General features: G+C 40.0%; 4 protein-coding genes and 1 long non-coding RNA gene across 16 annotated transcripts in view; 3 read left to right on the top strand and 2 right to left on the bottom strand.

Annotated features, from left to right (window-relative positions):
* DUSP16 (dual specificity phosphatase 16) overlaps positions 1–46,820 on the top strand; it is an 80,456-nt gene extending 33,636 nt beyond the window's left edge. For 3 of the 8 annotated variants that reach the window (XM_032855021.1, XM_032855017.1, XM_032855020.1), the window contains 7 exons: positions 6,340–6,381; positions 6,611–6,930; positions 7,889–8,027; positions 24,847–25,010; positions 35,700–35,859; positions 40,916–41,039; positions 43,076–46,820. In XM_032855021.1, the coding sequence (XP_032710912.1) occupies positions 6,703–6,930; positions 7,889–8,027; positions 24,847–25,010; positions 35,700–35,859; positions 40,916–41,039; positions 43,076–44,249 (1,989 nt within the window). In that variant the 5' untranslated portion in view covers positions 6,340–6,381; positions 6,611–6,702 and the 3' untranslated portion in view covers positions 44,250–46,820. Of the gene's footprint in view, positions 1–6,339; positions 6,931–7,888; positions 8,028–24,846; positions 25,011–35,699; positions 35,860–40,915; positions 41,040–43,075 lie in introns of all 8 variants that reach the window. The other 5 variants (XM_032855016.1, XM_032855014.1, XM_032855015.1 and 2 more) reach the window with 2 other exon arrangements.
* LOC116866224 lies at positions 45,612–49,085 on the bottom strand. Its single transcript, XR_004382359.1, has 3 exons — positions 48,973–49,085; positions 47,814–47,961; positions 45,612–46,140 (listed from the first exon to the last, which is right to left on the bottom strand). It is a non-coding gene; the product is annotated as an uncharacterized LOC116866224 (long non-coding RNA).
* A 4,050-nt stretch (positions 49,086–53,135) lies between these two features.
* Positions 53,136–151,817, bottom strand: BORCS5 (BLOC-1 related complex subunit 5). Of its 2 annotated transcripts, none has more exons than XM_032855024.1 (4): positions 151,749–151,817; positions 148,681–148,824; positions 78,606–78,763; positions 53,136–53,464 (listed from the first exon to the last, which is right to left on the bottom strand). In XM_032855024.1, coding segments are annotated over exons 1-4 (534 nt in total). In that variant the 5' UTR covers positions 151,750–151,817; the 3' UTR covers positions 53,136–53,233. The 2 variants fall into 2 exon arrangements, with proteins under 2 accessions (XP_032710915.1, XP_032710914.1); XM_032855023.1 differs by lacking the exon at positions 151,749–151,817 and adding an exon at positions 151,356–151,716.
* Positions 151,818–151,871: 54 nt separating this feature from the next.
* MANSC1 (MANSC domain containing 1) lies at positions 151,872–179,583 on the top strand. 4 transcript variants are annotated; one of them, XM_032855011.1, is made up of 4 exons: positions 151,872–151,929; positions 167,146–167,468; positions 171,009–171,149; positions 178,148–179,583. In XM_032855011.1, exons 2-4 carry the CDS (start codon positions 167,246–167,248, stop codon positions 179,116–179,118), a joined length of 1,335 nt encoding a protein of 444 aa, XP_032710902.1. In that variant the 5' UTR covers positions 151,872–151,929; positions 167,146–167,245; the 3' UTR covers positions 179,119–179,583. The 4 variants fall into 4 exon arrangements, with proteins under 4 accessions (XP_032710902.1, XP_032710900.1, XP_032710904.1 ...); XM_032855009.1 differs by lacking the exon at positions 151,872–151,929 and adding an exon at positions 160,536–160,669; XM_032855013.1 differs by lacking the exon at positions 151,872–151,929 and adding an exon at positions 160,796–160,942.
* A 39,301-nt stretch (positions 179,584–218,884) lies between these two features.
* LRP6 (LDL receptor related protein 6) overlaps positions 218,885–288,358 on the top strand; it is a 165,983-nt gene continuing 96,509 nt past the window's right edge. Inside the window, exons 1-3 of the mRNA XM_032855008.1 lie at positions 218,885–219,080; positions 246,029–246,422; positions 277,862–278,059. Coding sequence (XP_032710899.1) covers positions 219,026–219,080; positions 246,029–246,422; positions 277,862–278,059 — 647 coding nt within the window. The 5' untranslated portion in view covers positions 218,885–219,025. The remainder of the gene's footprint in view (positions 219,081–246,028; positions 246,423–277,861; positions 278,060–288,358) is intronic.

Below are 288,358 nucleotides of genomic sequence, written 5' to 3'. Positions count from 1 at the left end.
TTTTTTTTTTTTTTAAGATTTTATTTATTTATTTGTCAGAGAGAGAGCTAGAGCGCACAAACAGGCAGAGAGGCAGGCAGAGGGAGAGGGAGAAGCAGGCTCCCTGCTGAGCAGAGAGCCCGATGCGGGGCTTGATCCCAGGACCCAGGGATCATGACCTGAGCCGAAGGCAGCTGCTTAACCAACTGAGCCACCCAGGCATCCCCGTATGTTCTTTTAATGAAAACAAATTCCACTTGCTCATCTTATCATTAAAATAGTGTTCGGCTTAAGGTCCTCTGACATAACTAATTCAGTGGTATATTTCATTTCATTGATACTCTGCAGAGTAGAGTGAATTTCAGTAAATAAAACTCCACTGATTTCCATGATAAAATCATAGATAAATTTCCATAGGTAACCAAATGAAATCTAAAACATGAAATAAATTATGCATAAACTTAAAAATTGTATATTAAAGGGAAAGATTCCCATATAATTTATGTTAATATTAAATATTGAAATCTAAAAGAAATCATTTGGTAAATACAAAATATCCCCAAATTAGCATTTCTTAAAGGGGATTTGCCCATTTTGTTCACTGACCTGTATAGTCATTTTGTTATACTAAAATGTTCCCGCAGCTTATCTCTTTCCCTTCATAAATAAAGTTATTTATTTATTTATTTTTGAAAGATTTTATTTATTTGAGAGAGAGACAGAGCATGAGAGGGGAGAAGATCAGAGGGAGAAGCAGACTCCCCATGGAGTTGGGAGCTTGATGCAGGACTCTATCCTGGGAATCTGGGCGCCAAAGGCAGTTGGAGCCAAAGGCATTTGCTCAACCAGCTGAGCTACCTAGGCGCCCTAGTTTTTTAAAATGTTTATTTCTCAAAGTGGGAAGCTTTGCAAATATTTGTTTAGTGGCCCTGGTTAAGGTTACTAGTCTTTGGTCTGAAAAATACGGATTTCTTGACTTCTTTTTAGAGAAATAGAAAACTTCACTATATGCATAGAAAGGGTTCTGTAGTTGTCTTCTTTTTTCTTTATTTTCAGTGTTCCAAAGTTCATTGTTTGTGTACCACACCCAGTGCTCCATGCAATACGTGCCCTCCATAATACCTACCATCAGGCTCACCCCCCCTAGCCTCCAGAACCCTCAGTTTGTTTCTCAGAGTTCACAGTCTCTCATGGTTTGTCTCCCCCTCCAATTTCCCCCAACTCCCTTCTCCTCTCCATCTCCCAATGTCTTCCATGTTATTCCTTATACTGAACAAATAAGTGAAACCATATGATAATTGACCCTCTCTGCTTGACTTATTTCACTCAGCATAATCTCTTCCAGTCCTGTCCATGTTGATGCAAAAGTTGGGTATTCATCCTTTCAAAATGTGGCATAATATTCCATTGTATATATGGACCATATCTTCTTTATCCATTCGTCCTTTGAAGGGCATCTTGGTTCTTTCCACAGTTTGACGACTGTGGCCATTGCTGCTATGAACATTGGGGTACAGGTGGCCCTTCTTTTCACTCCATCTGTATCTTTGGGATAAAGACCCAGTACTGCAATTGCAGTACTGGGTCTTATTTTTAATTTCTTGAGGAATCTCCACACTGTTTTCCAAAGTGGCTGCACCAACTTGCACTCCCACCAACAGTGTTAAGAGGGTTCCCCTTTCTCCACATCCTCTCCAGCACTTGTTCCTTACTGTCTTATTGATTTTGGCCACTCTAACTGGTGTCAGTGTGGTTTTGGTTTGAATCTCCCTGATGGCTAGTGATGAACATTTTTTCATGTGTCTGTTAGCCATTTGTATGTCTTCTTTGGAGAAGTGTCTATGTCTTCTGCCCATTTTTTTGACGTGATTATCTGTTTTGTGTGGGTTGAGTTTGAGGAGTTCTTTATAGATCTTGGATATCAGCCCTTTGTCTGTAGTGTGATTTGCGAATATCTTCTTCCATTCCGTGGGTTGCCTCTTTGTTTTGTTGACTGTTTCCTTTGCTGTGCAGATTTTGATCTTGATGAAGTCCCAAAAGTTCATTTTTGCTTTTGTTTCCTTTGCCTTTGGAGACATGTCTTGAAAGAAGTTGCTGTGGCCGATGTCGAAGAAGTTACTTCTTAATTTCTCCTCTAGGATTTTGATAGATTCCTGCCTCGCATTGAGGTTTTTTATCCATTTCGACTTTATCTTTGTTTTCTTCTGAAGGGCCTTCTGCCACCCACATTTCCTTGATGGTAGATTGGGGGATCCCATCAATGTCAATCTCCTCAGAAGAGTCTTTTCAGCTGCTCCGGCCACCTGTCCCATCTCCTGGGTGTCTGGTGGCGGGGGGCAGGGTGTGCAGGGCTCCTCACCGTGGTCCCCAGGCAACCAAGAGAGCAATAAGAAAAAATCACACTATAGTGGTTTTAAGTGAAAGAAGAAAGCAGGATGCACAACAAGTGTATGTACTGTGTAACCAGTTGAACAAAGGGGAAAAGGAGAAAGACTACATATTTGTATCTTACTCTGTATTCATTAAAAAAAAAAATCTTTGGATGAAATCAGAAGAAATTATTCACCGTGGTTTCCACTACAGGGCAGGGGGAGGACCTGGGCAGATGGGACCAGGGTAGGAGAAGAATTTTCAGTGCTTTCCTGTTTTTCACTTAATGTATTTGTTGGGTTTCAGTATCGTGGCAAATTTTAATAGCTTTGTTGATGTAACAAACATACAATAAACTGTACATATTCATGGTATGTATACATTTTATACCTTTTTTTGCACCAGTGAATTTGTTATGTATTAAAAATGGATAGAAAAGGGACTCCTGGCTGGCTCAGTCAGTGGAGTGTGTGATTCTTTTTTTTTTTTTTTTTTTTTTTAAGATTTTTATTTATTTATTTGACAGAGACACAGAGAGGGAACACAAACAGGGGGCGTGGGAGAGGGAGAAACAGGTGTCCTTTTGAGCAGGGAGCCCGATGTGGGGCTCAATCCCAGGACATTGGCATCATGACCTGAGCCGAAGGCAGACGTTTAACGACTGAGTCACCCAGGCATCTCTGGAGAGTGTGATTCTTGATCTTGGGGTGATGAGTTTGAGCCCCACGTTGGATGTGGAGATTCCTTTTATCTTTTGAGATTTTATTTTTTTTAAGTAAAGAAAACAGTTAAAACTTTAAAAAAAATTGTTTAAGTAAATTGATAAATAGTAATGCTGGGTGTGACCTGGACTTTGTAATATGCCTTTGGGCCCTTATGGTTCAATCTAAGAATGTTTATTCCTTTTGACTTCTTGTAGAAATTTTGGGTAAGATTAGCTTCGTGGTCTTGCCGACAATAGAAATGTTCTCTTGTCATCTTTTAAATCCTACCCGATGCAAAAGTTTTCAAAAACAAAACTATCATAGGCATGTTTCCGATCTCAGGGTATTGACATTCTTCAGAATAAACAGCGAATGCCCAGAAATTTTTAAATTAGAGTTGTAGCCTAGGATGAGGACTTAACCAAAATTCTGTAGCTTTAGATAAATAAGGTTTAAGGCTATTGTTCTCCTACTCCCCTCACCCCGTTGGCAGGGCTCTGCCTCTCTCATAATTGATTTGGGACTACGGAACATCCGAGTTTGGGCATAAAGCTATAACAGGAGGGCTCCAGCTGGCCTCAGTATGACATGAAGGGCTGTAACTTTATCCTCATTTCACATCCAGTGCTGTGCTTCAGTTGCATCCTTGCATTAGGGTCACCTTGCCCAGATCTTTTCTTGGTCAGGGGAAGGGTCTTTTTGTATCTGGAAGTCCTGACTCTGGTTCTCTGGGTAAGGATTCCATTTTCTGCCCAGTAGAACTTTGCTATAGCCTATCTTTGGTTTCGGTGATTTGGGATTAGGAGATTTGGCTGAAGGGAAGCAAAGATGAGAACTTTCTAATTCAACTTTGCATGTTTGCTGTCTTCTCCCTCCCTTTGTCCCTTGATCTGCTAACCCAGATAACTGCTTTGTCCCATCCGGATTTTATCATCGAGAGGAGCCAATCAGACTCGGATACCCAGTGCCATTGTTGGAATCAACTTGCTCCTATTCTCAGATTTCCACTTTCTGTGCCACCAGGGCACCCTCATGGACAAGTTGAGCCATTCTTTCTCAGTCCAGTTTCATTACGGGAACGGGTACTTAGGGAAAACAGGGTAACTCAGTAGTGGGAGCCCTGGTTTGGGGATCAGACAATCTGAGTACAGGACCTCACTCTGCTGTGAACTGTCACTGAGCCGTAGGGACTCGGTTTGAAGCTGCATCCTTGTAGGCACTCTGCCAGAGTATCTTCGTTGGTTCACTGTATAGATTCTTTGTTTTAGCTTCTTCGTTGAAGATGGAGATGATTTTTGTACCTCGTTGCCATTCAGCTATATTAAAAATACATTAATATAATGAAGACAAGAAATGGCCAAGTGGTGTATTCTGTGGAGCTGACTTGTCAGGTGCGGGGGGCGGGAGAGAGGATTTCTCAGGGGCCTTCTAACTCCGTGTTTGTCTGGCTCTGACGGAGAGCGAGGGCACGGCTTGGGTGAGGCTGGATTATACAGGAGGGTGGAATTGCCCCTGTGCTTATCTGCTGAAGAGGTCTTGTAGATTCCGGATGTAAGGCAGCTCTGGCCACCATTGGTATCTTTAGAGCAGTTTCCCTCCTTTTTCTACATAAGTAGTTGCATTTTTTTTTCTTTTTTCTTTTTTAAATATTTTATTTATTTATTTGAGAGGCAGAGAGAGACAATGAAAGAGAGCATGAGAGAAGAGAAGTCAGTGGGAGAAGCAGACTTCCTGCTGAGCAGGGAGCCCGATGTGGGACTCGATCCCGGGACTCCAGGATCATGACCCGAGCTGAAGGCAGTCACTCAACCACCAGAGCCACCCAGGTGCCCCAAGTAGTTGCATTTTTACTGCCTTTAGATAACTTTGATAATTTTGTCCTCTGAACAGACTTTGTGAGGAGACAAGACCTATATTGTAGCTACATTTTATAGATGAGGAGCACGTGGGCCGGAGATGTTACATGATTTTCCAGAGTTAAGTAACAAGTGGCAGGGCCACTCCTCTTGGTATCCTCCCTGCTTCAGCTCCTCATCTGTAAGTCTGACATTAGAGGAACAGGATCCAGTGATGTTTGAGGGTTTTACTATCCTGATCGGAAATCCGTTAACTAGATATTTATTCAGTATTTTAAATCATGTGTGGAGGATTTTCCTTACAACACCATGAATTGAGTATCTTCTCTGCAAAGCACTGTGGAGATAGGAGATAAAATCTCTGCCATTGTATAGTTTCCCTTGTAGAAGGTGAATGCCAGCAGTGGGTTTCTAGTGAGATGTAGCAGAGGGTGCCTTGTGAGCGGAGATGAGCCAGGGAGCTAGGAATCTGACAATGCTGAAGGTCAGGGTGAGATCCGAGCTCTGGGCACAAAACTGCCACCAGTGTCCATGAGGAGGTGGTCAGTTGTGGGAGTTTGGCAAGAAGGGGAAAGCATTGGGTCAGGTACTAAGGGTTCTGCATGTTTGCTGTGTGGTTGTTGACCTGGTGCCCCAGGTGACAATGTGAGAGTTTCTAAGGCTGAGAGTCAATGATTCACTGAAGAATGAGGTGCAAGAAAATGAGGGGTAAGCCTGTGAAGGGTCAAGGAATGGGGCGATGGATTGACCAGGGCCATAGCTGTGAGACTGCCTTGGTTGAAGCTGGGTACATCCCAGGCCCCCAGCAGTGAGCTCAGCAGTTGGTATGACAGGAATATTGGCCATTTTTGCTCCTTTTCTTCCTTAAAAGGCAGCTGAAATGTATGGAAAGTTTTCCTAAGGGCCGTTTACAGGGGCTGCTGTGGTGCTTGGTGCATGTGTGTGTGAGTGTACGTGTGTTCACATGCCGTTCTCAGGCCATCAGAAAAGATTTTTTTGTCTTGATAGTGTGGGCTTGCTTACCTGGTTGTATTGTAGACTGTTGTTCTGTGCTCTTTTCAAGAAATAAGCAAATAAAATGGAGGAACCCCATTTGGAAAAAAATGTTACCGCAAGCAGCTTTTTATAGCTCTGTCAGTCTCATACTACAAGCATGTTGTTCTGGGCCCCAGGTCACTATAATTCATGACTATGTCTTCTCTTGTCTTCTTTGAGTTTTTATGTTTTGGTGTAAATGTGAATTATCATCAGTGGTTTTCCAAAGCCATGCCCATTTGTTCTTTTTGTTTGTTCAAGTGAAACAGTGCATCAAGTATGGAATTAGATTAATGGAGTAAATATTATGAATCATATGCTCTCGCTAATCTGATGCTCTTTCTTTTTTTTGACCCTGTGTTTTGTTTTCTGTCTGTCTTTCTCTCTTCATGTAGGATTTTCAGCCCAGTGTAAAGCTGTTGGAGCGAGGAGCGAAGGTAAAGAATGATGTAATGCACTGGCCGCCCCAGAGCATCTTTTGTTGTGGATGGTTATTCCAGTCATCTCTTTATGAATCAAATGTGAGGGACTGCTTTGTGGAGAGTGCTTTGCAAGAGCACATCAACGGGGAAAGAGAAAGGGACATTCACTTGGAGGGCTCTTGCTGAAAATGGGTTTAACTCTCCTTTTGCCAGTCACCACCAGCCTGACCTCATACATTTGTAGGACAATGGAGTGGCTGAGCCTTTGAGCACACCACCATTACATCATCGTGGCAAATTAAAGAAGGAGGTGGGAAAAGAAGACTTATTGTTGTCATGGCCCATGAGATGACTGGAACTCAAATTGTTACTGAGAGGTTGGTGGCTCTGCTGGAAAGTGGAACAGAGAAAGTGCTGCTAATTGATAGCCGGCCATTTGTGGAGTACAATACATCCCACATTTTGGAAGCCATTAATATCAACTGCTCCAAGCTTATGAAGCGAAGGTTGCAACAGGACAAAGTGTTAATTACAGAGCTCATCCAGCATTCGGCAAAACAGAAGGTAAGTGCTTTCTTTCTTTTTAAAACAGACACCCTGAATGAGGAAGAATTTTAAAACAAAGTCTTGCTTTTAAGGGGAAAAGTAATTTGAGGAAGTTTTGGTTGCTTTTTAAACTTTGGTACCTTAGGGATACCTCAAAGTAATTTACTAACCACACAGTCACATTTAAGAATATTTCTAAACTATACAGAAAGGATAATTTGTTTTAATTTGGTCAAGTGCTGTGTTTTCCTATTAATGGTTTGCTAAACTTTAAAAAAAATTTTAAACACTAATAAGTAGTAATAGTTGATAACGTGATATTAATTATTAGTAACTTAATATATGATAATTTATAGAACATGTATCAATAATTACTAAATATATTCTGTGTTATCTACAAATTTACTGAAAGGAAATCATTCTTTTCAAGTGCCTTGGGAAGAAAATGGAAACTAGTTATATTAAAAGTGCTGTTTATGTGTGGGGAGGGAAGGTACCATTGTTCAGGATTTAGGGATATAATTTATCTTCAAGGAAGGTTGTTTTTGGAATTCCAAAATGTCATCCTTGTGATAGGTAAAGCTATTTCTTTTCTTCAGAAATAAAAATAAGTTCATGTTTTAATTTTACTGAACAGCTGATTTGTTATGTAAAAACCTTTTAATGTTTCTTTAATTGAAGGATTGGTGGTTTATTTTGCATATTATTTTGTTTTATAAGTTTTAGCCTTTTATAGCATTTAAGGATTTTAAACCAAGGAGATTCGAGCACACCTACACAGAAATAGCATCAGTTTTGCTCTTCAAAGTTGATCTGTACAAGCATTTAAACCATTTGTATGCTAGGTTTATCCAGTCCGTTGACAGCGTGTCCTTTTTATTCAGATTATCACCTGAAAATGGTGGGTGGGGACGCTACTGGCCTCCAGGATTACTTTTGCAGCTTCCTTCCTAACAGCTTCACATTTGCCCTGCAGGTGGATATCGACTGCGGTCAGAGGGTTGTAGTTTACGACCAGAGCTCCCAAGATGTTGCCTCTCTGTCTTCAGACTGCTTTCTCACTGTACTTCTGGGTAAACTGGAGAAGAGCTTCAGCTCCGTTCACCTGCTTGCCGGTAAGGCTTGTGGCAGACTTGAGCAGACTTTGTATCTTGCAGAGCGCTCCCTGCTCCCGGTAAGCAGCGTTTCACAGGGAGCTCCAGTACAGTAGGTCATCGCAGCTGCCAGTACCCTGGGGAAGTGGAGTTATTCACAGGTTCTAATGGACACACTGTTCTGTTTCACTTCGGGACTACCATTCTTCCACAGTAGTCTGTGTGTTTGTCACTTAGCTCACATGCCTCTTCATTTGGGATTTATTTGTTAGCTAGAAATGTCACATAGATCTGTGTGCTGCTTCTCGCGGGGATTTTTCCATTCATCTGGGATCTACAGACACGAAACGCTCTACCTCTCAGCTCCTGCTCTTGGTTTCCCACCCACTGTGGCAAGAACCAGACCAGTGTCATGGTGTCAAATTCTTATTAAAGTTTTGGGGACTCTAGCAGATCAGCTCACCATTCTCAGACCTATTATGAGCAATGATGGGGAGAATGTGTATAAACTATTTCTTCTAGTGATTAGGGAGACAGTTTAAAAACTCACGTAATTGTGTATTATCATTTTGTTTTTACAACTGAAAAAGATCTCAGTTTGCAAAGACTAAGCAAATGATTTTATAAAGTACCTGGGAAGAGCTATTTTAAGAGCAAGTTCCATTTCACTGAATTCCAAAGCAGTGTTCATCCTTTGCTCACAGGTGGGGAATACAGTGTGACAATGCACAGTGACCTTTAACACAAAGCTGCTGTGTCCTGCAGATTCTGCTACCATGGAAGGCAAGAGGGCTTTTAAAAATGTGATCTAAGAAAACAAAATATAGTCGATACTATCATTTTCACACCTCAGTCTTTTGTTGCAAGGAGGGTACCGTGAACTTGATGTCGTTGGCAGTTGATTTTAGAAGTGTAAACGTTTCAGTTTTCAGAGAATCGGATTAATCAGGTGTTGTTGTGTTAACACTTCATCTCTGTGAAGGTTCAGATAAGATTTCTGAGTCTCCAGTTCTAGCTAGTCAGCTTTTGCTTCAGGTCTCAGAAAGCAGGCTTGGTTTCCTGTCTCTTTCTGGTCATCTGCTGCCACACCTTTTGCTCGAGCTCTGATGCTTCCTGGTCTTTCTGTTAGCATCCCGGGGAAAGCCAACACACCTAGAAGTTTTTGGAGTTCTGTGACTGAGAATTAGAGTATCAGGCTTGGTTTCTTGTTGATAGGCGCGCTCTTCTCCTCGGATTGTGCTGTGGTGAACACAACTTTTACTGGAGTTCCACTAAACTGATCTGGAGAGTTTAAGAACTCCTTTCGTGTTTCTTGTAGGCACAGTGAGGACTTTACCTTGGCATGCTATTAATAGGACCAGGATTTTTCTTAAAGAGGATCCACCAAGATGTGCTTCACGGCAAAGTGACTGTCCCACCTCCCTCTGTTTGAGACACTTTGCCTGTGTGGGGCTCTGACTCGATAGCATGGCCAAGCAGACATTCCCACAGGAGTGAGCTCCTGCTGAGTTTCTAGCACAGGGGGTTTAGTTCCTTGAATACTCTTTCCCTGCTTTAACGAAGAGCGCTCCTTAGTTCCCTGGGAAGGTTCTTAACAGCCTTGCGTCAGTTTGGGAGGAGCACTCCTTGGACAAGGAGGAGAAAGCTTTCAGTCTGATCGGCTAGATTGGGCCGGCAGTGGATTGACATGTGGAGTGACACACGGAGTCAGAAAACCCTGACATTCCCATCTTGTCCAGGAAGTGCTGCCTGGGTTGCCTGGGTCTGAATGAGAGTCTATCCTGGCAGCTCCAAGAACCACACTGAATGTACTGATGGTACCATATCCTGGTCCACACCCCAGAATCCTGTGTATCTTTTAGTTTAGGAGGTGGCTTCAGGGACTAAATTGAATTGTCTTATCTGGGAGTTTCTGAGCAGCCAGATCTCTTACGATAACCTAAGTGAGGGTTCTGGGTGGTTGAAAGCCTCCCAGCCACCCAGAAGCCCCTGACCAACTAGAAATTCCCTGGGTTAGCGAGTCTGCTCCTGGGAGTAGGCAGCAGAGCGGTAAGTGGAAGAGAATTCCAGGGAGGCTCCCCTGTCCTTTCTTGGCAGCCCGTTTTGTTGTCAAGGTCCAGCTGCTCGGATGTTCATGGTCGTGGACATAATGACGGAGGCTTCTTTAGTACTTTGTGGGGGGCGGGAAATAACAGGAAAAGCCCACAGGCTTCTCACAGGTGCTACAGACAGTGATAGGGTAACTGGAGACTGTGTCCCCTGCCAACTGCCCCTGTTGCTTTCAGCAGTTGGAGATGGTGGTCAGCCTCATAACAGAGAGATGCGGTGATTTCTTCGAGGTGCTTTCTCCATCAGTTTAGAGCTGTCAGCTACTCTGAGATTATTTGGGAAGAAAGTATCAGATGTGAGATGGTTTTTATGGCCATTAGATATGGAAGTAAAGAATTGTGGTCCAAATTCCATTTCCATTCTCAGGGCCACCTTGCCTGGGAAAAAATGGCTTTAGAGAAGGGGAACAAAAAGACATCCTCAGGGAACTGATAGAAGAAGTGTTTATTTATTTTATTTTTTAAAAAGATTTACTTATTTATTTGACAGAGATCACAAGTAGGCAGAGAGGCAGGCAGAGAGAGAGGGGGAAGCAATCTCCCTGCTGAGCAGAGAGGCCGATGTGGGGCTTGATCCCAGGACCCTGGGAGCGTGACCTGAGCCAAAGGCAGAGAGAGGCTTAACCCACTGAGCCACCCAGGTGCCCCAGAAGAAGTGTTTTAATGAGCTGGCTCCCTCCAACAAGTGGCGACCCACACCTACCATAGGACCTAGTTATTGGGACATAAAGAAATGCAAGGTTACTGAAGGAAGCTCTACTGGAATGGGCTTAATTCCTTAATATGGAACAGGTCCTGTTTGGGGATGGGTCTAGCTTATTAAACTTGTTTTTTTTTTTTGTTTTGTTTTTTTAAAGATTGTATATATTTATTTATTTGACAGAGAGAGCACAAGCAGGGAGAGTGGCAGGCAGAAAGAGAGGGAGAAGCAGCTCCCCACTCAGCAAGGAGCCCGAAGCAGGGCTTGATCCCAGGACCCTGGGATCATGCCCCGAGCCAAAGGGAGATGCTTAACCAACTGAGCCATCCAGGCATCCCTTAAACTTGTTTCTACCAGGTGAAAGCGGTTCTCTTAAGTCACTTGGGCAGCTGATCATTGGGGAGACCATTTTACCAAGGCTTCAAGTCCTAAAACTTGGACCCTGGTTCTGCAATGAACTCTGCCTGTACTGGCCTCATGCAGGCCTCCTCAGCCTGGCACCTTGACCCTTGCCTGACCAATTTTCCCCTCTTCTAAACCAGTCAGTATTCCCAAGATTAATTTGGTAGCCATATACGATATTTCATTATTATCTTAAAATATTATTTAAATCTTATATTATTGTTTTTTATTTATTAGTCTAACTCCCCTACTAGATTCTCTTTTTCCACCTGAGGTCTATGTCATTTTCATCTTTGTGTTCCCCCACAAGGCCCAGAACTTCTTAAGTTCTCAGTAAATATTTGATGTATAAATTAGCTTACATGTAGGTTTGTCCCATTTATATTTCATGTGATTTATTCTATTAGTGTAGAATATAAGTGATTGTATTAAACAGTGATGGAACTAATCTGAAAGTGTAGTGAAAACTTGAGATTGTTTTGAAATAAATGATTTACAAAGTATATTCAGTCAGAGCAAACATATAGCTCTTATGGGAAAAGTATCTAATATGAAAATGTTTCCATCTACTTAAGTAGATTTAAACACGATTTTAAAAGCTAATAAAAATACCATGATGAAATAGTGTGTATCTTTATTTGATCCTTAAATAATGAGTGTTGATAAAAAGCTAATAGCTCTAGAGATCTCGCTCTACTCATAGGAAGATACGAGTCTGTGAAACCATATAAACTGAGAATGGTCGTGATAATTACTATAAATTCTTAAAGGTGAATATAAATCGACTGTTCTATTTAGCCATTAGGAAGTCTCCCAATAATCAAGCCGAGCCAAAGCATAGCATCCTACCCCGGATGAGTAAAGGGTATAATTACCAGTAGCAGCCTCATCTGAATAAGAAAGAATGAATTTGGATTCCTGTGGGACGTTCTCCATCATCATTGTTGTATAGATGATGACAAAACCATCTTTTCCATTGTTTTTTTCAGTTGTGAAATCCGTTATTTAATAAGCAGTTTAAAAATGCGTGTATGCTCCCACAGCCATCTGTGAAAACAAGGCAAAGAATTTGAATGAATGGAGTGACGGAATGGGTGTCGTAAACATTTGTTTCACAAAAATGACCATCATGGAGGGTCCTGGTTGTGAGGATTGGCTTAGATGATGCCGTGGAGTCTCTGTAGTGGCCGTCTTCCCTTAAAAGCTGTTGTCCTCAGAAAATAAATAGTTGCCACCATTGACTGATCAACTTTTTTGGTCTTGGTAATGGTCAGAAAACTTGTTCTCTTTAAAAAATAATCTTGTTTCTTGGCCTCATTCACTGTATCACTTTATTCTACTTGCCTTTGTCTATTGTGTCCCCCCCCTTTTTTTTTTAAAGTTTTTTTTATTTATTTGACACAGAGAGATCACTAGGAGGCAGGCAGAGGGGCAGTGGGGGTGGGGAAGCAGGCTCCCTGCTGAGCAGAGATTCTGATGTGGGGCTCCATCCCAGGACCCTGAGATCATGACCTGAGCTGAAGGCAGAGGCTTAACCCACTGAACCACCCAGGCGCCCCGTCTGTTGTATTTCTGAGGGCACCAGACTGATCATAAATCTAGAAGAGAAAAGGAGAAATAGCGAACTTTAATTTCTAACTAATAGAGAAAAGAGAATAGATGGGTTGTTCATAGAAATAAAGATCAACCTAAAGATGAGAAATGCTGTTATTTCCTTCTCTTTCCTCACTGCTATAATTCTGAGTAAAAGCAAAAGGGACCCACACAGTAATTAACTCTGCAGCACTCATTTCTGTCCTCTGATGAGACACAGGATAACCAACCCTATAGCAAAACAGCACACGTGAATCACAGACTCCAGCCCTTCCTTTTACAGAGGAGGAAAATAACCCAGCCCTGAGTGACTCTCCCAAGCTCATTCCCACCACGGGCCCAAGGCCCGTATCAGCAGTAATTCCAAAGTCTTGTGGAATTTCATCAGGAGGCTGGACTGAAGGCACTTCTTGTGGTAGCCCTTTCTCGGACGCTTTGTGGATTTCAGAGTCCTATTCTTACTTCCACATTTTATGGAATGAAGCAGTGTATGAAAATATACCATTTATAAAACTTTTAAAAAACATTACATTATTTTAGCCAGGGTGATCACCACATAAAAGTCTAACTCCTCTGGTCTATGCTGAAGGGTAGTTCTGAATAATGATAGAAGATACCATTTATTAAGCATTTACTGTTAGGTACAATGTCAGTAAAATGCTAAGGGCTTTTACAAACATTTTGTCTCGGAAGACAGCTAAGGTCTTAGGTTAATGTTTGCAGTGGTTAAAGGCCAAGTACACATTTCTTTGTTTTGTGTTAGATTTTCTAGTCTCATTAGAACCAGGAGGGAGTAAAAATATATTTGACTGTACACTTTTTCAGTGTAACAGAGACCTAGATTCAGTCAGTAGATCTGTATAATAAAGATATGGCTTTGGTTTAGTGGATTCACTGTCTTTCCTAATGGAAAGTAGGGTAGAGCCCTGTCTTGCTGGTGACAGGTTTTACGCTGCGTGCTATTGTTACCATTAGTTCTGTGACCCAGTTTGACATTTCTGTCCTTTTGTCTAGAGAAGGGCCTCTTCAGTCATCCCATTTCAAATCCTGCGGTAGTTGGTAAAGGAGATGGAAATGGATGGGTTTCAGTAAAAGTACTAAGTTGCCCTGGAGTTGCTGTTCTTGGGTTTAAAAAGCTGCAGAGACTGAGAGCCCCTGAAAGCAGACCAAACACCGGTGCCGTCTTGCTCGCTGGCAGCTGTGCGCCCAAGCCCCAGCTGGCCTGAGGCCCCGCTGCCTGGATCGTCTCTCTCTGGCTGCTGCCTGCCAGTGTGGTGAGCTGGTTTATGTCATTGCCCCCGGCTCCCGGTGCTGAAGTCACAGCTGTGGCTGGGTCTTTTTTAAAGACGGCCCGCAGGCCAGATTGCAGATATTTCCTTGTTTCCTCTTCTTGATCGTCTGCATGAGCGAGGTGACAGCAGCCTCGATGACCGCAATGGCCTTAGCCTTGCCCCAGTTGTGTCACCTGTGGCTCTGGAGAAGCGCCAGGCCCAGGACTTCTTTTATCCAGTTCATCTCTCAGGGCCTCGTTGGCACTTTTGTGGTTGGGCCCTGGGCTGAGCCGCCAGAAAAGCAAAAGGCTGGGCCTTGCCCTTAAGAACCTAGCCAGCAGTTTGGGGAAACATGTCTGACGTGGACGTCACGGTGTGATGGGGTGTTATCTGCAGGGGTTGGGAGGATTTAGTTACGGCGCTGGGGTTCTGACCGAGCCTTGGAGGATGAGTATGATTTGGAGGGGAATGGGCCTGGGCATTTAGACTGGGGGAGAAACATGATTCAGAATGTCAGGACTGAACTTTGATTTTAGGGGGCCATGGGGGGACTAGAGTGGATTTATTTGTGAAGAGGAAAAGTGGCCATTGAGAAGAAATGAAGTCAAATTATGCAAGCCCTTTAAACCAGGACAAATCTGTGAGCTGTCAAGAATTTGACTGCAGCTCCTGCCGCGTCCCAGTCCCCAGGTCTGTCTGCGGAGTTCTCAGGGTGTCTGCTCTCCTCCTCTCCTGCCAGCAGCCGAGTCAAGCTGAGAGCATCTCCCCTACTCCGGGTGTCCCAGGAGCCTCTTCACTGCACTTCTCCTACGTTCTGCCTTGCCACCTACAATCCATTACTCACTCTGGAGCCAAAGTGGTATTTTTATTTTATATTTTAATGTAATCCAGATTATATAACTCCGTGGCCTAATATGTGTCATTGCTTTTCGGATAAATTCCCAAATCCTTCAGACTCACAAGGCCCTATAATGGCTGGCTTCTGCCTCCCTCTCCAGCCTCAGTTCATTTCACTTCTGTGGGCCTCCTCCTGGTTGCTACAGGCTTGCGGCAGCAGTGTCCTGGGCCTTCGCAGAGGCCCTCTCCTTGTGTCTTCCACTCACTCACCCTTTATCTCCTGCTGGATTCAGTGTCATCATCAGGCCTTCCCTAGCTACCAGGCAAAGTTGGTTTTCTTTGTTACACACACTCCTTTGACCACCTACCTCTAATTAGTTAATTCATCTAATTATTTGGTTGACGTTTGTCCGCTACACTGTCCATTCCAGAGATGGCCTCTCTTTGGTCACCACTCCCCCATTACCTGTGTCCTGCTCACGGTAGGTGCTCATTAAGTGACTCGTTGAACCTACAGATGATTCCAGTGGTCTCAAGTTGTTTGGTTGACTGAACAGGTAGCCCCTTTTTCCTGCCTGCTTTATGAGGTCTCCGGGGAGGCTGTGCAGATGGCCAAAGAGGACTGAGGATAGAGAAGAGTACACAGAAGTAGTCTATGGGAAAGCCTGCTACGGGCTTAGACCAGAAAGCTTTGAGCTTCACGTAGAAAGGCCTGAGAGAGTTGTATGGTGATGCATGGACGGTGGACAAGTTAGTCAAATTTGATTTTTAGGAGTCATTCCCCAGCGACCAGACTAATAGCCCTTTTTCTTCTGACTCATAGTTATCTCTTGATAAATAACCTCATTTCACTTATGATCACTGTAGACCTGTCCGGCAGCCCCTTCATCCTCATCTGCGTCCTAACTGTAATTGGTCTGATCAGCTTCCTGAGGGATGTGCCCAGATTCCCTGAGCCCTGGGGGTATTACTGGGCTCTCCAGGTCATATGGACTTCTGAGCCACTTAGGGACATCTGAAAACATTTTCTCTCCCCATCTTTCATGTGAAATCCTCAGCACACTTAAGATTGGGTGTGGCAGGAGCTCAGTGAGGATTCAGTGCTGCTTTTCCATGACCAAAGTAGCACTCACAGATTCTACTTTTTTTCCTTTAGTAGCAGAAGAATGTTTTTCTTGTCTTGTGCTGCCTCTTTCACCCTGAGAGTGTTCTAGGGCATTGTGGTCTAGGAATAGGAAGCAGACTCTGGGCCCCCACCCATGCCAACATAGTTTTGGGCTTTGAATGGAATCAGGAAATCCTTTTGAACACCAAAAATATACAAGACTTGTGTCTGTCAACAGCTATTCATTGTAACAAGGAAGGATTCAGTAAACATTTATTGAATTTCAGTTATGTGCCAAGCACTGTGCTAAATGCTGAGGGGAGTACAAAGGAGTGTGAGACCTAATTCTTACCCACAAGCAGTTCACAATGTATTCTAGCTGTAGAAATAGAGGTCACAAAACACACAAAGATAATTCACAGTTACCAAGTCAGTGGCAAGTACTCAGTGCTGGATGGTTGCCATAAATTTTATGGAAGTTCTAAGTTGGCAAAATCATATATAGATAGACTGGTCAGGAAAGTTTTTTGTATTTTGTTTTTTTTTTTTTAAGTTTATTTATTTATTTTAGAGAGAGACAGCGTGCATGCAAGTAGAGGGGAGGGGCAGAGGGAGAAGGGAGAGTGAGAATCCTCAAGCAGATTCCCCACAGAACATGGAGCTGGACATGGGGCTCGATCCCGGGATGCTGAGATCGTGGCATGAGCTGAAATCAAGAGTTGGTTGCTTGACCAACTGAGCCACACAGGTGTCCTGGAAAGACTTTTTTTTTTTTTTTTAAAATGCAACAGAAGAATATTGAAACTGTCAGGGTAACTCAGTAAGGAAAGATAGTATTGTGAAATTTGTTTCTGGGACCTGGCCCCCAGCACTGACCTATGACCCCTGGCCAGTTCTCCAGAGCTCTGGGTGTCTGTGGCTGCCACTGGTGTCATCTTGTGTTTAGAAGGTTTTGATGTAAAATGTATTTTATTGGCTATGGTAAAAAAAATCTTTGGAATATCCTTCTGTAGAAGAGGTATGACTTGTGCTTGCCTATGGTTTGGAAAGAAATAATAAAATGGATTGGAGGAGAGATTAAATTGCCAAAGGCCCAAGATTGGAGAGCACAGTGTGTTAGGAAAACAAGACCAATTTTCCTTTTCCATGGAAGGCGGTGGCATGGAAAATCAGGTTGGACCATGGATTGGGATTAGATTAGGAAGGGTCTTGAATGTCTGGCTCACAATTTTATATTTTATTCTGTGGGTATTGAGAGCAGAGACCACATCAAAACTTTATTTTACGATGCTTAATCTGGCAGCAGAGGACATGAGTGGGGAGAAGGACTAGTGGACCAGAGAGAGGTGTTACTGAGTTTATCTAAGAGTGAGGGATAAAGGTCCTGGAGCAGAGGGCAGCAGAAGAATGGGAAGGCAGGGCAGATAGAAGGGACATAAAGGAAAGTCAGTGTGGGGCGCCTGGGTGGCTCAGTTGGCTTGCGTCATGATCCCAGAGTCCCAGGATTGAGCTCCACATTGGGCTCCCTGCTCAGTCGGGGAGTCTGCTTTTCCCTCTGCCCCTCCCCCTGCTTGTGCTCTTTCTCTCTCAAATAAATAAAATCTTTAAACAAGGGTGGGGGAAGGGAAGTCAGTGTGTTTGGCACAGCACTGAATGTTTCCAGGCTGAACTGAGAAGATGGGGTGACCATGGATGGGGATGTGGAAGGAAAGAGAGGGAGATGTTGGCTTTGGCTTTATTTTAATGTTAATCTTTCAGGGAAAATGATCAAAGGGAGTTGAAAGTGTTAGGTTGGATTTTGGGACGTCAACTGGGACAAGCTTGGAAATCTTTGATTTTCAGGTGAAATGAGCAAATGTGGTCTCTTTAATAACTTCCCCTTCCATGCTGAAGGCAGTAGGGTCCTCCTAAGTCCTTTCTTCTCGGGAAGTCTCCGGACACTGCTCGCTTGGCCCTGTCTTCACATTTTACTGCAGGACCAGTAGGGGCTGCCTCTGTGAATCTGGCTCCCCTCTTACAGAGCTCATTGTGGATTCTGGCCATATTCCTTCCGTTTGGTTCTTTTGGTTGCACTCTTTAGAATAATCTTTGTTTGAGGGCTTTTATTAGGGGTCCTAGCTGTGTTTTCTGGGTGTTTTACGAGGAGTTGTTTCTGGGTGTTGCTCCTTATTGCCAACTGCCAAGATCAGCAAAATAGCTATCACCCTACATCTTCTGAGAATTCTTTACTAAACAACACTTTTGGATTTTGCTAACTGATGCAGATAAAGTTATCTTGAGGGATAACAAAATCTAGACATTCTGAATCACAAGAAATTGGATTATTATAGTATGTGGTGGTTTTTTATGCTAGTACTTTGAAACTATAAAAGCTGTTTTGTTGTCTAGGTGATAACTGCATTAATCCACAAATTAGATTAGATAGAATTTCTCATCCCCTGACTGCACCAGGCGAGAAAGTTGTTAGTACAGAGTGAGCTATTTTGGAGATGTCATTTACGGGGCACGTTTTATGAGACCGAGGCTACTTGTCTGGCTTCCTGCATAGTCTCTGCAGAAGTGCTGCCTGTCCACTTTCCTGTTGGTCCGTGCTCTGGTCACTACAAAGCAGATGGAATAGGACCTTGCAGTTAATGCCTTCTGTTATTAGGGATTTTTTTCATCAGCACTGTTTAGTGGAGATTGGCTGAGAAAGACAAAGATGGAACGTTGCTAAAGTTGTTGAGAAATATCTGCCATGATCTCTACCCTCCCAGAGACGGTCTGTCAAACGTGTGGCCTGGCTTCGAGACCATCCTGTCCTACCGTTACTTTTGTCCTTTTGCTTCCACCAGGGGCGCAACATTATGGTGCCTTCATTTTTGTTTCATTTTCTTTAGCTAGTTTCAACTCTCTATGTGGACAGTCCGCTGACCTGGAAGCATTATAACCACACTTGAGTTTTTTGTGAGCAGCTAGAGACAGAGTTGCCCGAATCAGTCACTTCATTGTGAAGTGAAATGTCCATCTGTTGTGAAATAACGTCTCAGCAATTGAAATACAGTGTCAGCAATTTAGTGTTTAATATTAGGTTGTCTCCTAATAGCACAGTAGCAGGTATTATTTTCAGGATGGAGAGAACTCTTCTCTACAGGTGGGGTGTACTTAACTCCTTCACATGCACTCTGGGAGAGGTAAGTGAATGGCTTGTATTATGTCATGAAAAGGGAGTCTTTGTCTTACGAAGGTTAAACTACACGAGAACTCTATTTAAAAAGTATGAAACCATATAACCTATGTGAAAATTATTTAATATGAAAAATTGATTTGCATTGACTGTTTAGAAGTACGTCCCTCGTAAAATTGAGCTTGGTATAAATACTACTATTGTATAGAGCTGTGGAATCCCCCCACCGTGTGGGAGGGAGTAGCCCTTAGCTCCTCTTCCCACTCTGCGTGGCTCTTGGGGGTGGAGGGAGCTCTGAGGACCAGCCACCTGTTGGAGAGGTCCTGTGTCTCTCCCTGCAGGGAGCTGTCTCTAAAGGAAAGGAAGATGGCATGTATCTCTAGTTTGACTAAAAGACTAGGGAATCCACTTTTAGAATTTGAGACTTGAGCCTTTATTTCACATCACTAAGCTGTAGTAAAATGCTACTTTTGTTTATTACAAATATTCCTTTTTAAGAAAAATCACTTTGAAAAAAAAAATCACTTTGATTTTAACTGGTTGCAAGGGTCAGAGAGAAAAGAGCGACTGATTGGGATTGTTTAGTAGAATTGTTACATGTATTTTACTTGGCAGATTTTTCCCCACAAAATTAAATGGTGGTTCACATTGGCTTTTACAGAAAATGGTATTTGTGATTAGAATTGTGAAGGTGGTGTTCTGAAGGAAGTTTTTCTTGGCCGAATGAAAATAAAATACTGTATAAGTTATGAATGTCTTTATACTAAACATTTTCTCTGTTCAAAGTAATATATATGTTTGTATTTATAAATGTGCATTCTACTGGTTGGATTTGTGGAAGACTAACAGATTATACTTTGCCTGTCTGTTCAAATCTGTGGAGGCCAGAGGGGTCTGCATGCCTCCCTGCCTGTCCCCTTGTCCGCATTTCTCTGCGGGCCAGGCGTGTCTGCACACACGTCTTCCTCTTGGAAACAAATGCTTCAGCCTAAGGGGGGAGAGTGGTTACCACCATTCCTAGATTCAGGTCTGTCTTTGGGAAGCTCGTCTGGGTTACATGACTATATTTTCTCCATTCCCAGATGGTAAAGACCATAAAATCTAGGGAGAGGAGAAACATGGTGCGATTGGATAATGAGTTAAATCCTTGACCAACCTTAGAAGTATTTAAAAAGATTTTCAGCACAAGTGGATAGTGAACTGATGCTGTGTGTTCTTGTCATGCGGTCTAACACGGAGTCTGGGGGATAGGGGAGGGTTATGACAGGGCAAAGAAGATGACGGTTCTGTATCTGTCAGCCATTTGTAACAGAAAGTTTGCACAGATGAATTATACTTTTCTTCTTGTTAGGTCTGGTTTGTAAGAGGGAGAAGGACATTTTAGACATATTTCAAAACTGAGTGGCTGATGAGGCCACAGATAGTTTTTTAAGAGTTCGGGGAAATCAGGCAGTGTCTCATCTGTTGTAAATTAATGAAATGAAACTGGGGTCACTGGAGTACAACAATGAATGAAAGGTCAGTGAATGGAAAAAACTGTCAATGAAGGAGGGTGTTAGCAGAGTGGAACATTGTCTTAGATAAAGATCAGGGAAAATGTACTCTTTGGCTGAGGTAGTGTTTTCTGGAAGTGACTAGCAGCCATAATTTGGGACATTGCAGTCCAGACTGAGCACTAAATGAGTGCTCTGATTTCAACAAAATCTGTTAAATATTTTAAGGCTCTTCGGGTTTGTGCCTGAGATCAGTTGAAAAGATATGTAAAAAAGAAGTTTCTTTTTATTTTATAATGTGTTCTACAGTGTGTTATTGCTGTTTTGTTTGGCTTTTTGGTTTTGTTTGGAGGTTAAAAACAGGTTTCTTGCTTTCATTTATTTCTGTTCTCTTAGAATTTTCTAGAGCCACGCTCATCTTTGAGAGTCCCCACCCCACCTCCCAAGGTAAACTGATTTAGGATCATGGTAGTAATTAGTGATAAAGCTGACCTCAAACAGCCCAGGCTGGCCGATGCTGGTGATTGTTGCCAAATTGTATCCCCTCTGAGAGCTGCATTATGGAGGATGGCCTGGAAGTCCTCAGGACAGCTTCAGCTTCTCCACCATCTTGTACACTGTGATCACGAACAAACCAGTGACTGTTTCTGTCTTAACTAGTTCAGCTGTCAGCTCTGTTCTTGGTTACATGTGAAATGAGAGCATTGAGAGTCTCTTGTGTCTCTAGTCATGTCAGACCGCTTTCCCTTTTTTCTCCCTCATTGAAGCTTTTGAACCATATATGGCTTTGGGGAAGTGAGGCTTTGCCATCAGTTTGGGAGAGGCCCATGGCTGTTTTTAGTCTGGTATTTGAGACCTAGGTCACCAGGTGCACCATGCAGGGCCCTAAAGAAATCAGCAAGGCTGTCCCTGCATCCTAAGAGTTAATTCTGTAGCATTTGGAGAAGATCTATAGCACAACGATTGACAGTACGGTCTCTAGGGCCAGGCAGCTGGGGCTCATATCCTAGTTCTACCAGTTGTTACCTTGTGTCTTTTTGAACTTCTGTTTTCCTATCTGTAGAATGGGAATAGTAATAGCAGCCACCTCCTAGTTATGAAGATTGAGTAGCTACTTGTAAGTGCTTAGAGCAATGTATGTCACTTAGTAAATGTTAGGTAATTCTTTAATCACTTGTATTATTTGTATGTCTGATTACTTATAAATTTAAAATAGAATTCAAATGGAGTTTCCTTAGAGTGTCTCTCCTTTTCTCTGAGAGGGTTTACTGAAATATGGTTCTTTTGGATTTAAATGAGACACCAGTCCATGAAGTGTTTTGGAGCCAGGATAGGGAAAAAATGTGAGAACAGTTCCCTATAGAAACACCAGAACCACAGAAGTTAGGAGAAGCTAACATTTCAACTCATTAAATTATGACCCAAAGAAATTAATTTATTAATAAATATTAATTTATTGATTAATAAATCGATAAAATATTGATAAATTAATTTATTAATAGAATAAATATTTATTAATTTATTAATTTAGTAATCAAAATAAATTAAATTGTAATCATAATAGAGCCTGTCAGTTATTATGGTGGGTAGGTGTGAGATGGGCAGAGAATGGTAAGACCCTTTAACACTTACTGTTATAAGAAATACTTGGAGGGAAAAAAACCATACCTCACCTTGAACATAACTATTGTGCAACTAGACTGAGAAGGGACAGAACACTAATAGGAACAAAATTACAAATCCTAACCAGTGACCCTCATATACATAGACCATTAGGGGCTGACCCCTTTCTTGAGGTTGCCCGTGGGTTATGTCATGAGTGTAGGAGTTCTGCAAGTACTCCGTCTCCATACTTGCACTGGCCCTAGGCTAGCATTTCTTTAAGTGCGAGTTGCCCTAGCTATTAATAGATTTTAGGGGGTGAAATGACAGGGGACACTCCATGGTCAAGCAAGTTTCCCAAACTTCTTTGAGTTAAATTAAATTCATTTTTTTGGAGATACCTTTTGGAGCCTTTAATAATGCTAGTGTGTGCTGTGACTCTCCCAGGGACAGGGTGTGTGGCACTTCTCTGACTGTTTGGGCCAGCATCCCCTCTGTCTGTCTGCTCCCTGCAGGACCCCAGTGCTGGGGAGCACACTTTAGGAAATGCACCCTGAGAAGCACTGCTTTTTTCCCTTTGTGTCTCTGGTGAATCCTAACAAGACGTAGCTGAATAATTCGCTGCAGATGGAGGGTGGAGGCGGCCCCCCCCCCCAGGTGAGGCTGGGTCCCACTGTATCTGAGCTCTGCTCCGCCGCAGGCTCGATCGTGGGGCTTGTCTGTGGTTTGCCGAGTGTGCGTGCATAGGGCATGGCAGTGGCGGTATTATTCCTGGATGGGAGAATAGCGCTGGAGTGTGAAATCACAGCAGCTTCTGTGTGCCTGGAGGTCATGCTTGGAAATGGCAGGCGGTGAAGCCACGAACCTGTACAGGGACACAGCCCAAGGGCCGTGTCTGCCACCTGAAGGAGTTGGGGGATTCTGTAATGGAACCACCTGCTCTTGCCATTGGGTTATCTTAAGCACCTCGGTAAGCACCTGCTGGCGAGAAAGGTAGGAGGCTAGGGATGTGGACTTCAGCATTTTGCAGGTGGCAGACTTGTCACCGACTTCCTGCCAACCTCACTTGCTTCAGTGTGGAGCCATTGACAACAGACACAGGAGTCCAGATGACCACCGGGGACAGTAAGGGATGACATCTCCCAGTTCCCTGTGCATGGCCGATTTTGAGGGCACGTTTTGTATTAGCTTCTGCAAGTGGGCTGAAGACTAGCAGACTATAACTCAAGGATCCGGAGATAAATATTAAAAGAGATTTTAGTATCTTGTTTAAGGCTTGATTGAAGAGGTAAAAGTGAGGGTTTCCTTGACTCCTAATAACATGTTAATTTTTTTAATTTACTTTAATTTACTTTGCTTCCTGACTTTGAACTTAGCAAGTAATGAGGGTTTGGCTGCAGAGGATTTCTCTGAAAATTTCTCAGAATCTTTAGGTTCTGGGTCTGGATGTGGATAGCAAGGAATATTTAGATTGGAGAACCCAGGGAAGACCTTGCTCATTTTTTCTTTTCCAGAGGAGGTGAATGTGTCTCCTATGGCTGGACAGAGTGCTCTCCGTTACGAAACGGCAAGATTGTGTCTTAATGAAGGTCATAGAGCAGATCATTGTAAGGATTGGACTAGGAAGAACAGGATTCTCCTGGGTCTAGGAATCTTGGCATGAGTCCTTCATGTCCCCTAAGCAGTTAGGGTCTGTCACCACTTCTTCATAGTGCTCAGCAAAATGAACCGCGGAGTCTGGAATCCATGGTGATTATGGGAACCTTGATTCACTGTCCAGGAATTTCAAGGGCTTGCTGTGGAGAATATTTGCAAGAAGAGGGGTGTGTATGTTTGTGATACCTTTGAAATGAAACAACCTGTATAGTAGGAAGATTTTAAGTTAATTCTAGGAAGAATTTTTAACTTGATCAGTTTTATTTTGAAGAAATAACATCTGGCTTCAGTTCACTTTTTTTTTTTTTAATATCCTCATTTTGCTCCTGTGAATATTTGTCTTGGCTTGGTTATTTGCTACTTATTTTAAATTCTCTTTAAGTTCCACAGAAAAGCATTCCTTTGGGGGATGGGGAACAGGGAGGAAATATAGGATATGTAATGTTGGAGATGGAGAGGACGAGAGGAGTCCTAAGTGTCCTCAGGGCCGCACCCCCTCTTGTGGCCCCAGAAGCCAAGGCTCGGTGCCGGGCTGTGTGCCATACCTGGCGGCTGGTACCTGCGGACGGAAGTGCGTGTGCAGGGGTGCCCACCTGCATCTGTGGGATTTGCTTTTGCCTTTTTTTTTTTTTTTAAAGATTTTGATTTTATTTATTCATTTGTCAGAGAGAGAGAGAGCATGAGCTGGGTGGGGGTGGCGGGGAAGAGGCAGAGGGAGAAGACTCCCCGCTGAGCAGGGAGCCCAATGCAGGGCTCGAACCCAGATCACGACCTGAGCCAAAGGCAGACGTTTAACTGAGTGAGCCAGCTGGGCGCCCCTGGTTTTAAACCATTTTGTTTGAGCAGTTCCCCTGACGGCTGATTTTTATCTTTGTATATGGCATAATTCTATGATGTTTATTCTTAGGTGGGTTTGCGGAGTTCTCCCGTTGTTTCCCTGGCCTCTGTGAAGGAAAATCTGCTCTAGTCCCTACCTGCATTTCTCAGCCTTGCCTACCTGTTGCCAACATTGGGCCAACCCGAATTCTTCCCAATCTTTATCTCGGCTGCCAGCGAGATGTCCTCAACAAGGTGGGTGCTTTGAAAACCTCCTTCACTACAGGGTTTCTTGTTAGCAGCTGGAGAAACTATGATTGCCTGTTCGCTGTCATTTGAAGCACCTGCTGCTTCCAGAAAGGAAGTACCCCGAGCTCAGTGTGGCTCCCTGTGAGCAGCTGGTTGGTTGGGTTATGTTCTAGAGGGCTGTTTTGTTTGATGTTACTGATTGCCACAAGAAGCCTAATCTGTTATGGTATTGGCTTATTTCTTGAAGGTCCTGGGATAGGACAGGATTTTTCAGAAGTTTAGCTTTATTTTCTTAGGGTATTCATTTTCTCTGTTGTAGTAATTGGGCATACTCAGGAAGGCTTTGACTTCCTAGATTTCACATTTAGGAATGTATTTACTGAGGCACACTAGAAAGGAACTGGGCTTAGGCTTGGATTGAAGAAGGACCTCTGGCCGGAGGGATGGGGGTTGGGAATAAGATGGTGAGGCCAGGGCTAAGGGCATGAATTTCAGGCTCCCCTGTCAGAAGCTCGCTGGAGCAGTTTCATTGAGAAAGAAGAGGGAAGAGCATGGATTCTCACTGCTGAACATAGTGTGCCTAACACAGGAACCTGTATTGGTACCACTGAGTATCTGAAGGTACAAGTGTTAATAGTCGTAGAACTGAGCTCTGTCTGTCTCCATAGCTCATATGCTCTTAACCAGTAGTGCTGGGAGCCAGTGTTCTCGCTGCCAAGAATAGTGGTTTTTCTCTAAAACCTCTTTTTACACCACCTGTAATAGAAAAAGCAAAATGTTAATTGACCTGTTGGTGATTTATAGGTACAACTTTCCTGTAGGAGGGGGATAACTTAACAATTTTTCCCTGGGTAGCTGAAAGCATTGGGTTGAACCTAAAACTAACTTCCGCACTGGCTTGTGTTAGCATGTGAAAAGCAGAAATACCCTATCGTTGGGCTGCGATGAGGCATTCTTTCATTTCTCTTTTTTGTTTTTAAAACTCCTGCCTCTCTAAAATTTTGCCTCAACACTGTAGTTAATATGTCTGCTTTTACTGGGATATATTTGAAATTTGATAGTTTGTACTTGTATTGAGCCTTTTCTGGTGGGGTCACAGTTCCTTTGAACATATGATTAATATTAATTCTCTTTTAAAGATAACAGACTGTGTCACAGAAGCAAAATTAATTTCCTAGAGTCACATGCATCCCTGGGGCAAAGCTGAAGATGCTTTAGTTAATCCTCAATTCAGAAAATGAAATAAAATTCCTAGTTAAGAATCTTGCTCAGAATTACCCCCCAGTTAAAAAAAAAAAAAAGTAACCAGTCAGCAGGTGATTTTACAAATAATTGCATTATAGATAATTTCTGTTGCTTTTGACATTACATTAAATGGCCCATTTTTGCTATGTGCTATTTCCAGTTTTAACAACTGTATCATATAATAACTCTGTGAGCGCCTGCAGGGTGAGAGCAATTAAACTGGACCCTGGAGTCGAGGATGGGGAAAAGGGTGGTTTTTTCCCTCCTTTAATTGGCTTCTCAGTGTATACTGAACAGGATACGTCCACAGATGCATTGGGAGGAGGTGGTCATAGGGGGAGGAGTGGACTTATGGAAGTTCATGGGGAAAACAACCTGGGCAAGGAGTTTCTGTGGAAGACTGTCAGGAAACTTCTTGAAAACAGATGTGTAGACTAGAGGATGGTGAGAGGTCAGCATGCTTTGAAAGTGGTGAGTAGAAACTCATATTGGCCTATGGATTCATTGTTGAGAAGAATCAAAGTGCTTAATGGGATTTTAGTGATCATGTAGTGAGTCTTTCTTTGATAAATGAGGAAGCCAATATTACAGAAATATTAGATGAATTATGCAGCATCACTCAGCAGATGAATTTGGGACCAGATGTGCCTCTATTTCAGGATAGCTTGAACTGATCTTCCTGCTCAGCTCTGTGATTTAAACTTTCCTGAGTCTTCCCTGAGGTTCTGCTGCCCCCCTACCCCGGGAAACCGTGCGCTGTCAGTGTGCTGCTTGTTCATTCCCTCATTTAACATGCAGAATTGTTGGTCTTCCGCAGGCACTGGGATGGCTGCTCTTTCTCTGTTTTCTTACCAGAGTTAGCCTAGACACAGAAGACTGCCTTTCCGTATGGCCTAGGAAGACAACAGATCGAAGTTATCAGTAAAAATACACCACACACTGTGCAATTGGTTAGACAAGACCTATTCATTCCACAGTGATGCGCAAGACGGGATGACTGACTGTAGACCCACTGGCAGGGCAGCATGGCCTCACGGTGGAGAGCCGGCCTCGGAGCTGGCCAATCCAGCGTCCAGGGCTCCGCCTCACCAGCCACATCAGGTTAGCTGAGCTGCTGAATCTGGGCTTCCTCACCTACGAACTGCCATGATCCTGCCTTCTGGCTTTCATGTCAGGTTCCAATGAAGTGACGCGTGCCAAGCACCAAGGACAGTTCCTGGTCTGTAAGGACCCTGGTTACTGTCAGCAAGAGGCCCAGCGTACAAGCTGCTAGTTACAGTGGGTGTGGTTGGTTGAGGAAGGCGATGGAGGAGATAGGACTTAAGGTCAGTTTTGAAGGCAAAAGGAGTGGCAAATGCAAAATTACTTACTGAATTGACTTCAGAAAGAAAAATTACAGTTCCATTATCTAGAACTGTGATGCCTGTGGTGATTTAATGTGCCGTCTCTTCCCAGTCTATCTGAGCATGGGAAACTTGATCAACTAGAGCAGTTTTATCTATCTCTCTTTATATCAATACGTATGTTGGTATATGTCGGTCTGTGTCCCATATACTACTCCACAGTCTGCATCAACAGATCATAGAACCCTACTTAGAAACCAACTACAGGACAAAGTTTATTTCATAGTTTAGGAGTCAGAAAGTTTTAAAGGGAAAGAATTGTGAATGGAAATCGTAATTAATAATAAAATAATAAAATAAAGATTTGTTTTTTGACTAGAAAATGCCATTTCTGGAAGTTTTCTTAATTGTATATTGAAGCCAGAATCCATTTTTTAAATTCTCAAGGGACAGTCTCAAGGGACAGATGAACCCTTTTTATATCCAGCCTGCTGTATGCAGTGTAACTGTCCTACTTAAGGCCAATGAGAAGACGACCATTTGAATTAGTGAAAAATGTACATGACTTGTTTGGAGGGGGGCAACTTTTTGAGACATAATTCATATACTGTATGATATAGAAGCTATTTTTTATTGAGATGTAATTGACATATATAAGGTTTCAAGTATACATGATTTGCTATTTGCATATACTGTAAAACCACAGTAAGTCTAGTTAACATCTGTCACCAAACAGTTACACTTTTTTCTTGTGATGAGAATTTTTTTTTTTTTAAGATTTTATTTATTTGACAGAGATCACAAGTAGGCAGAGAGGCAGGCAGAGAGTGAGAGGGGGAAGCAGGCTCACTGTTGAGCAAGGAGCCCGATGTGGGGCTCGATCCCAGTATCGTGGGATGATGACCTGAGCCGAAGGCAGAGGCTTTAACCCACTGAGCCTCCCAGGCGCCCCTTGTGATGAGAATTTTTAAGATCTACTCTCTTAGCATCTTTCAGATATACAGTAGACAATTATGAACTACAGCTGCTATACTGTAGTTATTTATTATTGGAAGTCTGTCCCTTTTGACCACCTTCACCCCACCCCCATATATGTTCTCTGTGTCTACGAGTAGATTAGATTCCTTTCAACTCCACATGTGCTATCAGACAGTGTTTGTCTTTCTCTGACTTATTTCACTGAGGATAATGTCCTCAAGGTTCATCCATGTTGTTGCCAATGGCAAGATCTCATTCTTTTTTAATGGCTGAGGAATACTGCATTGTGCACGTATATACCATGTCTTTATAGGTTCATTGGTCGATGGGCCACTTAGGTTGCTTCCATGTCTTGACTGTTGTGAATAATGATGCAGTGAACATGGGCGCTCAGAGATCTCATCAAGTTAGTGTTTTCAGTTCCTGCAGATACCCACTCAGAAGTGGAATTGTTGTATTCTATGGTAGTTTTATTTCTGATATTTTCAGGAACCTCCATACCATTTTCCATAGTATCTGTGCCAATTTACGTTCTCACAAGCTGTTTACAAAATAAGATAAAGTAAGGGAACTAACATTTAATGAGATTCTTACATTATGTGCCTGTTATTTTGTCCTCAGATAGCTTTACAAAATAGACATCATTAACCCTATCTTACGGGTGAGGAAACCAAAGCTGAGTGAGGTTAGGTGACCTACCCAAGATCATGCACGTCATGAATGGTAGTGTGCTAGGTGGTGCTCTGGTTTTTCTGGGCCAGATCCCATATACTTTTAATTATTCCTGCCACACTGAGTTCATCCATGCTGTAGGAGGGAAGGCCGAGCATACAGGTGTGTGTGCTGCCAAAAAGGTAAATTTGGTTCGTGGAAATTTATACAAATTTGCTTCTGATTGTTTCACCTTTTTCAGTGTCATAGGAAACAAGATCATCTATCAGCTGAGAATGAGGATTTTCGTTTGAAGAAAAAGGGAAGTGGGTGGGATGGTGTCTAGGAGAGAGGGAAAGTGGAGGGACTAGGGAAATAAAATGACTGCTGAGGAGCATGAGTCAGAAGTGAGACTGAGCAGCCTTGTTGAGCGTTTCTCCCTGGCCACATTCAGCTGCATGGGTGCAGATGCAGACCAGGTGGGGAATGAGATTTACCCAGGGTGCAGAATCGCCAAGTGACTGTGAAGAAGCCAGAGTGGGACAAAGGAGGGTGGAAGCAGGGAAGTGGTTTATAATGACTGACCACAGAATTTCACTCAAGTAAGGCATGAAGGCAGACATCATGAGGATAAAGGACAGAAAGAAAAGAAGGTGGGATCAGCAGCGTGTGGATCCTGGGGAATTGAAGGATTCCAAGAGTAGTGGTATAAGAGACCACAAACCGGAAGGACAGGAGGAAGAGTCCAAGAGTGGGGTGTGTGAGGTCGAGATTCGGGCTGGGTGCTGGTTGTTGGTAATGACCGAGACCAGACCGGGTCTCAGTGAGTGGTCAAGGTGAGAAGTTCAAAGAACTGAGAGGCCAAGGTATCAGAAGGATCGTTCAAGGGCAGGAAAGATTATTTTGTCAGTAGAAGGCACGTGTTAGCCGACTTAGCACAAAGTTGAGCTAAATATTAAACAGCATAACAAGTGCCCACTGGAAGCTTACAGACTGTGATGTTAATTATGGGACAGAGTAACATTCAGTTGTGTATGTTTTATACACATACTAAAAATGGAATGAATTTCATAAATACCTCTTTATAACACAGTAAGAAGTCATTGACTTTCATCTGTAATAAAAGCGATTATTATTCTGTAAAACAGCCCATTCTTCATAATTATAGTTCCATCCCGGTTCCACTGACATTGACTAAGATGCCCTCTCAGCCACGTGTATGTACATTTGTAAAAATAATCAGGAGAGCAGGTTACTAGTGTGTATAGCTGCCTGAAACTCAGGGCCTCAGAGATCCAGCGCCATCGCAGCCGAGAGCCCCAGCTGGTGCCACCCTATGGAGGGCAGAAGGCGCTTGACCTAGGACCAGCTGCTTCTCCCCCAGGAACCACGTGCTTCCGGGGGGGGGGCACTGTGTGTGTTCTCGGACCTGTTTAGGCCAGTGGCCTTGTTATTATCATTGTGCACAGTAATTAAAATATTACGTACATTGAAATATGAATGAGGGAAGGAAGAGAGATGTTTTTCTATGACCTAAGGTAAATGTTTTGGGAAGATTCAGGAAAAACAGATTTGCTTTATATTTTTTCTGTCTAAACTAGGGCAGAAGGCAACTGTAAAATACCCAGGGGTCATACTCCAGGATTTTGTACTGATGTTGTTCTGTAAGTTTTTGCTCTTCTTCAAAGAAATGGAAACTCTAAGTAGTAGAAGCATTTGGTTGTGATTTGCTTAAGAACGCCAATCAGCCAACTCCTACCAAAAAACAAGCAAACAAACAAAAACGTGGTTCTGCACCAGAAATTAGTGAATTCACGTATTTATTTGTTTTAAATGAAAATGAAATGTTTCAAGTGTAATGTATCATTTTTAATGATTTCTTCTTCTTTTTTTCTAACTTTTTCACTGATGTATACCTGCCAATCCAGATTATGTATTGTATTTAATTTAGCAGCCAAATCATATTTAAATTTTACATGGTAACATTTTAGGATTTTTTTTGTTTGCCTCTTTGATTTTAAAATTGGCCATGTTTAATTTATCAAGTCCTATTCTATAACTGATAATTGATTTAGGTTGATTTTTTTTGCAGTACAATGTTTATAAATCAAGTTATATTTATCATTGAGATCATTTCCTTTTTTCTCACTTCGTGTTTATTTTAACATCACTGAGTTTTAATACATTAATGTCTGATTCCCCTTTCCCTCTTTTGCCAGTTGTTTAAAGTAAAACTGCTGGGGCACTGGACAGGCTCAGAAGAGCATGGGACTCTTGATCTCAGGGTCATGAGCTCAAGCCCCACATTGGGCATAGACATTACTGCCCCCACCCCAAAACCTTAAAAAAAAAAAAAAAAAGCATTACTTAAATGCATCTATTATGGTATATTGTTTTATAAGTGAAAAATACTTTTTTGAATTACAACAGCTTTGTGAGCTTGGATTATCTAAGGATGTCCTTTTCATGAACCCCTAGAGTCAAGGGGTTCCTGCGCTGGGGGTGTGGCAGCTGTGAGCTGCCTGGCACACCGGCAGCTCGTCCTCACTGCGCAGCGGTAGATGCTGGTGTCAACGTGGCCCCGGAGGCCAGCACCATGATGCCTGGGGCTGCAGCGGCCAGGACAGTAAGGGAAAGCAGATGGTGACAGAAACACCTTCTCGTGTGCCCTGAGTCCCTCAGAAAGCCTTCTCACAGAAGCTTACAGCCAGAGTTGTGCCCTTTAACTTTCTAATTTATTAGTGATAGTTGAAAAGGGCATAAAGAATGAAGTTAAACTTTATTTTGCTTCATTTAGTTAGAAAGAACGTGTGTATGTAGGCTAGTTACCTTGTTGCTCCATCCAACTTGTATGTGAGCATGGCGACTCAGGAAGGATTCTGGAGACAAATGTGTACTTGGATATGAATCTTGACTCTAGATCACTTGCTATCTGTGTGACTTGGCAAACATGCAGCCTTTCCAAACCTCAGTTTCCCCATTTTTAAAGTGAGGATAATAATAGTACCCACGGCAGAGGTGGTTGTGAGGATGAAGTGAGACTATCTGTGTATTTGTTAAGTTTTTAGTTCCAGCATCCTTAACATGCAGCATTCTGTTACTTCCAGCTGTGTGCTGTAGTGACTCAGCACCTCCCTTTGTTTGTCACTGGGCTCATCGAGAACCAGTGCACTCCTTTATCCCCATCACCAATTTCCCTCATCCCCCACTCACTCCCCTCTGGTAACCACAGGGTATGCTCTGGAGTTAAGAGTTTGTTTCTTGCTTTGTCTCTTTTTCTTCCCTTGTTTGTTTTGTAGATTCCACATAGAAGTTGAAATCATATGGCATTTACCTTTCTTTGACTTATATCATTTAGTGTTATGTGCTAAGCTAGCTCCATCCATGTCATTGCAAATGGCAAGATTTCATTCTTTTTTATGGCCAAATAGTATATTTGTGTGTGTGTGTGTGTGTGTGTGTGTGTGTGTGTGTGACATCTTCTTTATGCTTTCATCTATCCATGGACACTTGGGCTACTTCCATAATTTGGCTATTGTAAATAATGCTGCTATAACATAGGATGCATGTATGCCTTTGAACTAGTGTGCTTGTATTATTTGGGTAAATACCTAGTATTGCCATTACTGGATCATAGTTCTAGTTTTAACTTTGTGAGGAGACTCCATACTGTTTTCCAGAATGGCTGCCCCAGTTAGCATTCTTACCAGCAGTGTCGAGGGCTCCCCCTTCTCCACATCCTCAAGAGATTGTCTATTTAAATGTTCAGCACAGTACTTGGAAATAGTAGGGATTCATTAACTGTTAAATATTATTCTGGTAGATATTTTATTAATATGTATTATGTACCATAATATTAATAAGCCTCTAGCAAAAGTGCTCAACAAATATTTTTTGATTGAATTTAGGTTCAGTGGCCATTTCTATAAACTGAAGGTTATGAAGCTACTTGTCAAAAGCATACATTGTTAGACTCTTTCTATGGGGGAAATCAAATTTGACAGTCACTATAGATTTGTAACATGTTTTGTCCATAGGGAGAACTACCTGTTATCTTCTGAAACTTCTAGGTCTTCATTACTGAATTGGGTAGAAAGTGACGTTACTATCTCCTTTCACTTTTAGTAAGTCTGTAGTCCTGTTGGTGGATAGGAGAAGGACCTATAAAATGATTCATTTAATGACCATTGGCAAGAAAGGCTTGAAAGGTTCCTTAACTCCAGAGGGACCCATTGCCATTTTACATGGGAGATACTGCAGTTGATCAAGTGGCAGTAATCTCAGCATGGAAAAACAAATGTGACCTTTGCTACATGTACAAAAGTTGAAAAGTTGTAGTAAACACCATTAAGATCTTCACAACCTGATTGTGAACCTACCAGAAGCACATGAAAGCAGGGTCAGTCGGTCACTCCAGGAAACTCACCTGGTTCCCAAAACTATTTCTTGACATTATCGTCTCACAGTTGAGAGAGGGTTGCATACATGGCTTGGATTTATTGAGTCTACCTTTGTGTAAATATACTTATTATGCCTAATGTGGTAAATGAAGAGGTTTAGGGAATTGGCATATTTCAGGAGAGAAAATAGGAAGAAAATGACCAACTGTCTTTCAGGTAGTTGGAAAACATTTGTAGAGGAGGTACCATTCCAAGAAATGACCAGAGTTGCTTAAAAGAGAATTATTTCAGGCATAGAACATTTTGAACTACAGGAAGTGGAGTGGTGGGGGCTTGCCTGGGAAATAGTGGACAGGGTGTTGGTTGAGCAAACATGTATTGAGTGCCACTGTGTACCTGGTTGCTGAAGGTAGGAAAACAAGTGCGAGTCAGTCCCAGATCTCACTACCTCATTCCTTGCTAGGAGAGGCCAGCATTAGCTGCTCAGAACAGCAGTGGACTCTGAGCAAAGCGTTTTGGAAGGGCAGAGAGTGCAATGGTGAGTTATGCGTCAGTGGAAGGAGTGCACAGTAAGGTTAACTTCATCAAAGTCAGAAAAGTGGATGAGAGTGACCAGGAAGAGGAGCAGGGCCTCCAAAGCACAGGAGTGGCGTGAACGGCAGCATGGAAGGGTGGGTGCACATGTGACATTGGGGGATTGGACTGGAGCAGGCAGTGACATGGTGACATTGAAGTGTGGGCAAAGCACTTAGCCCATGTTTGATTATAAGAAAGATTACTCTGGTTTTTGCTCATGGCTTAGAGATGAAACACCACAAACTTCCAAGAGCTCCCTGGTGGCTCATTTGTTGTTGGGACTGCCTGCTGGCCAAGGAGCAGCAGGGAACAGAGAGGAGAAGACAAATGGGAGGTGGATACCAAAAGGATCTGGCAACCATTTGGATGGGGGTCGTGAAGGAAAACAGATGACTTGATCATATTTTCTAGCTCAGGTGTCTGGGTAGATGGTATTACCATAAACCAGCTTCTGGTGACAGAGAGGAAATGGGACTTTGGGGCCCAGAGAGATAATGTGTTAGGTTTCTGACATTTTGAGTTTGAAGGGCCTGAGGAACATGCAAACGGAGATACCCAGGAGGTAGTTGGAAAGACGGGTTGGAAATTAAAGAGAATGTATATTTAAAAGTCATCAACATGTAGAGCTGATAATTAAAGCAATGGCAATAGATTCAGTCTTTAAAGAGAATATTCGGAGCGACAAGACTGCCTAGGACTTTATCTTTCAGAACAACCAGCATGTTCCATTTGGGAAGAAAATGTTCTTGTTGTGTATATCTATACTCTGTAAAGTCATAGTAAACTGTCCTGGTTTTATTTTGTATTCTTCCACTTCTTTCTCAGTAATGAAGATAAAATAGTTGATTATATTAATGATGTGTGATCTTCAAGCATATTGTTTTAAAGATTTACTTATTTGAGAGAGAGAGAGATGGAGTGCGTGTGCACGCAAGAGAATTGGGGGACAGGCAGAGGGAGAGAATCTCAAGCAGACTCCCTGATGATCGTGGACCCCAACACCAGGCTCGATCTCATGACCCACAAGATCATGACTTCAGCTGAAACCAAGTGTCAGACGCTCAGTCTCTAAGCCAGCCAGGCATCCCTTTAAACATGCTATTTTAAACAGCCTTTCTTTGCCCTTAAAAACAATTCTGCTTTAAACTAAAGTTGCTAGGGCGCCTGGGTGGCTCAGTGGGTTGAGCGGCTGCCTTCAGCTCAGGTCATGATCCCGGACTTCCAGGATCGAGTCCCACATCGGGCTCCCAGCTCCTTGGGGAGTCTGCTTCTCCCTCTGACCTTCTCTTCTCTCATGCTCTCTCTCACTCATTCTCTCTCAAATAAATAAAATCTTTAAAAAAAATAAAGTCGCTAAATGTCACTGTGCTAGGTTTTTGGATTTCACTGATTGAATTAACGCTGATTTCGAGGAAACCAGTAATTCCTATCATTAAAGTTCACTCTTCCAAAATGATTGCCGCTGGTGTGTTGATCACTTTAATTGCTGTCTCCCTCCACAGGAGCTGATGCAACAGAATGGGATTAGTTACGTGTTAAATGCCAGCAATACCTGTCCTAAGCCCGACTTTATCCCTGAGTCTCATTTCCTGCGAGTGCCTGTGAATGACAGCTTTTGTGAGAAAATTTTGCCGTGGTTGGACAAATCAGTAGATTTCATTGGTAAGTAGCTCCAGTAGTATTATAAGTCCTCTGGGTTATGTATAGTCTCATATACAGGTATACCCCTTCCTTCCCTTTTTTGTCTTTAGAGGAAAGGAGCCTATTTCAGAGATTCTGTAAGTCTAGGAACAACACATGCTGCTGCTTCTCTTACTCAGTGGCCAAGGTGACATGTGTGCCATGCTGTTGCTGAGGGACTGCCTTTTGATATTCTGGCTTCCTGAACACCACGAGGTTAATCCTGATGAGATCTGTGATTATGTTGGCAAGTGTTTGAAAATCAGTTAATTCTGATGAGATCTGTGATTATGTTGGCAAGTGTTTGAAAATCAGTTAAACTTCTGGGATTAAACTTCAGCCATTTTTTCAGATCCCATAAATGACTCTTGGAAGCTTTGGTGGCATTCCTTAAACTGGTTTCACCTCGCTGCTATGTTCTCCCCAGAGAAAAGTCAAATCCCGTGAAAACAAATCCCATCTTTATGTCACGAGACTTGTAAGCCTCCGTCCAAGTGCCAATAATTTCAAGTAGTAGGGGATCTAAAAAAACTCCCTGATCTCGTCCTGTGCTGTGTTCTGCTTGCGGGCCTGTCAGTCCTGGTGCTTGGTGACATTTTGGTGCCTCACGATCAGGTCTGGTCTGGGAAACTGGTGATGTGTATTTGAAATGCAGTTTTAGTGACGAGTGGCTCAACAGGGGAGATCCACTGTTTGCTCTCGACAAGCACGAGGAGCCCCTTTGCTCTTGATGTTCCATGTGAGAAGTTCGTGATGTTTTCTTCCTCTAGTCACATAAGCTTGAGCACTCCGAATTAAATACTCTGAATTTGTTACTGTAATTAAGAAAAGAACTGGTTCCCTTTAAAATCTGAAATTATGTACATTAAGCCCCTCAACTATACCTTTCATCTGAGAGAGGAATTTCTAGATAATGCTTTTGGAACTTTGAGTAATTCCAAAACAGTTCTCCTTTTTTTTTTTTTCCCCCTTCAAGATTCCAGATTGCCAAGTTTTCATCTTTAACTAGGATGCAGTCTTTGAAACTTCAGAAGATAAATGGCTTAGATAATTCACTTTATAATATTCACAAATAAAACTCCCAAATGAATGAGCCCCACCGCTGTATTTCTAGGATGTATTCATATATCCTTGTTTTTGCTTATTTAGAAGGTAACACTTAAAGTTAATGTTCCTATTGATTGTCATGTCAATCCAGAGACATTTGGCTCTAATCTCAGCTAAAAGTGCAGTTTCAGGACCTTGGGGTCATCCTGCCACTTAGTTCAGACAGAAGGAATTTACCATGTTCCAGCTTGGTTAAGCACACCCAAATACATATTCTAATTTATTAGAAATATCTGAAAATATTTATACTTCCCAGTATTTCACTTGCTCGGCCCTATTTACTAGGGCCATTGCTCCCCATGCCCCCAGCCCGGTAATTCAGTGTGAACCCTTTAGCCCGGCGCATGGTCACCGTGGTTGCTGGCCTCCACCGTGCTCTCTGCCGTGGCCAGTCCTGGCAGGTGCACGGTGGGAAAACTGCCCCCTTACCAGGGCTGAGTGACTTACAGGCTTGTGGGGGTTTTGTCTGTTTATTATTGAGGTAAATTTCAACTCAAGAGTTCATGGAGTTTTGTCTTTATTTTTAGTTCCCATGGCAGCAGTGAGCTGGGGTTGCCTGGGACTGTGGGACATTTTCGAGGTGCCCGGTCCTGGCTGGCTGCGCCTCCGGCGCTCTCCCTCCTCACCCTGCCCTCGGCGCCCCGCGTCCTGAGTTTGCACGTGGGCCCTACAGGGAGGTGACTCAGGGCATGTACTTTGGAGCCAAATTGTATTTGGATCCTGCCTTCCTTGGTTACTAGTTAAGTGATTGGTGTAAGCTTCTCAGCTTCCTGATCTCGAAATGGAAGGTAGTGTATGTACTTAGAGGGGAGTTGTGACGATTAAAGTAAGTAACAGACGGAGAATATCCTGTCCTCATAACTGGTCTTACTAAATAGCAGTTTTACAAATGATCCTCTGAGAAGTTCTTTCAGTTTTTTTTCTTAGAGCTGTCCTCTGTAAGCGCAATGATTGCTTCTTTATTTTTAGCCTTTACAAGTCTCATCTTCACTGGCTCCCCTTTACCCATTTGTTATTCTCTCTGCCCTTTTTTGACCTCGATTTTTATTCCTGAGCTGCTGTAGCGACAGCCTGCTTTTCTTCTTTCCAGTTGTCACCATCCGTGCTTTTGCTGCCCCCTGTTCAGCAACCTTCAGTCCTTAGCCTGACATTCCCCGCCCTCCAGCCCCTACTCCCCACCTTTGAAACCTTCTTTCTAGCAACCCCCTGCTCCGCCCACCCCGCCCCATGGCGCATGTGCAGCGGCCCTGGTGGACTGTTGGCTGAGTGTCCGATTGGGTCCTCCTGCATGGCCGCCCAGCACACCTTTCCCTTCTCTCTGCCAGCTCCCTGTGTGTGTGACTTCCTTTGCTTTAACACTCCCTTTAGGACTCATTTCTGTCAAGAGCCGAACCCCAATCCAGTGTAATATCTTCATTTAGAATTTTTTTTTGAGATTTATGTATTTATTAGAGCATGCACATGCACAGGGTGGGGAGGGGTACAGCAAAGGGAGAGAGAGAATCCCAAGCAGACTCCCCGCTGAGCCCATGGGGCTTGAATGCATGACCCTGAGATGACGACCTGAGCTGAAATCAAGAGTCAGATGCTTAACCGACTGAGCCACATAGGTACCCCTCAGTTAGATTTCTAAAATACATCCTCAGAAGTGTTGTGATTGTAAAAGCAAAGTACAATGCAGAATATTTGAAAAACAGAGAAAAGGAAACCTATAACCTCAACATCCTAACACATCTGTTATTTTATTTCCTTCCAACTCTTTTCACATTTTCTATAAAGATTGCTTTTTAAGGTATGTATGAGTCAGCTAGCCAGTATTTACTGGGTGCATAATATATGTCCAGTGTGAAGCCCTCTGAGGTAATTAGAAGCAAGATCCTTCTAGGGCCTTATAGTCTTGTTTTGAGATAACTGTTTTAAATAATTGAGAGAATATTGTCAACATTTAAAAAAAAAATTGAGGAGCGCTTAGGTGGCTCAGTCGTTAAGCATCTGACTCTTGATTTCGGCTCAGGTCATGATCTCAGGGTCATGAGATCGGGCCCCATGTCAGGCTCCACGCTGAGCATGGAGCCTGCTTAGGATTCTGTCTCTCTCCCTCCCCTACCCCTCACCTCCCCTCCAGCTCTCCACCTCCCTACTTCTCCACTTGAGTGCACACAAACTTTCTAACTAGCTAAATAAATAAAATTTAAAAAATTAAAATCAGCCTACTTCCAATAAGAGTTTAAAGCAGCTTACAGCATGAGATTAGGATAAAAAAACACATTACACACACTACACATTAAAATAGGATCAAAGGGCAAGAACCAAGTAATATGGAGCTAGAAAAGTACAATAAAATCTGAATTACAGTTCCCTATTGAAATTGAGTGAAAGACTCAGCTTTGAGCTTCTTAGCAGCCTAGGCAAAAGTGGAACTACTAAGATTAGTACAGGCTGAGGACTGTGTAGTTGAGACAAGGGAGAGAACAGTAGAGGCCCAGGAAGGCATGGGACTTGATGTACATGGGTTTATATATTATCATGTTGTATAGTACATATTTCCTTGTCTCAAGAATTTATATTCATTTGTTACTGTTTCATTATGTTCGATTTCACTATCTAGAGAAAAGCTGATTATTCATATACTATCCAAAAGTCCTATGTGTTTTGTACAACATGAATAATCACATACATTAGGAGTCTGTAATGTCTATAACAGAAGTGGGGAGACTGGAGAGGCCTTATATTACTATTTAGCTGCCAGAGCAGAGTCCCAGGAGATCTGTGAATTACAAGAATTTTGACAGAAGGCTTGGTAACTTTTGGTGGTGTCAGCTAACACAAGAGCGAAAAGGGGAGAATCGAGCTTCACGGCTGCGGCTCATAGGTAAACGCGCATGTCATTGTTCCGAAGTGAGGCAGTCCTAGTGCTGGCTGACATGTTAGCAGGTTCCAGGCAGCCTGGGCAACTTGATTTACTCCCACAGGAAGCTTCTGAAGCCCCTCAACAGGGAGAGATGGCAGCACCGTTGGGCTGAATGTTCTTGGTTCTAAGTGTCCAAAAGTCCCACCTACCCTGTTGTAGGGAACAGACATGATGCAGTCAGGAACTCCTGGATATCCAGGAAAGGTTCAGGTTCTCTTGGTCCTCGTTAAAGGGAAAACCTGATTCATAGCACACACATGGTTTTCTTCTTAAATTCAGCAAATAAAGTTGAGCCACTTTTTGACATACAGAAAAGTCTAAACTATAGGAAGATAGGTTCTATGAGTCAGGATTTTAAAAGTACCCTGACCTGGCATCTTTTTGCATTCTGATGCGATATGGTAATAGTCCTCTCCCTCCCCACCCTCCTGATTTTTAAAATTAGTAATGTATATCACATATGTTTGAAATGAGAAAATATTTTTAAAATTTTCATACCTCTTATATGTAGCAAAACATACTGAAATACAATGTTATATGTCAGTTATATCTCAAAACTGAAAATCCTGTCTCAAAACTGTAAAAAAGTGTAGTGTCTCTTACCTAACTAGAAAGAAGTTAGAGTGTCAGACAACATGGTAAAGTTATTTTCTTTACGCTTCTCTGCATTCTGAAATTTTCCACGCTAAAGAAGTAGCGTCATCATAATGTAGGATGTATAGCCAGGGAAAGTTATTAAAATAAAAATAATGTAAAAAACCCATTGGGAAAGGTACCGAGTAAGAGGCGAGCTTGAGTTAGGGGACTCAGTGCTTACTAACACATCTGGCCCTTTGCTGTCCTGTATGTAAATGGTGAAGTGATCTTCCTTTTATCTCCCTAAGAAACTATTGAAAGGAACAATATGTAAGTAGATGAGATTTACTCGGAGTTATTGGATGAAAGGAAGTAACTGGCAGCAAGATCTCACCCTTGACCATCGTTGTTCTTAGTGACCCTTTTTAAATTTGACTCCTGCAGAGAAAGCCAAGGCCTCCAATGGGCGCGTCCTGGTGCACTGCTTAGCCGGCATCTCCCGCTCGGCCACCATCGCCATCGCCTACATCATGAAGAGGATGGACATGTCCTTAGATGAAGCTTACAGGTGAGGGCCAGAACGCATCTTGTGCGACAGGCTTTTCATCTGACCTGAAGTGTGAAGGGAGAGGAGGGCGTGTAACCAAATTAAAGCAAATCAGGACTATTTTAGTTACATGCCGTACAGGTGACTGGATTTTTAAATGGTTTTTCAAAGACCAGAGAAGAATGCACTTGTATAAGTTAGCATGAATTCCACCCAAACTCGTGTTGGGTTCATCTTCAGCTACTTTCTAATTTTCAGGAACAATAAATCTAAACAGAACACCATCCCGTTAAGTGAGTTTATATCTTTTCCTAACTGGGGAAGTATATCTGAGGAAAAAAAGCTCAGCAGATTACCCGTTACAGAATTCCTCCTCCTGCTTCAAGCTTTGTGCCTCCATCACTGTGAGGAAAAAGCCCGAGAGCAAGTAATTGTCAAAATACGTTTACCGAGTCCAATGTCCTACATTCTAGAGTTGCCCAGAGTCTGCATTTTGACTGGATCGCTCTCTCCACCCTTGGGCCAAGTGGAGGGCAGGCCAATGGCAAGCGCGCACAGGACCAGGGTTTGTGCCCTGGGTGAATGGGCGGCCCCTGCGCACTTAGCGGGTAGAGGTGGGAGTTTCCATGGGATGGAGAGCCAATACCTACGGGTGCAGGAAGCAGGCCTGTTGTAACAATTGGACTTTTTTCTCACATTGGAAGATCTAGAAAGAAATGGGCTGCCCGAGCAGCTTCTCATTCGAGGAGTGAGCCTGGAGGAGAAGGGTCCTTCCTTGGTCTCCATCAGTTCCCTCGTCCCCCAGTCAGGCTGTTCTCCCCACAGGGCTTCTGGCACCATTTCGGAAGCAGAAGGAAAGGCACTCTTCTGTCACGTTACCACGTCTTATTACGAGGACCCTACGTTTATATTTGTTACGGTGGGGCCAGTTGTTTCTGACCTCAGTTTGCTTTAGGTTACTTGATTTCCAAGGAGTTTGTGATTTTCCTCTATCTGTGTTCAAGTACAAATCCTCACTGTGGTTTCACTCCTGCGGTCTTTGGCAGGCTGTCTGTGAAGGTCAGTAGTCAATGAATTCGTCTAATAGTCTGTTTCCACTATTAAAAATAAAAGCTATTTATTACTAGTTTTTACCCCTTGATGATTTTGTTTTTTAAAGATTTTATTTATTTATTTGACAGAGAACACAAGTAGGCAGAGAGGCAGGCAGAGAGAGAGAGGAAAGCAAGGCTCCCTGCTGAGCAGAGAGCCCGATGCGATGCGGGGCTGGATCCCAGGACCCTGGGATCATGACCTGAGCCAAAGGCAGAGGCTTTAACCCACTGAGCCACCCAGTTGCCCCTTGATGATTCTTTTTAACACAGTGGTTATAAAAATGGACCCAGACATTAGGCCTGGTTTTGAATCCCAGCTGTGTGATTCTGGGCAAGTCACTTAAGGACTTTGTGTCCCTATCTGATGGGGTAAAATACCCCCCTGACATGGGTAGTTTTGGGGACTGAATGAGATAATACTCTGTCTAATGCAGTAGCCCAGTGCTTAGCACACAGAGCCACCTGAGAGCTGATGACTCCGTCATGCTGGAGACAGAAGGAATTTGAGTGTGTGCTTTGATGCTCTGGTCACCTGATAACCGCTTTTCTTATCATTCATTAAAACATGCAATGTCCTGAGGAAGTGATTGTGGGGACTTTGAGAAGGCACGATAGAGGGAAAGCTGGAGAGTGGCTCTCAGTCTGTACTTGTGACAGCGGCACCAGCGCTGGGGTTGGGGCGGGGGTGGTTAGGACAGAATCTTTGCTTGTCGGTTGCATTGGAAACTGTGGGTCCTTGAAAATAAGAAGGCTGAAACTAGAGCTTTGGGAGCTTGGGCCCTGTCTTTCTAGCATGCTCCAGGGACATGTATGTCTCCCTGAACTTTCATACCAGTCATCTTCCCATAGGTATCTTGGAGGTTCTAATAATTCCCTTTTACTTAATATTCTATTTTCTAGCTATTTTAAAGATAAAGTACAGCTGCAAAATTTACGATTTTTGTGCCTTTGCTCTCTTCACAGATTTGTGAAAGAAAAAAGACCTACTATATCTCCAAACTTCAATTTTCTGGGCCAGCTCCTGGACTATGAGAAGAAGATCAAGAACCAGATGGGTGCATCAGGGCCAAAGAGCAAACTCAAGCTGCTGCACCTGGAGAAGCCCCATGAAGCCGTCCCTGCGGGCTCCGAGGGTGCACAGAAGCGAGAGCTGGGCCTCAGCCCACCCTGTGCCAACTGCGCCCCCTCTGAGGTGGCGGGGCAGCGGCCCGCACATCCCGCCGGCGCACCCGGCCTGCAGCCCTCGCTGCTGGAGGACGGCCCCCTGGTGCAGGCGCTCGGCAGCCTCCACCTGCCCTCGGGCAAGCGAGAGGACAGCAGTAAGCTCAAGCGCTCCTTCTCTCTGGACATCAAATCCCTCTCGTACTCAGCCAGTGTGGCGGCGTCCTTGCACGGCTTCCCGTCCTCAGAAGAGGCTCTGGAATACTACAAGCCTTCCGCGAGTCTGGAGGGGGCCACCAAGCTCTGCCAGTTCTCTCCGGTGGAGGAAGTGTCGGAGCAGACCCCCGAGAGCAGCCCGGACAAGGAGGAAGCCAGCCTCCCCGAGAAGCCTCAGCCGGCCAGGCCCCCCGAGGGCCCGGGGAAGCGGCTGCACACGGGAAGAACCAGCGCCGGGGGCGCCGCCCCGCGGCCCCTCTTCTCCCCGCTGCAGCGGAGTGGGAGCGTGGAGGACAACCGCCCCGCCAGCTTCCTCTTCGGCCTGTCCGCCAGCCAGCAGCACCTCGCCAAGTCCGCCGCGGGCCTGGGCCTCAAGGGCTGGCACTCGGACATCTTGGCTCCCCACACCTCCGCCCCTTCCCTGACCGGCAGCTGGTATTTCGGCCCGGAGCCCCCTCGCTTCTGCTCGGCCTCAGCCGTCTATGGGGGCGGCGGCTACTCGGCCTACAGCTGCAGCCAGCTGCCCACCTGCGGCGACCCGCTCTACTCCGTGCGCCGGCGGCAGAAGCCCAGCGACAGGGCCGACTCCCGGCGGAGCTGGCACGAGGAGAGCCCGTTTGAAAAGCAGCTGAAGCGCAGAAGCTGCCAGATGGAATTCGGCGAGAGCATCATGTCGGAGAACAGGTCGCGGGAAGAACTGGGCAAAGTGGGCAGCCAGTCCAGCTTTTCGGGCAGCATGGAAATCATTGAGGTCTCCTGAGAAGGAAGACCCTGCGGGCTTCTATGGATAGTACTTTCTTGTTCACAAAAATATTCCCTGTAAATCTGAAATATATATATGTACATACATATATATTTTTGGAAAATGGAGCTATGGTGTAAAAGCAAATGATGGATCAACACAGCTGCTCTCTCAGCGTCTGCACTTGAGAGCAGCTGCTCTTTCTCAACAAGAGTGGATGGGCAGATGCTAGATGTCCTCCCCGCCGGATGAGAAATTGTACGCAGCGCATTGCACATCCTCTTGTTCCTACTGAGTCCAGTTTGGGTGGTGGAGGATGACATGCCCTCCCATGTTCATGTTGTGCTACAAGAGCTCTCGAGTGCTAGCCCCTGTCCGGCCCCCTCTGTAGTGCACCTTAGCGCTGAGACTGAGCCAGCTCGTGGGTTGGGCGGGTAGACCCCATCAGGGACAGAACCTCACCGTAAACGCAAGAGAAACGAGCCCATCCAAAGTGGACTCGCACACCCAAGCTCACGTGGCAGCCGAGTGCCGCGAGCCTCATTCTGCTGCACACACCATTAGGGGCCTTGCCAAGGTCGACTTCAGAGCAAACCCAGTACCTCAGACTGAAAGTCGGGGCTTTTACCACTACCGAGTCCGGTAGCCTGTCTTCTAGGCGTTGTGAATAGGTAGGTAGCTAGTCACACTTCGCAGGCCAATTCAGACTGTCTCTGCACAAATTTCCAGTTGGGCCTGGATGGTGGTAGTTAATTTTTTCTTCTCGGCTTGACGAAGAGAAGGGGAACCGTCTAGGATTCAATTGAACAGCCAGGGACCTGGCCTTGTAATGATTTAAGGTAGGTCGGGAGGCTACACAAGTCTTCCTCCCTCCATGTGAATCAAAGAATTGTTCCAAATGGGGTTGTTAATCCTTTAAATAAAGATGAACTTGGTTGAAGCCAGATGTGAATTTATTTGGGTTGGTAGAACAGCAGCACCTTCAAGTTCTCAGCCAAAGTAGATTTTTTTCCATTTCGGTTTCTTTGCACAGATAGGTTTTTTAAAAAAACCTAACAGGTAGATTTTTACAGGAAACTATCACGAGGGAGAAAATCTCTGGAAAGATTAAAGAATTAAAATTGCTAAGGAGAGCCAGGAAACTCCTTTTTCTCAATGGTTTTGTTCCCCTGAGCCTGTGTTGAAGGAGGTAGTTCTGTAATTTCCTCACACTTTCCGATTTACTAATAGGGCTGAGAGGCTAGTTCAATGAGGAGGGTTCTGAATAAAACAGTATAGGAAGGTGAGGGGAAGGTGGCTGGCTTCTGTGAGTGGAGTGGGAAGCCACAGCCAAGCTATTCTCAGAAAGTATCTCCGGCCTTTTTTTTTTTTTTTTTTTTAGTAGAAAGGACATATCAAAATGGAGCAGGACCAAGGTGGTCTCTCAGTCTTTGACCTACAATCACTGTATAGACTCAATCCTGGCAGCTGAAAATAGAGGAGTTAATTGGAGCGAGTACACAAGTGATTAGTACATACCTGCTTTTAAACTTCCCGGCTTGAGTCTTGTCAGCTACAGTATGGTCCTCTTTTGAAGCCTTAATTCACGTCAGCAGCTTTTCTTTTGGGGGGGGGGGATGGGGGTGTTGTCATTTTTCTTTACTGTAAGTGTAGCTAGTTGCTGACTCATATCTCAGGTTTTTCTGTGTTTGAGAAATGGATAGTCCTTCGACTAGGATGTGACTTCATGTTTCCTATGATGACTGCTGAAACCAGCACAGAATGAATGATGTGATTCAGAACGGACTTGCTCATGATGATTCCAAGCAGTGCATAACAGAACCGCTCGCTTGTGCACGGGTAACGTGCTGTGATCCGGGTATAAAATGAAGGCGGGAAGAGAGGACACTGCATAGGGAGCTCAGTGTTCCTGTATGGAAAAAGTTCTGTTAAATGATGTTAGTTTTTCCACATACATTTAAATCTGGGGTGTAATCAGACATTCTCAAGGAGTAATTTTTGAGGTGTTCTGTATACACCAAGCGTGGAAGAGCTCACTTGTTCTCCAGAGTCTGGTCATAACTGTGGAACATTTTTAAGAAATGAAAGCAAGAGCTCCAGTGTTAAGTCTGTCCCAGGAGGGTTGTGGGGGAGACTTCCATCGTTCAGGGTTTCTCCGGGCCATGGTCCCCTTCTTTCCCGTGACTGTGAGGTAGTCCTGCCCTACAGCCTTCGGTCTCGACTGCGTATGTCAGATACACAGTTCTCTGGCCGGAGACTGCGGGGCCCCGGGGCGAGCCCTGCCCCTGCCCCTGCGTGGGGAGGCTGGCTGCTCTCTGCCGTAGGGGCTCGTAGGGCACGCCCTGGAGTGTGCCAGCAGGATACTGAACCGTGATTTCTAAAGAGCAAAACTAGATTGTGTGTGAGAAAGGCTGGACTGTGGTTGACATTTGTAAAGTGAGGTGGAAAGACTGTATAAATGTTTAATATGAATATAGTGTTCTTTTGGAGTAAGATGCTGTTGAATGGTTAAATTGTGCATTTCTCATTTTGATGTTCATGTATGTTAATATGAAATAAAATCAAAACTGGTACCTGTTTATACATAAATGAGAAAAGAACCTCTCCTTGCAGCTTTTGGTGGGAAGAACAATATCGAAGTTGCAGAAGGAGGCAGTGGTGGGACCTGTCCCGCTGTTCCCACAGCAAAGGGGACTTAGCTCAAAATAAAGTGGTGAGGGCACCAGATACAGTACGTGTGCCGTCCTTCCCACGAAACACCAGCTCCTTGGCTGACGGTTCCACGCTGGCCTTCGTTCTTCAATGCCTGTACCAATGCACACTACAGTGGGGAGCCCTAGACACTTGGTAAATATTTGCGACTGACTGAACCGAGAATAAGTATAGGGAAGACGACCAGATGCACATTCATGGCACATTCTAACTGTATATGTAAATGGTTTTATAATTCTTTTAGGAAAAATGGGGAATAGTCATTAAAGATCTGTTCTCCATCCTTGCCATGTACATCTTCAGGACCCCTCTGCTTATAAAGGACACTGCACAGGACAATTTAGGAGACTAGTAGCTTAGTCTCATCAAAGGAATAAAGCATTTTACTACCTCCATAAATATGCTTCATAATAAAGCATATTACCTTGGAATAAGAATCACAGGTGATGTCACTTAAGTTGGTTGGGACAGGCTTCTGAGATGAAGTTAAATTTAAGAAAATTTAAAAGCAAGAGGGATGCTACTGGGTGAGCCAAGACTAAGAACGGCCTTGGCCTGGACCTGGCAAAGAACCAGAGGCAGATACAGGACAGAAGAGCAAAGGGAGTGGGAGCACGTCCGCCTCCAGAGAGGAAGGCAGCGTGTGCGAGCAGGTGTTCAGGGAGAGGCTTCAAATGAGAAGGTGCAGATCTTGGGAGCTCCTGAAGGCCAAGCCTCTTATGACTTAAGCGCACAGATCTGGGGACCTCTTAGAGGCCAATAAGAACAGGCTAGTAGGGGAGGATTGGTATGAGTTTGACAAGGAATATCAGACCAGGGCTCAGGCTAAGGGGAGACAAGATAGAGATGGCAAGGCAAGGGTGTACATACCGGGACTAGTTGACAGAAACTTTTCACGTCAAAGCCGTCACTGCCATTTTTAATACCATCTGGTTTTGTTTTCTGACACCATGTAGAATCGTTTTAGATCTAGTAACATTTGTACAGGTGCTTTTCTCTGAACATTACTGTCCTGTATCTATAAATGAAAGAGGGAAGTGAGTTATTTCTAGCATTCTGTGGGGCCCATGCCTCCTTGTACAGCGTAATTATATTCAGTTTTATCTTCAAAGTCTTGCAAAATCAACTGGAAAATTACCTCACTGTCTTGGAAAATGTTTACACGTCAGTCCCGTTGTTGCAGTTTATATGCACAGGCAACAAAGTGGGTTTATGTAAAAACCAGTTTCACCCCTTTAGTTCTAGCTCAGTCAAGTCCGTGGAAACAATGTACCACGGGAAATGCGGGCTGTGACCTCGAGGGAACAGTGTCCCAGGCAAAGAGGGTAGCTTGCAGAGGGTGAGTTCAGCTGTGCTCTGGGTTCTCTCTGCTAGAGGGAATTCCGACACTTTCAAAGGCTGAAATTAAGGCACTTGGTTCACCAAAGCTTTGAGCGTGAATCCTGCTCACTATATCATAAAAATAAAAGGTCGCAGGAGGAAGATACCTTAACTGGTGAAGAGAACAGAGTCCCTAGTAAATTCCATCAGGCCTCATAGTGGCACGGATGACCCTGCCCAAGACCCTGACAGGAATGGACACACATCAGCACACCACAGGAGCTACTGGTAGACTAGGAAGCAACTGGGTTTAGTTGCCAACAATTTTGATTTTTTTGGTTTAAGGCATGTGAATAAGGAAGTTATCGGGTCACCCTTCCCCTCTGGAGTTGGGCCATTTGAATGGAAGCGACACCCCTTGTGTGTGTGCAAGAAATTCAGTGCTGCTTACCACACGTTAGTGAACGCAGTGACCTGGGGGCTGCTGTGCAGTTCTTAACTGAGGAAGCAAAGGGCAGGGGAAAGAAGAGCAAATTCTTTCTCTTGGCACGAAGAACAATTTACACCTATGACATCCCCCAGGAAGAATGGTCACTTCACTCTACCCTTCGATCTTTAATAGCAACATTTTAAGTAGTTTCCTACTGAGTACTATATATCTGGGTTTAGCTGAGGTACAAACAAATTGGGAAGACCAAATTTCACTGACCCTAGACTATTAATCAAGGCTTGCTCCCAGCTTCCATTCCTGAAGATTCCTGATTTTGCCTTGGGACTTGCTAAGGGAACGGCAACAGCTGAGTCAGTTCTACAAATCCACAGAAGCAGGGGCCCCAGGTCAGTCCCCCAGCACCGTTCGTGTATGTAACCTTGGAAACTGCATGTTTGGGACCCCCGTAACGTACCCTCCTTATAGGTCGGTGGGAAAAGTGAAGGAGATTGCAACAAACAAAAAGCCCGCCTTGTTCCTTGAGTGCACTTCTGCATCTCGGGGTATGGAATCCTTATCATACATTTCATCCAGTGCTGACCCTACAGAGATATAAATTCTGTTCCTAAGGACAGAACTTTAAGGGCAACAAAGACGTGACATCTGTCAAATTATATAGGTTCTCATGAGATCTACACTCTCACACGCTATAAACTGGCATGCACACACGACACGGGGTGAAGGCCAGCTCCTACCAACTTCCACTACAATGAGTCAAACAAGGACACTGCAGTTTATAGGGGCATGTTTGACAGTGTTCATACATACAGAGGCAGAGGTCGATAGATTAGCAAAACAGATGCTCAAAAGAAAGGAATCACTGGATCTTTTCTAATAAAAAGAAGGAAACAAGCTCTGTTGGGAGCTCAGAATGTGAAGTCACTTCCAAAACACAGGGCCACTGCTCAGAGACAACAGGTAAAGATGTGGCTAGAGTGTCAGTCACAGAAGTGGAATCCTGGAGCTGGAAGGGGCCCGAGAGCCTGTCCAGCCCGGCTCACACTGCAAGGAAGTGGAAACAGGCTCAGGGAAATGAAGGTATCTGCCAAAGGTCAAGCTGGACACTAGGAGTGTCCAGAATCAGGAGCAGGGGTGTTGAAGGACTCACCTTGCGCACTTCATTACGGGTGCTGCTAAGCGAGCCCCAGTCGAGCGGTTTCTGGTACAGGTGAAGTCACCGGGCAGGCGGTTGGGAAAGAAGGTGGCAGTGTGATCTGAGACAGCCAGGACAGCTGCAGCCTGCGAGCAACCGGCTGGAACTGGCATCCGCCTCTCGCCAGGACCCACACCAGTTTCCCCTCTTCTTGAAGCCTCATCCTCCTGCAAATGACTTAACAGGAGAAGCTCAATTCATACCTGGCCCGTGATTTGGAAGAACTGAAGGCGGAGTTCTGTGGGAGCTGGAGTGGCCATGAGCCTGGCTGCTGGGCCCAGCACAGGGCAGCAGTCCTTGAACCGGAGCCTGAGATGCAGTGGGGGCCTGACGTCGGCGACCTCTGGCGAGGGAGCAGGGCTGCTGCTTTCTGTCCACTTCCAAATTTCATGCAGTGGCTCCCGTGGCCAACCCTAACCAGAAACAAACAGAGATTGTGGAAAACAGTTCAGCTCAGCCAAGTTGACAACACTGCAAAACCACCCCACACAGCATAAACACTAGAATTCTCTAAAAAAAATACTGAATTTGCCTATTGTTCTTCTCTGCTTCTACCCAGTAATGAGGAGCCTCAGTACTTAGGACCCAAATGCAAGTTATTATCATTTTGTCTAACTTTTTAAAAAAAATTTTTCCCCCAGTAAGTTCTACTCCCTCTACACATGGGGCCTGAGCTCACAGTCCTCTGAGACCAGGAGTCGCATGCTGTACTGACCGGGCCAACCAGGCACCCCTGTCTAACTTCTTTATAAGAAGACTTGGGTTTTGAGGTGGGTGGCAAGCCGACTGGCTGGCTGAGAATATTCTCATGCCGTGGTCAGTCCACCCTCCTGCCACACTCTCACCATGAACTGTTGAAACACAGTGAGTGAGCTCCATCCTCAGGGGGCGTGGTCTGCGTCTCATTTTATTTGCTCTGTGCTTTAATTTATGAATTACACTAAGTGTGGTGATGGTAACAGCGCCTGACCCCCGAGCTGCTCTTACGGCTCTTCATCCTCAGAAAGCTGTAAGCATGCCCGTGTTCAGAGTGGGGATCTGCAATCTGTGCACTCCAGGAACTCAGAAAAACACAATGATGGTGATGGCTTAAAAAAGCCACTTCCTGCCAGTCTTGGCAAAGGGGAATAGAAGTATTCCTTGTATTCTTTTTTTGGAACTCAATTCCTGTTGGTTTGAAATTAAAGAAAGGAAAAAGCAGTAATAAGCATGGGTAGCACCTAATCTGGCTACAAGGGATATTAAAATATATTGTGAAATTATATTAAAACAGTATAGAAAAGTGAAGAACCACATGAAACGGGGCGGGGGGATGGGGAGAAAGATGAGTGGATGAGAACAGAGCCCAGAACTAGCTCTTCAATCACATGGAAATGTGGAACATAATAGAAGGGGTACTGTGCCTCAGCCGGGGGGAGGACACATTCACTAAATATCACCACCCTCCCCTCTGTGACATTTCCTAAAATAACCTTAGCTATTAATAGGTTTCTAAGAAACAAAACATCTTTCCAGATTTGTACCCTCGAATAAATTCCTCTAGAAATGGTTTAAGACCGAGTAAAATCCCGACCATCAAAAGGCATTAGAAACACAAACTTCCTTCACCAGTGAGGGCCAACAGAAGTTCAAGGGAGAGTTCCTCCCTCCCCAGCTCGTGGCTTCCGAGTCCCCCACAACTCCCTCACACCACTTTATCTCCTGAGGCTTGACACCTCTAGGCCGCCTTCCTACTGGGGAGAGGAAGGCATCACTCCCCAGGAAGGCAGACATGGGAAGTCACCCGCTGAAAGAGGGGGATGTCGCCTTGGCCTCTTCCCTGGGCTCTGGTGTCCATCTGCTCTTTCCAGCTCAGAGGGATGAACAGTCTTGATATTCTTTGGTTGTTCCTTCGAAAATCCTGGAAGCTGGTTTTTTTTCCGGTGTCTGAATTAATTTTTTTGTTTCCACTTAGCTTCGAATGCTCAAGTTTCTTTGTTATCCAATTATTTTAGGTCCTACGTTTTATTCTGGGTTCTAAGAATCTTCCCAAATAGTATCTATTTAAAATCCGAGATTAGAATCGGATCACGTTTACCAGAGATATGCTAAAAGGATCAACTTTAAGGTTATAAAGCTACCAAAGGCTGTTTTTGATATCTCAAAGCACCTTCAGAAGTTTAGAGGATTTAATAAGGGGAACGAGGCGAGTCCTGACAGGATGGCCTGGCCTAGAGGTTTCCCCATATTCCCAGCTCCTGGTCGTGACGTGCCTGCCTCCACCTGGTGCTCCGTTCTGTTTCTTTGCATCTTTAGCCTTCCCTGAGGACAGCTCTGAGGTGCAAACTCCTGCACTAAGCACTTCTGCGGTTACTCAGGTGGCTTCCTTTCCCAAACTTCCATAGAAGCTCAGCAGCACTGTGAGTTTCCTCTCTGAAGAAAAGGAGGGCCGGGACCCCAGAGGCCTGTTTGTAGTCAGGGCACAACGTCAGGCAGAGCAAGTGGGCTCGACACACGCCTGCTGCAGGCATTTCAAAGCCTGACCACGCCGGAGGTTTACCACGCAAGTAAAATCAGTATGGGTTAAAACCTTGTCACAGAAACTGGAGCCTTGCCAGTGCTGATGTAATGTGAGGAAACCTAAACCACGTGTGCATTAAGGAAACCAGTTATCAGTGGGAGATGAGCCCAATGAGGGTGTTCAAAGGAAGTCCTCAGTCTCCAATGACGACACACAAGGGACACCATAACCCAGCACACAACAAAAATACCAGTGTTCTACCGCGGCAGGAACAGGGTGCCCCAGATAAAGACCTGACATGATGTCAACAGGGCAGGAACAGTAACAACACCGAGACTTGGATTAAATTAGTTCTTTATGTTTACAATTCATAACCCAGAAAGCCTGAGTAAAATTTCATGAAGGCCTTGAGGACACAGAGCTTCTTAAACCATTTCTCCCCTTCTCTCCATATTTTCACTCTGCAAGCTAGACTTGACAATATACACTCTCAATTAAAAAAAGAAAGTCTAAACAAAATAAAAAGAATTCCCGACATAGAGTTCTGCAAGAAATTTCTAATAATTCAGATACTCCAAATTCGGTTAGCACCGAGAATGAGTTATATGGTTCGTTTTGCCAAGGGGAAAAACTCATGAAGGAAAGGGGTAGGTGGCGCAGGATCAGATTTTCAGGCCAGCCGGACCACTACACACCCCTTCCCAGAGTCCCAAATCCTCCACTCGGCTTTAGGACCCAGTCAGCTCCGGGGCCTCGGGCCCCAGGGGCAGTGACTGGCTCTGTCCCCAGAGAGCAAGCACCCAGCCGGCCGGAGGGGAGTGGCAGCCCTAGAGCTTGAGCTCCCTCTCTGGTTTCATGCTGAAGGGCTCCAAGCGTTCGCTCTCTGGCAGCAAGCTGTTGAGCCGCTCCATCAGGGGCACCGTCTGGTCAATGCCCATCTGGATGCGGCGGAGGATGGCTGACATCTCATTGACTTTCTGGATCTGCTCCGCGTATTTGGCGTATCTCTTCTGGCGCTCCTGCATAAAGCTGAAGAGCGTCTCCACAGACAAATCCATCTGCAGAGGGAGAAAAGAAGGAAACGCATTAAACCTAGTTGAACCAAGTCCTCTCCAGGGGACCAGGTATCCAGCAGGAGGCCAAACGGAGGCTGGTCGGCTTACAGGAAGCGCTGGCTGGCGATGGAAGATCTCCCTCTGACCACCCCTCTTCACCTGCTGCCCCACGGTCACCTCTGCAGAGGGCTCCGAGACACTGACACCTTGTGGAGACCCTCAGATTTTTTCTATCTCTACATAAAGAATCCTGGGCTTGGAAATTAGACCAGAATTTCAAGGTGGCTCTGCCACTGGGGTTGATAATACTTACCTTTTTTGCACATCTCCAAAAAACAGGGAACTCGGGGAGCCTGGGTCACTCAGATGGCAGATGGTTAAGCGTCTGCCTTCAGCTCAGGTCATGATGGGGTCCTAGAATCCAGCCTCAGGCTCCCTGCTCAGTGGGGAGAGTCTGCTTCTCCCTCTCCTGCTGCCGCTCCTCCTGCTCAGGCTCTAATAAATCTTTTTATTTTTTTTTTAAAGATTTTATTTATTTGACAGAGAGAGAGACACAGTGAGAGAGGGAACATAAGCCAGTGGAGAGGGAGAAGCAGGCTTCCCACTGAGCAGGGAGCCTGATTTGGGGCTCGATCCCTGGACCCCAGGATCATGACCTGAGTTAAAGGCAGAGACTTAATGACTGAGCCACCCAGGCTCCCCTCAAATAAATAAAATCTTAAAAAAATAACAAACCAGGGAAATGATTCCCCAACTGTGAGGACAGAGTGAGAGCACACACCCAGCACAGGACCTGGCATGGCTCAGAGGAGCTTCACAACACAGGTGTCATTCCTCCCCATCTTCCTTGAATGGCTGCGGGCCGGCGGCCCCTGGGGACAAGCGCAGGGAAAGGGCTGGCTTTCTTTGACAGCCAAGGCTCAAGTCCACACCATTCACCGCACTGCTGTGAGGCAAACCGCTCCTTGCACTCTTTCCCCTGGTTAAACAAATGTTATAAGGCTCTGTGCTCCCCTTTTGTGACTATTTTCTTCCCTTGAGGGAGTTTTTTGGAAACTATCACCTGGATAAAAAGAAGGGGAGGGAACTTAAAGCCTGTCAGGTGGCTACACCCACCCCTCCTGTGTAGGGAAGAAACAAACTACCAAGACTCCAATTTCTACCCTTAAATTGAGTTCAAATGCTATATCAGCCCCCGTTCTTGTCCACTCCAGGAGCACGACCCTACCCAACCCCCCAGCCCCAAGCAAAGTGCAGGCACCCAATACATGCTACCAGAGCTTCTGGAAATGGTGGATAAAAACCAAATCACAGGGCTCCTGGTGGCTCAGTCAGTTAAGCATCCACTCTTGGTTTCAGCTCTGGTCATGATCTCAAGGTTGTGAGACTGAACCCTACACTGGGCTCTGTGCCGGGCTTGGGGCCTGCTTGAGATTCTCATTCTTCTTCTCCCTCTGCCCCTCCCCTCCCTCTAACAAACCAAACCAAACCAAAACAAAACACAACACCAAATGAAACAAACAGGAGGAAATCAAAGCCAGCCCCACGAAAAATAACCAGTTCTATCTTTATACCGTGCGTGTGTGTGTGTGTGTGTGTGTGTGTGTGTGTGTGTTGGGGGGGACGGTGAGAAGGATGGTGAGTAAGGGAGGTGTTAGAAGAATTTCATGCTTGTTTGTTCTATGCTGGTTCTTTCGTCACTTGTTCTGAAATGCTCAGGGGACAAAAAACAAAACAAAACAAAACAAAAAAAAATAGCTTGTGGGAGAAGAGCAAGGGAAGGAAACCACCACCTCCCAACACTGTGGAAGCAGTTTATACCCTCAGATGGTTTTCTGCATCCCTGTTCATTCATTCCAGCACTTTCAGGCAGTGGGCCAGTAAATTATAGCATTTCTAAGAATCAACCACTGGGCCTTTCCAGAATGGCAATTCAGGCCAGCACCTAGAAACACTCCGCCTTCCAAAAGACAGTGGTGACGTGGGAGCTTGCCGGACTCCTCATAAGAACCAGCAGAGCTCACCAAACCACCAGCTCCAGCATTCGGCACCATTTTGAGTTATCCCATTTCACTTGGCTTGGGTGCTTCTGTGCTCCCCACACCCAACTCTACCAGACCAGACAAACACCTATGAAGTTTATGTGAAATGTCCTTCAAGACTCTAACTTGTCTTGTCTTAGGTCCTTGGCAATCAACCACTTCCCTCCTGATTTATACTCGACCAGACAGTGGCATTTGTTCCAATGACATATAGTTGCCCACACATTTCCACATCCGACTGGGGCCCATGTCTGATGTATCCAGAGCTTTTGTCCAAGCCACTCCATGTTTAGTGCCTAGGTGAGCACACATAATTCGAGCATGCTGTTGACACACATGGACAGTATGTCTCTTGAGAGTCAATTCCCTGACAGTCCATGGAGGAAAAAACCACAGAGGAGGAAACCTCAAGCTGAGTGACCTGTGAGGTCTCACGGCGACATAAGCAAAACTAGAACAGAGACCTCCTCAGTCTAGCATCTTCCTTTCAGCTGTATTCCCCGAGCAAGAGAGCGTACCATTATTGGGCATGCCATTCTAGTTGGTCCATAGCACGGCATTAAAGCACATCGAATCGCATGATGGAGACATTGACTTTTAAACCTTTTGCCCTTCTGACTGCTGCCAGGAAAGTCTCGCGTGGGTGCAAGTAAGACTTTAAAATCTGGGGAAGTGTAACATAATGAGTGATGCCTTTTTCTCATATCCCTGCCCTTTGCTCTCTTGAGTCACCACTGCAGCTGCTCCCTAACACCTCCTGCTTGCACCCGTGTGCATACAGACTTTCCCCTGCACACCCGACTTTAAGGCAGTAAGGCAGCATCTAATGCAATTCCGAATCTTACCATTTTGACCATCTGGAACATATCCTTATTCACCTTTCCTATTTCTATTTTTGGTGCAAAGATTCTAATGAGGAAGCAGATATATAATATAGACAGTCAACAGACCTATGCTGGTACTACGGTGTGCCATCTGCAAGGTCCTGGGGACATAGATACTGAGAACCACACTATCTGTACCCCACACAGCTTACTGTACGTTAACATGACTTTTCTTTTCCACTGTCTTTGTTAATGTTATCTTGGTTCCTCCAGAAAACAGGCCCAGAAAGGAAAATAATGCAAATAACTTTGTTTCAGGAACTTTCAGAAAAACCATGTAAGTGAAAAAAACTATTAGATTTTCCAACAGACAGAGAATGACTGCTTATTTTCCACAACCCTTGCCTCAAAACCCACGCCTTGCTATTACCACATGACTAAGTTCTAGTCAGTGGTACATATATGTGGAAGTCTCTCAGGGCAGCTTCTGGTATCTTCCTTAAAACTCAGCTGGCATACACCCTGCTCCTGCTCCTTCATCCCTTCCCTCACTCTGCTCCTGTAGGAATGCAGATGCAGCCCCCTTAGACCACGAGAATAAGTAAGGTCACATCCTAGGGTTGGTAGAGCAGTGAGCTAGAAGACTAGGTCTGTGAGGACTTTTGTGGCTGATAGTAGTACCAGGCCTGTGAGAGAATAAGAAATTTCCATTCTGTATAAACCACTGTGATTTTGGACCTCTGTAACACCACTTGAATTTAATCTTCTCCTGGTAGAAATGAATGAGATAAATTCCCTGCCATCAAGAAACTCACTGTTTATTCTGAAATTCATACCTCATTATGTTGCCCTACATATGCATATACTGTCTCTGATGGCAGGAGACTTCAAAGGACAAGTAAAACAGAAGGTGAAATTATTTGTCAGTGTACTACAGGCTTTACTAAGACATCACTTATCTGTAGAATGTGCTCAAACTTGTTCCAAATACCTTATTTGGACAGTACAGCCTATTTGCTCATCTGGGTAGTCCACTGTTAGAAACATCCAAAATATTAGCAAATCAAACCCAGCAATGATGCATCATAACCAAGTAAGGTTTATCTCAAAGATGCAAGCCTTTTCAGCATCTAAAAAACAAAGTAATTTGCCATGTCAATAGAATAAAGGTTAAAAATTATATAATCATGCAGAAAAACCATTCGACAAATTCATTTATGAAAAATTTTGAAAATCTGAAAACTTCCTCAACCTAATAATAAAAGGCATTTATGTAAAACCTACAGCTAACATCACAATGGTAAAGGATACTTTTCTCTCTAATCGGGAACAAGGCAAGGATGTCTACTCTCATCACTTCTATTCAACACTGTACTAGAAGTCTTAGCCAGTGCAATAAATCAATATAAGGAAATAAAAGGCACAGGAACTAGAGAGGAATATATAAAAGGGTCTCATCTGTAGAGGATATGACCATGTATTTGGAAAAATCTTAAGGACTCTACCAAAAACTAATAAAACTAACAAGTGAGTTTATTAGCAAGGTTGCAAGATACATGGCCAATATAAAAAAACTGATTATATTTCTATATACTTGCAATGAACAACTAGACAATATAATTTAAAAACACTATTTACGGGGCACCTGGGTGGCTCAGTGGGTTAAGCCTCTGCCTTCGGCTCAGGTCATGATCTCAGGGTTCTGGGATTGAGCCCCGCATCGGGCTCTCTGCTCGGCAGGGAGCCTGCTTCCTCCTCTCTCTCTGCCTGCCTCTCTGCCTACTTGTGATCTATATCTGTCAAATAAATAAATAAAATCTTTAAAAAAAATAAAAACACTATTTACAATTGCATCGAACAATTACTTAGGGGAAAATTCAACAAAATATCTATAAGACCTATACACTGATAATACAAAACTCTGCTGTGAAAAATTAAAGGTGATCTCAGAAAATGGTAAGCACACCATGTTCATGGATTGGAAGATTCAATATCATTAAGATATCAATTCTTGCCAAGAGTCAACTGCAATCTGAATCAAAATTCTAGAAGGAATTTCTCACAAGGATTTGATAAACTGATTCTGGGAACATAAAATGGCCAAAAGAATTTGAAAAACCCCCAAAGTTTGAAGACTTACAGTATTTGATTTCAAGACAGTATAAAGCTACAATAATCAGGATAGTGTGATATTAGCATAGAGACAAACACACAGATCAATGAAGCTGAATGGAGAGTACAGAAATAGGTCTAAACATACATGGTCAACTCTTTTTTTTTTTTTCAACAAAGTTTCCAAGATAATTCAGTGGGGAAGGTAAAGTTTTTCAATAATTTGTGTTAGAACAACTAGATATCTATATGGAAAAAAACAAATCTGCACGCCTACACTTAAAGCCATACACAAAAAGTACCATGAAATGGATCATAGTCCTAAACATAATAGCTAAAACTATAAAACCTCTAAAAAGAAAACAGGAGAATAACCTTTGCCATCTGGAGTAGGCAAAGAATCTTAATCAAAATTTAAAACTTTTCTTAGATACCATGAAGAAAATGAAAAGTCAAGCCACAGACTGAATAAAAATATTTACAATACGTATATCTGATAATAGACATCCAGAATAAGTAAAGAATTATTACAACCCAATATTAAGAAAAAAATCCAGGGGCACCTGGGTGGCTTAGTTGGTTGACCATCTGACTCTTGATTTCTGCTCAGGTCATGATCTCAGGGTTTGAGATCAAGCCCTGCCTTGTCAGGCTTGGCACTCAGTGGGGAGTCTGAGATCCTCTCTCCCTCTGCCACTCCCTGCTCCTGCCCTGTGCTCACTCTCTCAAAAAAAAAAAACTTTGGAAAAAGAAAAAAAAATTCAAATTTGGGATATTTTTAAGAGTACTGCCCTGGGGCTTCTGTCTCACTAAAACACTAACTGAGGGTGCCTGGGTGGCTCAGTCAGTTAAGCGGCTGTCTTCAGCTCAGGTCATGATCCCAGGACCACATCAGGCTCCCTTCTCAGCAGAGAGCCTGCTTCTCCCTCTCTCTCTGCCTGCTGCTCTGCCCACTTGTGCTCTCTATTTCTCTGTCAAATAAATAAATAAAATCTTTAAAACAAAAATAAATAAAACACTAAGTGATTTTCTAAAGGGAAAAAAACAGCTTTTAAGATAGTTAAAAGGAGAATTAAGACCCCCTCCAGGAAAGTAAGCCTCCAATTGATTATTTGAATATGAACTGAGTTTATTAAAAAGAAAGGTAGGGGAGAAGGGGTCAGTGAAGAATCCTCCAGGAGATCATCTGGACATGGAATCTGACCCTCTTGGGACAAAGAATTCAAAGTATACACAACTTGTCTGTATATACAACAAAGTATATAAAACTTGTCTGAGGATTGCACCTATGGGCACTATTAAATAAACTGGACTACAGTTCAAGGGGAAAATTGGGCTGCTCTGCGGTCTCAGTTGAACATGCAACTCTTGATCTCAGGGTTGTGAGTTTAGGCCCCACATTGAATGTAGAGATTACTTAAAATCTTAAAAAAAAAAAAAAAAGGAACAGGAACAAAAAGAGTGACTAGATGCTAACCAAACAGTTGTCTCAGTAGAACTCCCTTGCTGAAGCTCTGACACAGTGTGGCAGGGAAAATATTCTAGTCAGTTCTTAAATCACTCTGGAGGCTTCTAGCTCATGTCCAAGACTATCCTAAATCCCATTCCTTGTCTCTAAATATTTACTGCTGCCAAATGAGAAGTGGCTATTCATAACACTGCACATCAAACCTCAGGGAGACCTGTTTCATGGAAACTTCTGTCTTGACTGAGCTGGAGTGGCAGACTCCATTGCTTTCAGACCCACTGGCTTAAATTCTCAGTAGTCCACTTCCCAAAGGTTTAGCCAGAGGTTTAGGTTTTTACCTCAGCTGTGAACTTACTGTTCAGACCCTCCAAATGACCTATGTAGATATCTGAAGGCATTCCTAAGCTCAAACTGAGTGAGAGTCACTCTGAGATGACCAGCCTTCTATGGAAGCAACACAATAAACAAAAAATTAAGGTGAGGCTGAGTAATCATTCGAGATTCATAACAAACTACATACAGCTTGCAGATGAAGACAGTGGTGTCAGAACTGGGTCAAAATCCCGGGCCACAGCAACTTCTTTCAAGATACGTCTCCAAAGGCAAAGGAAATAAAAGCGAAAATGAACTTTTGGGACTTCATCAAGATCAAAAACTTCTGCACAGCAAAGTAAACAGTCAACATAACAAAGAGGCAACCCACAGAATGGGAGAAGATATTCACAAATGATACTACAAAGGGCTGATATCCAAGATCTATAAAGAACTCCTCAAACTCAACACTCAGAAAAAACAGATAATCACGTCAAAAAATGGGCAGCAGACATGAACAGACACTTCTCCAAAGAAGACATACAAATGGCTAATAGACACATGAAAAAATGTTCATCATCACTAGCCATCAGGGAGATTCAGATCAAAACCACACTGAGATAACACCTTCCACCAGTTAGAATGGCCAAAATCAACAAGACAGTAAACAACAAGTGTTGGAGAGGATGTGGAGTAAGGGGAACCCTCTTACACTGTTGGTGGGAATGCAAGTTGGTGCAGCCACTTTGGAAAACAGCGTGGAGATTCCTCAAGAAATTAAAAATAGAGCTACCCTATGACCCTGCAATTGCACTACTGGATCTTTACCCCAAAGATACAGATGGGGTCAAAAGAAGGGCCATTTGTACCCCAATGTTCATAGCAGCAATGGCCACAGTCGCCAAACTATGGAAAGAACCAAGATGCCCTTCAATGAATGAATGGATAAAGAAGGTGGTGCATATATACTATCAAGTATTATACCTCCATCAGAAAGGATGAATACCCAACCTTTGTATCAACATGGACGGGACTGGAGGAGATGCTGAGTGGAGTAGGTCAAGCATAGAGTCAAGTATCATATGGTTTCACTTACTTGTGAAGCATAGGGAATAACACAGAGGACATGGGGAGATGGAGAGGAGAAGTGAGTTAGGGGAAATTGGAGGGAGAGACAAACCATGAGAGACTGTGGACTCTGAGAAACAAACTGAAGGTTTTGGAGGGGAGGGTTGGGGTGATGGGTGAGCCTGGTGGTGGCTATTAAGGAGGGCACGTATTGCATGGAGCACTGGGTATGGTACATAAACAATGAATTTCCTAACACTGAAAATAAAATGGGGGAAAAAAAAGAGCTTACCAATAATGAAATAACTCCTGAATAAATATAAACTAAAACATGGACAAAAAAAAATCTTGGTTCTGCATATGACTGATTACCTTTGTAACTTTTTTTTTCTTTTAAAGTAATCTCCATGCCCACCATGGGGCTTCAACTCATGAGCCCAAGATCAAGAGTCTCAGGCTCTACTAAGCCAGCCAGGCACCCCTATCTTTGTGATTGAACCAGTCACTTACCCTGTTTGACCCTTAGCTTCCTCACACTTAAATTGGGCATAATGACAGTACCTATTTCAGAAGGCTGATGTGAGGAATAATGAGATAACTTGTACAAAAAGCCTATAATAGCCCCCAGAAAAACAGAGCACCATAAATTATAACATATATGTGAATTGAAATAGAAACTGTGTCTAAAAACTCCTTTTCATGACAAATGGAAAAACAGGGTAAGAAATTTAGTAAAGGGGCACTGGGTGGCTCAGTGGGTTAACCCTCTGCCTTCAGCTCAGGTCATGATCCCAGGGTTCTGGGATCGAGCCCCGCATCGGGCTCTCTGCTCAGCAGGGAGCCTGCTTCCCCCTCTGTCTTTGCCTGCCTCTCTGCCTACTTGTGATCTCTCTCTGTCAAATAAATAAATCTTTAAAAAAAAAAAGATTTAAAAAAAGAGATTTAGTAAATACGGGCAGGCAAAAAAATATTTTGAGGTATCCAATAGACACAATATATCTTTGTTGTAACGGTGGGAGAACTTACTGTTCTGCCTCATCGCTCTCGTACATTAACTATCTTCAAGGCTTACACAATCACTCAGATGACAATTTACCATTGTGTTTTTTGCTGACTTGTTTTATTTTTGTTCCAAATTCTTGCTACTGAAAAACTTAAAACAGAGTCACATTACTCATCTTGTAGTTTCCTGACAGAAATATTTCACACTATATAATAACTAAAATCATTATTTACCTAAAAGTCCTTCCGTGTGTTTTTGATTTATATGTTCTGCCATGAGAATGAGTAACTCCTACCACTGTTTATGGTAAAATAAACAGGTATAAAAAAATATAGATGTATATGCATCTATATATATTTTTTAAAAATATTTTGAAAGCAAGCAGGAGAGCTTCTCCAACAGGAGTCCATTCCTTCAAAAATTTTGTTTCATAAAATTTCCTGATGGGGTACCCTGGCCTGCTCAGTTGGTGGACTGTGCAACTCTTGGTCCTGGGTTGTGGTTTCGAGCCCCACACTGGGTGTAGAAAAAATAAAATCTTTAAAAAAATTTCCTGATAAAATAAGCTTTGATCCTGGTTTCGCACAGGTCAGTCATCTTATGTAAGATATTGAGATGCTCAATGTAACTTCCTTTTCAACGTAAGGGTAATCTTTTCAAAGTAGTGGTACACACTAAAAAGGCCTATAGTTTTAAGTTAGATGTATAATACAGTAAGAGCTTCAAAAGATACTGTACATCTTCTAAATTCTTAAAATCTTAATTGTAGATTATGTGCAAGAAGATCAAAAGTAGTTTAATGACTTTTTCACAGATCAGAAGAAAAATTAGTAAATTGTGTACCACAGTTAACAAAATTCAAGTTTATATGATCAACAGACTCTTGTTTCCCCAGCTTTTAGTGACTTAAGTTTAAAAAAAAAAAATGTTTTAAAAGACTGCTTAAGGGTGGCCTGGATCCCTCAGTCAGCTAAGCGTCTGCCTTCAGCTCAGGTCATGATCGCAGGGTCCTGGGATGGAGACCTAAATCAGCTTCCTGCTCAGTGAGAAGCCTGCTTCTCCCTTTCATTCCCACTTGTGCTCTCTCTTGCTCTGTCTCTCAAATAAATAAAATAAAATCTTTAAAATAAAAAGACTGCTTAAGAACTCAATGAGACATTAAAAAAAGTCATGTATCTTTCCCACCCTTTAAAAGTACAGTTCAGGGGGCGCCTGGATGGCTCAGTGGGTTGAGCCGCTGCCTTCGGCTCAGGTCGTGATCCCGGGGTCCTGGGATTGAGCCCCGCATCGGGCTCTCTGCTTCGGCAGGGAGCCTGCTTCCTCCTCTCTCTCTCTGTCTGACTCTCTGACTACTAGTGCTGTCTGTCAAGTAAATTAAAAAATCTTAAAAAAAAAAAAAGTACAGTTCAGTTTTTAAGGTAATGATGTCTCTCAGTTAACTTAGGTGTCAAGGTCAACTTTTATTTGGTCTCAATAAATAGTTCACTTTCTTTGTGTTCATTCTACATTTAAGTTCCTGCTTCCCAAGGAGATCAATTTAGGACTATGGCGGTGGGAAGCAGAGGCCATGAAGGGCTGAGGCAGCTAACCAAGGGCCGGCTGCCCCTCATCCCATATTCCAAATCTAGCCCCAGCTTTGTTTTTCCTTTGGACAGACATCCTTCTTTGGAAATGCTTCAGTGTTTTACAAAAAGCTTCACCTTTCTACAAATTCTAAGTACCAAAACTATCAATTCCCCTGATTAGAGAGCATTAGCATAGCCATATAAATCAGTACAGTTCCAAGGGCAGAATTTGCTGTTGCAAATTCATTTCTCCAAAGATAAACACATGGCCAAGAAGTACATGAAAAGATGTTCAACATCATTAGTCATCAGGGAATTGGAAATCAAAACCACAAAGAGATACTACTTCACACTCACTAAGATGGCGAAAATAAAATGACAGACAATAGTGAGGATGTGGAGAAACTAAAATCCTCGGGCACTGCCAGGGGGGGACGTAAAATGGTGCACTGCTTCAAAAACAGTTTGGCAGTTTCTCCAAAAGTTCAATACAGAAGTACCAGAGACTCCAGCAATTTCACTCCTAGGTAAATGCCCAAGGCAACTACAACAGATGTGCATGCAAAAACTCGCACACAAAGGTTCACGGCAACAATGTTCAGACAAAAAGCAGAAACAACCCACATGTCCATCCGTGGATGAATGGATACACAAAATGTATATCCCTACAGTGGAATAGGATTGAGCCACAAAAAGGCAGGCAATACTGATCTAAGTGACAAGAGATGAGCCTTGAAAACAGCGTGTTAAGTGAAAGAAGCCAGACATAAAAGGCCACAGAAAAGGCCAAATATTTTATGATTCCGTGTATATGAGATGTCCAGAACAGGCAATCCGTAAAGTCAGAAGGCAGATTAGTTGCTGGCAGGAAATAGGAGAATGAGGGATGGGGAGTGACCACTAGCTTACGTGGGTGATGAAAATATTCTGAAATTAGACAGTAGCTTTACGTGAACAACTTTGTGAATATACTACCACTGAACTGCACCATTACAATAGAGTGAGAGGTACCTTTAAGTCGAGCTCTCCGCAATCTCCCAGAACCTTCCTTGTTTGTTCTTAAACTGACCCCTTAATGGCACATTATTCATCTCACTCCTGACTAGAGGCACCTTCTTCTTTTAATTTAAATAAAATTTAAGTTTTCATTTAAATTCCAGTTAGTTAACATACAGTGTTACATTAGTTTCAGGCTTACAATATAGTGATTCAGCACTTACGTACAACATGGGGTGCTCACCCCAAGTGCCCTCCTTAATCCCCATCACCCATTCAACCCACCCCTCCCACATCCCCTCTGATTATCATCAGTTTGTTCTCGATGTTAGGAGTTTGTTTCTTGCTTCGCCTTTTTCTCACCCCTGCCTTTACTCTTTTGTTTTGTTATTTAAATTCTACATGAGGGAAATCATATGGTATTTGTCTTTCTCTGACTTATTTCACTTAACATAATACTCTCTAGCTCCATCCATGTTGTTGCAAATGGCATTTCATTGTTTTTTTATGGCTTAGTAATATTCCATTATATATACATCACATCTTTATCCGTTCATCAGTTGATGGACACTTGGGCTGTTTCCATAATTTGGCTGGTGTAGATAATGTTGCTATAAACATCAGGGCGCATGTATCCCTCTGAATTAGTATTTTCACATTCTTTGGTAAATACCTAGCAGTGAGATTGCTAAGTCATAGCATAGCTCTGTTTTTCACTTTCTGAGGAAACTCCATGCCATTTTTCAGAGTGGCTGCCCCAGCTTGCATTCTCCCAAAAGTGAAGGCACTTTCTTCTTAAGGTCTTTCTTTTAATCTCAGGTCCTGGTGCTAGGGCTTAGTTGTTCTAGCTTTCGTCCATCAGTTACCACCTGATTTTGTCTTTGCCTCTCATGAGTAGTCGTCTCCACTTCAAAGAATCGAGTTGAGTGCCCCTTGCCACCAGTTTGGCCCGTTCTGACCAACCCTCCATCTTTTATCCCTACCACGTCTTCACCACTTGTCCTCTACTGGGGATTCAGATTATGAAGGTTAGTGTGTGCGAGGCTGCCACAAAAACTTTTCTGGGTCAACTATGTGTTTTCTTGGATTTCTGACCCTCCTCCTGATCATCATTCCCACAGAGGATTTGGGAGCTCTCTGGGGCAATCTTCTCTCGGATGCCTCCCTCTTGCACAATGGACGCAATGGGAAGATGTTTTCATTAATTACACCATGGCCTAAATGGCACCAGTTACCACAAATTGGACACTTTGAGGCAATCCTGTTTCTGAACACAACAGTTCGCAGTGACAGCTTATAAAAGTAAACTTTTGCCATTTACTCTCATGCCATACCTTTGATCTATAAATCAGACAAGAAGAGAAACTCCTCTCTGGCAAATCTCAATCTACAAGATCTACCAAAATCAAAACCTGAAATGAAAATGAGTCCTTAGTGGGAAGCCCACCCAGCAGAGACTGCCCAAGCCAGGCTGGGTTCCACATTTCCTGTTCACTGTCAACCACAGCAAGGAATGGTGGCTGGCCAGCGACATTTCCTTTTCCGCAGTTAGTTCTACCTTGTCAAGTGAATTAAACTGTGTGAAAACTGTAACTTGAAAGTTTATCAAGTCACCATTTCCACCCATAAAGAACCCCCAAATCTGTTTTAAATGGACGTCAAAGTCAAATCCAACATGTCTAAGTCCGTTGGAATAGGAACCTGCTCAGGTGGCCTATGTTTGCAATTAGAAGCGTATCAGTCAAAACTGTGCACAATTTCTACTTCCTTCTGGAATTACGTAAACCTTCCCGGGGTCCTTATTAGTCTGTCATTTCCTGTTGCGAAAGGAACAAACAATGGGCAGACTGTCACCAATGTTTTCGTTAATTACAATGCAGGCTGAACAGCATTGATTACCATATAATGGACATTTTGAAGTGACCCTGTTTCCTTCTTTCAAACAATGTATCTAAATGTCTCCTAAAAGAAACACATTTTATTTGGGCCTTCAAGAGAATTAAGACATACCAGGATCTCAGGAATTTGAATTGCATCACTTTGTTCCAACAGTCATTTTATAAAGTGACCAACTTCCCCTAATGCCTTCTTACCCTCTGTGTTAGGCCTAGGAGGAAAAGTAAGAGAGAAATCGCAAAGCCTTCGGCAGTTTCCAACAGTAAGTAAGCAGGAAAAGTCCAGCTGATTACCCCTTCCCTCCCCATCTCTCAGAAAAGGGCTAGTGAGGGCCTCTGAAAGGCAGCAAGTGAAGAAAAAAAGATCAGGGTAAAAATAAAAGTTCAGGGCAGAAATACCGCTTCTCCCTCCCCTTGGGAAAGCCTTCCCTATAGGCTACATGAGATAGTAGTTTGGGCACACAGACACACTGCCTCCTGGAGAAGTCTCTGTTCTGCTTCCACTCTAGTTAGAGTCGCTTTCTGCAGTCCCAGAGTGGGAGTGGGTGGAGCATGAAGCCACTCAGCACAGGTCTCATCTCCAGCTTCCCTGCTTATACCTCTCCCTGTCATCCCTATTACCAGTACACCCAGAACCCAGGAAAAGGCCTTCTTCTCACAAGGGAGATCAGGAGAAAGTGTGGAAAGTTAGCCTCAAGAAGGCAGAGTGGCATTTTAAATTTGTAAATATGGGGTCTTCAGGGTTTTTTTTTTTTTTTTTTAAGTGTGGCTGCACCCTGTCAGGATTGCTTTTCAAATGTAAAAGTATATAATGAAATTATGAATACTGTAAAGGAATCCCAGGTTAGGGAAAGTGTATGAGCACTGCACATGAACATTGAGAGGAGGTGGGAAGTCAAGGTATTAGAATAAGGAATGGAAGAGAAAGAAAGTAGAACAGTAGAAAAAGCATGGATCTTAGATCTGGGTTTGAGTCCCAGCTCTACCATTTCACAGCTGGGTCACCCTGAACGGTTTAACTTTCAGGTCTTTGAACCTCAGTTTCTTTTTCTGTCCAACGTGGATAACATAGCACATAAAATGCCCCTTCCACACCCAGCACACGGTCCACATGTAAAAAGTGACAGCTGCATTATTAGGACTCCTATTACTACTATGTCAAGAAAGAATCTGGGGAAGTTGTGCTGGTAGATGGAACGGGTGGATGGTGAATAAAATCTGGGAGCCATGTCACTAACCCCAACTCCTCTTCCCAGTGTCCAGGACTAAAGGGAAATAAAGGTAAGTCTGTATAAACCTAAGTGACACAGTCAATATTTAAAAGCTGAGCTGAGGGGACTAAAACAATGTCAAATTGGGTCATGTGCGAATTCCATGTATGCACCCCAACCGTCCATGAACACAGTCCCTTTTTTGATTCAAAGTAGAGAACAGACCTTTCAGGTGATGTGGAAGTAAATATTTTACTGTCAAAATTCTCTACACAATATCTGAAGAAAAACGTGAGAATATGAATGTACTAATTTGGCACAGCTCAGCAAATGCCACGGGGCGTGTCCCTAAACACTATGTTGGATGACTTCCGGGACACGTGAGGGCCACAGCATTACCCATGCAGAAGGCCGAGGTGACAGCTCAGCTTAATACACACATTCATCCAGCAGACACCGCCTAAACACAAGGGGAGGAATGAGGCAGGAGAGCCCTTCTGACCAGGGGAAACCAGGAGTGCTGCATCCACAGGCCGCTGGCATATACTGATGGAATTGCCAGATCCACTCGGTGGGGACAGGGAGCGGACTCTAGCAGGAGGGAAGACAGGAGAAGACACAGAGCAATAGTAGAGATCAGAGGGCAGTGGGAATGTGGTGGACGTGGGTAAATACGATTGAGATTGCTCTGAGATGGAAAGGCAGAGGAGGGAGTGCTCACAGGGAGACTCCAGGTCTTGGCAAGGATGAAAAGAGGACGGCTGATAGGCCTTAGGGTTAGGAGAGATCATTCCTGATATTGTACCACTCACACTCATACTTCTACAGAGTCGCATCACTTCCTCCTGGTATTACTGCATTTGAGATAAGGGTCTTTCACTCCCTAAAATAATCTTTTCACTTACATAGCTCCCATGGTCCTGGTGGTCCTGCGGAGTACCTTCCTGTTCATGATCCCACCTGCTCTAGGCTGCGGGGCGGGGTCACTGTAACTTTCTACAGGAGCAATTTCTAATGGTTTGATGTGACCTTGGACAAGCAGTAGGCTCTCTAGTCATGTGTAGCATGAACTGTGGATAATGCCAGGATAGCATCTAAAGTCTTACAATATTAAAATATAGTTTGTCGGGGCACCCAGGTATCTCAGTCAGTTAAGCATCCAATTCTTGATTTCAGTTCAGGTCATGATCTCAGGGTCATGAGACTGAGCCCCAGTTGGGCTCTGTGCTCAGTGAGGAGTCTGCTTCTCTCCCTCTCGGAGCCTCCCTCTGGCCCTAAACCTTGGTCGCGCTTGTGCTCACTCTCAAAACTAAATAAACAAATCTTTAAAATATAGTTTATCAATATGGGCAGAGAAAAGTTAACTGTTGCCTCATGCTCTAGGAACACATCCTAGAAACATCCTTTGGGAATCGTTGAAAGACTTAGTATAGATTTAGAATTTAGTAAAGATTTAGAATCACTGAAAGAATTAGTGATATTTTTAAAATATGGATCTGCAAGTGTTCTCCCAACTAACAACAGAGGATAGCCAGTAAGTCTCCACTTCAGAACATCTAGATAAGTATGACAGCAGATTGTTAATAAGGACAAGAATTTTGGGTATTGTCTAAAAATTTGATAAATTTTAGGTATAGACAGAGTTTTGAGGAAGAGTCTCCTGGCTCACTCTGTACTAGCCAGGATATCTTATCTTACAAGTTCCTTTCTAGAAAGGTGTTCATGGCCCACCCTACCTATAATTTCCATACCACTGACATTTCAAATCCCTTTTCTTGCCTTATATTTTCATTCTCAGCACTTATCTTACACACTTTAAAAAAAAAAAAAAAACCTTTTTTACCTTTATTGTCTGTTTCCCCAACCACACAAGGTTCTATGAGGAAAGAATTCTATTTTGTTCAGTGATATATCATCAACACCTAAAACAGAGCCTGGCAAAGAGCTGAATGAGTTCATAAGTGAAGCAGACATGTAAAGGCACACGCATACAAAGTTCTGAAAGGCATGTTCTTATCTCAGTGAGTCAAAATTCTGCACCCAGGGAGACAGAACCCTAATAAGACTCATACATCACAGGGGGGAAAAAAAGAGTTGGAGGTATTCCAAGTTGGGGAAAAAAATGTATGTTCAAGATAGACATATGTAAAGTACAGAAAATAGAATGAAGCAGGCTAAAAACAAATACCACCAATCATCTCATCATTAACAGGCAACCACAACTAACGGTCATGTTTCCTTTGAATCTTTTTTTAAAAAGATACTTAACATAGCTGAAATCATATTGACTGTATAATGCTATGCTCTGATTTTTCACTTAATGTGAAAAGCTGAAGTGTTTTCATAGTATCACCTGGTTTTCACTGACAGGACTTACATCAAGTGAAATTCATCATAAACTTTTGCCCTTCTGAATCTCAAAGTTGGGCTACAGATGCATTTTAGGAATATAAGCTGAAAGATGATACATATGTTCAAAGTATAGCTCAAAATGTAATACAGCCCCGGGCATGCATGTAGACGATCTTTCCCAGCCTCCTTTGAAGTTAGCTGCGGCCAAGTGGTTGAGTTCCAGCCACAATGATGTGTGACACTTACAGAATCTCCCATCTGTGTTACTCCACTCTCCTTCCTCTTCTGCCAACCTGGTGCTATCAGGACATGGTCTTTGGTTAGGTATGGCGGAGCCACAAGATGGGAGGAGCCTAAATCCCTGAACAAGGGAGGAGAGTCACCAGCTAATATCCAGAAACATCCAGAAACAGACCTAGATTTCTGTTGCATTTGAGCCATTACACATTTCTTCATCTATTTATAGCTGCAATCTAGCCTACCCTACCTAATACAACCTTCAAACATTTTCCCTAACAGAATAAAGAAGCTTCTCAGGCACTATGATAAAGACGGTGAAGTAACTGAAGAATGTATTATGTTCTTCATTTAACAAACATTTACTAAATGTTTACCACATGCCAGGCATTGTTTCAAGCACTGCAGCAACATTTGCATTTGCTAAAATTCCTTGGTTTTTCTTCACTGAAAGAGATACAGGACAGGGAATAGCTTTTCCCAGCCCTACTTCCAGTTTTCTAGCCCACATGCCTTTACTGCTTACCCTCTAGCTTACAGACTGCAGTTACTCTTGATTCCACAGGCAGCTAAAGGGGCCTCTACCACTGCCCACTCCGGCAGACTGGAAATGAATGACCTACGGGATGGAAAGGGACAGGGGCTCTAGTAGCTGGCTCATGCGGCTAGTACTAGAAAAGCTGGCAGCTCCAGCTGTCTAGGGGCATGTCTAGGGCAAGCAAACTAGGGGGGAAATAGGGCTGCTGTTCACACATGCTCATATGTCAGTATCCAGAATTAGAATGGAGTTAAATCTTGGAGCAGTCAAAGAACTGGGTTTTGCTCCTGCCTCGCCAAAAAATACAGGCCTACATTTCCAGAGGCAAGTAATAAACTAGATTGGGCCCTCTTCCAGGATTTCAGCCTTTTGGCAGGACAGTGTTGGTGTAAAGGAAGTGTGGGGCCAGGCCCAAGGAAGTACCGTACGGTGTACCTTACAGCCAGACAAACCAGGGTAAGCCCAATCCCCCATCTGCATTTCCTGCACCCAAGGGACCAGTTGCATTTCTTACCAAAAAGAAAGGTTGCCCAAAGGACAGGAATGGGGGAGAACTATAATTATATTGTAAGGTCTCAACCTGAAATTTACAACAAAGTAACTTGTAAAATAGAAAGGCAGCACAAAATTTCCTTTTAAATACCCCAGTACGTTAGCAAAAAGAAGCCCAACATCTCAATGATCTTGTCAAAATTTGTAGTTTTAAGTAAACATCCCCAATCCATTTTATAATTTGAGGTCAAGCAAACAGAAAACAGTGTGAGGGTATGTTTAAAAGCAGCAACAGGAATCTAACAAGGCTGAAATTTAAAGGAGATTCAGTTCAAGGTGTAAAGAACAGCCTCACCTGGCCAGTTATCCCCATGAAGGAGCTCACAGTGAATGCTAATGCCACCTCAGATACCGATTCTTGGTGGAACACTGTAAGCGACTCATTTAACTTTGACCAACCTCTTTCCCAGCCCCACGGGAGGAAGCATGGTATAGGAAGTCAGGGAAAATACTTGGAAAACGGCTCCAGCTAGGTCTTAAAGATTCTAGTACTGCCAACAGAAAGAAATCCCTGCCCAGCTCTATGTGCTGGCCCATGCCTGGGAGCTCACTTCTTCAAATACCAGTTGAGTGTCTACTGCATGAAAAAGGAATAACTAAAATAAAAATGAAAGATTCCAAAGAAGTAGAATGTAAGTAGTATGGTAATGTAGGAAAGCGAACTGGTGATCTTCTATCATATCTTAGCATTTTAACTAGAATAAAAATCTTGTGCAAATCCCAAAGAAACTCAAGGACGTTGTTTTTTTTTATCTGTGCAATGAAAAGGCTGCATCAGAGAAACTTGAAGGTCTCTTTGTAATCTCATGTAATCATGCAGCTTCCTCAGAACCAAAACTCTTTCTTACACCTGTTCATCTGAACCTCCCATTCAATGCTTTGTATTGGTTTATGCTACCTAGAATAGTATGCTTATCAGCACATCTAAAAATGAAAACCACAGACTACCAGAATCACACCATGAATTTAGTCTCAAGGCCTTTGAGCCAGCACACAGTAACAGTAACGAAATAAACCCAGTGCTTTCATCTTAGTTCACAAAATATTCCAATCTAGGAACATACTTACCCTTTGACAGCAACTACAGCAAGGCAGAAACATGATCCAGGTCAGTGCCAAGAGTTGCTCCAAATGTCTTAACTACGTCTTCCTGGGACTGTGTATTTGCCACCTGCCCTCTCCCAAATCCCCTGCCCCTGGGGAAGGCACCCTCACTAGGAAGATGTATGTTCCTTTCACTTTTCAGATAACCCAAATTTCAATGGCTGATGTGACCTAAAACTGAAAGTATCTGCCTGGCAACTTGAACCTTAACTAGAAAGAATGTGATATCACAGAAAAAAAAAAAAAATCACTGAAATGACAAGAATCATGTGTCCGTAGCCTAGAAGCCAAGGACTAATCATTCACTGCCATCCAGTTTCATGTTTCTCATGACCCGTGTTCCCAGGCACTGGCTTGTTACTCACAAAGTGGAATAAACAATTAACTACAAAAAATTACACATATCACATACCCGTAGCATGAAAGAAATATAGGGCTTGAGAGAAAACAGAGTGGGCTAAAAATTGAGTTTTGCCTCTACTTAGTTTTTTATTACACTTCGGCTGTTGAAAGTACAGCTTAAAAGAAGCCAATATTCAGACTGCTACTGGTATCAAGAAACTACATATAGGCCAATTCATAGCATTAGGGTTAGGCTTTTCTCTTTAGCCATTATTTATATTGAAACTACCAACAAGAGCCAACACTATGGTGTTTACCATATGGAAACAAAGTCCTAAGTACTTCCCAGAGAATAACTAATTTACCCTTACCAAAATCTTTCTGAGGCAGATACCATTCTTACTCTATTTAACAGAAGAACTGAGGCTCAGAAGAACTGAGTTACTTGTTCAAGGTCACAAAGCTAGTCAGAAGCAGTAACAGGATTTGAACTGAGGCAACGAGGTTCTGGAGCTTACATGCAGAACTGCTATGCAGAAGCACCCACACATACAAGACATACACGTTATCCCTTCCTTAGCTGAGCCCTCCGTGCTTCCCAGTGCTCACAACCATACTCCTACCCAATGGTCACTCTTAATGAAAGACCTCCCCTCCTCAGAGAGAATACCCACGCTCCTCGGGGGGTGGCGGATCTATGCCAGTTACCCTCTTTTTATAAACTTTTCCAATTCTCCTTGTTCTCTCAAAACAAATGCCCTAGGGTTCTAAATCCCACCCTTTCTTGCTGCCTCAGGGACGCTACTCTAAGACCCTTTCTATCCTTCGTCTTCGATCTCTTCTCTTCTGTCTCTTCCCTGTCAACCTGTAACATGTTCAAGTACACCACCTGCAAAACAAAACAAAACAAAACACCAAACCCCCCTTTGATCTTCATCCACTTTTAATTCCATAATTTTGGCCACTACCTCACTCTGTGACCCTGGATTACCTTCTTACCCTCTCTACTAGGCTTCATTTTCTGCATGTAAATAATGAGGGCACTGGACCAGAAGGTTTCTAAGGTCCTTTGAATTCCATTGTTCTATGGTTCTTTTTTTTTTTTTTTAAAGGTTTTATTTATTTGACAGAGAGAGATCACAAGTAGGCAGAGAGGCAGGCAGAGAGAGAGGGAAGCAGGCTCCCTGCTGAGCAGAGAGCCTGATGCGGGACTTGATCCCAGGACCCTGAGATCATGACCTGAGCTGAAGGCAGAGGCTTAACCCACTGAGCCACCCAGGCGCCCCTGTTCTATGGTTCTTAATGCAGAGTAGAATTTTTTGAACAAGTTTAGTTTCTTCATTGTCCCCTGAAGCCTCAAAGTTAATTTTCTTCTAAGACTGCCAAGGTGTTTCTGTAGCCAGCAGTGCCCCCACCCCCCTCCCACTCATTTGCCCTTTGACTTCCCTTTAAGAGTTAGCTTCAGCCTCACCTGCTCCAGGACATCCTGATCTTTAACTCTTACAGCACCTCAGTTAGGGAGCACAATGGAACACTCTCCATTAATAGTGCCATATCTTTCACGTATCTTTCCTGCGTATCTTTGTTCCCTCACTTAGACTAAGCTCTCAGCTAGCAGGCACTCTGTCACATTTCTCTGTAATCCCTAAAAACCCTCACACTGAGTAGGTCTGCAACAGTTGCTCAGTGATGCTGATCGGCTGACTGAGGGGTCCCCCAGGAGCCACCAAGGAAACTGGTGGTCAGTGTGAATTACAAGGCTCTCTGGGAAGGAAGACTACCTCGAGCTACTCCTCTCTCAGACACATGGATTTGTAAAACCCAGATTTTTCATTCAAGAGCATCATCCAAATTTAGGAACAGGAAAGCTTAGTTAACTCCCTGATTTTTTTTTATCTGAATCAGAACAGTAACAGCCATGTTTCCCTTTGATCCAAACTTAAAGTGACTGCAGGCCTGTAACTTTATGAGTCTCTGGCTGATCCAGGTTCTACACTTCCACTAATACATATTCTCCAAGGTTATTAAGTTCCTTACTTTTCAACACATACAGCATTATGTTACTTCCTCATGCTTGCAACCAAATTTCCAGGAAACATCTGGAATAATATTAAAGAGTTGGTGTTATATCAAAACTACATCCTCTGCTTTACTCATTTGGAAGTGACTAATTTCAACCCTGAGGTTAGAAGTGAGCACAGATGGATGTGTATGTTTTAGGAGTCTGCTAGCACTTACCAAAAGAGATGCCAAGTCACTAATGAAAAACCCTAAACAGTGTTCACTCCTTCACCTTCAGAGAACTACCGAGCTACCATGTACTGTGAGTAGTGTTCTCTGTTCTATAACAATCCCGGGTAACTACTGACCACTCAAAGTGAACCCCAAAGTTTCTCAAACAATTTTAAACTCAGTTTGTTTTAAATGAATGCTCTAGAACACTGGTTCTCAACCCTGGTTACATGTTAGCATCACCTAGAGCACCTTCATAAATACCAAGGCCTAGCTCCCTCCCTTCCATACTCACCACCCTTCAAAGATTTGTGTCTAACTGGTTTAGAGTGAGACCTATACATCAGCTACTTCTTAAAAGCACTTTGGCTATACTGATAAATTAAGGTGTTATTATTTTAGGTATGACAACAGAATTACGGCTGGGTTTTGGAAAAGGCTTTCTTAGTGGAAAAACTGGTAAAATTCAAATAAGGTCTCCGCTTAGTTGATAGTGTGGAACTGCTATTAATTTCCCAATTTTGATCATTGTACTAAGGGTCTGTAAAATGCTCACTTTAAAGGAAGCTGTGTGAGGGGTATAGAGGAACTCTCTAAATTATTTTTATGACTTTTTTCTAAGTATAAAACTAGTAAAGATTTTGAAAAGTTTTTTAAAGAGTCCTTCACTTTTAAAGATACATACTTTGGGGTGTCTGGGTGGCTCAGTTGGTTAAGCCTAAGTGTCCAACTCTTGATTTGGCTTAGGTCATGATCTCACTATCATGAGACTGAGCCCCACACAGAGCCTGCTTAAGATTCTCTCTCCCCCTCTCCCCTGTGCCCCCATGCTGCTTGTGCTCTCTCTTAAGAAAGACACATATTTAAGTATTTATGAATGAAATTATATGCCTGAGATTTGCTGCAAAATAGATCAGTTGGAGAGGTGGCAGGGAGTGAGTGGGGGGCATACACAAAATAGGACCTTACACAAACTGATGGCTGTAGTCAGCAGCTGGGCAATGAGTGCAGGAAGGTTCCCAATATTTGTCTGCTTCACTGTGTGTGCGCATAAAATTTTCCATCCTAAATACTGGAGGCAGAAATTCCCAGGTGATTCTAACACACATTCAGGGCCAAGAAATACTGCTCGAGAGTCTTGGAAATGAAGTATAATGAGAAGCTCTACCTAGTATGACAATCTACAAAATATTCGGCTCTTTGACGCTGAGCTAGTCGTTCAATCTTTATTTCTTACACTTTCCTAAACTACAAAACAACAGAAATAGACTAAAGGACCTTTCAAAAAGAAGATGAGAACTATCATGACATAGATTTACTGTTCTAAAATCTTCTATGAATTAACATCATTGTTAATTTCTAGCACAATAATAAAAAATGGGAAGGTCTTGTGTCTGCAAAAGCAGTTCCCAAAGAATATTCTTTTAAAAACCTACTTCTATAAGAAATTACCTAGGATAAGGGTTCTGGGATCAAATAAGTTTGAAAAACACCAGTTTTATTTCCTGTAAGATTCCTAAGAACTTTTTGTTTTGTTTTTGAAATATTTATTTTCTAATGAGCATACAAGGTGAAGATTCAATAAAAATATGTCAATATTTTACTCATACAGACCTTCATAGCATGACCTCTTGTCAAGCAAACTACACACGACTCTCAGAATATACAAATAGTTTTTTTGGGGGGGGCCTAAGAACTTTTAATAAGATTAATACGCATCGTGACTTTCCAAGGGTAGTGACGGAATAAGCAAAAAGTCTGACTTTCTTCACATGGGACTAGTTCTGTAGAATTTATTTTGGAAAACAGTGCTCTAGACCAGTGGTTCCCAAATCTCAGGTAATGGAGAATGGAATCGGTATCATTTGATAAGCTTATTAAAATAATGATTCATAGACCACATCCTAGAACTACTGGCAGGAAAGGAAAACTCGGTCTTTAAACAAGTGAAAAACTCAAGAGATTCTGATACACAGTCACATTTGAGATTTAAATTTCTGTAGATCATAATACAGTAAAATAAGCTTATAATATTTAAAAGACCACAATAATGCCAACCACTACGAAAATATGAAATGACAATTTGGAATGCTCCCCCAAATAAAAGAATTTAAGCCATGAGGGAAGCATATATGTATACATTTTATGAAAGGTAAGTAGTAAAATATTGGAGGTGTTGGCAAATTCAAATCAATATACCTAGTGACAACTCTGTAATTATCTTAAGGATTTACTACATTTATTACTAATTGTTAATGAATTTGCAGTGATTCTCAACTCTCTCTGTGTTTCCCCATATCTGTCTTCTTCTCAAGTCCGAATCAATGACCAGGACTGTTTTGTTAAATAACTCCAGGAGTTGCCATTAACATGAGTGGTTTCTCAGTAACAGAGCTCCTGACCTTTTCTTTATGTGATACTACTTCGAGGTATCAGGAATCTCAATCCAATCTCTTCTTTCCTGAAAACTTCGGAAAATGTTTGTACTACACCTTAGTGCTCACAGAGCTGTGCCATGCAGCAGCCCAGTCAATGATATATTTCAGTGTTTAACAGAAGTACCTTATTATTCTCAATAATTACTAAACATCTGTATCATGCACTTTAGTTTTCGAAGTACTTTCACAGGAATTATCTTGCTCCTTCCCTCACAAAAACCTTGTGGATTGAATAGGCCTAAATGTTTCCATTCAACCAATAAAAATCACTGAGCATTTCATATGTTCATACTGTGAAAAAGTAACTGAAAGAGATTATCAAGGCTCCTGCTCTCAAACAACTGATACCCTATTGGAAAACAAAATATAAATGACATACAGGAAACAGCTAAAGTCAATTCAAAGATAAAATGTTAGCTAGAGCAGATTAGTATGGCAGGATTTTACATACTAATAGTAGCTAACACTTACTGAGCAATTTAATCTTCGTTCAACCCTTGGGATAGGTTACTACTCTTTTTCAGATGAGAAAACTGAGACCAGGAGAACTTAAGTAACTTACCCAAGCAAATAAATGGTGAACCAAGATTCAAATTCCAGATTTGTCCAGCTCCTTTTTATTACATTTTACTCCTTTTTATCAATACATTTTTTTACATTTTATCATTACATTTTACTGCTAGGAAAGACAATCTATCTAAAGCAACGGGGACAAATGTCAAGACTAAATCAGAAAATGACCATTTCCCATAAAGCTTGGATCACTGGCTCTACTGCCCAGCACAAACGGAGTTGGGAGTCGGAGGAAATCACAATAATGAGCAGGTGATGTTATTTTGCCACAGTACATTACCTCTTTGATTCGTTTAACCAAAGCATTCTGATCAAAGGCAACGGCCTCTGCACACTGATGAAGATGATCCTGATATCGGAGGCAGAGCTGTAACACCTGCTGAGAATCCAGTTTCTCCAATTTGGTATTTGTTGGGGAAGTCTGGCCACTCAATAGCCCTTCAAACAGAAAATAAAAAATGAAATGAAATGGAAGTTACTATTAATAAATTTGTTTTATAAGTAACTTAATAAGGTCACTGAAGATGGGGTAGGAGACTAAAATTTAATCTTTTGCTACATTACATTACATCTTTTGCTACATGCTAATGACAGTCATAGAAACCATCACTGAAGGAGCATCTCTTATATACCAAGCACTAGGCAAAGTGTTTCATATGCATTATTTTCATAATCATAATTTCCCTAGAAAGTAAGGTATTATTAATCCCATTTCATAGATAAACTCAAGACACACAGAAATGAAGATTTAAAAAAAAAAAGAGTGACATAGCATAGTATAGTCATAGTAAGTGGTTTCTCTAGAATACAGCTCTTGACCATTAGAAACTATTTCAATGTATCAGGAATATAAATCCCTACTTGAATGAAAACTTTGGAAGATGTTCTAATACATCTTTTAATAATGTAATGATCATCTGACTTTAAAACAAAGGCTGCAGCCAGAGACAAAGAAGGGCATTACATAACAATAAAGGGATCAATCCGTTAAGAGGCTATAACAATTACAAATATTGATGCACCCAACACTGGAGCACCTAAATACATGAAACAAATACTAAAAGATATAAAGGAAGAGACTGAACAGTAGGGGACTTTAATATCACACTTACATCAACGGATAAATCAGACAGAATTAGATAGAAAATCAATAAGGAAACAATGGCTTTGAACAACACATTACATCAGATGGACCTAACAGAAACATTCCATCCAAAGATGGCTGAATATGCATTCTTTTTTTTTTCTTCGAAGATTTATTTATTTACTTATTGAGAGACAGCACAAGCAGGAGGGAGGGGCAGAGGGAGAGGGACAAGCAGACACCACGCTGAGCAAAGAGCCTGACACAGGACTCGATTCCAGGACCCTGGGATCATGACTTGAGCTGAGGGTCGACGCTTAACCGATTGAGCCACCCAGGGGCCCCAGAACACACATTCTTTTTAGGTGTATATGAAACATTCTCCAGGACACACCACACATTAGGCTGTAAGACAAGTCTTAATAAATCTAAGAAGACTGAAATCATATCAAGCATCTTTTCCAACCACAATGCTATGAAACTAGAAATCAATTATATGAAAAAAAAAATGGAGGGACACCTGGTAGCTTGGTCTGTTAAGAGTCTGCCTTCAGCTCAAGTCATGATCCTAGAGTCCTGGGATCACGTCCTGAATCGGGCTCCTTGCTCAGCAGGGAACGTGCTTTTCCCTCTGCCTGCTGCTCCCCCTGCTTGTGCATTCTGTCTCTGACAAATGAATAAAATCTTAAAAAAACAAACAAACAAAACAAAAAAAAAACTATTAAAAAAAAGAACTAGAAAAAATACAAACACATGGAGGCTAAACAACATGCCACTAAATAGCCAATGAGTCAATAAATAAATCAAAGAGGAAATAAAAAAATACATGGAGACAAATGAAATGAAATGGTCCAAAATCTTTGTGACACAGCAAAAGCAGTTCTAAGACGGAAGCTTATAGTGATACAGGCCTACTTCAAAAAGCGAGACAAATCTCAAATAAACAATCTAACCTGACACTTAAGAAACTAGAAAAAAAAGAGAATGACAAAGCCCAAAGTTAGTAAAAGGAAGCAAATAATAAAGATGAGAGTGGAAATAAATTGAGACTAAAAAACAAGAAAAGATCAATGAAGCCAAGAACTGGTTCTTTAAAAAGATAAACAAAATTGATAAACTTCTGGCAAGACTCCTCAAGAAAAAAAAAAAAAGAGAGAGAAGACTCAAAATCAGAAATGAAGAAATAATAACTGATATCACAGAATACAAAGAATTATAAGAGACAACTATGAAAACTTATATGCCAACAAATTGGACAACCTAGAAGAAATGGATAAATTCCTAGAAACATACAATCTTCCAAAACTGAGTAAGGAAGAATAGAAAATTTGAACAAACCAATTACTAGTTATAAAATTGAATCAGTAATAAAAGCAACAACAACAATAACAAACTCCTTTCAGCCAAAGTCCAGGACCAGATGGCTTCACAGATAAATTATATCAAGCATTTTAAAAAGAGTGAAAGCCTATTCTTCTCAAACTATTTCAAAAAACAGAAGAGGAAGGAAAACTTATAAATTCATTCTTCCAGGCCAGCATTACCATTACCAAAACCAAAGACAGTATAAAAAAAAAAAAACAAAAACAAAGGCCAATATCCCTGATGAGCACAGATGCAAAAATCCTCAACAAAATATGAGCAAACCGAATTCAACAATACATTAAAAGATCATTCACCACAATCAAGTGAGATTTATTCCACACATGCAAGGGTGGTTCAATATTCAGAAATCAGTGAATGTTATACATCATATCAACAAAAGAAAAGATAGAAACCATACAATCATCTCAACAGATTCAGAAACAGTATTTGACAAATACAGTATCTGTTAATGATTAAAAACTCTCAATAAAATGCGTTTATAGCAACATACCTCAACATAATAAAGTATGAAACACAGCTCACATCACACTCAATGGTAAAAAACTGAAAGCTTTTCCTCTCAATTCAGAAACAAGACAAGAATGTCCACTCTCACCACTTTTATTAAACATAGTACTAGAAGTCCTAGCTTCAGCAATCCGACAAGGGAAAGAAAAGCATCTAAATTGGTAAGAAAGAAGTAAAACTGTCATTATTTGCAGAAGACGTGATGCTATATATAGGAAACCCTAAACACTCCACCAAAAACCTTAGAATTAATAAATGAGGGGCGCTTGGGTGGCTCAGTTAAGTGTCTGCCCTCAGTTCAGTCATGATCCCAGGGTCCTGGGATTGAGCCCCATGTCAGGGAGGGAGCAGGGAGCCTGCTTCTCCCTCTCCCTCCTACCCTTCTCCCTGCTCATACTTGCTCTCTCAAATAAATAAATAAAAATTTAAAGCACTAATAAATGAATCCAATAAATCTTCAGGATATAAAAACTAATATACATAAACCTATTGTACTTCTATATACTATAAATAAAGTAGCAGGAACAGAAATTTTAAAAATCCCATTTAAAATTGCACCTAAGGGGTGCCTGGGTGGCTCAGCCAGTTAACTGTCTGTCTTCAGCTCAGGTCATGATCCCAGGTTCCTGGGATCAAGCCCCACATCAGGCTCCCGGTTCAGCAGGGAAGTCGGCTTCCCTCTCTCTCTGCCCCTCCCCCTGCTCGTGCTCTCTCTCTCTCTCTCTCTCTTTCAAATAAATAAATAAATAAATAAAATCTTTAAAAAAAAATTGCACCCAAAAGAATAAAATATCTAGGTATAAATTTAAACGAGGTGAAAGACCTAAACTCTGAAAACTATAAGATACTGATGAAATAAACTGAATATGGAACTAATGGAAAAATATACTATGTGCATGGATTAGTTTCGTTAAAATGTCCATACTTCCCAAAGCATCCACAGATTCAGGGCAATCCCTATAAAAATACCAATAGCTGAGGAATTTGAGAGGTAGGGTGGGAAGTTTGGGGGGTACAGAAGGGAAAAATGAAACAAGATGGGATTAGGAGGGAGACAAACCATAAGAGACTCAATCTCACAAAACAAACTGAGGGTTGCTGGGGGGTGGTGGGGTAGGGAGAAGGTGGTTGGGTTATGGACATTGGGGAGGGTATGTGCTATGGTGAGTGCTGTGAAATGTCTAAGCCTGATGATTCACAGACCAGTACCCCTGGGGCAAATAATACATTATATGTTAATAAAAATAATTTTTAAAATACCAATAGCATTTTTCATGGAACTGGGACAAATAATCCTAAAATTATACAGGAACCACAAAAGACCTGGAATAGCCAAAGCAATCTTGAAAAAGCAGAACAAATCATAACACCACACTTCATGATATAATACAAAGCTATAATAATCAAAATGGTATGGTACTGGCACAAAAACAGACCAATGGAACAGGACACACTTAAATGGTCAATTAATCTACAACAAAGGAGCCAAGAATGTACAATGGGGAAAAGACAGTCTTTTCAATAAATGGTGCTGGGAAAACTGGACAGCTACATGCAAAAGGATGAAGCTGGACCACTGTCTTAACACCATACACAAAAGTAAACTCAAAATGAATTCAAGACCTAAGCGTGCAACCTGAAACCATAAAAGAAAACATAGTTATCTCTTGGACTTCAGCCTTACAACATATTTATAGATATTTCTCCTTGGGCAAGGGAAACAAAAGCAAAAATAAACTACTGAGACTATATGAAAATTAAAAAGCTTTTACACAGCAAAAAACAAAAACCATCAACAAAACAAAAAGGCAACCGAGTGAATGGGAGAAGATATTTACCAAAGATATATCTGAGAAGGGGCTAATACCCAAAATACATAAAGACCCAAAATCCATAAAGAACTTAGACAACACCAGAAAAACCCAATCAATCTGATTTAAAAATGGGTAGAGGACCTGAACAGATATTTTCCCAAAGACATACGGATGGCTCATGACACATGGAAAAGATGCTCAACATCATTAATCATCAGAGAAATGCAAATCAAAACCACAATGAGATAATCCCCTTGCAACAGTCAGAATGACTAGTATTAAAAAGACAAGAAACATCAAGTGTTGGCAAGGATGTGGAGAAAAGGGAACCCTCAGCATCGTGGTGGGAATGTAAATAGGTGAAACCATTGCATAAAACAGTTTGGAGGTTCCTCAAAAAATTAAAAATAGAAATACCATATGACCCAGTAATTCCACTACTGAAAATTTACCCAAAGAAAATGAAAACACTAATTTGAAAAGATATATGTAACACTTATGCTTATCATAGCATCATTCATAATAGCCAAATTATAGAGGCAGCCTACATGGCCATCAATAGATGAATGGATAAAGAATATATACAGATCTAGAAGACACAAAGACACACACACACACACACACACACACACACACACACAGAGGAATATTTGTCCTAAAAAAGAATGAAATCTTGCCATTTGTGATAACACGGATCTATAGGGTATAACAGTAAGTGATGTAATTCAGACAGAGGAAGACAACATATGATTTCACTTACATATGGAATCTCTTAAATACAGAGAACTGGTGGCTGCCAGAGGGGACATGGGTGGGGGGATGGGTGAAATAGATGAAGGGGATTGAGAAGTACACATTTCCAGTTATAAAATAAGTCATGGAGATCAAAAGTAGAGAATAGGGAATATAGTCAATAATATTGTAATAATGTGTATGGTGACAAATGTTGACTACACTTCTGGTGAGCTTTGAGTAATGTACAGAATTGTGGAATCACTATGTTGTACATCTGAAACTAATACATTGTATGTCAACTATACTTAATAAACTTTTTTAAATGGTTGTTTGAAAAACTGAGAAACAGAAATAAAATGTAAAGGAACCTGTTAGGAGGAGATGCAAAAATGAAAAAAATTAAAGTGAATAGAATGTCAGTGTACACACCAGAAACTCCTGTTCTTTATGCTTTCTTTCAACATCAGTTTTGTTGCACAACATGTTATAGGACATTTTATTTTCAAAGCCTTTTATATAAACTTACCTTATTTTTCTTTAAGGTGTAGCAGGTAGTTCAGGGTAATTATTAGCATTTATGTAAGAAAAACTCAATTAAAAAGAAAGAAAGAAAGAAATTAAAAACGCTAAATGACTTGTCCATAGTCACACAGCAAAGTCTTGACTAAAACTCAAGCATACCAACTTTTGGTCAGGCACTTTCTGCCAAACCAAAGGTTCACAAACTTTTTGGTATTAGGAGTCCTTTACCTTTTCAAAAATTACTGAGGACCCCGAAAAGCTTTTGTTTATGTGGTTTATAACAATATTCATCTATTAAAAATTAAAACTGAGAAAATTCTGGAATATTTATTAAATTATTTTAAAATAACAATAATAATCTCGTTACATTTTAACATAAATAACATATTTAAAAGAAGTAACTATAATTTCCAAAACAAAAAAGTGAGAAGAGTGGCACTGGCTTAAATTTTATAAGTTTTTTCAATGTCTGGCTTAACAGAAAACAGTTGGACTCTCATATCTGCTTCTGCATTTATTATGTTGCTTTTACAACGTGTAGCTTCCGGAAAACTCCATCGTACATTTCTAAGAGCATGAGAGTAACTGGCAAATGTCTTCATATTATTGTGAAAATAGTTTTGTCCTCAGGGAATCCCTAGCAGGATCCTGAGGATTTCAGAGATAGCGCCACCACACTTTGAGAACCACACTCTGTTTCGTACCAGAGCCAATGATACAACATAAGGTATGCCAAAATAAATATGGAAATGGGGCACATGCTGGGCATGATCAGGATAGACCCACCCACATCAAAGCTCATCTTCCCTCCTCATTCCTGCCTCTTATCACTGATGTCAAACCTTCACTGATTTCTGAGGTACTAGAACTTAAACCAGTCTTCCCCCCACACCTCAACCCATACTTCAACAGGCTGTATGATGGGCTACCCAGTTGTGCTACCCCAGAGAGTCCTTGGAAATGCCAGTCAGTGTTCTCAGATCTTCATCTCACCTCACGGTGCTGGGTTGAACTTGAGGCACTGCTCTGTTCCCCCTCATTCCACTGCCAGTACTAGCTCCCTCAGCAGCTCTAACTGCTGATCTTAGCACAGCACAACACCAGTTTCTCCAGCTGAACCTGCCTCCACACAGTAGCTTTTGATGAAGCTATTTGCGGAAACGGGGATTGATTGATTGATTGATTGATTGATTTAAAAAGATTTTATTTATTTATTTGAGAGAGAGACAGTGAGAGAGAGCATGAGCAAGGAGAAAGTCAGAGGGAGAAGCAGACTCCCCTTGGAGCTGGGAGCCCGATGCGGGACTCGATCCCGGAACTCCAGGATCATGACCTGAGCCGAAGGCAGTCGTCCAAGCAACTTAGCCACCCAGGCGTCCCAGGGATTTATTTATTAATTAAAACTTTCTTTGAGCTCCTATATAGGATCTTGTGTATACCTTTACTCAACTTCCCCGAAAGGCAACATCTTGCAAACCTACAATACAACATCACAACCAGGATATTGACAGTGATACAATCCACTGATCTTATTCAGATGTGCTCATTTTACTTGCACTAGTGTGTGTGTTTGTGTGTGTGTGTGTGTGTGTGCATTCATGAGCATGCACGCCTGTGTACAGAAGTGGTCAGCTGCAGTCCAGAAGCAGATGATACTCTTGACACATTGTCAAAAGGTCAATAGTAGCCTAACAGTATATAACAATGCCTACATGAATCGCCTCACTTCATCTCATCACGTAAGCATTTTATCATCTCGTGTCATCACAAGAAGGGTGAGTACAGGACAGTAAGGCATTTTGAGACAGAGAGAGCACATATTCACATAACTTTTATTACTGTATAGTGTTATAACTATTCTGTTTTATTATTAGTTTTATTAATCTTACTGTTCCTAATTTATTGGTTAAACATTATAACAGGTGTGTACCTACAGGAAAAAACCTAGTGTATATAAGGTTCAGTACTGTTCAGTTGCAGGCATCCACTGGGGGTCTTGGAATGTATCCCGCCCAGATGAGGATGTCTACTAGATTTAGTTCTATATAATTTTTTCACATGTGTATGTTCATGTATGCACCACCGCAGTCAGACTCTGAGCTGTTCCATCACCAAAGATTTGTGTTGCTTTTTAGAACCACATCCACCTCTCTCTCATTTCCCTCCCCATCCCTAATCCCTGGCAACCACTAATCTGTTCACCATTTTTAAAATTCTGTCATTTCAAAAATGCTTTATAAATGGGATAATATAATATGTAACCTTTGGGGACTGACTTTTTTCACCCAATATAATACACGAGAGATTCATCGAAGTTGTTGTATGTTTCAGTAGTTTGTTCCTTCTTATTTCTGAGCAGTATTCCAAGGTATGTATGTACCAGAGTTTGTTTAACCATCCACCTATTGAAGAACATTTGGGTAGTTTCCAGTTTGGGGGCCATTAAAAACAGAGCTGCTATGAATAGTGGTGCACAGGTCCTTGTATAAACAAATTTTCATTTCTCTGGGATAAATGCCCCAAGATCGCAATTGCTGGGTTGCATATTAATCATATGTTTTGCTTTATAAGAAAATGCTGAACAGTTTTCTGGAGTGCCTGAGATCAAGAAAATGGGAAACTTTTTAGACGACTAAAATCTCTGAACAAAATTATCAAGGACTAATTACCAGGGACTAAAACTGACAAAGATACAGTACCAAGAACAGACTTGAAGAAGAAGTTACCAAAAACTTTTTGTTATCAATCCCAGAAGTAGGAACAGAGTGAGAAGAGGCCATGGAAAGAAGAATTAATGATTTTGTGCTATCAATATTGGGCCAGGATAATGCAAGGGCCAAATGGAAACACTGATAAATTCAACAGTATAAAAATCAAGATTCCTCATGGCAAAAAACACTGTACGTTAAAAAAAAAAAAAAAAAGAACACCCCTGGAAAAAAATGTCTGCAACTCATATCACATAGAGCAAACTATATGCTAATATATAATAATAAACTAATATATAATGCATATAATTATATAATAATAATATATAATATAATAAACTAATATATAATAATAAACTAATATAAAGAACTCCTAAAAACTGGCAAGTTAGAAATCAGCAAAAGAAAGATGGGCAAAGGATGTGAATAGTCATTTCACAGAAAAGGAACTATCAATGCCTCAGCTATAAGAAAAATGTACAACTTTATTCACCATAAGCATAAGAGAAATCAAAACTTCACTGCAAGGCCATTTTTCACCTTTCACATTGGTAAAAACCAGAAGTATGATTAAAATCTCTGTGGGTGGAACTATGAAGAAATAGGCATTGCTGATTAGCGTGTAAGTCATGAACACCCCCACTGATGGCAATTTGACATGGATATCAAAATTAAAATCTTTAAAGCCCTTGATGCAGCAATTTCACTACTAGGAATTTACACAAAAATTAGCACACGTGATAAATTTTGTATAAGATATACACCAAATTATTTGTTACAGTGGTGACTGTCATAGTAAAAGATGAGCAAACACTCAGTGTCCATCAATAGGGAGCTTATTAATTAAACCAAGGTATACCACAAATATATGACCACAGAAAACAACAAAGGAGCTCTGTATATTTTCACAAAGAAAACTCTCCATATGATATTAGGTAATACCTCCTTTGGCAGCCTAGGCTGCCGTCCAGACTGAGCAAGACCTGAAAAGTTGGGGATCATGTGATCCACGGCCATGGCCACATGGGCAAACAGCAGAAGCACCCAGAAGGCTGGGGTAAACAGACATCACTCAGGTTACTTCAGGAAACTTGGTATGAGGTCTTACCACTTAGGAATGAGAGCTTCTGCCCAACTGTCAATCTTGATGAACTGTGGACCTTGGTCAGTGAGCAGACATGAGTAAAGTGGCCAAAAACAAGCCTGGAGCTGCTCCTATCACCGATGTGGTGTGATTCAGGCTTCTACAAAGTTTTGGGGAAGGGAAAGCTCTCAAAGCAGCATGTCAATGTGAAGGATGAAGTCTTTAGCAGGATTGCTAAAGAGAATATGGGGGGGAGGGTGCTGTGTCCTGGTAGCTTAAAGCCACAGGGAGGGAGGTTCATTAAATGTTAACAAGTGCTTTAAAAAACAAAACAAAACAAGATATTGGGGCACCTGGGTGGCTCAGTGGGTTAAGCCTCTGCCTTAAGCTCAGGTGATGATCTCAGGGTCCTGGGATCAAGCCCTGCATTGGGCTCTCTGCTCAGCGGGGAGCTTGCTTCCCCTCTCTCTCTCTCTGCCTGCCTCTCTGCCTACTTGTGATCTCTCTCTGTCAAATAAATATTTTTTTTTAAAAAACAAGATATTAATAAAAGAAGGTGTATAGGATACTGTATTGAGTAAACTACCATGTGTAAAAAATGTATTTTCCTTCCAAAAACTTTTAAGTAAATAAACTCATTTTAACAAAAGGTGACCAAGGGCTTTCTCATCATCTGTAAGTAACATCTTACTTACAGGGCAGTTCTCCCCTCTTTCCTTGTCTCAAGTATCCCCAACTACATAAGCCAAAATCAGTTCCTTATCTTCCATTTTCACCAAGGTTTATATGGCTGAATATACCTTAAAGCAGTAACTTCAAGGCAATTAAAAACCTCATAACAAAACTGTAAACTGGTAGAAGGTGGAGACCATATTTTGCCTATCTTTTTACCTCTACCATACAGCACCTGGTATGTAAAGTGTTCTCAGTTTAGGTTAGGAGGATGCATTCTACTGTTGAGATTCCAAGCAAAGAGTGAGCTGAGGAAGAGTCAGGGAGAAAAAAGCTTTCTCAGGGTACCTACTCTGTGTTCTCCACATATACTTAAGAAAGAGACCTGGTCTCAATCTGAATCTGCTCTTCTAAAGAGAATGAGGAAGATTCCCAGTGCTTGAGACCACTGGGAGCTTACATACAAGAACGGAAAAGTCAGAGCCAGGCCAAGCTTCCAGAAGGCTGAAGCAGAGTAGCCACAACCCACTGTAGCTCATAAAACAAAACCTTTACCCTTCCTCTTTAAAAAAGAAAAAAAATGGGAAAAGGGATTTTTAAAAAGCTGCTGAGTCTAGAAGGCACACTAACATGGTTCAAATTGGGTTGCAGCCAACTTCAAAGACAAATAAATTATACTTTAAATCACCCTCATAAATTACAATTGTACCCCTCCCAATCATCCAGAAACCACCCCAGGTAGATGAGTCTATTATCATAATGTGCTTTTTTTCAGCTCACAGGAGTCTCTGAAAATTAACCACAAACCTTGCTCCAGATCTCAGGAGGAACAAGACAGGAGGGGAAAAAAAAAAAAAAGAAAAAACGATGACAAGCCACTTTTCTACTCCTGAAGCTACAAAGCTGTGGCAACAGAGGCCAATTCCGGAGGCAGTAAGTAAAGATTTCCTGTCACTTTCAAGTGTCAAGGAACCCATTTCCCTCATTTTGATGACGAAACCACTCCTACTATCTACTGATAGAAGTAGGAGGGAGAACAGAAAACTGGGTATATTTAGAGATGGTAAATTTCATCATTTGTAGGAGACCACAAACTGCCAGCCCTTCAAACTGTTTTTATTCTGAATACACATTAAAGTTTTTTTAAAAGACTGTGGATGTTTTCAGTGAGGTAAAAACTCTCCTGTTCTCTCAATCCCCACCACTTCCTACTGCCTTATGACCAGCCTGCTGCCCTCATTCATATTAGCTGCCTGGCCTCTGAGAGCCTCTAGGGTTATACCTATGTTTTAATTCTTACTTGCCAACTCTAATAAGAACCTAAACCCTGGGCACCTGGGTGGCCCAGATGGTTAAGCGTCTGCCTTCAGCTCGGGTCATGATCCCAGGGTCCTGAGATTGAGTCCCACATCAGGCTCCCTGCTCAGCAGGGAGTCTGCTTCTCACTCCCTTTCTGTTTCCCCTGCTTGTGTGTTCTCTCTCTCTCTCTCTCTCTCTCAAATAAATAAAAAAAAATAAAATCTTTAAAAAAAAGTGTAAAAAAAAAAAAAGAACCTAAGCCCTTAAGTAACAGAGAATAAACCATATATCATCTTGAAGTTATTTTTGTATAGTTTTATAAATGTTCTCTACAGTCAAGATTTTTTTTAAACTTTTTATTATATAAAATTTCAAACATATAAAAAGAAATATATATATATATAAAAATTTTTCCCCATCTAGATTCAATAAGTAACATTCTATTCTACTTCACTTTTGTCTGTTTTATTTTCCTGAGCTATTAAAAAATTAGAGTTGTTATAAGAGTCCTAATACTCTATTCTTCCACATATTTAGGATTAGCTTTCCATGTAAAATTTCTAAACTATGTCTTCCTTACTGTGTAAGAGAACAGGCTCACTACCCTCAGTTTCCTAATTCTTCTTTAGCTTTAAAACAGTGATGCACAAATGGATGCATTCCTAGAGACATATAAACGACCACAACTGAACCAGGAAGAAATAGAAAGCCTGAACAGACCCATAACCAGTAAGGAGATGGAAACAGTCATCAAAAATCTCCAAACAAACAAAAGCCCAGGGCCAGACGGCTTCCCGGGGGAATTCTACCAAACATTTAAAGAAGAAGTGATTCCTATTCTCCTGAAACTGTTCCAAAAAATAGAAACGGAAGGAAAACTTCCATACTCATTTTATGAGGCCAGCATCACCTTGATCCCAAAACCAGACAAGGATCCCATCAAAAAGAGAACTACAGACAAATATCCTTGATGAACACAGATGCAAAAATTCTCACCAAAATACTAGCCAATAGGATTCAACAGTACATTAAGAGGATTACTTACCACGACCAAGTGGGATTTATTCCAGGGCTGCAAGGTTGGTTCAACATCCGCAAATCAATCAATATGATACAACACATTAATAAAAGAAAGAACAAGAACCATATGATACTCTCAATAGATGCTGAAAAAGCATTTGACAAAGTACAGCATCCCTTCCTGATCAAAACTCTTCAAAGTGTAGGGATAGAGGGCATATACCTCAATATTATCAAAGCCATCTATGAAAAACCCACCGCAAATATCATCCTCAATGGAGAAAAACTGAAAGCTTTTCCGCTAAGGTCAGGAACACGGCAGGGATGTCCATTATCACCACTGCTATTCAACATAGTACTAGAAGTCCTAGCCTCAGCAATCAGACAACAAAAGGAAATTAAAGGCATCCAAATCGGCAAAGAAGAAGTCAAACTATCACTCTTTGCAGATGATATGATACTGTATGTGGAAAACCCAAAAGACTCCACTCCAAAACTGCTAGAACTTGTACAGGAATCCAGTAAAGTGTCAGGATATAAAATCAATGCACAGAAATCAGTTGCATTTCTCTACACCAACAACAAGACAGAAGAAAGAGAAATGAAGGAGTCAATCCCATTTACAATTGAACCCAAAACTATAAGATACCTAGGAATAAACCTAACCAAAGAGCTAAGAATCTATACACAGAAAACTATAAAGTACTCATGAAAGAAATTGAGGAAGACACAAGGAAATGGAAAAATGTTCCATGCTCCTGGATTGGAAGAATAAATACTGTGAAAATGTCTATGCTACCTAAAGCAATCTACACATTTAATGCAATTCCTATCAAAGTACCATCCATTTTTTTCAAAGAAATGGAACAAATAATCCCAAAATTTATATGGAACCAGAAAAGACCTCGAATAGCCAAAGGAATATTGAAAAAGAAAGCCAAAGTCGGTGGCATCACAATTCCAGACTTCAAGCTCTATTACAAAGCTGTCATCATCAAGACAGCATGTTACTGGCACAAAACCTGACACATAGATCAATGGAACAGAATAGAGAGCCCAGAAATAGACCCTCAACTCTATGGTCAACTAATCTTCGACAAAGCAGGAAAGAATGTCCAATGGAAAAGAGACAGCCTCTTCAATAAATGATGTTGGGAAAATTGGACAGCCACATGCCGAAAAATGAAATTGGATCATTTCCTTACACCACACATGAAAATAGACTCAAAATGGATGAAGGACCTCAATGTGAGAAAGGAATCCATCAAAATCCTTGAGGAGACCACAGGCAGCAACCTCTTCGACCTCAGCCGCAGCAACATCTTCCTAGGAACATCACCAAAGGCAAGGGAAGCAAGGGCAAAAATGAACTATTGGGATTTTATCAAGATCAAAAGCTTTTGCACAGCAAAGGAAACAGTTAACAAAACCAAAGACAACTGACAGAACGGGAGAAGATATTTGCAAACGACATATCAGATAAAGGGCTAGTGTCCAAAATCTATAAAGAACTTAGCAAACTCAACACCCAAAGAACAAATAATCCAATCAAGAAATGGGCAGAAGACATGAACAGACATTTCTGCAAAGAAGACATCCAGATGGCCAACAGACACATGAAAAAGTGCTCCATATCACTCGGCATCAGGGAAATACAAATCAAAACCACAATGAGGGGGCGCCTGGGTGGCTCAGTGGGTTAAGCCGCTGCCTTCGGCTTGGGTCATGATCTCAGGGTCCTGGGATCGAGTCCCGCATCGGGCTCTCTGCTCAGCGGGGAGCCTGCTTCTCTCTCTCTCTCTCTCTCTCTCTCTCTCTGCCTGCTTCTCTGTCTACTTGTGATCTCTCTCTGTCAAATAAATAAATAAAATCTTAAAAAAAAAAAAACCACACAAAAAAAAACCACAATGAGATACCACCTCACACCAGTCAGAATGGCTAAAATTAACAAGTCAGGAAATGACAGATGCTGGCGAGGATGCGGAGAAAGGGGAAACCTCCTACACTGTTGGTGAGAATGCAAGCTGGTGCAACCACTCTGGAAAACAGCATGGAGGTTCCTCAAAATGTTGAAAATAGAACTACCCTATGACCCAGCAATTGCACTACTGGGTATTTACCCTAAAGATACATACGTAGTGATCCAAAGGGGCACGTGCACCCGAATGTTTATAGCAGCAATGTCTACAATAGCCAAACTATGGAAAGAACCTAGATGTCCGTCAACAGATGAATGGATAAAGAAGATGTGGTATATATACACAATGGAATACTCTGCAGCCATCAAAAGAAATAAATTTCTTGCCATTTGCGATGATGTGGATGGAACTAGAGGGTATCATGCTTAGCGAAATAAGTCAATCGGAGTAAGACAACTATCATATGATTTCCCTGATATGAGGGAGAGGAGATGCAACTTGGGGGGTTAAGGGGGTAGGAGAAGAGTAAATGAAACAAGATGGGATTGGGAGGGAGACAAACCATAAGTGACTCTTAATCTCACAAAACAAACTGAGGGTTGCTAGGGGGAGGGGGTTTGGGAGACGGGGTGGGGTTATGGACATTGGGGAGGGTATGTGCTATGGTGAGAGCTGTGAAGTGTGTAAACCTGGCGATTCACAGACCTGTACCCCTAGGGATAAAAATATATGTTTATAAAAAATAAAATTAAAAAAAACAGTGATGCACACAAAGTATTTACTGAGTTAAAAACCTCATCTAATAGATTCCATATTTACCAGGGTAAATACTGGAGGAATTTCTTAAGACCCTATTACATCCTAGTTGAAGCTACTCTGTTTATACAGGAATGGAGAGTGGGCTCCACGGAATGAGTGAGGACCCAGACTACTTATTACACAGATCCAGCAAACTGCCATCTGCACCTCCCTCTTTGTGCAAAGTGTTGAGTGGAAAAATCATCAGGGTTAAAGATTTGGGAAATATTTTGCTGAGCAATCTTTTTCTTTTTGAAATATGAGGTAGAAAAAATGCATTTTTCTTAAAGTATAGAACAGAAACATATGGGTATTAATCTAGGCTATTAACAAACTGAATTCCTTTACTTTTAAAGGCTTAGCTCCTTCCAAGACTAAAAAGGAGTATTATGAGTAGTGAGGCCTCTATTTGAGAAACAGTATAATAAGCTCCATTTCCTGCTACAGAATCCTAAAATCTACACATAAGTAATCTATGACCAATGTTACTGTGAAGGTATAATTGAGCAACAGTTTATAAAAAAAGAAATTCTCCCCCAAACCAATAAGATGTTTTTTTAAAAAAGATTTTATTTATTTGGGAAAGACAAGAGAAATCACAAGCAAGGGGGAAGGGGTAGAGGGAGAAGCAGACTCCCTGCTGAGGAGGAAGCCTAATGCGGGACTTGATCCAGGAGCTGGGATCATGACCCGAGCCAAAGACAGATGCTTAACCAACTGAACCCCCCAGGCACCCCCAATAAGGTTTTTCATTCTGTTGATCGTGGTCTATTTTCAAAGACAGAAGCACATAAGCCATGTGTATTCCTTAATATAAACTCTAGTTCTCAGGGCACCTGTGTGGCTCAGTCGGTTAAGCATCTGCCTTCGGCTCAGGTCACCATCCCGGGATCCTGAGATCAGACCCCACGTCAGGCTTACTGCTCAGTGGCAGCCTGCTCCTCCCTCTCCCTCTGCCCTTCCCCCTGCTTGTACTGTCTTGTACTCTCTGTCAAATAAACAAATAAAATTTTAAAATAAATAATTAAATAAAATAAACTCCAGTTCTCAAAAGTTCTCTCCTTTTAAAGAGAGGAAAAGTCTAAAAATATTAGCCCAACTTGGACAGGATCTTAGGATGTAGACTGGTAATCAATTCCTTTGGGGTATCCAGAAAAAGAGTGCCCTCCATGACTGGTTCCCTTAGGAACTTTTACCTCCATTCAGATACACGTCAAAGGAGCACCAATCTCACCCAGGAGAAGAAGCCATCCAGATAGGCTATCATCATGGTTTTGGTTAAACCATGAGGTGTAAGAGACCACCAGTGCAGACAAGCCCACAATAATATGCCAACTCACCACAATGTTTGGTGTGAAGAGAAACAACCTCTTAACCATTTCCAATAAGTACCAGAGGGCCAATAAAGAACTTTCTCATTAAGTTCGCTATAGACGGAATGTTGAATCCCCCAAATTCATTTGTAGAGACTTAATCCCTAATGTGATGGCAGGAGGAGGCAGGGCCTTTAGGAGGTAATTAGGTCAAGATGATGGAGCCCCCATGAATGGGATTAGTGCCCTTATAAGAGACCTCAAAGGGCTTATTTGCCCTTTCTACCATGTAAGGGCACAACAAAAAGATGGCCATCTATGAACAAGGGAGCAGGCCCTCACCAGACACTAAATCTGCCAGCATCCTGACTTTGGATTTCCCAGCCTCTAGAACTGTGATAATTAAATATCTAAAATAGGGAGCTTAGTCCCTGAAAAAAGCACAATTCAGTCCTATTATTACTGGCTGTGTGATCTGGATGGTTTATTTTAGATCTCTGAGCTTCAGTTTTCTCATATGTAAAGCTGGAATAATAATCATCTCCCTTTACAGTTTGCCAATCATACAGTAGGACCTTGATAAATATATGTTCCCTTTACTCTTGCCTTTCTTAAGACTCAGAGAAGTAGAGGGGCACCAGGCTTCAGGGGAATTTGTGGTAGGTTATAGAAAGTTTATCCATTTAGGCCACTTGTCTATGACTAATGACTTTGATTTATGGTACCAAAGATATAAAAGTAGAGGATGTTATAACCAAAGCAGATACAACTTCTCCAAAGGTGATCAGTACCTACAGATGACACACCTCAATGTCTTCCAGAAATCCTGTCCACTATTAAGAACTTAAATTAGCTTTTCATAATCTTCTCCACTTTCTCCTCCCAAACAATGATGTAAAATGTTCAACTCATCGTCCTTCAACAATTTCCAGGTTCAAAGTCTTGCTCTCTGGTTAAATTTCAGCCAGGGGAAGGAGGCAGCATGATATAATGAAAAAAGTATGAGCTTTGGAGTAGGGTGAACCTGGGAATTTGAATCCAGAGACAGCCATTTACTACCTATGTGATGTAAAAGTAGGATTTTAACTTCCTTGAACTCAAACAGTTTAGTACTGGTTAATACTATTTAGTTAAAAGAGTACTATGATAATTATATGAGGTTATGTGGAGCATAGCACCTGGCACAGAACAGGGACTCAGTTCATGTTAATTTCTTCACTGTCCTCATATCCAACTACCAGCTGTTGCCATAGTTAAATAAGCAGGCTGCAAAATCTGCCTGAATAACTGGCCAACCCTACCACACTACAAGTACTTGCTAGCACCTCCTTCTGTATACCAGCACTGTGGGAAATCATAAAGAAGTCATCCTCTTCCTCAAGCAGATTACCAGAAGCAGCAGAAGTTAAATACAATGCCAATGTGAATAAAAGCTAAAATTAAAAAGGAAGGAAAGTCTCAAAACCCAATTCATAAATGGGCAGATGATGTAGTGGACACTTCTCCAAAGAAAATATACAAATGTCACTTAGCACATTAAATATGCCCAACATCACTCATTAAGGAATTGCAAAACAGAACCACAATGAGATACCACTAAACCATGAGGATGGCTATTACCCAAACAATAGAAAATAACAAGTATTGGTGAGGACACGGAGAAATTGGAATGCCTGTACACTGGTGATGAGAATATAAATGGTGTTGAAATGAGAACAAAGGACTTAGAATATTGTATCAACTTAGTCGATAAAGCAGTGGCAGGGTTTGAGGGGACTGATTTCAATTTTGAAAGAAATTTTACTTTAAAATGTTTTCAGTCTTGGGGCACCTGGGTGGCTCAGTGGGTTAAGTTTCTGCCTTCGGCTCAGGTCATGATCTCAGGGTCCTGGGATCAAGCCCCGCATCAGGCTCTCTGCTCAGCAGGGAGCCTGCTTCCCCACCCCACCCCACCTACCTCTCCGCCTACTTGAGATCTCTGTCTGTCAAATATATCAATAAAATCTTTAAATAAATAAAAAGAGATAAAATGCTATCAGCTTTACAAGCTATAAATTATTTGTGAAAGGAAGAGTAAGTCAATGCAGAAAACTGTACTGTTTTGTTGTAAGATTTTATTTGAGAGGGAGAGTCAGAGGGTGAAGCAGACTCCCAGCTGAGCAGAGAGCCCAATGTGGGACTTGATCCCAGGACCCCGAGATCATGACCTGAGTTGAAGGCAGACACTCAACAGACTGAGCCACCCAAACACCTCTATATTGTTTTCTTATTTTAAAGAAATGGCCACAGCCACCAAATCTTCAGCAACCACTACCCTAATCAGTCAGCAGCCATTAACAACAAGGCAAGAACCTCCATCAGCAAGATTATGACTTGCTGAAAGCTCAGATAGTTAGCATTTCTTAGCAATAATTTTTATTAAGGTATGTACATGGTTTCTTTTAGACTTAATGCTTTGGACACTTAATAAACTATAGTACAGTGTAAACATAACTTTTATATGCCCTCAGAAATAAAAAAATTTCACTTGACTCACTTTACTGCAATATTCAGTTTACTGCAGTGGTCCGGAACAAAATCCACAATATCTCCGAGGTATGCCTGTATGTGGCAAAACCATCCTTCAAAAGTGTGGACGAAATTAAGACATTCCCAGATAAAAGCCTAGGGAGTTCATTACCACTGACCTGTCCTTCAAGAAATGCTAAAGACAGTCCTCTAGATAGAAATGAAAGGATACGGAGCACCTGCCTTCAGCTCAGGTCATGGTCCCAGGGTCCTAGGATCGAGACCCGAATCAGGCTCCCTTGCCCAGCGGGGAGCCTGCTTCTCCCTCTCCTCTGTCAAGTAAATAAATAAAATATTTTCTAAAAAGGAAATGAAAGGACAGTTGAAGGTAACTTTGAGCTGTATGAATAAAGATCTCAGTAAAGGTAAATATGGGCAGTTATAAAGGCTAGCATTATTATAACAATTGTAACTCCATTTTTTGTTTCCTACCTGATTTAAGAGATTAATACATTTTTAGAAATTATTAGCTTATGTTTTTGGACAATGTTAAAAAGGTAAAGTTGTGGGGTGCCTGGGTGGTTCAGTGGGTTAAAGCCTCTGCCTTCGGCTCAGGTCATGGTCTCAGGGTCCTGGGATTGAGCCCCGCATCCGGCTCTCTGCTCAGCAGGGAGCCTACTTCCCCCCGCTCTCTGCCTGCCTCTCTGCCTACTTGTGATCTCTCCATCAAATAAATAAATAAAATTTTTTTTAAAAAATGTAATGTTGTGGTATCACCATCTGAAAGGGGTGAACATGAAGCTGTGAAGGAGCAGAGTTTTTCATGTTATTGATGTTAAGCTGACATGAATTCAAGTTAGAGTGTTATAACTTTAGTGTGTTAAATATAATACCCATGGTGATTTCCAATAGTTATAGAATATAAAAAAGAAAACGAGAAAGAAATTTAAAAATTTCACTACAAAAAATGAATTCAACCCCCCAAAAAAGACAGAATGCAGTAAATGAAGGACAAAAAAGGCTATATGGAATAAACAAAACAGGAGCAAAATAACAGAAGTCCCTCCTCCTAAGTAACTACTTTAAATATAAACAGAATAAACTGTTTTATCAAAAGGCAGAAACTGGCTCTAGGAATTTGTAAAAAGGATGACCTAACTATATGATATCTACAAAGACTCACTTTATCCAAAGACATAAATAGGATGAAAGTGCAAGGATGGTATAGTATAGTTCATATAGTAACCAAAAAAGAGCAGGAATGGTTATACGAATTCAGACAAAATAGACTTTAAATCAAAAAAGGTTACAACATGAGGCAAAAAAAACATTATATACTAATAAAAAGTTCAATACAACAAGAAGGCATAACAATTTTAAGACATTTACACACCTCATCACAGACCATCAAAATATATTAAGCAAAATGGACAGAACTGGAGAAATAGATAGTTCTACAATGGTAGTTGGAGACTTCAACACCCCATTCTCCATACAGAACAACCAGACAAAAGATAACAAGGAAACAGAGAACTTGAACAACACAGTAAACCAGCTAGATCTAAGAGACATACACAGAATGTTCTACCCAAAAAAAGAATACACATTTTTTTTTTTTAAAGATTTTATTTATTTACCTGACAGAGATCACAAGTAGGCAGAGAGGCAGGCAGAGAGAGAGGGGGGAAGCAGGCTCCCTGCTGAGCAGAAAGCCTGAGCGGGGCTCGGTCCCAGGACCATGAGAGAACGACCAGAGCCGAAGGCAGAGGCTTTAACCCACTGAGCCACCCAGGCGCCCCAAGAACACATATTCTTTGCAAGTATACATGGGCTACTTCCCAGAATAGACCATTTGTTAAGCCATAAATTCTCAATACATTTTAGAAGATAAATATCATTAAAAAATACCTTCTCTAACAACAAAAGAATGAAGTTAGAAATCAATATCAGAAAAAAAGTGAAAATGTGGGGCACCTGGGTAGCTCAGCAAATTAAGCCTCTGCCTTCAGCTCAGGTCATGATCCCAGTGTCCTGGGATCGAGCCCCACATCAGGCTCTCTGCTCAGCAGGGAGCCTGCTTCTCCTTCTCTGCCTGCCTCTCTGCCTACTTCTGCCTACTTGTGATTTCTCTGTCAAATAAATAAATAAATCTTTAAAAAAAGAAAAGACAAAACTGAAAAATATGGAAGCCTGTGAAAAGTAAAAAACACACTCTTAAGCAACCAATGGATCAAAGAAAAAAATTACAGGGGAAATCTAAAAATACTTAGAGATGAATGAAACCTCAAATACAATATGCCAAAACTTAAAGGACGCCACAAAGTGTTGCTAAGTGCAAAATTTATAACTCTCAACACTTACATTTTTTAAAAAGTCTCTCAAATCAACAAGCTAACATTATAACTTAAAGAACTAGAAAAAGAAGAACGAACCAAACACAAAGCTAGCAGAAAGAAACAGTAACAATTATAACAAAGATAAATTAAATCTCTTAGAGAACAGAAAGATAGAGAAAATAGACAAAACCAAAAGCTAATTCTTTAAAAATAGCAACAAAGTCACAACACTTTAGATAGATGAAATAAAGAAAAAAATGAAAGAAGACTCAAAGAAATCAGAAACAAAAGTGGGGATATTACTACTGCATCTACAGAAATAAAAAATATTAGAAGAGAGTAGTATAAGCAATTTCACATCAACAAATTGGATAGCCTAGATGAAATGGATAAATTCGTGGAAATACAAAAACTACAAGACTATCATGAAGAAATAGAAAATCGGAATACACCTCTATTTAGCAAGGAAACTTGCTTGAATTACTTGAATCAGTAATTTTAAAAAATCTCCAAACAACAAAAAAAGTCTTGGACCTGATGGCTTCACTGGTGAATTTTACAAAATACTTAAAGAAGAACTAACACCAGTTCTCAAAATTTCCCCCCAAATTGAGGAGGAACACTCCAACTCATTTTATAAGGCCATCATATCCTAAAAGAAAAGCCAAAAACACAACAAGAAAACTTCTGACCATTATCACATATGAACAGTGATGCAAAGAGCCTTCAGAAAATGCTAGCAAGTAGAATTCAACAGCATATTAAAAGGATTACATGTCTGGTGACTGGGTGGCTCAGGTTAAAGCCTCTGCCTTCGGCTCAGGTCATGATCCCAGGGCCCTGGGATAGAGCTCTGCCTTGGGCTCTCTGCTCAGCAAGGAGCCTACTTCCCCCCTCTCTGTCTGCCTCTCTGCCTATTTGTGATCTCTGTCATATAAATAAATAAAATCTTTAAAATAAAAAAAAGGGGGGCACCTGTGTGGCTCAGTGGGTTAAAGCCTCTGCCTTTGGCTCAGGTCATAAACCCAGAGTCTTGGGAGTGAGCCCCGCATCAGACTCTCTGCTCAGCAGGGAGCCGGCTTCCTCCTCTCTGACTGCCTTTCTGTCTACTTGTGATCTCTGTCTGTCAAGTGAATAAATAAAATCTTAAAAATAAAATAAAATAAAATAAAATAAAATAAAGGATTATATGTCATGACGAAGTGGGATTTATTCCCAGAATGCAAAATTGGTTCAACATGGGAAATTGATTGGTGTAATACACATTAACAGAACAAAAGATAAAAGCTACCTGATAACCTCAATTAATACAGAAAAAGCATATGACAAAATTCAACACCCTTTTATGATAAAAACACCCAACAAACTAGGAATAGAAGGAAACTAATAAAAGTCATACATGAAAAGCCAAAAAAAACCCCATATTTAATGGTGAAAGACTGAAAGCTTTTCTTCTATGATCAGGAACAAGGCAAGGATGCCCACTTTCACCATTTCTAGTCAACACAGTATTGGAAGTTCTAGCTGGAGCAATTAGGCCGAAAAAAAGTAATACACAACATCTAGACTGGAATGGAAGAAATAAAATTGTCTCTATTTGCAGATGATATGATCTTATATGTAGAAAATCCTCAAGATTACACACAAAAATTTTTAGAATGAATTCAGCAAAGTAGCAGAATACAGTTAATGCACAAAAATCAGTTATGATGAAAACTCTGAAATACTACTGAAAAAACTGAGGAAGCTAAAAATAAATGAAAAGACAGCTCATGTTTCATGAATTGGAAGACTTAATACTGGGATTTTTAAGTTTTTTTTTTTTATTCAAGTATAATTAACAAAGTATTTTATTAGTTTCAGGTGAATTCAAAAATTCTATACATTTCTCAGTGCTCATCAAGAAAAGTGTCCTCTTAATCCCCTTTATCACCCATCCACCCATTCACCTCCCCTCTGGCAACCACCAGTTTGTTCCCTGCATTTAAGAGTCTGCTTTTTGTCTATTTTTGTTTCTTAAATTCCTTATGAGTAAAATCATATGCTATTTGTCTTTATTTCTCCTAGCATTATAACTCCTAAGGTCCAACCATGTTGTTGAAAATGATGAGATTTCATTATTTTTTATGACTAATATTAATGTGTGTGTGTGTGTGTGTGTGTGTGTCCATTCATCTACAAATGGACACCTATGAATGGACACTTCTATACTGAGCTATTGTAAATAATGCCGCAATAAACAAAGGGGTGCATATATCTGTTCAAATTAGTGTTTTTGTTTTCTTTGGATAAAAACCCAGTGGTGGAATTACTACATCATATGGTAACTCTTATTTTTTTGAGGAACCTCCATACTGTTTTCCACAGCGGCTGTACCAATTTGTATTTCTACCATGGTGCACAAGTGTTCCCTTTCCTTCACATCCTTGCAAATACTTGTTATTTCTTGTGTTTTTTATTTTAGCTATTCTGACAGCTGTAAAATATCTCATTGTGCTTTAAAAAAAAATCATTCATTCATTCAGAGAGCAGGGAAAGGGGCAGGGGGAGAGGGAGACAGAAATTCAAGCAGACTCTAGAGCCTGAGTCAGACGCTTAACTGACTGAGGCACCCATAGTCCTTTTAATTTGCATTTCTCTGATGACTAGTGATATCCAGCACCTTTTCTGGACTGTTGGCCATGTATTCATTTTCACTGGAAAAAAGTCTAAGCACTCTGCCTATTTTTTATCGGAGTATTTAGTTTTCTGGTATTGAGTTCATAATACCATCTAAAGTAATCTACAGATTCACTACAACCTCTATAAAAATGTCAACATTTTTTGCAGAAATAGAAAACCCATCCTAACATTTATATGGAATCTCAAAAGACTTCCAATAGCCAAAACAATCCTAAAAAAGAAAGACAAAGCTAGAGGACTCACACTTCCTCATTTTAAAACTTACTGCAAAGCCACAGCAATCAAAACAATATGGTACTGGCATAATGACAGACATCTAGATCAACAGACTAGAACAGAGCCCAGAAATAAACGCTCACATACATGGTCAAACAATTTTGTACAAGGGTGCCAAGACCATTCAATAAGGTAAAGGACAGTCCTTTCAACAAACGGTGCTGAGAAAACTAGATATCTGCATGCAAAATAATTAAGTTGAACTCTTACCTAACACCACATACAAAAATTAACTCCAATTACATCAAAGACCTAAACCTATAAAACTCTTAAAAGAAAACATAGAGCAAAGGTTCCTGACATTGGTTTAGCAATGATTTCTTTGATAGGACACCAAAGATAAGAGAGCAAAAGAAAAAAAAAACAGACAAATTGGACTTCATGAAAATTTTCAAAGTTTGTGCACCAAAAGCACTATCAAGAGAGTAAAAAAGCAGCCCACAAAATGGGAGAAAATATCTTCAAAGGGCATGTATCTGATACAGGATTAATACTCGGAATAGATAAAGAACTCCTAAAATCCATTGTAAAAAAATAGGAACAACCCAATTTAAAAATAGTCAAAAGACTTGAACAGACATTTCTCCAAAAAAGGATATACAAATGGCCAATTAAGATATGAAACGATAACCAGCATCACTAATCGTAAGGGAAATGTAAATCAAAACAATATTCCACCTCACACTCATTAGGATATGGCTACTACAAATTAAAAAAACAAAAACCCCAAAACAAAAAACAAAACAAAAAAGCAAAAACAACCCAGAAAATAACAAGTGTGGAGTGCTGGGTCCCCCAATAATGGGTCCATGATTAAAGGAGTGAGACTGATACAAAGCAAAGGTCAAGCAAAGCTTTATTTCGCGCCAAGCATCGAGAATCAAACCGACTGTCAAACCGACTGGTCGGGGCCGCCCCTTACAGAGAGGGCGACCCCTCCCTGCCTTACAGACTAACTTTTATAGAGCAAAGACCATGTGGTTGGGTCTGGCCACACACAGGTGGCCAATGAGATTGCAATACAAAGAGAAAGCTGCATAGTCATGCTAGGTCACACACAGGTGGCCAATTGAATTACAATTCACCCCATAGTAACTATTTGAACTAGCCTATCACCTTAGTCAGAATTGGTGCCGAAAAGGCGGGGCCCACACTCCTTGGTAGATAGGGAGGCAGTATGCCCGCTTTACTGATTGGATGTCTCCACCTGACCCGACTTATCCCTGCATTCGGGCTGTTATCTCCACCTGACCTGACCCGCCCTTGTATTTGGGCTTTGTTACCTGGGACTGGTTTCCCGGACTTGCTTTTAAGTAAGTTCCCCTGGCGGGGCGGGGGGCAGGGTCAGTTTAAGTTTTACTTGCATAAACAACAGAATGGCTGTTCAACCGAGGTGGGGCCGCTCTGGCTAAATAGGCCCTTACATGGAGCTCTTGTGCATTGTTGATAGGAATGTAAAATGGTACAGTCAGTGTGGAAAAGAGCATGGCAGTTCCTCAAAAAAATTAAATACAGAATTACCATATGATTACCAAGAGTTCCACTTCTAGGAACACACCCTAAAGAACTGAAAGCAGGCTCTCCAAGAGATATTTGTACATTCACATTCACAGTAGTTAAGGCATGGAAGCAATCTAAGCAACCAGCAGCAGTTGAATAGATAAGTAAAATGTAGAAAATACAATTTATATTATTCAGTGGGAATTAAAAACAGGAAATTTTTACATTTGCTACAATATGGATGAACTTTGAGAAGGTATGCTAAGTGAAATAAGGCAGACAGAAATGTCTGTATGATTCCACTTACATGAAGTACACAGAATAGTCAAATTCATGGAGGAAAAAAGGTAGAATAATGGTTGCCAGAAGCTGAGGGGAGGGGGAATAGGAAGTTACTGTTTAATGGGTATAATAGAGTTTCAATTAGGAATGATAGAAAACATAGTGGTAATGTCACACAACAATGTGAAATACTTAATGCCACCAAATCACTCTCTCATAAAGGGTTAGACTGGTAAATTTTATGCTATGTATATTTTACCACAATAAAAAGTCAAGTAGATAAATTTCAATACCCTTCTAATAAAGCAGCCCCCCCCCAAAAAGAGGTGGTCAGTAGGGAACAAAATCTAAAGTACGAATAGATAAACCAAGGGAAAAACAAGTCTTGTTTCCTGCTCTGAAAACTGAGTGAGTTGAACCATGTTTTCTTTCAAGTGTAAACTTTGAAAATTTCAGGTTTCTATGAGGAGGAAGATAAAGAAGTATTCTATACTACTAGACTAGGGTTTGGGCTTGGTTTTTCTGTTTTTTGTTTTTTTAATTACAGGACCAAAACTAATTTAGAATTATTTGCATAAAGGAACATTTAAATTCAGAAGACCCTTACTCTGAGTATGAGAATAAAAGAAATGCATTCGTAGTTCAAAAGTCACACTTTTCAGCATCTCTCCGTGAATGAACATAGAAAGCTCACATGGTCTCATTTGTCTAGAAGTACGAACACCAGCCGGGAAAAATGGAGCACCTGAGTCCTCCCTGCCACCTGGCAGCTAGTGTTTACCACACCCTGGTGTTCTCCACTCACTGAAATATCAACACCCCCAAACTACAGCTTTCCAGACAAAATGAGAATGCTTGTTTGGAGCACCAAATGATCCTTCCCTTTCTAAAAGATTTTGTTTTGAGGAACTAAAGTGTTTTGGTTTTGTTTTGTTTTTTTAAATTGGCATTGTACACCTAATGGTACTTACAGTTGTTTGAAGTAAACACAACTTCCTAAAGATACAGACTTTGCAAGGCACACCAACACTGACGATAAAAGAGGGGAGGCTATCTTTAGAGTCAACAGCAAATCCCATAGGGGAGCTGAAGTTTTTCTTTTTCAGATTTTCAGAAAGACAAATCACAGATTCACTTTAAATAAAAACAAAGGAAGTATTAGCAAAAGGACACAACCAAAAAGAAATCTGAAATATTAATGCCATGACTTTGCTGCTCTTAAGAGTCCCCCTTCTTGTAAGTGTTAATTCATGGCTTCCTTGAAGGATTATATACCCTGCACTCCAATGGATAATGGGAAATACAGATAATGTATGGATAATGGATAATGTTTATAATGGAGAAAACACCCTGATCAGATGGAAAGTTCTCACCTGTCAACAGCTTAAAATGTTGAGGCATTTCTGTTGATTGATAGTAACTGATAACTAAGAACAAGACAGATTTTAGAATAAAAAAACAAATCTGACTTTCCACACATGAAGTCTACTAATAAAACAATCTCAACTTCTACTCCACTTATATACAATTAGCAGGAAATAGGGAATATTCCTTCTATATATAGAGAGAGAGAGTTAAGACCTATCTAGAGAAAGTTAAAGAGCTACAGTCCAACAAAATGTCACATATGAGAGCCCATTTGCCTGTTATACAGAGAAGCGGAAGAATCAAGGGCCTTTCTCCCACCCGCCCTGCAGCTAGAATACAAGCACAAAGCAGAATTACATCAATTTATGCATCCACACCCAACTCTAAGCGGGGAACAAATGTTGCAAAACAGGGACCTTCTATAAGGTGCACTGCCTGGTGACAGCAGTTTCTGGAAAAATTGGTTCTAAGGCAGCAATAGAAGGAGAACCAATGGCAAAGGTCAGTCTACACTGCCAGCCAGCACTGTTTGTGGTACAGGGCGTGTCAAGTGTTTGGTCATAGTGACTTCACTGGGTTAAGTTCGGTAGCATGATTTTGGCCATTATGCTTAGGCAGGTGACCCAAAAATCTGATTCTAGAGCTCTTTGATTCTGTCCGCTATTCACTATGCTTCTAATAAATTCTTTGTATGCTTAAATCAGCCATCAGAGCTGACTGATACAATTAACCACAATTTTTCTATCAGTTAAAAAGGTGTAACACTATACTCCTTGAAGACAGCAGAGAGAACTAAATGAGGTAATATATGTTTGTCAAGCTTTTAAAAGAAAAAAAGTTACTCAGCCAGCAAAACTGAATTTATTAGGGAATAACAGAGGAACTGCAATTTGGGTCAAGCAAACTACGGTGAACTGTGGGCAAGTCTGGGCAAAAAAGGAGGACAGCATCTTTTTATAGAGAAAAGTTGTGAGGGGTTGTTTTGAACAAAAATTCAATGGGGGAAAAATGAGAGTTCAAAGTGGAGGCAGCTTCTCATTGGCTGCGGGTGGTTGAGGAGGTGGTGGCTTCCCATTGGCTGCAGCGAAGGCAGCTTGCCTGATTCAGAGGAAACCTTCCTTCTTCCTGGGGACTACGCAAGTTGTAACCAGTGGGACATGCATAAGAGCCCACCCTCTATGATCTCAGGACTCCAATTCTGAGTTAGGTTTCCTTGACACATTTTCACATGTTAAAGCCCTTTGTAAACAATAAGCCACATATTGTTACAATTTACTAAAATTTAACTCGCTGTCAAGCGCTACATAAAGCATTTCATTTCGTGAGTAAGAAACACAACTGCTAACATTAATGATGATAGTTTCTTAGCCAAGCACTGTGCTAACCATGTTACCTATTTTGTCTTGTCAGGATGACTTTAAAAGGCAGGTTTTATTATCCCCTATACAAAGTAAGTAGAGTAATAGTAACAATAATCGTGACAACACATCACATGAGGGAAATATGTACTGGAGTTACCAGAAGAAATACTGTAAATTAATGATTTTTGGTGACAGAAACATTACTATAATTTAAGAAAGATAATACAGTAGCCAAACCATGAGCGCTCTAGTTGCCAACTCTTGAAATTCTAGTGTCCATAATTTGGCAACTTTTTTGAGGGATTAATTTAAAATATCATTTTCCTCTTAACTTATGCTTAAGACAGTTTTGCTTACTTGAGACTTGATTATACTTTGGAATCAAAATGTTTTCAGTAGCAGCATAGCTCATTTATAACTAAATCTCACTTTTTATAAAGGGTTGTGTCTCTGGAATATACTCGGTTGAAGGTTCATTTTTGGCACTTACCATAGCATCCTTTTTGGTATTATCAACATTCCTGCTCTCCTCTCAGTTACCTGGTAAGGTCCTTGAGGGAAGGAATCATGTAATTCTGTCTCTGAAAGACCCAAGGCATGTAAGTACCTTATTGCTATATACAAAGTAGTTCTCCACAGATGTTTGCTGTTTCGTATGTAGTACTGAGGAATGCTCATATCTGGGTGAGTTCTACAGCACATGATAGGTGCCCCATTGGGGCCTTGGCTTAGGATCTAACTTCTGAAGGCTTAAGTGCTCAGTTATTCCATTCCATTTCCCCTAAGCAAAGTCCTGATGTAAATGTATTTCTCACCAGAGCAAGAGACATTCTGTTCATATCTCTCCAAAGAAATGAACTCATTCCTGTCTCTAAAGTAAACTTACGTCACCCCTATTTGAAGATATGGGCTCTTCTTATGCAAGTAGTGAATGAGGTTTTATCTGCAAATCGCTTGACTGCAGCCTTTTGAAAATTTGGCAAAGGCAGTTTTATATGGAACTACAGATAAAAGTGATACCGAAGGTCAACAAAACCAAGGATTAAACTTTGTTCCTTTCCCCTAGCAACTACATAAAAATACACACACAATATATCCCGTCATCACCAAGTCAAAACTTGATTGATCTAGGGTAATTAAATCATATATTCAGCAAGTCCACTCCTTGGTTCTCTGACCTCTGGTCTGAAGTTCACAGAGATAATATATCTGAATCCCAGTGTGACCATAAACACAAAGATCTCTATCACAGGGCTGACTGAGAGAACAGGTTTCCACATTCCAAGTCCATCAAGCATGTGCCTTTGTTGTAGAAGATATTCGAGCAATAAAAATTCAAACTTTTCCCACTATCCCTAAAGCACACAGCTGTGAAAACATCCTCCTTTATGGAACATATCAGTTGATAATATTCTGAAAAAAATTATGTGATCATTTGTTACTCTTTTCTCATTCTGTGCTTCAGTTTCCCCAGAAACAGGAAGGAGCCCCATAGGGCACTAGGGAGCAATGGGCAATCAGGGAAAGAAAATCTTTGGTGTGGCCAAACCAAAGCAAGAGGAACTGGGATGATGAAAGAGAAGCAAGCAGAGGCAATGTACCTCCAAAAGTGACACAACACACCACCAATATGATACACTAACTGAGATACCCCAAGACATGAACATCTTTTGAACAGAAATACATCTGATTTCATTTTAAAATTAATATAAGTTAGACAGATGGGCAAATTGGTTAAATGCTAAGGTTTCAGAATTAGACCTGAGTTTAAACGCTGGCTCTGCCCTCAACAGCTATGTGACAGGAAAGGTCTTTAAACCTCTCTGAGCTTTATCAGCTAAAAGAAAAATGCCTACCCTAAGAGGTTACACAAGGATTAAAGGAGATTATCTATGATGACACCTTCATACAAAAAAAAAAAAAAAAAGGGAGAGAGACAAATGGGAAGAACAAGGTTGTCACTATTATTAGCAGAAAAGTGGGACTGTGTACACAAAATCACTGCTTACATGCAATTTCTAATAAATAGTAATAAAATAAGAAGTATATTCTATAAACACTCCATAACTTTTCTGCCCACTACATATAAAAATATGTGTAAAGTTTTCTATCTTGTCCATGTCCGCATATGTCATTTTACTATAAAGAGGAGTTGTACCTTGGAAGAAAGAGAAGACTAAAAGTAGGCCAAACATATGTATATTTTCATGTTAATTATAGAAGAAGCTAACAGATGAACACGTAAAGGCAAAATATTCCCAGAATTATTTTTAGGGAGCCCTTCATTAAAAGAACAAATTAAATAGCAAATCAAAATTATAGGAAATCTTTGGGTTTAAGTGAAAGAACCACACTCAACTAATCAAAGCTGCCCAATAAAGGTGCAAATTGCCTTGTATGGCAATGAGCTGCGTGGGGTTAGATAGTAAACAAGTGAAGGACAGAAGTATACTTTGATGAAATAGTCTATAAAATACAGCTCAGGGACTTTGAAACTAGAGTGATAGAACTTTAAAAATTCCTTCCAGGGGCATCTGAGTGGTTCAGTCAGTTAAGCACCTGCCTTCAGCTCAGGTCATGATCCCGGGGTCCTGGGATCCAGTTCTGGGTCGGCTCCCTGCTCCGCGGGGAGACTGCTTCTCCCTTCCCTTGCTCTTCTACTCTCTCTCTCTTTCTCTCTCTCCCTCCCTCCCAAGTAAATAAAATCTTTTTTAAAAAATAAAATAAAAATAAAAATTTCTTCCAATTTTGAGATTGTATAATCTTTGAACACTATAATGTACAACCAACTCTCTAGTGTCCACAGTAGGATAAAGTTCACCTCTAACATGGTCCCTAATAAGAGAAGGGTCTAGCACATAAAAAAGTGCTCAACATCACTCGACATCAGGGAAATACAAATCAAAACCACAGTGGGATACCACCTTACACCAGTCAGAATGGCTAAAATTAACAAGTCAGGAAATGACAGGTGTTGGCAAGGATTCGGAGAAAGGGGAACCCTCCTACACTGTTGGTGGGGCTGCAAACTGGGGCAGCCACTCTGGAAAACAGCATGGAGGTTCCTCAAAAAGTTGAAAATAGAGTTACCCTATGACCCAGCAATCGCACTACTGGGTATTTACCCTAAAGATACAAACGTAGTGATCTGAAGGAGCCCGTGCACCCGAATGTTTATAGCAGCAATGTCCACAATAGCCAAACTATGGAAAGAATCTAGATGTCCATCAACAGATGAATGGATAAAGAAGATGTGGTGTACACACACACACACACACACACACACACACACAGGAATACTATGCAGTCATCAAAAGAAATGAAAACTTGCCATTTGCAACGACGTGGATGGAACTAGAAGGTATTATGCTGAGTGAAATAAGTCAACCAGAGAAGGACAATTATCATATGATCTCTCTAATATGAGGAATTTGAGAGGCAGTACAGGGGGTTGGGGAGCAGGGAAGGAAAAAATGAAACAAGATGGGATCGGGAGGAAGACAAACCGTAAGAGACTCTTAATCTCACAAAACAAACTGAGGGTTACAAGGGATAGGGAGAGTGTGGTTGGGTTATGGACATTGGGGAGGATATGTGATATGGTGAGTGCTGTGACATATGTAAGCCTCACAATTTACAGACCTGTATCCCTGGGACAAATAATACATTAAATGTTAATAAAAATAATTAATAAAAAATAAAAATAAAATTAAAAAAAGAGAAGGGTCTAGCAATTGAGGTAAGACAAATTTGTCACTCAATTCAAATATGAGAGAAGTTAAATTAATAGATCTTGTGACCTCCCCCTGCCCCCAAAACATGTCCTGTTTTCCTCCATTTTGACTATTTTTCCCCAGATGCCTTGCTTATAATCTATTCAATCTAATTCCATAAATATTTACTGACTTCTAGAAATATATCTCAAAGAAGCAAACTGTAACTCAAAAGACCTATATACAAGAATGTGTACAACAGGACTATTTTAATATAAAAAATGTCCTCCTGGGGCGCATGGGTGGCTCAGTTGTTAAGCATCTGCCTTCTGGTCAGGTCATGATCCCAGAGTCCTGGGATCAAGCCCCACATCGGGCTCCCTGCTCAGTGGGAAGCCTGCTTCTCTCCCCTCCCCTCACTTCTGCTCCCAGTCTCGCTGTGTCTCTCTGTCAAATAAATACATAAAAAATCTTAAAAAAAAAAAAAATGTCCTCCAAGGGGAGAATAATTAAACTATAACACATTTACAAAAAAATAAACGTTATGCAGCTATTAAATGGTGTTTTCAAATAATATTCAATGACATGGGAAATACAATTTTAAATGAAATTGTGATATAAAATGACAAATTCAGCATGATTCTAAATGAAGAGTGGATGTGTATCTTACATGTTTACACCAGAAGGAAATATATAGTAAAATGTTACAAAGCTATATCTAAGTGGTGGAATTTTTAGTTTTCTTTTTTTGTAACTCTGTCCTCCAAATTATCTAAAATAATATTTTCATTTTATAATTGTAAAAAAGAAATATTATTTTACTTTGGGGGTTTTTTCCCCACATGCTTAGCATTTTTTCAGGTTTATTGAGAGATATTTGAGATATATGACTATATATGTTTAAGGCATACAACATGATAATTTGATTTACATATACTGTGAAATGATTATCACAACATGTTCAGTTAGCATGCATTTTCTCTTTGTGTTAAGAATTCTTAGGAATTACTTTCTTAACAACTTTCCTACGGATCATACAGCAATATTATAGTCATCACACTGCACATTATATCCCTAGTATTTATTTACCTTATAACTGGTACTTTAAAAAATAAATATTTAAGGGGCGCCTGGGTGGCTCAGTGGGTTAAGCCGCTGCCTTCGGCTCAGGTCATGATCTCAGAGTCCTGGGATCGAGCCCCGCATCGGGCTCTCTGCTCAGCAGGGAGCCTGCTTCCTCCTCTCTCTCTGCCTGCCTCTCTGCCTGCTTGTGATCTCTCTCTGTCAAATAAATAAATAAAATCTTAAAAAAAAAAAAAAATAAATAAATAAATAAATAAATAAATATTTAAGAAAATATTAAAAAAATTTTTTTTAAAGTTATATTATAGTTATCTTGGATCTGTAGCTCTGAAAGCAACAATTCCTTTAAAGGAGGAAGCCCAGTATAAAAAAATAAGTTTGCATCTGACCTTATGTTTGAGATTGTTGCTATGCACTGTGCTGTCTTTAAATTAATCAGTAAACAAGGAACAGCTGGGACAATATCAATTTTATTGAGGATGTGGAACAACAGGAACTCCCATGCATAGCATGAAAGGATATAAATCAGCATAATCACTTTGAAGAATAATTTGACAGTATCTAGTAAAGCTGAAAATATCTGTCCCCTACTGAATAGCAATTTATTCCTAGTTACATACCTGAAAGAAAACTTTGAAACATGTGCACAAGGAGACATGTACAAGTATGCCCACTAAAAAAACTGTTTAAGAGTGAGAAAATTTGGGGCGCCTGGGTGGCTCAGTGGGTTAAACCGCTGCCTTCGGCTCAGGTCATGATCTCAGGGTCCTGGGATCGAGTCCTGCATCAGGCTCTCTGCTCAGCGGGGAGCCTGCTTCCCTCTCTCTCTCTCTCTGCCTACCTCTCCGTCTGCTTGTGAGCTTTCTCTGTCAAATAAATAAATAAAATCTTAAAAAAAAAAAAAGAGTGAGTTTGAAATAACTCAAACCTTAACAGGACAGCGGATAAATAAACTGTGAAATACTCATTCAATGGCATACAATACAGCAGTGAAAATGACATTTATATCAATATGGGTGAACCTCAAAAGTATAAACCAAAAAGAAAAAGAAGAAAGAAGGAGGAGGAGGAGCAGGAAGAAAAGGAGGAAGAAGAAAGAAGGGAAGTTATTAAAGTATATATAAAGGATACATACAACAGAATTCTATATATATAAAGTCAAAACACTTAAAAAATATTAGATACTGCTTAGGGTTATATAAAGATGTAGTAGAAGGCAAAGCCATGAAAAAAAAATGCCTGGGCATGATGAACACCAGTCAGATCATTTATTCCCTGCAGAGTGGAAGGGAGAGGGAATATTAGGGAAGGTCATAAAAGGTAGTGAGGGGGCTTTAAGTTATTTGAAATGTTTTTCTTCTGGAGGCAAAAAAAAAAAAAATCTGAAGCAAATATGGAAAAATATTAAAGTCTGACAAAGTTGGTAAACGAAGACTCAGGTATTTGATATTTTTGCTATTTGCTGAGATACTCAAAAAAAAAAAAAAAAGAAAGAAAAAGAAAACACCTTTATGTAGCAGCAGGTAATCTCTATTGAGGACAAGGCTCTCTATCCACAGCAGTAATTCTTAAACTCTTTTAGGTCTGAGACCCCTTGGCAAACCTGATGGAAGCTATGGTTCTGCTTCCCACAGAGGTTTATGACACCACCACAAATCCATCCTTGGCTACCTTAGCAGCTATTCAGGGAAACATATACTCTTTTTTTTTTTTTTAAGATTTTATTTATTTGACAGAGAGAAAGAAAGAGCCAGAGAACACAAGCGGAGGAAAGAGCATTAGGGGCAGGAGAAGCAGGCACCCCGCTGAGCAGGGAGCCTGACTTGGGGCTCAATCCCAGAACCCTGGGACCATGATCCGAGGCAAAGGCAGATGCTTAACCAATTGAACCATCCAGGCACCCCCAAAACATACACTCGTTAGCCACGTGGTGCCAAGATAATTTTGACTCATGCTGAGTTAGCAAAACTAGACAATTCTAGATAATTAGGGAGGGAGTGACACGCTGGCTAACTGCTCAGAAAGACAGCCTGTGACAAAAACAAGACTTCCACTGAAGAAAGAAACAATGTTTGACAACTAATGAGAAGCCTAAAAACCCAGTGATAATGAATGTCTTCAAAACTAACTGAAAATGTTTGAGAAGCATTAAAAGGATTGTTCTTATATTCAATTAATTGAGCTTTGGTGCAAAACCGAAGTTTTAAGTTAAGCAGTAACTAATAATGATAGAGGAGGGATATTTTTACTCATATTTCTCAAAACATTTCTCTGTTTGCACTCCTTGTTTAATAACATTTAATTTGGTTAATTTGTATGCTAATGTTTGGCTAAGTTTTATGCTTAACTTTTCTAATAAAGCACTGTATTATTTTTGGAAAGTCCAGATGAATGGAAAAATAAGTCACTTTTAGTAGTGACTCTGAACTAAAGCTAAGGAAAATGGCTTTTGACATCATGAAAGCTATAATGAAAGCAACAGCTGACAATACCTAAATTGCCAACTAAGTACATAGGATGACACAGTATCTTTTAAAGGTGAGGCTTAAAAACTCAAACCTATGAAGAGACAGTACTGTAATCCGATATGCATATGGAAGTCTTTAACTGATTTAATTATCCCAGATGAGTTTTTCCCCCCTGGAAATTCTAGATCTATAATATATATAAAACTGTCCCAGAAATACTGACATTGTGAGCCTAACAATGCTGTGTGAAATCTCCAGTTTCTCTGTTACCACCTTTCATCACCTCCAGGTCTTCCATCTTTATATCCCAATCCAAAAATTGTCCCTCTGTCCTGATCTCTCCCCCTACTTTATCTCCTACACTTGCCTCTACCCCTGGGGACACATTTGCTGCCTCGCAGGAAAAGAGGAGGCACCTGTAGAACTGGGGATCCAGAGGACCAATAATGGGCTAGTTAAAGAAGACAACGCTGTCTCACTCTTTTCTCTCCTCACAATGTCCTTCCCTGCCATCCATCTTTCTAATAGTGTTTTTTATGAAATCTATTCTGAATGAAGTCTGTACTATATTATAAATTGCACAGCTTCCTAAGATTATCTAAGAACTTAATGTAAAACAAACAATAACAAAGAAATCGTGCTGCATAATAACCTGTACAGCACACACTGCTTTTAGTTCTGCCCTGGGGTGGGGAGATTTGGAAGATAAGAGCCTGTCTGGCTGTCCCAAAGACTGGGGGCACTACTGGTATTCAGGGGAGAGGGATGCTAATTATCCTCCAATACACAGGGCAGTCCCACACAATGAAGACTGGCCCACCCAAAATGCCAGTATCCCCCCTCAAACCCACTCTCCTACTCTGTTATGAAACACGGGACCACAGACATTCACTGAGCAGATAACTCCAGCTAATTTCAATAGATATTTAGCTAATTTTGACATTTCCTGGCTTTTAAAAATATGTAAAATTAGCCTTTAGATTGTCTAAATTCCCAATGCCGCACAGAATTCTGGGAAGGGGAAGGTTGGTGGCGGCATATACTGCAGCCGGCTTTATTACCTCCCAGTGTCTGGAAACCCTAATTAAAATAACTATGTTTTGAGTTGATATCATTATGTCTTAGGAACTTCTTCACTTATACTTGATGCAGCACTCTGAGGAGCCAAAACAGCTACAGGGGCCATTTTTCCCTGAAAACGAGTCAAGGCAGTTACACAACCCTCCACAGGGACCAGCTCACAACATCCTCAGACGGAGTGCGGGAGGAGACCGGTAAACATCTCTCCCCTTCATCATTTCGTGTTCCAGCTCAGATTCCTCTTGACAAAACAAACATGGCTTTTATAGCAGAGCAATTCTTTTGTAGCAAGCAACTCGTTCTCACATTCCTTCTCTAACTTATTTTCCCCCCATAATTCTTTACCCTTTGCCCGCAGTCCCTCCTCCCCACCATGTTGTACTATTTGTAAGGAAAAAAAAATTTAAGAGTTGCTTCTTGCCAAGTGTGACATCAACTCATTCTTATTTAGTGATGTCCAGCGAGAACTTGCTCTCCCAAAACGTTTGCTCATTCTGAACCAACAACATTACTAACTGCAGTTTGTTTTTCCTGTCACTTGTTTTTGATGCATTAGTCTATCTTCTGAAATAAGTAATGCTGCCCTTCATTCCTACCACCCAAGGTATTATACAAAGATCTTTCCAAATACCTTCAGGAGGACTATGTATTGCCTCCATTGCTGGAAAGGAAAAATACAACATAATGAGAGAAATTAGTAATTTCAACCTCTCTGAAGAACTACCTCTGCTTTCACTAACAAGAAGGAGTTATCAATATTATAGAAAACGCAAGCCCAAAATTCTACTCTAGGTGAAGAACTTTTGTTATCTAGGAAGGGAAAAAAAAAGGAAGAAAAATGAGTGACTCTTAAAATAGTATGACAGATATATTATACTACTTCATGTTTAACATCACTTTGGTAAAGCACTACTTGATGAATAATTTTGGAAAGCCAATGATTTTATTCCATACATAAAATAAGCTGAAATTCAGATTTTCAGTTAGCTTATTGGAAAATTTGGTGCTGATATTCTTCCTATGTGTCCAACTATGATGGAACAACTAAACTATGTCAGGTACTAATCCTCCCTCATGAAGTCTTCTTTAAAGCCCTTTCTGTTCCATTCCTGTTAATTAAAAGGCACAAATGGAAAAAATATTATTCGCTATTCAGCTTCTTTCAGGGAACATTAGCAGCAAACTGACCTTAATTATCAGAATGCAGAAGTTAATTCCCAGCGTGAGCTGGTCCTAGGCATGGATAAGCATTCTAATTCCAGTATTTGTCAACTGGGGATGGCACTGAGATACCTAATCACATACCAAAGTTATGTGATGATTCTAACATTTTCTTGGTTCATTTTCTAGGATGTCACGACATTTGGGGGTTTCCAGTGCTAGCTTAGAGAAGTCAGCTTAGATCCAAAGCACCCAAACATACTTTTAGAGGGGTTACTCATGGCTCAGAAGTCTTTAGGTAGCTCTGGTTAAGGAGTTCCAAAGTCTTCAGAGATACAAGGTATCAAATAAACTAGGAGAGGAACAAGAAAGCATATACCTTCTTAGGGAATTACAACTATTTAAGAAAAAGAAGTGTAAAAAATCTAGAGAGAAATAGGGAAGTCATATTTGGGCTTCTGGGGTGTGTACACATGCATGCATGTGTGTGCGTGTGTTAAGTCAGCCTGAAAAAGACAAAGGAAAAGGCCTTGAAAGTTGTAATTATAGAAAATTGCTCAGGTGACTTCATCCCACCCACATGCATTTGATTTTCAAAAAGGATGACGAGCACTTTTCAAGTTAGTGTTCCGGAAAGGCTGCAGATGTTCAGCACAGATTTCACATGCTCACTTAAGAACGTTATTTTATCAACATAAAGGTTAATGGCTTCTAAATGAGGGTAGCAATTTCCAACATGAGTACCATATTATCATTATTATTATTAGCAATCACTCTGTTTAAAGATACAGGCCCAGAAGGATGAACTGGTCCTCGGCATGTTTGGTAAAATAATACTATGGAGATCCATAATCTCCTCAATTCCCACCCAAGATTGTCAGCTTGCCTTCTAGAAAACATTCCATCTGTGTTTGAGCACATCAGGATAGAGGCATTTGACTACAACTACAACATGACTACATGACTACAATACTACATTGAACGGACCCACAGCAAATCAAGTCAGGAGAACAGAGCCAACTTTGATAAACACCTGCCTCTTCTACTTTATACCATACTCCCCACCTCACTCCAACCCCAGCACCACCTTCTTAAGGGTTCTCCTCCATGACAAAAGAGGCACTAGGATGGTGCAAGGCCAGGGAATGTTCAGTGTGTGCAGCACCGAAACAACTCCAACTACCCGCTATGGTTGTGGAGGGTCAATTTAAAAAATTAACTTCCTGTGAAAATTAATAAAAGGATATAGAACTTAAAATGGAATCAGGGTGCCTGACTGGCTCAATCATTAGAGCATATGACTCCTGATCTCAGAGTCATGAGTTTGAGTCCCAGCTTGGGCAAAGAAGTTATATTAAAAAAATAGTAAAATAGGGCGCCTGGGTGGCTCAGTGGGTTAAGCCGCTGCCTTCGGCTCAGGTCATGGTCTCGGGGTCCTGGGATCGAGCCCCACATCGGGCTCTCTGCTCCGCAGGGAGCCTGCTTCCGCCTCACTCTCTGCCTGCTCCTCTGCCTACTTGTGATCTCTCTCTCTCTCTGTGTCAAATAAATAAAATATTTAAAAAAAAAAAAATAGTAAAATAAAATCAAATGGAATCAGAAGGCCAGAAGGGGAGATCTATCACACCCTACCATTGTCAACTGCAGGTCCCAACAGAAGAGACATACCTTGCAACCCCAATAGGAAGAAAACTACTACCCTGGTAGGAGGAAGAGAGATTTTTCTCCTTAGCCCCCCAACAGTGAAAACAGTTATGAGACGGTCATAACTCAACCAATGAAAAGCTGCAACATTTCAAACTCCCAGTTTACTCCAATGGACTTTTTATTTATAATAGGCCTCCCCGCTCCCATTTCCATTATAAAAGAGCAGTCCTCTCCTCTGTTTTCCTGGCTTGCCTCGGGTTTTGCTATAGCTTGCTTGTCCCAAATGGCAATTCTTTAATATTCTTGAATAAAAACATTTTTGCTTATAAAATAACTGACAGTTTTATTTTTTTATTATTATTTTTTAAAGATTTTATTTATTTGTCAAGAGTGAGCACAGGCAGACAGAGTGGCAGGCAGAGGCAGAGGGAGAAGCAGGCTCCCACTGAGCAAGGAGCCCGATGTGGGACTCGATCCCAGGACACTGGGATCATGACCTGAGCTAAAGGCAGCGGCTTAACCAACTGAGCCACCCAGGCGTCCCCCAACAGTTTTATTTTTAAGGTTAACACTCCCTTCTCAATTCTGCCATTTTTCTGCTCCTCCCAGCAAGCAGCCCTACAGCTCTTTTCCCTTTCCTTTATTTCCTGCACCCAATCTGTCAAGTCCTGTCATTTCTTCCTTGAAAATGTGTCAAATTTATTCTTCCTTCCAAAGTCCCCACACCAATCCAGATTTTCATCAGCTCATCACTTGAAAATTACAGCAGCCTCCTAACTCGTGTACCCATCTCTGGCTATTGTCATACCAGTCAGAACCCTGTAGCATCTTACTTGTGATCCTCTCAAGGGAAAGTCTTGAAAATTCTGGAGTTTGCAAAAGACAAGGCTGATGGAGACACATCATAGTCTAGAAATATTTTAAAAGGGAGCAAACTCAAAAGGCATAAAGTTGGAACCAAAGGATGGAAATATTACAGTTCTGTAACATTACACATTTTGTTATCTCCCTATCTCTCCATTTTTGGGGGGGAAAATGATTTAGAGAGAGACAGAGACAGAAAATAAGTGGGAGGGTTAGAGGGAGAGGGAGAGAGAATCTCAAGCCGACTCCATGCTGAGTGTGGAGCCTGACATGGGATCTCATGACCTAAGCCAAAACCAACAGTAGTATGCTTAGTCGACTGAGCCACCCAGGTGCCCCCTCCTTTTTTCAAGCAAGTACAGTTGAGCCTTGAACAACATGGGTTTGAATTATGAGTCCACTTACAAGAAAAATTTCTTCAATATAGTGTAGTACTGTAAATGTATTTTCCCTTCCTTATGATTTGAATGACATCTTCTTTTCTCCAGCTTACTTTATTGTAAGGATACAATATATATTACATATACAAAACAGGTATACAAAATAGGAGGTCCAAACACAAACTAAGTGTTAACTGACTGTTTATGTTCTTAGTAAGGCTTCTGGTCAACAGTGGGCTATTAGTAAAGTTGTGGAGAAGCTAAAAGTTATATGCAGGTTTTTGACTGTGCAGGGGGCTAGCAGCCCTAACACCTGCCTTGCTCAAGGGTCAACTGTACTTCTTTCTACATCTAAGCTTTTGGCACCACTTCTGATTTTTCACAATTTGTTAAAGATGACAGTCCAGGAGCCTGGGTGGCTCAGTGGGTTAAGCCTCTGCCTTCAGCTTGGATCATGGTCTCAGGGTCCTGGGATCGAGTCCCGCATTGGTCTCTCTGCTCGGCAGGGAGCCTGCTTCCCCCCTCTCTCTGCTTGCCTGTCTGCCTACTTGTGATCTCTCTCTCTCTGTCAAATAAATAAAATCTTAAAAAAAAAAAAAAAAAAGATGACAGTCCAGTAATTTCATCTACAAGTTCTTTCAGTTCCCTGGTGGGTGGGATGGGGACAGGGTGAAGGGACACAGTGGGAATGAGGAGACAAGCACCAGAAAACAATGCATGCTGATCAGCTAGTTGCACTTACAATGTCTGCCATCTGGGATTTTAGCCGCTCCTTTGTTCTATCACTTCCAGTTAATTATCTTTCTTCTTGACATATGTTATGGAAGCAGAAGAGGTGTTAAATACTTCTGCTCTGTCATACATGACCTCATCTGGCACAAGAAGCTGACTACATCTACTTAATGCTGCTTTATTCTGAACATAACTTTATGTATTTCTGGTGATCCTTCCTGTCCCTCACCTCAGAAGCTTCTGTTGATCCTGGTTTTTATATATCCTGACACTATTCATCCAAGTCCCTACCACTCTCTTATACCTATCTTTGGTTACATTTGCTTCATTCTACACTTAGGATACATATGTTTAAAACAAGAACATTTGGAAGGTTCTTTGCCCTAGCACAGTGAAGATTTCAAATATCTTACCTTCTTCCTCCTCCTCCTCATGATTTGTGTAAAGATGTATCACATCAATTTAGAGAAAGTAAAAAAAATGAAAGAGATGGAGAGGAGATGACAAGGGAGATCCCAGTGGGATGAACTATTAGAAAGTATGCTCTATAAGAACAAAGATTTTGTATGTTCTAGAGATTGTCCAACTGAACAATTCCTATAGTACACAGTAGCCAAGTCAATATCTGTTGAACAGATGAACAACCAAAGTGCAAAGGATGGTAAGATTTTAGCAGGCCACAATAGAGGAGACCTATTTCAGACAGGCGCAAGCAAAGACCTGGAGGTGGTAAAGCACAAGAAGAAGTTCATTGTGGCCTAGAGCTCAAGACACATGCAAGCAGTGGGTGGTGAGGATGTAATGACCTCTAAAGATCTTCAGGTCAAGCTGAGGAGCAAATCAGGCAGGCAATATGGAGCATCTAAACATTCCAAGCAGGAATCAGGTAATTTGAGGCAGACGTAAGAAAAATTCTGGCAGGGCACCTAGGTGGCTCAGTTGGTTTGGTGACTGCCTTCGGCTCAGGTCATGATCCCAGAGTCCTAGGATTGAGTCCCATGTCCAGCTTCCTGCTCAGCAGGGAGTCTGCTTCTCCCTCTGACCTTCCCCCTCTCAAGCTCTCTCTCAAATAAATAAATAAATAAATAAAATATTTTTGGAAAAAAAAAAAAAAAGGAGTCTGGCAGAGATGTGCAAAAGTAATTAAAAAGAATTAAAGATGTTCATTAAAATGGATTTATTTGTACAGGCTTAGGAAAAAACTGGCTAGAGATAGTTAATATCTTTGTACACACTTTCTATTTAAAAACCTGTGTCCTGTCCCCATGTTGAAAGGAGTTAAGACTCAGTGAGTATTACTAAAGCAGAAGTAGGGATAAAACAGAGTAAAAATAAAGAGGGTATAGAACTGTAGCTTCTTGCCAGAATTTACTGCAAGTTGGAGGAGGATTGGCTTCACCTTGCTTAAGGAATGGCTTAGTTGTTTAACCAAAGGGATTTAGGCTCATAGCTGGGAACATTTTTTTCATTTCCATCTAATACTTTTAATGTGTGGGGCCACCTTGATATTCAGTTTCAATTTCTTCCAGTATATTGGCAGGAAATGGAAAGAACAGCAGAAAGATAAAGCCTATCTGGCCACAGTGTTAATATTAGCCTTCCTCTGGTACTTGGACCAGACTTCCAAAGGACTCTTACCTCTTTTTCTATGTACCCCTTATGAATCTGGTTTCCCTTCCATAATTTTTCATGCTTTGTCTTATTTTTCCTCACTGCACTACTATGGAACATTGCCTGATACAATGGTTTTACTAATATGCTTATCTACTACAGCTTGAAGTAAACAACAGATGCCATGATGAAACTTACTTTATCTTCTTTATTGACATATTTATGTTGTTTTTAGATATTAACTATTACTGGCTAGCAGTTCCTCTTTGGTGATTTCATGCAATCTAAATTAGCAGCAGCCATGACACTGCTATCCTATTTAGGTTTAGGACAGGTCTTAAAATAGAATTTTTACTTGCTTCAATGGTGTGATTTTTAATCTCTCTGGTTGCTGCCACTATATGTTTTGGGACTGTGGTCCACAACGTGGTTTAAAGTCTCAGAAAAAACACTTCAACATTTTAATGGTAGTAATAATATACATAGTGGTAATATGCATGATACCACAATAGATACTATATTAATGGTATATATAATAAAACATAGTGCTGATGAAAAGATACCTAAAGGAGTCTCAATAAATCTTATATTTATTACCTCTCAGTAATTACATAAAGATGGCAATCTCTTTATCCCCCAAAATACTAAATAAAAATTAGAAGATTAAAAAAATGTTCTTAACACATGGCAAGAGTTGATTATGATGTGGCATGAGCTCTCCTTTGGCTCTCTGATCTGTTAAACATTTTTCAATGACTCACTCATTGTATGTTAATCATGAGAGTCCAAAAAAAGCCGCAACAAGCTAGAAACACAGACCACATCTAATACTGAACTATGGATGATTGTAAAGTCTTCGACTGGAGGTCCAAAAAATTTATCTGGAGAAACACAATGTGCGAAAAAGTCTTTAGGGTGTTCTCTTATTTTAGATTTTATTTAAGTTCAAGTTAGTTAACATACAGTGTAATATTAGTTTCAGGGGTAGAATTTACAGATTCATCAGTTATATACAAAAGTCCCTGCTCATGACATCATGTGCCCTCCTTAATGCCCATCACCAAGTTACCCCACCCCACCCACCTCTTCTCCATCAACCCTCAGTTTGTTCCCTATAGTTAAGGCTCTCTTATGGTTTGACTCCCTCTCTGTTATTATCTTTTTATTTTTCCTTCCCTTCCCCTATAGCAGCAATGTTCACAATAGCCAAAATATGGAAAGAGCCCAGATGTCCATCGACTGATAAATGAGTAAAGAAGATGCAGTATATCTGTGGGGGATACACACACACACACACACACACACACACACACGTGTGTGTGTAATGGAATATTACTCAGCCATCAAAAAGAATGAAATCTTGTCCTTTGCAATGACATGGATGGTTATGCTTATGCTGAGCAAAATAACTCCGTCAGAGAAAGACAAATACCATTTGATTTCACTCATACATGGAATTTAAGAAACAAGACTTCAGGGTTTTAGATCATTCAATATAACTCAACTGCTTGCAGCTGCCAAAAAAAGCAACTTCAAACTTGATCTGCATTCAGAGAAATAGAATGTTAAGCAAGGCTGAAGATCTGACTCATATCTAGAATATTCTGTTCAGTGCTAGGGGCCACACTCTAAAAGGGCAAAATGGAATACATTTAAGTTTTAGATCAGAGGGCTGGGTGACACTAAATGATGTTACATAAGGGACTGTAGCTCTTACCCAAGGGACTGTTCCACAGCTTTTTAATGAGTACATATTACTTTCATGATCAGAATAAAAGATGCTTTCATTTTGAAGGAAACATATGTAAATAATTCCCAGTGTCAAAGAGGATATTATAAAACTGATTATGTTCAGACACTGCTGGCTTTACTCCAAATTTGTTTATTAAATCTTTTGGAAAACAATCCTTCCATACATTGTTACAGTCACAGAACTGTGTTATGGTGGCTTTATAGACAAACTATGGTAGATTTGTAAAACAAAATACGGATCAGCAATAAAAAGAAATGAACTACTAATACAACCACATGGGTGTATCTCAAATGCAGTGTGCTAAGTGAAAAAAGCCAGACTCAGAGGGCTACATACCTTATCATTCCCTTTAAATGACATTCTGGAAAAGGCAAAACTATACAGACAGAAAATGGATCAATGTTACAGACTGAGATGAGGAGGGGAACTGACTTGTATACAAAAGGACATAGGAAGAGTTTCTGGGAACAATGGAACTATTTCATGTCTTGACTGTTACGGTTCTTACACCACCATACAGATATATCTACACTCACAGAACTATACATTAAAATGGGTAAATTTTACTATATTTAAATTATATCTTAATTCTTAAAAAAGAAGGGAAAAAAGAGGCATCTTGAAAGTAGCCACAGACTAGAAATACATGCAAAAAAGATACAAATTATCTTTTAAAATTAAGGAGAAATAAAGGCTTTTTCAGACCAAAAAAACTGAAAGAATTCACTACATACATAAAGGAGCTCTTCAGGCAAAAGGAAGATGATATCAAATAGAAACCTGGATCTATATAAAGAAATGAAGACCTCAAGATGAAATAATGTAAATATAAAATACCCCTTTTTATTATTTTTAATAGTTCTAAATAATTGTCTAAAGCAGGGGTCAACAAAGTATGGCTCCAAGGCCAAAATTTCACCCACTTCCTGTTTTTGTAAGTAAAGTTACATTGGAAAACAGTAACACCCATTCTTTTATGTATTGTCTATGGCTGCTTTCACACCAAAAGGACAGAGTTGAGTAGTTGAGACAAAGACCAGATGGCCTATACCACCTAAAATACTTGCTATCAGGCCCTTTACAGAAAAAGTTTGCCACCCTGTTCTAAAGCAAAAATAGCAATGTACTGTGGGTTTGTAGCATATGTAAAATAAAAATGTATAAAAACAATAGCATAAAATATAACAAGGAAACTGGAGTATAAACCTTCCTGTGATTTGAAATGGTGATTATAAAGATGTGTATTAGAAATGCTAGGGCAACCACAAAAAAAAGTTTTTAAAGATTTAAATAATAAGTCAATAGTGGAGATAAAAATTAGCTATCTAATAAAATTAGCTGGATAAAAAAACAAACTATCTTGGAGATGCTAAAGTGGAGGAGGGCCAAAAACTCCACCAGCACAAGGCTGTGGTCATGGCTGGCACAATTTTATAGCTCATAAAGAAATTCAACCAATGCTAAAGAAGGCAGAAAAAGAGGAGTTAAAGGAATAAAGAACAGATGGAACAAATGAAAAACAGCAAGATGGAATTCCGAGTTTAATCCAACCACACTGAAACTGCATTGAACGTAAGAAGACTAAAGGTATCATTTAAAAGACAGAAATTTTAAACATGAATAAAAAAGCAAGACTCAATTATATAGTGGCTATAAGAAACCCACTTTAAATATAAACATATACCTAGATCAAACGCAAATGGATGGGTCAGGTATGACTTCTTGCTTTAGCCAAGTGAGGCTGTCAACAAATCCTCTCCACAAAAAGCAACTATAAAGCTAGACAAAATTCATAAAGACCATTATGAGGTTTGAGAAATTAACCAAAGGGACACATAATCTGAGAAGCATTTATGTCTAAAAACAGATAAACTTGGATAAGATGGTGAGAATCTGTGGCATTTGGACCTAAGGCTTCTTCCATCACCCTTGTTGGTTGAAGGTGATGTGCCAGAATGGGGCAGGTTATGAAAATTAGCAGCTTTTCAGTGGCAGTAGGAAGAAGCTCACTTGATTTGGAGCAATAAATAAAACCCATGCCCACAGTGGGTGTCAGTGGACTAGGCTATCTTGGAAATGCGCAAGTGGAGGAGGGCCAAAAACTCCAGCAGCACAAGGCTGTGGTCACAGCTGGCACAAGTTTATTCCTGGTTGAGGCTGTTTGCATTTACAGCAAAGACCCAAGAGGATTCAACCAGTCACACACTCCTGGCTGACACTGAGGCTATGTGGATACCAAAAGGAGAGGTAAGAGGGCCCAGCAAAATGTAAAAGATGGAAGAGAAATGAAAATAGCCTGAACTCTGAACGTTTTACATACTCATACGCAGATCCACTAAGTACCTATTACTTGACACTAGCTGTCACAAACCTTATTGGATTAAGGTGGTTGAGTATAACCTCTGTTTAATCAATCACTGGCTGACTAATAAGCCATGCACACACATGGAGACAATGCCTGGAGAAGCAGGCTTAAAAATAAAAAGTTTAAAAAAATCAGCAGAGACATCAATGGCTACAAATCACAAGGAAGAGAGATTCTATAGGTGTAGTAAACATGCCACTAAAAACAAAAAAACGATGAACAAAAAAGTAATAACAGAAATGTTAATGAGCTTGACTGGTGATTATTGTTTTTTTTTTTTTAAGATTTTTTTATTTATTCATTTAAGACAGAGAGATACAGAGAGAATGTGAGCAGGGAGAGAGGCAGAGGGAAAGGGAGAAGCAGGTTCCCCGCTAAGTAGGGAGCCCGATGTGGGACTCGATCCCAGGTCCCTGGGATCATGACCTGAGCCCAAGGCAGATGACTAATGACTGAGCCACCCAGGTGCCCTTGACTGGTGATTATTGTACACTGAATGCGTCTATCAAATTATCAAACTGTACATCTTAAACATATATGATTTTTTAACTGTCAAGTATTTCTCATTAAAAACAACAACAACAAGAAAAATCTTGGGGAGATCAGAATCCAGAGCTGATATATTATGCTTTCTAGAATGTCCAGTTCTCAACAAAAAATTACAAGATATAAAAAAAAAATAGGAAACTGTGATTCATAGTCAAGAAAAAAGCGACCAACAGAAACTGAGTACCCCAGGAGTATTGGCTATATTAGACAAAAATTTCAAAGCATTTATTATGTATAAGTTCACAGGACCAAAGAAAATCATAATGAAAGAAAAAAAGGTATGGCAACAATGAATCTACAAATAGAGATTCTCCACAAAGAGAGAGAAATCCTGGAGTTGACAAATATAAAAACTAAAAGGAAAAATTCACTGGAGCACTTCTACAGCAGTTTTTAGATGGCAGGAGAAAGAATCAGTGAACCTGAAAATATAAGTTATCCAGTCTTATTAACAAATGAAGAAGATTGAAAAAAAAATTAACAGAGCTTCAGAGATCTGTGTAATAACACCTTAGATACCAAAATATACACAATAGAAATTCCAGAAAAAGAGAAGAGAGAAGCTCATTAAATTTGAAGAAAATATTAATACACATTAAGAAACTCAACAAAGTGCAATTAAGAATACAAAGAGATTGACACCTAGATATAGAACAAGGCTGTTATAAACCAGAGTCAAAGAGAAAACCTTGAAAATAGCAAGAGAAAAGCGACTTAATCTGAAACAGTGGAGGCCAGAAGAGAGTTGAATGACATACACAAAGCACTGGGAAAAAAAAATTTGTCAACCAAGAAATCCATATCTAGTAAATTTATCCTTCAAAAATGAAGATTAAGATATTCTCAGGTAACAAAAAATTGAGAAAATCCATTGCTAATAGATGTATAACACAAGAAATACTCAGGGAAGTCTCTTTAGCCTGAAAGAAAATGACACTCGATGATGACAAGAAGCCACAAGAAGAAATAAGGATCACTAAAAATGTTTAAAGTATGTGGTTAATATAAAATATTCTATAAATATGTTTTTACTCATTTCTTCTCTTCCTTGAAAGACATAAACATTTAATGTGGGTTTTTTTTTAAAGATTTTTATGTATTAATTTGAGAGAGAAACAGTGTGTGAGCACAAGTGGGGGAAGGGTCAGAGAGGGAGGGAATCTGGAGTTGGGCTCGATTCCTGGACCCTGAGATCATGACCTGAGCCAAAGGCAGATGCTTAACTGACTGAGCCACCCAGGCACCCTAACATAGACATTTCTAAAGCAATAACTACGACACTATATTTTGGGTTTATAACATATATAAATACATTTTAATATATTTATAATAGATACTTAATAATAGCATTATTACCATATATAATAGTAGCACAAAGGAGGGAGAAAAACAGAGCAAAGCTTATATATTTTACCAGAATTAAGTTAGCATTAACTGAAGTAGATGCCTATAAATTAAAATACACATTATAATCCCTAGAGCAATTACTAAAACAACAACTACAAAAAAATACATAGAAAAAAATCAGAAGAATTAAAACAGTGTATTAAAAATATTTACTTAATACAAAAGGTGGCAGTTAAGGAGGAAACAGGAACAAAACAGACAAGAATAGAATGTATGTAAAAGAAATAGCAAAAAGGCAAATGCAAGTCCAAAAGGCAGAGTGTCAGACTGGATAAAACAGCAAGATCCAACTACATGCTTTCTACAAGAGACACATCTTAGATTCAAGACACAAGCGGATTGGAAGTGAAAGGATGAAAAAAGATGTATACTATATAGAGAACTATAAGAAAGAGTAGTTATATTAGTGTCGGATAAAATACACTTGAAGACAAAAATATTAGAGACAAGGGATGTTTTGTTAATGATAACAAAATGGAGTGACTACATCAGTAAGACATAATAATTATCAATGTATATACACATAAAAATACAGCCTCAAAACAAATGAAGAAAAAACTGACAAACCTGAAAGGAGTAGTAGACAATTTAACAATAACAGGTGAATAATTCAGTACCTCACTCTCAACAACTGATAAAACTAAACAGAAAATCAGTAAGGGTATAGAAGACTTGACCACTATCAATGAACTTGACATAACCAACATACACAAAACACACCAGCCAAAGACTGCAGAGTACGCAATCTTTAGAACTGCAGATGGCTTGCACCTTTCATAAAAATTAACCCAAAACAGGGAGCCTGACTGACTTGGTAGGCAGAGTATGCTACTCTTGATTTTGGGATTGTGAGTTCAAACCCCATATTGGGCATAGACTTACTTTATTATTTATTTTTAGGTGATTTTCATTATTTTTAAGTAATTTCTACACCCAGCATGGGGCTTAAACTCACAACCCTGAGATTAAGAGTCACATGCTCCACTGACTGAGCCAGCCAGGCACCCTGAGAGGGCTTACTTAAAAAAAATAAAAATAAAAATAAATTTTTTTAAACATTTTATTTCTTGGGGTGCCTGGGTGGCTCAGTGGGTTAAGCTTCTGCCTTCCGCTCAGATCATGATCTCAGGGTCCTGGGATCGAGCCCCGCATCAGGCTCTCTGTTCAACGGGGAGCGTACTTTCCCTTCTCTCTCTACCTGCCTGCCTCTCTGCCTACTTGTGATCTCTCTATGTCAAAAAAATAAAATCTTAAAAAAAATTATTTATTTTTGCAAGAGAGAGAGATTAGAGAGCACAAGAGTGGGGAGGCACCGAGAGAGAGAAGCAGATGCCCCCACTGAGCAGGGAGCTTGATGCAGGAATCCATCCCAGGACTCTGGGATCATGACCTGAGCCAAAGGCAGACACTTAACCGACTGAGCCACCCAGATGCCCAAGATAAAAATTTTTTTAAATTAAAAATAAAAGTAAATTCAAAAAAAAAAAAAGTAAATTCAAAATGGATCAAAGACTTACTGTAAAGCACGAAACTATAAAACTCCTAGACAGTAACAAGAGAAATGACCCTAGGTGACCCTGGGTTTTTTTATGATTTTTGATATCATCAAAAGTACAATCCAAGAAAGAAAAAATTGGGACTTCATTAAAAAAGTTAGATTTCATTAAAATTTAAAACTTCTATTTTGTGAAAGACACTGCTAAGAGAATGAAAAAACAAGCCACGGAATATCTACAAGAACATATCTGATAAAGAACTGATATCCATGTGGTACTGCGGTGGCTCAGGCAGCTTAGCAATTGCCTTCATTCCACTCAGGTCATGATCTCAGAGTCCTGGGATTGAGTCCCACATCACTGGGCTTCCTGTTCAGCGGGGATTCTGCTTCTCCCTCTTCCTCTGTCCATCCCCCCTGCTCATGTGCCTGCTCTCTGAAATAAATAAAATCTTAAAAAAAAAAAAAAGGAACTAGTATCCAAAATATACAAAGAACTCTTAAAACTTAGCAATATAAAAGAAACCCAATTAGAAAATGAGCAAAAGATCTCAACAGACATCTCACCAAAGATGAAATACAGATAGCAAAAAACCATATGAAAAGATGTTTAACATCATTAGGGAATTACAAATTAAAGTAATATCACTGCAAACTTATTAGAGTGGCTAACATCCAAAACAATGACATCACCAAACGTTGGCAAGAATGCAGACAAACAGAAACACTCATCCATTGCTGATGGGAATGCAAAATGGTATAGCCTCTTCAAAGACAGACTGGAAATTTCTTACAAAAATAAACATACTCTTGCCATATGATCAGCAATCATACTCCCTGTATTTATCTGAATGAATTAAAAACTTAATGTCCCCACAAAAACCTGCACAGAAATGTTTAAAGCAGCTTTATTTTAACTGCCAGAACTTGGAAGCAACTAAGATGTCTTTCAACAGGTAAACAGATTTGAAAAAAACCTGTGGTACATCCAGACAATGTAATATTAATATTATTCAGCAGGTAAAAGAAATAGCTATCAAGTCACAAAAAGATATGGAAAAACCTTAAATATATATTTTAAATGAAAGAAGTCAACCTAAAAAGGCTACACACTGTAGGATTCCAACTACATGACATTCTGAAAAGAAGAAACTATGAACATAGTAAAAATATCAGTGGTTACCAAGGGTTCAGGGAGGAGGGAGAGGCGAATGAAAGGTGAAGCACAGGAGATTTTTAAGGCAATGTATGATACATTGAATGATATGATATTCTGTATGATAACAAGTGAATGGCGGATACAAACATTTGGCAGAACTCACAGTTTACAAAGAGTAAACCCTAGTGTAAACTATAGACCTTAGTTAACAATAATGTGTCAGATTTGACCCATTTGACTCAAAGTTGTAATAAATATGGCACACTAATGTAAGAATTTTAATAATAGGGGAAACTGGATGGGGAGTTGATAAAGGAGGATATGGGAACTCTTGTACTTCCCATTCAATTTTTCTATAAACCTAACACTGCTCTAAAAAAAAAAAAAAAAAAACTATTAATTTTTTTAAGACGTCCACATGGGACATTTTCAAGGACAGACCATATACCAAGCCATAAATCAAGTCTCAATAAATGGGATTTAAATAATACAAAGTATATCCTCTGATGACAATGAAATTAAATTATAAATCAACAACAGAAATCTGGGAAATCCCAAAATATTTGGAACCTAAACAACATAATTCTAAATCACCTGGATGGTCAAAGAAGGAATCAAAATGGGAACTAAAAAGTGTTTTAAACTGAGTAAAAGTAAAAATAAAAATGCATATCAAATTTATGAGATAGAGCTAAAGCAGTGCTTAGAAGAAAATTTCTTGCTTTCAAATGCCTATTTCAGGAAAAAAAAGAGAAATGGGATGTCAATAAACTAAACTTACACTTCAAGAAACTAGAAAAGAAGTGTAAATTAACAAATCGAGCAAAAGAAAGGAAAATAATAAAAATTAGAGCAGAAAGCAATGAAATAGAAAAATAAAAGAGAAAAATCAATGATGCCAAAATTTGGTTCACTAAATAGATCAACAAAACTGACAAATCTGGAGCCAGATTGATTAAGAAAAAAGGAGAGAAGACTCAAATGATCAATTTCTAATTCTATCAGGAAAGGAAAAGTGACATCACTATTGACCTCACAGAAATGTAGAAGATTAAAAGGAAGTATTATGAAAAAAATCACACTGACAATTAGATCCCTAAATAAAATAAATTCCCAGAGACAAAAATTACCAAAACTGACTCAAGAAAAAATAGAAAATGTGAATAGACAAGACCTACACCAAGTAAAGAAAAAATCTCAGTTCCAATGGCTTCACTGTGAATTATATCAAATATTTAAATAAAAAATACAAAAGTCTTACAGAAAAGAGAGGAAGAAACGCTTCCCAACTAATTTTTTAAATCCAGTATTACCATCATACCAAAGGTTATCTAAAGAAAAACCAATCAAAAACTACAAACTAATCTCAGCCTGTGATAGGTCAAAAAGGTCTGAATATCCAGATGTATGCATGCAAACTTTTCTTTTAATGTAAACAGTTAGAGTACAGGAGTATATATATTTTAAAAATACATTTTAATGAGGATTTTAAAAATTTCCAATATTATATGTATATATAGTAGACCCTTGAACAAATCAGGGGTTAGAAACATCAACAGTCACCCCCACTCACCAACCACCGTAAAAAATCTACATGTAACTTTTGACTCCTCAAAAACTTAACTAGTGGTAGTCTACTGTTGACAGCGGTGTTGGTGTTGTTCAAGGGTCAACTGTATAAAATTCATGCACTGATTTTTAAAATCTAATTATATTCAACACTTCTACAAACATGAGGTGTTTCTCCATGGCCCACAGGGTAATATACGTAGAGATAATGAAGTATATAAGGAAGGCCCATAATCTGAATTGTAATAAAGTATTTTTTATCAAAATACAGGGTATGGGTTTGTGCTAAAGCCCTGGAAAGCCTCACTAGATTACTGTGAACATCCTGAAAAGTGGGGGTAGGATATTAAATAACAGTTTGAAGAGCTGAAGTTTAAGCCACCTTAAAGGCCAGGACACTGGAATGTAACACTGTATGTCAACTATACTTCAATTTTAAAATATTAAAATAAAAAAAATGTACCTGTGTGTTCACTATACTTCAATTTTTGGGAAAAAAAAAAAAAAAGAGAGAGAGAGAGAGAGAAAGACCAGGACACTGGGGAAATTTATCTATTAACTAAAATATAGAGAGAAGTGTTAAAACTCAGGGTCCTCAGAAGTTCTACTTCCCTGTTTTCAAGGGAACTCATTGTTGCCTTAAGCTGTCCTGGCAAAGGTCTATCCTAAAAATGAAACAGGGTAGGAGATTCTTAAACTTTTCTTCTAACATCTGAACCTCGCAGTAGAAGGCTTATCCTAAATATGCAATTGTAATCTTTTCTAAGATGACATTATATTTTTAAACTTATTTTTTAAAAAACATTTTATTTTGGGGACGCCTGGGTGGCTCAGTCGGTTAAGCCGCTGCCTTTGGCTCAGGTCATGATTCCAGAGACCTGGGATCAAGTCCCGCACCAGGCTCCTTGCTCTCCAGGGAGCCTGTTTCTTTCTCCACCTCTGCCTGCCACTCTGCCCGCTTGTGTGCTCGCTCTCTCTCTGACAAATAAATAAAATTTAAAAAAAAAAAAAAAGTTTTATTTTTAAGTAATCTGTACACCGAACACAGGGCTTGAACTCACAACCCCGAGATCAAGAGTCACATGCTCTACTGACTGAGCCAGCCAGATGTCCTAAACTTTTTATTTTTAAAATAATTTAAGAAAAGTTGTATAAAATATAGGATCCCTATGTGCCCTTCACCAGCTTCCCCTAACATTAACAGTACCTAACCATGACACAATTATCAAAACCAGGAAATTGACATTGGTATGATACAATCAACTAAACTATACACCTTATCATAAGTTACCATTTTTTCCACTAATGTCATTTTCTATTCTAAGACTCAGTTCAGGACCCCACATTATGTGACTCCTTCATTTCCTCCAATCTATGACAATTCTTCAGTCATTGCTTATCTTCCATGATTTTGACTCTTGTGAAAAAACAGAGATCAGCTGTTTTATAGAATATATAATATTTTTTACTGATTTCATAATGTGATATCATCAAGAATCATTTATTGAAGGTTTACTACATGCCAGGCACTGTGCTAAGCCCTCTACCTGTATTATTTCTTTTAAACAGAAGTATTTTAAAGAATTTTAAGGCAGAAGCATTCTAAAATTAAAGAACAATCATCTTTAATTCACCCTTCAAGTGTTAGTGCTTTGTAAATTACAAGGCATAATAAAACATATTATTTTCACCCACTCCAATATCCTTTAGTGTCCCCTACCCCCTAAAAAAAAAAATTAAGTCCAAGTTTGTAAGACTTAAGTTCAGAGCCCTTAAACTTAGGACCTTTCTGAATCTTCAGGGCCCACATTCTCCTACCCCGAAACCTTGGCTCATTACTTCCTTCACTTGTACAGGCCCCTCCCTTTTCAACTCTAAATATGCTTTCATGAGGACACCTCTAATCACTGTGCCAAGAGCTACTGATCCTCTGAAATCCCACAGAATTTAATGATTGTAGTGCTCATTTGGTTCATACACACTATCCTGAGCTGTGGGTACATGTTTTTGTAGATTCTTGTCTCCCAAACGAGACTTTTTTTGAGAGAGAAGACTCATGGCTTCTGTCCCCTGTGACATGTACTGTAGACTACCTTAATGTTTAATAACATTTACTGAATACCTACACAAGCCTTGTGTGCTAGGTCCTGAGAAATCAGAGATGACTAAAACATAATCCCAACTCTTGAGAAATTTTTGGTGTAACAAGTAGTTCTTTGAGTACAGTGATACATTAAAAATAGAGTTCTCTCCGAAAAATTAAGGTCACTAAAAGTTTCCTGTAGCAATAATTTTTTTTCCTTTGCTGCCTTGATAAACACTAAAATAACTAATTATAGATTACTCATGTCTTACAAAATTTGACATATTTTCCAACTAGCTTGTGCTTGAAGCAAGCTGTGACCTGGTTTTATGAGAAATCCAGATGCTACAGAGTAAACTTAATTAACTGAAGGCCTTTGCAAATACTGACACAGGTTGCAGCAGCAGCCAGCAGTTTACTAATTGTTACAGTTTAGTGACATCTAGTGGCGAAAGCGTTGTTAGAAACAGCACTGCCCTAAGTTCTACTGCATTAAAGGGAAGCCATCTTACGAAAAAAAGAAAGGTAAAATATGAAAATGAACTATAATATTACCATTAAAGTATGTTTTAATGTCTCTTTGGGCTATGTAACTATTTAGTCCTCTTATCAGGATTTATCTTTTTTTTCCCTTCCCTTGAGGCTCGTAAACATTAATACTGATACAAGATTTACTGAAATAAAAAACACTAATACTTTAACTCTAAGTTAGAGAAAAGTCCTCAGTTAAAAAGACTAAATGAAGAACAAACCAATCCCAATTGTGATATGCCTGCTCCAAAAATCCTGCCACTCAAAAACCCCATTTTTGTTTATATGTATTTGCTTACTGACACTTTCGTATGTGGGTAAACACGCTTAAAAGTGTGTTTAGAATCTTTTGTTAATGATTTTCATTAGATCATAGGAGGCAAGTAATTATGTTTTCAAAGTCATTCTTTAAAATAACTTTGGGGGCACTTGGGTGGCTCAGTCAGTTAAGCATCTGCCTTCTGCTCAGGTCATGATCCCAGGGTCCTGGGATCAAGACCCACATCAGGGTCCCCTCAGAGGGCAGCCTGCTTCTCCCTCTCCTCCCCACTCATGTTCTCTGTCACTATTTCTGCCTCTCTCTCTCTCTCTCAAATAAATAAAATCTTTTTTAAAAATTAAAAAAATAATAATACTTTGCCTTTCACTGGCTTTCTGTGAAACTAAATTTTGATGGGAAAAATATTTAAACATTACCAAAACCCAGTGACTTTTAACAAATTCTTTTACAAATAATGAATTCTCAATGAGTCCAAAATTTAATGTATAGGCATTAAATGTGAATCGGTTTTAACAATGGAGTTCATCCCAAAATAGTAAAAACATAATGACATATTCCAAAATATTCTTATGATAACGATATCTCTTAAAAATATCTAAAATCATTAGCCAAATGATCTAACACTTCTGTAATCTCAAGTAGTATTTAAGTTCAAAAACATCTAGCTCATTGCCTTTCCTTAGCCTTTTGGCTAAGATCAAGTGCAGAAACATCTAGCTCAGTGTTTTCCAAAGCGAATCACCTGGAATACTAGTTTAATATATGCAGGCTTTCTGAGTTTGGGACCCTAAAATCAGCATTTTTTAAAAAGTTTCTCCATGTGTCTTTTTATGCATAACAGAGCTTTGGAAGTGATTACTATCAAGAGCACAAATATAAATTCTTCTAAGTTGTTCTTATCAACCATTCCTGCCTCTCAGAATAAGTTATTCCATCTTTTAGATTCTCTAAAGCCTTGTGTTTTATTACTATTAATATTAATAATATTACTAATATTATTAGCACTTACCATGTTGAATCACAATTATCTGTTAAGAATACAGTCCCCTCACTAGACTGTCAGCTCTTCATAGGAAAGAATATGCTTTTTTTCTTTTTATATCTCTAGCCTAAAAATGTCTGATACAGTAAGAGCTCAATGAATTTGGTTAAATGAATAAATAAATATATGGAACATCACAGTTCTATAAAAAATATGTCACTTTCCCTTTTGCCCAGAATGGAAAAATTAATCTTGCCAATAATCAGTTAAAATGTGGAGGGGGAGGAGATAGACTTTTTTTAAATTCTGGGAATACCTTTAAATTCTTGGCTTTCCTAAGTAAACACTTCAGTCTCAAATGTTAATGCTTAAAAATAGAATTTTTATATGCGATTTTTTGGAAAAATAGAAAAATTGGAGATGACTAACAGAATTTTCTACTATGCAACTATGGAATATTTCTAGGCTGTTACTTAGCAGAAACTACTGACAAACCAGAGCCTTAAGAATAAATATATACATATATCTTTATGGTCATATTCCAAGAGTAATCAGAATCAGTTAGCTTATCCAGAAAATGATATTGCTTAGAAAGATATATCTTTGTATAAACTGTGTATATCTTATTTAAATTCATAGTATAACACAAATTAAAAGTTTAAAAAAACAAAAAAGAATAATATACAAACTAATAATTATTCTAGGAAAAATACAGCTTAAAATTAAATAATACAGCTTAAAATGAAAACCAGAATTTAACCTATAGGTATCCAGAGTAATAAAAGAAAATCAAAGCAGCACATCCCAAATATAAATTTGGTTAAGAATCCTTTTGGGGGTACCTGGCTGGCTCAGTGGATTAAGCCTCTGCCTTCGTCTCGGGTCATGGTCTCAGGGTCCTGGGATTGATCCTGGGATCGAGCCCCACATCTGGCGTTCTGCTCAGCAGGGAGCTTGCTTCCCCCATTCTCACCCCCTCCTCTCTGCCTACTTGTAATCTCTCTCTCTCTGTCAAATAATAAATAAAATAAAATAAAATAAAAGAATCCTTTTGGCATCTTTTAATTGTAACTTTTGGTTTCTAGGGAAGATCCTTTAAGTCACGAATCTACTCCCTGACCCTATCTTCTCTATCCCTCAGGGCCAGCTCAAATGTCACATCTTCTTGTGAAGCCTGCCCCAAATTCCCAGGGCAAATGAATGATTCTCTTCTCTCTGCATACCTAATCTTTTGGGCATGCGGCCACCATTTTCATACTACATTGTTGTAAGTTACTTACCTATCTAGATTACTCACAAAATCCTAAGCTCCTTAAGGGCAGCAACTGTGTCTTATATTCTTTGTAGCTCTATTATCTGGAATGCTGGCAAGCACCTGGCAGGTATTATCAGTAGAGGTGACCCTTGAACAGCACACATGTGAACTGTGCAGGTCTACTTAAGATTTAGATTTGTTTCAATAAATACAGAACAGCAAATATATTTTCTCTTTCTTATGAATTTCTTAATAACATTTTCTTTCCTCTAGCTTACTTTTTTAAAGGATTTTATTTATTTGAGACTGAGAGCACGTATGGCCGAGAGAGAGGAAGCACAAGTCAGGGGAGGAAATGAGGGAGAAGGAGGAGTAGAGGGAGAGGGAGAAGCAAAATCCCGCTGAGCAGGGAGCCTGATGAGGAGTTCAATCCTAGGACTCTGGGATCATGACCTGAGCTGAAGACAGATGGTTAACCGACTGAGCCACCCAGGGGTCCCTCTAGCTTAGTTTTTTGTAAGAATACACTATATAACATAAACATAACATTTTGTAAGAATACACATATAACATAAAAATACATGTTAATCGACAGTTTATGTTCTTGGTAGGTCTTCTGGTCAACAGAACACTATTAGGGACAGAACAATGCTATTAATAGTTATGTTTTGGCAGGGGAAGTTAAAAGTTATACACAGATTTTCAACTGTGGGGAGGTCCATGCCTCTGACACCTACACTGTTCAAAAGTCAATTATACACTGCAGAAATGAATGACCAGCATAGTAATCAAAAGCTGTTGGCCTGAGGTCCTTAAGTAAAGCGGAAGTGGTAATGGACAGAAAAAGAAAGATTACAAAGCACTTTTTTTTTTTGAGAATTTCTGCTTCTGCTCATGAAGGATTAGTTGCTACAATGCCTTCCAGTCATAAACTAGAAACCAGACCAAAAATATGACACACTCTTTTCAGATATTGTATCACAGGCAGTGTAGGGCTTTGATCCCTGACAGAAGGAAAACAAGCAAGTCCTATCATTTCCCCAGATTATTAGTGAAAAACAGTCTCCAAGATGCAGACTAGGTCGGGATACATCCATAAAGAGCCCAGTGGACTCAGTGCATTGAAGAGAGAGAATGTGGAGTTTAGAGAGACTAAGGGATCAGAGTTTACATAATAGAAACTGAGAAAGGAGAGCGCTCAATAAAAGAGCCCTCCGGGTAACTGCACAAGGCACCCTCCAGTCTCCGGCTGCACACTAAACTGTAGGAGGTAAAATTCCCCAAGGCTGGAGAAAGAACTACAGGATAGCAGTAGGCCAAACCATTTCTGAAATTCACACAGGGCTAAGAGTCCAAATTTCCACCTGCCAGAGTGGAGAGACTTCAAATACATGGGCAACAGGTAAAGCACTCAGAAAGCTACTGCCTTAGTAGAAAAGCTAGCTAACCTTGACTAAGGCTGTTTTGGATAAGCCACAACAAAAACATAAAGGTGAATTCAGAAAGAGTCAAATTGATTACAGGTAACTTTATGCCTAATAAAGTCCAATATACTTTAAAGGAACAAAGCAAAATCTAATACCCAGAAACACAGAATATAAAATGCTTGGCATACAATAAAAAAATTTCTAGGTATGCAAAGATGGACCATCAGTCAAGAGTTAAATTATTATAAATAGACCCTTTATGTTCAAAAAGTAGAGGAGAACATGAGCATAATATGCAAAGCAATGAAGACTTTTTTAAAAGGAGGGAAGGTACATCTAAAGCTGAAAAAATACAATTATCTGTAATTAAAATTCATTGAACAGAATTCAGAACAGTATTTCAGATGTGACAGAAAAAAAAAGGCCACCAAACCTGGAAACACATAAATAAAATTATCCGAAGTAAGGACATAAAGGAGAGAGACAAAAAAATAAATGAATAAATAAATAAAAATTGAAAGGTGCATCAGTGATCAGTGACCTGTGAGACAACATCAAGTAGTTTAACATAGAAAATGGAGTCCCACAAAAACAAGGGGTGGGGGCAGAAAAGTACTGGAAGAAATAATAGCCAAAATATTTGATAAAGATTATAAACCTACAGATCAAAGAACATTTAGAACACATCAATGTGAACTTAGCATTTTCAATATATACAGATAAACAAATACAAATATAAATATGTGTATTATGTATACACACACACATATATATTTCCTTGTGAAATCCACTGAGAAGGCCTAAGAGTGATTTTGAAATACCACTCTCCACTAAAAGAACCAGGGCTCCTGGTGAAATGCCTGATTCTAGGGCTGGAGCCAAGGAAGAATAGGAAAAATCTGGAATATTAATTTGCACCAGGAAGTAAAAACATGTTCAAAGCATAATGAGAATATGTCAAAAGGACACAGTAAGCTACAACCAAAAATGTTCCAACCGGCTAAATTTGGAGCATTTTTTTTCAAGATCTTATTTTTTCAAGTAATCTTTATAACCAATGTGGGGCTCGAACCCACAACACCAGGACCGAGATTTGCACACTCCACCAACTGAGCTAGTCAGGAATCCCTAAACTTGGAGCATTTTGAGATTAAAAATAAAATTATAATTCATCGAATAAAACAAGAATTTACCATTCCACATGGACTTAAATACATGAATAAATAAATGGAGAGGCAAGAAAGCGCTTTCTGGTGGCAGAATGTAGAAGGAAGGATAAAGGTAGAAAAATCACTATTTGGCAACTGTCTCTGTGTAATTAATTCAAACAAGAAACAGCAATGGATATTATAACCAGTGAAGGAGAAAGTGTGTTGAGAAAAGAGATTTCACAGAGTCCCACAATATCTCCTCAAAAACTTACCAAAAGGGGCGCCTGGGTGGCTCAGTGGGTTAATCCTCTGCTTTTGGCTCAGGTCATGATCTCAGAGTCCTGGAATTAAGCCCCACATCGGGTCTCTGCTCAGTGGGAAGCCTGCTTCCCCCTCTCTCTGCCTACCTCTCTGCCTACTTGTGATCTGTCAAATAAATAAATAAAATCTTAAAAAATTAAAATTAAAAAAAAAAAAAAACTTACCAAAAAAGAGGCAAGAATTTGATAATGAAACTGGGCAAAGATTTATCTTCATATAAAGAAAAATAGAAAGGATTTATTTCCAGGTGATCTGTACTGCAAGAAATGCTATAAGAAGGTCTTTGGACTAAAAATAAGTGACATCAAAGAGAAACCTGAATCTACAGAAAGGAATTAAGAATTCCAGAAAAGGTAAATATGTGGGGAGACATAACATTCTATATATGGTTTATTCTTCTCTTAATTTCTTTAAAAGATGTGTGATTGTTTAAAATAAATATATACTGTTAAGCATATAATTATTTAACATGATACAATAATATGTTTTGTATGTAGTAAACATATTTTATATACAAATATATAAATTATACATTTATATATAAGTAATATCTATAAACAGCACATGGGATTCCTAGCATATGGAGATGCACTAATACGACAACTATAGCACCAAGTAGTGGGATAAATGAAACCACACCATTGAAAGGTTCTTATATTTTATAAGACGTGGTACAATATCATCTGCGTGTAAACTATGATGTTAAAGATGTGTATAATGGGGTGCCTGGCTTGCTCAGTTGGTGGAGTGTGTGACTCTTGATCTCAGGGTTGTGAGTTCAAGCCCCACACTGCGTGCAGAGATACCTCAAAAATAAAATCTTTAAAAAAAAAGATGTATATTATAATCCCTAAAGCAACCACTAAAAGAAAAAAAAAAAAAACAACGCAAAAGAATGCAATTGAGAAAGATAACAGAGGGGACACCTGGGTGCGTCAGTTGGTTAAGTGTCTGCCTTTGGCTCAGGTCATAATCCCAGGGTCTTGGTATTGAGTCCCACATAGGGCTCCTTGCTCAGCAGGGAGCCTGCTTCTCCCTCTGCCTGCCACTCCCCCTGCTTGTTCTCTCTCACTCTCTGACAAATTTTTAAAAACATTGTAATTTTTAAAACTAACAGAGGAGTTAAAATGGAATACTAAAAAAATTCAGTTGATTCAAAAAAGTCAGGAAAGGGGAGGAACCAAAAGCAGACCACACAAATAAAAAATGAAGAACAGGGGCGCCTGGGTGGCTCAATTAGGCGTCTGCCTTTGGCTCAGGTCATGATCCCAGGGTCCTGACAACAAGCCCTGTGGCAGGCTCCCTGCTCGGCAAGGTCTGCTTCTCTCTCTCCCTCTGTGCTCTCTCTCTCTCAAGTAAATAAATAAAATCTTAAGAAAGAAAGAAAGAAGAAAATGAAGAACAAACGGTAGACCTGAATCCAACTAGATCAATTTATACCCCAATTAAAAGACAGACTGCAGGCAACCCCTTCGGGTCCCCTTCCTCCTTGGGAGCTTTGTACTATCACTCAATAAACCTTGGTTTGCTGTCCCCCCACCCCCCAAAGGCAGACTGCTTGCACAGGTACAAAAGTAAGGCTCAACTATGTAAACAGTCTACAAGAGATGCACTTTACTTATATTTTTTAACTAATTAATTTATTTGCCAGAGAGAGAAAGTGTGCACCAGCAAGGGGAGCAGCAGGCAGAGGGAGAAGTAGGCTCCCCTTAGAGCAAGGAGTGCTGGACTTGATCCCAGGACCCTGAGATCATGACCTAAGCCTAAGGCAGACACTTAACCAAATGAGCCACTTGGGGGTCCCAAGAGATGCACTTTAAAGACACAAACAGATAAAAATAGGAAAAGATATATACTATGCACACAATAAGTGTGAGAAGACTGGAGTGGCTGTATTAACATAAAACAAAACAGACTTCAAGACAGAAGATAATGCCATAGATAGAAGGGTAAATTCATAATAACAAAAGGGTCAATATAATAAACATCAATGTATGCAAGCTTAATAAGAAACTTCCAAAAGACTGGGAGAATAAAAGGCATAGACTAACACAATCACAACTGGAGCTTTTAACACCTTTCTTTAAGTGGTAGAACTCATTAAATACCGTTAACCACACCTTAATGTAAAATACTACACCCAACAACTGCACAACACATTCTTTTCAAGTGTACATGAATGTGTCTCATTCACCTAATAAAATAAGGTCCTATAAATGCTTGGTGAATGAAAAGAACCAATACATACATAGGTGGAAGCTGGGGCGTGCTGAATTTAAAATAACACTTGGTTGTACTGACCAGTCTATAGTTGGAGAAACGGACAAGAAGCTGAAGCGGAGGTGAGCCTGGGTGGCTCAGTTGGTTAAGTGGCTGACCCTTGATTTTGGCTCAGGTCATGATCTCAGGGTCTTAGGCTCTGCACTTACCACAGCCTGCTTATCCCTCTCTTTCTGCCCCTCCCCCCACTCATGTTCTTTCTCTAATAAATAAATAAAATTAAAAAAAAAAAAAAAAGTGAAGCTGGGGCGCCTGGGTGGCTCAGTGGTTTAAGCCGCTGCCTTCAGCTCAGGTCGTGATCTCAGAGTCCTGGGATCAAGCCCCGCATCGGGCTTTCTGCTCAGTGGGAAGCCTGCTTTCCCCCCTCTCTCTGCCTGCCTCTCTGCCTACTTGTGATCTCTGTCAAATAAATAAATAAAATCTTTAAAAAAAATAAATAAATAAAATAAAAAATTAAAAAAGTGAAGCTGATGTTGTAGACTTAGAATCATCTAGATGTCTGTATTTCAAAATAAAGCTCTTAGAAGCTCAGTTCTTCAAACGAGTACTAGGCAATGCTGTGCAAAGAACAGAGGCTAGCAAGCGAGTCCAAAAAACCAGAACACAATGTTGGGGGTGGATGATAAAGCTATAGGTTTAATAAGTGGGACAGAAACTTAAATATGGAAAAGAAGAAAAGAATGTAGACAGAGAAAAACTTCAAGCATGAAGAAAGACCACTTCAAAATAACCCTCCAAAACAAATGTTAACGAAACAATATATGAGAGAGCCAGACCACAGAACCTCACGATTGGAAAAGGTAGAAAGGACATGGTGACAGTGTGTAGTGGTCACATGGTCTGTAAACCTGGCAACAGAAATAAGAAGCAAAAGCATTGTAGCAGGAGGGGTAATGGAGTCAAAAGAAGGTATTTTCGTGTTTTCCATTTAAAAGATGGGAAGATCGTGGGGGTGCCTGGGTGGCTTGGTCAGTTGAGCCTCTGACTCTGGATTTTGGCTCAGGTCATGATCTCAGGGTCATGAGACGGAGCTCCACATCAGGGCTCCAGAGTGGAGTCCAAGTCCTCTTGAGATCATCTCTCTCCCTCTGCCTCTGCCCCTCCCTCTGCTCACGCACTCACTCACTCTCTCAATAAAATCTAAAAAAAAAAAAAAAAAAAAAAAAAAAAAGATGGGAAGATCTATGTATAGGCACAAGAGGAAAGAGGCTCACTAAACTAGATGCTAAAGACATGGAAAGTACTGACAAATGGAGAAAAAAAGTGAAATGGAAAGAGAGCAAATTTCAGAGAGGCACAGACATATCTGCTCTGAGATCTGATGGAAAGAAACAAGAATGGAGGCATGCACAGATGCACTGGAAAAAAGTGAGGCTGCTCTTGCAAAATGGCTCTGCCTTCTCAGTTGGTTTAAAGGGATCATTATGCCTAGTACTTCCAGCTCTTCTGAGTAAGGCTAACACTCTGCTGGTTAACAGCCATGTTTAAAAGGTTAACTGAAGAGGCTACTACATACAAATAATCTACAAGGTAATCGGGAATACAGCATCAATTTTTCAAATATGGTATTCGGGGAGGAGGGGAAGAGACTCTCAGGATCAACCCTAGCTTAGGGGTCACCTTTACACCATTCAGAGAAGACCAAGCTCTAAAATCCATTCTCTCTTCCCCTCCTTTGGCATTCCATTTCCAAAACACAGATAAGGTCTGACAGCTGGCAAAGACATGTGTCTCATGAACAATAAGACTCTCCACCTTTATTTTATTTGTCCAGCTAAGAGATAAGTGGGTGAGAAAGATGTATATAAACTGATCACTTGAAATGTAGCTCCTTGTGTTCTCCTTACTACCCTTTTCCATTGATGCATTCCTTCCCAGCTCCAGCCCCATGCACTAATTCTCAATGTTCCATGTGATTTGAGATCCTTCACTGTGTTCCATGAGATTCTGCTCCACCAAGAAAAGCCCCAGACTCTTTTTTTCACTGTCAAAATCTATTTCATATACATCATGTTCTTAACAACCAGACACAGAACTCCCAACAAAACTGCTTAGCATCAGTATCTACACTGCCTATGTCTGACTTTCTTTGCAGGTAACAAGGACAGTTTCTTCCTTGGGCAGCTCAATCTTAGATTATGTCCAAAGTCAGTTACAAAAATGGTAAGTCAGTTGTAGAGAAGGTCATATATGCACACGTGTATGTGTACATATATTCATCATTACAAGTGAATGGCAAAATTATATAACTTGTATACATAAAATATCAATTTTGCATTTCTCTAGTGAATAGTTCTCTTCTATAGATTGACAAAGCCATGTGATTCATTAAAAAAATGTAAGTGGTTGAATTTTAAGAGATTTATAGGGCTTGTTTAACCCTGGGAATCTAATTATCATCAAATCTACATTTTGCTTTTGTGTTCTGTTGTGGTTATTTATTGTTCTTTGTAATTTTATAGTTTTTTATTTTCTAGTAAATGCTTTACACTTCAAAATAAATTGCTAATTCAGAGACTGCTATAAAAATAGAAATTCTTTTGGCTTAAATAGAAAGAGGAACAGATATTTGACACCACTATAGAGCATAACTTATATGCTAGTATATTAATCCAAAAGGGTGAAGACCAAGGAAAGAATCTGCTTGCTCATTAAAAATGCAAACATTACCTCAGTCATACGAATAGCCCCTAAACTCGCCCAGTTACTGCCTCTGCAGATCACCCACAAACATTAGCACTACATCACATGACATTATGGAACAATAGTGAACTCTGTGGAATACTTGAATATATTGTTTTGAAAGAATAAATTGTCATTAACTTGAATAAAAAGCTTTCTGAAATCAGACCTGGGGGTACAGCCCTCACTGTGTGGCCTTTTTATTACTTTGAGAAATAGCCTCATCCTGAAAGCAGGAAAGGGTGAAAAAAAGAGATTAGAGTATAAAGGCAACAGTGATGAGTGGCCCCTCCAGCGGCCCAGCAGGCAGACAGCAGGGCTCTAAATTACCAGGCAGAACAATGTCAAAGCAGGAGGCTCTGTCACAAATGCTGCACCTAAAAATCCAAACAACCCCACACCCACCACCCTATTTTCTTTTACAGCCTAGTGATCTTTTTAACTGGCTTCCGTAGAATTAGAAACAGTCTTATTCTAGGTACAAAACAGTGCAAAACTCGATGTCCTAATGCCATCCTGAGATGAGCTATCTCTTCTAGCCAGGTGACCTGAAATAATGCATTCACGCTTTCTGGGCCGCAATGTTTTAATCTATAAAATGGGAAGAATAATAACATCACGCAGAGGTAGAAGAGGGAGGGGAGGGGCCAACCCCTACTATTATCATAATTATACTTATTATTTTCACCAAACTGTCCCCTCTGCCTGTCTTTTCTAGTCACAAAGAGGGTTCCTCTTCACCAGTGAAACACCAGCAGTCACTTAAATGCTTGCTGGCTTTTTCTGTTCCCTGTGGTCTGGCCCCTGCCACGTGCTGCCACTTCTCTTTCATGCCACCCTCAGAAAGAAATTTCTCCATTAGCCAAATCTCAAATGGCCTCTTCACTGCAACCTGCCCCTCAGGTGCCTTCCTCTCTCTCACACACCTATTCTCAATGTTCTCAACTACCAACGTTCAAGAGGGGGAAAACAAAGCCAGGACACAGAGCCAATGGGGAGCCAAGTCCCAATTTAAATCCAGGTGTCGGGTGCCTGGATGGCTGAGTGAGTTAAAGCCTTTCCCTTCGGCTCAGGTCATGATCTCAGGGTCCTGGGATTGAGCCCCACATCGGGCTCTCTGCTCAGCGGCGAGCCTGCTTCCTCCTCTCTCTCTGCCTGCTTGTGAGCTCTGTCTGTCAAATAAATAGATAAAATCTTAAAAAAAAAAAAAAAATCCAGGTGTCAATGCCACCAAGTCCAACTGCATCGCATTAACTATACTGTGATAATTATTCACGGTTAGGGTTCCTGGTGATGATTTTAAATCTGAGGTTAGTTTCCCTGAACACCAAGCCTTCTAGATGCTTCCTCTACTAGTCAATTCATTACCATAAAATAAGAATGGTCTTTCCAATGCTTAGAAAAGAAACACTATCCAAGGAAATTATTAAATATATCTCAAAATGAGGTTTTTGGGTTTTGCTTGTTTTTAGCATTTCCCTAAAGTGAGGACAAATATTGGCCACATAAAGGTCTCACCCAGGACTAGAAGACTTTGGGGGGACACAGTTAACAGGGAGAAGAGGGATGAGTCTGGGTACTTGTGGGCAGTCCTATGTGCAAGTCCGGAAAGCCTAGAGTACAGAATACAAGTGTCCACCTCTAAGTTTCTACAAGTAAATTAAATCTGATTGTCTTTTAATCTGATTGTACAAAGACACGTGGAGATGGAAATTTCATTAATGCTGGCTTCTCTGGAGAATCACATTATCCCTCAAAATAATGAAAACTATTAGGATGTAATGTGTTGTTTCAGGTAAGAACCAAAGAGTTTCCCAAAGTCTAACACTGAGACCTGTGGGAAAACATTGAAAGCTTGTATTTACTCACCTGTAAAGCAGATGAGGTGCTGGGAAGAATGAGATGCTATATGGCATCTATAAAGCACTGTTTTTGTTTTTTTTAGGTATAGTGCAAAATAGTGTAGCAAGTATTTCTCATCAGTTCAAGTTCAACCTATCTGCCAACTGTCTGATCTGACACAAATCATTCAAACACATTTAACAACGTAAGGATTACAAGGGGATGGCATGTGTTTGTGTGTGTATGGAGGGGGTATCTTCTAATACATATAGCTATATAAATTTAAGAAGTTTTATATTGTACCAGGTTAAGTAAACCAGGGTCTTCTGTTCATTTATATTTCCTAATCTTTCGGAGGAAAAGAGAGACAGAAAGAGGGATGGATTCTTACAGTAGAAAGCCCGTTTAGTTAATAGAAAATCATTGCCTTTACTTGATGGATATGAAAATGACATAAAATAAATTAATATAAAATTAAAATATATAATGAAATTATCAGGTGAATAATAAAATTCATATTAAAAGGTAACTCTGGGTGGCAAAACTGGTTGAGCATCCGACTCTTGATTTTGGCTCAGGTCATGATCTCAGGATCAAGCCCTGCATCCAGCTCCTCACTCCTCTGGAAGTCTGCTTGTCTCTCTCTCCCTCTGCCCACCACCCCCAACCCTGCCCCACATGGCTCATGCATGCTCACTCACACTATCTCAATAAACAAATCTTTTTAAAATGCAAATAAAAAAAGGTAACTCTACCTCAGTATACACTAATCAATATATGCTAATCCTCTCATATATACCCTCTCCTCTCATATAAAATGGTTGTCAGGATTAATTGTATCAAGAATAGAGGTTTTCTCCTTGGATCTGAAGTAGTCAAGCCATAGTCCAGACCACAAATAAGACAAAAATCTTTTCACAGAAATGTAACAGGTAAAGGCTAGCTCCAACATCATTCATTCATTCATTTACTCAGTCCCTACTTTATACCAGGCTCTATTCCAAGTCCTGTGGTTCAACAGTGAACAAAACACAGAAAGTTCTTACCATCATAAAGCTCACATTCTAAAAGGGAAACACAAACACTACAGAAACAAGTAAGCTACACAGAAGATCAATGATGATTATTAGAGAAAAACAGCCAAAAGCGTTTCAAATCTAAATAGGGCAGCCAAGGAAGGCTTCACCAAAAAGATGCTATTTAAGTAAAGACCTAAAGGAGATGAGGAAGGAACATGGCCATCTGGGGAGAGTAGTGTGGCTATGTGAATCTTTCCAGCAGGTCCAGATAAGACAAAACCCAAATTCTCACCTTTCAAAAGCGGCTGGAAGGTTGGAATCTCTTGCAACTTGATGACATCGGGATCGTTGCTGACATTCCGTGAAGGCTGGGAGCCTGGAGCTACAACCACAATATCGTCCATCTTGGCTCTATGCTTTGCTGGAGAAGGGGTCACTAAAAGTAAAGTTACACTGTTCAGGAGTTGCATGTTAGTTATCCCCCTCTGCCTCGCCAAAGCTTTTTTTAGTATAGTCATTAAAAAAAATATTTTTACACACACAAAAAATGCTAACTGTAGTTAACCTGCAGATGAATCATAGGGGAACCTCTATTTTCTACTAAAAAAAAAACCCTCAAACATTACAGGAACCTACATGTACGAAATTGCTTTTATCATTAAAAATATCTTATTTTTTCAGCACCCAAAAATATAGGTATGTTGTGTTTTTATAATTTTTATTTCTTCAATCCTACTGACATTGTCCCTATTTTACCAATGAGAAAATGAGGGTACAAAATTAGGCTGTGACCCGCCCAAAGTCAAGAGTGCTAGAGAAAGAGGAAAGGAAATGGAAGTCTACGGGTTATTGGTATACGTGGCCTATGCCTGTGAAACTGAGGTTGCAAGCTGTCCAGCTGCCTTATCACAGCAAGCCAGGTATATTTAATAGATACTATCTATGGGGGAAAAAATCCTGGTTCTCAACTCTGCATGATGGGTCTATTCCTGAGGCACCAGCCCCCTCACCCTTACAGTTACAGGCATTAGTCCAAGAAGGGCAGAAATAAATAGTAGGTTCATTCTATGCTGAGGCCAAATTCAGAAATTTGTGGGACTGCTAGACAGGCAGGTCAATTTCAGGTCCTTTGAGAGAAAATAAAGCATTTGTAGGGAACCGATTCAAACCACCAACAACTTCCTAGACCAAAATATCCTCCGCTTCTCAAATATCTTCCTGGTTAGGGCAAGAATAAACCTTTAAAGCAGTTCACCCTCTAGAAGGTAGTATTCGAAAGCTCATCATAGTCTTGTCTCAAAGGCTGATGCTGGGATGTCACAGAACTGGCCCAACACCTGGAGACCAGAGTCTCCTGTGGCTTGGCATTCACTCTTGTAGAATCTCTGCTACTTTTACTGCTCTTCAAGAAGTACCTCTTAACCTCTTTTGGTAATTTCCCTAACATGTCACAAATCCCAAGCCAGAAATCTTTTCTGCTACAAATTGAGTGATTTCTTCCCCAAATCCCAACGGAAAACAGACTTCACTGGGTTCTAGCTAGCCTCTATCACCGTGCCTATAAAATGGGACAGTAAGGATTAAACGTAGATGCACGTAAACCACTCAGCACAGGGGAATCAGCAAATTCTAATCTATGCCACTGGTTAGTAGGCTACAGTACTAGAATTCATGCTGGTGATCAGTAGGTGAGCAAGCATATTAAAAAGATGCCACACTTCTTCCCCTCAAATATGCTTCTGGACATAGAGGCAAAGGATTAACAATTATTACTGTATTTTCTGTACCAGATAAAATATTCTGGGCCTTCCAAGGAAATAGAAGGATGTAGCAAAGCTAGTAGATGCTGCTCACCATTAAAAGCTGTCCCAATCTAGCGCCCAAAATGAGGGTCTGAACTAGTCTTGAAGGACGCACATCAGTGTGGAATAACCCTCGATCTGTCAGTTTCTAGATTTCTGAATTACAGATCCTACCACGCAGAGAACAGTTCTATGTATTTAAAGACAGTTGTGGATCCTAAGATTATGGAGCACCTCTCATTCTCCATCTGTAAAAAGGGGTTTAAAATGTCATAATATATACAAATACTGAATCATCAGATCGTACACCTGAAAGTAATAGGTTATATTTAGGCTCCAGATTAATCCAATTTGGATTAGCAACCCTAGTGTATCCAGAGCAGTCCCAGCTGTTACGGTTGTGGCTAACAAAAAAAAAAAAAAAAAGAAAGAAAGAAAAAGAAAAAAAGAAAAGAAAGAAAAGCAAGCAAGCAAGCAAGCAAGCATATGATCCTCAATTAAGCATCAGCTGTTTTATTCATTGAGTGCTTACCATATTCCTAGCACAATAATCCCCCCATTCCTATCTGAAACGCTGGGAGAAATCTTAGAAATTCGTACGGGGGGGGAAAAAACAAAGCTGGCTGATTCCTATCATATTAATATTAGAAAGGGAGTTGAGACACCTTCTCAAAGGAAAATGCAGTTTCTGGAGATGTTTGCACCCAAGGGTTCAAAGCAATTGTACACCTGTCACACATCCCTTCTGAAAAGGAACCTCTAAGACCCGCTTTAAGAAGGAACATGTTCTTGGGGGTCCTGTTCATGATCCATGCACGGTGCGAGCCAAATCTCATGGTGTCGGTCGTAGGTACTAACGCCAAAAATTAATTAGGTCGTCCTGTAAAGAGGAGGCGGAGCTGGGAGAAACAGCTGCTTTGAAAATAAGTAACAGGCATCGGCGGCGCACACCCTGGTTTAGCTTGCAGCCACAGGCACTCACTCCCATCAGGGGAAATGACGGCTAGGACAGACGGTGATTTTTTTCTCTTTTTTCAAGAAAAAGACATGGTGAGGGCTTTCTGTGCGTTCCTGTCCGCGGCCCCAGTCCCCATTAGGCTGGGAGGCATACCCCTCCGCAAGCAGACGGGGCCGGCTGGAGGAGGGTGGAAGTTAGGACACCGACCTGAGGAGTTCAGATCGTTGGGTCGACTCTCGACCTCGGAGCTCTGCTCACTGCCCATGGTGCCGGCAGCGGTGGCAGCGGAGTTACGGCGGGCCAGGCGGTCACCGCTCCGGCGGCGGGACGACCGGGCAGGGGCCGGGGACAGGGAAAGGGATGCTACACCGAGTGTGGGCACCGCTGCAGGGCCGACCTGTGGAGACTGCGCGCCCGGCCCACGCAGGTGCGCGGGCGGCGGGGGAGGGGAGGCCCTATTTGGGGAACAGACGAGCAAGGAAGCGCAGCTCGGCTGCACGAAGCTCGCCGGCTTTCTTCGGGAGACCCTAAAGAGAGGAGGTGGAGAACGCCCAGCTTCAGCCGCGCTGGCGGCCGGCGGGCGGCGCCGCTTTCACTCACTCGCTCGTGCGCCGCAAGCTCGCTCCTTCCGGGACGCGGATTGGAGGCGCCGGCAGCGCGCGGCCGTCAGTTCCGGGTTGGAGAGGCCGCCACGCCCCGGCCCGAGGGAGGGCGGGTAGGGTGACTAGGGCGAGCAGCATTAAAGGGCCAGACCGTCTCAAAGCTAGAATCGCCCAAAAGAGTAAGTCCTTTGCTAGTTAGTGATATGTCCCCTTTAAGCATCACCCATAGGTTGGCACTTTATTGTTGTAACTTTATAAAACGACGGGGGGGTGGGGTGACGGGGACGGGGTTTTGTTTTGTGGAGATATAATTGACTTAACATTTTATTAGCTTCAGGTGTACGACCTAATGAATCAGTATTCGTAAATATTGCAGAATTTTATCTTATTTTTTATTTTTTTTAAGAGATTTTATTTATTTATTTACAGAGAGAGAAATCACAAGTAGGCAGAGAGGCGGGCGGGGGCGGGGGGGGGGAGCAGGTTCCCTGCTAAGCAGAGAGCCAGATGTGGGGCTCCATCCCAGGACCCTGAGATCGAGACCTGAGCCTAAGGCAGAGGCTTAACCCTACTGAGCCACCCAGGTTCCCATATTGCAGAATTTTAAACCCTGTTTACAGAAGGAGAAAGGGGTGCTAGATAGGTCTAGAATCCCCAACTGTCTGCATGCAAAGCTTCTGTTTCAGCTCCAGAACCTAGGAGTATGGCAGTGGGCCGCATACAAAAAGTATAGACGGGGCTGGAAGGGAGAGAAAATGAAGAAATAGAAAATGCCGATTCACATGTTAGGGTGTGTGTGCGCCCTCAGAGGAAAGTGGATGCCCCAGAGAACTTTCTGGGGACCTTTACAATTATCCACAAGCCATTCAGAAACCAGCAAAGGTGAGGATAGAGTATACGCAAAATAAAATGGAAACTTCCAGTTTGGGCAGATCAAGGGTGGAGTCCTAGCAATGCAGTGCCGCCAAGGAATTGGGTGTCTCTGGGATTCTCAGAACTTTGTAACTCATTTTATATTATTTCCCTCATGAAATTTCAAGCAAATGGCCTAACATAAATGTCCTCTTTATAAATATAATCTCAGAAGGAATGCCAAGTGAACTGTATGGTTAAGTCCCTTCTACTTTATAATATCATAGACATTTTGTTACCTTATTTACTCTTCAAAGCAACCCTGAGGCCCAAAAACAGGTAACTTCCTCATGGTCACCAGGTAGTCAATGGTGGAAATGGGATTTAGGATTGTCTGATTTCAAATTCATGCCCTTTCCTTTACTCACCATTGCAAAGCTATGAGAAAATTACAAATGAATGTAAATTCTGTATTTGGTGGGAATATGAAGAAAGAACCAAATACGCCTGAGAGATCACGTAGGCTCCCAAGAGGTAGTGTTTGACTATAGTCTTGAGGCTTACATAAACCACCAGGCTGATAGGACCATTCCTTCTTGGAGAGCCCCTGGCTCCTCTCCCAGGGCTGCCATCTTTGGGGGTGGGCAAGAGAGGAGGGAAAAGGGGAGTACAATACATGTTCTGTTTCTTGCTCCACCTTTTCCACCTCAAAGTGAATTTATCTTGTATTCCATGCCCTAATCCATACTGATGTGATGGTGTTTTTATATGCTTTCTGTTGGATGAACATTTTATTCTAAACTGAACATTGTAAACATTCTCAACTGGAGAACGAACAAATACATCATCCTATTCTCTCCTGGCCTGCAAGGTCTTTGCTGAGAAATCTGCTCATCACCTTATAGGGGTTCCTTTACATGAAAGAAAATTTGTTTCTCTTTCTGCTTTAAAAATTATCTTTGTCTTTGATTTTAGACAGTTTTAATTATAACATGTCTTGGAAAAGATTGTTTTGGATTGAAATTTTGGGTTGACCTATTAGCCTCAAAATCTTGGATATCTGAATTTCTCCCCAGGTTTGGGAGGTTCTTCAGCCATTATTTCTTTACGTAAGCTTTCTTCTCCTTTCTTCCTCTTTTCTCTTTCTGTGACTCCAGTGATATGTACATTGTTTCTCTTGATGGGGCCCAGTAAGTACCATAGGGACTTTCTTCATTCCTTTTCATTCTTTTTAATTTTTTGCTCCTCTCATTAGGTGATTTTAATTGATCTGTCTTCTAGTTCATTGACTCCTTCTTCTGTTTGGTCAACTAATCTCTTGCAGCTCTGTGTTAAAATTTTTGATTCAATCGTTGTATTTTTCAGCTTCAGGATTTGTTTTTTTTGTTTGTTTTGTTTTCTGTATCATAGTTAAGATTCTCATTTTGTTCTTGTATTATTGCTCTGATACTATTAAATTGTCTGTTCATATTCTCTTGCTCTCAGCATCTTTGTAACAGTTATTTTGAATTCTTTGTTGGACAGTTCCTGGCTCCCCATTTCTTGGGACTGGAAGTTTATTGTATTCCTTTGCTAGAGTCATGTATCTCTGATTCTTCATGATCCCTGCAGCCTTGGATAGGTGTCTACACATCTAAAGAAGCAGTCTTTATGAACTTTATGGACCAACTTTGATAAAGGAAGACTTTCATCTGTGGGCGGGGGCTTGCTAAGAGCATCCCATGATCCTGGGTCTAGTGGTACACAACACCAAGTGTCAGGGTGTGTGGCAGCTCTGGAAGGAAGGAAGAGAGCATGATGTCTCTTTGGCTTAGGCCACTGGGGTCTACAGCACTGAAGACCATGTGGTGAGCACTGCAGGGGGTCTGCAGTGTCTACAAGGGCTGTTGGGGTCCTCAAGCAGCACCTTTCAGTCCAGCAGCTAGGAACCTTGGACTAGTAGCTGAAGGGGCCTGTGACAGTGTGTGGTGATATGCACTTGGCTGTGGGGGGCCAGCGGCAGACATACATGGAGTGGTGGAAGCCAGAGCAGGCAGCAAGGCCAGTGTCAACTCCATGCTCACTGGCAGCTGCAGGGACTTTGGCAGTCAGCATGCACTATATTATGGCCGCTAGATCTTGTCAGGTACATGGCAGTGGAGACCAATGACCAAGGTTAGGGCTAGGGCTAAGCAGGTGCACAGCTAGAGGGTCCAGCTGCAGGTAAGCACAGTGATGCAGGCCCACAAGCAGCTGCAAAGGCCCTAGCCATCACTGTGCTCTCCTGTGGTTGCAGTCTCCCTTCCGGCATGGACACTGCAGTGGAGGCTGGTTACAGGTATTAGGCAGGTGGTGTGCAAGTGTACAGCTGGAGGGACTAGCCCTGAGTGCACACACACAGTGGAGATCAGCCATGGAGTTCTAGGCTGGTGTCTTGCACTTGCACAGCTGCAGAAGCCTAGGCTGGCTGCCACTGTGGTTTCTGGCCTGGGCTGAGGGTAGGAGGGAGCAGGGAGGGACTCAGGTGGCTGATGTCTGTGAATATGAATGCCTAGGAGACAAAAGCTGGTAAGATCTGCAAGGGGTTCATGGCAATTGTGCTTGCTATTGGTGTCTTTAGGGGTAAAAGCTGCTTGGCTTGGCTGCAGAGTGGGTCACTGTGAACCATGATTGCTCCCATTGCATGGCACTAAGGAAGACCTTGTTCCTAGCAGTGTCTATATGTCTATATGTCTCAGCTTTGCCAGTGGGGTGAGACTGAGGCAGAACCTTTGTGCACTCTGAACGTCTGGGGAAGCTGGTCACCCACTCTGCTCTTCCTATCCTGGCAAGGAGAGTTCCTTCTAGCTGGGAGGTTTCCTCTTGATGCTGAGTTGTATTGGTTTGGAGGATGGGATGACACAGTCAAAATGAAGCTATCTTCCTCCTCCTCATGTGTGATTATTCTCAAGGGTTTGGTTGTTGTTGTACTGTATTGCTGATGTTTCTTAAGTGGACTCCAGAAGTCTTCCAGAGCTATTTTTGTTTGTGGATAACTGTCTAATTGTTGATCTTTTTATGGGGATGGAGGCTGAGATCTCCTATATCACCATTTTTTTTTCCCACTGAGAAAATAAATAAAATGTGGTATATTCATATAATAGAATATTATTTGCCACCAAGGAAGGATGTACTAAAACATGCTACAACAGGGATAAACCTTAAAAACAGTATTCTATTGGAAAAGAGCCCATTACAAAAGATGGTCTATTATAGATTCCATTTATATGAAATATCCAGAAGAGGCACTATAGGACACAAAAATAGATTAGTGGTTGCCGAAAGCTGAGGAGGAGGGGTGTGGAGGGGGAAAGAGGGAGTAACTGTTGTGGGCATAAGGGTTTCTTTCTGGGAGTGGTAAAAATGTTCAAAATTTATTGTGGTAATGATTGTACAGCCATTGCAAATATATTAAAAATGACTGAATTGTACAATTTATTTTTTTAAGATTTTATTTATCAGAGAGAGAGAGTGTGAGCACAAGCAGAGGGGAAGGGCAGAAGGAGAGGGAGAAGCAGACTCCCTGCTGAGTAGGAATGGGGCTCCCCATTCCAGGACCCTGAGATCATGACTTGAGCTAATGGCTGAAGGCAGATGCTTAACCAATTGAGCCATCCAGGTGCCCCTGAATTGTACAATTTAATTAGGTGAATTGTATGGTATGTGAACTATATCTCAGTAAAGCTGTTATCAGAGAAGGATATAGAAATACAAAATGATGTCATTCCTTGAGTCAACATTTACTGGTAGTCTAGAACGTGCCAGATATTTGCTAGAGGTTAGGAATGAATGATCCAACAAGACCTAGTCCCTATCCTCAGAAAGCTAACAGTCTGGTAGTGAGAAGATTAACTGGGCATTTATAATTAAGGATTCTGCTGCAGGGGCTTTAGAGGTAGAAGACATGGAAATGATTCCTTATAGCACCTTTAAAGTCATTTCCACATGAACATGTGACTTATATATACTATTGAACTGTCTTTTGGGGTTTATAAAGCACTTTCATAATGATGAGGGAAACAAAAGCAAGAGAAATGTAGCTTAACTTAAATATCCTTACAGCCCACTGATAGATACCTGAAACATGCAGAGGAAACCACGGCTGCCTTAATATTTATGTTTTATTAAAGACTAAAAGTAACCTTATCTTAACAGCAGCTAGCACCCTCAGGTCCTGAAGGCTTTGCTCCCAAATTCCTTAGAGACTTATGCTATCCCTAACCCCCCATTAACTTTAAAAAAAAAAAAAAAAGATAGATATAGTCAGTCACTCCTTACAATCCCAGTGCAGCTCTTTCCGCCTATGGGCCCTGTCCCTGTGCTATAAGAAAATTACCTTTTTGCACCAAAAAGTTCTCAAGAATTCTCTCTTGGCTGTTCGCTCACAAACCCAAAAACTTCCAAATTTCATCAATAATATTGGCCCTGTATGACAGGCCTATAAAGTAGATTACACTTTCTTGATTTTACATGGAGGTTTAGGAATTTATTCTTGATCACAAGCTAATAAGTCATGAAAGCAGGAATCAAATTTTCTGAAACTTATTATGCATCTCTCCATTCCAGACTAGCTCTTCTCCCCATTTCGCTATATTGCCTGGCCCTCCAGCCACCTAGTCTCCTACACCTTAAATCTGCTTACCCCTACTACCACAACCAACCGTCACAAGTCTGAAGAACCTCTCTCCTTAATTTCTCTTCTAACCTCCACACCCTGTTCAGGGCCTCCTTACTTCTCCCATTTCTTGGAAAGCAGAAGGCCTGTGGCTTTACCTCCTTCAGTCCATCCTACATGTGACTGGCAGACAGAATTTTTAGAATATTAATAAAGTCTCTGGACCTGCCACCGCCCTATTAAGCCTTCAATAACTTCCCATTGCTTCAAGATAAAGTTCAAAATTTGGCATATGAGAACCTTCTTGCTCTGACCCCCGACTTTCTCTCTATTCCTCTATGTACACAGGAAACTTCATGCCAGTCAGGATAAAATTCCCTGAATATTCACACCATTTTCTCTGTCTGGAATATTTAGCCTTTTTCTCTCCCTCTAGCTAACTGAACTTCAGCCTTCAAGGTTAACTTGTGGCTGCAAACTCAAGTCCACACAAAACCTACACTGGTTGTTTATAGCAGCTTTATTCACCATTGCCAAAACTTGGAAGCAACCAAGATGTCTTTCAGTATGTGAATGGATAAACAAACTAGTACATCCAGACAATGGAATATTATTCAGTGCTAAAAAAAAAAAAAATGAGCTAATAAGCCATGAGAAGACATGGAGGAAACCTAAATGCATCTTACTAAGTGAAAGAAGCCAATCTGAAAAGGCTACATACTGTATGATTCCGACCACATGACCTCTGGAAAAGGTAAAACTATGGCAATAAAAAGAACAGTGATTGCCAGGGGTTGTGGTGGGGGAGGGATGAATAGGCTAAGCACAGAGGGCAGTTAGGGCAATGAAAATACTTTGGGTGTGGGGGGTGGCAGGTGGGTGGCTCAGATGGTTAAGTGTCTGCCTTCAGCTCAGGTCATGATCTCCAGGTCCTGGGATCGAGCCCAAGCCTCACTAAACCCTGCCTCCCAGCTCAGCTCTGCCTCTCCCTGCTGCTGAGGCTCGCTTTCTCTCTCTTTATTTCCCTCTGTTTCTCTCTCTTTAATGAATAAATAAAATCTAAAAAAAAAAAAAACTTTGTATGATCCTATAGCAGTGGACATACATCATTACACATTTGTCCAAATCCATAGAGTGTAATACACTAGAAGCAAACATAAGGTAAACTGTGGACTTTATGTAGTTCTGATGTGTCAGTGGAGGGTCATCAGTTGCAAGAAATATACCTCTCTTGTGGAGGATATTGTTAATGGGAAAGGCTGTGCATGTATGGCAGCAAGAAGTATATGGGAACCTTCCTCTCAATTTTACTGTGAATCTAAAACTGCTCTAAAAATAAATAAAGTCTTTAAAAAAATAAAGTTAAATTTTTCATTTCCACCCAGAAGTCCAGATTATACACCCCTCTTTTGAGCCTCCTTAGCATCTTCTATCATTATATTTATTCTTTACACAATAAATAAAATCCTCCCACTATAAGCATCTTGGAGGTAGCTCCAATGTCTTATGGATCTTTAATTTCCCCTGCACGTGTTTAGTACATGTTTTCTGAATAAAGTGTTTTAAAAAAATCTGCCTCCACCTAAATGGGACTTCTAAGGTATCAAGAGAAGAGAACCAAGAATCTTTTCAGGCCATGAGATGAAAAGAGATTTGATTCCAGCTTAAACACCTAGTTCATACCAATAGAAAATTTTTCTTTAATCATTATTTTCATCAGTGTCCTCTGTTCATGGTCATAACTGAAAAACCAATATGTCACTACAAGGATAACAGGTTCATTGCTTAAAACCCTAAATCTGAAACTTCTAAGAGAACAAAACGTCTGCTTTGTGACTGGGAGGGACTGTCCTATGAAGGGCTACAAAGCAATATGACCTTTCCCTACCACACTCTCAAGTATATCCTCTGCAAAGATAAAATGTGTTGTTTACATCAGTTTTTTGCTGCCATAGGAAAATTACTCCAATAGGAAATCACTGAAGTTTACTTTGTTAACTTTTTTTTTTTTTAAGATTTTATTTATTTATTTGACAAAGAGCTAGAGAGCACAAGCAGGGGGAGCAGCAGAGGGAGAGGAAGAAGAAGGATCCTGGCTGAGCAGGGAGTCAGATGAGCAGTGGATCCCAGGCCCCTGAGATCATGACCTGAGCAGAAGGCTCAGAAGCCTAACCAGCTGAGCCACCCAGGAGCCCATGGTAAGGGTTTAAAACCAAGTATTTGCAACATTGTTGTAATTCAAGAGCAGGTCACCCTCTGGATATAACTGGTAAAGTTCTGTTTCATACAAAGGACCTTTGTTTACATGTTCACAAGTATTCTTATTCAACATATGCCTTCTAACAGCTATTGGTTAAAACCAGAATGGCTGTGTCAGGTCTAGAATAGTAAGTTACAATGGCGTAGTGCTTTAGGTTTGCAAGCTCTTCACACCGGCCAGGTAGAGATGTCTAAGGTTTGAATCTTCAGCAAGTTAATTAACAGTGTTTGGTAAAGTTGCATCTGTTTGTACTTACACCGAGGTCGCGGTGAGTGAGCATGGATTTAGAAACATAACTTCTACAACCTATGCCCTAGCAGTTCCCTTCCATTCGTTCACTCAACAAATACATTTTAGTTAAGTATTTATTGAGCACCTATTACATACCAGGTACTATGCTAAATGCCAGGGGACACTATAGCAGGCACCATTATTTTCACTGTTATCTATACCTATAAACAGTAAATCCGGGCGGAATCCGGATGCCTTCGCGGAGGCCTGACTTGCAGGATATTTAACTGGAGAACTGCCAACTCTAATTGAGGACCCTCCATGCCTGAAATGATCGAAACAATTCCCATAATCAGGTCCCAGACAGAAAGCCCTGCGAACTCCGAAGTGGAGAAACTGCGGTCAGAGGTGGCTCTAGGAAGGGGAACTAGACCAGGACACAGCGGGGACAGGCAGCCTGCAGTGCACACGTTTTGTCCTGTTTGACTTTCCTCTGGTGAGATAGCGCGTTCGGTGGCTTCCGGAACCTTGCTGGGGCAGCTGCAGACCTGCGGACACCACCGCGGGTCGCGCCCACGCTCCCCACCCCCCTCTCCGCAAGACGCAGCTGCGGGGCAGGGAGTGAGGGGCAGCTGCCGCCTGGGTCCCGAGCTCAGCGCGATCGCCGGGTGCCTGGAGCCACCGCAAGGAGGGGCTCCCGGGGGACCGCGCTCCGAGTGGCCGGGAAGCAGCTCCGGGTTGCAGGGCAGGACTGTGCCCTCCCCACCCCCCTCCCCCGGCCAACTTTCGGCCGCAGCAACGGAAGCAGGAACTGGCTAAGCACACAAGCTAAGCACACAAGCCGCGGCCGGGCAGGAGCTGCGGAGCATCCCTGCCGCCCTCGCCGAGACCCGCGCGGACCTGCAGCTCTCTGCCCGCAGCGCGGGGGGCTGTCCTCACCCGGGTAGGACACAGGGACCCCAGGGGCCTGTAGCTGCCAGGAAACGGCGTCGCCGCCTTCCCCTCCAGGCGGACCGCCACCGCTGAGAGCGAGCCCCCTCCTTTCCAGGCGCTGCTCTCCGGGAGCGCCAAGACTCGGGCTGGGGCGAGGAAGGGCTGGCGGGAGTGACCGTGGGGCTGTGGACCCGCAGAGGGGACTCTCCAGTCTCGCGCAGCAGCACCTGTCATAAATGGCACTGGCTCCGCGTCGTCTTCAGGAGAGGCAGAAGAATGCTCAGTAAGGGGACATGCATTTCCTCAAAGGGAGGGGAAGGAAATGATTCCCAGTATTTGGCACAGATGTGTACAAGTGCGTTCTAGTGATGATAGTAAGCAGGCGTTAAATACAGGTGCCTCCTCTCGCTTCCACCTGTATCCATTTTCCCCTATCTTTCAATATAATTCAACTTGGCTGTGGACCTTTAAGGCCTAAGGAAAAATGATTAGAAGAATTACATTACCTAATAGTTGGTGAGCACCTTTATCGAGATAAACTCTTGAGGACTTCTTGCAGTCCAGGCGTTAAAAAGGTGCCGCCTACAGAAAGCGCAGCTCCTACCGGATTCCCTCGCATAGTTCCGGCTTCTGGGCAAGAACTCCAGGAGAGATTCCGTCAGAATCCATTCAAAGTGAAGTATTGGCCTGGTTTTCCTCTTTCATTCCTGTTTAGTTTTCTCGAGGGCTAGAAAAGAGATCTGGGAAATATGACAGCCTAAAAAGATAACTTGTGTCAGGATTTTTAACCTGGAGAAGGCATGGGTAATATTCAAAAAGTCTGAGAACTTCAGTGGGAACATTTAGGATTTTAGTAGCCTCTAACTGAAATGTAACATGTCCTCTAAGAGGCAAGTAGTCAAAAGCCATGGTAGAGTTAGAGGCAGCTGTAATTTGCCACCAGCAGGAATCCCAGGTGTTTTCATATCATATTACTTATTATCCAAATCTCCAGTATCATGGACATTCAACAATCCTTTAAAATTAGGGCAGTTATTAGGGGCGCCTGGCTGGTTCAGTCTGTTGGGCCTCTGACTCTCGATTTCAGCTCAGGTCATGATCTCAAGGTTCTAGGATCAAGCCTACTGGGGCTCCAAACTCAGCGTGGAGTCTGCTTGTCCCTTTCTCTCTGCTCTTCCCCCAACTCTCTCTCTCTGTCTCTCTCTCTCTATATATAAAATAAATACTTAAATAAAATCTTCAATATTATGGCAGTTATTAGATATACCACTTGTTATTCAATAGGTTAATAAAGAAACACAAATATCCCACAATTGTTTCTATTTTGACTGAAAATGGGACTAATTTTTAAATTTTTAAAATTTTTTTTTATTTTTTATTAACATATAATGTATTATTAGCCCCAGGGGTACAGGTCTGTGAATCACCAGGTTTACACTTCACAGCACTCACAATAGCACATACCTTCCCCAATGTCCATAACCCAACCACCCTCTCCCTACCCCCCTCCCCCCAGCAACCCTCAGTTTGTTTTGTGAGATTAAGAGTCTTATGGTTTGTCTCCCTCCTGATCCCATCTTGTTTCATTTTTTCTTTCCCTACTCCCCAAGCCCCCCACTTTGACTCTCAACTTCCTCATATCAGGGAGATCATATGATAATTGTCCTTCTCTGATTGACTTATTTCGCTAAGCATAATACCCTCTAGTTCCATCCATGTCGTCACAAATGGCAAGATTTCATTTCTTTTGATGGCTGCATAGTATATATATATATATATATATATATATATACACCACATCTTCTTTATCCATTCATCTGTTGATGGGCATCTAGGTTCTTTCCATAGTTTGGCTATTGTGGACATTGCTGCTATAACCATTCGGGTGCATGGGCCCCTTCGGATCACTACATTTGTATCTTTAGGGTAAATACACAGTAGTGCAATTGCTGGGTCATAGGGTAGCTCTATTTTCAACTTTTTGTGGAACCTCCATGCTGTTTTCCAGAGTGGTTGCACCATCTTGCATTCCCACCAACAGTGTAGGAGGGTTCCCCTTTCTCCACATACTCGTCAGCATCTGTCATTCCCTGACTTGTTAATTTTAGCCATTCTGACTGGTGTGAGGTGGTATCTCATTGTGGTTTTGATTTGTATTTCCCGGATGCTGAGTGATGTGGAGCACTTTTTCATGTGTCTGTTGGCCATCTGGTTGTCTTCTTTGCAGAAATGTCTGCTCACATCTTCTGCCCATATCTTGATTGGATTATTTGTTCTTTGGGTGTTGAGTTTGATAAGTTCTTTATCGATTTTGGATACTAGCCCTTTATCTGATATGTTGTTTGCAAATATCTTCCCCCACTCTGTCAATTGTCTTTTGGTTTTGTTAACTGTTTGCTTTGCTGTGCAACTAATTTTTTCTTTAAAGATTTTATTTATTTGAGAGAGAGCATCTTGGGGGGAGAAGGGAGTGGGAGAGACAGGCTCCCCAATGTGGGGCTCAATCCTAGGATCCTGGGATCATGACCTGAGCTGATGGGAGCCTCTGAAGCAACTGAGGCATCCAGGCACCCCTGAAAATGTTATGCATTTTTCATTTTTCATATAAAGGTTATGAATTTTTCATATAAATGAAATTTTTATCTCATAAGGATTGGGACTCCATTTCATCAGGATTTTTGTAAGGATTAAGTGACATGACACATGTAAAGTGCTTAGCATAGAGATTGACAGGTGAGAAACATAAATGTAACTTATTATTTGACTGTTTATAAAAGCTGGACACGATAGCAAGGAAGGTATTGGACTTGTACTGTTACTGTATATGGATAATATATGTATGTTTGTTTTGCTTTTTAACTATTTTTTAAACTAATGTCTGTTTATATTAGAGATCACTCTAATTCTTTTATTTTATTTTTAAGTTATCTCTACACTCAATGTCGAGCTCAAAATTACAACCCCAAGAGCAAGAGTTGCATGCTCCCCCAACTGAGCCAGTGAGCTGCCCCCAATATTGGGGATCACTCTTTGTGTTGCATGGTTATATGGGTTTTGACAAATGTAAAGACCTGTAACAACCATTACAGTATCATATAGAATAGCCTCACTATTCTAAAAATCCCCTGTGCTCTACCTGTTCATCTGTCCCTGCCTCTGCCTGGCAAACACTAACATTTTTACTGTTGATATAGTTCTCCCTTTTCCAGAATTTCATATAGTTGACAAGGAGTCATACATTTCAGTCTGACTTTTTTCACTTAGTGATACACAATCATGTTTCCCCTCTGTCCTTTTATGGCTTGGTAGCTCATTTCTTTTTACTACTGAATAATATTCTACTGTATGGATATACCACATTTTGTTTATCCCTTCACCTATTGAAGGAACATCTCAGTTGTTTCCAGTTTTGCGCAAAGATGTATAAAGTTAACTATAAACATTTGTATGTAGATTTTTGTAGGATTTGGTATTGTCGGTTTTCTGGATTTTTGTCATTCTAATAGTTGTATAGTGGTGTCTCATTCTTGTTTTTAATTTGCAGCTTCCTAATGCCTATGATGTTGAGCATCTTTTCTTATGCTTATTTGTCATCTATCTCCTTTGGTCTGGTTTTGATACTTTGCCCACTTTTAATCAGGTTGTTTTCTGAGTTTTAAGAGTTCCTTGTACATTCTAGCTACTAGTCCTTTACCAGATAGGTGTTTCGCAATTATTTCTCCCAGTCTGAGTCTTATCTTTTTATTATCCTAGTGTCTTGGGCAGAGCAGATGTTTTCATTTTAATGAAATCCAACCTATCAATTTTTTTCTTTAATGGATTGTGCTTTAGGTATTGTATCTAAAAACTCATTGCTTAATCTAAATTCACTAAGATTTTCTCCTATGTTATATTCTAGGAGGTTTTGGGGGTTTTTTTTAGATTTTATTTTTAAGTAATCTCTACACTCAACACAAGACTCAAACTTATAACCCCAGGATCAAGAGGCACATACTCTACCGAGTCAGCCAGGTGCCCCTCTAGGAGTTTCATAGTTTTGCATTTTATATTTAGGTCTATGATCCATTTTGAGTTGATTTTTATAAATGATGGAAGGTTTGTGTCTTTTTTTTTTGCATATGGATTATTCTAGCACCATTTTTGAGAAGGCTCTCCTTTCTCCATTGAATTGCCTTTGCTCTTCTGTTAGAGATCAGTTGATTGAATTTGTGTGGGTCTATTTCTGGGCTTATTATTCTGTTCTGTTTTTTTATTCTTTTGGCAGAACCACACCATCTTGATTACTGTAACTTTATACTAAGTATTGAAGTTAGGTAGTGTGAGTTCTCCAACTTTGTTCTTCAGTATTGTGTCGGCCATTCTGGGCTTTTCTGGATTCTCATGTAAACTTTAAAATCAAAGCTTTAAGTCACTCCTGGGTGGCTCAGTTGGTTAAGTTTCTGACTCTTGATTTCAGCTCAGGTCATGATCTCAGGGTCATGAGACTGAGCCCTGTGTCCAGCTCTGTGCTCAGCAGGGAGCCTGCTTGCAATTGTCTCTCTCCTTCTCCCTCTACCCACTCCCCCAACATGTGCTCTCTCTCTCAAATAACTAAATAAATCTTTTTTTTTTTTAATCAAAACTTTAGCATGGTTGAGATCCACAGAATAACTTGCTGGGAATTTTATTGGGATTGCACTGAATCTATAGATCATGTTGGGAAGAATGGATATCTTAATGTTGATGAACATGGAACATTTCTCCAATTATTTGGAATTTTTTTGCTATTCTACATCAGGGTTTTGTAGGTACATCTTAAAAACTACTTTAATAACTATATTTAATATAACTGGCTTCCTTTGTAATCATATGTATTTCCAATTTTGCCTTTCAAAACATGTTTCTCAGAAAAGATCCTAAGCTTCTGAGCTTTAGCGGACTATTGAAGGGTTTGGGTTCATGACCAAAAAAGAAGCAAGAGAAGAAGGAGGAGGGTGAGGGAAGAAGAAGAAGATTCAAGAAGTAGGATTTTTTTTTTTTTTAAGAGAGAGAATGTATGTGTGTGTATGAGCAGGAGAGGGGGGAAGAGGGAGAAGGAGAGAGAGAATCCCAAGCAGGCTCCATGGAGCCTGACATGAGGCTCAGTCTCACAACTCTGAGATCAAGACCTGAGTGGAAAAAAGAATTGGTTCCTTAACCAACTGAGGCACCCAGACATGCCAAAGGAGCAGTAATTCTGCTATAGACTACCATTCAGTGAGCAATTTGTATTCTGGAAATGAATGAGTTCCCTCTACTGACCAGCTAACTATTAGAATTAAATTATTAGAGTTACCTGTCTCTGATTTGATATCTAAGGAGAGGCAGCAACAAGAAAGGCAGCCCCAGTTTCCTCATTTATAAATGAGGAAGATAATAGCTTCTTTTGCAGAGCTAGAATAAGGATTAAATAGGACAATATATTTACATTTCACAGCACTTTGCCTACCACCCAATAGGTGATATAAAAATGCCAGTTGTTATCTGAGGCTTTTGAAGGGGCGGGGGTGGGAGGTTGGGGGAACCAGGTGGTGGGTATTGGAGAGGGCACGGATTACATGGAGCACTGGGTGCAGTGCAAAAACAATGAATACTGTTATGCTGAAAATAAATTTAAAAAATTTAAAAAAATGCCAGTTATTATTAGCAAGAAAGAAACCGTGCTCAAGTGTATGATCACTGCTTTATCTGTGACTAGAAATTTTGTGTCCTCTCCCCTCCTGGTTAGAAGAAGGAAGAAGAGAAAAGATTCTAGAACTTGGGGGCAGGCCTTCTGTTTATACCTCTTCCATCATAGACACTGCTCAGCTTTTAAGCATTGATGGGATAGTATATGTGTTTGTGCTAATTAATTCTTTACCAAGTTTTTTTCCCCTAAGATTTATTTATTTATTTTAGAGAGAGAGAGTGCACAGGGGGCAGGGGCAGAGGGTTAGGGAGAGAATATCTCAAGCAGACTCCCTGCTGAGTGTTGAGCCTGACTCAGGGCTTGATCCCATGACCTTGAGATCATGACCTGAGCTGAAATCAAGAGTTAGACGATCAACCAACTGAGCCACCCAAGTGCCCCTCTTTACCAAGTTTTCTTAAAAATTTAATTTAATTTAATTTGTTTTTAGTGTTCCAAGATTCATTGCTTATGCACCACAACCATTATTCCATCCAGTACATGACCTCTTTAATACCCACCACCAGGCTCACCTAACCCCCCACCCCCCTCCCCTCCAAAACCCTCAGTTTGTTTCTCAGAGTCCACAGTCTCTCATGGTTTGTCTTCCAGGTTTTTAATGAAAGATTATCTTGATCTATTAAAAATGAAAAATAAAAAAAATGCTTGTTTATTTCTGTTTTATACATCCAGAATTGTTTACATTTACATTTCCTTTACATGGAAGGAAATGAACTATATCTTCACTAGACTTATTAAAAGAATCAAAACTCATTGCTGATGTTCTATTTTTGTTCTAGAGAGAAATTCCATGATCTATACAATCTTCTTGAAGCAAACTCAGACCAGAGGAAGAATTGTCCTTGACTTTTGAAGACTAAGACTAAACTGAAATTTAAAATGTTCTTTAGGGACGAATGGAGCTTGACTTACACTTGTGTAATAATTTGTTTCCTGACACTAAGGCTGTCTACCAGTCAGAACTGCCCTACCAAGAGTCTAGAAGATGTTGTCATTGACATCCAGTCATCTCTTTCTAAGGGAATTAGAGGCAATGAACCCATACATACGTTAACTCAGGAAGACTGCATTAATTCTTGCTGTTCAACAAAAAACATAACAGGTAAGTAACAGTCTCTTGACAGCTCTTTGTTCCAAGTGTTTAGTGACACAGGCAGCCGATTGACATGGCTACATAGATTATACTAGTGATTTTCAGTGAGGGAGAAATGTGAGTAACAAAATCACTGGGAGAATGTTCCACAAGCGTGTCCTCCCTTCCCCTAAGCTGAGGCAAAGTTTCTGATGAGTGTGTGTGTCTATCGCCCAGGTGTTTGGTTAGAAAAAAGGCTGAAAACCACTGGTGTTATGTTGTCATAGGTATCTAAGATGTTTCCAGTGTCTTAGAAACAAAAATCCTTAAGGGACATGGGAAGCTGTTTGATCTAACAGCTTCACATGACACAGAAGGAAACTGAGGCCCATAGGTTTGATCCATACATTTGCATATTTCAAGTGTCAGACCAATGACTTGAAAAAGAAACCGGGAAACAGTGATCATTTCTCAGGTGTTTACGATCCTGTTTGAACTCCCTAAATGAAAAATAAATGAACAAACAACAACAAAAACCACATGCAATTTATTGAGCTCCAAGTGTCTTCCTAGGTGTTGGAAACAAAACAATGAAAAAGATGGATGAGGTCTCGCCATCAAGGACCCTAGAGGAGCTAGTGGACACTGGACTGATGGTTCTTAACCTCGCTTACTAGCCAACCAAACCATGTGTTTTCTGTTATGTCTTTAGTTTCTTTTCTTTCTATAATGGGGTGTGGTATAGAAAGAAATATATCCATATAATCTTTGTTCTGGGTTCCTGGCACAGAGCTCCTATAAACCTCGCAGTTTCCTGAGGAGGAGCTTCTTTTGTTCTTCATTCTAAGCCCCTTTCGACCACACCTGAGTTTATGCTAATGAGGTGACTCTTAGTGGCTCCCTAGATAGCTTCAGGATGGGTATCGGTCACCAGAGAGACCAAGCCTTGTTTAGAAGTTTGGAACTTTCAGCCCCATACCCCGCTCCAAGTAAAAAAAGAGAGGCTGGAGATTGAATTCAGTCACCAATGAACCAATGTAATTGAATTCAGTCATCAATGAACCCACGTATTGAAATCTCCATAAAAATCCTGAAAACATAGTTTTAGGCAGCTTCCAAGTTGGCAAACTTCCAAGTTAGGCAGCTTCCAAGTTGGCAAACACATCCATGTGGCTGGAAGGGTGGTGCCCTCCAGCCTCCCGGGACAGAAGCTCCTGTAGTCCGACCCTTCTGGACCTTGCCCTTTGTACCCTTCATCTAGCTGTTCATTTCTGTCTTTTTGATAAAATGTCATAGTAAGTGTAGCTTTTTCCTGAGTTCTGTGAGTACTTCTAACAAATTATCAACCTCGAGGTCGCATGTGGTGAGAACCTGAATTTATAGCCACACGGGGCAGAAGCGTGAGTAACCTCAGACCTGATACTTTTAAAAATTATTATTATTATTATTATTATTATTATTATTATTAGAGAGAGAGAGCATGCACAAGCCAGGGGAGGGACAGAAGAAGAGGGAGAAACAGATTCCTTGCTGAGTGGGAAGCCCACATAGAGCTCAATCCTAGGACTCCAAGGTTGCGACCTGAGCCTAAGTCAGACCCTTAACCAACTGAGCCACCCACGCGCCCCCCCATCCCTCCCCACCCCCCACCAAAGGACCTGATACTTTTTACTGGCATCTAAGTGAGGACAGTCTTATGGGACTGAACCCTTAAACCTATGGAGTCTGATGGTAACTCCAGGTAGTTAGTGTAAGAATTGAATTGAATTATAAGACACTCAGTTGGTGTCAGAGAATTGGAGAATTAGTGTGGAAACAATACCACATATTTGATGTCAGGAGGACAAAAAAAAAAAAACCCTTCAGTGGTCTTCTTAAACTCGGCAGTGTGCCTTTGAACATGCTTTATAGACCAATTTATGGAAAATACAGAGATTTAATTTAAATTTCCAGTTTTTCTTTACATGCTATCAACACTTATATGAAATAGAAAATCATCTGCAAACAGGACTGAATGGCCTGTGGGTGTCTGCCGGAACACAGGAAACCTTGTGTTGTTTTTCAGTTCCATAGGGGATGTTTAGTAAGAAATGGGGGTTTGCTGCCTTATTGTACAAGCAAATTTACTGTTACTGCTTTACTGTAAGCAGAGGTAATTGTGGGTCGTATTTAATGGATTTCAGGCTTTTTCCTCATTTATTGAGCAATGGTCTTTAGCTGCTTAGGATTCAAAAAAGCACTTTGACAATTTGCTGGTAGCCACAGACTCTAGAAAAATGCTCATAAGGACAAAGGACATAAGATTTTGCATATAACTTGGGTGGCTTATGGACCTTCCCCTTTACCTATGTGGCCCGCCAAAAATGGTATTACAGAATTATCCCATTGCTGAGAAAGAAAAAGCTAAAGTATATCTCTTATTGCCTGGGTAATGGAGAGTGGACATGATCAGACCCCCACAGAAGCTCACTGAGTCTTATTTCCAAATGTGGAAGTCAAGGTTGATCCTAACCATTGTCTGATTTGAAGATGTGGTGCTGATGGCTAGGTTACGCAGGGTTTCTTTCCCCAGCTTTACTGAGATATATTGGGCATGTAACATTGTGTCAACTAAAGATATAGAGTGTGATGATTTGATGCATGTATGTATTACAAAAGGATTACCAGAACAAGGTTAGTTAACACATGGTTATGTGTGTGCATATGCATGTGTGCATATGATGAGAAAGCATGCATTTTTAATAATTAGCCTACATGCCTCTTAAACTTCATCCTGACCAGGGGTATACTGATCCCTCAGGGGTCATAGGCCAAGAAATGAGATTGTACTAGATTGAGGCCAAAGCCAACTCTAGGCCATGATGAATAGAAAGAAAGCTTCTATTGGGCAGAAGAAGAGAAAAAGAAGCCAGAAATAAAAGCTCAGAGTGAAAAGCTGGAAAGGAAGGAAAATAGAAAAGCAGAAATAAGGAAGAGTAGAAATGTAAAGAAAAAAAAAATCAAAAGAATGATACTGATAAAAGTAAAAAAAATAGACTCTGTATTTCATATGCTACTCAGATTCTTTGTGGAAGGAGGCATGAGAGATTGATGCTGACTTTAGTGATTCTACCCAAGAAAGCCGGACTCATGGCTTCAGAGGTGTCTGAGATAGGTGTCTGCCTTCGGGATACAAGAGATACAAGAAATCATGAGGTTAGATCCATTTCTTAAGTCCCAACTCAGTTGTGGGTTGTGTAAAGATTGGGAAGTCAGTATTTCTGTGGATGTTTCAATGGATATTTTAGCAAATGGAAGTCTTATCTAAAGAATTAAATGTACTATTTTTTAAAAAAAGAATTAAACGTACTATTTAAAATTGGTTTCGCCAGAATTACCTTAATTCTGATATTTAAACCCAAGGTCTTTACAAATTGCTTTATGTGACTAAGGAAGAGGAAATGAGTCAGTGGTCAGCCAGCAAGGGAACACTGTGAACGAAGGTGTTTGTGTTGGGTTGCAGAATAAATCATTGCCTGCTCTTTAAAATATCCTGTTTCAGTATAATGCTTAGGAAGCCTTTCATTGCAGGAGACAAAGCATGTAACTTGATGATCTTCGACACTCGAAAAACAACTAGGCAACCCAACTGCTACCTTTTTTTCTGTCCCAGTGAGGAAGCTTGTCCGCTGAAACCAGCAAAGGGACTTATGAGTTACAGGATAATTAGAGGTAAGAATAACATTGTTCTCTATCTTGGTGATCGAAATTATTTAAGGATGGTTCATGTGAAAGATTTTCTACAAGAGTCTACGTGAAACTGCCAAAAGTGGTCGTAAAAAGGCACACTGGAAAATTCTCATGATTTAAAGTTCAGTTTATTAAATCAAACATCTTTTTTCCAATGAAAAATCTCCAAATGATAATATTTTGTGTTGTATAGCTTTTGTTTTTACCTTCCTGAGATAAAGGGCACACAGACCTTCCATGAAGCATTTTGAAACACCTCTTGAGAACAATGTAAACAACACTGGAATAAGGTCTCCAGGGCCCAGAGAGACTGTTTTCAAAGAGTTAATTAAGACCTACGTGAGTGCAAAATTCCAGTATGTTTGTCTTTAAGTTCCGATCATTTCATAATAACAATGGCTGAAATCCAACACACTGGATTTTATTATCCAGACCTGGAAGGAAGTTCATTCATTAAGTATTTACTGAGCAGCCACCCTGGGCCAAATTCTGTATAAGGCATTGGAAATATGGTCTCCTTATTAAACGTATTGTTTAAAATATAGAAAATAAACAACTACAAGTAATAGAATTATTCAGATATGTCTTGGTGAGATTTTGGCTTGTTAGTTTCTCAGGACGAGATGCTTTCAGTATCAAGTTTCCTTTGATTTAAGTTTTAGAAAAAGTTTTTGTCATGACTCCCTTGGCTATAAATAATATTCTATTTGTTCATCTACTCAATGAACAACAAATGTTGCTTAGCATCATCCAGGTGCCAAACATTTATTCCACTCTAAGGACACAAAAATATAACACTAAAGAGGAAAAACAAGGTCCTTACCTTGAGCAGTTATATTTTAGGAGAGAGACAAGAACCATCATAAATAAGCAATCAAGAAAAATAGAGTCACAAGTGCTATGCAGGTGAGCAAAGACAATGTAATAGATGATCAGTCGGTTAAGCATCTGCCTTCGGCTCAGGACCGTCTTGATTAGGTGATCAGAGGAAGCATCTGTGAACCCCATCTGTAACCCCTCCACTGAGATCTGAACAGGACGAAGTCAGATGTGAGATCTGGGAAGAACTTCAGGCAGAGGAAGTGGCCCATTCCAGTATCCTAAGGCAGAATAGTTTTGGAGTGTTTGAAGAACAAACACTTCAGTCCCAGCTGGTTGACTCATAGTGAACCATACAAAGAGAGATATGCAAGAAGTCTGAAAAGCAGGGAGATCACATAAAGCTTTGGAAGCCAGGGGAGAAAGTTCTTATTTTAGGTCTGCAACAGGAAGCCATTGGTAAATTTTGAGCAGGAATGTAGGGTGGTGTTTTCAAGGTGATATCTCAAAGCTCACTGGGACTGTTCTACTGGGGATGGACAAGCAGCAAGAGGGTGGGAGGGGCAGGCAAGATCCAAGTGAAAGACCATGGCACTGTGGACCAGAGAGGTGGCAGAGGACATAAAGAGAAGTAAATATGTGCCCGTTTCAGAGGTAGAACTGACAGGACTTGCTGATGGTGTGGGTTGGGGGGTGACGATGGGAAAGAGAGAAGCATGAGAGTTGAGTCTTAGCTCGACTGTCTACATGGAGGTTGGCACCATCTACTGAGCTGGGGAAGGTTTGAGGACACTGGTTTTAGGGTTGGGAGGGGGAGTGTAAGCAAGGGTTTTCTCTCTCTCTCTCTCTTTTAAATTTTTATTTATTTATTTGAGAGAGAGAGAGAGAGAGAGAGAGAGAGAAAACAAGAGGAGGAGCAGAGGAAGAGAGACAAGCAGACTCTGTTCTGAGTGTGGAGCACAACATGGGACTCGATTTCAGGACCCTGAGAGCATGACCTGAACCAAAATCAAGAGTCAGTTGCTTAAATGACTGGGCCACCCAGGCACCCCCTCAAAGGTTCTCTCTCTCTCTTTTTTTTCTTTTTTTAAGATTTTATTTATTTATTTGACAGACAGAGATCACAAGTGGGCAGAGAGGCAGGCAGAGAGAGAGAGGTGGAGGCAGGCTCCCTGCGGAGCAGAGAGCCCGATGCAGGGCTCGATCCCAGGACCCTGCGATCATGACCTGAGCTGAAGGCAGAGGCTTAACCCACTGAGCCACCCAGGCGCCCCTCAAAGGTTCTCTCTTGAGTGTATTATGTGTGAGGTACTTTGAGGAATGAACTACCAGGGGGGCCTGGGCACAGACTCTGCCTTGTCCCTTGGGTGAGCCCGTGTCTGAGTTTTGGATAATGAGCCAGATGTATCAAACATTCCTTTAGGCAGGAATGTAAAGCACAAATTATTTTTGTGAATTCTTCCTAACTAATGATATAAACCCAAGCATAAGAAAACTTGCACAAGGTACAAAGTTTCAGTTTTGCAAGATGAAGAAAGTTCTGGAGATGGGTGAGGGTGACAATTGCAGACAAGGTGAATATACTCAGTGTCACTGAGCTGTATTCTTACAAAGAGTTAAAGTGGTACATTGTATGTACAGTAACATGAAATAATGTACAATGTAAAATCATGATCTTTAAAAACATAAGGCATAGAACAAGTGAGGCTTCTCAAAACACTCAAGACCTTCCTTTACATGGACAGTGTCTTGTCCTGTCCCCTTCCCAGAGTGGCTGTCCCTGATGTGTATGGTTCCTTCACTTCGTGCCTGTATATGTGTGTGTGTATATATGTGTGTGTGTGTGTGTGTGTGTGTGTGTGTATGTGTGTGTGTGTACATATATATATATATCCTTGGCTAAAAAGCTGGGGCTTATGGGGTGGTGATGATACTTCTTGCTGTTCCCTATGGTCACCTGGACCATTGCATTAGACAATCAGGAGTGGTATTAGCCAGAGATGGATATCCCAGTCTTATTTTTCAAAGAGGTCGGGGCTCAAGACACTAATTGGAACATTTGTTCTTCTCCTTCTGGAACTCCCATCATATGGAAGCTGGACCATAATGTTCTGCCTCTCTTATCCCTTCTCACTACCTCTTCATTCTGTTTCTTCTTCCATTATCTGTGTGTTTCCCTATGTCTGTCTTCTATTTTGTCATTAAAGCACAGCGGGGTTTTTTTTTTAAGACTTTATTCATTTATTTGACAGAGATCACAAGTAGGCAGAGAGAGAGAGAGGAAAGCAGGCTCCCTGCTGAGCAGAGAGCCTGATGTGGGGCTTGATCCCAGGACGCTGGGATCATGACCCAAGCCGAAGGCAGAGGCTTGAACCCACTGAGCCACCTAGGCACCCCTAAAGCACAGTGTTAAAGAAATTATAGGTAATTTACTCCAGTAATTCAACTTCCATATAATCTAAAGACACAACAACGAAACAAGAAAAAGCTATTGATTTGAAGCTGTTTATTATATAATTAAAGAGTGAAAAATAGAAGCAACATACATATCCAATTGCCAGAGAATTGTTGGGTGTAAAATATGATGGATCTACTTGAAAGAATGTGATGGCAGATATTAAAAAATAAGTTTGAAGGGGATGCCTGTGTGGCTCAGTCGGTTAAGCATCTGCCTTCGGCTCAGGTCATGATCCCAGCATCCTGGGATCGAGCCCACGCCAGTCTTCCTATTTAGTGGGGAGCCTGCTTCTCCCTCTCCCTCTACTGTTCCCCCTGCTTGTGTTCTCTCTTTGTCAAATAAATAAGTAAAATTAAAAAAAAAATAAGTTTAAGGTATGTAAATAAACACAATTTCAGATAAAAACATGAAAAAAATTAACTTTAAGATATACAGAAATGTTAATAGTCATTGGGACATAATGACAAAAATTAGAGTTGAATTTGTTTTATAATTTTCATAATACTCTGTAATATTGTTGCTTTTGTAATGCATGGTAAAAGGGAGTGTGTGGTAAAGATTCTCTCCAGTGGAAATGGGAGAAAAGGGAAGTTGGCATGAGTATAAACCTTTTCAGGGAGAGTGTGAAGGTAATAAATTGGAATTAGAATCAAACAGTGCCTGTGTAAGCCACCAGGGGGCGACACCAGCCCAGAGCAGGTTGATTGATATCTCAGAGCAAAGTGGCAGCAACCTTGGACATTAGAGTGTCGTTGACTTTTTAATCTACAGGATGTTTACAAATTAAGTTTGTAATTCTATTTATGAATCTGCCCATGTTGATGGAATAAGATTCCCCGTAAAAATAAACTATCTGCTTCCTGTTTAGAGTGAAATTAAGTAGATATCTGTTTGGTGGTTTGTTTCCTGATGAACTCCATTTCCTATAACTGATTGGCTAATATTTAAAGACCAAAAGTTTGAAAGATGACAGAGTACTCTGTTCATTCTATAAAACCATTGCAACTTGGCATTATTCAATTTTCTTTCAGCTTCGTGGTATGTCCCATTTACCAAGGACAAGAAGGGGGGAATTCAGAGAGAGAATAAATTGGGTGTTTGTTTGCTCAGCTGGTTTCCAAGGAATAGTCAGTTCCTAAGTTTTTTAGTTCGTAAAGTTCCTTGAGAGTGAAACTCAGAAGAGGGATTGAGGGCCCAGGGCTGTTTCTCAGTTCCCTCTGGCTCATCTCTGCATGAGTGAGAAAAAGCACTACACCCCAATGGCAAACATCAGTGGGTGAGGTAAACGGAGCAGGTGTTGAGGATCTCTGGGTGGTTCTAGGATCTTTGCCAATAGATGAATCTTATCAAGAAATGGGACTAGCCCTAGCCCTGCTTTCTTTATGGGCTTGCACTCTTGAGAAAGAAAGCAGCTGTTTTGGTCATTTTTTGGTCAATGACTTTGTTTAAGTTCTGAGTTCCTACATATCACAGAGCATTGAGTTAACTAGTCTTTTCCTGGAACTTTAAAATGAGATATGTTGGGGCGCCTGGGTGGCTCAGTCAGTTAAGCCTCTGCCTTTGGCTTAGGTCGTGACCATGGGATCGAACCCCACGTTGGGCTTCCTGCTATCTGCTTCTCCCTCTCCCTATGCTGCTCCCTCTGCTTGTGCTCTCTCTTTCTCTCAAATAAATAAATAAGTAAAATCTTTTTAAAAAATTAAAAAGAAATGAACTATGTTGAGTCCTGTTCTTTTTTAAAAAATATCTGATACTACCTAAAAATATAGATGCAGTTTCTCTCATGGTGTTGTTGTGTCTGTCAATGTGGTATATCCTGCAGCAGAAACTCTTTCCTTCAGCGTTGTTGGAGGAAAGAGGCATTTCAATCCTCCAAATTCTATTTTGGAGTAAAGTACTATAACCTAGAGCAGGTATTCACAAACGTCATCTTTTGAGGGCAAAAGGATAAGTACTGTAGGCTTCCCAGGCCAGCGTTTTAGGATTTATGGGCCATATACAATCTGTTGTTACTCACCTCTGTCTTTGTAGTACAAAGTACCCACAGCCAATGTATAAACTAATGAGCACCGTTACATGCCAATAAAACTTTATTTGCGACACTGAGATTTGAATTTTATGTAATTGTCATGTGTCACAAAATAGTATCCTGTTTGATTTTTGTCAAGTGTTTAAAAATTTAGATCTTAGCTCATAAGCCATACAAAGAAAAATGGCAAGCCAGATTTGGCCCTCGGGTCATAATTTGCTGACCCCTGTCCTAGATGGACAAGTAAGTGACAGTTCTTTTTTAAGATTTTATTTATTTATGCTTATGAGGGCAGGCAGGGGGAGGGGCAAAGGGAGAGGGAAAGAGAATCTCGGGCAGGCTCCACACAGAGCCTGATGTGGGGCTCTATCTCATGACCCTGAGATCATAACCTGAGCCAAAGTCAAAAGTCAGCCGCTGAACCAACTGAGACACCCAGGTGCCCTGGCAAGTGACAGTTTTGAAGGACCTCTTTGGAGTGTGAAGCTTACAGACCAGTCAAAGATATTATAAATCTCAAGTCGCCTCTGGATCTGGTTGTTAGCAGAGAGGAGAGTGGGGTCTGGTTCAGAAACCGGCATTGGGAGGAATTGAAGAAGAAAAGGGGAAAGTGAACAGGGAAGAATGAACTGATGAATGCTAAGAAATTCCTTTTCTTCCTTCCTTGTGTTTGCTGCAGTTCAAATCTAAGTGAAATGACCGGCCAAGTAGCAGAGTGACACAGAGAAATTCAAATGATCATTCCCCTGCCCCAATGGCTCCAAAAAGCCTTTCCAAGTTGAGCTGTGTAAATGGCGTGTGAGACTAAGAGCACAGTTCTAAAATTTCTCTTACCCCTGAGGAGGTTGTGAGGCTGGTTCCTCCCCAGCAGCCCTCAGAACTTTGTGATTTTCTGCTCTTTTTCGCAGCACTGTGGCCATTGTAATTTCAAATATTGGTTCTGTTGTCCTCCAATTTAAGACATTGGCTCTGAAATGTTAATCTCTGAGAGTCAAAATTAAATCTCCCAGATTGCCTTCCTCCCCCGAGTGTGGTGCCAAAACCTATTTTTTTTTTTTTTAATTGGAAAATGTCATTAGCCTTCTGCTGCTGCCTTGGCCTCTCTGCCCTGGGAGACCAGACCATCCCTCCCGGCCTACAGGAATCCTCCCTGTGTCAGGCAAATGTCCGGGTTCTGCCTCTGCTCCTCTTTGCCCCAGGCCTCTATTACTGTTCTTATCTGTGGGCCGCCCTTGCTGTGAAGTCTCTCCTTGGTGATTGCTGGTTTCCCAGGGAGCCTTCTCTCTACCAGTTCCTGTGGTGTCACCCTGGCCCAGCTCTCTTCCCTGGCCTCAGCCCCCTTAGGAAAGTGTCCCCACTTTCCTAAACCTCCCGAGCTCCTCTTAGCTCCTTTGTTCTGCTCCTCCCACCTCTTCCCTAATTTGCCTGGTCCTCCTCCACACATTTCTCCTCTGTCCCATCGCTCTAGAAATAAACCACAGCATCTGGTAGAGAGGCAGTGTCACCAGATTCGGATTTAGCAATTTGTATTTTTCCATTTTGCGCAAGTTTCTACGAAATGTCAAGTTTCAACAGTTTGGGGATTTACTGAACAAGCTGATATGTTTGTCTTTTTTTAACCTTCCTTAGCATGGAAATATTTAAGTCTCCTTTTATTTTCTTTACATTTTTCAGATTTTCCAACTTCGGCCAGAACGAATTCGCCAAGCCCAGAGTTAACCCAAGAAGATTCTTTTATCCATGGCCAGTCTTCACAGGGAGTCGCTCCCACCCCCACTCCTGTGACAGGGTATTCAAAGCCCACCGATAGCTTCTGGAGAGATGCATTTTCTCAGAAGTTTGGATCCTCAGATCACTCAGAGAAACTATTCAAGATCGGTCAAGCAAGTACACCGTTCCCTGTTTATAAAGAAAAAGGCCATTCACAGAGTTCACAGTTTTCCTCAGAGCAAAAAATAGCTCGTCTCCTACCTGTGACAACGCTCCCTACGATGATGACCGTTGCTTCTCAGCGTATCACCTCTACCCCCCCAAAGCCTGCATTGCCCCCCACCACCAATGCTCCTGTGATACCTTCTGTGACTTCTGAACCAGAGATGGCCACCTCAGCTCCAGCCCTAGCCCAGGGCAAGTCGCAGCCCCCCACAACCCTCTTGTCTACCGTTTTGACCCAAGCTGTGGTTATACCCAAAGCTAGCATAACTACAGCAGCTGTTTCAAACGCCATCTCTGAGGCGCCCATAGACTGGAAAAGCTCTGCAGAAATGGTGCCCTTTCAAGAAATTTCCAGCCTCACTTCAAACACAGAGGATGCCCAGAGTAACCCCATTACACTTTCTCTGTCAACGGTGGATTCGTCTGCAGCTATGCTGCTTTTGTCAGATGTGGTTTCTTCTGCTCCAAATAAAACTGCTTCCTGGGAAAATGAGAAGGCCAGACCTGGTGGTTCCTCCCTGAACAGTGTTCCAGAAAGTCAACACGGCCTTCCATTTGAAAAATGGCTCCTCATCGGAACCCTGCTCTTTGGGGTTCTGTTCCTAGCCATAGGCCTTGTCCTTTTGGGTAGAATGTTCTCAGAATCCCTCCGCAGGAGACGTTATTCGAGACTGGATTATTTGATCAATGGGATCTATGTTGACATCTAAGAAGGAAACTAGATGTCTCTTAATTCACGTAGTTGCTAGTAGCCCCAACCCAGTGTCTCCCTGCTGACTCACTGGTCGTAGCAGGATTTCTGAAGCACCATGAAGAAGGTAGATGCCCCCTACAACTTTCTTTTTGCTTGGTGTTTGAAGACAAGAGGAGAAAGGAAACTAATTAGGTAATTTGAGTGACTTAGCTCTAAAATATTTGCTGAAAACAAAGCTCAACCTAAAGTAATAAAGTGTAATTGGCATATAAATTAAAAAATGACTGGCTTTTTGCAAGGAAAAGTGGTTAGGACTTTTGGGCTCCAGTTCATTAACATTTCTGGTTCCAGATAAAGCCAACTGTTTATGATATTAATTCTAATGGATTTACTTTCCTTTTTATATGAAGTCCAATAAAAGTTATTCCAGATGTATTTCCTTCCAATTAAATATTTGAATAAATGTTTTGTTACTCAGTAATGTTCTTGTAAGTGACGCATCCAGCTGGATAACTTTCAATTTATTCCCACCAGCAAAATGATTAAATGATGAAAATATGTGTTCTAAGTTAAAATGGCAAACTCCCCCCCCCCTTTTCCCATCAGTGAGCAAAGAGGTTCCTTTGGGAGAATTCTAGCAGAAGATTAGCCTATGTGGAGACAGTGATAAGTCCATTCTGATAAATAGCCAAGTCTACTTTGGTCCATTCTGGTTAAATATCCTGCCCCCTGCCCCCAAAAGTAATACAGGAATTTTCTAAACTTCACCAAGTTTAAAACATAGCAATGATATTTAGAAATCCTTATCGAAATTTCACCAACAGTCAATTTTGGCTTTATTTGGAATAACATAGAAAATAACAGATAACACTTAACATTATTGTTAAATGATTACGCTACTGTAATTTTTATGTGCATTTTAAACATTTATTTATTTGTAACTCCAGTGGAGTTAACACACAGTGTTAACTGGTGTACGACAAGTATGCTGTAATTTTTATTGATTAGTTATTGAAATGTCTGAGGCATGACATTTAATAAAAAGGGTTTGCCCGATGAGGTACAGTTAGGTACCTAAGAATCCAGGAAACCACCTGGGTCAGTTGGACACCTCAGTCTCTGGACTTCAGTTTGCTCATCTGCAAAACAAGAGATTGTCCCTGGAGTCCTGGATTTTTAGATGAAAATGGAATTCAGAAGGGAACTTAACACAGTGAGCACTAGAGGGCAGTAGCTGGTTAGTAAGTACAGCAATGAAGACAAACGTAGGAAATGACAGAAACAGGCTTTTCTCCTGTTTCCTCCTTACCTCCTCCTTCTGCTGGATAGACAGACAGACAGACACACACACACACACACACACCAGTTTACACCAAGCTCATAAAGCTCATTAACAGGAAAGCCAGTCTAGTGAAAATTCTACTTTTCATATATTTTCCAACTTAACAGCTTGACACAAATCTCCAAGGGGTTTACATAAGCTTTAAGTAGGTTGAATAAATAAAACTTTGAATCAATTTAACAAGTATTTATTGAATATCCACATGTAGGCCAGAATCAGATTAGTAACTAAATGCCTTGGAATTTTAAAATGTCTCCTCTCTTTGTTAACTGAATTGGTTAGTGGGAATCTAGCTTTCTGTGGGTGTTTAGAAACATTTTCTTCTGGCTCTTTCATAGCTCTCTGTCTACCTTTTTGCACTGCATTCTTTCTGGCAAGGGAGAGACTTGAGCAGGAGCCCAGATGAGGGGTGCTTTGGGCCCCGACTCTGGGAGGGAGTCTGGGATGTGCATTGTGGGGGAACAGCTGGATTTAAGACATGCATCTAAGGAGGAAAGGGAGCTCTTCTCATGCAGCTCTCCCTGCTTATAACCCCCTGCTGCTGGGTCAGTGAAGGGAGCCTGCCTATGCTTTCTTGCAAGTAACTTTAACAGTGACTAGCTTGGTCAACCTTTTAGACAAGGTGAACTGAATTATGAGCCCCCTCCTTTGGTTTGTGGGAAGGGAAGGTGACAGCTAAGAAGGAACCAGAATATCAGGAAGGAAGCCCTGCTTAAAAATATCCTCTCCATATTTTACCAACAGGACTTTTCCTGGGTTCAAAAGCTATTCTTTTTTTTTTTTTTTAATTTATTTAAACTTTATTTTTTCAGTGTTTCAAGATTCATTGTTTATGCACCACACCCAGTGCTCTATGCAATATGTGCCCTCCATAATACCCACCACCAGGCTCATACAACCCACACCCCACTCCCCTCCAAAACCCTCAGTTTGTTTCTCAGAGTCCACAGTCTCTCATGGTTTGTCTCCTTCTCCAATTTCCCCCAACTCACTTCTCCTCTCCAACTCCCAATGTCCTCCGTGTTATTCCTTATGTTCCACAGGTAAGTGAGACCATATGATAATTGACCCTCTCTGCTTGACTTATTTCACTCAGCATAATCTACTCCAGTCCCCTTTTATCCATGTTGATACAAAAGTTGGGTATTCATCCTTTCTGATGGGGGCATAATACTCCATTGTATATATGGACCACAGAGGATGTGGAGAAAGGGGAACCCTCTTACACTGTTGGTGGGAATGCAAGTTGGTGCAGCCACTTTGGAAAACAGTGTGGAGACTCCTTAAGAAATTAAAAATAGAGGGCGCCTGGGTGGCTCAGTGGGTTAGGCCGCTGCCTTTGGCTCAGGTCATGATCTCAGGGTCCTGGGATCGAGTCCCGCATCGGGCTCTCTGCTCGGCAGGGAGCCTGCTTCACCCTCTCTCTCTCTGCCTGCCTCTCTGCCTACTTGTGATCTCTCTCTGTCAAATAAATAAATAAAATCTTAAAAAAAAAAAGAAATTAAAAATAGAGCTTCCCTATCACCCTGCAATTGCACTGCTGGGTATTTATTTACCCCAAAGATACAGATGGAGTGAAAAGAAAGGGCCATCTGTACCCCAATGTTTATAGCAGGAATGGCCACAGTCACCAAACTATGGAAAGAGCTAAGATGCCCTTCAACGGACGAATGGATAAAGAAGATGTGGTCCATACGTACAATGGAATATTATGCCTCAAAAGCTATTCTTAAAACAGCTAATGACCTCTGAAGGGTGAAGCCTATGGCTGACTCGCTCTGAATAAAGACTTCTACACTCTTATTTCTCAAGAACCTCCTGCCTGAGTGAGGCATCTTTGAAACTACTTCAAAGGCTGTGGTAGGCGCTACAGTTATCCATACAACAGCCGGGCCCAGTTTCACTTTTGCCTCGTTTGTTGTAGGTTAGAAGTGTCAGAATTTTTCCCAGCCCCTCTTGAAGTTAGGCATGGGCCTATGGCCCAGTTCTAGCTGAAAGGAAACCTACTAGGGGCTTCTAGGAAAAATTCTTCTCCTTAATAAGTGAGGGTGGCACAAAGAAAAAAGTCCTTTTTCCTTCCAACCCTCCTTTCCTACTTGGAATGCCAGTTGTATAAGGGCATGATACTTGGAGCAATTTCAGCTTTTCTGGCACCATGAAGGGAAACATCACTAACAAGCTGAGTATGGCAAAGTGCTATATGGGAAGAGACTGGTCCTTCATAACTTGGTTATCAAGCAACAGCACCAGCTCTGGAACAGTCCACTTAAAATCTTGTTCCATGATAAGTCTCTAACATTTATACCATTTTTAGTTGAGAATTCCATTACTTATTAATAATGATAGCAAATACTTATAACGTACTTGACAATGTGCCAGGCACACTTCTACATTTATGAACTTGTTCCTGTAACAGCCTCATGAAGAACTTATTTTGCAAGCAAGGAAACTGAAGCACAAGAGGTTGAGGTCTTGCCTAGGGTCACCTGCCCAGGTAATCCGGCTCTAGCATTCTCACTCTACATTCTTTTAACTGGAAATCATACACAGTGTAATCAAAAAAGAGGTTTGCAATAAACAAGACACATTTTAGAAAACAGCTTTTTTTTTTTTTAAGATTTTATTTATTTATTTGACAGACGGAGACAACAAGTAGGCAGAGAGGCAGAGAGGCAGAGAAGGGGAAGCAGGTTCCCTGCTGAGCAGAGAGCTGATGCGGGGATCAATCCCAGGACCCTGAGATCATGACCTGAGCCAAAGGCAGAGGCTTAACTCACTGAGCCACCCAGGTGCCCCTAGAAAAATAGCTTTTAAATGGTGTTGAACTGAACTGTTCAGAACTACTTAAAGAGACTTTAAAAAAAATATTTATTTATTTTGAGAGAGAGAGTATGCCCACAAGCAAGGAAAGGGGCAAAAGGAGAATCCTAAGCCCACAACCCGTGAGATCATAACCTGAGCTGAAACCAAGAATTGGACACTTAACTGACTGAGCCACCCAGGTTCCCCTTAAAGAACTTTTAAGTTATGTTTTACTTTTAGCCCAAAGCCTGGCAATTAAGATCAGTGGTCTCATTCTGGGGTAGGCTTCATGCACTTTGTTGGCCGCTGACATCCTGTCTTCTTGTTTGGGCACTGACCACCTGTGGTGCTGTCAGTGTTGATTCTTAAGCCAGGAGCACACCGCAGTCAAGAACCCAACCTGTTCTGAATTGACCTCAGTCAACAGTACCACCAGCCACCCAGTCTCCCTTGTATTGAGCAACTTCAAAGTCACACTCTATTTCTGCTTCCTCCTCAGCCTCCACATCCAGTGTTTACCACATATTATCTCTTCTCTTTCAGAAATGCTTCTCAAGTGACTTGGGGTATTTGGAGGGGGGGACAAACCATGAGAGACTGTGGACTCTGAGAGACAAACTGAGGGGTTTGAAGGGGGAATGGGGGGCTTGGGTGAGCCTGGTGGTGGGTATTATCGGGGGCACGTATTGCATGGAGCACTGGGTGTGGTGCATAAAAAATGAATTTTGGAACACTGAAAAAAAAAACTGTTATAAACATTTGGGTCCAGCAATCTGTCAATGTAAACATTAAGTTCCAATAAAGAATCCCACTTCAGGGGAAAAAAAAAAAGAAATACTTCTCAAAGTCAGCCCTCCCCCCCCACCCCCTACCCTGCCACCTCCTGTTTGGTCTCCTAACCTGTTTTTCCTTACAGCCAAGTTACACACTCCCTCTGCACAACCTCCCATTACCTTAAAAGTATGACAAACACATGCATGCACGGGGTGCCTGGCTGGCTGAGTCAGTGGAGCTGGAGTCTCTTGATCTCAAGATTTTAAGTTCAAGTCCTGTGCTGGGTATAGAGGTTACTTAAAAATAAAATCTTGGGGCGCCTGGGTGGCTTAGTCGGTTAAGTGTCTGGCTCTCTTCTATATATATATATTTTTTTTAAGATTTTATTTATTTGACAGAGAGAGAGATCACAAGTAGGCAGAGAGGCAGGCAGAGAGGGAAGCAGGCTCCCTGCTGAGCAGAGAGCTAACACAGGGCTTGATCCCAGGACCCTGAGACATGACCTGAGTCAAAGACAAAGGCTTAATCCACTGAGCCACCCAGGCGCGCCCCTAGCATCCCACTATTGATTTGAGCTTAGGTCACGATCTCAGGGTCATGGGTTCAAGCCCTGCCTCAGACGCCATGCTGGGTGTGGAGCCTGCTTAAGATTCTTTCTCCTTCTTCCTCTGCCCCTTCCCCCCTCACTGGCTCGTGAGCATGCTCTAAACAAATAAATAAATAAAATCTTGTGGAAAAATTAAAAATAAAAAGAAGATAAAAGCACAACACATACAATATACCACACACTACACTCTGTGGTCCCCTGTTGACTACAGGGGTGATTCCCCCCTGAGTGTGGGATAACAAAGTTCCCCATCTCTTGCCCCAAACTCTCTGTCCATCCACCTTCCCTCCCACAAAATCTGGGCTGCAGCTACACATCTCTCTTCGCTATTTCTCGGACGTGGTAGGCACTTTCCCGAGCCACGCTATTCCCTCTGCTCATAAATACCCTTCTCTTTCTTCACCTGGCAAATTTCCTCTTGCCTCTCAAGACTCAACTCAAACATCGTCTCCACCACAGTCTTCTCAGAGTCTCCCAGGAGAGCATTCCTCCTCCTAGATTTCTGGCTGGGCTGTTGATTTATACCATTAGCAAGACCCTCTCATACAACGTATCAGTTTATATATTCCACCACCGGATTAATACATTAGAGAACAATGTTATTCTGGGTCCACCATTCTCCACAGTGGGCCTGATGCATAGTAGACAGGTGGTAAATGATCGCGTGTGAACTTTAAAGCCTGTTCGTTACAGTTCATTCCTTTCAGGGATGGAAGGTAACACGATCAGCTGTACATGCAACAGCTCCTACATCATGAAGAGAGAAGCCAGTCAAGACCCCACTTACATGCCTTTTTTAGGAGAGTAGGATACAATCCAGGTCTATACAGCACTAAAGTGTATACTTTTATTTTAACTAAGACCATGTGCTGAGGATAAGCATTTTGGTTTTGTTTATTCTGCTCTTTAGAAGGGAGGTAGTACAGTTTACTCAGCCTATAGGACGGTGAGCTGGCAGAATTTGTTTTTCTTTGTGTGCTTATATTTTTGGCTCATTTTTTAAAAAGATTTTATTTATTTATTTGACAGACAGAGATCACAAGTAGGCAGAGAGGCAGGCAGAGAGAGAGGAAGGGAAGCAGGCTCCCTGCTGAGCAGAGAGGCCGATGTGGGGCTCGATCCCAGGACCTGGGATCATGACCTGAGCCGAAGGCAGAGGCTTTAACCCACTGAGCCACCCAGGCACCCCTTTTTGGCTCATTTTATTTTTTTTATTCTTTTTATTACTTTTTATGATTTTATTTATTTGTCAGAAAGAGAGAGACAGAGAGAGAGAGAGAGCACAAGCAGGGGGAGCAGCAGGCAGAGGGAGAGAGAGAAACAGGCTCCTTGCTGAGTAGGGACCCCGATGCAGGGCTCAATCCCAGGACCCCAGGATCATGACCTGAGCCGAGGGCAGACGCTTAATTAACTGAGCCACCCAGGAGTCTCTATTTTGGTTAATTTCAAAAGTAACTTTTAGAGTACCTCTATAGCCATGATCAGGCCCAGAATCTAAGCTTTTTGTTCCCAAATTAAGATATTGCTTAGCAAAAGAGTCAAAACTGAAACCAAGAACTCTAACCTTTGGACCCAATATTCTCTCCACCATACTGTGCTATGTCCCTATAGAAATAATGCATCTAGTATCACACTCACCAGAACATTAAGGAGGGGAAGGTCCAATTTTTAAAAAAACATTTTACTTTTAAGCAATCTCTATACCCAACATAGGACTCGAACTTATAGCCCTGAGATCAAGAGTTGCATGCCCTATCCACTGAGCCCGCCAGGTGCCCCCAGGGGGAGGGTCCAATTTTGAGTCTGAATTTCGTTGTACATTATACAATTTATAATGTCTTTGGTCATATTTGTTTGTCATCTTTACTCAATGGGAAGTACCCATTTACATTTAAATAATAGAAAATAAGGACACATAGGACTTGTTAAAGACTAAATTCTGTCTCAGTGATTATATTAAAATACTGTCTGTATCAAGGGTCGACTATGCAACCTTCTGTATTCATCTTTTTATATGAATAATTTGTCTTCCCAGCAGTATGGAAAAGTGCCTGGAAAATTGGCATTTTACATTTCTTTTTTATTTGTTAGTGTCATTTATTGTTTGTCACCTGTGACTAGAGGCTCAAGCTTATTTTTTTTTCTCACCAAGTCCTAAATACAGTGCATTAAAGGATAAGAAAAATACAGTTCAGAGAATTGAAGAGCTTGCCCAACCTTGTCCTCTGCTTCTCCATCCTTGCTTTTTCTGCTGCAACAGCTCCTGCTGGCCTGTGCATTGAATCCGTGATGAGTAAGCATCTGTTACTCGTAACATCTTGCAGACTTCTGAACTCTAAGGTTTTGGGCCTTTCTTTTGTGGGATGAAGGGAAGCCCAAAGGCAGCTAGACAAAAACGATAAAAATTTGGAATGGTGGTGGGCTCTTCCATACTTCTGTCCTGTGCCCCCCATCATACGTCTTGTTCTTGTCTCCTCCCTCCCCAGGGCCGCCCTCAACGCCTCAGGCCCTGGGAGCATTGTTCCCCACCTAGAATCCTCTCTGCCTTGTGTGGCATGGCTCGCCAGGAAATCGGAGACTTGTGGAACCGGCAGGCTCTGCTGAAGCTGCCCATCTCCTCAGACCCTTCACCTGTTCTCAGGGTCCCTGAAAGCCATGAACTTGCACCACCATAGGAAAACCTTACAAGCTCTCACAACACATACCTGACCCTATACATTGGAAGGTCTTTCAATGCAGGCTTATGCATAGTAAACTTAAAAAAAAAAGAAGAAGAAATCTGAAAGGATAATGTGGAAGGAAGAAGGATTTGAAGCTAGTGTATACGTTTATAAGTGAGAAAGGAAGGGAGCGTGGGGGAAGGAGAGGATTCCAGGGACTTGGACAGATGAACCATGAGCCAGTGAATCGATGTCATTGGTTTACATTTAAGGAAAGTACACACGGTGCTAAATTGATCGGTGCTGGCTAGTGAGCCCTAACAAACCACGAGGGTGTTCACGCTGGTGTTCACATCCAGTGGTGCATGGGCCTAGAGCTGCTGCCTCACCTCTTCCTTTTTTCATGCCCCAGGGTAGAGAGGAACAGGGGTCAATACATTTTTGCAGACAGGACGAGCTACCAAGGATGATCCCTTCCCGTTTGCCTGTGCCTGCCAGGCGGGCCTCATACTCCAGTCAGTCTCTACGTCCTGATTTTCTTCACGTCACCTTCAGTCAACATCATCAGCAATCTTAAGACTTGGTGGTGGTGGATGGGGGGGTGAGTTGGGGTAACCCCCAAAACTTCTTATCTTAAAAAAAAATGGAGGGGTGCCTGGGTGGCTCAGTCGGTTAAGCATCTGCCTTCGGCTCAGGTCATGATCCCAGGGTCCTGGAATTGAACCCTGCATTGGGCTCCCTGCTCAGCGGGGAGCCTGCTTCTCCCTCTGCCTCTCCTTCATGTTTAAAACTAAGAAAAAAAAAAAAAAATGGAAAGCCCTTACGTTAGGAGGACTTTTTCCAATGCAGGCACAGTTACTCTCATCCTCCCCCCTCCCACTCAGTGGCAATAACAGAACGGGTACCCCTGGCTGGATTTATGACCTCTGGTCCTCCACCCCTGCAGGGGAGAGGAAAAGGTCACAACTCTGAGAAAAACAAAGTATCAGGGGTTGACGGTGTGTGCTGAACTTTAAAATGTTAAATTACGGTGAAAAATATTTTGGAAGAGAAACTATCTTCGAAATTGTGCTACATAGTAAAGTTAATGGAGCCCATATGTCGTCTACTAAAACTTAGAAAAACAAACTAAAAACAAGACTTTCGCGTCTGCCAGGCTGAAATGTGATCTACTCCTTAATATTCACTCAACCCAGAGTAAAATGCTTTAAAATGGTAATGATTCCAAAGTGTTGCCTGAACTCAGTGGATAAACAACAGACCTTAGACACAGTGGGGTTTATGTTCTGATCCCTGGGCACAGCGCTTAATCTCCTGGTTCTTTCTCAATATTCTCAGCTCTAGAATGGGGATATCAGTGTTTCACAAGGTGTTTACAAGGCATCCTAAAATGATTGAAAAGCACTTTACGAATGTTCAATCACTGATGCTTTCTTCATAGCTTGGCTTTGTGACAGCCTTCACTAGTCATTCAGTGATGTGGAAATCAATAAAGACATGCCAAATGAGCACAGAAGCTCTTTATTCCGAGCCTGGTATAGTAAGAGAGTCAGCCTCTGTCACTTGCTCTTGGCGAAGACCAGAGCCAGACAGGGGATTAGCTAAACCCTAGAGTGGGAAAAATGGAAGGCTTCAGGTAATCCCCAACTGGAGTTTATGGGCATGGGGAAGGTGGGGGTGGGCTACCTAGAAGTGATGGGGTTGGAGAGTATATTTGGCTTTCTCGGGTTGGTCCTGGTTAGAAAGGGGGTGGGGTCCTGAGTTGGAAGCCAAGTTGCTTGGCTTCTTCAGCTGATTGCGGAAGAGGCTGTGGGTCAGAGTTCTGCTGCCATACAGGTCATATATTTGGCCATTGCCTATTTGTATATTCTGTCTCTGGGTGGAAATTGAAAGGTGGGAGAGATCCAAATACACAAATTTGCACTGATACAACTAGGTACCTGCATAGTAGTCTAGCAAGTAGCTTGTGCTTTTTACACCTTTCAATCACTTTTAGAGGCAGTGAATTTCGAAGATAGACTCCTGAACTAATGGTATTCTCTGTCCAGAATCAATGGCCATACCGCTGGACTTGTAATTAGGACCACTGGGTTCTAGATATGGTGATTCCATTGTGTCCATCGCCCAACCCCAGCCTGAGACCAGTGACACAACCTACCGGTTTCCTCACAAATAGGCTGCAAATTCCTATCTGTGTAACGTATCTCATGCTTAGGTTTTAAAAATAAGTGACTCGGGGCACTTGGCTGGTTCAGTCAGTGGAGCATAAGACTCTTGATCTCAGGGTCGTGAGTATGAGCTCCATGTTGGGGGTAGAGAGTACTTTAAAATAAAGTCTTAAAAAATAAGTGGCTTAATGTTGGTACAAGGACTTTATAAAGCAGGTATTTTGAACTCTACAAAGCAGGTCTTTTAGGAGGCATTCTAGAAGTGTCAGAAGGAAGATAATGCCTTTAAAGTTTCACCTAGTGGACCAAAACCTTAAATATTTCCCATGTGTCCTGCGAGGAGACTGGCTGACACTCCCTCAGACTCACCATCTTTCCCATCTCTACTTCCATTAAGCCTCCCACGCCCCTGCTTTTCTATTTCCCATCTCTCCGACAGGACCAGTAGAAACCTGGGAATTTCTTTAAGGCCCTAGAGGAAAGCTGCATACTTGATTTCTACTTCTCACTAATTTTCACCTCTTTATCCAGATACAATGTGTTCCTTACTGTTATTTTTAAGGTAAATTTTAAATACTTTAAATAAATATTATTGAAATTTCTCATTTTTAACTTCTAATATAGTAACTATCGATTGCTATAACCAATATAAACAAAATCTCTTTAGGTCTTCAATGATAGTGAAGAGTGTAAAGGGATCCTAAGACTAAAAAATTTGTTAATCAATCCTAAAATTTGTATGGAACCAGAAGAGACCCCGAATTGCTGAGGAAATGTTGAAAAAGGAAAACAAAACTGGGGGCATCACGTTGCCTGATTTCAAACTTTACTACAAAGCTGTGATCACCAAGACAGCATGGTTCTGGTACAAAAACAGACACATAGACCAGTGGAACAGAGTAGAGAGCCCAGATATGGACCCTCAACTCTATGGTCAAATAATCTTCGACAAAGCAGGAAAAAATATACAGTGGGGAAAAGGCAGTCTCTTCAATAAATGGTGCTGGGAAAATTGGACAGCTATGTATATGAAACTCGACCATTGTCTTACACCATACACAAAGATAAATTCGAAATGGATAAAAGACCTCAACATAATCTATCAAAACAGAATCTATCAAAATCCTAGAGGAGAACATGGACAGTAACCTCTTTGATATCAGCCACAGCAACTTCTTTCAAGATGTCTCCAAAGGCAAAGGAAACAAAAGCAAAAATGAACTTTTGGGACTTCATCAAGATCAAAAGTTTCTGCACAGCAAAGGAAACAGTCAACAAAACAAAGAGGCAATCCACAGAATGGGAGAAGATATTCGCAAATCACACTACAGACAAAGGGCTGATATCCAAGATCTATAAAGAACTCCTCAAACTCAACACACACAAAACAGATAATCACGTCAAAAAATGGGCAGAAGACATGAACAGACACTCCTCCAAAGAAGACATACAAATGGCTAACAGACACATGAAAAAATGTTCATCATCACTAGCCATCAGGGAAATTCAAATCAAAACCACATTGAGATACCACCTTACACCAGTTAGAATGGCCAAAATTAAAAAGACAGTAAACAACATGTGCTGGAGAGGATGTGGAGAAAGGAGAACCCTCTTACACTGTTGGTGTAGCCACTTTGGAAAATGGTGTGGAGATTCCTCAAAAAATTAAAAATAGGTCACCTGGGTGGCTCAGTGGGTTGAGCCTCTGCCTTCAGCTTGGGTCATGGTCTCAGGGTCCTAGGATCGAGCCCTGCATTGGGCTTTCTGCTCAGCGGGGAGCCTGCTTCTCCTTCTCTCTCTGCCTGCCTCCCTGTCTATTTGTGATCTCTCTCTGTCAAATAAATAAATAAAATCTTAAAAAAATTAAAAATAGAGTTACCCTATGACTCTCCATTTGCACTACTGGGTATTTACCCCAAGGATGCAGATGTAGTGAAAAGAAGGGTCATCTGTACCCCAATGTTCATAGCAGCAATGCCCACAGTCGCCAAACTTTGGAAAGAACCACGATGCCCTTCAGTGGATGAATAGATAAAGAAGATGTGGTCCATATATACTATGGAGTATTATGCCTCCATCAGAAAGGATGAATACCCAACTCTTGTACCAACATGGATGGGACTGGAAGAAATTATGCTGAGTGAAATAAGTCAAGCAGAGAGGGTCAATTATCATATGGTTTTGCTTATTTGTGCAGCATAAGGAATAACATGGAAGACATTGGGAGATGGAGAGGAGAAGTGAGTTGGGGGAAATCGGAGGGGGAGACAAACCATAAGGGACTGTGGACTCTGAGAAACAAACTGAGGGTTTTGGAGGGGAGGGGGGTTGCGGGTTGTATGAGCCTGGTGGTGGGTATTACAGAGGGCACATATTGCATAGAGCACTGGGTGTGGTGCATAAACAATGAATTTTGGAACACTAGAAAGAAATAAAATAAAATAAAATGAAAAGAAAGTAAGATAAAGACTTAAAAAAAAGATAAAAAATTTGTTAATCGCTGCTTTAGGTAATATTCCTTTTTGTCCCAGTAATCTAGAACATAGAATTACGCATAAAAATTCATACTTAGTATATTCATTGCAACACATTTATCAATATAACCAACCCAAGTCTCTGAACAAGATAAGTTACGTAATTCATATTATATTCTTAAGGTAGAATATTATACAGTTACTGACATATTTTCAAAGAATTCTAATGGATACAGACAACTGTTTTGGACAAAGGTGCCAAGAATACACGGATAGGGAAAGGATAGTCTTCAAAAATGGTGTTGGGAAGACACTGTGCCTACATGCTAAAAATGAGGTTGGATGATTATTTGACAGCACACACAAAAATCAACTCAAAATAGATTCAAGACATAAATCTAGTACCCCAGACTATAAAATTCCTAGGAGAAAATATAGGCACTGGTCTTGGCAATGATTTTTTCAACATGACACTCAAAGCACAGGCAACAGATAGGACTACATCAAACTAACAACGTTCCACACAACCAAGGAAACCATCAACAACATGAAAAGGCCACCTCTGGAATGGGAAAAAAATTGTCAATCACATATCTGATAAGGCATTAGTACCCCAAAATACATAGAGAACTCTTAGAATTCGATAGCAAAAACCATACCAAACCAAACCCAAATAATATGATTAAAAAATGGGCAAAGGACCTGAATAGACATTACTCCAAAGAAGACATCCAGATGGCTAGGAGACCCATGAAAAGATGCTCATCATCACTCATCATCAGGGAAATTCATATCAAAACCACAATGAGATATCACCTCAAAGCAGTCAGAATGGCTAGTATCAAAAAGACAGGAAATAACAAATGCTGGCAAAGATGGGGCAAAAAGCTACCCTTGTACACCGTTGGTGGGAATGCAAACTGGTACAGCGACTTTGGAAACCAGCATGGAGGTTCCTCAAAAAATTAAAAATAGAACCACAATTTGATCCAGCAATCCCACTTCTGGGTGTGTTCTCAAGGGAGATGAAATCACTAACTTGAAGAGATATATGCACCGCCACGTTCATTGCAGCATTATTCACAATAGCCAAGGTAGGGAAATAACGTAAGTGTCCATTGACAGATGAATGGAAAAGAGAATGTGGTGTGTATCTACATTTTACTATGAATATTATCCTGCCTTTAAAAAAAGGAAATCCTGCCATTTACAAAAATGTGGATGAACACAGAGGGCATTATGCTAAGTGGAATAAATTGGAAAGATAGGCAAATACTCCATAGTATCATATATATGTAGAATCTAAAAGAAAGAAAGAAGAGAAGGGAAAAGAAAAGATCAGATTTGTAGAATCAGAGTAGAACAGTGGTTACCAGGACCTGGGGGAGATGTTGGTTAAAGCGTATAAGCTTTCAGGTGTGAGTAAGATGATGAGAACTGAGGATCTGGTGCACAGAATAGTGACAATGGTTAATAATACTGTATACTTAAGATTTGCTGAATAGATCTTAAGCATTCTTACACACAAAAAAGATAACTGTGCGATGATGGATGTGTTAATTTAATTTAATTTAATTTTATTTTATTTTATTTATTTTTTTTTAAATATTTTATTTATTTATTTGACAGAGATCACAAGTAGGCAGAGAGACAGGCAGAGAGGGAGGAGGAAGCAGGCTCCCCGCTGAGCAGAGAGCCCGATGCGGGGCTCGATCCCAGGACCCTGAGATCATGACCTGAGCCGAAGGCAGAGGCTTAACCCACTGAGCCACCCAGGCGCCCCAATTTAATTTTATTTTTTAAAGATTTTTTTATTTATGTATTTGACAGACAGAGATCACAAGTAGGTGGAGAGGCAGGCAGAGAGAGGAGCAAGCAGGGTCCCCACTGAGCAGAGAGCCCGATGCGGGGCTCGATCCCAGGACCCTGAGATCACGCCCTGAGCCGAAGGCAGAGGCTTTAACCCACTGAGCCACCCAGGCACCCCAATTTTTTTTTAATTTTTTTTAAAAGATTTTTATTTATTCATTTGACAGAGAGAGAGATCACAATCAGGCAGGGAGGCAGGCAGAGAGAGGAGGAAGCAGGCCCTCCGCGGAGCAGAGAGCCCGATGCGGGCCTCGATCCTAGGATCCTGGGATCATGACCTGAGCCGAAGGCAGAGGCTTTAACCCACTGAGCCACCCAGGCGCCCCAGACACCCCAATTTTATTTTTAATCAATTCGATTTGATTTCAAAATGTATGTATATATCAAATTATCATGTTGTATATTTTAAATATAACTTTATTTGACAATTATACTCTAATAAACTGGGAGGAAAAGAATTTTTATGATATGGGGAAATGCTAGCAGGATAATATTATATGAAACATGATACCATATTAGGTATAATCCCCATTTTGCTTCTGTGTGTGTTTTTGTATGTGTAAAGGTATAAAGAAAATTTACCAAATACACCAAAACACTCATAGTGATTATCCATCTTTGGGTTATCGGACTTAGGGTGATTTTGTTTCTTTATATTTATCTGTATTTCACATGTTGTCTATAAAAAAACTAAAATTTTTATAATTAAAAAACACAAAACTTATTTTTTAAAAACACTTAAAACATCATATATTTATTACATTATATTACATTATATTATATTATTATATGTTATTTATTATTACTTTTTTTTAAGTAGGTTCCATTAACCAGCATGGAGCCCAATGTGGGGCTCAAACTCAAAACCGTGAGATCAAGACCTGAGTGGAGATTAAGAGTTAGGCCCTTAGCAGACTAAGCCACCCAGGTGCTCCCCACATTTATATTTTTAATGTTGAAGCTTCCAGCCCCTCAAAAAGATAAGGATCCACAATTTACATTTTTTTAGAGAAGGCGCATTTGCTACAGCACTTATAAAAATGAAAATTTACACAGCCACTGTTTCAATGTCTAATCATGTGTCTGGAGTCTGAAAAGTCATCTCTTTCATCAAATAGGTCTTTCCTAAACTCCAGCGAGGACAGGCCAGACATCAGGCATACCAGTGGGAATATGTAGAGGCCAATGACCTGGGTATAGGTGCATGCCTAAGGATGTAAGCCTTGAAGAAAATACCAAAACCCAAGCATAAACTTAACGGGAAAAGACAGATGGACTTCGACTTCTATAACCCAAGTCACGGTAGAATCTGAAGGTGAGCCCAAACTGGGGTGGGGCAGGCAGCAGCAGGTGATGGGAAGAAGGCCAAAGAGGCCATTGGCAAGAGGGAGATTCAGCAGCAGGGACTCAGGCACCAACTCCAGGTACTGGAACTCATGAGTGATTTGAGGGGAAGGAACCAGTGCACACGGCCCCTCAGTTCAAGAGGCTGTTGATAAAAATGGGGAAACCATGGTTTCAGAGACATACCTGAAAGACCTAGTTCAGACGTACTCAGTTCAGCCAAGCGACCAAGTGCTAATTTCTACCTCGCAGGGTTATGGTGGAGATAATAAAACACGGCAGATGAAATATCCAGCCCAGAGCCTACATGGTAGAAATAAATTAAAGTCACCACTATTATTATTGTTAGTGCTTTTCAACTCTCATCAAATGGGGACTTGGGTGTATGTCGTTAAGAATCAATGTTCCTTGGGATGCTTGGGTGGCTCAGTCCATTAAGCATCCAACTCTTGATTTCAGTTCAGGTCATGATCTCAGTGTTGTGAGACAGAGCCCCCAACAGGCTCCACATTCAGAATGAGTCTGCATGTCCTTCTCCCTCAGCTCCTCGGCACCCCCTCCCCACCATTCCTGCACACCTGCTCTCTGTCTCAAGTAAATCAATAAAATCTTAAAAAAAAAAAAAATCAATGTTCCTCCCAAACATTTTGCCTGATGGACCAACTCAAGAAATTCTTGAGTAAAGTCCACCTGGGACACAGATCCCTCTAGACCTGCAGGAGCCTAGGTAGAGGGGAACCTCATAATGACATGCAGATTATTCTATCTCTGGACAAGGCTTTTTCACCTGCAACAGCAGCTTCTTCTTCTGCACCACACCTGTGGGTGCAGCCTGTAAAAATGGGGTTTTACTGCCTTTATTGGTCTCTGTTGGAATAAGAGGAGTTCAAAGCCAAGTTCATGTTCTTCTCTTAAGCCTTAAATCATAACATTCACAAACATTACACATTTTATGTTAAGAAACAGAACCACACATATAGATTATGAATCATATTTTAATCCAATTGGCTATATGTTATATAACCCAGTTGAAACTTTCTGGGGAAGGATTATAAACGTTTACCTTCAAATTTCCAACATTATATCAACCACGACAGGAAAAAGAAAGGGAAATTCCCTTCTCATTTTTATGCCCTTCACTCAAAGCTAAGAAAATATGCCCCTATCTTTTGCTGCTACTTGTGTTGGAGCTTGTGTTCCCAGCCTTGTTTACCTATAGTTTCCAGCTCAACTCCGCCCTGATCCTGAATGAAAATAAGATTTAGGCACAGCTAGTAATCGCTCTTCAGGACGTATATAGACTTTATGCACCAGGCATAATTAGATCCACAATCATAATTATTTTTCATTTTTTTCCCCCTGCCCGGCATCCCTCCTGCTCCTTTTGGGAACACTATCCTATGTTTTTGGTTGGTGTCGGGGATAGGAAGGGGCAAAGTAGGGAAACCATTCCTCCCTGGGGCCATATAGTCATGGTGGAACTCTCAAAGCCCTCTGCTTCCCTCACACGGGGATAGGCACTGCGTTTATGAAATAAGACTTTCAGACTCCAGATATGTGATTAGATATTTAGGCACTGGTTGTACCAACCATCTCTTGAGATTCTGATTCAACTGGGGCCCAGGGCCTCAGTATTCAAGTTCCCCAAGTTGTCGTAGCATGCAGAGAGTGCTGAGATCCACAGGATCAAGGTAAGCAAGCCATGACAGGAGATGCTGAGAGCTCCTGTCTCTCACTAACTCAAGGAGCTCTCTTGCCCTCTGCCCTTTCTCCATCTTTCTCCCTCTTGAATTTCCATCTGGCTTATCATATCATAAAGTAGATATTTGTGCTGTGACAGTTAATACAGAATTAAGATTTTTCTGATTTTAAAAAACCACCAGGGGCACCTGCGTGGCTCCATCCATTGAATGTCTGATTCTTGGTTTTGGCTCGGGTTGTGATCTCATGGGTTGTGGGACTGAGCCCCATATCAAGCTCTCTACCCTCTGCCCCTCTTCTCATTTGTGAGCACGCACATGAACTCTTGCTCACTCACGCTATCTCAAATAAATAACGGGGGTACCTGAATAGTGCAATGGATTAAGTGGCTGGCTCTTGTCCTTGGCTCAGATCACGATCTCACAGCCCTGGGATTGAGCCCTGTGTCAGGTCTGTGCTCAGCGGGAAGTCTGTTTCAAGATTCTCTCTCTCCCTTGCCTTCTGCCCCTCCCCCCTCAAATAAATAATCTTTAAAATAAATAAATAAATAAAATAGTAATAAAAATCCCACCTGTGGATGGGGGGATCATTTATGACGTTTTTATTATTCTCAGACCCAACTGCAGGTTTGCATTATCTTTAACAGACTCTACAATTCCCAACACGGAATATTTGTGTTAACAGAAAGATTATTCTGCTAGTCCTGTGAGAAGGGTACTAGTAATGAGAAGCAGAAAGGAAGTTTGGAGGCTTTTCTAGAGTAGAGTGGGCATATTCTGAAATCTGAAAGTGAAGGGAGACTTGTGGCCCGATAAGATCAAAAGGAGCTTTGTAATTCTGTAAAAAGACAAACATACTCTTCTTATGGTTGTGCTGTCTGGACACCAGAATTTTGGTTTAGAGACTTGAGTGGCGGGGCACATATGGTTCTGGAATCAGGTATATCTACATGTCCAAAACATATATATATATATATTTATTTTTTATTTTTTATAAACATATAATATATTTTGATCCCCAAGGGTACAGGCGAAACATATATTTGTGATTCCTTCAGTCAAGACTTTATAAAGATAACAGACAAATGGGAGTGTTTGAAAAGACTGAGCTCATGCTGTGGGAAGCACACCACTGCACAGTTTAATCTCCCAGAGTAACAAACTTGAACATGATACTTGGTGTGGAACATCATTCAATATCTTCCTGGCAGCGGCAGCTGGAAATTACTGTTTAAACACTTCACGCTCACTGATCCACAGGCAACCAAGGCACAGCGCTCAAAGTATTTAATTCCCTGTCTGAGGTTAGCCTTCCACCTGCTTTCCAGTTCAGTGACAGAGACACCTGTTGTAAGGCAGTCTGAGTTCATAAAAGCCAATGATCTCCGGCCGATCTACAATTTTAATTAGTGAAATTTAAAGGCAGTGCTGTGACAATTTTCCTCCTTGCCCTCATCCTTTCGACCTGCAGTGACGGAGCAACGTCTTGGTGTCAGGTGTTGTGTTAGGAACTGGTGATTCAAAGACAATACACAATTATAAGAAGTTGGGCCATGCATGATCCTAGAGGTAGGAACAAAGTAGCATGGAGAAACAAAGTGTTTTTTTTTTTTAGGAAATTCAAGGTCTTTTTTTTTTTTTTTTTTTAAAGTAGGGGAAGTCATGTTCAAGTTAGATCTTGAAGAGTAGATGCATGGGAGTTTCCCTAAGAGCAGGTAGACAATGGCACTCCAGGCAGAAAGAATAGTATGTACAAATGCATATGAGGGAAAAAAAATTGTGGCAACTTTGAGAGGAGTGAGAAATTTAGTGTCACTAGTGCAATGGGTATTGCAATAGGATTATACATGAGACTAGTGAGGTAGTTTTTTGGAAGGGTTTTTGGTAACCCTGCTTGAGAGTTTAGATTTTACCATGTGAGCACACAGAGTAGTCATTTCTGAACATGATATGTTTTTGTTACAAAAGAAAATCTATGGGCTGTATGAGGAAAAGACTAGAGGTGAGAGGCAGAAAAGGTAGCCTCAAGGCTTTCTAGAGCAACAGTTCTCAACCAGGGGAGATTTTTGCCTCCGGGGGATGTTTGGCAATGGCTAGAGACATTTTTAATTTCATGAGGGGGGTTGAGGTTAAGGAGGAGCTGGTAGTGGCAATAAACAGTGAGGAGACGTCAGGGATGCCGCTGACACCTTACAATGAACAGGACAGCACACTCCCCCTAACCCCCCAAAGAATTATCCAACCCAAAATGACAATAGTACCAAAGTGGAGAAACTCTGTTCTAGGCAGTAAGTGGGCAGCTTCTGCTTTGGTTGTTGGGTGTCTATTCCTTCTTCTTCTTAGGAAAAGCACCTTGATTTTTTCTTTTCTTCTCTTTTCTTGTTTCCTTTCCTTTCCTTTCCTTTCCTTTCCTTTCCTTTCCTTTCCTTTCCTTTTCCTTTCTTTCTTTCTTTCTTTAGAGAGAAAGAGAGCACACTCGCCTGTGCCCACTAGGGGTGGGGAAGAGGTGAGGGAGGGGTAGGGGAGAGAGGGAGAGAGAGAATCCTAAGTAGGCTCCATGCCCAGCACAGACCCCCATGCTGCGCTCATTCCCACACCCAGAGATCAGGACCCAAGCCAAAATCGAGTCCCACACTTAGCTCACTGAGCCACCCAGGCAACCCAGCATCTTGATTTTTTCATTCAGATGTTCACCTTTTACTATAAACCCATGTGCTTCAGGGGAAGCTGACCCCTCCCCAGCCTTTGAGGTGGGGCTGAATTGATTAAGCCAATCAGCTCATAGAGTATTCATTTGGGTAGAGGCCAAGATATGGTAACAAAAAGACCCCAAAATAGTGCTTTAAGTATAATGGAAATTCACCTCTAACTCTCAGGAAAGTCAGTGACCGGAGATCTGGGGCTTGCGGGGTAATGCTGTGCCACCTGCCGTTAAGTAACACAGATTACTTTCATTTTACTATGCCGCATCTCCTAAGGTGCCATTCTCCCCCGGTGGTTGAAACTGGATCAGGAGCACGCCCTGGTTCCATTCTGCAGGCAGAGCCAAGAGACAGTGCACTGGAGACAGTTTTTGGTCTCTGAGGGGATGATCTGGAAGTCGCACACATCACTTTCCCTCCCATCCCATTGACTTGAACTCAGACACAGGATCAAGTCCACCCAAAAGAGAAACTGTGTACAGGCCACGTTCTAAGCTGAAAGTGGGGAAAGTGCTGGCTCTTTTGCTAAAAGGAGAAAGGACAGTGTGGAAACTGAGGGGTAATTCATATCTGTATCCCACCTAGGTCGAGTCAGGGTTTGGCTAGGGAACATGACTTAATATAGGCCCATGAGATATGAAAAATGTGAAAAACACATTTTCTGGGAGCTTCTGGAAAAGAAGCTAGTAGAATTCAAATCAACCTAGAAATAACTTACGACAACCTGATATTTTTGTCTTAACCTTATTAGATGTCTTCCTCCAAACTGTGCTTTTATTCTTTGTGTTTCTACACTGCCCTATTTCCAGTGGTGGAAATCACCATCACATTCTTCCTATCATAATGAATTGATACTTGACATTCTCTTTGTAGCCTGATAACTAGTCCCTCATGAAATAAAAGTTCTATTTTCTTGTCTTTTTTTTTCCCCAACAACTTTTTATATCATTCCCATACTCTACAGTTTACTCATTTACAATTATAATTGCACCCAATTACAATATACAATTCTATGGTTTTTAGTATATTCACAGATAGGTACAACCATCTGTAGTCAGTTTTAAAACATTTCATCATCTCAAAATGAAAGCCCACACCCTTTGGCTATCACCTCCATATATCTCTCACTCTCAACCTTAAGCAACCACAAATTTACTTTCTAGCTCTATAGATCTCCTTGTTCTGGACATTTCATAAGAATGGGATCATATAATATGTGGTATTTTGACTGCCCTCTGTCTCTTAGCTTACTGTTTTCAAGGTTCATTCATGGTGTAGCATGTATCAGTGTTTCCTTCTTTTTTATGGCTGAATAATATTTCAACTATAGACATTCTACATTTTGTTTAGCCATTTACCAGTTGAAGGACATTTGTTTTGTTTCTACTTTTTGTCTACTGTGACTAATGCTACTCTAAACATTTGTGTACATGTTTTTAAGTGGATGTATATTTTCATTTCTCTTGTGCATATACCAAAGAGTGATTCCTGGGTAATATGGTAACACCATGTGTAAACATTTCAGGAACCGTCAGATGGCTTTTCAAAGCTGGTGCACCATTTCACATTCTGACCAGTGGTGTTAAGGTTTCTGATTTCTCCATATCCTTGCCAACACTTATTTTTTGATTCTAGTCATCCTCTCTCCTTTTCCAAGAGGCATCATCTAGTGTAAGCCCTCAACTGGTCCACTGGGCCCGGATTTCAAGGCTTTTCTAGTACTACCTCTTATTTCCTGTCCCCAACCCTCTGGTTATTCAAAATGAACACTTGGTTTACTCAGGTCGGCCTGGCCTTGCCCTCCTGCACCCATGAGAGAGACCCATCAGGCAATGTGCAAGTTATCTGTTCCAGAACTGCCCAGTCCTCCCTATACACACCGAATTGGAAAACATTAAAATACCATGACCACAACATTATTGGTAAAAATGTAATATAGTATAACAATTATGGAAAACAGAGTGGTGGCTCCTCAAAAATTTAAAAATAGAATTACCATATGATTCAGTAATTCCACTTCTGGGTATACACTTGTGATCGTCCACTCCTAGGTGTCTACCTGAAATGTGGCAACTGGATTGGGTCACAGGATGCCCAGGTGTCCAGTTCAACGTTATTTCTGGGTGTGTCTGTAGGGTATTTCTAGATACGATGAGCATTTGAACAGATGGGCTGAATGGTATAGATGACCCTTCCCTTATGTGGATGGTCATTATTCAGTCTGTTAAGGACCTGAATAGAACAAAATGTGGAGGAAGAAGAATTCTTTCTCTCTGCCTGAAGGTTGAGCCGAGATATTGTTCTTTTGTTCTCAGAATGGGATCTACATCATCAGTGCCCCTGGTTCTCAGGCTGTCAGACCTGGATTAGAACTACACTATTAGCTTCCTTCATCTCCAGCTTGCAGATGGCACATCATGGGACATCTCAGCTTCCACAATCACATGAGCCAATTCCTCATAATAAATCTCATTACATATGTAATTTTCTGTGTATATCTATAGTTTCCATTATATACATATATATAATTTCCGTATGTATATATCCTATTGTTTCTCTGGAGGACTGTAATATAATACACAAATGAATTGAAAGTAGGAGCGTGAACAGATACTTATAAACCCATGTTCATAGCAACATTATTCACAATAGCCAAAAAGTGGAAAAAACCCAAGTACCCAAGTGTCCATCAACAGCGGAAGGGGTAAACAAAATGTGGTGTACACATTTGGAATGGAATACTATTCAGCCTTAAAAAGGAAGGAAATTCTGTGGCGCCTGGGTGGCTCAGTCAGTTAAGCATCCAACTCTTGATCTCAGCTCAGGTCTTGATCTCAGGGTCATGAGTTCACGCCCTGCTTTGGGCTCCATGCCAGGCGTGAGGCTTACTTAAAAGAATTTTTTTTTTAAAGATTTTATTTATTTATTTGACAGAGTGAGAGAGAGAGAGAGAGAGAGAGCGCACACACAGGGGGAGCTGCAGAGGGAGAGGGAAAAGCAGGCTCCTTACTGAGCAGGGGGCCTGATTGGGGCTTGATCCCACGACCCCAGAATCATGACCGAGCTGAAGGCAGATGCTTAACTGACTGAGCCACCCAGGCACCCCTTAAAAGAAACTTTAAAAAGTTTTTTTAAAAAGGGAGGAAATTCTGACACACGTCACATGAACCAGGCTTGGGGATATTATAGTAAGTGAAAAAAAGCCAGTTACAAAAAGGGCAGATACTGCATGATGCCACTTATATGAGGAACTTAGAGCCATCAGATTCACAGAAACAGGAAGTGGAATGGTAATTACCAGGAACTGGGGGAAGGAGAAACTGGGGATTATCTTTTTTTTTTTTTTTTAAGATTTTATTTATTTATTTGACAGAGAGAGAGAGATCACAAGCAGGCAGAGAGGCAGGCGTGAGGGGGGGTTGGGATTATCTTTTAATGGATACTTCTCAGTTTGAGAAAGAGAAAACATTTTTAAATGCAGGCTGATGTCAGTTGTACAACAATGTAATGTACTTAATGCTACAGTATTGTACACTTAAGAATAGTTAAGATGGAAAATTTTATGTCATGCATATTTTACTACCATCATGACCACAAAATACATACAAATGAGGTATGATTGAGCCATAAAAGAGAAATGAAGCACTGATATATGCTACAATGTAGATGATCCAGAAAACATTAGTCTACATGAAAAACAAACAGATAGAAAAGCTTATATTGTATGATTCTACTTATATGAAATGTCTAGAATAGGTCAATCCACAGAGATGGTGGTTGCCAGGGGCTGGGGGGGGGGGGGGGGGGGGGGGGGGGGGGGGAGGAGGCAACGGGGAGAAACTGCTGAATGGGTACAGAGTTGTATTTTGGAGTGATGGAAATAATTTGCAACTAGATAGAAGCTGTGGTTGCACAACCCTGTGAATGTATTATCACCTGATTACATTAAAATTTTTAAAAGAATATTTATATACAACATATATTAATAAAAAATGTGTGTATGTATGTATGTATGTATATGTATATATATATATATATATATATATATATATATATATATATATTCCTGCTCAACACCAAGCACTGGAACTGCTCTATGTGGGAGCAGCCCCAATTATATCCTCCTGTGGGGAGGCTGGTCATTCAACAATCCTCTTCTTCTCTTTCTTAGGTACTACGCCCCCCCCTTTTTTTTTTTTTGCCTTCTCTCCATTCCTCAACCCTCTAACCACCTTCATTACCAGGCCTATCAGACTTGTCCCTGCCTGACCCTCTGAGCTCTTTCCTCTCACCTTCCCCTTTGCTTACCGTCCTCCATGGACACTGGTCTCCCATTTGAACAGGTCAGACATGCTGTCCCCTCAGCTCTTGTACCTGCTCCTCCCCCAGCCTGCAAGAGTGGTGCCCCGGCACTTACTTGCTTTACGCTCCCTGCATTTGGGTCCCCGTTCTAACGTCACATACCCAGAAGGGCCTTTGTAGCCACTCTATGTACATTGCTAGTATTATCCACTGTGCTCTCTGTCTCCTTTCTCTGCATTTTTGTGTCCTTCAGAACAGTTATCACTTGACTTGTCATATTTGTTTCAGATCTTTCTGAAATACAGAATATAGGTGAAAGTCTTTCCCATCTCCCCCAATGTCACTCCTTTTTCCTCATTTACCAGAGGAAACCGCTACCATAATTCATGTGTTCTTCCACTCACGTTTTTATACTTCTATTCCCTATGGGTGGGTATAAGCAGCAGACAAATGTCTTTTCTCTTTGTTTGTAAATATTTTTATACAGTTACCGATCATGCTGCCTGTATCTCTCAACACGCATGCGCACACGCACCCTTGTGTCTATCCAGTTCGTTCATTTTCAGGGCTGTATTATATTCTTACACAAGAATATACCTCAAATATTATGTAGCCCCTTATTGATGAAGGATTCCCCGTGGTTTATGGCTACTATGATCCATGCTGCAAGACAATTACTTGGCATGTCCTTTCGCACGTGTGGAGTTTCTACAGGGTGCAAACCTGGAGGTAGGATCGTGGTATTCCAGATGTTCTCCATTTGCCCCTCAGATCCACTCTCTCCTCTACCGTGCTCTGCGCCCCAGGAAGCCGGCCTTCATGGACTACATCTACGAATGCCCTCTCCCTCTACCTTCTTGCCGGATTTGGCCAATGGGAAGTGCTAGCCGGAAAGCAAAGGAGTGGGTGGGTGAAGGGAAGGGAGGTTGATATCAGGGCATTTATCCTCCTGGTCCCCACCCTGCTGGGTCTCTATGGGTTGGCTACATTCGCCTCCCTAAGGCTCCCTTGGGTTCCCCAAAACTGTTGCTCCTTGGGTTCTGGGGATCTGGTGACCATTTTCTCTCTTTGCCCCTTCAGACGTAGGGATAGCAAGGAAGTTCCCCAAGCTTCCCTGATATTGCTACCCTTCTTGTTTTTTTAAGTTTACATTCACCCTATCTGTGTTTTTGTAACTAGTCCTTTTATTAAATTTCAAGAGAGAACATTCTGTTTCTTGCAAGATGCCAACCAGTATACGATGATATGTGCATCTTCAACCTTACTACATGCCAATCAATTAAACCTTCCAGTCTCCATTTCTTCCAGGGTACTCACTGATGAAATCTTAAGATACTTTTTAGTGCTACGAAAATGTGACTTCTTTGCTTTCACCACCTGAAATCTCTGCTCCAGTCAGACTGGGCTATTCACTGGTCTCTGAACACAATTGTGGTCTTAGGCCTTCCTTGAATAGAATAATCCTCTCCGTTCTATTTCCCGCCTTTTCCATACTATGATCATTGGAGTTCTTCCACTTCTTCTCCCCCTCTCCCAGCTTCCTATGAGGTAATCTCACTTTGCTTCATGAAATCGAGCTACTGAGGGAACCAATGACTACGAGCTCCTGGTACCTATTGTCCCCACCATGCAATTGGCTCTCTGCCTCCCAAAAATCTCTTGTGAGATGTTTTCCACAATTAATTAGTTTTTCTTATGTATATATCTATTGTCTTCAACTACACAACACTTCCCTTAAGTGTAACAGACTCCGGGCTTTGTTTTTGTGGTATGCACCCCTATTATTTAAGTGCCTTGTATGAGAGGTACTCAGTTAATACTGTTAATGAATCAATAAATGAATTTACTGCCCTGATATCATTAATCAGCATGTAATATGATAGCCTAAAATCCTTTCTGCACTTGCAAATAGATGTAATTTTCCTTTTTTCATGCCAGTTTAATTTGTTCTTGGGTCAAATGTGTCCTGTTGAATATAGGCTGTGTGTCTGAGTTCGGAGAAGTATACATTTTGATGTTGAATGAATTAATGCCTATGAATTTACTGTAGATCTAAAACTACCATTACAATTAAAATTGAAATAGTTATATTCCTGGGGCTTCTGGCGGGGTTAGTTGGAAGAGCATGCAGCTCTTGATCTCAGGATTGTGAGTTTGAGCCCCAGGTTGGGTATAGAGAATACTAAAAAAATAAATAAATAAACTTTAAAAAGAATTTGTAGTCTCATTATGAAAAAATTTCTTAGCAGTGAAAACAAAGATGATGATAACCAACGAAGTTAGTTAACAGGGATCAAGGGCCTTCTATTCTCCACCTACTCCGATGTGAAAATCTGAGGTTTCTTTATTGACTTTGAAGTATCTGTTAACATCTGCAGACATCCTAAGGGAAATTGGCACACAATAAATAGATCCATGCTATTTTTAACTCCACCGGGGGAAAAAGAAAGCAAGGAGAAATTAGGTTTCTTGAGGTGAAAACAGGAAGAGAAATGTTTTTCAGGAGTCTACTTAAGCAAAAAAAAAAAAAAATTAGTTTCAACCTCCTTCACAGTCACCCCAAATGCTGTCACCTTTCTCTCTCTATCTAACATATACCCACTGGTCATAAAGTTACAGATAGTCTTTAAGAACAGTCAAATAGTGGGCAGAGTGGACAAAAGATCAGAGAGCATTAACAGAGGGAATGAACAGGGAAGAAATGAAATTGGTTAATATAAGCAGTTGTAAGCATTTGCAAGAAAAGGCGAGAAATAAAGTGATGTTAAGAAGTAGCTCTATCAGGGGAAGGTGATTTGTCATTATGAATCTTGGATGTTGGTTGACCATGCTTGTCTCAGTGAAAGCACTGGCAGGATTATCTGTTGAGGCTAGAGAAGGGGGAGGTGTTAGGGTGGTGGTCCTCAAAGTCTCGTCCCCAGACCAGCAGCAGTACCTGGGACCTTGTCAGAGATGAAAATGCTCGGGCCATACCTCAGACCAACTGACTCAGAATCTCTGGGGGACAGGAGTCAGCAGTCTGCATGTTAACAAGTCGGGCAGTGGATTCTGATGCGTGCTCAAGTTTAAGAACTAGAACTACCGTGCCAGGCCATTGTTTACACAATACCTACCTGTATGTGTGCCTCTGCAGTTAAACTATTTGAGGGCTTTTTTTCTGTCAGGAAATGATCCCACTTTTTTCTGTCAGGAAATGATTCCCACTTTTTTTCATCACTCATTCCAGCCAGGTGCACCTGTGGACTCACACTCAGAGGTGCTTCTGGTCCTGAGGACAGTGTATAGAACTACAGGCAGACCAGGAGGTCTCTAGTCTGCTCTGGATGTGCTGGTTACCTGCATATCTTTCTTTCCTACCCAGACTGTTCTTGAGTTCACAAAGTTACACTAATGAAAGTTGCTAAATATGAAAGGCTACACCCCTTCCTTCTATGACCTCACTTCTGTGTCTCTCTTGAGCCTTCTCCCTGCTTTGATACTCTCTGGCAAGAAGTCTGTGCAAGAAAACTAAGAACACTTTTTATGGGGTTCCAGCACCACTGGATTAGCTCACAGACCTTTATTACCTGCCTGATGACAGGAACTGTGCTAAGGACTGGGGTAAAAAAAAGAGTGTACCATTTTCTGCAAGAGAGAGTAAAAAAAAAACCCCAAAACAAATGATTTAAATAGAGTAAATTTCAGGCATTGAGTAGTGGGCAGAGTGGAAGAAAGGTGAAAAGCTTAGTCATTTAAGCATCTGCCTTCAGTTCAGGTCATGATCCCGGGGTTCTGGGATGGAGTTCGGCATCCCATTGGGCTCCCTGCTCAGTGGAGAGTCTGCTCCTCCCTTTCCCTTTCCCTCTGCTTGTGATCTCTCTCTCTCTCAAATAAATAAATAAATGAAATCTTAAAAAAAAATAGAGTGAAGCTCAATGCTATGACAAAGTTCTGTATGGGGTAATGTGGAAGCACGAAAAAAAAGGACATTCCGATCAGGGAAGGTCTCCTGGAGAAATTAGTATCTGCTCTTCAGAGCGTAGTTTTAAAGAAAAAGTATGGAGTAGCTGAGAGAAAAAGGGAGGTATATGCTTCTGGTGAAAGGAATAGCATCATCAAAGATAGGGAATTCTAACAGGACAGCAAATGCTAGGACTAGAGATTCTCAAAGACAGCACTGAGAGAAGCACACTAGGAGCTGGAGAGGGAGTCACAGCGATACCTGTCTGACTTTACCTAGAATGGTCCCAGCTTTAGCACTGAAAGTCCCCTGTCTCCCAGTTCTAGACAAACCAGATGGTTGGTCACACTCGGCTAGCAGCCAGGGTGCAGAAGGTCAGATGTGCCATGAAAAGAAGTACATACTTGACCATCAGGATTCCACTAAAGGCACCAGGATGTATTTAGGAAAACCTTACACAGCCACATGAACTAGAATAGGGGATCCAGTGGACTAAACCTACATAAGAGAAGGGAGGGCAAAGGCAGGCTCCCTGAGTTTTGCTGTCTCATACAAGTAGGAAAATCAAAACACATATAAAAAAGCACTATTAAAGAGGGAGGAAGGAAAGGCAAGAAGGCAAGGGGGGGCAGGGATAAGACGTGAAGTCTGGAGTTCTGTGTTCATTGTTTCTACTTACTCACACACATTCTGTAAGCTTCAGCTTCCACATCTGTGAAATGGGATAATACCTACCTCCTGGCTTTGTTTTGATGATCAAACAGCAGAGTGCATGTGAAAAAGCTTTGTAAACTATAAAGCACTGGATGAGTATTACTAATAAGAGCCCTATCAAACTCAAAATATATCCAACCACATCAATCTAGAGAGCGCAATTCAGGTTGTAATTGCATCACATTGTTGCCTGCTTTTTACCAGCACTGTCATCATTAAAACTCCTGTATGTCAGCTGGCTTCAGTGGGGTGGGGGTTGCTGGGAAGAAGTGCCAAGGGAGAGGCAGCCCAGATTCTTCCTTCTCTTTCCCCATACCAGAAACATTCAAACCAGGGGAAGTAGCATTAAAGAACAAGCATGGGGACAGAAAGGAATGGAAGCGATTTGTTCTGGATTGAAAAATACCAACCTAAGCGTTGATATCAAATCAGATCATGCCCTGTCGATGGCTGTTTAATAATTCTCTTTTGCAGTCATCCTTCTCTGTGTTCTCAGTGTCTGGCACATAATAGGTGCTCAAGAAATACTTGGCAAGTGAATTGATAAAAACATAGTCCAGGGAAAACTCAAAATGGCCTTAAGTTGACCCTTGGCAATATCCTAAAAGGCCACAAAATAGGAGCTTAATCCCTAAAGATCTGTATTTTTATAAATCTGTGTAAAATTCATAGTTCGATTACTGTTTTTTTGTGTTTTGTGTTTGTCTTTCTTGGTTTTGGTTGTTTTCTTCCTCAGCTGCCTCTCTTCCCTGTTTTCATCTTGGGTAGGGTTTCTCAATCCTGGCACTAACAATTCTTTGTTTTGAGACTGTCCTGTGATGGTAGCCTATTTAGCAACAGTCCTGGCCTCTCACCCACAAGATGCCAGTGGCATCTCCCACCCCTGGTTTTGACAACCTAACATGTCTCTAGACATTGCCAAGAGTCTGGGAGAGGGGGCAAAATCCACCTTTAATCCCCACCACTGAGAACCACTAATCTAGGGAATCTGCTGAAACATTTTTAGATAAGCTAAATTTTGGTAAGTACTGATTTTTCTCTCTTTTTCTCCAAGGCAAACATTTGATTCATATGCCTCCAAATTGAATAGATTCTGACAATGGTGAAGGAAAAGGAATTCCTCTTTCCCTATCTGCAGTGTTCCTTTACGACCTCATTCTCAGAAATGGCAAGGTTGGGGATGGAGGTTAGGACTGCATTTTATTTATCTAGACATATACCCTCCAAATAGCAATTGCATATTTCTTTTATTTCATTTTGTGGGAAAGTGAAAAGAATGCAGTGTTTTACCATTCAAATTAAAGCTAAACGCACATCAAGCTGTCTGATTTTCTGGGAGTGAGAAGTGGGGGAGGGGCTTTATTATGGCACAGCTGCATGAGAACTTTTCAACACCAGAAAAACTTTACGGCATGAAAGAAAAATGTGTATGTCGAGAAAGAACATGAATGCTGAAAGCACATTGTTACTATAAATTTTGAATCTGAGATACAATTCACAATGCTGCTTTACTAATAGTGCAATTTTAAACCTATTTAAGCTGGGAAATTTGTTATCAGGTGACTCATACATGTGGGGAAATCCAGTTTATCTGTGCCAAAGATGAAAGAAAGTGATTAGGTGTTTAAATGTTAAGATTCCATTCAGTCTTGTGAATGAACTGCAGTAATCTTGGATGAGGAGAAAAGAAAGGGCAGTTATTCATCAAGTTGAAAAATGTTAAAGGGCTTTCTGGATTTAAATAATAAAACCTTATATTTATAACATATTTATCTTCCAAATACAGTAAGTACTTTTATTTCTTTTTTATTTCGAAACATTCACAAAGTTTAAAAAAAAAAGAGTTAAGTACAGTACAAAGAACTTTTTGTCCTTAACCATTGGAGAGTCAGTACAGACCTGAGGCCCCCGTTACCCACAAATACTTTTTCCTACAAACAAGGACTCTGTCCCATCTAATCATGACGCAACCATTAAAATCAGACAAGTGACACTGATGCATGACTATTGTCCAGTCCTCAGGCTCTCTACTCAAGTTTTGTCAATTGTCTCAGGGACATATTTTCTAGCGACAGGATAGAATTCCAAATCCTACACTGCACTGATTTGTCTCCCTCAGCCCAGAACAATTCCATGGTCTTTCTTTGACTTTCATGACCTTGACATTGTTGAAGAAGATAAGCTAGTTATCTTGTAACTTGTCCCTTAATTTGGGGCTTAACTGGTGTTTCCTTATGATTATATTCAGGTTATACAACCTTGCCAGGAATATCATAGAAGTGAGGCTGCTTTCATCTCCCTATATCCTGCCATGTGGCACATGATTTCAAGCTGCCCCATCACCAATGATGTTCACTTTGATTCCTTGCTTAGGGTAGTATCTGCCAGGCATATCCTCTGTGAACATATTCTTTTTCCTATTGAAGCCATGTAAATAACCCCTTTCTCATCAAATTTTGAAGTACTTATTTACTTATGTCTTCTTACTCATAATTAATGGGTGATAATATTTTACTGTCATTTTTAATTTTGATGCTCAAGTTGTTACTGACTTGGCCAGTAGAAAGCCCTTCAAGTTGGCTTCTAGGTCCTTTTGAGACATTCATGTCATTCCTTGAGCCCTGCCTTGCTCTGACCCAGCAAGGTGTTCTGGACTCAGACTTACCCTGCCCCAGATGTGGGGTCAGCCATTTCTCTAAGGAGCCCTGGTTCCTCTTGAAGGAAAATGTTAATTAGAAGCCAAGATCTTGAGACTAGCTGTGCTCATTGATATAGGGCTGTCAGTGCTTCCAAACTTGCCATGGTACCTATAAAAATGTGTCACTCAGATCTCCTGCTACAGGGAACATAATCGATTGATAGCCCCAACTATGGATCCTTGGATCTACCACCCAGTTTGCCCTGAGGCCATACCTCCCAAGGGTTACTCCCAGTCAGTGTTTAAGCACAGCAGGGACCAGTGGGCCCATTGTGGCAAAACATAGGAATTCTTCCATGGATAACTTTGACTTGGGAACTTCCCATCTACTAGTAAATCCCTCTTGGAACTGTGCTGCTCTTCCAGACTTTTCCTACTCTAATCCTTCCTTCTTTGTCTCCTTCCACTAATGTCAGAATATATCTCAGTCTGTAGGATCTCTCTCCCTTCTTGTTTCCTACTTGTATTTGTTACCTATCACTATGTAACAATTTCTCCCAAAATATATTAGCTTAAAACAAAGCAAATACTTATTATTTCATAGTTTTTGTAGGCCAGGAATTTCAGAGCAGATTAGCTGGTCTGGAAACTCATGATGTTGCTGTCAATATGTCAGCCACAGCATAGTCATCTGATGGCTTGACTTGACCCTAGAGGATCTATTTCCAGGATGGCTCACTTGGCTATTGGCAGGAGGTCTCAGGTCATCACCACATGGACCACTCCATAGGACTACTTGAGAGTCCTTGTGACATGACAACTGATTTTCCCCTTATAGCAAGTGCTCTGATAGAAGAAAGCAGAAGCCACTGTTAAAAACAAAACAACAGGTCCAAAATGGAGTCACCTATGCTAAGCCCCATGTCACCAAACTGAGACTTAATTACAGTTTTGGCCTCTTCCAGAAATGGAATCTTAAACCAATCATCAGGAATCACCGGGTCAGCCCTAGTGAGGTAATTTGCCTGATAGACCCCGGCCACTCCCCGAAAGAAAGTAACTGTGCCACAGTGAATGCACTTTTTGCAGTATGACTCTCTTGTCCCACTCCTTCTGCCTATAAAAGTCTTCCATTATGTATAGTTCCTTGGAGCTCCTTTCTATCTTCTAGATGGGTTGTGGCCTGATTCATAAATTGTTGATTAAGCCAATAAGGTCTTTAAAATTTACCCAGTTGAAATTCGTTTTTTAACCATGTCTTTTACTGTCTAAACTTAAATTCACACTGTGTCATTGCAGCGATAGGTCAACTGTATTGAGTATAGGAGGGGATTTCACAGAGATGGGACTGCCAAGAAGTCAAAATCACTGGGGGCTGCATTGGAGGCTGTCACACTCCCCCAATATGTTTCTTGCACATCTAATACTGTCTTGGTGACTCCTTCTCAGTAAACGAACTGACACATCTGCTTGGTAGACAGAGGTAGAGAATCCCCACTCACGGTCACATACGCATTCACAGCAATGTTCATTTCTATATCTGTCCCCATATATTGAAAACCATGAATCCATATCAATACATCCAGCACCAATACAGCATCACAGCGTCTGTTCTAGTTTTTTTCTGTTTCTCTATTTGTAATTCCTTTGTATGCATTGAGATATCCAGACTTGTACATTCATCTATTTTATCAAATATGGGCCGTTTGTGGCTCTTGTCTCTTCAAATATTCTTTCTGCGCCTTTCTCTTTCTCACCAGGAGCCCAGTTGCTGTAAACCTTTGACTGTCTTCTAGAGCTATGATAAAGAGGATTCTGCTAGTTTTTGCCAGTTTTTTTTTTTTTTCAGCGTTTATGGGAAGAGATAGGCCCCTTAGATTTCCCTACTGCACCATTTTCATTGACATGGGCACCACTCTATTGCCCTTATATCACGGCTATGATCCCTCCTAGAGCCTCAGGAAGAAGCCTGTGAAAGTGCGGGTGGAGGGAGGGAGCTGGAATTTCAGCAGCTTTTGATAGGCACTCTCTTTCTCCCTTACCTGGAAGTAGTGGTCCCCCTCCTCCTCCCATCCAGGGCCAGTCCATCCAGCACTCTCCCTCTCTCTTCTTCTCTCCCTTTCTCCCTTCCTTCACTCTTTCTTTTCCTAAACAAAATCCCACCACACAGAACATAGTGTTCTCTAACTTGCTCTTCAATTAACAGTATATTATGGCTACACTTCCAAACCATACATATCAATCTACGTAATTCTTTTTAACAGATGTATAGTGTTCCCCAGTGAGGATAGTCTGTTGTTTATTCAATTGTGTTTATTCACTTTTGAAATGTGTTCAGGTTTTTAAAAATTAGATCGAACCATATAAAACTACCATATTTATAGGTTTTGGGGTTTTTTTTTTGGGTTTTTTTTTTTTTTTTTGCTTTGTTCATTTTCTCTTTCTTTCTTTCTTGGTTTATTTATTTATTTTAGAGCAAGGGGGGAGGGGCAGAGGGAGAAGGATAGAGAGAATCTCAAGCGACTCCCTGCTGAGCATGGAGGCTGACACGGGGCTTGATCTTATGACCCTGAGATCATGACCTGAGCTGAAATCAAAAGTTGGATGCTTAACCAACTGAGCCACCCAGGTGCCCCTGTTTTGTTCATTTTCTATTACAGTGTTATAGTAAATATCTGTGTACATATATGTCTATAAACTTTTGTTCCTGTGGATAAAGTTCAAGAGGTGGGATGCTAGTTTAAAAGGTGTGTTTTTTTTACTCCTCGATTGCATTCCTAAAATGTTGGCATAATGTATGCTGCCATCAGTGACCTTTTTGGAAGTTATAAGTCACAGAGGCCTCATTTCAGTGGTTCTCATAGCAGACTTCTCCACTGTACCCTGTATTTGCCATTTAAAAAAATATTTTATTTATTTATTTGAGACACAGAGAGAGAGAAAGGAAGAAAGAAAGAGAGTAGGGGGAAGAGCAGAGGGAGTGGGAGATAATCTCCAGCAGACTTCCCACTGAGCATGGAGCCCACCCAGCACAGGGTTAGATCCTATGACCCTGAGACCATGGCCTGAGCAGATCCCTCCATTTGTTCCTAGGTATTTGTATTCCACAGGAATCTGCTTTCTTTCACTTTTCTAGTCACACTAAATGCCCTGTTCTCCCCTTGGGTGTGGTTATGGCTTCTGCTCTAATCTCTACCTGTAGCCCACCAGTGAAGTGACCCAAAGTTGCCTTCACCTGAATTAGAAAAGCCTTCCCTTCCTGATGTCTTCCTGTCACCATCCAGAAAACTGTGGTGGTAACTATTCAATCACTTTTCAATATTCCACAGTACATTCCTGGATTGTGTGGGGTGTGAGCTTCACAATCAGCAAACAGCTCTAGTTTCCATTCCTCTCCTGAGTCCAAACTTCTACATCAAAACTGTGTACTGGGTATCTCCAGCTGGATGTTTTTCAGATAGGACCAATATAAAATACCCATTGTTTAACTTATCATCACCTCTTTTGAAATCCTCCCTATTGATGCATTTCTTTTCATAGTAAATGAGCCTCTCATTCACTTGGGTGCATAACTTAGAAACCTGGAACTTCCTCCTAGACTACTTCTCACTCTTCCTCTCTATCACTCTCCATTTACATCTGATAGTTTACCAAGTCCTGCGGTTTCCACCCCATATTCCTCAAATCCATGATTGATCTCTTTTCAGTCCCCAGTGTTGCTGTCCTGATCATCTCTTTCACAGACTAAAAATAACTTCCTCTTTGGTCTTCCTACTTTTGGCCTTGCTTCCCTTCTATTACCCACACTGCGGTCAGAGAAATTATTTAACAGGCAAATCAATTCTCTACCACGATAAAAATGCTTCAATGTCCATGCTGTCAGCAGGCTAAAATCTAAACTTCTAAGCATGACTTAAAAAGCTGTTTATTATCCAGTGTCTGCTTAATGGTTTGCCTCATTTTCTAACATTCTCTGGAAGCACCCTATGCTTCAGCTATATGGATCTGCTTTCAAATCCGCAACATGCCAAGCTCTCTAATAATTCAGTGCCTTTGCACCTGCTACCCTTCTACTTGGAATCCTTGTCAGTCTTGTTGGCCTGACAAACTCCGACTTAAATTTCAAGCCTCAGCTCTAGGGTTATTTTCCTTTTTAAAAAACTGTGCAGGCAAAAAAACAAAAAACCAAACACACACACACACACACACAAACTGTGCAGGCAGACAAACGCTTCAGGCAAACACTGGAGTTCCTTACTGATATGTTAAACACCCGCACCCTAGCATTTTTAACATTTTAATGATTTGTTTTATCAAGAAGTGTTTCCAAACTAAGTTGTAAGCTTCTTGAGGGTAGGGACCATGATTAATCTCATCTTTGCAACCTGAGCACTTAACACAGTGACTAGTATTGAATATTTTTAATAGTCACTTGAATAGTTGCAAAAATAAATTTGTTAATTAGTGGGAATAATGTGCAGGCTATGGTTTAACCTTAAGCTATAGATTTTCACTTAAGTACCTTTAAAAATTTGGAAAAAAATATAGAATGTATTAATAGAAACTCAAGAACAGAAAAGTAAAGTAAATCTCATATTATTTTATGATCCTAATACCTGTTTCAACATACTTATTTACTTTTGATCTTTGCTCAAATATGTGGTAAATAAAAAATATATGTTTATACATGTATATATTTATATTTCACATAGCTATAACTCAAATGTACCTGCACTTTCCTATGGTTTTAAGTTTAACTGTAAACATTTCTAACACTGTGGCAAAGTCATCTGAACTCTCATTTTTAACAATGTATAATACTTCATTCCCCTACTCAGGTTGACAGCCTAAAGAGATTAGGTTGTACTCCATTTCCTGTTATAAATAGGAACAGATTCAGGTTTTGTGGGACTTGAAATTTATACAATTTTGAGAGATGTTTTCAGAAAAGGAATACAGAACCATCTTACTTTTGCAAACCATGAAGGCTTCCCCCCACCCCCTGCCCCCTGCCAGGGTTTGGAAGGGGCCTGTGAATGTGAGGCATCCTGAAGGTTAATTTTCATCAGCCTCATGGTGATCCACTTCCAGTTATAAATAATCTTGCAATAAGCATTTTGAGCATGTGATTTTTTTTTTCCCTCTTCTATTGTTTTCCAAGGAATCCAAGTTATTATGACACCATTCACCTTGAAGAAGTTGGGAAAGGAAATGATCATTTATTGAGCACCTATTATATATTGAGCAGTTTATATATATTATTTAATTTAATCCTTACTAGAAGCCTGAAGGAGGTATGATCCCTACTTTACAGTTGAGAAAACTGAGGTACAGTGCATTTAAATATCATGCCCAAAATCACACATCTTGTAACTGGTGGGGTTTGGATCCTTACTGTCTCAGTCCAAAGCTCATGCCTTCTCTTCTCCACTACATCATGGTCTCTTCACAGCCTCACTGGCTTCACAGTAATATTTTCTAGGCTGTGGCTAAAAAACCTGGTTCTCAGTTATCTGTTTCGAGGAGGCCAGGAGACAAAACTTGGTCTTTTTTTTTTTTTCCAAAATTTCATTAATTTATTTGAGAAAGAGAGAGACAGGCAGAGATAGTGAGAGAGAGCATGAGTGGGGAGTAGAGGGAGAAGCAGACTTGTGCTGAGTAGGGACTTTGAGATCATGACCCGAGCTGAAGGCAGACGCTTAACCCACCAAGCCACACAGGTGTCCCAAAACTTGCAGTCTTGACAAGGTTCTTGGAAGAAGGTGGTTTAAATCAGTGGTGGTTAGACTTTCTCAGGTGAATCTAGGAAAAAGTGATTTGACTATTTCTGCCCTGCTAACAGACATGTGTCACCTTGGTTCAGCACATATTTCTTGAAAGAAGCATTATCTGAAGTTGAAAGACCTGGGCTGGGTTTGAGTCCTGCTATTCACTACTGGAGTGGCCTTGGTAAGTCATTATAAGAAAACCAAGGCCACTCCAGCTGCCTCACTCCAGGCTAGTTTTGAGTATCCAGTGTGATGATGTGTGTGCAATCACCTAGTGAACTCCCATGTCACTGAGGGACCGTAGTGCCCCTTATCTGAGGTTTTGCTTTCCGCAGTTTCATTTACCCCTGGTCAACCACAGATGGGAAGTAGATGATTCCCCTTCTGCCTATTGTCAAAAGATCAATAGTAGCCTAAGGCGACCTCACAGTGCCGCATCATTTCACCTCGCTTTATCTCTCATGGATACATTTTTATCATTTCATATCATCAGAAGAAGTGTGAGTACAGTACCAGAAGATAGTCTGAGAGATCACAGTCTCGTAACTTCTATTATAGCATATTGTTGTAATTGTTCTATTTTATTGTGAATTACTGTTGTTAATCTCTTACTATACCTAATTTATAAATTAGACTTTATTTGGGGTCTATATGTCTGGGTAAATACAGTGTATACAGGGTTGGGTACTATTCATGGTTGCAGGCATTCACTGGGAGTGTTGGAGGCACCCCCTTATAGGTAAGGGGGGACTGCTGTATTAGTAACATTGTGGGAGTTGTTCTCCACTCTCCCCGCCCATGTGCCTCCAGGTAGGGGCCTGTGACAGGTGGACGGAATGCATCTGATGGCTCCATTATGGTTAACTCTGGCTGGAGTTCCTTCCTAGGCTGAAGCTGCCACTTCTTTTCAGGGGGATGTATGGGCTGTTAGCAGAGGCTGTGCAAAACCAGTCTAAGATTCTGGTGAATCTCTTCCTCCTCAAGCGGCGAGTCGATCAAAAATGCCAAACACTTAGCAATAATCGCAACTTGTAAAATCCCAAACACAGTCCTTACCAATTGTCCCTTTGCTCTGTCTTAGGTGCTGACACATTTATCTCGGAATTTTACCGGCCGGTATAAGAAATCGGTAGTCCCTGTTGGACCTAATGCTGGGGACAGTGTAATTCTGCAAAGCCAGGAGAGAAAGACAAATCTCCGCTTTGAGTTGGCGTTTGAACATCCTTCGCTGTATCACGTTTACAGCTGGTGTTAGCAGCATTCGTCTTTATTTTCCCTAAAGGAAAAAAGCTGAAGCCCGTCTCCAAGCGCGAAGATGGAGCTCACGGCCCCGCGTCACGACCGGCGCGGCTCCCCGAGCACGGCCCACAGACCCGCCGGCGGCCCGCCGCCTCCCACACCCCCCGCCCAGGTGTCAGTCACCGGGCTCCCGGACCTCCACCTGGCTCGGCCGGCAGCGACCGCACAAAGAGCGGAGCAGGCGGAGGCCGGGCCGAGCCGCAGAAAGTAGTCCCGACCAGGCCGGGCCGATGTTGTTCGACGTCGCTTCACGCCCTCCGCGGGGAGGGCCGCCGCGGCCGGCCCAGGAAAGAATCCCATAGGAATGCGCCGGCGGGAGGCCTTTTGCCTCCAGCTCTGCTCCGCTTGTCTGGCGGATCTCCCGGGGTCTCCACGCGGAGGCCGCGCGTGCGGCCCCCCACTTTCTTTCGTGGCTGAACGGGAGGCGGTGCCGAGGGAGGGGCTCGCCCGCGCGCAGGGAGACCTTCGCGGCGACCCGTGGCGGCGGGCCCGCGGTATCCCTGCGCCGCTGCGTGAGAGGAAGAGGCTGAATGAGGAGCTGCGCGGGGGAAGCGGGGCGCCGGGGGAGGAGGCGGCGGCATGGAAGCAGACGCTGGCGTCGCGCGAGCCCCCGGCCGAGCGGCGCGGTAGAGAGGGCGGCGGCGGCGGCGGCGACGGCGCGCGCGGAGCCCTGACGTGCCCCTTTCTTTCTTCTCTCTCTGGAAAGCTGGGAAGCATGAGCGTGCAGACCTGCCGCTGCGGCGGCCGCTCCGGCTCCTCGCCTCCCCCTCTTCTGGCCGCCCCTCGCCGGTGAGAGAAGAGAACGCGAGAAGGGAAGATGGGGGCCGTCCTGAGGAGCCTCCTGGCCTGCAGTTTCTGTGCGCTCCTGAGAGGTGGGAAGGGGGGAGCGCGAAAGTTGGTGGGATTTGGGGGGGGGGGGGGGGGCCTTGTTTTGTGTGGGACTGGGGGGGGGGGGGGGGGGGGGGGGGGGGAAGAGGAGCCAGGAGAGGCCTGGTCGTGGGGAAGGAGAGAGAAAGGGGCCCGGGAGAAGGGGCTGTGCGCTCCGCCTGGCCACAATGCGGACCCCTTCCCAGGGTTCCGGACCTTCCCTGGACAAATCGGAGCCTCAGTCCGGGCTGCTTGTCTGGGTGAACCCCTGGAGCCCCATTCTGTCGCAGTGACTGAGGGGCTGTGCGTCTCCTTCTGCCTGGAGTCCTCCGGGAGAAGGGTCTTTGTATGCATTTTGGCTTTTAAAATGTTTGAGCCCAAGATGCCTTAACGTTGGTCTCCCCTCTCGAAGCCCCCACCTTTTCCGTGTCTCTTACGTGAACTTTTCGAGCCTTCTTACTGTTTTTCCAGGCCTCGTTACTACTAGTGATTGGCGTCCTTTGGGGATAGAATGATCCTGGGTGAGAGCACGGTTGGAAAGTCACTTCGGGGTTATAGGTCCGAGCGTTTCAGCATTTGGATTCTTCTGAGCTTCAGCCCATAATAGACAACGTTGCCGTTGTAACCCCTGGTATTCGGGACTTGCCCCTATTTTCGGAGCATGCAAGTGCACAGTTGGCACTAATAGGAAAGTCATCCTTGTGTGAAGAGGAACCTGTCCTGGGACCCAAGTTATCATTTGCTGCGCTCCCCTGGGGACAGCTTGCACTCTGGTAAATAACATGGGCTAGCCTAGATAACTTGCTCGGAGAATAGCCTACATTCGATGGTCCTGTGGTTTTTTGAACTGGCCTGTAAAGCTGTCACATACGCTGTGACTTTTATTTTGTGACAGTTCACTGGGGTTTTTGATTGGCCTGCAAGATTTCAACAGCTCTTCTCAAACTTATCAGTGTTGAGCTGCTGATGAGTCTTGTGCTCTTGAGCATTTTACCAGCAGAGGAATTTAAGTACGGATCGATGCTATTAGCTCTGGCTGTGGTTTTGTTAAAATTCTCATTTGTGTTCATGGTAAATTCTTTTCAGGTATAAGACCTTTTGAGTCGATGGAGATTTTTAACTCTTAATTTAACAAGCTAAACTTTTGGTAAGCCTCCAGAACTTGGCAAAGTTTACAGGGCACGATAGTAACTCAGGATCTTGCACAAATGAGCCCAATATTGCCATTTCTGTGTGTGTATATTTATTTTGGACGAATGCAATTGATTTTTTTTGGAGGAGGAGGGATTTTATTTTACTCTTCTGCAGGATTATTGTTAGCATGTTATATCTACTTAATAATTATGACTCACTCTAAGCATATTCCAAACCATTTTCATATGTAACCCTTTAAAGATAGTGCTCACTTAATTTTCTTGGCAGAGAATTTAATGCAGTGTTGTGTCTTTGAGAGGTTTAATAAGTGTATGTTTATTTCATTATAGCATACTCTTCGTTGAAAGGGATTTTGCTGTAACTGTGAGAATCATATTTGATATAAGGATATGTACATTTTTTAGGACAGGAAATTAGTAGAATTAAATGTGAGAGTCAGCTGATTGGTTAAAGTCTTGGGGAGATATAAGTCCATAACCTGGGATACTTCTGGTTGCCCAGTTGTATTTCTCTGAGGGTAAGAGTGTGATGTAAATGCCATTTGTTTATTTTAACACCAAATTTGAGCCTAGAGTTGGGTTTGTTCCTTCCTGGAGTTTAGAAAAGTTGCACTTGGAGTATTAATTTGAAGTATGGTGTTATGTAACAAGACCTAAAAGAGTTAATGGTTTAAAGAGCCTCATTTCTGATATCAAAGTTTGCATAAGTGGACCTCTCATTTTAAATGTAGCATCTAATGATAGAAGATGGTCTTTGAATTTAACAGTACTTGAATGTGAGTACATATGATTTGAACTAAGATGGTATTTTGATGTGAAAGATTTTTATTCATACTGTAGATTCTTTTCATTCTTCTGTCATTCTCTGTTATAATAGTGGCATTAGTTAACCTTGGAGTCTAAGAAAAATGTGATTAATTTGTTGCATTAAAATAATTTTTTTTCACAGAGTGGGTATTAACATTGAAAATTTAACATTGGAATGGTGGGATTATGAGAGTTTGAGAGACCTTTTGTGCTGTAGTGCTGTTAAATCAACATCTGAAAGCCAAAGAAATACTTGCTGTCATCATCTGGGCATCCCTATCCCTACCATGGGAGGACAAAGTGTAATGGAAAGATTTGGGGATTTCGACACTAAAATCTTGGGTTCAAAGTCTGTGCTTCTCTACTTAATAACTGTGATTCCAGTCTAGTCAGTTTCTCTGGGCTTCAATACCTTACCTCTAAAATGTAGGTAGTAATACTGATCTGATTTACATGTGTAATGGGCACATTAAATGAAATGATCAGTACCAATGATTTGCTAACATTTTTGTTATAATTTTGTATTGTGGACATACCCTCAAATGGTAGGAATTTGAGATTGAATTTGTATAAAATTTACAAATTGTTACAAGTAGAAGAGATCTTGGTCATTTTGGTCTAACAGCTTCATTTGCAAGTGGGGATACTCAGATTCAGAAAGATTATGATTTGATTAAGCTCCTATAACTAATTAATGGTAGAGGAATATTAGGGATTTATTGGTAGGAATTTATTAATGGTAAGGATTTATTGTTTGTTCTTTTAACCCACTGAGCCACCCAGGCGCCCCAAGTGTTCATTCTTTTAGCAAATATGTTTGGAATACCTACTGTGTATCAGGTTCTGATATTATAGTGGTGAGGGCAATAGACATGTCCCTGTTCTAATGGACCTAACAATCTGGGTTGTCTTCCTTACTGTTCTTTTAGTTCCAACCAGGTATAGATTAGAAAATCTGATTTTTCTAGAGGGAATATTTTTATAAGAATATAAATTTTGGAATACCATTGTGCATATAATCTGCAGATACTTTGTCTTAGCTTGAGGAGGAGGCTTTTTTGTTTCATAAACATTTTCTGCTACTTAGTTTTTTAAAAAGTATATTAATTTTGGTGGGATGGTGAAAAATACTGTACAGACAAGCCACCAGTGTTTTCCATCTTATCTTTTGTAGAAGTGGTCCTTGGGAAAGCTTTTTCTTTAATATCAAATGTAAAATCTCAAGGAGGTAGAATAAATTTTGGAGTGGGAATCAGGAGAATTAGATTCTGGTTCTAAGTTTGTGGTTAACTGTCTGTGTTATGACCTTGGTTAAGTCATTTAATCTCTGTACACCATATTTGCATGAAGATGATGAATCCTTCTTTTGGAGATCTTAATTTACATTAACATGTTAAGGGCTCTGAGAGAATGTGAAGTAGAGAGACCAATTTTAATTTTGTTTAACCCACTGTTTCCCAAACTTGATTTTTTAAAAAAAGTTTTGTTTATTTATTTATTGAGAGAGAGAGAGAGAGAGAGAGAGAGGGCACACAACCAGGCGGAGGGGCAGAGGAAGAGAGAGAAACAGGCTATACCCACTGAGCAGGGAGCCGGATGTGGAACTCAATCCCAGGACCCTGAGATCATGACCTGAGCTGAAGGCAGATGCTTAACTGACTGAGCCAACCAGGTGCCCCCCAAACTTGATATTTTTTTCCCATAAATCCTTTTAACATTTTGCTGCACCTTTGATGCAAGCAACACACTTGGAGAGAGCTGGATTGGATGACCCTTTGAACATGCGGTTGATTAGTGTGATTGATATTTAATGATAATTTCATGTAGTTGAATTTGATACTTTCCTACTTATTTGGTTTTAGATTTGCTCATCTGGGTAGGGAATAATTTGATTAGTTATGTGTAAGGTTTCAGTTTGTTGTTAATCATGAGGCTTAACAGAGATTTCCCATAGTTTGGTTTCTCAGAGACTTTTTTATTTTGCTTTAATTGGAGGTTTTTCCATTTGCTGAACTGAAGTATTCTTCCATACAGTTATATTGCTTTGGCTATCAGAAATGACAGTCTTTTTTTGACTATCAAAGAAGATTGTATGGAGGGTATATAAAGTGAGAATATTTTATGTGAGCTTAAATTTAAACATATCAGAAAAAGAAGTAAAATAGTAACCTGTTTAGGTCATGGGTAAATATTCTTGAAAATTCAATCTCATCTTGGAAGTTTCATTGCAACTTTATATTCAAAGAAGACTGTAAAGTGGGGCACTATAGCAGGAAGGTATGGGCTTCATTGATAAACCAAGTACTACTTTATGCAGCCTTGGATAAATTACTAAGCTTTAGTTTCCTTTTCTGTTACATAGGGATGATATCTTACAAGATTTTTATGAGAACTGTTGAGATAATATTTGCAAAGGGAGAGTATAGTGCATAGTCAGTAGTAGACTTTGAATAAATGGTTACTAATATTTAGGTGGCTAAGTTAAAAGAAATATTAATGCTCAGGAAAGATTAATAAAACATTTAAGTGTCAGGCACTGCTATAGGGAATCAATAGTTTTAGGTCAGTGGTCTTTGAACTTTTTTTTTTACTCTTCCGCAACCAAAACAAAAGTTCCATGAAATGCTTTCACTTCTGAGATATATATATATATTTTTTTTTTTCAAAGTTTTCATTTATTTTTTTAAAGTAATCTTTACCCCCAATGTGGGCTCAAACTCAGGACCCGAGAACCCTCCTACAGTGTTGGGAATGTAAGCTGGTGCAGCCACTCTGGAAAACAATATAGAGGTTCCTCAAAAAGTTAAAAAAAAAAAAAAGGGGGGGGGGAGTTAAAAATAGAGCTACCCTATGACCCAGCAACTGCACTAGTGGGTATTTACTCCAAAGATACAGATGTAGTGATCCAGAGGGGCATGTGCACCCCAATATTTATAGCAGCAATGTCCTCAGTAGCCAAACTGTGGAAAGAGCCTAGATGTCCATCAACAGATGAATGGATAAAGAAGATGTGTGTGTACACACACACACACACACACACACACACACACAATGGAATATTATGCAGCCATCAAAAAACCTGAAATCTTGCCATTTGCAGTGATGTGGAGGGAACTAGAGGGTATTATCCTAAGCAAAGTAAGTCAGTCAGAGAAAGACAATTATCATATGATCTCCATGACATGAGGAATTTGAGAAACAAGACAGAGGATCTTAGGGAAGGGAGGGGGAAATGAAATAAGATGAAACCAGAGAGGGAGACAAACCATAGAGACTCTTAATCTTAAGAAACCAACAGAGGGTTGCTGGAGTGGAGGGTGGTGGGATGGATGGGGTGCCTGGGTGATGGACAGTGGGGAGGGTATGGGTTATGGTGAGCACTGTGAGCTGTGTAAGACTGAGGAATGACCTGTACCCCTGAAACAACTAATACATTATATGTTAATAAAACAAACTCAGAACCCCAAGATCAAGAGTCACATGCTCCATCATCTGAGCCAGATAGGCACCCCACTTCTGATATTTTCTGTTTTATTTTATATAACTAAAATGGCTACTATATTAAATTTATTTTAAAAGATTGCAGCTTTGACACTTTTAGGTGATTATTATAAATAAACTAGAGGATAAATAGTAGAGTTGATTGTGATACTTATTTACTTATTTAAGAGTTAAGTATGGGCAAAATAATTTTATCAAAACATTGTTTAACTGAGAAATTTTTTATTGTATTATTTTGTTACAACAGTTAAAATTATTCAGTTGGTAGACTTCCCTGCAGGATGGGTAAATGCTATATTGAGTTCTTGCATTACGTGTTTAACTCTTTGTGTGAGAGTTTATGTATGTCCTGTAAAATGAGCCTCATCTTAATGAATAGAATACCACCATGTGAATAACTTTGAATCAAATATACAGACCAGGCAACCTAAGAATGGGATATTTGCCCTTGAAATTACTAATTTAAAAAATAATTTGTCATAAATACAAGGAAAATAGTGTTATTTGATATTACTAGCACATGCTTGGTTTCTCAGACTTGTGTTATTTGTGGCAGTGACTATCCTCACAAACAGTTCACGACATTTAGATGTGAGACAGGAAAATATTAAAATATGCCCAGGCTCTATATGGTGAAGATTACTGGTACTTCAGTGCCATGATCCTTTTAGCTATAAGGTAACTTGCTAATTTTTTAAAAGATTTTATTTATTTGAGCAAGTGAGAGAGTACACAAGAGCGCGAGTGTACATGTGCACAAGTGAGGGGTGGTGGAGGAACAGAAGGAGAGGGAGAAGCAGACTCCCTGCTGAGTAGGGAGCCTGACATGGGGTTTGGTTCCAGACCCTGGGATCATGCATGACCTGAGCTAAAGGCAGATGTTTAAGTGACTGAGCCACCCAGGTGCGCCATAACTTGCTAATTTTTATCTCTGTGATACCTTGCGTGGAGGGGCCAGGAGATAGAGGATGCAAAGTGAAATCATATTTTTAGGCCAAAAATTTATTAAGTGAGTTTTTAAGTTATAAATTGACATTAGGACTAAAGTTGTTGATGACATTCTCAGTAAAAATAAAAATGCAAAGGTGAATATGATTGACAGTAATCCTGTTTTTCAAGGAAGTAGTCATTCAGATATTGGAAAAGTTACCTTTATCAAATTATGTATGTTTGGCCAGGAAGCCTTTTTCTCTGATGGCCTTGGTTAGTCATTACTTTATCACTCTTAGACCAAAATCACATCAAGTGATACCCATATCAAGGATATGGGTATAGGAGTCTTTCTCATTATTGGCCAGCTTTTTTGGGAGATGTAATTTAATTGTATACATATATCCAATTTAAAGATGATGTATTTTGCAAGTCTGAGAAAGCTACATATGAACTTCATTAACATGAATTCTTAGCTACACTGTTATATGGTCTCTATTTGTAAGTTTCTTGATTTATGCCAGTGAAGACAACAGCTCTTTGTTAGATATAAAGTGTTTCAAGAATAGATTTTTTTTCTCTTCATATACCACCATGAACCAGAGCTTTGCATATATTAAGTATTCTAAATTTTACATTTAACATGATATTAAAAGATGTGAGTTTTTGTGACATTTATGCAGTCTAGGGCTTCATTTTGTGTTTTATCTCAAATTATTAGATATAATTTAAATTTGTAGCTACTGTAGTTTTTTTCTTATCACAGATTAGATAGAGAAAACTAATCAGAAGTAAATCAGTGTGTTTGTGTCTGAGAGACTGAATTTGAAATGTGGATTATGTAATGTGTTTTCTGATTTTAGGATATAACTGTTGCATTTTTAATACAATTAACATGTGCAAGTATTTCTTTAACCCAGTTTTTTTTAAAAGATATAATTCATATACCATAAAGTTCTCTATTGTAAAGTGTCCAGTTCAGTGGTTTTAGTATATTCACAGGGTTGTAGGGCCATCACCACTGTCTAATTCAAGTACATTTTCATCACCCCCAAAAGAAACACTGTATCGCTTTAGTAGTCACTTTCCATTTCCCCTTCCCCCAGCGGTTGGTAATGACTAATCTACTTTTCTGTCTCTACAGATTTGCCTATTCTGAACATTTCATATAAATGGAATCATACAGTATGTGGCCTTTTGAGTATGGCTTTCACTTAGCATAATGTTTTCAAGGTTCATTTATGTTTATAGCACATATCAATACTTCTTTTTATGACTGAATAATATTCCATTGTGTGGATATGTGAAGTACTTACGAATGAGTATGGGTTTGATCATTGGGATCTTTATCTTCAGAAATTATTTCTGAAATCTCTTGTTGAAGTTATAGAAATAGATATGAAAAAAATCTAAGTTCTTGTTTTTCTGCTGGAGAAGCCCTCAGTTCACCACCACCCCATTTTTGTGTATTGACTTACATAGAGCCCTGTCTCAGTTGAACTTTTTTACCAAATTCCTATTAGATTAATAGGATAGAAGGGGTTTTAGCAATTACCTGACCCAAATTCTTCATTTTTATAAAGTAGAAAGATGAATGAATAACTTAAGATTAGGGTGCTGGTACTCTGGACAGTAATTTCACATGTAGTGCTTTTTGTATGCACCTAATTTTACCTTGGCCTTTAAGTTTTGGAAATGATACCAGTCATTTTTAATAGAGGAAAATAAATGTCATTGTTGTTTTGGAGTTTGCAAATAGGTGGTTTGTCATAATACTGTTAAATAAAAACCAGTGTGGATTTAGGTAAGGAGAGACTTTTCAAAATGATTATTAAAAAAGGAGAATGCTCTGACTGAAAGATCTGCAAGTGTCTCAAAATCAAACACACAAAAAAACTTATAGAGAAGGTTAAGCAGGACCAGCAGGAACTTTGTATGGGAGTGAGTCAGGAGGGTAGGCTAGGTAAGCAGATTACATGATCAGGATAGCTTAACTGGATTTGTTTTCCCCCTGTGGTCAGCTGATACTTGGAATGCCCTTTTAAGGAGGAAGTCCTGCACTACTTGCTTAACCTTAGGGCAAGCCAAAGTTTAGGAGCTTGTGGGAAAGAAGAAAAGCTTGACTAAAGTTTGTCAAGCCAAATCAGTGGATGAGTAATGAACAGCGTGAGCACATGGTCAGTTCCCCTGTTTAAAACAAAATTTTTCACTATTAGGGATATGTTTTAGTCAGTTAAGGCATATAGCTTTTTGCTATAACAAAAATATTATAGACTGGATGGCTTATAAACAACAGAAATTTATTTCTCATAGTTATGGAGCCTTGAAGTCCCAAGATCAAAGGCGCCAGCATGGATGGTTTCTGGTGAGGATCCTCTCTGGGTTGCAGACTGCTGACTTCTCTCTGAATCCTCACAGGGTAGATAGGGAGAGAGGAAATAAGCTCTTGGCTCTTGAAAGGGTATCTAATCCCATTCGTGTGGACTCCACCCTCATGGGTCCCCCCCCATCCCCCCAACACTCATGACCTCATGTAAGAAGGGCTGATAACTCCCCAAAGGCCTCACCTCCTGATACCTTCACATAGTGGGGGTAGGGTTTCAAGATCAATTTTGGGGGGCACATTTAGTCCCTCACAAGGTAGAATAAGAGTCATTGTGAAGTTGATATCATTATATTTGACCTGATTATTTCTGTAGGTATAGGCCTTGTGAGTTGGCCTTGCTGAACGTTTTTTTTTTTTTTTTTTAAGATTTTTTTTTTTTTTTTTTAAAGATTTTATTTATTTATTTGTCAGAGAGAGATCACAAGTAGGCAGAGAGGCAGGCGGGGGTGGGGGGGTGGGAAGCAGGCTCCATGCGGAGCAGAGACCCCAAAGCGGGGCTCGATCCCAGGATGCTGGGATCATGACCTGAGCTGAAGGCAGAGGCTTTAACCCACTGAGCCACCCAGGCGCCCCTTGCTGAATGTTTTTATAAGGAATCTTAGATTGGACTTGAAGAAAAAATTATTACTAAAGTATAATTGACATGCAGTGTTATAACATGCCATGTTATGTTTCAAACATAACATGCCATGTTCTGTTTTAGGTGTACACTATATAGTGATTTGACAGTTCTGTACATTACTCAGTGCTCATCATGACAAGTGCAGATGTCCTCTGTTGCTGTACAGTGTTTGTTACTGGCTGTATTCCCTGTGCTGTACTTATCACCTCTGTGACTTATTTATTTTGTAAGTGGGAGTTTGTACCTCTTACTTTCTTTCATTTTTTTCCCCATCCCTTCCCCCATCTTCCATTTGGCAACCATCAACTTGTTCTTTGTATTTAATAGTCTGTTTTTTTTAATTGGTTTTGTTTTTTAGATCCACATATAAGTGAAATCATATGGTATGTGTCTTTGACTTACTTCATTTAGCGTAATACCCTCTAGGTTCATCTGTGTTGTCACAGATAGCAAGATTTCATTATTTTTTATGATAGAGAAATAGTCCATTGTCTATGTGTGTGCATGCATGCCTCATCTTCGTACATCTATTGATAGATACTTGTGTTGCTTCCTTATTTTGGCTATTATAAATTATGCTATAGAAACAAAAGGGTACATCTATCTCTTCAAATAATTTTTTTTTGTTTTCTTTGGGTAGATACCCAGTAGTGAAATTACTGGATCATATGGTATTTCTATTTTTAATTTTTTGAGGAACGTCTCTGCTGTTTTACAGTGGTTATGCCCGTTTACATTCCCACAAAAAGTGCATGATGTTCCTTTTTTTCCCACATTCTTGCCAACATGTGTTGTTTCTTGTCTTTTTAAAAAAAAAATTATTTATTTATTTATTTATTTGACAGAGAGAAATCACAAGTAGGCAGAAGTAGGCAGAGAGGCAGGCAAATTGAGAGAGAGAAGCAGACTCCCTGAGCTTGATGTGGGGCTTGATCCCAGGACCCCGGGATCATGACCTGAGCCAAAGGCAGAGGCTTAACCCACTGAGCCACCCAGGCGCCCCTGTTTCTTGTCTTTTTAATACTAGTCATTTTCACTGGTGCAAGGTGATTATCTCATTGTGGTTTTGATTTTCATTTCTCTGATGATTAATGATGTTGAGCATTGTTTCATGTGTCTCTTGGCCATCCGTGTCTTCTTTGGAAAAATGTCTCTTCAGGTCCTCTGCTCATTTTTTAATCAGATTGTTATTTTGGTATTGAACTGTATAGGTTTGTTATGTATTTGGGATATTAATCCCCTATCAGATAAATGATTTGGAAATATCTTCTCCCATTTAGTAGGTTGCCTTTTTATTTTGTTGATGGTTTCCTTTGCTGTGCAAAAGCACTTTATTTTGTTGTATACTCAATAGTTTATTTTGGATTTCACATTTTTTGAAAGATTTATTTGAGAAAGAGAGACAGACAGTTCTCTTCCCTCCTTGAGAGAAACCCAATCAGACTCTACACTGAGCAAGGAGCCTACTCGGGGGTTGATCTCATGACCCTGAGATCGCAGACTGAGCAGAAACCAGGAGTTGGATGCTTAACCAACTGTACCTCCCAGGTGCCCCTGGATTTCAGTTTTATAAAAACCTCTTGAAGCCAAAGAAGCAAAGTTGTCAAGAATTCACTATCAGGTTTCACAGGTAGTACCTATAGATTCTGGTGAATTCTTAAGGTTCTCAAACATAAACCAGAGTTTCTGGGCCTGGAAGTGATCTTGCTTGCCTCACCTGTGAGGCTGGGAACTCCAGGCCAGGTACCAGTATAGTTTTCCTCAGAAAACTGTGAGCACTGGTTTCATGAAGTCAGCCATAGCTCCTTAAAACTGTCTGGTCATATTTAATTAAATGAGCACTGCTTTCAAATATGGCATTCCAGTCAAAGCCACAGTTGCATAAGCAATGTTTGTTTCCACCTAGGGGACAGACTCTTATTGAACCTGTGCTAATATTTATATTGCTGTGAAAAGAATACACAAAAGTTTTCGAATGATGGAAGAGTTAGGCAGGGAGGAAAAAATGTTTTTATTTCTGTTTATAAAAGCATTGTCTGCTTTAAGTCATTAATAAGTTATAGATAACATAAAAGAAAAAAGAAAAGAGTTCTTTATATCTAGAAAAAGGAACATAAAAGCATCAGCAATATCTTAAATAAAATTCGTAAACATCCTTCATTGGTTTGTTCTATTAATTCTTGTTCTGTTAGATCTTGGGTTAGTAGTCTTACGAATCTGCTTCTCCACTAGCTTTTTGGAAATCCTGACTTAGTCCATTGGTATGGTCTCAAAGTTATTTAAGTTATGCCATTAGAAGCCCAAGACTATACTTGGTATAGTCCTTTTTCAACAGTCCTTTTTGTTGTTGTTGAAAATGAGCACTCTAGCTTATAGTTGATTTGCAAGCACTTTCAGAAAAGCATCAGAATAGAACAAAAAACTTACTATAGATGACAGAAGACTTAAAATGTAGTGATTAACTTAACTCAATGATTTAAATTATTAACTAGTTAATTTTTAAATTAAGTTATCTCCATGCCCAGTGTGGGGCTCAAATTCATGACCCTGAGATCAAGAGTCAGCTGCTCTACCAACTGAGCCAGCCAGGTGCCCCACTCTGGTAATTTTGAAAGTGAAAGATCTGATGAGAGTGTGTTATAAAATATAATGCTAGTAATGAGGAAATTTGATTGTTTCGTGGCATGCAAACCAAAGTCCGGTCAATCCAAAAAAGTTTTAAACAAAATATCTGTAAGCATAATAATTAACCTCATTTTAAAGAAGAATAGCTATTACATCTAATTTATGTATGTAAGTGTACATGATCTTTGCAGAGAATGAAACTGTAAAATATATAATAATCCTGAGCCACATGTGCCATCAAACATATAATTAGAGGACATCAAGAATATATCAAGATTAGGAAGAGCTGGTGGTGGAACAGGGTGGGAAGGGAACCAAAACCAAAAAGAATATACCAAGATTATTAAGTAGAAACTTTTAGTAAGTCTAGAATAAGTCCTAAACATTTGTATAATAAAACTCCATAAGTAAGTGATGAGAATTCTGATTGAGAAACACTGGCCTATCTGGTAGAATATAGTGTATTAGATATACTGTACATGACCAAGTTAAGATAAAACTATATAACTGAAGTTATCAGTGATGATACAATAATACTGTTATCTAATATTAGGCAAAACAGCACCAGGACTCCTGATAAATAGAAACATATGGATAGTGAGAGTACTGATAAATTTCTAGACTTCATATAACTTCTGAAATAATAATAATATATTTTACTTACATAGATTTAACCTAGCAAAGGTAAGCATCACTTCTGATTTTGGCAGTGCTTCCCATGCAAATCATAACATTTGATCAAGTAAACCTAATTATTATTATTATTTTTTTTTTAGAAGATTTTATTTATTTGAGAGAGTACAAGTTGGGGGGAGGAGGGAGAAGCGGACTCCCCACTGAACAGGAAGCCCAGTGCATGGCTCGATCCCAGGGCCCTGGGATCATGACCTGAACTAAAAGCAGATGTTTAACCAACTGAGCCACCCAGGTACTCCGATCTAATTATTTGTAATACCTCTCTTTACAAGGTGAAAGAAGAAATTCGTTGTGAATTCCCAGGAAACCTTTGGGAAATTTCAAAGATAGTCATAGGGGCAAAATACATCATTTAGGATTTGATTTTGAAAAGGTGGAAGGTCAGAAGTTGTCAGGAGAGTTAGAGATTTGAACACTTGGTTAAATAGGATCATGGGTCAGGGAGAAGAAATACTTGGCTACCTATTTTACCAAAGTGTCAAAAAAAATTTCATTTAAAGTAAACATAGGAAGGAACATGATGAACCATAGCTCTTTCAAAAGTGAGAAGACTTTGTCTTTTTTTAAATAGTCAAGATATGATAAAGTCAGTTTCAAGCACAGGAAATTCTGATAAGACATGGTGTTTTTGCCTTCTAGGGAGATTACTCAGAAGGTAAAGAAAAAACTTTTTTTTTTTTTTTTAAAGATTTTATTTATTTATTTGACAGACAGAGATCACAAGTCGGCAGAGAGGCAGGCAGAGAGAGAGAGAAGGGGAAGCAGGCTCCCCGCTGCCCAGAGAGCCCGATTTGGGGCTCTATCCCAGGACCCTGGGATCATGACCTGAGCTGAAGGCAGAGGCTTTAACCCACTGAGCCACCCAGGCGCCCCAAGAAAAAACTTTTATAACCTTTATTCATTTAAAATTTATTTATTTATTTTAGAGAGAGAGCACAAATGGGAGAGAGAATCTCAAGCAGACTCCACATGGAGCCTGGTGTGGGGCTCCATCTCAAAACCCTGACATCATGACTTGAGCCAAAATCAGGAGCAGACACGTAACTGACTGCACCACCCAGGTGCCCCTTATAAACCTCTTTATCAAGAGTAGACCAGTGACTCAAGAAAATTTTGTCATTTTAATAGAAGATCAAATTTTCATTTTGTGCAAGTAACTGTATTTGATACTAAAGCACTTTTCAAAACTCTTACAAAATAAATAGATCTTAGCCAGGTTTGACCACAACAAAAATTTCTTTTTCATAAACTTTTTATAATGTTTTATATACATTCATGTTTTATCCTGCATTTTACTCTTTCTATTCTGGAACAGTTAGTCATTTTATTTTGGGACTTTTTTTTTTTTTTCCTTAATAAAAACACATTCTGCATACCCCTATACAAAGTTGTTCTTTTCTGTCACTATTTCTCCTGGTAGAGTCTTATTTAAATATTAGATTATGGCTTAAAAGTACTGCTCTTTTAGGGGCGCCTGGGTGGCTCAGTGGGTTAAAGCCTCTGCCGTCGGCTCGGATTGTGATCCCAAGGTCCTGGGATCGAGACCCACGTCGGGTTCTCTGCTCAGCGGGGAGCCTGCTTCCCCCACACCCCCTGCCTGCTTGTGATCTCTGTCTGTCAAGTAAAAAAAAAAAAAAGTACTGCTCTTTTACAGAGGAAATGGGAGTTGCATAACTGTGAACTGTCATGAACCATCATTTTGCAGTAGACTGGCAGAGCTTATGAATATACATCTTAACAACTTTTTATAGCCATATACTTCTCAATATGGCAAAAATGAATATGCCTATAAATAAACTCAAATATGTGTATAGCTGCTTGGTACCATAAAAGTAAGAGGAAAAAAAACCCTTATAAACCTGAAATGCTTGTGGTTTATCAATCTTTTTAAAAAAATTTTTTTAAATAATTCTTTTAATGATTTTGTTTCTTTATTTGAGAGAGAGAGAATGAGAGAGAAAGAACATGAGAGGGGAGAGGGTCAGAGGAGAAGCCGACTTCCACTGAGCAGGGAGCCAGATGTAGGACTTGATTCCGGGACTCCAGGATCATGACCTGTGCTGAAGGCAGTCGCTTAACCAACTGAGCCACCCAGGCACCCTGTTTTAATTAGAAATGACTTTGGTATTTAATAAACATCCATGAATTAATTTACCATAATTTTTTTTTTTTTAAGATTTTATTTATTTATTTGAGAGAGCATGCATAAGTGGAGGAGAGGCAATGGGAAAGGAAGAGGGAGAAACAGGCTTCCCACTGAGCAGGAACCTGATGTGGGGTTCAGTCCCAGGGTCCTGGGATCATGACCTGAGCTAAAGGCAGACACTTAACTGACTGAGCTGCATAGGCATCCAGCTCTTAGGTTTTAAGTAACTGAAGGATTTTGGAAACTATTTTCAAGTTGGCTTAATACAAAACATGGTTACTGCTGAAATGTTTATCAGAATAGTGATTCAACTTGGCTAAATACAAATGTAGATGTAATTCTAGTTTATTCTGTTAGTAAACCTATAAAAGTTTAGGAAGAACATAGCCAGGTTGAATAAAAATGTATGTTTATCTTAATTTCATGTCGATAACTCAGAAGACATAGCTATTTTTTTTTAAAGATTTTATTTATTTATTTGACAGAGATCACACATAGGCAGAGAGGCAGGAAGAGAGAGAGGAGGAAGCAGGCTCCCTGCTGAGCAGAGAGCCCGATGCGGGCCTCGATCCCAGGACCCTGGGATCATGACCCGAGCTGAAGGCAGAGTCTTTAACTCACTGAGCCACCCAGGTGCCCCGACATAGCTATTTTTATTGAACCAACAATCTTGAACTATTCTCATTTGCCAAAGGTTTACTTAAATGTTTGTTACTTTGCGGTCTTAAGGTACTTGGTTTAGTTTCTATAAAAAAAAAAAAAAGAAGCAAAAAACTTTTGAAAGTGGAAGTTTAATTTTCTTAATTTCTGGAAATCTTAGGAATATTTAATTTATATGAATAATTATTTACTTTCAAGCTAATTAGAATAGGACTCTTTTAAGGGATTTTATAATCTAAAGTTATAATTGGTAATACCATCTGGAGGTAGAAAAAATATTTTATATACCTATAACACATGTTACATTAAAAATATACAGTAGTGTGGGGCGCCTGGGTGGCTCAGTGGTTTAAAGCCTCTGCCTTCAGCTCGGGTCATGATCCCAGAGTCCTGGGATCGAGCCCCGCATCGGGCTCTCTGCTTAGCGGGGAGTCTGCTTCCATTCCTCTCTCTCTGGCTGCCTCTCTGCCTACCTGTGATCTCTGTCTGTCAAATAAATAAATAAAATCTTTAAAAAAAAAAATATACAGTAGTGTAATAGCATTCTGTAGTGACAGATATAACTACACTTGTGGTGAGCATAGCCTAATGAATAGATTTTTGGAATTCTGTTGTACACCTGAAACTAATGTTACATTGTGTGTCAGCTGTACTTTAATTTACTCTACATAAATAAAATAAAAAAAATACTACAAAGGATTCATTGAAAACTACTATTGCCCACTAAGCTTATTTCAGGTTTGACATGATACAGACTACATGAGAGGTGGCTGAAAGTTTTAGGCATCCAGACATGGGGAAGTAGATGTTGGTGGTTGGAGTCCAGCTTTGGACTCAGACCTGGGATTGAATTTTTTTCTCTGCGTCATAAACTTAATAATTGGGTGGTCTTGAGTCAGATAGTTAATATCTCTGAGTCTTGATTCTTCATCTGTAAAATTGGCATAATGATACAACCTTCCTTACAGGGTCGTTGTAAAAATTAAATGAGACACTGTATATAAAGCACTAAGGATGCTGCTATCATTGTCATCATTATTTGCATAACTGTTTTGTATTCTGTTGGCATTTTTGGCATCATTCTGGAAGAGTAGAATTGTGGTTATGGTAAGGCACTGTGGGTAAATGTCAGAATGAGCAGTTCTTTTAAGAAAATATGGAACCCAGAAGAAATCTAGGTTCCTCATTTACTGGCTCTGTGACCATGGATAGGTCATTCCTTTGCGTCTTTGTTTTCTTAATTACCAGCAAAGAAGGGACACCTGACCCAAAACCCTCACAGAGAAGTCATGAAACCAAATGGAGTCATACATGTTAAACTGTTCTTAAAAATAAAAAATACTGTATGTAAATGTTACAAAGATTAAACGTTAGGGAAGTTTTGGTGGGTGTCTCCCCCAAATGGGGCCCTATCAAAAGGCTACTTGAGTGCCATTGCTCACATTTTGATTAATATTGATTATTAGCTTGACCATATCATTATAAGAAGAACATTTATTTTAAGCGTACTGTGTGAAAGACATGGTGACCTACTTTCCCCTCCATACCTCTAGTATTGGAGTCAGGGAACACGGCTTCAGCACAAGCACTATCCTGTCTAGATACGGGACTTTGGAGAGGTCAGTTGACCTCTCTAGACATCTGTGCTCATTTCCACAGTAAGGAATTGAGAGTAGTCTCTCTCTAAGCAGCAGTTCACGGACACCTGCCCTACTCCCACCCATCACCCATGTGTACCCTGGTTTAAGTGATCACTCTCTTGCGTGGAGTGCTGCAAGTCCTCATTGATTTGCCTAATTTTGCTGCCTCTCCAGCTTCTTCCTCCACATCTGTTTCACCTGACTGGTCAATCTTTTCCAGTGGTCATGTTTAGTACCTTTTTCTGTTGCCCTTGAGATAAAGACAAGCCCTTTCCTTAGGCCTCTAGACCTGTCCTGGTCTGCTCTGCGTGCCTCTTCAGCTAAAAACAGTTGCAGCAAACATCTGTCTGTCTATCTATCTATCTAAACACACAAACAGACACAAATAAATAGTCTATAGCTTCAGTTTGGAAGTTTCAGCCCACTGGTAGTTTATATAAAAGCTCTCATTCTTCCTCTATATTTTTACCATGGTTGTATTTCTGGCAGATGGGGCAAGTTGAGGTTACCTGCTCAGTCAGTATGAGGACTGAAGTGTCTCCACCAGTATTTGTGGAGGAAATCTTTTAAGACTTTCTTTCCCTCATGTGTAATCTTATGGAGACTGTGTACCAAATTTTGGGTGAGAGACTGAAGACCAAGGGCTATCTGGGTGTCTAGATAGCTCAGAGCTCATCCGAGCAGATAAAAGATCCAACCTGCTTCCAAGTTTTTCTGTCTGTCTGTCTTTCTTTCTTTGAGTACAGGAGAGCGTGTATATGCAAGTGGTAGGGGAGGAGCAGAGGGAAAGGGAGAGAGAAGCTTAAGCAAGTTTCATGCCTAGTGTGGAACCCACCACAGGGCTTTGTCTAATGACTCTGAAATCATGACCTGAGTTGAAATTAAGAGTTAGACACTTAAATGACTGAGCCACCCAAGTGCCCCTCCAATTCATATTTTTAACTCAGGTCCCTGAGAGCCCCTTATGAGTTTCTAGTAGGGAAAAGGGAGCTTAATGCTCAGGTGACTATAAGGAGTTGAGGGGTTGGAGTAGGAAGGGAAAGGTCTGATAGGGTAGATAGAGGGTTGGAGGAGATTGGGGTACTAAAGGAGGATGGATAAAGGATTCAAGGAAACTGACAGGAAGGTTGAGGGTGGTAAAAAGGACGAAGGAAGAACAGAGGGTGATGGGAAAGGAGAGGTTTTAGCTGAACCAGTTTGGGGAGGTGCCAAGTTTTGTAAGGAGGACACTGAAGTTCTAAATTGTCTCTAGTAAAGTTTTGCCTTTTCTTTTTTTTAATTTTTATTTTTTTTAAGATTTTATTTATTTGCCAGAGAGTAAAGTTTTGCCATTTTTGAAGACACTGAACTGAATTAGTGCTATAATGGTGAAGCATGCAGTCAGTGGGGGAGGAGGGAGGGTGCTCAACAGAATGAGTTTCTTATGGGATTAAATGATTAAATCATAAATAAGAATTCAGAGGGGGGTGCCTGGGTGGCTCAGTGGGTTTAGACTCTACCTTTAGCTCAGGTCGTGATCTTGGGGTCCTGGGATCGAGCCCCGCATCAGGCTCCCTGCTCAGTGGGGAGCCTGCTTCTCCCTCTCTCTCTGCCTGCCTTGCTGCCTACTTGTGATCTCTGTCTGTCATATAAATAAATAAACTTTTAAAAAAAGAATTCAGAAGAACTGGGAAAGAGTACAAGTGTACATTGCGGATACTGTGGGTTTGTTTCCAGACCACCATAGTTAAGTGACTGTTGCAACAAAGGAAGTCAAATGAATTTTTTAGCTTCCTGTTTTATATAAGAGTTATGTTTACATTGTACTATATAGTCGTTTAAGTGTGCATTAGCATTATGTCTAAAAAAACAAATATGCCTAGATTTTAAAAGTATAGCTAAGAAATGCTGATCATATTCTGAGCTTTCATCAAGTTGTAATGTTTTTGCTCGTGGAGGGTCCTGCTGTTGATGGCTGCTGACTTATCAGGTTGGTGGTTGCTGAAGGTTGGGGTGGCTGTGTTAATTTCTTAAAATAAGACAACAGTTGAAGTTTGTTGCGTTGATTGACTCTTCCTTTCACGAACGATTTCTCTGTACCATGTGATGCCATTTGATAGCATTTTACCTATAGTACAATTTCTTTAAAAACTGAAGTCAGTCCGGGTGCCTTGGTGGCTCAGTTGCTAAGCGTCTCAGGTCATGATCTCTGTGTCCTGGGATAGAGCCCTGGCTTCCTGCTCAGCCGGAAGCCTGCTTCTCCTTATCCCACTCCCCCTGCTTGTGTTCACTCTCTTGCTGTCTCTCTCTCTCTCTGTCAAATAAATAAATCTTAAAAAATTCAAGTCAATCCTCTCAAACCCTGATGCTACTTTATCAGCTAAGTTGATGTAATATTCTAAATCCTTTGTTGTCATTTCTACAGTCTTCACAGCATCTTCACCAGGAGTGGATTCCATCTCAAGAAACCACTTTCTTTGCTCATCTATAAGAAGTAACTCCTCAGCTGTTCAGGTTTTTTGAATTGAATGAGACTGCAGCAATTCAGTCACACCTTTAGGTTGTTCTTCTCATTCTCATTTCTGTCACGTCTGTAGTTACTTTCTCTGTTGAGGTCTTGAACCTCTAAAGTCATCCATAAGGGTTGGAATCCAAACTCTTGTTAATGTTAATATTTTTTATCTCTTTCCATGATTCATGAATATTCTTAATGGCCTCTAGAATGGTGAATTCTTTCCAGAAGGTTTTCAGTTTACTTTGCCCAGATTCATCAGAGGAATCACTGTCTACGATAGCTATAGCTTTACAAAATATATTACTTAAATAGTAAGACTTGAACGTTGAAACTACTCCTTGCTCTGTGGGCTGCAGAATGGATGTTGTGTTAGCAGGCATGAAAACAGCATTAATCTTGATGGACATCGCCATCAGACCTCTTGGGTGACCAGGTGCATTGTCAACAAGCAGTAATATTTTGAAAGGCATTTTTTTTTCTGAGAAGTAGGTCTCAACAGTGGGCTTAAAACATTCAGTAAATCCTGTTGTAAACAGATGTGTTGTCACCCAAGCTTTGCTGTTCCATTTACAGAGCAGGCAGAGTAAATCTAGTATAATTCTTAAACACCCTAGGATTTTCAGAACGGTGAATGAGCATTAGCTTCAACTTAGAGTCACCTAACAAGAGAGTCAATCTATCTTTTGACGATTTGAAGCCAGGAATTGACTTCTCTCCAGCTGTAGAAGTTCTAGATGGCATCTTTTCCCAATATAAGGTTGTTTTGTTTTCATTGAAAATTTATTGTTTAGTGTAGCCACCTTCCTTAATTATCTTAGCTACATTTTTTGCGTAACTTGGTTCTGCTTCTATATCAGTACTTGCTGCTTTACTTTACACTTTTTTTTGTTACAGAGATGGCTTCTTTCTTTAAATCTCATGAACCAACCTCTGCTAACTTCAAACTTTTCTACAGCTTCCTCACCTCTCTCAGCCTTCATAGAATTGAAGAGAATTTGGGCCTTGCTCCAGGTTAGGCTTTGGCTTAAGGGAATGTTGTGGCTGGTTTGATCTATATAGACCACTAAAACTTTTTCCATATCATCAATAAGGCTGTCATGCTTTCTTATCATTTTTATCTTGACTGGAGTAGCACTTTTAATTTCCTTCAAGAGCTTTCCCTTTGCACTCACTCCTTGGCTAACTGGTGCAAGAGGCCTAGCTTTCAGCCTCTCTCAGCTTTTGATATGCCTTCCTCACTAAGTGTAATCACTTCAAGCTTTTGATTTAAAGTGAGGAATCTGTGACTCTTTCACTTGAACACTTAGGGGCCATTGTAGGGTTATTCATTGGCCTCATTTCAGTATTGCTGTGTCTCGGGGAATACAGGGGCCTGAGGAGAGGGAGAGAGGGGGATGTGTAGTTGGTGACGCATTCTGAACACAGAAAACACTTACCAATTTTGTTGTCTTATATGGCTGCAGTTTGTGGTGCCCTAAAATAATTAGAGGAGTAGCATTGAAGATCACTGATCAAAGATTATCACAACAAATAAAATGATAATGAAAATGTTAGAAATATTGGGAGAATTACTATAATGTGAAATACGTACGTGAAGTGAGCAAATGCTGTTGGAAAAATAACACCAATAGACTTGCTTGTTGCAGAGTTGCTACAAACCTTTAATTTGTAAAAAATGCAGTATTTGGGAGGTGCAGTAAAGTGAAGTGCGAATGAATGAGGTGTGCCTATATTCCCTTGTGATGAGCCAAGGAAATTCCCACTGTAATCTCCACTGGAGGAGTCAAGGGATAATAGAATAGCTGGAATATCCTACTCAGGAGTCAGGGTGTGATTCTCAAAGAGCCAAAGAAAAAGGTTTCTTCACCGGAAAATATCAAAGTACCATGTTGCAACAGACTAGATGTCTGGAGCACTGGTTCAAGAGCTGACCTTAAGGAAAGATACATGAATCTCTGGACAAGAAAGGAATTTAAATATCATTATCAAAGTGGGGGTTGTGTGTGTCCACTGGTGAAGTCCAGCCCTCATCCAAGTCATGTCAACATACAAATATCAAAAATAAATCCCTACTTAGGGAGATTATTCGAAAAGATTATTGTAATAGGTAGAATATTCTGACCACAAGATATATAGGTGTCTCAAGAGCAAGCACAAAAAGACTTTTCTCTGGAGGTGAATAGTGCCATGAAGAACTTTTTGGGAGCGTGGGATAAGCTGGTGGGAGTTGGGAGATGACATGGCCACGGTAGTTTAACAGGAGGTGTTTTTTTCTTGTGGTCACCTTATACTCAGAATGAGTTCTTAAGAGAGGGTGTTCTGTGTTTTGCTTAAGCTGAGAGCTTGCTTAAAAAGTTCAGAGGTCTGTGGGGGAGAAGATAAGCTTTACTAAACTTTGAACAAGTCAGTAGGTCAGTAATGGGCATTTGTGAACACTTGGCCAGAATTAATGTAAAATCCTTTTGGGTTTATGACAAATATATTATTAGATCAGGTTCTGCAGAATTCTTTTTGGGTATTAGTAGATATATTTACCATATCACTGTCAGGCAGTGAACTTTTGCTATGTATTGGGGATAAACTTAGTTATATTGCTCCTGTTCCCAAAGGGCAGAGATCCTAGTTGATGTAGAAAATATCTTTTTGAAAATGCTAATATCAGAAAAGTGGGAAAGACTGTAAGAGCTCAAAGAAGGAAAGCTGAAGCAATTGGGAAGATTGATGGAATAGATAAGATTTGAATCGGCCTTGAAGAGCTTGCTTGCTAGGATAATGAAAGGGAGGTATGGAGTGGGCAGGAAAATGAATACGCTGTAGTAATGTAGTGTGATGTCCTCACAGTCAATCTGTTCAAAACCAGCTTGTATGATGCAGAGGCTATAAAATTAAGTTAGAGTCTTAGGTAGAAGTCACCTGGTGGTGGCCTGAAGTATTGAGACTTTTTATGTTAGGCAAAGGAAATCAGAAAGCTTTTTGAGTTGGATCAAGTTAGAAGTACTAAAAGTGGAAAATGGTGGGAGAGTGTTGAGATCACTTACCATTAAGGTAGTTTAGGCATAAGGTCATGAAGGTCTAGAGTAGGATAGTGGTTCTGAAAATGAAAAAGAAGGAGATTTAAGGACATGCTAAAGAAGAGTCAGCGGGACAGTATTTGGCAGACTGGGGAAGAGGGAGATGTCAAAGAGGGTGTCCACTGTGTACCCATAAGATTAGGAAAATGTTAACAATGACTTTTGAAGATATATTTATGTATATGTATATATGTGTATATATATAAACACACACACATGTGTGTGTGTGTGTGTGTGTGTGTAGTTTTTGACAGGTTGTGGGGGAGGTGATGAATTTAATTTAATGTATGGAAGAGATGGCCGACAAGATGTTACAGGTGCAGTACTGAAGGTTAGGCTGGAAATGATGATGATTTGATAATTATCTGAATAGAGTTGCTTTATTGACTATGTGAACTTGCAGATTTTCTCTTCTGTTCTTTACATTTCTGGGACGAGAGACAATCTTGGGCATACCCATATTTGAGAAGTGGGAGGAAGATTTGAAACTAAAAAGCAGATGAAGCATGACCAGAAAAACAAGTAAATGTAGTATAGGGAGAATTTTACGTAGGTAGGGTTATGGTCAACATTGCTGCTAAATAGAGTTCAAAAATAAGGACTGAGAAAAGGCCACTGGATTTGCTTCTTGAGACTTGGCGAGAGCAGTTTTAGATGAGTGACGGGTGGGAAATTAGTCTAAGTTAGACTAAGATGGTAGTATGAAGTATATTTAATATTGTAAGATTTTGTGGCTAGGAGAAATATAATTCTCTTGGTGGTAGTAAGGTTAGGGTTATTAGAACAAAGTTTTTTCACAGCAGGCATCTGGCAGGAGCCATTGAAGACACAAGAAATAGGGAATAATCCATAGAGCACAGTTGCAGAGAGGAAGTAGAGAGACTGAATAAAAAATATTGCTTCAACCATAAAAAGGAGAAAAGGTAACTTGTCATTTGTGACTGAAGACAAGATAAAGGAGGATGGGTGGGATGTATAGAAATTTTTGAGAAGTTCAAATTAAGATATTGGGGATATATGATATTTACCTTGCTTCCTGTCTCACTGAGATTATTTTAGGAGATGATCTGAGATGGAAGGATTCAAGGCATGGAATTTTTCTTTAGGAAAGCAGAAAAAGTTTAGAAAGGATACTAGAGAAAGTTTGGTAGGAAGTTAATAAAGGAAAATGAGGATTCCTAAGCATCTATGCAGGTTCTACTAAAGGGATATGTTGGCAGATATTTGGATTATCTGGCTATTAGGAAGTTAGAAGGTAAGCTTTTTGGAATGGAAGTTAATGGAATGCATGGCATATATGCTACAACTGTGTGTGTGTTTGTGTGTGTATCCATTGTATTTCTTTCATAGATTAAAACAATATTACCAATCAAATTATACCTTTCAGATATCTCATTAAATATATTGTTGAATAGATATTGGTTGTAATATTATAGAAAGTATTCAAGTATCAGAAGGGTGGTTAGACAGGGTGAACCCTGGATTTCCTTTTAATAGTTGGTAGGTTCACACAGTGTTCTTTATTTTTTTGAAAAGATTTTAAAGTAATCTCCACACCCAACATGGGACTCCAGACTCACAAAACCAAGATCAAGAGTTACATGCTCTACTGTCTGAGGCGGGTAGGCGGCCCTACAAATAGACCCTTAGAAATCTTAATTATAAGTAGTACTGCTCAGTTAAAAGAAGTTAACTCATCCCCCAATCTCAGCCCTCTTTTTTTACACCTTGTATATAGAAGCCTTTTGAGATCTTAAATGACCAGAAAGGTTCTTTGGATTTTGTAGACCAAATATTCAGTAGAAATATTAATGTTTGACTTGAAAGTCATAAACAGATTTAGCTAATACCTGATGCCCCATACAGATTTATTACACAGTTTTCCAAGGATAGTGCCATAAAGAAAGATGCTCAATGAATATTAGATTATTATCACTTTTGGATTTTAAATTGTAAGTTCTCTCAGGCAGTTGGTGAGCCTGCTTAGCCCTGTGTAGTACTTAGCATTGTGTCCCTAACTAATGAGGACCCTTTTCCTGATTTTTGTAATTGGTTCATAGCATGAAGGGCTCAGTATAAGAGAGTGCAATGGACACTGGATACTCATAAATCATTGTGCTGAATGATGGCATGAAATTAGTTAAAAGTGAATCTGTGAGGGAAATTTATTAATTTGCCAAAAGCAGTATTAGATAAACAGAATAAGCAGACAGGGCTCTTAGTCACTTAAAAAAAAAAAAACTATCCACCTTTTTGTTTTTGATTAAGACAGATGGATTTAAGCTTAGAAGGGAAATTCATGTTATACTTGTAGATGAAAATCGTGGACTTTTTAACTCCACTTGGCAGCCATAATCCATAAACTGGATTATAGATTCATAAACTGGATTAACATCACTTTTTTCTTCATACTTTTTTAAGCACCTTAATTTTTTTGAAATTAAATTCTTAAGGTAGTGGTTACTTTTAAATGGTACTTGGTATTGCCTTTGGATGACACAGCTTTAGACCTTTAGTTAAGTAATTGTGAGAGAAGATTGTGTACATTATTGCATAACTCTGTTATTATTTTTCCTCCCATCATTTGTATTCTTCATCTCAGCTTTTAGATCTGTGCTATCCAATACAACCACTTGTCTATTTAAATTTAAATGAATTAAGGTTAAATAAAGATTTAATTTCTTAGTCACACTAGCCACATTTTAAGTGCTCTCTAGCATGTGGCCAGTGGATACTGTATTGCCCAGTGGAGAGTATATTTCTATCATCAGAGAAAGTTCTTTTGGATAGTTGCACTCAAGATCTTTAATTACTTAATGATGCCAGGGAAGTACATGTCAGGAACTTGGAAAAGATACATAAAAACTCCCCAAACCATAGAATTTATACAACTTAAAATTCTACCAGTTTCAGCCTTTTCAAAGTTAAGTATTAGTTCTTTAGGATAGGCCTTATATTTAGTTTTGATATTAGGTCTCATTCAGAGATCATTTTTTTTTTTTTTTTAAGATTTTTAAAATTTATTTGACAGAGTACAAGCAAACAGAGTGGTAGGCAGAAGGAGAGGGAAAAGCAGGCTCCCCACCGAGCAGGGAGCCGGATGCGGGGCTTGATCCCAGGACCCTGAGATCATGATCTGACCTGAAGGCATCCACTCAACAGACTGAGCCACCCAGGTGCCCCCAGAGATCACTCTGATAATAATGGAAAACAGAATAAAGTAGTTGTGTTAAAAATGGCCTCTGCCAGATTGTTTATTTAACAGATTTATTAAGGTATAATTGATAATACAATAAATTGTGCATATGGAAAGTGTATTTAATAAGTTTTGATAAATATACCTCTCTCGAACTGTCCTCATAGACATAATACACCTATTACCCGTAGGTTTCCTCGTGCCTCTTTATAATCTCTCCCTGTATAATCCCTTTCTTTTTTACCCTTTTTGTCTACCTCCAGACAACCACTGATCTGCTTTCTTTCATAATAGAGTAATTTGAATTTTCTAAAATTTTATATAAATGGAGTCATGCAATCTATACTTTTTTTTTGGGGGGGTCTGACTTCTTTCACTGTATATGATTATTTTGAGATTCACATGTTATATGAGATCCCATGTTACGTGTACAGATAGTTCATTACTTTGTATTGTATGAATATATCACAGTTTGTTCATCCATTAATTTGTTGATGACATTTGTGTTGATCCCAGTTTGGCCTTATTTCATAGAAGCTGCTATGAACATTTATGTACAGGTCTTTATATTGACCTATGTTTTTATTTCTCTTGAGTAAATACCTTGACATGGAATGGCTGGATCATATGGTAGGACGTATGTTTAACCTTTTAAGAAACTGTCAAATTCTTATCCAAAGTGGCTGCACCATATACATTCCCCCCAGGAGAGTGTGAGTGTTCCACTGGCTCCATATCCTTTTGAATTCTTGGTATGGCCAAACTTTTAAATTTTATGTGACAGACTGTTTTAATAAGAAAATACTGACCTAGTGGAATTATTTTCTTGCTCTTGCAACTTTTTGTATTTAAATGCTGCAAAAATAGTATTTTGTTTGTGAAGAGACTTTAAGACAGTCTTCTGTAGATTTATTTACTCTTATTTTTGATAGTATTTGTTCACTAATATTGATTTGAAACTCAATTTATAGGAACCATTACATTTCCTTTCTTTTTACTTACATATTTTTCTTTTTTTGTTCTAGCGGCCCCTTTGTTGCTTTATGCAAACAGACGGGACTTGCGATTGGTTGATGCTACGAATGGCAAAGAGAATGCTACAATTGTAGTTGGAGGCTTGGAGGATGCAGCTGCGGTGGACTTTGTATTTGGTCATGGCTTGATATACTGGAGTGATGTCAGCGAAGAAGCCATTAAACGAACAGAGTTTAACAAAACTGAGAGTGTACAGAATGTTGTTGTCTCTGGATTATTGTCCCCTGATGGGCTGGCATGTGATTGGCTTGGAGAAAAATTATACTGGACAGATTCTGAAACAAATCGGATTGAAGTTTCTAATTTAGATGGTTCTTTACGTAAAGTGTTATTTTGGCAAGAATTGGATCAACCCAGAGCTATTGCCTTAGATCCTTCAAGTGGGTAAGTTTTGTGCAATGTACAGACCATTTTGCATCTGTTTCCTGGTTTCCATTTGCTAGCATAGACAACCACCACCCCCATCCCCAAGAGAAAAGAAAGATCAAAAACTAAATTTCAGATTCTTTGAGCTTCTTTGTCAAGTAGACTTGAATGTGGGGAATTACGTTCTGTTCTTCAAGTGAGATGTTTCTGTAAATTTTGTGATAATTGTGTTTCTGACATTACTTATGAGATAGCCATAGATAGAGTTTTTGCATTTAATAATTATGAGAGGATAATTAGAAGGCAGAGAAGAAGGGATGAAGACCTAACAAGAGTAGTATTTGATAGCTCAAGACAATGTAAAACAGTCTTATGGATCTTACAACTTTTAGTGTATATGCAGTCATTTCGTTATACTGGTATCTTTTTATTAAACTTTGAAGTATTATTTGATATGTCAGTATTGAATGAAAAACAAAAATTAAATTGTTAACTCATTTATATTTAGTTAAACATATATGTGCTGTAAAGGTTTAAAGGTTTATTTTCTAAAGAGAAGGAAAACTTCAAGCTATGAGTAAATCCCATTAGAAAATGTGAACTGTCATCACATGCTTCTGTTACTGTGCTTCACTTCTGTCATATACCATTCCTTGATACTTGTTTATTGAATATGTTCTTTTTTTTTTAATTGAATATGTTCTTATGACAGAGTCCGTCATGCTAGATTACTAAGCATTAACCTGAAATGAGTTACTTGTAATTGTTTTAAAATGTAAAGATAAGTAACTTGCAAATAACCATCCTAACACTCTGTTTTCTTTGACTTTCAAGTAAGTTGGAATGCTTTAAAACATTTATAGAAGGGAGTGGATTAATATTTAATAGAATGTGGTGGGGGGGAATGAAAGAAAGTTTTATGTGTGCTCCTTTGTCTTGCTATCAGGCCTTACTTGGTGACAAAGTTTAAAGAAGATGCCATGTTGTAGGAAAATGGAAAGATTTGTCTGTCCCTGAAAGATAATGTGGGTAATACTGTAGTGAAACTTTAGGGAGAGAAGTTCTGGAACACATATATGTAATTTGTATAATATATAAAAAATACATTTTTTAGAGGGACATTAAGAGGTATCTGCTAAAGTCAGATGGTCTCTTAATAAAGCATCAGAAAGTATTGTGGCTCTCGTGGTAGGAAAAAGGGTTGACTATCCCAAGGAGGAGGTCAGAGATGCTGGATATGCAGTAAACTGTACTGATGAAAAATTTGCTTGTTGAGAACTTGCAAGATACTTTTGAGAAATGGAATCTTTGTTTTGCCAACAGTTTGTGAGTCGCAGAGAGTGTTGAAATATTTGTGAGGTTACTGCTTTATAGAATATACAGGGTTTTGGTGCTCTCAGTGGTCATTAGGGAATAGTACTTTGGTGAAAAGAGAAATATTTCTTAAATTGTTTTTGACAAATTTAATCTTATAACTGTAAGGGCAGCGATGGCAATTTAGCCAAATGTCTTTTAAATAGTATGTTTAGAGCTCTGCTTTTTTTGTACTATTGTTGGGAAGGGAGGAGGGAATATCTTTAAGGATTTACAGTCTTTTTAAGGACAGAAAACTTGGACAAGAGAACTTTTCCTTCTTCAAAAGCATGTTTATTTGTATTATATACATATATATGTATATATATATACATACTATATAATATATACATACTATATTATATAGTATGTATGTGGTGAGAGGAAGAGTGTTAAAGGGAATTGGAAGGGCCACAGAAGCTTTTACAGAGAAGGGGTGGATAATATAGCTTGGTTACCACAATTCCATAGCAGCATTTAGATCATTTCTTCAAGGAATAATGATTTTATGATAGTACATATTCAAGGGAGCCGAATTTATAGGGAAGTCTTGACTACTCAGGATCTAATCATCTAATGATCAAACGAATCATTCTCATTTTGTATCCTAAATTAATGAGCTTTACTTCTTGGTGTCAGGTCTGATAATTGTCTTAGGGAGTAAGTTTATCATACTATTAAAAAATACATTAGAGTTTCTGTGGCTTTAGTTTACCCATGATACTTACCAGCATCGAAGGTGAGAAACCGCCAGTGATTTAGCTGATCAAGAATATTATTGAAAGAATCAATAAAAGTGTGCATTGAAGGTAGAAAGTAGTGTTATTTAAGCTTCTAAGGGATAATTAGTGAACACTTTTTCTTGAGGCCTTAAATTTTGGTCAAATACTCAGTGAAATATTTTTTTCATTATTTTTGATGGTTGTGGTTAGTGTTGCTTATGTGTATGAATGTGTGAAAATTTACCCTCTCCCTCCGTTCTTAAAATCTTTTTAATTTTTGGAAAGTTATGTGTCATGTGGCTATTTTTAAAATTACACAACTGAAAATTAATAGAATGCATCCAAGTGGCATACATTTGGTAATTAGCATGATGGAGTGTAAAATTATATTTTAAACTCATGCATTTAAAAATACATTCTATCAGTCTTCAGTGTTGATCTTAGATTTATGTTAAGGATTGTGGTTTTACTGGAAAAGTAATTTTAGATTGAGTACATCACTTATCAAACAGAAGAAATGATTTCCAGATTTATTTTTGGGGAGAGAAAAGAAGTTTACTTTCCAGAGAAAGTACATGAAAACAGTGCTGAAGAAAAGTGTAGGCTTTATCAGAGTTCCAGTATCCTGGGTTATAAGGTTCAGAAGAGCTGACTGAACTCTCTCACATCAGCTTATGTAAAAGGAAAGCTATTGAATGACTGGTATTGTTTGAGCCCTGGGAACTAGTGCAGACATCTGTGTGCTTTTGGATGTATGGAGTTCTTTGTGTAATCAGTCCATTTAGCCTAGACTGAAGGAAGATTTTTATTTCCCTCCTGAAATTTGGCCTCTGTTAGTCTGAGATTTTTTTTTTTTCCTTTTGAGTGATGAATTCAGAATAAGGAACAGGAAAACCTGTGTATAGAAATTGTTGTAGGGATGAACAAACATACTTACAGAGAGCAGTATCCTTTTAGTGAGGTAATTCCTGACTATTTGATTGCTCTACTTGTGGAGTTCCTTAGTCTCTTCCACAGTGACTGAACTAATCTTAGTGATGTTGAGGGCCAGCTCTTTCAGGTACAAATAAAGTAGTTTTAAGGGTTTTTTTTTTATTAAGGATATCTGTACATATTCCAGATTCCTCTGAATATTTTTTAAAAAAGTTAAACTTTAGTGATTCAGTCTGAAGTGAGTTCATACTGAACAGCTTTGAGAGATACTTTTTAAAATATATTTTTATCATCAGGAATATTTATAACACTAAAAGTTCCGCTTTAAAACTGCTTGCAGAACTAACACAATGGAAAAAAAAATGTATAATTTCCCTAACAAGTATGTATGTATATATGTATGTATATATGTATGTATGCACACACACACACACACACACACACACACATATAATTGTCATATCTTGAGTATGTTTAGAAGTATTTTCTGCACTGGTGTGTTCCAGCTGACTAAAATCATTCCTGCCACATAACAGTGTTTAATAAATATTTTTGAGCAACTGGACCTTATACTTCCTTTCATAATCCTGTTTTCGTTGTTAGAGGAGAAAGTATTTTCTAAGCAAGTACACATTTTAGCATCATTTCATGAATTCTACCCCAGTATGGTTTTGATTACAATTATTTAAAGCATATTTAAGATTTTTAGTTGTTTCAAGTTATCAAGACAATAGAGCTTGTTTCATGTCACATCTAGATCTCTTATTTGCCAGCCTCATTAAGTTTGAAAAGTGAGATATTTAAATAAGTACTCTGTATCTATTTAAAAATTTTTATTTTACAATTATGGACATTATACAAGTCCATTATTTAGGTATGCTACACTTAGAATGTGTTTCTACAGAACAGATTTTTTTTTTTTAGTTTTATTATTTTATTTTATTATTTATTTGTCAGAGAGAGAGTGCACACAAGCAGGGAGGAGCAGAGGCAGAGGGAGAAGCTTCTCCCCACTGTGCATGGAGCCCGATGTGGGACTCTATCTGAGCCAAAGGCAGCCGCTTAACCGACTGAGCCAGCTAGGCACTGTATGGAAGAGAGTCTTGAAATTTTGTTTCTGTTGTCCTTATTGTATAAGTCATCGTACTCAACCTCCTTTTTTATGGCTGTTTGACCCCTAACACCAGTTTGCTGATTCCACTGGATGTAAATTAGAAAATACTTTAAAATTTCAAAAGATTCTTTTTGTTTAAAGAATGAAAGTGTAGCCAGTTACTTTCAGGCAGATTACATAGATTCAATATAGTTTGGTGGTGGGGTTTTTGAGATTGTCCCAAATTTAAGAGAAATGTGTTAGAACAGCCACTAATCCAGGAAATCTGGAGTATTGGCTTGGCTTTACCAGTCTCTGGGATATGATTCAAAGCCCTTGACAATGGAAAAACACATAAAGAACTTTTTAAGAATAAATAAGTATGTGTGTATATGTGTATTCTCAAATGTTAGTGTAGGGTTTTTCCCTTTACTTAAAAAAAACAACCCTCATCCAATTTTTAGTTCTTTATATCTAGTGATATCCATTACCCTCTCTTAGACTGAGTTGTAATTATGTAGACAAATTTTTTTATGTCCCGTATTTTCAGGCCCACTTTTATTGAAGAAACATTGAAAGGGAATATTTGTAGTATAACTAAATGACTTTACCTAGCCCTGTCTCTTAATAGCTTTGCTTTTTAAAGAAGAGCTTTCCTTGCTTGTAACACTGACCTTTTTTTTTTTCTTTTTTTTTTTTTTAAGATTTTATTTATTTATTTGACAGAGAGATCACAAGTAGGCAGAAAGAGGGGGAAGCAGGCTCCCTGCTGAGGAGATCCCGAGACCCTGAGATTATGACCTGAGCTGAAGGCAGAGGCTTAATGCACTGAGCCACCCAGGTGCCCCTAGCACTGATCTTTTAATTCAGCCTTAGCAAAAAGAAGAATGAAATTTTGTGAGATTCAAGAATAGGATACCTTTAACTGAGTTTTGGCTTTCTGTATTTTGGTGGTCTTCTGTACCTTGCTCTATTCCACTGTGACTGGCTCTTTAGAAATGTAGTAAATTAGTTTTGACTGGCACCAAGTATTTGTGCCATTGAGCCTTTAAGATTTTAGAAGGAGGAATTTGCCAGATAGCTAATTTATGAAATAGGAATAAAATGATTGTCTTTTTAAAAAAATATTTTATTTATTAGAATGCATGCACACGATAGAGAGAGAGTACGCTCCAGTGTGCACGCGTACAAGCCATGGGGAGAGGCAGAGGGAGAAGCAGACTCCCCTTGAGCAGGGAGCCCAATGCAGGGACTCCATCCCAGGACCCTGGGATCATGACCTGAGCCCAAGGCAGACTTGGTAGACTGGGGAAGCCTATTTTCTACCCATTAAATCCTAGACCTGATAGGGAATCTTGAGGACCTTATAGCTAAATGCCTTCACTTTGAGGCTGAAGAAACCAAGGCCTTGGCTAAAATAGGAGACAGCCAGATTCTTAGTTGAGATTTTCCAATTCCACATTTGGTTCTTTTTTCTTCATGAAAAGTATCTTGCTAAAGCAGTGTGTTTTGTTTTACAAATTGAATTACTTTAAAAATGCAATGTGTTAGCTTTATTTAAAAGAGGCTTTTATAAATTCTTTGTTTTTAGATTTACTCTATCAGTTTCATATTTTACCATTGCTTTTTGCATCCACTTAATCCATTTGGGTTCAGTTTCCTTCTGCTCAAAGTATGTTCTTGAATATTTCTTTCAGCAAATGTTGCTTAATGGTAAACTCTTGGTCTTCACTTGAAAATGTGTTTAATTTGCCCTCATTCTTGAATGATAATTAGTTGATGATGGAATCTGGATGTTGGTTATTTTCACTCAGTTGTTGGAGGGTATTATGATTTTACTTGTTGCTGTGAGACTTCTGGTATTTCCTAATTATTGTTGCTTTGTAAGTACTTTATCTGTTTTTTTGTTTGTTTTGTTTTTTTTTTTCTTGGTTCTTTAAAAGCAGCCCTTATGCATCTCTTATGTTTTGATATTCTGTAGCTTTTCCTACCCTGTGTCTAGTTGTGGCTCTATTTTTATATATCCTGCTTAGAATTCATGTTTGTAGAATCTACTCATTATTGTTACCTGATAGTTCTAGAAACTTACTATGCATTATTTGTTAACTTTTCCTTCATCATCCTTAGATTCCCTTGGAACTCCTGTTTGATGTATGATGGACTAATTTGTGCTCCATGCCTCTTGATCTTGCTTTCATATTGTCTCTCTCTTGGCTACTATGTGGTTTATTTTTTCACTTGTCTTCCAGGTAACTAATTTAAAAAAACATGAGTTCATGTTGATATCTCTGCCACAATCCAGTTCCAATCCACCACCACAGTATTACATTATAGTGTTGGCCCTTTCCTTTTTTGGTCAATTCTGTGACAGTGAGAAACCTGGTTTATCAATATAAATATCAAGTATTTATCAGATACACGATAGATTGTCATATATTCATAGTGTGCAAGGATTTCAGAATTGCTAACCTGTACTCTTGTGAGCAACAAATTTACTGTCTAGAGTACAATACTATGAAACTATTGTCTGCAGAGTCAAACTATTGTCTGCAGAGTCAAAATACTGTTTTCCAAATTTATTTGGGTAATTTCTTTCTTACCTGTTGCAATGTGGCTGTATTATTCATTCGTAATATATTTATCATGGTTTGTATTCATTTTGAATATCCGCGTCAATATCCTAGCTGATTTTAAGAAATGATTTATATTGGAGTTATGTGAAACAGTTGCCACGTTTTTGAGAGTTAGAGATAACATGAGTTAGACTGGGAGTAGTGTCCCTCCTCCCCATCCTTCTACCCTGGTCCTATTCTCCCTTTCTCTCTTGTCTGTTCCCTCTTATTTATAGATACCTTACTCTTACGAATTTTTGGTTTTATCCTCTTGAAATCCTTTTTGCACAAATGAACTAATACATGAGTGTTTTCTTATATTCTCTTTTTTTCTTACATGAAAGGGTAACATACTAAAGTGCTCTTTGGCATTATCTCTTTTTTTACTTAACAATATATCCTGAATATCATTTCGTAGAGCTCTTCCTCATTCTTTTTTACAATGATTATAGTATTCCATTGTATGAATGTACCATAGTTCATTCAACCACCCTCTTATGTTTAGACATTTAGGCTGTTTTTTTAGCTCAGATATTTTAAAGCAAACCCACACAATGATCCCTCAGTTGTGAATGCTTCATTTTACATTCCTAAAAGAGAAAAACATTTTCTTCCATAACCACAATACTGTAATCTTCCAGACACTCCAAAATGAACAATTCTTTAATATTCTAAATTACTCAGTCTACATTCAGATATGCAAAATAGTCTCAGAAATGTCCTTTATGGTTGGTATGTTGGAATCAGGATCCAAAGCAAGGTTCACAAGTTGCATTTGGTTATGACTCTTAAGTTTCTCTAGAACAGCATCCCCTCCATCCCCCTCCCTTTTTTTCTCTCAGCCTTGACTTATTGGAAAGATTGCGCAGTTGTCCATTAGAATGTTTTAGATTTTGGATTTTCTAAGAGATTTTTGTGATGTTTAACTTAATTTTATTCTTTTGTATTTCTTGTAAAATGAGATTTAGAATAGAAGACTTAAGTGACAATTTCAGTTTTTGTCATGAATGTTTCATAGGCAGTACAGTACTGAGTACTTCATATTCATCACATCAGAAAGTATATAATGTCTTGTCCTACTTAACAGTGATACTGAGATTGTTCAGTAGGTTCAGATGCTGAAAGTTAATATCTTTATTATAAAGTTGAGTTTTTCCTCTTGTATCCTGTGAATAATTTGTGGGATGATCCTTCTGTACCATACCAATATCCATTTCCTCATCACTTGATTGTTTTAACACCCACTGAGGATCATTTTTTGTGTTATATCATTAGGGATATTTGTTACTGTTTCATGATGTTTTATCCCATGTATTGTATTCCATCTTTTATGTGTTTTAAACATTTTAAATATTTACAGTTTCTATCAGATTGGTCAGTTGTCTGAAGTTCTTAGAAATTCACTTCTGTTCTTTGTTATATTTGCTGATTCTTGCTTAAGGTGAACTGTTTCCTTAGATGTCATATAGTTTGGTTTATGAGCTGATCTTCAAAAGGGTTGTTGAGAATCCTGAGTGGCCTCATGGGGTGCGTATTCCTCCAGAGAGGTTTTAGTTTGTTTCTGCCAGACACCCTAGGGGTGTTTCCAGGAACAATTTTATTTTTTCTTTGTAAATGAAAGTATAATTTCTATACAGTAGAATGCATAGACCTTAATCGTGCAGTTTTGACAAATGTGTACATCTCTATTATCATCTCATTCAAGCAGAGATTACTTTTTAGGTTTTTTTTTTTTTTTTAGTTAGAAGTTCCTGTACTATGTACTGAGAATTAATTCAAATTCTAAACCTATATGAGCGAGCGTTGTGGTTACAGAATTTTTGGTGATTTTTCCCACCTTTTCAGAGCTTAGGCCAAGACTGTGAAAAGCTTCTTTGCCTTTCTCTGCCAGTGGCATATTTTTCTACTTCATTGTTCCCCGAGGGTCTGTGCTTTGTGCAAGAATTTTACTTCTAACACAATGCTTCTTATGTGTCTGGGCTTTATCTTCCCTCTTTCAATGTGGAAACACAAGTCCTTCAGTTTCTGAGATGAGAAAATCCTACAGGATTGTTGTAGCATCAAACATGCACTGCTTTTTACCTCCCTGTTCATTTTTGGCTCTGTAGATTTCTCCTACTTTCAGGATGCCTTAGCTGTACATTTAAGAGTGTTTATGTATTTTTATTTTGTGTATATGTATGTATTAGTCTTTTTGGGGTCTTTAACAAAATACTACCTAGTAGCTTATAATGACAGAAATTTATTGCTCACAGTTCTGGAGTCTAGGAAGTCCAAGAATAAGATGCCAGTGTGGTCCCTTTCTAGTAAGGGCCCCTTCCTGGTTCATAGCTGGTGCCTTCTTACTGTGTCCTCCCGTGGCGGAACAGCCTAGGGTTTGCTTTGTAGCTCTGTGCCCATGATTAAGCACCTCCCAAAGGCCCCACATGCTAATACTGTCAACTTTGAGCATTAGGACTTCAACCTGTGAATTTTGAGGGAACGCAAACATTCAGACTATAGCAATGTATAAATCAAATAGACTAACCAGTGGTTCTAGAGGTTTTGTGAAAGGAGGGATTTCTGGTTATTTTGTTACTAAATTACAGAAATAGAAACTCTGACTTTCATGTTTTTAAATATTGCCTTTTCTTATTGTGGATATATGTACATGATAGTTGAGCATTATTCATACTTACTAATAATGTGTATTAATGACTTCTTTTAATTATAGGTAGATTATATAAGTAACTTCAAGGATCATGAAGTGATTTATGATCTAGTATAGATCTGATTCACTTAGTTTTTATAACTCAATTCTAAATGTTTTCTTAATTAGCCACCATTGTGTGTAATTACATCTTGTAAAGGGTGAAAGTTTATCCCTTCAATTTAGGTTTATTGAATATTTTTGAATATTTTTGTTAGGGGAGACTGGATTCAGATTGAGTAACATACTAGATTAGGGGTTTGTGAATATTTTGGAAAATTTATTATTTTACCCTTACCTAATTTTAGACATTATATGCTTTGGAATGTAATAAATTTGTATAAGATGAATTTGTATAAAATGGCTGGAATGTAGTCTGATTGTTGGTTGAGATATTTTTACTTTCTGGCATAAGAAATTTTGATGTTTTGAAAACTTAATATTTTCTTTACTTACTGTAATTACTTCCTAATTAAAAAAAAATCCTGTCTTCTACCCTTCACTTCATTTAAAATTTATTTTCCAGAAAGTATTGCAGTGAATATCAGGCCAGATACAGTGATAAAATTACATTTGTATGGAAACTAGTGAACAGCATTTAACAACCTGGTACTGGTTCATGATTTTTGATGAATAGCAGATGTGAATACTATGTTAAACTGGTGCTGTAACCATGTATATTTAATTCTTCAGTATCAAGTAAGAATGTTTATCTTCTCTTAAGTCAAAGCCAAAATAGAACGCATTGAAGCCAAAATAAATTAGGGGCCAAATAGACCACATAATTGGAGAGTTAGTAATAATTGTTGGTGAAGAGAGATTTCTTCTATATGAGCCTATAGCCTGGGTTTTGAGAAGCCACAGAATATATTTATCAGATATTCTTGCATTTCATAAAGGATACTAAAATTAACTTTTAGAAAAAATAATACTGATAAAAAAGCCTTTGCAGAATATATACACAGCTAGTCGAATTTACCAACTTTATTGTTAAGTACTTTTAGGTAATCATAGGTTTCTAAGCTAGGCTAACTGCCCAAACAAAAGAAGTAAGCCTAACCAAACCTACTCCTTAATATGTGTACCCCAATTATTTTTTATTTTTGGAAAGATAAAGTGATGTAGTCAAGAAGTTTACCTCATAGTCTAATTTTTTTTTAAAGATTTACTTTTTTTATTTGAGAGAGAGAGTGCATATATGTGACTGGGGGGTTGCAGAGGCAGAGAATCTCCAAGCAGACTCCCCACTGAGTGCAGAGCCCTGCACTGGGCTGGAACCCCACACTGGGCTTGATCCCATGACCCATTAGACCAACGACGTGAACCAAAACCAAGAGTCAGGTGCTCGGCCAAGCCACCCAGGCACCCCAACCTCGTAGTCTAATTTTTAATCGCTGATTTAAGGGGAAGGTTTGAAGCCTCAGTGTCAAATATTCCTTATTCTAATAGCAGAAAATGTTTATGTCCTAGCCTAACAGAGAATGTGGAGAATTTCTTTTCCTTAGGAATCTTTTTTCCCCTGCATCCTGAAATCTCTATTCTGCTACAGTCTAATGTTTTATTATACTAGTAGATCTTTAAATAAAAAGTTTACACCTCTCTCTTATTGGCTTTAAAGATTAATGCTCTCTTAAGAATAGCAACACCTAGATATTGCTCTTTATTAAGTCTGATACCTTGGTATGTCACTCAGGCTTTAAACAGGTGCCTTTTCCCATAACCCACCTCATTTCTGACAATCTCTTACACAGCTTAACAATTAGAGCCAGACTTTCTATATATTTTAGTGCTGGAAATAGTCTTCCCTTACCTTTCCAGCACAGATGTAACTCTTGATGATTTATTTGACATTCATTGCCCCCATGATGGTTTGTATTGGCAGCTCTACTCTGTTTCTGGAAATTATGAAGTCAGAAGTATTTTGAAAAATGACAGAAATCCCTAAAGGATTCAATTTTGTTTTTAAATTATCTGTGTATAATAAATTTATTTGAAAAAATTGGAAAGTTAAAAAAGTTTACTGGGATTTTTTTTTAAAGATCTTTTTATTTATTTTAGAGTACACGTAAGCCGGGGGAGGAGGAGAGGGAGAGAATCTGAAGTAGACTTCCCTCTCAGTGCAGAGTCCAAGGCCAGGGCTCAATCCCACAACCCTGAGATCAGGACCTGAGCTGAAATCAGGAGTTGGATGCCCAATTGACTGAGACACCCAGGTGTCCCATATACTGGGAATTTTTAAAGCTCTTTTATAAACTTGTAATTCTCTTAGTTCACATAATCTTTCAGACACATAGAACGGACCTTCACTTTCTTTAGTACCTAGATGTCTGTTATATTTGTAGGGATGTTTTATCCTTGTACCATGTCTGGATTATACATATTTGAGAGCAGAACATGCTAGTCTTTTCTTGGACTACACTTACACTAAGGAATATAAATTGATATTCATTTGGTAAAGTTAAAATACTGTAACTCAACTTTTTCTCCTCACCTGACCCAAAAAGTCCTCAGATAATCATAACCTAGGTTACAGAGTAAATCTTCTTTGTCTACATTGGATACAGAAGATACTTTGTTTAATTTTGGAGGACAAATCCCTTTTAGGTGTTTTCTTTTCTCTCACTAAAGTTGTTCTCTTCCCGTCATGCTGAATGATGAGTTTGGGTTGCAAAATGGTACCATCTTTGAGAGTAGCTGCTATAGTTCTTCAGCATCACATCCCTGCATAGTGTCCTTTGACGACACTCAGAAGCTCAGTAGCTTCTGTTCCCTTTGGATCAGCTTCATTGATGCATCCCTGAGTGCCATGAATGCTTCTTTCCTGACTCTTGAGGAGTAAAATTGCCATTTTACTGCACTCCTTGGAGAAGGACAAAGTCTCTTAAGGCAGATTCTGAGCCTGAATCCTAGGGAGAAATACTGTGTGACTTCTGTGGAGAATACTCAATCAGAGTCTCATTGTGCTGTCAGGTCATTGCATTACTGGAGATACTCACTAGTTACATTTTAGAAGTAACATTTATCTTTTTTGGGCTCTGTTTCTTATTCCTTCCTATAGACACATAATTTAGCTGCCTTTGGGAAAATGTTCCAATTGATGATTTGGTACCAATCTTACTGACCAGTACAAATGAGCACCAAGGCTTTATAGAACAGCAAACTAAAATAGACAAGCCTTTGTCTTTTTTTTTTTTTTTTTTTAAGAGCTAGTTTCGGTTCACAGCAAAATTGAATGGAACAAAATATTTCTAATTCCTCCCTTTTGTAATAAAAGTTTTTTATTTTATATTCACTTTATTCCTCCTCTAATGCTTTTCCTTTCTTTAACGTAGACCTAAGTTTCTTACTCATGTCATTTTCCTTCTCTCTGCAAAACTTCTTGCAAGGTAGGTCTATGGGCAATAAATACCCTCAGTTTTGTTTGAGAACGTCTTTTTTCACTTTTGAAGGATAATTTTGCAGGGTACAGAATTTGAGATTGGTAGGATTTCCTCCTTTCACCTCTATAAATATTTTACTCCAATCTCTTCTTGCTTGCATGGTTCTGAGAAGTCAGATATCATTCTTATCCTTGCTCTTCTGTATATGAGATTTATTTTTTTTTTTCACCTGGATTTTTTTTTTTCCCAAGACTTTTTTCTATATCTTTGATTTTCTAGAGTTTGAATATGATATGCTTAGGTTTTTGGTTTGTTTATTTTGTTTTTGTTTTTCTTTGTTTTTAATGCTGCTTTGCTGTTCTGTGATTTCCTTGGATCTGTGGATTGGTATCTGACATTTGGAGAAATTCTAAGTTATCACTGCTTTGAATATTCTTTTTTTTCTTTTCCTTCTGGTATTCTCATCACTCATATATTATATCTTTTGTAGTTATCCCACAGTTCTGTTTTCCACACCCCCCTTTTTTTCTCTTTGGCTATTTCTGTGGATATACCTGTAAGGGCAGAGATTCTTTCCTCAGCTGTGTCCTATCTACTAATGAGTCTATTAAAGGCATTCATTTGCGGAACGCTGGGTGGCTCAGTAGGTTAAGCATCTATCTTCTATCTTCAGCTCAGGTCATGATCCCAAAGTCCTGGGACTGGGTCCCGCTGTGGACTCCTTGCTCAGTGGGAGCCTGCTTCTCCCTCTGCCTGCCACTCCCCTTGCTTGTGCCCTCTCTCCCCGCCCTCTCTCTCTGACAAATAAATAAATAAAACCCTTTTTGTTTTTTGTTTTTGTTTAAAGGCATTCATTTCTGTTACAGTGTTTTTGATCCCCAGTATTTTTTTGGTCCCTAGAATTTCTAGCTCTCTGGTCATATTATTCATCTGTTCTTTTATGTTGCCTATCTTTTCCATTAGAGTCCTTATTAGCATATGAATCATGGTTATTTAAAATTCATAGTCTGGTAATTCCAGCATCCCTACCATATCTGAGTCTGTTCCTGATGCTTGCCTTGTCTCTTCAAGATTGTTTTCCCTTTAGATATGTCTTATAATTTTTTGTTAAAAGCTGGGCATGAAATACTGGGTAAAAGGAATTGCACTGAATAGGCCTTTAGTTATGTGTTGAGATAATTGGAAGAGGAGAAGCATTCTATAATTCTGAGATTAGGTCTCAGTCTTTTAGTGAGCTTGTGCTCCTGAGCTGTGAGCTTCACAGATGCTTCCCAGTTTTTTGTTTGTTTGTTTGTTTGTTTTACCACCCCTTAGGTGGTGCAGGATGCTACAGGCTGCTGGAGTTGGGTAATTCCCTTCTCTTAGGTCAGTTATGCCCTGATAAAATCCCAACCTGTTAGGCTGTGGTAAAATAGTTTCTCTTGAGGACAGGCCTTGTTAAGAAGAATAAAATGTGCTGATGTATTTAAAAATGGCTAGCTTATCTTTCCCACTGCTGGAAGCATGAGGTGATTTTTCATTGATCTTCACTGTGAGGACCTGGTAGAGTTCCTGGAGGTAAAACTTACAAAAGTGTGAGGACCCCCTCATGACTGGTTCCCTCTGGAATTTTTAACTTTCAAATTTGTCCACACTAAGCCTCTTACAAGTCAAATATAGTTTAGGTTTTCCTACCCTGGTACTGGTTCCCATGGAGGTTTCTGTTTATAGGTTTCTGCTCCTTAAGTTGTGACTCTCTGGATTTGCTTGTCTGTCTCCAGTTTTAAGGGCAGCAATTTGCTTTGTAACCCTTCTTTGATGGATCTAAGAATTGTTAGTTTTTCAGTTTTTTTCAGGTTTTTGCTTGTTATTAGAATGGAGTGATGGCTTCTCAGCTGCTTGTATCCTGGTCTGGAAGCTGGAAGTCAGGGCTTACTTATTTTGCATTGAAAATCTGAATACCTGAAGCGTGGGAAAAGAATAATATGATATCTAGTAACTAGGAGGATCTTACATAGTATAGTCTGGAATTTTAATTTGGATAGATGAGTTCTAGGAATATTCAGAGGTTTTTATCTGGATTGGGGGAGGCTTTCAGGAATAGAACCTATATGCTCTTAGGTCTTATTTATATCCTCAGTCAAATTCCCTGAGCCATTGGTATTGGATCTAATAATAATGTTATTTATTAAAATAGTTTATCTACAGTAAGCAAATACTGTTTAGGCTTACTTTGTTTAAAAATCTTTACAGTGTGACTGAGCTGAGTACGTGAATCTACATCATCTCAGTTTATATATAGGAAGACCAAAGTAGAAGTAAATCAGTAAAATGAATTCATAACTGTCTTTATATAAGTTTTCATTACTTTATTAATGATATAGGTGTAAGTGAAACTCTCAGAACTTTGTTGTAAAATAAGGTGGAATCTATTTTCTTATATAACTGTAACACTTTTCTTTGAAGACTCATCAGGAGCAGACAAGTATTAGTAATCTGGAAGTAAAGTTTTCTGAAATGAGTCTCCTCAGAGATTGTGGAAAAAGTGGTATGTGCATGGAGATAAGATTACAAACATGTAAACTCTGTATCCTGTTTAGTAGAATTGAAGATGGCTTTGGAAATGTGTGTGTTTGCCTGAAGCATGAGTGATAAAATCATTTGTAAGATGTTTTATATTTATGGAAGATGAGAAGCGTCATAAAAGAGCACACTGTACATTTATCAAGACCTATAGATCTTTACCTCAGAAAGTGAATCTTAATGTATGTAGTATAAAAAATCATTTAAGAGGTTAGAGGATCCCACGGTATATTGCAGATTGAGATAGAAAATTCTAATTCTCTTAGAAATTATGAAAGAATCTCACTGAATAGAGTGGAGGAGGAAAGGTGCTGACCTAATTAACTTTGGAAATGCATGGAACTTGTAAGACTAAAGGCAAAAGGAACTGCACATAAGCAGTGTACTCTAGTTGTCAATATTGCTTCCCATAGAAGTACATGAACAATTCTGATAGCACACTAGAATGAAACAATTAAGTAAAACAGATGGTATGTGGTGGGAACCAGGTTTCTTACTGTTGGAATGGGAAGTTACAGATAAACAATGAGAGGAATTTAGAAGGATACTTATGGTAGAGGATTACAGTTGAAGACATCAGTAGGAGCTTATATTTAACGTAATATACAGTGTACATTTTAAATGAGTTTAGTTCATTAACTTCAAAGCAATCAAAAGTAAAAATTTCAGCCCTGGAGTTAATGCAGTGTTTGTTTGTTTTGTATAATTAAAATAAGACTAGTAGAAAAGTATATTATAGTTAATATTTTCAGCATTTGCTTTAAAAAGTATTGTAGGATTTGTCATTTCTTATAGAATGTGGGAAAGTCCTAAGTCCATACCTGTGTATTACCAATCATATTGTTGAATGATTTCTGATATGAGGGAGATTTGATACAAATATATAACCCTTGATCGTAAAGATTTTATTTTGCAGTATTTGTAATTTTCTCTAAATTACTGTTAAATTTATGTGGCATACTGCTTTCTTCTCTTTCATTCCCAAGAGTAAACACAGAAACAGAATTTCAATGTAGATAATACTTGTGCCTAATTTTTAATTAAATAGTTTGTGGCAAGACTTGTAGAATGGCCATTTTTCAAGTCCTTGTGGGAGACTGAGATAAATGACTATAGCATGCCTTATAAGGGCTTGCGAAAATACAGGCCCTATTTTTTCTTTTGATGAAAGAAAGGGCTTGAATGAAATAATTAGGGAAATATTTCTTAAAAACCTTGGAGTATCTTTGTAATTTATATTATGCTTAGCTAATGGCATGAATGCTTACCACATTTTCCGGGAGAATGATTTAAAATAATTTACTTGGTGTTGGACTGTGTCAGCTATAATTTTGGGTTCAGAAAATGCTGTCACAGTATCATTGAGATTTAATTGATGCTTTTTCTGAATTGATGTAGATTTATCCTAGAAATATTGCTTTTCTAGAGTTTTATATATTACTTCAATTATGTGTTCACTGGGTGTTCTGTGATGTTATAAAGACACATCTGTTTGGAAAAGTAGTACTTTGGTTTTACTCTCCTATCACAATAAAGATTCTGATTTAGTAGTTCAATGTAGAACTTGAGATTTGCTGAGGCTGTTGGTACATTGTTCACATTTTGAGTAGCAAGGAGGGTCCAAAGTTTTCTAGAAAGGTCCAGATTATAAATGTTTTAGTCTTTGGTGGCCACATATGGTCTCTGTTGGATGTTCTTTTTTTCTTTTTCTTTTCTCTTCCCTTCCCTTCTCTTCCCTTCCCTATCTGTCTTGTTTTTACCACCTTAGAAATGTAAAAACCATTTTTACCACATAGGTTCATACAAAAAGCAAGGCATGCTTTGGATTTGAACTCCTGACCATAGTTTTCCTATTTTTGCTTTAGAGAAAGGGTGTGTGCATTTAGTTGTTGATATAAGCAAAAATTCTAGAATTGGTGTTTGTTGTGACTTTTCTGCTTTTCAGATGACTACCATTTTTCTTTGACATATTAATGAAGTGAATTATCACTGATGGTTCAGAAGCTTGTTGCTGTTGTTTTCTTTTCCTTCGTTTAATTGAAGTATAATTTTACATACAGTAAATTTTACCCTTTAGTGTATGATACCCTGAATTTTGACAAATGCATACAATTGTGTATTGTCAAAGCTGAAAAAAGCTGGACCCTGGTTAAAACAGTAAGGACAGAGTTTAACCATAATAAATTATTGCAACATGGAAAAGAGTGCAGCATAAATGGAACCCTACTTTGATTTGTACATGAGTAACTCAGTGTTTTAGAGGGAGTAGGGAGGAGGTGAGCAGGGGTTCAGTAGAGTCAGGGGAGTGATGAATTACAAAAAGCTGGAAGGGGAGATTGGTCTATGTGAAACCATCTGGGTTGGCTAACTGGCACTTATCCAAGGTTCCTACCCTCCCACAGAGACTGGCAGACAGGGGTCCTATGTTCAAGTGTTGGCTGAAACAAATAGTAAATTCTCTTGGCAGCAATGATTTTCACAGGCAGGCACTTTACGAGGGACTAGGGTCATCTTAGGGATGCGGCCTTGAGCTGTTAGAAACTGTGTTAGTATTTTGTTCAAGTCTTTGCAGGCCAAAGTTGAGGCCTAGCTGAGAAAGGCCTCAGTGGAGCCTGGCTAGAGTTCAGTCAGAGACTTTGTCGGTATCAGCACCACAATTGAGATGCAGAACTGTTCCATCACTCCTCAGAATTTCCTTATGCTTTGTTGTACTTAACCTTCTTGCCCCCACTCTCAGCTCCTTGTAGTTACTGACTGGTTTTCTGTCCTGTAGTTTTCCGGAATGTCAATGAATGGAATCATACAGCATGTTTACAGCCTTTTGAGATTGGATTCTTTGACTCAGCATAATACATTTGAGGTTTATCTGTATTGTTGTGTGTATCAGTATTTTTGTTGTGGCTAAGTGGTAGGTATTACAGTTTGTCTATCCATTAATTAATTCAAGAACATTTTGGTTGTTTCCAGTTTGGCAGTTACAAATAAAGGTTCTATAACTATTCATATATGGGTTTTTGTGTGAACATAAGTTTTTATTTCTCTTTCATTACTCTTGCGTAAATACCCAAGAGTCAGATTGCTGGGTTCTGTGGTAACTATAATTAACTTTATAAGAAACTGAAATTTTGCCAAAGTGGCTGTACTATTTTTTATTCCCAATAGCAGAGTATGAGAGCTTGAGTAACTTTGCATCCCCACCAGTACTTGATATTGTCAGTTTCCTTTAAGCTATTCTTAAATGTGTGCAATGGTATCTCGTGTGTGTTTGTGTGTGTGTGTGTGTGTGTTTTAAGAACTGTCAAATTAGCTTTATTATTCAGAGCCACTTTGCAGAATTCAGAGTATATGCATTTCATAGGTTGTTTATAGTTATTATTCTAGAGATACCCAAGAAGATTCAAGTATAAATGCAGTGGAGTCTGAGCCTTGCCATGTGCTGCTTCTAAGCAGGGAGGGTGGTGTTGTTCAGCTTGGGGGGCAGATGGCCCCCATTCTCAGGGCTGATTAATCCCTGGGTAAAGTCACTAATTTAGGCTCTACCTGGGTTGGCATATAAGTCAGGGTATAGCTGGTAAAACATAGGCTACTCTAGGTTTTTTTAGACAGGAGATTTTTAAAAATTATATTCCATAATTATATTATTTAAAAATATAGCACTTGGGGCCCTTGGGTGTCTCAGTCGTTTAAGCATCTGACTCTTAACTTCCCCTCAGGTCATGGTCCTCAGGGTCATGAGGTTGAGCCCCCCATCGAGATCCACACTAGAGATGGAGCCTGCTTAAAAGTTTCTCTTCCTCTCTCTTTGGGTTTCCCCCCAACCCCCTGCCCCTTGCATGCTCTCTTCCCCCCCCAAAATAGTTCTTTCTAAAGCTTTTAAATTTAGCTGACAGATCTTATTTTTAAAATCAAAGTATAGTTGACATGAAGTATAATAGTTTTAAGTATATAGCATAGTGAATCAACAATTATATACATTATAAAATGCTCACTGTGATGAGTGTAGTTACCATCTGTCGATATACAAGGTAATTACAGTATTATTGATTGTATTCCTTATGCTGTAGTTTTCATTCCTGTGACTTATTTATTAACTGTAAGTTTATAATTCTTAAGCCCCTTCATCTATTTTGTTCATATCCCCTCCCTAAGACCACTTTCACTTTTGACACCAGTTGCACATGGGGGGTCCACAGGACTAACTTTAGGTTCAGTCATTCACTAAGACTCTCAGAATTCACTGAAGGTTGTTATATGTTAGTTATGGTTTATATCAATACAAATAGAAATACAATAGAAATCAACCAGGGAAAGAGGTGCACAGGACAGGGTCCACGAGAGTTCCAAATGGGAGCTTCCAGTGGAGTTAGTTGTGAAGATTGTTTACTTCTCCTGCAATGTGTGAGAACATGCAGAATAATGCAAACCAGGTCATTACTTCCTGTTTGGCTGACTTTAGTCTCTAGCCCCTCTAGAGATTCGACCTAATACTGAGTGGCCCAAAGCCCCTACTATAAATCATACTGTTCGCCTAGACTATCTGAGGTGGCTCATGGCCACAGAGAAACAAAAAGACGATCTTTAGACAGAGAGTCTAAAAGACTCTTATCAGGAAGATAGTCTAAGGGTTTAGAAATTACCTTTGTCCTGGCTGAGGGCAAAGACCAGACCTCTCTTAGGGCAGGGTTAATCATTTATTGCATATATGTGTTTAGAAGTATATTGGTTAATTTCCAAATTTTTAGGATTTTGTAGATAACTTTCTCTTATAGCGAGACTAGTCTAATTCTCTTGTGGCCAAAGAACATACTATATATGATTTCAGTTCTTTGTTACATGACCCATATTCTTGTGAATATTCTATATATTTGAGAAGACTCTTTATTCTCCTGTTTTGGGGTGTTTCCTTTTCCTGTCCAGTGCAGTAGTTTTTGTCTTAAGATTAGAATTATTTGGTTTTAGAGAATTTTAGGGTTTACCAGTAGACATGTGGGCTCTGTCCTCCCTTTGGCTCCTACCTAGGAAAGATAAATTTATTCTTTTGATTTTATTAATAGTTGTAGCTTGTTCAGGTTTCTAAAAACTTGTCTTAATATAGTTTTGTAAGGTCATGTTTTTCCTGTGCTTTTCTCTGTGGTGCTTTCTTTCTTTTCTTTTTTTCTAATACTTTGGGGATTTCTTCTCCCCTTATTTTTCTTGTACTTTCTTTGGATTAGCTCTTTACTTTAAATCCAATTTAGCTTTTAGTCATTTAAACATCTTTAGTACTGTTTTTACCTGTTTTGTGTTCTTTTGCAAACTAAATCTTTGTGAAATGAACCTATTTAAAATATATGTTTCTAATGTTTTAAAAAAATAAGTTTTAAATAACTGTTTCTGTTTTGTTTTTTCAGTGGTTACCTTAAATTTTTTTCTTTGACTTGTTTGACTCCACGGTGAAATTAGGAGTAACTTATTCTTGCTTTTTGGCCCTAGATAGTATCCAGGTAGCTCTAAAATTAGCACTATTATCAGAAGACTGGAGATCTTCTAGATCATATTTCACTCTGATTCTTGGAGTCTCAGAAAGAAATGGAGTCAGTAATTTTGTCAAAGAGTTTTGATGTCTCCCCTACCTCCACAAAGAGTGAGTTGGCTTTGGGGTGTGTCTGTCTACCATGGATGTCTGATTAAGGTTGCAAACTTTTCTCTGCTTGATCTACGTGGACTTGAAAAAGAGAGTAATATGCGATAACTTTTATTTTCAGGAGTGTTTAAATGCTTGGAAGTATACCAGTTATCCCTAGTGAAATCTCAGAATTATTAATTGCTTTTGAGTGATGAGGTTTTGTTAAAGTCACGATGGCTTCTTAAATATTGATCTCCTACTTGACTGGACCTACCTGAAGAACAAAACAAAAAAACTATAATTACCTTAAAAAACGTTAGTTCTGTGGTCTTTTTCACACTTTAGTTAGCATAGCTAAGGGTAGATGTGAGTCACACAGTGTCAAAGTTAAAGAGTGTCAAAGTGACTATTTGTAGTGTATATATTTTTATGAAAATCATAGGTAACTAACATGCTTCTTTTTTTTTTCCCCCATTTTGGCAGCATGTTCCAAATTAAGAATAAGAACTTTTGAGGGATATTTATTATATTCGTTTGTTCATATCCTATAAGTAAAATGAGACTCTGGTTTGTATAAGATCGTCAATGAACAAGCACACTTAAAACTCCATTGAGGGTTGCCACTAAATATTTTTATATGTAAAGAATTGGAATTTAAAAGTTTGAAAATTTATAATAGAGATTTGTAAATCTACTTTCATCTTTATATAGCTTTGGATATTTATACTTAGTACAATTTTAGCAGTAATTGTGAAGTTTAAAAAATCCAGTTTCTCAAGTTATAAAACTTTTGAGGGAAATATGGAAGGCTGTCGTGTGGGAAGTAATTTATTTGGTGCTTTGCTTCCTTATATAATCTTCCACAGTTTTAAGAGCTACTTATTAACTAATATTTAGGGCCAACTGGTGAAAAAGAGAATCAACTATATTAATGCTACTGTGAAAGAACAAAGTGCTATGGATAAACAGATGCTTCAGGAAGTTAGATTCCTCTTCACTGGTTCTAAACCCTAAGTGAATTAGAATTCCTTGAAGAGCTTTTTTTTTTTTTAATTTTAAAAAAATATTTGTTTGTTTGTTTATTTTGTTGTCCACCTGTTAAAGTGATGCTCAAGGCCTGAGCAGAGTGGGGAAGTGCCCTGGAATTGGATAGGCAGGCAAGGTGGGTGGTTCACAGGCCCACACCTGACCCCAGGAGAGGATGCCAGGTGGTAGAGGCTGGCCCAGGCACACCAAGGGGAGTACCAGAAGGGTGGCCCAGGCAGGCAGACCTGTAAAGCCAGCCCTTGAGAAGGTATCTAAGCCAGGTGGTGAGTGCCCAGGCCAGAGCCTAGCCCAGGGAGGCAGGGTTGGGGCTGGTTTGTGGCTCCCAAAGCCTAGGGACTGGTGCCTCTAGGGCCCTTCCCCAGCTGCTGCTGGAACACAAGGCATGTCTGCCAGCTGGACTCAAGCAGCTCCTGGAGGCAGACATGGAGGTGGTGATTCTTCTCTGTGAAGGTAGTCCAGGTAAGAGTCGATCTGCTCCAACATGAAGTGGATGGCAGCATGTTCTGCTTTCCCAAAACCATTGTCGCCTTTTGCACCTGCCTCCACCAGCATTCCCAGGTCCCCACCGGGGCCTGACACCGTGGGCTTGGATGCCATGAGGGCTGCGCTATGATGGAGCATGCTGACAGCTGGTGCCAGTTGGAAGGTCGAGGAGCTTTTGGGCAATATTGATAGGTGGGTCCCAACCCAGACCAATTTAATCAGAATCTCTGATGGAAGAGCCCAAGTTACTGATATTTTAAGAGTTTCTGAAGTCATTCCCAAATGCTGCCAGGTTTGAAAATTGGCATCATCATTATCATCACTAGTATTACTGTTATTAGTGTATTTGTGTGTGGAGCGGGGAGCACAGCCCAAGAAACACCGTGGTCAAGAAAACTTGTATTAGTCTGTTCAGGCTTTTATAACAAAATCCCATTACTGGTGGCTTATAAAGAGCAGAAATTTATTTCTCACAGTTCTGAAGGTTGGAAAACCCAAGATCAAGGTACTGACAGATTTGGTGTCTGGTGAGGGCTGGCTTCCTACATGACTGTTTTTCACTGAAACCCCACAAGGTAGAAAGGGGCAAGGGAGCTTTCTTGGGCCTTTTTAATAAGGGCAATAATCCATTCATGTAGGCTCCACCCTTAAGACCTAATCACCCCAGAATCCCTACCTCCTATAATACCATCACATTGGGAGGTGAGATTTCAACATAAGGGTTTTGGGGGTGAGAGACTTTCAGACCATAGCATAATTGTTAATTATAGTTACAATTCTAGCTTCTGAATATTCAAGAACTGGTTATATCATGGTCATTATGAATTGATGGTTACTGGGTTTTGAAGTTATGAAAGTGAGTAATGAGTAAATCAGACAGGTTAGTTGAGTTTTCATTGTTTATGGTGGCATAAATGCCAAATTTTAATGTGAATTTGGCTTTTCTGTCATAGATCATTCCCCTTTACATCAGTTTTCATCATGATAATGTTTTAGATCAGTGTACAGATGGAAGTTTCAGGATGTAATTTGCCTGATAGTTCTCTGCCAGTCATTCTCATGAATGTTGACATTGGCTCTTATGAGAGGAGTCCCAGTAGATTGAGGGAAGAGCTGTGCAACTTTTGAGACATGCCATTTGTAAGATGTTGATACGGGGAGACTTCTAACATATGAGGCTTTGTTGGTAGAAGTGTTGAAGTTACCGTCTAAACTTTAAGGTGATGCTTTTGGATGGTGTTGGATCTAAAAATGCATGTTAGTATTCATAGTTTTAAGTAATAGAAATCCTTGTGGTTTAAACAGAAAAGGTATTTTTAAAGACATTATTGGGTTACTCATAAAATTTCCTAAGTCGTAGAAGAACCAAGCTTGGAGTCTGTAGCCAGGTACAATGCTAATAAAAATCATACCACAGACCTGGTCCAGTGATGGCACCACTGTTAGGTGGCATGTTTACCACTGGTTGTACTCTCACTGATGTGAGGCAACAGATAATCCTAAAGGTGCTGCTAGTGCTTCCTTGCAAAACTGGGTTAAAGAAGGATGGATTAATTCAAACTGGATTTAATTATTAGCTTTTGCTTTTGCCCCCAACCTCACCTGCATGGATTGCTTGTGGGCCATGCTGCTGCTGTTTTACTGATGCTTCCTTCTCTTCTGCCTCCATTTTCTCTTTTTCTTGGTTTGTCTGATAGGCAAAACCCAAACTTTTGCCCTGATTCAGTAGGAACAATGCCAAAGAAATTTGTCACTATGGATATTATAGCAGCTTTCTTATGAGGACTAATGGGGGTAGAAATTAGTTTCATTATCAGGAGTAAAGATGGTTTCTCAGAGAATGACATGTACCTAAAGAATATAGGCCCCTATAAAAGTAGGTAAGATGAACTTGAGAGGTGAACTGAGGAAATACTCAAGGGTAAGGGCAAGATTCTCCTCAAAAACTAATTTCCAGATTCCTGTAGTGTATCAGACAGTAATTAAAGGCATGACTGAAATAATTTTATCTTGAAAAAAGAAATTCTCTCCACCAGGCCATTAAAAAAAAGTGGAGCTATCTATGTAGAGCTTCTAGCTTTGGGTGATGGGATAATCTAGCATATCCTCTGAGGTGACCCAGTAGCAAAACGTGAATAACATAATTATATTAGTATACTATCTACTAAATAGACTAATTTATCTATCTAAAAATAGATTTATTAGGTATAAACCAGCTTTAAATTTAGGGAAATATTGTTCCAGTAAAGCTTTACAAATATTGCTATAGAAATCTGTACAGTGGGGGAACAAAGGAGAGAGTATTCAGTTTTATTTGGGGGGCTATTTCAGATTGGCATTTCCTAGCTGAGTGAGCAGTTTTTTTTTCCAGGGAGACAATGTATGGATATGGGTAATAGCTTTTAGTCAATAGGAACACTATGTGCCAGACTCTCATGCCGTTGCACATTCAAGGAATAGCAAACAGCTTGTAACTGGAGCATAGTAGAAGAATAATGATATTCATTAAAATAAAATTCTGCCTTTATTTCTTAAGGACATGCTCTCTGTAATAATACACACATACAGAATGGCAGGTGTTGCAGACACATTAAGCATTTGAATGCTGACTGTACATACACTTGCCATTATATGAGGTTGTTTTAGGAAAAGGGATAACAACAATAAATAAAACAAGGATAAATAAAACAATAAATAACAACAATAAATAAAACAAGGACCTGGAATAAAGAGGGGTAGGAATGTGTAAACAGTCCTAATGTATTATTTGAAATGTACAGAGGAGAGTATGCTTGAAGGAGTCATGAAATGCTTCACCAAAATTTGGTGACATTTGAACTCTTCTGAAGAATCAGGATATTTATGAGAGTGTATAGAAGGAGGAGAGAGGCCTTCCAGACAGTTAATATATCATCATCATTATATTTAGAGGAGCTGAAAATGCATCACCTACGATTTCTTCAGAAAGAGGATTATAGATAACAGCAGTTGGGGAAGATGCATAATTTGGGGATATTGGAGGTTCCAGACCACAGCAATAAAGTGGATATCGCAATAAAGTGGATATCACAATGAAGTGAGTCAAGTGAACTTGCTGGTTTCCCAATACATATGAAGTTATATTTACACTGTCCTGTAGTCTGCTAAGTGTGCAGTAGCGTTATGTCTAAACCAACTGTGTATATACCTTAATTACAAAATACTTTGAGGAAAAAAAATACTTTATTACTAAAAAATGCTAATCCTCACTTGAACTTTGACCAGTCATAATCACTGGTCACAGATCACCATAACAAATATAATAATGGTGGGAAGTTGAAATATTGGGAGAATTACTCAGATGTGACGCAGAGACATAAAGTGAGCAGATGCTGTTGGAAGAAGGTTCCAGTAGATTTCCTTTTTTGCAGTGTTGTCACAAGCCTTCATTTTGTAAAAAGTATGGTATCCACAGAACATAGTCTAACAAGGTATGCCTGTACTATAGCTAGCATTTTTTTTAATAATAGTAGGGAATTAGATTGATTTAGTATGTTATTTATTCCCAGGTTTATAAACTTTTTCTTCTAGTAGTATACCAAATGTTATTTCTGAATTAAATACATTCTTTGTATTATGTCCACCAGGTTTTAAAAATTAGTCACCTAGACTGGGCATTTAAGGCCCAGTCTAGGTGACTAATTAGAATTTAATTTAATTTAAAATTCCAATCTAATTTTCTCTGTGATAACCAGTTTATACATGTAGAATTCCATTCTGATGGATATTGTCACAGCAAAGCCATCTCCATATTCTTTCTTGTCCCTTAATAGTAGAATGTTTTTCATCTGATTACTGTACATTTTCCTTAAAAACAAATCCTCTAAAATGAATACTTTCACTATATTATTAATCGTCTCTTATTTTTAAGATATAATACCAACACAATTAAGCAGAGGGGAAGCATGGAATTATAACAGACTTCTTCACAGTTTTTCTTCTTTGTAGTTCTATCAGGAAACATATCCTTGAAATCTCCAACCTCCTCTTCACTTAAAAGCCCAATTTACTAACCAAAGTTAAGATGGAACTGGCTCAGGGATCAGGAAGTGGATGGATATATGAATTTTGCATGGTACCTTTTCTTTTCATTCTCATTAGAGTAAGAATTTTTTTTCCCACTGGTTATAAAATTTTACCATAATCTGTCCCATTATGTTCCCAATGACCCTTACACTTTGGGGGTGGTTTGGTGTCATATGCAGTTTTTTTATTGAAGTTTCTTTTGCCCTGTTACTATGGTCCAACTTTGACTATTAACATCCTTTTAATTTTGTCTTTTCTGTGCTACTTTCCTTTAATTTTTATTCTAGCTTTTCTTTTACTCTGTTGACTGGTTCTTTGGCTATATAAGGAAAAACAATGAGGTGAAGATGCTCATTTCATCCTTTTCTGAAATCATCATGTTGCCCCCTAAACTCTGTATTCCATATTTTGCTGAATGACACCAATATGGACTCATTCACATTTGCCAACTCATGAGAGCCATCCTACTCTCTCTTGTTTATCTTTCTTCTCCCACATTGATCCATCTTTCAACTTTTGTTTTCATTAGTTCTCATTTGGAATATTTCTGTAATTTCTTCCCCTTCTAGCCAGTCCCTTGGTGTTACCACCGGTGATTAAAAGGATAATCTAACGACTTTACTTTTCTGCTTAGTCTTAAGTACCTTGTCACCACCTATAGGTTATACAGTTCAAACTTCTTTGTACAGCAGAATAGGTCCCTTCTGTCGGACTCCTTTTTTTTTTTTTTTGGCCAGATGTCCCCCACTGTAAATACACTATATGCTGCAGCTCTGCTGATCTTCTTGCTGGTTCTTGAATATGTCATGACTTCTGATGTCTTTTTCATATGCTGTGTCTTCTTCCGGGAATGCTGTTTCTCATTTTGGCAACTACCTAAATAAAAGTATTGTTCTTCTGGTAAGCTTTTATTGAAAACTCTTAACATTAACAAGCTTGATTGAGTATCAATTCCTTGTACTCTTATAGCACCCTGTTCATACAACTCATGCCACATTTATCACTCCTTGCCTAGATGCAATTTTCATATGGGCAGTTGTTTTGCCTTGCTTATTTTTGTATTATATCAAGGGTGATGCAAGGCTCCTAATAGGTACTTAGTACATTTTTAAAAATTGAGTAATATCTTGGCAGTTTATAAAACACTTCTGTGTTTTTCTACTTCCTGTGCCTCATTCCCTTTCTATATTAAATTTATAATGAGTTTTTACTTTAAATGTTAATCAAATAACATGGAAATTTTAGTATTGATGAAATTTATTATTTTGCATTTTAAGTATTTGGACAAATGAAAATACCTACAAGATTCACTTAAAAATTCTAAACTTATATCGTTCTTGACAGATGTCTGTTTCTCTTTTTGTATTTGAAGTCTTTATCCTTGAAGTACTATGACCTGATACATTTTTTACTGTTAAATAATGTGAGAGTTATCTATTAGCTTTGAGAAGCAGCAGCGTGTAAATAATTTTATTACTGAAATTCTTATTGAGCTAATTCATTTGTTAGCTTTTTATTTCACCATAAACTAGACATCAAATTCTTACTTATAAGTTTAATGCTTACTTAGGTTAATGACAGTTGTGAGACCTACCTAAATTATATTATGCAGAATAGACAACACTACTTACTGCTGTATCCATCTGGATAGTGTGCAAATTGCTTATGTTCAGTCCATATGAGTTCTTCATAATTTATATACAAAGTGTGGTAAGTACTATAGCACAGTGAAACCTGCTCCAGGAGCACCTAGGAGGGAGTAATGCTGGGTAAGCTAGGACATGCTTCTACAGAAAAGAAGGTACTTTTGAATTAGCTTTTTAAAAGTCATCTCTTGTTTCTTATATGTGTTTTAGGCAACTTTATTGAGATATAATTTATATGCAGAAATATGCATATTTTTATATTTATAAAAGTTTGATGTTTTGATAAATGTATATGTCTACCATTACTCCCCCAAAATTTTCCATCACCTCACTCCAGAAAGCTGTCCTGGCCCCTTCAAGTCAACCTCTGTTTCCACTCTAGTAACTACCGATCTGATTTCTGTCACTATAGATTAGTTTTGCTGTATCTAGAACTTCATATAAGCGTCATGAAGTAGGTACTCTTTTGAGTCTAGTTTCTTTTGTTTTGCCTAATTTTAAAAATCCATTCTTGTTGAATGTAAGAATAGTTACTTTGTTTGTATTGCTAAGTAGTATTCCATTGGATAAATATACCAGAGTTTATATATCATCCTGTTAATGGATATTTATGTTGTTTCTTGTTTTTAGCTGTTATGAGTAAAGTTTCTGTGAATTTGCATATACAGTTGTTGAGTGGATATCTTTTTATTTTTCTTGGGTAAATACCTAAAAGTGAAATTGCTGATTCATAGAGTTAAATGTACATTTAAGTTTATAAGAAACTGCCAAACTGTTTTCCAAAGTGATTATACTAGTGGTGTATGACAGTTTCAGTTGCTCACTTGTCACCAACACTTAGTATTGTTAGTCTTTTAAATGTCAGCCATTCTAGTGCATGTGGAGTTGGTATGTTACTATGGGTTTATTTATTTTTTATTTTTGTTTCTGTAGTTTTAATTTGCATATCCTTGATGATTATTGAAATCGAGCATCTTTTTATGTGCCACTTGTCTACTCATGTATCTTCTTTTGTGGAGTATCTAGTAAAGTCTTGTGTCCATTAAAAAAAATTCAAGTGAAATTTACCTACATTACATTTACACTTTTTGGGCTAGTATTGCTTGGGATAATAGCCCTCTCTGATTGTTTGCTGTGGAGAGCATTCTTATTTTTGATAACATTCCTGGGCATAGATTTTTCCATTACTTCAAATAAAGTCAGCATTCTCTTGCAGGGGCAGGTAGCTGCCAGTCTTCAAGGTCTGTTGTGTCTGCTCAGGGTAGAGCTTTTGTGCCATAAACCTAGCAGCGTGGATGGCGGTGCAAGTAACTTATGGCTGAATTGTCACATTTCCTCTGAGAGTTAGTAGATTTTCTTGAGTAAATGCTTCTCATTTTGTTGTTTATCCTTTGATTAATTTTCAGAGACTGATTATTTTTTACTATCTTTTCTTAGTTTTTCTTTGGTTTTAGAGGAGAGCCTCTGTGTATTATTTTTAGTTTTCCTCTAGTCTTCTTCTCCACTGTAGCCAATCTCTTCCTCCTTAGCAGCCCTACTCCCCAAACCTCACAAAGCTAGTCATTTCACCTCCAGTCTTCAAAGTCTTGAAGTGTCTTTATGTTACTCTCAGAATAAAAACCAAAAATTTTAATATGGTCTAATATTGTCTGGCTTGTTTTTTTATATAGTTTTATCTTGCATAAATCTAATCATTCCCCCGCTCCTCATTCTGGATGATATCCAGTCATTATCCTCATTTTAGGGAATACTCTGCCTTCTATTCCTTATAACTTAAAGCTTTGACCTGTGATAAGAATTGACTTTGGAACCTGGGGATGTAGGTTTGAATTTCTCTTCCCCATTTATTAGCTCTCTGACTTGGAGCAATATACTAACTTCTGAATTGTTTCATCTGAAATATGGTGATGGACAAATAATATTTTGTAACACTGCTTAAGTGAGATAAAGTATATAAAACCATTAGCACAATGCCTTGTGTCTAGGAAGTATGTTATTCCCTACCTCATACTCTCTTCCCATAATTTCATTGAGTAAGCAGTTTATATGAAATATCTATTTGTACAAGTGGAATCATCTTAATATTACCATTTCACCAATTTTTTGAGTAAAATTTAAACTTGAATTTCAATTGTGCCTGAACACATTTATTGAGTACATCATATCTAGTTCATAGCACCCTCATTACTTTTAAAAATATGTCTTTGGGGGAGCCTGGTTGGCTCAGTTGGTTAAGCATCCAGCTCTTGATCTCAGCTTAGGTCTTTATCTCACAGTTGTGTGAGTTTGAGCCCTGCATTAGGATCCACACTGGGCATGGAACCTACTCCATGAAATATAGTACACTAAGAGTTTCACCTTTAACAAAGAAAATTTTTTTACCTCTGGAGTGAGACTATTAATAGGAGACTTCCATTTTTTTTTTAATTTTGAAAAAACTTTAAACTTGTAGAATAGAAGCAAAAATGGTACAATGGAATCTTTTATACCCTAACCTCAGTACAATGATCATATTTAGGAAATTAACCCCAGTACATAGCTGTTATATAATTTGACAGTCCTTCAGATTTTGCCAGGTTTCCCAATAATGTCTTCATAGCGTTTCCCTCAACTGATCAGTCCAGAATTATGCACTTTATAGTTGCCGTGTCTCTTTATTGCCCTCTGATCTACATTGTTTCTCGCCATCCTTAGACTTTCGTAACACTGATATTTTCAAAGACCAGTTGTTTTCTAGAATGTTCCTCAATTTAGTTTTCTCCCTTTCCTCATAATTTTGGTCAGGTTATAGATTTTTTTTTTTTGGGGGGGGGCAAGAACGCTATGCAAGAGAATATTCATGAAATATGGTTTGTCCTTTGCAAGTATGTCATATACATGACACCAGCTTATTCCCTCTTTCATCGATGATGTTAACTTAGATGATGGGCTTAAGGCAGTGTTCAGCACATTTATTTTCTCTAAAGTTACTATTTCCCCCTTTGTCCTTAATAAATAATCTGTGGGGAGATACATGGAGACAGTGTAAATACGCTTTTTCCTCAGTAAACTTTGATCACATAGTTTTTTGCGTGCTGATGATGCTTGCCTAAATCAGTTCTTACCAGGGTGGTGACAAAAAGGTAGATTATTAAAATTTTGATAATTTCTAAGGGTTTCAGTAGTAATGTTCCTGAGAAAGCTTTCTTTATTTAATAGTGATAATTACAAAATACTTGGCTGTTAACCTGCTTATATCATGGGTTTATTTGTTTATATGGTTTTTAGGTTCATGTACTGGACAGACTGGGGAGAAGTACCAAAGATAGAACGTGCTGGAATGGATGGTTCAAGTCGCTTCATTATAATAAACACTGAAATTTACTGGCCAAATGGACTGACTTTGGATTATGAGGAACAGAAGCTTTATTGGGCAGATGCAAAACTAAATTTCATCCACAAATCAAATCTGGATGGAACAAATCGGTAAGATGGCCTCATAAATTTAATTTTAAATTTTAGGTAAGCATCATGGTGTTTTAATATCATAATCAGATTATAAAGGCTAACTTTATTAAGAAATTAATGTGTTTTTGGCTGAATGTCAAAGAGGAGAAGAGTAGACTTTTAGTTTGCTCTTAAAAAGAGGTAACTACATTTTCATCTATCTTGGTAGGGTTTAGAATTTACAGACTGTATTTTCTTTTTCTTTACTCTGAGCTAATTTAGTTCTTTAGTGATTCTTAAACAGGGATAATATTTCTTTCCCAGAGTGTGGGAAATTTTGGTTAACGAGGAGCGGGAGTGCTGCTGGCATTTTAGTTTTAGTTTATGGGGGGTCAGAGATGGTAAACATCCTGTGGTGTGCTGGACACCCAGAACAACAGTCATCCTACTCAGAATTATCCATAGAGCCCCTAGGTGCTGCTCAATTTGATTTCTGTTGCAACTACTTACCTCTGCTGTTGTGGTGTGAAAGCAGCTGCAGAAAACACATCTATGCCTATTCCCTTATGTATTTAGTAAAACTTACTTAAAAAACATATGATAAATCAGTGGGCTGTGGTTTGCTGACCCCAGGACTAGGAAGAAATCTGAATGCATGCTGCAATATTCAAGGAAGACAAAGTTATAATACATAAACGTGGAATTTCTAGTCCGATCATGTTCAGAATTTTAAGGATACTATCTATGTTCTTGCGTTTGAATGATTATTTTGGTTTCTCGTAGTCTCATTCTTAAGGTCTGAACAGAAACAGAGAGTTTTAGGAGTAGTTGAAGGCATTTTTTCCAAGTGTGAACATTTGTGAGTTATCTGAACTATGAATCAGGAAGCATTTAGAAGTATTGAAAATCATGAAAGATTTAAAGAATTTATTAAAATAAAGTTTTTGTAATTATGGAATTGAAGTTTTTTTGTTTTTGTTTTTGCCTCATTTTAAAAGAATGAAAAGGGGTGCCTGCTTGGCTTAGTTACTTAGCGGCTGCCTGCGGCTCAGGTCATGATCCCAGGGTCCTGGGATGGACCCTTGCATTGGGCTCCCTGCTTGGTGGGAAGCCTGCTTCTTCTCCCATTCCCCCTGCTTGTGTTTCCTCTCTCGCTATGTCTCTCCCTGTCAAATAAATAAAATCTTCAAAAAAAAAAAAAAAAAGAATGAAAAGACATACAAGATGGTTTAAAAATAAATAGAAATAAGATGAGAAATAATAAGTATATGATGAATATAAAAACATAATTGCTTTGTTTGAACTTCAAATTTGGCTTTAAGAGGGATGGTAGGAAGTAAATCTGGCCATATCATTGTTTTTTTGACTTCCTCAAAATACACAAAAACTAATGAATAGCAGATCCAGAAACATACCATGAAACTAACCTCAGGCATCCAGATGAAAAAGCAGGTGTAAGAGCAGACCACTAAGAGCTACAGCACCTCCATAGAGTTACTGTTTGTACAAGAGTAAGCAGAGAGAATTGAGTGGGGTGTTTCACAGATCTTAAAAGCAGGAGATCTCCAAAATAGCCTCAACTATTTACTAGATAATGTGGTAGACTATATTAAGAGCAGCAGCTGAAATGAGGTGGGGAGGGTTGCCCACTCCAGTATCAGCCAAGTACAGTGTGTCATGGTAAAGACAGGATAGAGCAATTTGTCTCCAGAGAATTCTTGAAATGGAGCTGCTAAAGATCTCTACCAGCACAGCGTACTGCACTGAATGGAAACAAAATTGAATACAATAGTAGCATAAAAATTGAACAAAACAGGGAAAATTAGAGGATCAAAAAAGGAAGGAAAGAGAAGGTTCAGATAAGGATAGGCTGAGAAAGAGCTGGGAAGTCTCAGAAAGGAAGCTACCATATTGTTTAACATTACATGAAAACAACAGAAGAATGAATTCTGTAGAAAAACTGCCTTAAACACCATCTTCTAAAATTTCAGGAAAACTAATTATCCATAAGCTTGAGACACACAGCAGTATCAAAGTAAAAATCCCATTTAAGTTTATTATAAAGAACATCTTACATTTATAACAGTATTTTAAGCTAATAACAACTTTGAGTGCATCTTAAGCTTTATAGTTTTTACTCTTCCTCCCACATTTAATGTTTCTGATGTCACAGTTCACATCTTTTTACCTTATTCATCCATTAACACATTATAGTTATTTTTACTATAATTTTTTAACCTTTATACTAGATTTGTAAGTGATTTACCCAACAGTATTACAAAATTAGAGTATTCTGAACTTAACTATATATTTACCTTTTTACCAGTAAGATTTATACTTTCATGTTTTCTTGTTAGTAATTAGCACTCTTTTGTTTCAGCTTGGGGAAGTCCCCTTAACCTTTCCTATAAGGCTGATGTAGTAGTGATCAACTCCTTCAGCTTTTCCTTGTCTCAGAAATTCTTCATTTCTCTTTCCGTTCAGAGAGCTTTGCCAGATAGAGTAGTCTTGGTTGGCAGTTGCCACCCTTCCACCTTGGCACTTTGAATATATTTTGCCAAACCCTTCTGGCCTCCTAAGTTTCTGCTGAAAAATATGCTGATGGTCTTATGGGGATTTCATTGTGTGAAACAAGTTCTATTTCTGCTGTTGCTCTTCTTGTTTTTAACTTTTGATATTTCAATTGTAATGTGTCTTGATATGTTTTTTTGGGGGGGATTCATCTTAGTTGAAAGTTTATGCATTATATCTGGATGTCTATTTCTTTCCCCACGTTAGGGCAGTTTTGGGGCATTTTCTTTCAATAAACTTGTGGCCCCTTTCACTTTATCCTATCTTTCTGGGACCCTTATCATGTGAGCGGTGGTCCACTTGATGGTCTCCTAAAGCCATCTTCATATATATTCTTTTCTTTCTGCTTCTTTGGATGAATTCTGTTGCCCAGTCTTTGAATTTGCTGATGCTTTCTTCTACCTGATCTAGTCTGTTGAACTTCTCTATTGAGTTTTTCAATTCAGTTTGTGTTCTTTTCCTCTCTGATTTTTTTTTGGTCTTTCCTGTCTTTTTTGTGTCTTTGTTGAAATTCTCACCTTTTTCATGCATTGTTCTGCTCACCTTGGTGAGCATCTTTATGATTGTTATTTTGAACTCCATCAAGTAAATCATGTATCTTTGTTTCATTAAGGTCTGTTTCTGGAGTTTTAACTTGCTCTTTTGTTTGGAACATGTTCTTTTGTTTGTTCATTTTTCTTGACTCTCTGTGTTGGTTTCTACACATTAGATAAAAAAGGCTCCCTTCTCAGTCTGGATGGAATGGTATTCTGTAGGACATGAACCTTATCTTATCAACATCCTGGTCTCAATTCTTGGTTGTTTCTCAAACTTTTGTGATTGCCCATAGTGCTTTCTTTATTCTTAGTGGCTCCCAGTAGTGGGACTCCCCGGTGTGCCAAGATTTGCCAAGTGTTCCAAAGGGGAAAATCACAGCACCTAGATGTAGGTAGGTTGATTGGAAGCTGGATCCCCCACATAGTAGCTGGGAAAGTATATATTTAGGGGCCTTCCAGGGACAGACTTGGAGATGGACATTTGTGCCTGCTCCCTCTGCAGTGGACCCAGGTATACAGCCACTGAAGAGGTTGCTATTTAACCCATATTTAAGAACTACTTCATTGCTACAGTCCTGTGCAAAGTATGAAAGCAGGCCCCATTGACTTTCAGAGACAGGTGATCTAGGGGCTCTTCCTTTGGGTGGCATTTATAAAAGCTAGGGACATCAGATGTGTGTATAAGCTGATTGTGTAGAGATACTGGAGATTTGGATTGAGCTGGAGAGAAAAGGTGGAGGTGGTGTCGCAGATTTCTCTGGTCTCCTGGGAGGATTGCTGTCAGCCCCTGGATGTCTGCTAAATTAGAAGCCTGACCTTATATTTCCTACAGGGAAATATTGGGACATGGGTCTTATTATTTCCTCTTCACTGAACACTGCTGCGGTCAGTGTCTTACGTAAACCTCCTGGTAATAACCAAAAGCAAAAAATCTGTATATATAGAAAAGATTAATAGGAATCTGAGCATACTACTATAGAAATTCAAATCACAAAGAAAGCAGAGAAGAACAAAGGAACAAATGGAATACAAAATAGCCAGAAAACAATGAAATAAATGACAATATTAGGTCTCTACCTATCAGTAACTATATAGAAATGGACTAAATTCTTTAGTGAAAACATGTTGAGTGGCTGAATGGATAAAAACACAAGACCCACTATATTGTCTGCCTAAATGAGACTTTAGTTTTAAGAGAACACTCAGTCTGAAAGTAAAGGGATAGAAAGATATATTACATGTGAATGGAAACCAAAAGGAAGCAGGGGTTACTGATATCACACAGTGATACTGATTCCACACAGAATAGACTTTAAGCCACAGACTGTAACAAGAGACAAACAATGTCTATTATATAATGATAATGGGGGTAGTCCAATAAGAGGATATAACTTTGTAAATATTCATACACTCAACATCACAGTGCCTAAATAACATAAAGCCAACATTAACAGACTTAAAGAGAGAAATAGAAAGCAATGCAACAATGGTAGGGAGCTTCAGTAACCTGCTTTAAACAACAAAGAGATCATCTAGGCAGAAAATCAATAAGGAAACATTGGCCTTAAATTACCTGCTAGCCTAGGTGGACTTAAGAGACATTTAAAAACACTCCATCCAATAGTACCAGAATATACATTTTTCTCAAGTGCATATGAAACATTCTCCAACATAGGTCATATGTTAGTCCACAGACAGGTCTTAATAAAATTAAGAAGGTTGAAATCATATCAGGCATTTTTTCTGACCACAGTGGTATGAAAGTAGAAATCAGTTACAAGAAGAAAAGTGGAAAATTATTACCTCATACCCATTAGAATGGCTGTTATGAAAAAGACAAGAAATAAGTGTTGGCAAGGATATGGAGAAAAGGGAACTCTTGTGCCCTGTTGGTAGGAATGTAAACTGGCACAGCCACTATGGAAAACAGTATGGAGATTCCTTAAAAAAAAAAACAAAAAAAAAAAACCCAAAAAACTGCCATGTGATCTGGTAATTCCACTTCTGGGTATTTATCTGAAGAAAACAGAAACACTAACTTAAAAATACATATGCATCCCCATGTTCTTTGTAGCATTATTTATAATAGCCAAGGTATGGAAATAACTTAAGTGTCTTTTGATGGATGAATGGATGAAGAAAATGTTTGTGAATTCCAAAAAAGAATATTATTCAGAAATAAGAAAGAATGAAATCTTACCATCTGAAATAACATTATGCTAAGTGAAAGAAGTTAGACAAAGATAAATACTGAACTCGCTTATATGTAGAATTAAAAAAAAAGAAAAGAAAAAACCCACAAAACCACCAAAGCTCATAGATACATAGAACGGATTGGTGGTTGCCAGAGGCAGGAGTAGGGCACGGTCAAAGGACGGATGGAAGGAGTTAGAAGAAAAAGGTACAAACTTTAATTATGAAATAAATAAGTCAGGGGGATGTAATGTACCGCATGGCAACTATAATTAATAATACTATACTGCATACTTGAAAGTTATTAATAGTAAATGTTAAGTGTTCTCCTTATAAGAAAAATACTCTATGTATGGTGGTGGGTGTTAACTAGATTTATTGTAGTGATCATTTTGAAATACATGAAACTAATATCCATGTTATTGCTTAATTTAAAAAAGTTTAAAATTGGGAAATTTGCACATATATGGTGATTAAACAAGATCTTCCTGAACAATCTGTGGGTCAAGGAAGGAATCAAAAGGGAAATAAAGACATGTCTGAGACAAATGAAAATGGAAATGCAGTATTCCAAAACTTAGAGTACAACAAAAGCAGTTCTAAGAGGGAAGTTTATAGTAATAAATGCCTGCATTAAGAAAAAAAAGATCTCAAACAACCTTAATTTATAACTCAAAGAACTAGATAAGAAACTAAGCCTGGAGTTACCAGAAGGAAGGAAATACCAAAGAATCACATTGGAAATTCATGAAATAGAGACTCTAAAGACAAAGGAAAAGATCTGTCTGATCAAGAGCCCTTTTTGAAGAATGGAACAAAATAGACAAACCTTTATTTAGACTTAACAAAAAAGACTGAAATCAGAAATGAAAGAGAAGACATTATAGCTGATATTGTATAAATACAAAGGATCAGAAGAAACTACTATGAACCAAGTATATACCAACAGATTGAACAACCTAGAAGAAATGGGTAAATTCCTGGAAACATACAGCCTATCAAGACTGACTCATGAAGAAATAGAAAATCTGAATGGACCAATTACTTGTAAGGAGATTGAATTAGTAATGTAAAACCTTCAACAAACAAAAGTCTAGGACCAGATTGCTTCACTGGTGGACTCTACCAACCACTTGAAGAAGAATTAATAATAGTCCTTCTTAAAATCTTACACAAAATAGAAGAGAGGGGATCTCTTACTCATTTTATGAGGCTATTATATTACCCTGATAGCAAAACCAGACAAGGAACCTCTAAGAAAAATTATGGACCAGTCTTCCTAATGAATATAGATGCATAAATACTTAACAGACACTAGCAAACCAATTCAATAGTACATTAAAAGGATCATACACAATGATCGGTGAGATATATTCCATTGACAAAACGCAGTATTCATTCATGACAAGTCTTAACAAAATGAGTATGGAGGGAACGTACCTTAACATAGTAAAAACCATATATGACAAACCCATGGCTAACTATATCCAAAAGTAAAAAGCTGAAAGCTTTTTTTTCTAAGATCGAAAGAAGATAAAGATGTTCACTCACTCTTGCTGTTATTCAGCTTAGTACTGATGGTCCTAGCCAGTGCACTTAGGCAAGAAAAAGAAATAAACAGCATCCATAAATGAAAGGATTAAGTAAAACTGTCTGTATTTGCAGTTACATGTTATATGATGTTATATAAAGATAATTGTAAAACCACCACAAAACTATTAGAATTAATAAATTCAGTAGAGGTATAGGATACAAAATCAATATGCAAAAATCAGTTGCATTTCTATACACTAGTAACAGACTATCAGACATAGAAACTAAGAAAACAATTGTATTTACAGTAGCAGCAAAAAAATATATGTATATAGCCCACAGTAATCCATTTAACCAAGGAAGTGAAACACTTGTACCCTGAATATTATAAGGCACTGATGAAAGAAATTTGAAGACACAAATAGATGGAAAGATCCCTGCTCATGGGTTTTGAGAATTAATTTGTTAAAATCCCCATAGTACCCAAAGCCACCTACAGATTAAGTGCAATTCTTATCAAATTCCAGTGAAATGTTTCACAGAAATAGAATAAACAACCCTAAAATTTGTATGGAACCACACAAGCCACCTATTAGTTTTGAGACCCCATGCTCCCTGATTTCAGACTGCATTGTACAGCTACAATAATAAAAACAGCATGGTGTTGGCATAAAAACAGACACAAAGATCAGTGTGGAACAGATTAGAGAGTCCAGAAGTAAACCAGTGCATATATGAATAATTAATTTATGACAGAAGGGCCAAGAATGTACAATAATGCAAGGATAGTCTCTTCTTCAGTAAGTGATATTGGCAAAATTGGGCAGATGCACAAAAGAGTAAAACTGGACCTGTATCTTACACCATACACAAAAATCAACTCAAAAATAAGTTAAAGACTTAAATTTAAAACCTGAACCCATAAAACTCCTAGAAGAAAATATGGGGTAAACTCCTTGACATCATTATTGGTGGTGATTTTTGGATTTATCAACAAAATGAGTTGGATAAATAAAGTAAACAAGTTGGACTACATCAAACTAAAAAGCTGCACAGTAAAGGAAACAAAATGTCAACAAAATGAAAAGACAGCATGCAGAATGGGATAAAATATTTGTAAATTATATGTTTGAATAAGTTGCTAACATCCAAAATATGTAAAGAACTCATATAGCCTGATAGTAAAAAATGTCATTAAAAAGTGGGCAGAGGAACTTAGTTTAATTTTTCCAAGGAGGATTTGCACATGGCTGTCAGCTGCAGGAAGAGCTCAATATCACTAATTATCAGAGAAATGCAAATTAAAACCACAGTGCGTTATCACTTTACACTTAGAATTTCTGTCATCAAAAAGTTAAGTATTGGCAAGGATGTCGAGAAAAGGAAACTTTTTTGCACTGTTGATGGGAATTATATATAGGTGTAGGCAGCTTGGAAAACAGTATGGAGGCTCCTCAGAAAATTAAAAATATCACTACCATATGACCCAATAATTCCCTTTTGGGTATATTTCCAAAGGAAATCAAAATAGGTTCTTGAGATATCTACACCCCCATGTTCATAGCAGCATTATTTATAATACCCAATACCTAAAATGTTTACGTCTGTCAATAGATGAATAGGTAAAGAAGATGTATGTGTATATTCAATGCAATATCATTCAGCCATGAGAAAGAAGGACATCCTGCTGTTTGTGGTAACATGGGTGGACCTTGAGGACATTAGGTTTAGTGAAACAAGCCAGATAAAGAGAAATACTGCATGGTATCAGATATTTGTGGACTCTTTTTTTTTTTTTTTTTTATGTTAAACTCTTAAAAACAAAGAGCAGAAAAGTGGTTGCCAGGGGTTGAGGGGATGGTGTAAATAAGAAGAGGTTTTGTAAAAGGGTATAAACCTTAAGATAGAAGATGAATAAAGGCCGAGGATTTAATATATAACATTGTACTTACAGTTGATAACGTGAGTTCAAGCCCCACATTCGAGCCTCCACAAGTTCAGAAATGAGAAGGGGTGACAGAACTAAGAATTATAACTAAAAGAAGAAAAATTATTTGAGTAAAGGTAGTTAAATTGGAAGGGACTGAAGAGTGAGTAAACAGAAAAGATCTTAGGAGTTGAAAAGGAAGAAAAATTTGAAGACCAAAATGAAATGTAAAAATATAAAAAGGGTGGGAGAGGAAGTAACTAATATTGAAGATAGTCAAAGAAGAAGCAACACAGATAGAAGACCCTTTTAGGAAGATAACTAAAGCAAGGGAATAGAATACATAAGAAAAACTATAATTCAGGGGGCACCTGGGTGGTTCAGTGGGTTAAGCCACTGCCTTCGGCTCAGGTCATGATCTCAGGGTCCTGGGATCGAGTCCCGCATCGGGCTCTCTGCTCAGCAGGGGGCCCGTTTCCCCATCTCTCTCTGCCTGCCTCTCTGACTACTTGTGATCTATCTCTGTTAAATAAACAAATAAAATATTAAAAAAAAAAAGAAAAACTATAATTCGGAAAAAATTACTTAAAACAAGATTTTAAAGTTCAGTTTGAAAGAGAACACTGTTGGGGGCACCTGGGTGGCTCAGTTGGTTAAGTGCCTGACTCTTGATTTTGGCTCAGGTCATAACCTCAGGGTTGTGGGATCAAGGGTTGTGGGGTGTCCAACTTGAGATTCTCTCCCTCTGCTCCTTCCCTGCTTGTGTGTGCGTTCTCTCGCTCTCAAATAAGTAAATCTTAAAAAAAAAAAAAAAGAAAACACTATGTACCTGAGAATAATAGTCAAAGCAAACAACACCAAGACATACTCTAGTAAAATTATTCTATAGAGAAAAAAGTACTCTCTTGGCCTCTAAAATAAATTACTTAAAAGGAAAAGAAAATTGAATTAGCATCAGACTTTCCCACAGTTTCACTTCACGTCAGAATTAAGTAGAGTAGTATTTTCAAGATACTCAAGAGTAAGAAAATGTGAGGCAAGCTTTTTTTTTTTAATACATTATAACTGACTCTATCCTATAAAGCCACTTTTGCCAGCATGTAGGAAGTCAAAAAATACCATTTCCCTGAATCATTCCTGAAAATGTGCTAGGGTCTGAGCTTTAGACCATCAAAATGATGAGTGAGATATCAAAAAAGGTTTGATGAAGCACATTAAATATATAATTACTTGTAGTATAAAAACTAAAGGAGGATTCAAATTCAGAGAGTATAATATGTAACAGTTATTTTTAGATAAGGTAAAGTATGACTCTAAAAAACTGGAGGGAGAATAGAGGGTACTATATACAAAAACTTTGTAGAACTCTTCATAGTAACTACATTGGTATATTATATTAATACTCATTCTGAGGTTTTTTTTTTTTAAGACTGTTTAATGTTGGATTAAGTGAGTAATCATTGAGTGTATTCTATTGCCCTTGCATATGCAGGATTTTCAGTATGAAAGGAAGTAAATATGATACTGTAGAGCTCTGTTAATTAAGGAAAACTGATAATTCTGAATTTCACTTAGAAG

The sequence above is a fragment of the Lontra canadensis genome, unplaced genomic scaffold (genome assembly GCF_010015895.1).
Source record: "Lontra canadensis isolate GAN:19392208 unplaced genomic scaffold, GSC_riverotter_1.0 scaffold9, whole genome shotgun sequence".
Classification (NCBI taxonomy): Eukaryota; Metazoa; Chordata; class Mammalia; order Carnivora; family Mustelidae; genus Lontra; species Lontra canadensis.
This window is presented reverse-complemented; position numbering and strand designations above follow the sequence as displayed.

Coding starts and splice junctions, on each gene's coding strand:
- BORCS5 (XM_032855023.1), bottom strand. CDS start 151,413: ATGGGCAGTGAGCAGAGCTCCGAGGTCGAGAGTCGACCCAACGATCTG. Junction 148,825..151,355: donor CAACGATCTGAACTCCTCAG/GTCGGTGTCCTA, acceptor CTTTACTTTTAG/TGACCCCTTCTCCAGCAAAG. Junction 53,465..78,605: donor TGGTTAAACGAATCAAAGAG/GTAATGTACTGT, acceptor CTCCCTCTGCAG/ATGGATTTGTCTGTGGAGAC.
- MANSC1 (XM_032855011.1), top strand. CDS start 167,246: ATGTTCTTTAGGGACGAATGGAGCTTGACTTACACTTGTGTAATAATT. Junction 167,469..171,008: donor TTCAACAAAAAACATAACAG/GTAAGTAACAGT, acceptor CTTTCATTGCAG/GAGACAAAGCATGTAACTTG. Junction 171,150..178,147: donor GAGTTACAGGATAATTAGAG/GTAAGAATAACA, acceptor TACATTTTTCAG/ATTTTCCAACTTCGGCCAGA.